The sequence below is a fragment of the Capricornis sumatraensis genome, chromosome 8 (genome assembly GCF_032405125.1).
Source record: "Capricornis sumatraensis isolate serow.1 chromosome 8, serow.2, whole genome shotgun sequence".
Taxonomy (NCBI): domain Eukaryota; kingdom Metazoa; phylum Chordata; class Mammalia; order Artiodactyla; family Bovidae; genus Capricornis; species Capricornis sumatraensis.
The window spans coordinates 18,516,509-18,746,465 of NC_091076.1; the positions used below are offsets into that span (position 1 = coordinate 18,516,509).

The following is a 229,957-nucleotide window of genomic DNA, read 5'->3' on the forward strand; positions in this document are numbered from 1 at the left end:
ATCACCCCTTTTCTTTGCTTTCCATGCACAAATGTCTTGTTAAAATGCAGATTCTGATACAGTAGGTCTGGGGTTCCTAGACTCTGCGTTTTTTCCCAGCAGCTCCCAGTGACCTTGATGCTGCTGGTCCTCAGGCCAGTCTCCCCCTGGGTGCCCCCTGTGATCAATTGGGAGCTGGATGCCATGCTGACTGATGCCTGGGTCCTACACCCTGGGAGCCCGACCCAGGCCTTTCTGACGGGCAACAGAGACTGAGGACCCCTGCTCGACATTCTGTCCTCATGGAGCTTACGCACTGGTGGGGACACACAGGCAAAGATCCCACAGACAGTGACAGAGGGACGAAGGCAGGGTTCTTGATTCAGCTTGGCCTGGGCGGGTGAGGAGGGCTCAGGAAAGACTTGGCGAAGAGGGTGCCCAGTGAGTGGAGTGAGGTGAGCCTTCTTGACATAAGATACAGGAGCAGACAATCACAAAAGCTCACGTACTGGGACTTCGCTGGTGGTCCAGTGGTCAGAACTTCATGCCTCCAGTGCAAAGCATATGCATTTGAGTCCTGGTCAGGGAATAAGATCCCACATGCCATGTGGCATGGCTAAAGAATGAAAATTTAAAAATTGGATCTTTAAGTAAAATTAAAACAAAAAAAAGAAAAAGAAGGAAAAGAAAAGCTCACGTACTAAACATTCGTGACTGGCCATCTCTGTGATGGGTGCCTTTTATGCAGTGTCTCATTTAATGCTCAAACACATCTACTAAGTCAGTTTTAGCAGCTTCATGTTCAGATCATAAAAGCAGAGTGATTAAGTAACTTGCTTAAAGCCGTTCAGTTATTAAGTGGCAGAATTGAACACATTTGATTCCAAAGCCTCTAAACGGAGCTCTGAAACACCTGGCCGAGGAGGAAGGTGACGACACATCCTGATTGGTGCTTGGAAACCAGTTCATGATTTTGCCCAGGCTGCCGCGTAGAGCTGGGGCCGACACCCCTCTCCTCCATCCACCCTCTGGCTCTTGTCCTCAGCTAAAAGCCCCCTGTCTGTGCTTACAGTGGCTCCTGGACTTTTTCTCACTACAGCAGTATCCGCTCACACAGGTCTCTAATCGCTCCAAGGAGACAGGGTGGCAAGCAACACACGGTATCCTGATATAATCCCCGAGAGCTCCTTTGACTCTCTGTCTGGACACCCTGGTCCCTTCCAGACCGGAGACCATGAGCTGGCAGTCATTTATCTCACCTTGAACGACTCTGGCTGGATGTTCCTTCATTTCAGGTGTGTCTGCCTCTGCCAGGAGTGGGGTGAATACCTGTCCCTCCTGAGTGAGGCGGGCACGCTGTGGTGACCAGAATCCAGGACGCTGGTACCCAACTTTGCTGCCCCCAAAGGCAGGTGAGTGAGGTCAGTAAGAGGAACTGCTGCTTCTCTGACCACAGACACACCGCGTGTGCATACTGACCAGACAACCTGCTCGCTCCTTGTTGTTTTTGTTTCATTGTGTCTGACTCCTGTGACCCCACAGACTGTATGTAGCCTGAGGGTAGGGTCGTCTCCTTAGAAACCAAGAACTCCAAAGTCAGGGAGGATTCTAACTGGCTTCCGTGCATGCACGTGTGCTCAATCACTTCATTCATATCCAACTCTTTTGAGACCCCCATGGACTGTAGCCATTCCTTTCTCCAGGGGATCTTCCCAACCCAGGGATTGAATCTGGGTTTCCTGCATTACAGGTGGATTCTTCACCATCTTAGCCACCAGGGAAGCCCATGGTAAATGCAATCACCAGGGAAATACATGGTAAATGCAACCAAAACTTCCTCTGGGTTCTGGGGACACTATAGGGAGTGGTGGGGACTGCGGTGAGTACACACGCTCAGGGGGCAGCCTTACTCAGCTCCAGCTAATACTCTCGGGCAAGAGTGTGGAGCTGCTGCTGCTGCAAGTTCTTCTACTTTCTTTTTCCAGAAAAGCTAGAAATGAAGATTTTTAAACAAGAAATCTGTTTTTCAATGTTGACAATTAATTCAACAATTTTTGAAACAACAAGCGAGCCAAAGAAAATCCATCTGTGAGTCAGATTCAGTCTGTCAGCAGCCAATTCATACTCCTGGTTTCCCCATTCAGAAAGAGGCTCCTCCCCATATGGACACGCTGGCTTGGACTCTGAGTTAGGCTGATTGCGGTGTTAAGGGTTGTGGTAATGCCAATAAATTCTCCTCTGAGCTCTCCTGTTTGCACTAACGAGTCTGCCGTGAACACAGCCTGTCAGTCCTCAGTACAAAGGAAGCCAGGAGGCCAATGCGGGTGTCACACGGGAGCAATGGGGCACTGGCTCAGCTCCCACCATGCTCCTAACCAGCCCCATCTCCCCGCCCACAGCTTTGCTCCTCTACAGTCCCCTCTGTTACGCAGAGGGCTGCCATGGCCCTGCTCTTCCCACCATACATCCTCTGTCTACCTGCCTTCTCCTCCCAATCACTCATCTTGCAGATATGCTGCACGGAGCAGGGACCCAGGGAGGCACTACATCCTCTGCTTCACTGATGGCAGAAGTGGCTCCCAGTGGGAAGAGATTCTGACTATAGATGCTTCGAGAAGGTGGTGGGAGTGTCCTGGGAGGGTGCTATGGCGGTGGGGCATGAGGTAGTTTCTGGCTGGGCTGTAGTGGATGCTGATTACCAGCCACGAGGAGATCCTGGAATAGGAAGCCTGTAGGGCTCTGCGGGAGGAGTGAGGCAGACCCAGGTGCTGGTTTGTGCCCAGGACGTTCCTTGCTCTCTAGGGCTCACGGGAAGTGTGCTCCTTTTAACCCTGCTCCAGGGCTTCCCTGGTGGGGCAGTCAGTAAAGAATCTGCCTGCAATGCAGGAGACCTGGGTTCAATCCCTGGGTTGGGAAGATTCCCTGGAAAAGGAAATGGTAATCCACTTCAGTATTCTTGCCTGGAGAATTCCATGGACAGAGGAGCCTAGTGGGCTATAGCCCATGGGGTCCCAGAGAGCTGAACCTGACTGAGCGACTAACATTCTCACTGTTCATTTTCAGGCCCAATGCCCAGGAAAGAGGATGCCACAGCTCACTCGATGTTGGCACCACTCTCTCTGGGATGCACAACTGTCCTGTGTCTGCACGGGGGCGGGGCACATGCCAGGAGAAAGGCGGGGGGCTTTCAGTGGGATAAGGATGGAGGAAGAGGCCCTGCTGAGTGGGACCCTTGGTCACTGCAATGACTTGCACACCGCAGTCCTGACTGCTGAGCTGCAGAGACCACTGCAGAGGGGTTGCTGAGTAAGGTGGGGGCGCTCAGGTGGGGAGCACCCTGCTGCATCCGACTTTCAGAATGACCTTCCTTTGGTAGCTGTTGCAGACTCCCAGGTCCCACCTGCCTCCCTCCCAGGGAAGCCCTTGAATCTGGCCCCTTAGCACGAGACTAAGGGGACTTAGCACGGGACTACTGTTTAGAGCAAAATCAAGGTGTATGTGGTTGCAGGGTTGGGCTGCTCCCAGGGTAAGTCAGCTGTCCCTAGGTTTGACTCGGACACACCTTGACCAGAGGCAGCTCCTTGGAGGGCATGTGTCCTGTGTGGGCTGCTTCACCTATGCCCTTCATTCTCGTTTTGTTTTTGTTTTAAATATGTGTTCAATTTATTTCTTGCAGTGGGTTATACTGACTTGTTTCTTTGGGGACTCTCCCTGGAAGTGATATGTTTATGTGTGTGTGCATGTACTCGTCTCTGAACCAGGATCCTCATGTGTATGAACACACCTAATCATCTCCACAACACTGTGGAGTAAGCGCAATGCGCCTGTTATACAGATAAGGAGACTGAGACTCAGAGAAAGTAGGGGACGTGCCCAGGGTTACGTGGCTGGGAAGCTGTGGGACTCACACTCTCCCACTCTTCCACTTGATGTCCATCCAAGCCTGGAGCACTAGACAGAGTGCAATCTTGGTCCTGAATTATAATCCCAGCCCCCCTGGCCACATACCTTTCCCTGAATTACACACTGTTTCATAGATCCCAACCCTGGGTCTCTTTCCTGTATGAGAAATGGAAATATCTACAGGAATCATGATGTCAATGAAATACCTGCTATTTGACCAAGAAAACGGTACACCGCCAAACACCAGCATAAGGCACTTGGTCCCCTAATCCAAATTGTTACTGGCTAAGGACAGGTACAGGCTTCCCAGAGGGCACTAGTGATAAAGAATCCACCTGCCAGTGCAGGAGACGCAGGAGATGTGGGTTCCATCCCTGGGTCAGGACGATCCCCTGGAGGAGGAAATGGCAACCTGCTCCAGTATACTTGCTTGGGGATTGCAAAGAGTCAGACACGACTGAGCGACTGAGCAGGAGCAGGAAGGGCAGGTATGAAGCATGAAATAATACCAGTGTTGTTATTACATGGACTTATTATGGGATAATGATGGTAATAGGCATCTCCATGGGGCCTTTTCAGAACTCTTGGACTGGCTCAAGAGAATCTAATGACCTTAGTCCCACTTTGTAGTTGGCTAATTGTCCAAGGACACACACATGCTGGTTAAGTCACTCCCACGATGATGACGCTGGAGACATGGAAATGGCCTTCAATGTTTGGGGTAAAACAAATGCTAGAAGGTTTAACAGTAGGTCTAGCAAGTGACCCTGGCCCTTGGCTGCACAGAGAAGGGGGTACTGGATGCAAAATGGGTGAGCTGGACCCTCAGAACCTTGGGCAGCCCAGACTAGCATCTCATTCAGACTGTATCCTTGGTGGCGGGGTGGGGGGAGGAGGGTGGGACTCCTCCACGATTCCAAGGAAGACATAAGCTTATGCATCAGGTTTGGGTAACTGGAGAGGAACATGTACCTTATTTGAGGCACAGTAGACTAATTCTAACTTAATTGGTCATTAAAGACACAAAAACACGAGGAGTTCATGACACAGATAGTAAGCAAAGAGAAAAAGGTTAAATGGTGTTTCATTGAGGGGTTTTTAATGGAAAATGGAATTCTCATCTGAAATGAGAGTGGACAGATCTGGCATCTGAGTAAGGAGTTCAATTCTTTGGTGGAAATAGAGACAAAAATACATTCATTAGCTTTTAAAAGGGCAAAAGTCAGGACTAATTCAATGTGTGGATTATGGATTTGAAAGGCTTAATCACATGTACCTCTCAAGGAATTTAGCATTTTGTAAGTACCTAACCATTGGGCTGTGCATCTATGGAACCGCAGTTGTAACTGAGGTTCTCATTTGCTTAAGGTGTAACATTTGCGCCTCCTTGGCTTGCTGCTGTGGGCCCTTGTGGGTCCTTGCATCTGTGTGTGCTAAGTTGCTTCAATCATAACCTACTCTTTGTGACCCCACGGACTGTAACTGCCAGGCTCCTCTGTCCATGGGGAATCTCCAAGTAAGAATACTGGAGTGGGTTGCCATGTCCCCTTCAAGGGATCTTCCCAACCCAGGGATTGAACCTGCGTCTTACAATGCAGGAGATCCTGCATTGGCAGGCAGGTTCTTTACAACTAGTGCCACCTAGGAAGTGCATCCTAACATCTATTCATTTTAACACTCCGCCATGGCTCACCGGTCACAATCCAAATTCACCATCCCAGCCCCCTGGAGTAGATGTATGAAAAATCATAAATAAAAACCATGAAAATCAAATCAATTGCTTTTACATTTTCCCCACATTTGTGTCTGTCCAGTACTTTCCCCTTTTAAGCTGGCTAGCTCTCTGAAAGTTAGCAGAATCGTGATAATACATCCTTTTCACCATAAACCTGCACTGTGAGGATATTGTCTGCATTAAATAATAAAGCAGATTAATAATTAAATCAAAATGAAAAGCCACTTGTTTCCTCTCAACAACCCCAGGGACAGATTTCCTGGGTTGGTGCCAGTTTGTCAATGATGATCAGACAATGTGAGATACAGTAGCATGGAGAAGACAGTATCAAGAAAGCAATATAATGTGAATACAAATAGACTTACATACAAGTGAAAAAGAAGGGACAATGACAGAAGGTGAGAGGACCACTGAGAAAGGACCAGACTCAGAGCCAGACAGTAATAATCGTTGAATCCCACTGGGCGTGTATCATGCACTAGATTGTGTGCTAAATGCTGTGTGCTCTGTTGCTCAGTCTTGTCCAACTCCTTGTGACCCCATGGACTGTAGCCCGCCAGGCTCCTCTGTCCATGGGATTCTCCAGGCAAGAAAACTGGAGTGGGTTGCCATGCCCTCCTCCCAGGGATCTTCCTGACCCAGGGATCGAACTCAAGTCTCTTACATCTCCTGCATTGGTAGGCAGGTTCGTGACCAGCTGAGCCTCCTGGAAAGCCCTCTAAATGCTTTATACTCATTTAACCACTTCAGAAAAGATGTGACATTAAGTCCTGCTTCCCCTGTTTATAAATGAAGAAATGCAGGCATAGGGGAGAAGGAATAAACTGCCTCAAAGCTAGTGTCATAAATCTGGACATATATCCAGACTGACTGGCCATAGGATCACTTGTTATGTCTGAGGAAAGCAAGGAAAAGTGAGCTCCCCATGTGACGCAATAAAGAGGAACAAGAGGAACATCACAGAAGGATTAGTGACCAGGAGAAGCAGCGAGAATAAGAGAGACAGAAAATGCCGCAGAGTAAGGAGCTGAGCATGAAGATCACAAAGGATGAAAGGAAAAGACGCAGTGATGAGATGAGAGTGGGGGTGGGTGGGGAGGGCATCGGAGCACGAGTTGGGAAGGAGAAAAGAAAGAACAGAGAAGATAATCAGTCTATGGGAAATAAAACCGTCTTACTTGCTCTTTGCTATGTCATTATACCCATTTCACAGAAAGTAACATGAAGGTCTGAGTCACACAGTTAGTTGCTGGCAGATCAAAAAGAACTGTGTTAACTACAAAATGGGCTTCCCAGGTAGCGCTAGTGATAAAGAAACTGCCTGCCAATGCGGATAGGTGTATGAGACCCGAGTTTGATCCCTGGGTTGGGAAGATCTCCTGGAAGAGGGCACAGCAACCCACTCCAGTATTCTTGCCTGGAGAATCCCATGGACAGAGGAGCCTGGCAGACTATGGTCCATAGGGTCACAAAGAGTTGGATACGACGGAAGCGACTTAACACACAGCATGCACAACTACAGAATACCAACGCAAGAAACCAAAGAACATCTGAAAAAGTGGAGACACACACAGTATCCACGGATGAAAAGACAGCACAGTAAAGATGTCACTCCTCCTCAAACTGACATATAGATTTCATGTCACTCTTAATCAACATCCCACAGATTTTTTGTAGATACAGAGAAAATTATTCTGAAATTTAGACGGGAGGGTGAAAGAACTAGAATACAGAAATCCATTTTGAAACAGAATAAAATGAAAGTAGCTAGTGTACTGAATTTCTCAACTTACTATAAAGGCACAGTGATCCAGACCATGTGGTTTGTGGAGCCCCTTGGAAAGCTATCCTTGGCCCTGTGGGCCCTATTGGCCTCTGCATCTGTCTGGTGGTGCTTCCCCTTGTCCCCCGCCCCGGTGCTGTGGCACGTCCACCTCCCCCAGTTAGTCCTGGGAGAGACAGAGCTCTGGCCAGGGCAGGCAAATGAACCACTCTTCCATCACCAGTTCCTGAACAAGGTCTGGCCTCTGACAGGAGCTCCATACAGTTTTGCAGCAATGTATGACAGACTTTTTAAGTCCATACAATAAAGGGCACTTTCCGAACTGACTGAGGCAACCTGACTTGGGGCTGGGGGAGTGGGGGTCTGTGTCCCCTGATGTCTGACAGGGTCATCTTCGATAGCCCAGGTGTGCCAGCTGTCATAGCCTTGCTTGTAAGATGTCTTGCACCTGGGCATCCATGGACCTGATACCCCCGCTGGAGGGCAGCTTCCTTGGGCAGAGGTGGCACCTCGTCCTTGCTGGTCTTAAGACTCTCCTCCCAGCCAGGCTCTGGGTATCAAGCACTCAACAGCCCAACCTCGGGAGGGGAGCAGAGTCTAGGCACAGGACGAGGGGCACAGGTTCAGCCCCGGATGGCACTTCTCCACTCTTGACTTTCCCTCCCTTCACTAATGAGTAGCAAGAAATAACGCAGGATGGTAGCAGTAGGGTCTTTCTGAGTTTACAGCTGGGATCATGAGATGTAAAAGAGGACGTAAGGGCAGGCAGAACACGAAGCCCCAAACAAGCAAGACTCAGGACGTGAGAATGGGAGCCTGAAAGTTTGTCCTTGCCACCATCTCTTTCTGAACCTCCTCCACTTCCCTTTCACTCTTGCCACCAACCTCCCTGGCCACCATACGGGTTGACCTTGTTGACCAGGAAGTGCTGTTGCCACCTGCCAGACCAATCAGACATCCCCAACCTCTGCCCCTCAGCCTGCTCTGGTCTGGAGTGATGATGGAACCTAACATGGATGCACAAGCCAGGATCTCCAGGGTCATGTGTTAAAGGTTTGGCTCTGACATTTAGCTCAGCACAGCCCTTGGCAAGTTTAACTGCCATCCTGGGCTCTGTGGACTAGAATAGCTCACTTATCAGAATGTCAAGGTAGGAGGCACCAGATAAGCTGGGGTGCCCTGGCAGAGGCCAGTACCCAGTCCCTCAGCAGCCAAGGCTCAGCAAGGGGAAGCTGTCCCCTCTGTTTTAAAATTAGTCCAGAGAAAGCCACTCCACAGGTCTCTTAGAGAAATACATTCAGCTTTTTTTCTTTTCCAAATGTCTCCCTGGAATCCTTCACGTTTGAACTCCCATTCTTCTAATCTTTAGGAAAAACAGAACAATTCCTTCATGGCTGACCAGTCTTCTAGACATCTGAGGATGGCCCCCCGGTTCTCAGCGACCCGACTGTAGCTCCGACACGGTGAAAATTTCATCTAAAAATGGCTCCTTCCAACCACCTAATGGTTTCCTGTGCCCCACCCTTCTCTCCATCACCCTCCCATCTGCAGCCTAAATATTCAACCAGGGTTGCTCAGAAAATGCAAACTTCTGCTAACATTCTCCTAAGTGGAAAGCATAACTCTTCCTGCCCGAACGATCATTTTCCAAGGTTTTCAAAAATTAATTATTCCTGGCACATGCTAGGAGATCAAATCAATCGTTGCTGAACTGATTTAAAAACAAACAAACAAATAAAAAACAGACCTGGGTGCAGTTTTCAAGTATGTGAATGCATAAGATGTCGCTGATGGCTTTGACCACCTGAGTCACGGAGAGCCTGGCCATTTAGGGAGCAGACAGGAGGGAGGAAGACGGTGGCCCCACTGTCTGTGTTGCGCTCAGCATCCTCACAGGCCAGCTTGGCACCTCTAATGTCTCCTGGACAGGAAACCCAGGCAGACTCAGGGAGAAAGCCCCAGAGTGTTCCCGCGGTACATCCTGATGGGTAGGAGAATGACAGTGACAGGACCACACTGATTCTGCTGGACCCACAGAGGAAAGAGCTCTGCCTGGCTCAGGATGTGCCCAAAGACTCAGGGGAGCCCAAGGCGGGGAGTCCCACTGGGATCTGACTCTGTGGTCAGAGAAGGCAGCAGGGGGCTCCCGGGACGCTCTGGGACAGTGTAGTTGCGGGGGGCCTTCTCTCCCTCCCATTTCATCCTCACCTCCTCCTGCTGCTGCCTGCCGGAGCTCACCCATCTCTGCCTAATGCCGGCGGGCTGCTGTGCAGACAGAAGAGCCTGTATCTGAGTGATGCCCTCTCTGTCCAAGAGCGACAGAGAATCTAGATCACAGTTTGGGGAGGTCGGGAGCCCCGTGCTTTTGCGGAAAGCACAGACCATTTCTCCTTGGGATGCTTCCTCTTTCATCAGTGGCCCTGGTGCTGTCCTAATTGATACTGTTGTAACAATTTATTATCAATCTAGTTATTAACGAAGAGAGCCTGAGAAGTAGTGGACACTTGATAAAGCCCCCAAACATTCCTTCCCAGGTAAGAGAATGCTTGTCTTTTCTCTAGCCTTTGGTTCCAAGTGAAGTTAGTTTCAGATTGTGTGGGTTCAGAATGGTGGAGGGGGGTGGGATGCCATGAGGTCAGGGGAGGCTGGGAGGAATAGTGTGAAAAGCACCGAATGGAGAAAGCAAAACAGAAACTCATCATGTACCTAAAATGCTCCAGGTCACACAGGAAGTGTTCCAGACTCCCTGATACTATTGCCAAGAAGCATCCCCCACCTGCACCCCAGGACTTTCTCTGAGGTCCCTGCCTTGCACCTCCACATTGGAGTGAGGCCATTTCAGGCCTGATCAATAGTTGAAAAGAAGCCAGGCACACCAGGCTTCTCACATCAGAGTCCAGCCAAGGGGCTTTCTCTCCAAGGCCCACTTCATTCTCCCACCAGATTCTAGGAAGCCCCAGGGCCTCCGCCAGTCAGCTGATGGGATTTACTCCTGGGTTTTGAGAAAGGTGTGGATGTGGGAAGGTCAAACACCTTTCGGGCTTGGTGTTTGACAGTGGAAACCATCTGGATTTGAAGCCAGAGGGCAAGCATAATGAGGTTAACGTCTCTGCTACTTACTAGCGCTCAGAGCACTCCATGCCTCGGCCTCTCCTCTAACACTGGTGAGATGGACACGTCAGAGGACTGGAGTCCAGGAGAATGCACAGGAGTCTGTCAAGTCAGGACTTGGTTCCTAAATATTGGCATCTTTTCACTGACTCCCTCCCACATGGAGAAGTACTTTGTGAAGCAAAAAAGCCCTACAGTGCATAGCTTAGTGATGAAATAGTGATACATGTTGGAGTCTCTCACCTGTAAGGTGTGTACCTTCGGTAAGCTACGTGGCCTCACTAAGCTGCCTTTTCTCACCTGTAGGATGCGGATGTTGGTACCTGCTCTGTTAAAAGGCTCAGAAGAGGGCAGGGAGCTGGGCACAGAGTGACATAAAGCCAACACCCAAGGGCCTGCAGATCTGCTGGCATTTGAAGGGACTCCCAGAACAGGTGCTGGGCTGGCCTTGCCTGACCTGATGCCTGGCACAATCCCTGGAACTTTGGGGGCCAGAGCTTGTCCAAGGAGCCGGCAGTGCAGAGGCTGCCCCACAGGCCGGAGAGGAGAGCCCTGGTTGGGAGGGGTAGGGGGTGCGCCACAGGTCTTCAGAGAGACAGTTGGGGTTGGGGAGCATGGGAATAATGATGCCACTCTCTAGTCCCTAAACTTGACCTTGAAGCTTTGACCCCTGGCCTTTCTGAACAGTTTGAAAGATGTTTAAAAAGAGACAGGCAGGCACACAGGAAGTGACCAGGGCAGCAGGAGGGTAGAATCAGCAAAGCCCTGTTGCCAATTTGGCCAGAATTGAAAGAAAGCAAGATTAAGCCAAGGATCCAAGGCTGGGGAGCTCACTGCCCTGCCGGGACTCTTCATACCCCCACTTGGAAGCAGAGCTGCTGCCCGGGATGTGGGAGGAGAGATGACCCCTTCCCACTGCCCTGGCCTCTCCCATACCCAGCCGACGGGGGCTTTGGGAACCTGGGTATCCTGCTCTAGAACAGAACAGCCAAGTTCACAGCCCTCTGAGGGCTAAGCTCCCAGTCCAGGGTTGCCTGCCTGTTCTGGGGAGCTCAGCTCTCCTGGCTGAACTTTGGACCCATCCAAAGCCCTTCCCAGTCCCTGCAGCTGGCTCTCCGGACCGCCAGGTGAGGGTGAAGCCAGCTGCTCCCAGACAGTGGGCACCCTGGGAGCGTGCGTGCACCCCGCCTTCCAGAACCAGTGAGCTGGGGGAAAATGGAGGAGGAAAGAAGACAACTTACTTGTTGAGATCGGAGCTTCCAAGTCCCACTGATGCTAACTTCTAGGGTGTCCCTCCAAGGCGGTGCAGGGGCGCTCAGGGCCCTGGAGGGGACCCTCCAGCACTAGCCATCTCGGGCTGCCTCGGACTCTGCGGAGAGCCTCTCCCTGCGTGGGTCCTGTGCGCAGAGGCTTCTAACCCATCCCGTCTCTCGCCAGCCCCCTCCAGTCTCAACCACTAGTCACTCCCTTTCTCCAGCGACAGCGGCGGGAGGCGCTCAGTCTCTCTCCCTCCCTCCCTCCGTCCTTCCCCCCTCCCTCCCCTCCGCCTTCTCTCCCCGGCTCCTCCTCCCCTTCTGTCCCCTGTACAATGAATCTGTGTAACAATGTGTAATAACCTTTGTAAAGGACCACAGGCGACTCGGTGGAGGGGTGGGGGGGCGCGGCAGGGCGGGGGTTCCCTGCGACGTGTTGGGGACACTATCAGTTCTGAATGAATCGGATGGGGAAGGCGGAGCGAGACCCGGTGGCGGGGCGGGGGGGGCGGCTGGCGGCTCTGCGCTAGGCTCCCCGCCGGCCTCTCCCCCTCCGTGCCCCCTCCCGCCCCCCAGACTCCCGCCACGTCCCTGCCACCCCCGCTAGTGGTACGCGGGCAGGGTGGGGGCGGGATTGTGCTTCTGGTCGTGCAGGTGCCCAGGGCCGAGATCCATGCGCGCGCGCAGGTGCGTGTGTGGGAGCGTGTGCACGCGTGAGAGCGCGCGTGTTTCGTGGGTGCGGCGCAGCACACCGCAAGAAGGAAGAAACTAGGCGAACAGAAATCTCGGTTCAGCTTTGGAGGGGCTGCTCTTTCACTCCGCGGTGCGTTGAGGGGGCTGCTGGCAAAATTTAGTCGCACTTCTTAGATGGGAACCTAGCAGGTGGGAGGCTTTCCTTGGGATATTGGAGGGGCCAGAGTCCCGGCGCAGCAACCACAGCCCTGAGACCTTGCTCCGGTGGGTGGAGTGAGGTCCGGGGGTTCCCGTGACTCACAGGCTGGAGACGGGGCGGGTCTAGAAACAGAAAACAGCCCGCTGCTCCCGGGCTGTCTGCGCATCACTGGCCGTTCTATCGCCCTCGCTGGAGGCAGGTGGCCTGTGGCCAGGTAGGAGTAGCAGGAAGCCTTCCTTTGGAGCAGTCCAGACAAAGAGCCATCACTTGACAGCCTCCTCCCTTCCCTCCCTTTAGGTTTTCTCCTCACCTTGGGGAAAGATGAGCCCCTGCCTTCCGTCTGTAACTTCTGTGAGTTGTAAGGAACACCCTGGGAACGTCAGACCCCCTGGAAAGGGAGGGCTGCTGTCTGGGCAGGGGTGGCAGGCTTCTCTCAGGACTGGTCCATGGAGGTGGTGGTGGGGGGCCTCCCTGGCCCATCTCTGCCATTGCCCAGCCTTTGGGGACCCACGCCCCTGCCCTAGACCCTGAGAGTGTCTCCCCACCTTGGGGACAGGTGCACCCGATCAGGCGCATGAGACCAGCGTCTACCAGGGCAGGGACTGTACTCTGCTGTGCCCCAGCACCTCACACAGCTCTTCCATGAATATTTATCAGGTGAATACTGGCAAAAACAAGAAACCCGGTTTATTAATTACAAGGAGGTGACCAATGCTTGGGGCTGGATGCACCAAACCTGTCCCCTCCTGTAAGTGCAGCGACATGGCAGCGGCTGGGCAGTTTAGTCTCACCATGGCAACCTGATGGGCGCTCCTCTTGCCCTGGATCAGTGTGCACACAGCCCACCGCCCAGGCACCCTCCCCAGCAACAGAGCTCAGAGCAGCCAGGTAGGTTTCCTGAACCTCCGTCTCCTCTCCGTGCACAGGGTTATTGAGTGAGGCTGCTGTGGTTCTGACTAACCAGGAAATCTCATCCCCTGGTGGATGTAGCCTGTCTTCCTGCTCATCCATCACAGGCTGATCTTATGATTTATCGCTCTGAGAAGAAAATTCTTCAGTCCTTCATTTTCTAGTTCTCCAAGAGGTCTTGATGGTGCAGTTCTGTGGACCACATGACACACACTTTAAGCATGTCCTGAGCCCAGATGTTCTGTCCTGGGTTCAGCATAAAGACCGTGGAATTTCTTCTGTCCTGATGGAGGAAGCCTGGCTTATTGTGAAGCAGAATGTAGGGTAAAACCATTTTATTTTGTAAATGTTCTCACAGTGATAGACCTTGGGCCAGGAGGCAGAGAACCTGGGTCCAGTTCTCAGCCTAGACCTGAAAAAAGAGAAATAGGATTCTATTCCTGACTGCTTGTTACGGATTGAGGTGATCCTTGACTCTTTCATGCTCAAATCCTTCAAAGAGCACAGGTGACATTTGAGCATCGGGGACACAATTGAAGAACTACTCAGGGGGCTTGGAAGGTATAAGTTCATCCTTCATTGTCTGAAATTGATGAGGCCAGTGTTCAAAAGCAATGGAAAATTCTCGTGTGTCGTCATGGTAATTAGTGCACAGAACCACTGCCTCTGTGCACCCTTCCTTGCTTCTTACCTTCCTCCATCGAGCAACAGATGAATTCACAATTAAAGTTTTCTCTTCAGAGTATGACACACAGGAAATTATTTTTTCTCCTATTTATAGAAATTCCATTTGCATTTATGAGGCTGGTAATGTCTCATAAATATTTCCAGCCAGATAAAATATTAATTAAAAGAGTTTGTTGAGTTATACTCTGAAGTCCTAACTAAGACTCTTCTAAGACAAATATTTTAAGTATTTTGCTCTCATGTCAGGAGAATTCTTCATACATTAGTTGTGCATCCAGCCCATCCATAAATAGCAGATATGTATCAGTCAATGGTATGTCTCTTTCTCATGGTTTCTTTATGCTAAAACCACCACTCCCCATATATACCTTATGTGTGTGTGTGTATACCTAGTCACTTCAGTCATGTCCAACTCTTCGTGACCCTATGGAGCCCACCAGCCTCCTCTGTTCACTTTCTTTCTCCAGGCAAGAATAGTGGAGTGGGTTGCCATGCCCTCCTCCAGCAGATCTTCCCAACCCAGGGATCAAACCCAGGTCTCCCTCATTTCAGGCAGATTCTTTATCAACTGAGCCACCAGGGAAGCCAAGGAATACTGGAGTGGGTAGCCTATCCCTTCTCCAGGGGATCTTCCGAACCTAGGAATCGAACTGGGGTCTCCTGCATTGCAAGTGGATTCTTTACCAGCTTAGCTGCCAGGGAAGCCATATATATACACAATGCTAATATATATATATTTTTTTCAATAAATGAATATTGACTGTATGTAAGTTAAGGTCCATTACATTTGGGACACTTTGATAAGCACTAAAAAATATAATGATGAGCTTTGATCTAAAATACCTAACAATCTATTTGGGAGGGTCAGCCTATGTGCAGACAAATTAACAACTTGAGACTTTAATTCCCAGGTGCTAATTGATGGAGTGGTGTATAGAATTGATCATAACACTAACAGAGCCTGGGGGTGGAAGGCTCTCTGACTGCAGCCAGAAGTGGAGCACGAAGAAGACTAGAACTGGAATATGAGGAGGGGGCTTGAATGAAAAGCCCCTCCTCGGGGAGGTAAGTGCTCAGGGACCCGCGGTGAGGGAGCGATCGCTGCTGGGATGAAGGGCAGGTGAAGTGTGAGAAGTGATGACAGGTGGCTGTAATTGACTGAGTGACTACTATGTGCTAAGCCCTTCTTCACAGAAGACAGTGCTTTTAAGCTTCTTAATAACCTCCTGAGGGAGGTAGTGTTATCATCATTCTCAGATGAGAAAAGGAGGTTCAAACAAGAGAAGTATCCTCTCATTGGCACAGAATTTTTTTTTAAAGCAATATATTTTTTAGAGCCTTTATTGAGTTTGTTACAATATTGCTTTTGTTTTATGTTCTGGTTTTTTGGCCCTGAGGCATGTGGGATATTATCTACCCCACCAGGAACTGAACCTGCACCCCATGCACTGGAAGGCAAAGTCTTAACCACTGGACCACCAGGGAAGTCCCTCTTTGGTACAGTTTTTAACAGTGAATTTCAGAACCCAGTTTTGTCAGATTACACAGTCATATTCCTAACTGCTAGGTGCTGAATTGTGTGTCTCTGCCCCAAATTCAGATAATGAAACCTTAAGCCCCAGTCCTGCAGACTGTGACTGTCTTTATTTATTTATTTATTTTTAAATTTTATTTTTACTTTATTTTACTTTACAATACTGTATTGGTTTTGCCATACATTGACATGAATCCACCACGGGTGTATACGAACTCCCAATCCTGAATCCCCCTCCCACCTCCCACCCCATATCATCTCTCTGGATCATCCCCATGCACCAGCCCCAAGCATCCTGTATCCTGTATCGAACATAGACTGGCACTTCGTTTCTTACATGGTAGTATACATGTTTCAATGCCATTCTCTCAAATCATCCCACCCTCTCCCTCAGAGTCCAAAAGTCCGTTCTATACATCTGTGTCTCTTTTGCTGTGTGACTGTCTTTAGAGACAGGACATTTGAAGAGGTGATTAAGTTAAAATGCATCCATTGTAATAGGCCCCAATCCATCGGGGCTTGGATCTTTATAAAGAGAGGAAATTGACACACAGGGAGACACACAAGCATAGTCAAGGCTGTATGAAAACGCAGGGAGAAGACAGCTGTCTGCAAGCCAGGGAGAGAGGCCTCAGGAGAAACTGAACCTGCCCACAACTTGATCCTAGATTTCCAGCCTTCAGAACTGTGGGAAATTTCTATTGTTGAAGCCCCCAGATCTGGGGCGTTTTGTTAGAGGGACCCTAGCAAACTAATGCAGTAACATGATGGATGGAACGCTGCTTCTCACAAGGATGTTGCATGCCAAGCTATGGAATTTGAACTTTGCTCCACAGATGGGAAGTATCTGTTGAAGATTTCTGAGTCACAGAGAATTATGAAAGCCATTTCTGTGAAGATTTTCCTGGAGGTGGTTTGCATATTATTCACTCATTCACTCATTTCAGTGAGCACCTGTTTGGTGACCCCCACCAGGGCAGAGACCGCATTTGCCGGGGTCACCTCTGAGCACCACTGGTTCCCAAGCTTGCACAGCTTCCCAGGTTGCATGGTCTAGGATAAGGGGCTGGAAGCACATTTGTAGGCTCCGCCCAGATGCTGCCCTGTGGTGACAAGGGCAAGGGGTGATCGGACCTGAGGATGCACAGTGTGGTCACAGTCCAGCCGCATCAGCACCACTCCCAGGACCCATGTAAGAAACACAGAATCCTAGGCTCCACTCTAGTCTTGCTCTAAGAGAAGTTTCACTTTAATAAGATCCCCCGAGTGACTCCAATATTTTTGCCTAGAGAATCCCATGGACAGAGGAGCCTGGCAGACTATAGTTCATGGGGTCGCAAAGAGTTGGACACGACTAAAGTGACTTAGCGTGTGCCCATACACAGACACACACAGACACACACACACCCCAAGTAACTTTCATGAACACTAGGGTTTGAGAGAGAGAGAGAGAGCTCTAGGTAGAAGATGCAGCCGAGAAAGATTCAGCAGACGTCAGTGCCTACCAGGGGACCAGGGGGCAGAGCTGGGCTTGGAGCTGAGCCGGGCTAAGCTTCCTAGACTCTCTGGGGACCCTGAGACCTGCCTCTTCCTGAGTACACAGTACCCCTTCTACTCCCCTCCCTAAGGCTCTGATCACTGTCTGCTGGGGCTTCCGTTTCCTGGCTTTCGTCTCCACATGCAATCTACAAGTTCCTTGTAGAGGTGGGGCGACTTTGCTTTTTCAAATCCTAGAAATTCCCAGGGCCCGGCATCCTCTCATTCAGCAATCGCTGACTGAATGCAGGCGTGTCTGCTCATGGGAATACTAAAGGCAGGAGGAGCCGGGCCTTGGAAAGCACAGATGCAGAGCGTGATTTCAGACCAAAGGCTGGGTGAGTTGCCCACTTGAAATTGTTGAGAAGAGGAGGGAGTGGGTGCCTGGGGTTGAGGGAGTTGGGGACTGAGGTGTGGATTTTGGTATGCCATCTATGGAGAGGAGCAGGGACTCTGAGGCCAGTTTAGACACCTGGAAAAGGGCAGAGAGGGAAAGAAGTCAGACCTGGGACCGTGCTCATGCCTGGGGGTGGGGGAGGATGACCGGGTAGGGTTAATTTTAAATTCCCACTGGATCCGCTTCTGTGACTTTAACCATTTTTCGTTATTATAATACCCTGCCTCAGGGAGATAATCTGAGCCACCCACCTGTGAAGGACTGTAAGGAAGGGAAACTGACCCATTCCTCTGCCATTCTAGGTTGACAGCTGCAAGGATCAAATAGTCTTTTTGCTTTGTTTCTTTACCTCCCCCGATCTCTGAGCCATAAAAGAACCTGGCAACCAGGCCCTGATACGATGGTTATTTTGAGATGCTAGCCTGCCATCTTCTTAGTTAGGTGATTCCTAAATAAAGTCCCTCCCTGATCCTAACACTTTGTCTCAGATTCATTGACTTATCTTGTGGCGAGAGAGCTTGGACTCAGCAACAGGAGGAGGAGGCAGAGGTGGGTCCAGAACTGGACGGAGAGTTGTGTTCAGAATGACAGGTGTGGCAGCCACACCGCGAAAGGATGAGGGTGTCAAGAAATCAGAGCGGACGCTGTATCATTCCATTGTTAATAAAGTATTTATTTAATGGTACTCATCTCATGAAAAGTGCTTGTGCTCAACACTGCAGGGGATAAGAAACGTGTGCCCACAGCTCCCTGCTTATGCAGAGCCAGAGAAATCAAGGACAGTGGAGCCGAGGGGAAAAGCCACTGCTCTGCCTACCAGACACACTAGCGACTCTGCAGGTCCCGCTGTGTGCCTCCTGCTCCTGCCTGATCACCAGGCCTGTGGCCCTGCTTCCCCGGGTAAGCATCCACCTGTTGGGTGAGAATCCCAGGACACCTTTCATGGACTCTCATGGAATTCCAGTTGTAATAGAACTGTAGCTTCAGCTTTTCCAACATCAGCTTCCCGTTCCTGAATTTCCTACTCCTGAATCCGGGCCCAGGTGCCCCAGGTCAACATTTACCACAATTGGCTACACAGCCGATTTTATTGAACCAGCACCTGTGTACCTAGGAGCTAGGGCACTCAACTGCCAGAGGAGTCTGGGTTTTGTCCCCAGCATCCAGCTTTCAATTATTGCAACACTAGGAGTGAATGATTTTTTTTTTCTCCTGCTCCACAAAGAGGGATACTATTTGAAGATAAAAGAGAACGAACAACTTTACTTCTTTCGTAAGTTTATTGATCAAATCTCACTTTATTCTGGGAATAAATCTCACTTTATTCTGGGAAAACCCAGTAGAATTACTGACCAGCAAGCCCTGGACCGGCTCTGGCAAATTCCACAAGGGGCCAATAGTACCATCTAGTGGTTGAAAAAGATTTCTCAGTAGCTAGAATACATTATTGCCTCATTGATCTCAACCTTCGGTTTTGGTTTTATTAAAGTTGCAGATGCCTTTATTCAAAGCATCACATTGTTCTAACTAGTTTGATATGAAAAAGTCAGACCTCCTCCTCCCCCTTCTCCCAGAAGCTACCATCTTTCCTCTTGTTTGGCTATCTTTTCCCTGTGGGTTTACCCCTTGTGTAAGTAAGTGCTGCCTGTGTGTTCCCTTGCTAAGTCATGTCTGACTCTTTGGGACCCCATGGACTGTAGCCCATCAGGCTTTTCTGTCAATGGGGTTTACCAGGCAAGAATACTGGAGTGGGCTGCCATTTCCTTTTCCAGGGGATCTTCCCAATCCAGGGATGGAACCCAAGTCTCCTGTTTGGCAGGCAGATTCTTTACCACTGAGCCACCTGGAAAACCTAAGTGCTACGTCTGTAGTAATCCTTAGATGCTTCGCCCTTAGAGACTACCACTGGAGAGGGAACTTTTTAATAGCTTTCTCCTCCCCCATCCCTACCACCTGTGCACACTCTTTCCATCTTCCATGCTCCCAATAGGTATTTTTTTTGATAAATACTCAGGTTCAATGTTATCATGACTATAAAATTCTACTCATAGCTGATCCATGCAGTAAATCAGATTACTTTTTATTTCCTGTACAACCTTTTGTTGGCATCACTAATTTTCTTGGTTTTCTTTGCTCTCATCATCAATCTCAAGAAAACTTCTTCACCTACAGCTTCAGTCTCTTCTCAAAATGTCCAGTTATACGAAATGAAGTGAAAGTCAGTCATGTCTGACTCTTTGGGACCTGGGGGACTGTAGCCCGCCAGGCTCCTCTGTCCATGGAATTTTCCAGGCAAGAATACTGGAGTGGGTTGCCATTTCCTCTTCCAGGAGATCTTCTCAACCCAGAGATCGAACCCAAGTCTCCTGCATTGCAGGCAGATTTTTTGCCATCTGAGCCACTTTGTCTCTTGGAGAGATCTCGCCGGAAGACGTCCACTCCCTTTGGTCTGGATGGGTACTCTCTGCTGGTGCACAGTTGGCCCCTGGCATCTCTTTTCCCTCAACCCTCCACCCTCCCACTGCCCCCACCCCCGATTGCATCCCCTGTTTCCCGTGTCTCCTGCATTTTTCTTTCTTGGTTCACACTTCCACTTTGGAGGGATACATTCTGTAGCTGTTTCTTGGGAAAGAGAGCATTCGAAGTAAATTTTTTAAGACTTTGCTTATGTGAAAATAACTCTGTTCTACTTGATCGACAGCTTGGCTACATATAGAACTCTAGATTGGAGACCGTTTTCCTTCAGAACATTACACGGATGTCTTGGTTTTCTTTCACCTTTCCATCGTCCTGTTGAGATGTCCACAGCAGGTTTCACGCCTGGACCTTTCACCCGTCCTCTAAACAAGCAAGACCCTCCGTGGTGTTCTGAAATTTCAGAGAAATGGGGCCTGGTTGGTGTAGAAATATTTATACCTGTTGTGCTAGACATGAAGCAGCTCTTTTCTTTTTTAAGTTTTTGGCTGTTCTTCCTGGCATGTGGGATCTTAGTTTGCTCAGAACAGATCAAACCAGCGGCCCCTGCATTGAAAGTATAGTCTTAACCCCTGGGTCACCAGGGACGTCCCAGCGAGGCAGTTCTTTTCATCATCGCCTTGCACTCTGGGAAATTTTCTTGCCACATTTCTTTGATGGTTTCCTTCTTCCTAGTCCATTCCCTCCCTCTGGAATTCCTCTCACTTAGAATTTGAAGCTCAGAAAGCCCTCATTTCCTTATCTTTTCTCTCCCAATTTCATCTTTTTGTGTTTTCGTCTACGCTCCTGTAGGTTTTCTCAGCATTTTCTTTCACACTTTCTTCTGAGATTTTTGGTTTTGCTTTCCTATTTTTAATTTCCAAGAACCCCCCTCTCTCACTCTAAGTCTCACTATTTGGCAGTGTCCTTTCATCTGCAGTTTCTTCTCCCTGTACAGCCTCCGTTTCCTCCAAGATGCTTCGTCATGGCTATTTGTTTTTATCTTCATGTCTGTTTGTTTTCACTCCTCAGACACCTGGTAGCCTGGGCCCCGAGGATGGGGCCTGACAGCTCTCAGGCTCTCTGGAGGATGCTCTGTCTGGACTATTTCAGTGCAGGACGCCCTGTTAGTACTTTTTCCTTTTGGAGATATTCAGGTTCCTCAGGATCAACTCTCTCAGTCCCCGGCTTGGAAGGTCAAGTCCTGAGTGCTGGCCTCTGCAATCAAGTTGGGGACTAGATCTGGGGGCTTTGATATCTGGGTGTGTTTACTTAGCTTTGCTTTTCTCAGAGTATGAAAGCCCATCCTGATTGGTGTCACATCAATCCTGCTCCACCCAGAGGCTCTTTGCTTTACCCTAGAGAATAAACCTCCAGTCTTGTGCCAGGGAAGCTGGGAGAGACTTCTTGCCTGGGGCCAAGTCAGGGAGAGGATCCTTCTTAAGCAGACTCAATCAATCCTCCTCCTTCTAGCTGCCTGTTCATCTTCCTCCTTCAGTGGCGGACTGTGCTATGCTTTTTTGAATTCTGATGTTATAATTGTGCTGGTCCTGATTTCTTCCTGTCCAAGCATAGAATGAGTCAGTTTTCTGTTTTCAGAAATATTGCTGCTATTGTCTCCTGTCTGGTTCTTTTTACTTTTGAGGGCTAACAACTGTTGAAGAACTGTTATTGGATTAGGATTTCAGATGCGAGTACAAGCAGAAGCATTTCTTTAAAGCACTCTCTTTATACTCAAGTCATTCATTCATTTTTAATCATCCATCCTGCAGACATTGGTTTATCCCTTGCTCTGCAGCAGATACTGTGCCAGGTTCTGAATGTGCAGTGATGAATAAGATCATAGCCCCTGCCCAGAGCGATGTCTCCCCTTGTGGTAGCAGATAAATAAATAGTGATGCAAGTTTATAGAGAAAGGGTACACAGCTAATGGTGATGCTCAGGTGTCTCCATAGGTGTAAAGTCGGCTGTCTTCCAAGAGACCCCAGAAAGTGACATCACTTACTAAGTGGTCCCCAACCTTTTTGGCAGCAGAGACTGGTTTTATGGAAGATAATTTTTCCACAGACTGGAGAAGGAAGATGGTTTGGGGATGATTTAAGTGGGTTACATTGATTATGCACTTCATTTCTATTCATATTGCACCAGCTCCACCTCAGATAACCAGGCATTCAATCCCGGAGGCTGGAGATCCTGACTTAGAGCATTTGCCAAGACCCCCGTGGCAAGTTCAGTCCCCTGATTTTTGAGCACAACCATCTCCCAAGAACACCGGTTCAGGTCTGACTTCCTAATGTCTAGACCAGAACACTTAACTCGTTAATTTGCTGTGAGCACTCTGTGCTGGGAACTAGAACTCACATGAAGTCAACACATCTCTCCCTACACACGGGGAGCCAGAAGGGAGGCCAGCTCGTGATGGGAACCTTGCTAGGTGAGCCTGGAATCCAGCAAAGGGCATGAATTGTAGATCAACTAGGTGATTATTGGTCTTGGCTGTTGAACAAGAAGCAGGTCATGGTCAATGGACTGGAATGTGGGAGTCTATTGAATGAGCTTGCCCTTCCCTGGAAGGGGCATGCTTGACAGTGCACCTGGGGATGTTCTTTCATTCACATCCATCGGCTCGCTCTTTGCATGAAGATTTTTCTCGAGGAGTTCAAACTCTCCCTGTACTCCCCCTCTCTCTGGCCACAGCTGCTCAAACCCTCCCCAGACACCCTGGCCACATGAGATTGTACTGAGCCAGGGGACCTCGTCCTTTGCTAGATGACAGGCTCTGAATGAGATGTCCTGAACCTCTCTGATGATGGTCACACCTTCTGTGGGATTGAAGAATCATGTCAGGGGGCTGTTGAGCAGTCACAGAAAAAAACTGCTCTGTCTCCTTTTCTAGTGACCTCAGAAAACACCCACTGGGCACTTGTTCCCAGCAAATTCACCTCCCCTTATCCACAGAGAACCTGGCCGTCATTTCACTCCAGTGTCTTTTTGTAAAAGAAGAAATCAAGCCCCGAAGCTGTTGGAGAGTGGTGGGTGGGACCTTTCTCCTCCACGGAGGATTTGTAGGTGAGGACTGGAGGGCACCTAGGGAGGGCACTCAAGGCTTCTGGTGAGAGAGCCGGGGAGGAGGGGCAAAGTCACGACGGGGTTGAGGAGGGGAGGCTTGGATAGATAGGGGTGGTGATGAGATAGACCACATTACCTCTATTCCAGGGCAGCTGCCGTATTGAGGACATAATTCTTAACTGGACACAGAGACAGGAGGCCAAGAACATCACTCGCCTTCTTGTGTAGCTGCTTGCCCTTGTTTAAATGATCACACAAGACCATGTTCACAAAAGCGCTTTGCAAATGATCAAATTGAAAACAGGAGCTACTGTTGTTTTACAGGTAATGTGGAGATGCTTTTAAAGAGCAGAATTCATTGGGATTCTCTCTCTCTTTTTTTTCATTTATTAAGAAAAGGCAGAAATGGTATGGACCTAACAGAAGCAGAAGATATTAAGAAGAGGTGGCAAGAATACACAGAAAAACTATACAAAAAGATCTTCCTGACCCAGATAACCATGATGGTGTGATCACTCACCTAGAGCCAAACACCCTGGAATGTGAAGTCAACTGGGCCTTAGGAAGCATCACTATGAACAAAGCTAGTGGAGGTGATGGAATTCCAATTGAGCTGTTTCAAATCCTAAAAGATGATGCCATGAAAGTGCTGCACTCAATATGCCAGCAAATTTGGAAAACTCCGCAGTGGCCTCAGGACTGGAAAAGGTCAGTTTTCATTCCAATCCCAAAGAAAGGCAATGCCAAAGAATGTTCAAACTACCACACAATTGCACTCATCTCACACACTAGTAAAGTAATGCTCAAAATTCTCCAAGCCAGGCCTCAATAGTACGTGAACCGTGATGTTCAAGCTGGTTTTAGAAAAGGCAGAGGAACCAGAGATCAAATTGACAACATCTGTTGGATCATCAAAAAAGCAAGAGTTCCAGAAACACAACTACTTCTGCTTTATTGACTATGCCAAAGCCTTTGACTGTGTGGATCACAATAAACTGTGGAAAATTCTTAGAGAAATAGGAATACCAGACCACCTGACCTGCCTCCTGAGAAATCTGTAAGCAGATCAAGAAGCAACAGTTAGAACTGGACATGGAACAACAGACTGGTTTGAAATCGGGAAAGGAGTACGTCAAGGCTGTATATTGTCACCCTGCTTATTTAACTTCTATGCAGAGTACATCATGAGAAACACTGGGCTGGAAGAAACACAAGCTGGAATCAAGACTGCTGGGAGAAATATCAATAACCTCAGATATGCAGATGACACCACCCTTATGGCAGAAAGTGAAGAGGAACTAAAAAGCCTCTTGATGAAAGTGAAAGAGGAGAGTGAAAAAGTTGGCTTAAAACTCAACATTCAGAAAACGAAGATCATGGCATCCGGTCCCATTACTTCATGGCAAATAGATGGGGAAACGATGGAAACAGTGACAGACTTTATTTTGGGGGGCTCCCAAATCACTGCAGATGGTGACTGCAGCCATGAAATTAAAAGACACTTGCTCCTTGAAAGAAAATTATGACCAACCTAGACAGCTTACTGAAAAGCAGAGACATTACTTTGCCAACAAAGGTTCGTCTAGTCAAAGCTATGGTTTTTCCAGTAGTCATGTATGGATGTGAGAGTTGGACCATGAAGAAAGCTGAGTGCCAAAGAATTGATGCTTTTGAACTGTGGTGTTTTGAGCTCTTGAGAGTCTCTTGGGCTGCAAGGAGGTCTAACCAGTCAATCCTAAAGGAAATCAGTCCTGAATGTTCATTGGAAGAACTGATGCTGACGCTGAAATTCCAATACTTTAGCCACCTGATGCAAAGAACTGACTCATTGGAAAAGACCCTGATGCTGGGAAAGCTTGAAGGTGGGAGGAGGAGGGGAAGACAGAGGATGAGATGGTTGGATGACATCACCAAATCAATGGATATGAGTTTGAGTAAGCTCCAGGAGTTGGTGATGGAAAGGGAAGCCTGGTGTACTGCGGTCCATGGGTTCGCAAAGCATTGGACACAACTGAGTGACTGAACTGGACTGAACTAACCATGCATCAGCATTCATGTTACACAATTGTTCCCAAGCCTAGGTTAGGCCCTATCTGTGCTCTCTGTTCACTGATGAGTATCCCAGCCACCCAGCACCTCCATTCCCACAGCCCCTGAAGCCCCCCAACCCCAGACCAGCAGGACAACTGTCTCTATTCTCACCTCACAGTGTAGTGAGCATGGTGTGACCTCTGCTGTGCATTCATTGGTGCAGGACTTAGAACTAAACCAGGATTCCTAGTTTCTGCTTCTATTTGATTTTACTATTACGCATAATGATGAAATAGTAAGTGGTGTTTATACAGTACTTAGCATTAACAAGGCGCTTCCACTTGTAAGGTGAGTGCAGTTTGTCTCTTTTTCAGATGAGGAAGCTGAGACTCCACAAGGTTATGTAACCACCCCAATGTGACAGCCAACCTCAAACTCAGATTTTCTGATTCCAAGTTCAGTGTTTTTCCTACCACCTGAGCTCTCTGAGGCTGCACCCTGAACTTGAGGCTCTTATTCTAAGGCCTGTTTCGTCCTCCTGAATACAGTCCTCATGACCTGGCACCCAAAGTTGCTGTGGGGCTGAGAGACAGCAGGGACCCAGGCTGGAAGGCCAGTGCCACCTGCTTTTTGGAATCCATATTTTTGAAGACTTCTCTGGCTGTCCAGTGGTTAGGACTCTGTGCTTTCACAGCCGAGGGCCTGGGTTCAATCCCTGGTGCGTGCATACCAAGTTGCTCAGTCATGTCTGACTCTTTGTGACCCCATGGACTGTAGCCTGCCAGGCTCTTCTGTCTGTGGGATTCTCCAGGCAAGAATACAGGAGTGGGTTGCCAGTTTCTACCCCAGGGTCAATCCCTGGTGGGGGAACTAAAATCCCACAGGCTGCATGGCACAGTGAAAAAAAAAAACAGAAAAACAATATTGGTGAGTGGAATCCAGGTTCTTTACATGCTGGGAGAGTTGGGCTTCATGGTTTGTCCTGTAGGCGCGACAGGTTCTGACAACATCCTAGGACATCCATCGTGGGTGGATCTTTGAGCAATGAGGTGCAGGGCTGGTCACCCCATGGTAGGAAATGATTGTCACATCCACCACTTTGGCCACAAAGGCATCAACTTCAAGGTCGCTGGACTGGCCAGGGCACCTGTCCTGCATCACTGCAGAAGTTGGCAATTTCCAGAGCCCGGGTTTTTGTGCCTGAGGCAAGAAGCTGACCCCCATAAATGTGTGAGCGTGGGAGAAAGTGCTTTCCAAGTCCTGGCTTGAGGGGCATCTGCTCCCTGGGCAGCCCTCCCCACCACCCCCGGACGTTCAACAAACAAACACAGGGGTGACTGGCTGGGACCGTGTGAACTCATTTGTCTTGACTTCTGATTTTAAGGCCACGTGTGTGAGCAACTGAGAATCTGGAACAAAATGTCCAGGACACTGGACTGAAATCCTAGAAAATCTCAGGCCAGTGTTGCTGCCACATCAAATGAAGGGGTGCAATGGGCCCTTCCCTCTGGGCTTCCAACAGATCTTGGAAGGACCCCTGGTCTTATGCCCACCCACATGATCCCAACTCACCTTTGTTCTCCAGCCTCCAAGCTGCTGCTCCTTCATCCACTCCCCACCTTCCAAGACCACCTGGTATAATTCTACACCCACCCACCCCCCCAGTAGCATCCTGCTAAGCACCACCAGCTCTTGGAGGCTCCCCCAGCTAAAAGTAAAACTCTTCTTCCATTTATTCATGTTGCTTCCCACGCATTTATGCCTTATTGTGCCTGTGATGTCTTTTCCTCTATAAAGCCTTAAAGTCTTGAAGGCAGACACCATGATTTATTCATGTTGTAATTCCCCAAGTGCCTGGTGCTGTGGCTTCTACAGAAAGGTCCTCAACAAGCCTTTAGTGAATGAAACAGAATTGTCAAATTTTTCCCTTTGTTCCATCCTTTTTTTTTTTTTTAATGTCCCTTGACCTGGAATTTCTCATATGGCAGTGTATGTGCTACCCTCTTCAAAAGGCAGTCAGTGTTTCAGAGGAAAGCTTTTCATCTCTTGCACACAGGCTTCTCAAAACCTTTCCTTGGGAAGCCCATGTGACGGTGCTCTTGCCTTTTTGTCACCTCAGTGGGATAACCTACTTCTCTTCTGGGGCAGACATGTTCACATTGTACCATCTCTTTCACCAGACACTGGTTCTCTTAAAAGAAAAAAAAAAAAAAAAAACCGAGGCACAAAGATGAAAAGAACATCTTCCAGCAGAGGTCCCTCTGTTCTCCCCACTCAGGAGCTGGAGGCTGGTCTGAGGGCGATGTGTTTGCTTGTTGTGGAATGGCCTTTCCTGCCCTTCCTGAATCAGAGGGTGCCAGCCACATCTGTAGGGGGCAGTGGCCTGGGACACAGGGCATCCCCTCCCCCTTATGTGCAAGGGAGACAGCTTGCAGCTTTATTGTTGCTGTTGTTTAGCCGCTCAGTCACGTCTGACTCTTTGAGACCCCATGGACTGTAGCCTGCAAGGCTCCTCTGTCCATGGGATTCTCCAAGCAAGAATACTGGAGTGGGTTGCCATTTCCTCCTCCAGGGGATCTTCCCAACCCGGGGATCAAACCTGGGTCTCCTACATTGAAGGCAGATTCTTTTACCCACTGAGCCACCTGGGAAGCCCCTCCAAAGACCTACTGTTTATGTAAGTTGCTCCCCTTGGAATATTAGTCATGAATGGAATAATATCTTTGCAATGCTCCAAATTTCTTTAAAGGAAAAGAAAAGCAGCCCATGAGCTCTGGTCCCCCAGCTCAGGTGTGGAGGTTGGGGCTCCAGGTTGTGTTTGAGGAGTTAATTCCTGTGAGCACCAGCAAAGTGGGACCTGGGTAAAGCCAGGAGAAAGCCAGGGCCTGGAGAAAGGCCCTCTGCTCACTGTCCCTGGCTGCCGGGCCAAGGAGGACTGTGTCTGTGACCACGGAGGTGGGAGAAGCAGCAGATGGTGGAGCAGGAGCAGGACTTCCCTGTGAAGGCAGGAGGAAAGACTGAGAAAACGATCCATGTTGGTTCTATGGAAGATGCAACATTCCATCTGATTCACCTTCCCTAGCATATTATGACCAAGATGCCTGAAACTGGGAGAGGCAGCAGCCCTGCCCTCCTCGTTGCCTAGCAACAGCCTCTTTCTAATTCCCAGCTGGTCCCAAGGGGCTGGTCTGACTGGGGGGCAAGGGGAGAGGGGGAACAGAGGTAAAATAGCTACCTGGTCTCCATAATAATGAGATGCTCTGGCTCCATCCTGCAAGGGACCTGACTTGCAAATGAATGAGAGGCGTTCAAGGAATCCTTTGTTTTCCTCATTTTGAGTGCAGTTCTGTGCTGACTGGAGAATTAGCATTTAGCTTTGCAAGAGGTGTGTGTTTGTGTTTCCAGTTATCTGGAGGCTGATTGGGAGAATGAAAGGCATCTCTGTGACTCCTGCTGACCCAGGGACTCAGTGTGGCTCCTTGGCCTCCTGCTCTGAAATTGAAGACGAGAGCCCTGGTGCTGAATTGTGGAGGACAGAGGAGTCGGACAGGACGGAGTGACTGAACAGCAACATCAGTCTTGTGAGGTGTTGAGTGAAGACCAGAGGGTGGGGGTGCCTGTATTGACCTCCCAATACTCCACGAGTGCAGAGTGACAGTTTACTAGGGGGACCGTTTTCTGATGCTCCAGTGTTGACCAGCAGTGGAGTGAGTGCAGGCCCACAAAGACCACCATGGCAGGGAGAACACTGACCCCAGTGTCACACCCATAACAGAGTGTTAGACACAATGTGTGAGCCAGGGTGAGATGACCCTCGAGGGTGGGAGGGGAAGAAGGAAAAAAAGCAGACCCTGGGGTGTGTTGATTTCTGGAACATTTTCTCAATGCCAAGTGCGTGCCAAGTCTGTCACTCCATGACCTCACTCTCTAGTGTAGACTCCAAGGAGAGAAGCTAGGACCTTGTCCCCAGGTGAAAAGTTGGTGCTCTAGGGCTTCCTTCCCAGTTGGCTCTACTGTAAATCTTTGGCTACAGAGTTCTACACTGAACTGGAACTATGGTGGGAGATGATGGCCAAGGGTCGGTCAGATCAGCCTGAGCTGTGACCACAGCGGAGTCATGGAGCAGAAGCTTTGAAGGGCTCCTCCCCGACCCAGCAGCATCTAGCCTTCGTGCATGTGTTTGTCTGGGACGCTCAGCCGCAGCACACTGGTTCCAGTACAGTTCCATAAACAGATCCCTCATAATTAGCCCTGGCGGCTCAACACCTCTGCTGTATCCTGCCCGCTTACCCGCCACGCCTCCTCTTGTTGGATCCAGTTCTAAGTAAACTGTGTTCTTTGAGAGCCATTGCATACAGATGAGTTGGCAGCCGGTCTGAGCTGACCCACAGACTCATAAAAACCAACAGGGCCCCGGGCCCCTTCACCCGTGCCATCCAAACTCTTGGGACCAAAGGTGCAAGGACTCACTCACATCAAGGACCTGGCTGCTCTCTCGGGGACCAAGGAACTGAGCTTTTGTCTCTGCATTCATGCTGGCAATCCATGAGGTAAGCAGAGAAATGCCATATTGCCCCTTTGGGGAAAGAAGAAGTTAATTCTGGTGGAAATTTAGTCTTCGTTTCCCCATTTCAAATCTAGACAGGACTGTTCTCTGTTCCCAGATTATAAAGGTGTGATTTTAACTCCCTCACTTGATGCTGTGGGTATTCTGTCTACAAATGAATGATGAGCCATGAGCTTCGTCCTGGCCACCCTTCGTGGTTCCGCAGCCCTGAGTGTCATGCCTAGCTCCACTGCCCTCCTCCTCGTGGTGGTGGAGACCTACATGGACTTGTGTCCCTGACAGCTTTAGCCCCTGCAAGGGTGGACCTCTCTCTGCCTTTGCTGTCATTTTGGCAGAGGGTAAGGTGCTAGTCCTGGAGGAGGGCATGGCAACCCACTCCAGTATTCTTGCCTGGAGAAGCCCAAGGACAGCAGAGCCTGGCAGGTTACAGTCCATAAGAGTGCAAAGAGTCGGACACGACTGAAGGGCCTTAGCATGCATGCACACAAAGGTGCTAGTGAGGTCCACTAGCACTGTGGAAGAGGCTGAAGCCTTGTTTGAGTGGAACATGTTAGTATTAATAGAACACTTGGCTTACCTGCACCCAAATGCCTTTCCTTCATTTGATGAAATGTTGCTTGATTCCAAGTAAGTCATCTGGGACCCTCCAGGTTTGTTCAGAGTCAGCCGTATGGGTGCTCTGACAGTGCACGACACCTGTTCCCTGTGCGCCGCTTTCTACGAGCCTGAGAATAAGCAGATCTGCAGTCTCCTTCTCCAAACAACCATGTTGTACAGATGCTGTGCATAGCGGCTCCAAAAATATTTGTCTTTAGCAACTGGCAAGCTTTAGGAAGAATGTGTTTGCTTTTTACTGTAGCTGGGCATGCAAAATGGAGCCAGGCATAGTGACGGGAAGCACGCTGTTTTTGACAAGGACTTAACTTAGCCCACTGCCTGATGCCCTTCGGTCGTGGGCTTAGCTTGTCTTGCCTTACTCTGGCCTGTTTTTTGAAAATGTACGTTCACTAAGTTGTGGGCGGGGGGAGGGGTGATTTGTGAAGTAATGAACCATTAGAAAAAAAAATTTATTTTAATACTTAAGGCATGAAGATGCTTCCCGCCCCCTTCCCTGTCCCTCAATAAGGAGGACCTCAAGTCAGCTCAGCTGCAGGCAGAATCTGCAGGTCAGTACAGGGAGCGGATGACTTGTAAATGGTTCTCTGAGCTTTGATGCTGTTGGTGGTGTTTTTTCTGTTTTTTTTTTTTTTAATACATAAGATGCTGTAATTGCCAAGAAATGCTCTACAGAGCTGAGACTCAGGATTTCTCAGGCATGTCTTTTTTCCTTTTCCCAGCAATTCATTTTTTTCTTTGCTAGGTTACAAATCTACCCTGGACCTTTTCACAGCTCATTGATTTCCCAAGGAGTCAGCTTTGATCACATGCTTTGCCTCTTACTTGTCCCGTGGTTTCCATGGCGTGAATCCTTCTTAATTCTTCCTCTTAGAGTTCTCCTTGGGATTGCTTCTAGGGCCTGAGTTTAACCCAAATCCTACTCCTCCTGGTTCTACAATTCAAGATGCTCAGCCCATTTTCTTCTCTTCATTATTGCCCTCTTCATTACTATTAGTCTTAGACATAGAGATGTTTTTTCCTCATTTGCCTTTCAACAAGCTTAGAATGAGCACCCATTGTGTTCTGGGAGCTCTGCGAAGTCCTGGGAAATTATTGAATAGCCCCTGTTCTCACGGCAGTTACTGTTTAGGGCTTGTGTACATGGAGATAGACTGTTACACTTGAGTGGGGCAAGTGCCCAGTGTAGTCATGATATAATCACTGCCTCTGTGGAAGGGTGGTCCTCAACTCCCTGAGTAGGCAGGATGGGACTGGTGAGGGGCAAGAGGAAGGACATTCCCGAATACGAGGTAGTATTTACAAAAACACAGAGGCATGAGAAAATGTGACATCTTTAGGGGATGTGGAGCTAGTGTGGCTGGGGTGGGTGGACGGGGAGGGGAAAAGAAAGACGAGGCTGCAGGGTGAGCGCCCGTGATGAGGGACCTTGTGTACAATACCCACAAGAGCAGCACTGTCTTGAAGGCAGTGGGAAGCCACGTGAGGTCGTATTTACAACTTAGAAAAGCTGCTTTGTATACAAAGTGCCAGGTGGGTTGGGCTGGGATAAGACAATTGCCGGGAAACCAGTTGGGAAATTACTAAAAGGCAGAATGCACAAGATTTAGGGCATGCTGGCTGCGAGGATGAAGTATAGCCCTGGACATAGGAACCTGAGGGTTAGCTGGTCTCATTCTGGAAATTTCCCTGAAGCCCAAATGATGAGCAAACTTTGAGTAGAAAAAAAGCGTTTTCTCCATACTTACCCTCAAGCACCCACCATGGCCTCTTGGGCCCAAAGAAATAAGTTAACAGTCTTGGATCTTATGGGAGGCAGGCACCTAGCTGAAAGGCTAAGGGGCTGGCCTTTCAGGGACCCCCGCTCAGAGGTGAAATCTCTGGTCATTTGTTTTCCTCCATCACCAAAATGAGCACCCGCCTGTCTGCCGAGAAAGCACGTCTTCAGCAAAGTGAGCCTGTGTTTCCTTCTCCTCACCCCGAGTGCCCAGCCCTAGATGGGGCATTGTTCTAGGTCTCTACTGAGCCTCTCTGTCAACCTTTAGGAGGCAGGGCAGAAAATGTGTCCCTTCCGACTGTGGAGCAAACAGCTGAGACAATATTAGAAATAACAACAGAATCACTGAGCATTAGAGGCCTCTGTAAAGGTTCTAAAAAGGTTACTCTATGCACCATTAATTGCTGCAAAGCATTCCCCACTCACACTGAGCAGATGCTGAGATGAGTCTTCCATGTGGGTTTTTCCTATGCATGCATGCTAAGCCGCTTCAGTCGTGTCCACCTCTGTGCGACCCTATGGACTGTAGCCCGCCAGGCTCCTCTGTCCATGGGATTTCCCAGGCAAGAATACTGGAGTGGGTTGCCATGCCCTCCTCCAAGGGATCTTGCCGACCCAGGGATCAAATCCACGTCTCTTATGTCTCTCGCATTGGGAGTCAGGTTTTTTAACCACTAGCGCCACCTGGGAAGCCCTATTCCTATGAGTCTGTCTATTTTCAGGCTCATTTTGCAGGGAAGCATGGGCTTCCCTGGTGGCTCAGACAGTAAAGCGTCTGCCTGCAATGTGGGAGACCCGGGTTTGATTCCTGGGTCGGGAAGATCCCTTGGAGAAGGAAATGGCAATCCACTCCAGCACTCTTGGCTGGAAAATCCTATGGACGGAGGAGCCTGATAGGCTACAGTCCATGGTGTCGCAAAGAGTCGGACACGACTGAGCGACTTCACTATGGGCTTCCCTGGTAGTTCAGCTGCCAAAGAATCTGCCTGCAATGCAGGAGACCCCAGGTCAATTCCTGAGTCAGGAAGATCCCCTAGAGAAGGGATAGGCTACCCATTCCAGTATTCATGGGCTTCCCTGGTGGCTCAGATGGTAAAGAATCTGCCTGCAATGCGGGAGACCTGGATTCAATCCTTAGGTTGGGAAGATCCTCTGGAGAAGGGCATGGCAACCTACTCCAGTATTCTTGCCTGGAGAATCCCCATGGGCAGAGGTGCCTGGTGGGCTACAGTGCATGGGGTCTCAAAGAGCTGGACGTGGCTAAGTGACTAAGCACAGAGCACAGCAAAATGAGGAAGAGAAAGGGAGGATAAGTGAAGTCAGAATTCCTGAGTTTCTTTCCAGCGGGCTACAGGGAACAGAATGACGCTGGTAGGATGATTATCCCTTGCTGGGGTCAGTGGGGGCACTGACATCTCCGGCATGGTCACTCACTCTGGGCCCTCCTGGCCATGAAGGGGAGAGGACAGCATCTGAGTCCATGTGACCCCCATCCTATCACAGCATCTGAGATGCTCAGGGCTGGTCCCACAGGCAGTGAGTCCCTCTGACCCCAGAATCCGCCAAACGTCCTTCCCCCTTCCACTCAACAGGTGGGTGACAGGCCATGGAATAGTGAGATCTCAGGGCTCAAAATACCTGGAGGAAACAGCTCACTGGACTTTAAGTGCGGACGCACTCATGTCAGAGTAGCCACCTTCAGGGGCCCCTAGGACTTCTCTTCCTGGAGATGAAGTAACTCCTGGGGTCCCCACAAGGACTCGAAGTGTTTCAGCTTAGTTTCTGTGAAGCCTGAGAAGAAGACTATGCCAGAATATACTTTGTGTTGAAAGTTCAAGCCCAGTTGAGTGAATTTATTTGCATAGAAATTAAAGTTTGCCCAATAGTTAACTGAGGATAGTTGACTACATTAATCAGTTGCAATGACTCTATTTGCCACCGTCACTTTCCTCCACATGAGCTCAGCCTTTTCAGAGGTGGAGGTGATGGTCAGCCTGATAAAGGCGTTAAAGAATAGCTCCAAGGGACCATCCATCTGCCTTCATCTGAAGGCCAATAAGATCATTAAAATTATATAGGTTGAGAAGACAAAGTACCAGGCAGTGATGACTTAGTCTAAAGCCAAATGTAAAAAGAAAGAACCAGGGACTTCCTGGGTGATCCAGTAGCTAAGAATCTACCTTCCAGTGCAGGTGATGTGGGTTTGATCCTTGGTTCAAGGGACAACTAAGCCTGCAAGCCACAAGAGTACCAGGAAAAAAAAAAAATCTAGAAAAAGAGAGAAAAGGATCAGACCCTCCCAGTCTGCTCAGTCTCCTGGATTATGTATGATTCATGAGTAATTCTAGCTCTGCTCCAGACAGCAAAAGTGATTTGGCTTGATCAGGTATTAATAGTTCATAATCGTCATGAACAAACAGGGAGCATATGTGGGAACTGGGAAAAAAAAAGGAATAAAAGCTGCTGCTGCTGCTGCTGCTAAATTGCTTCAGTCGTGTCTGACTCTGTGCGATCCCATAGACGGCAGCCCACCAGGCTCCCCCGTCCCTGGGATTCTCCAGGCAAGAACACTGGAGTGGGTTGCCATTTTTTTCTCCAATGCACGAAAGCGAAGTCGCTCAGTCGTGTCCGACTCTCAGCGACCCCATGAACTGTATAGCCCATCAGGCTCCTCCATCCATGGGATTTTCCAGGCAAGAGTACTGGAGTGAGGTGCCATTGCAAAAGCAAATACCTTCAAAAAAATAGATGAAGGAAAAATTCTTGGGGAGACATGTAGGAGGTAAGACCTAGAAAAGTTAACAAGAAACAAAAGATAACCCAAGGTCATGGGGCTCAGAGAAGTCTATTCCCTGCCCCATATGGAGGGTCCTATGCCATCCTTGCTGGCTTTGTGATGAAGGATGTTCAGAGAATTCTCCCCATCGTTGCCGATGCCTTGTCAGAATCCATGAGCAGACAATGGGAGGGAGGTCCTCATCCCTAAAAGCCCCTGGTTCTGTCTGAAGAACACAAAGAAGCCAGAATAATGCAGACAATGGGCAAATCCAAGACCAGCGAGCATCTAAAGATGATCCATATCAAGGAATATTTCCTTCTCGAAAACTCTAAAAGGATTTTGGCTGTTATATAAAACCCAACCCAGTGCCATCCCAATAAAAAAAAAAAAAGCATGGGAACTAATTTTTTTGGGGGGGGAAGATTTTTATTTTGTAGTGGTGTGTAAATGTTGTTCCTTTTAGGTGTACAGCAAAGTAATTTAGTTACACACATACACATATATAATTAATTTTAAAGAGTCATCCTAAGGATTCAAATGCTCCAGCTCACTCATGGTAGGAAAGCAGACGCTAAGGCCTAAAAGAGTCCAAGACTTTCTAGAACCCACAGGAAAAGCAGAAATCTGAATTCACCGTACAGGGCTTTAGACTGATGACTTCTTCCCTCAACGTAGCCTGTCATTTTTTTCCCTAAATTGGTCCTCCTGTGTGTGGTCTGCCCTGGTGGCCATGGGTCTGCCCAGGCTCTAAGCTGCAGTTACCCAAACTCCTAAACACTCACAGAGGTAGGTCACCCCTTAGACTTTAATAGAACATTCTTTTTGAGTACTCTGAAATACAAACCAGAAATTTCCATATCTTCAGAATTTTCTAATGTCCATCTGCGGCCCCTCTCTCTTTTCCAACTGCACAAACATCAATGTTTCTTGGCTCAGGTTTGGGAATTTCATCTATGGGGGGCAGGGAATATCAATGTGCTACTGTATCCCTAGGGGGCAGATTTGAATATGTAACATAACACCGCTGAAAGCAACAGGCTAAAACGTCTTTGCAGCTGGAACCAGCATCGCTCTCTCAGGTGACTACCCTCGGGGGAGACTCATGCTTTGCTGCCCTTGATTAAATTCTTGGGAGCTTTCTGGCTCTGTCCAGATCTGCCATGTGTCCTTGAGGGGCTTGACAAAGCTCGGAAAGTATGAATAACTGTTGCTAGCTTCTCACAGAAAAGAATTCTGTGCAATGTGGCCTTTTGGAGTCCAAGTCACTGATGAGATGCTGGGAGAGATAAGAGTAATCCCAGTCTTATGCTGGAAGGCATTCGACCAAGTCGGGGACCAGGGGATTCAGAGGCTGGCTGGGAAGGGTGGGCCAGCTGATGAATCATGCTTGGAGCTGAGACTGTCAGAGGTAAGTCACAGGAGTGGTCAGAGGATCACCTAGGAAGACCTCTGGGGAATTCCACCACGTGCTGGACTTTCCCAAAGTGAGAACCCTGTCCCTTCCTTGCAGAAATTTCAGGCTTCTGGGAGTTCAGACAGGAAAGAACAAGGGAAGCATGGGTGGGGGCACATTCTGTCTGAAGGGGCTGGGCTTTCCCCTCCCACCCAGTCTATTTCCCGGGCTGCCCCAGTGAGGTGGGGGTGAGGGGGTCAAGGAGAGAATGCTTATCCACTCTCCCAGCTGCTCCATCCCTTTTGATGGAGTAGAGAGACATCTGATGTGAAGAGCTGACTCATTGGAAAAGACTCTGATGCTGCAGGAGGAGAAGGGGGTGACAGAGGATGAGATGATTGGATGGCATCAGCAACTCAATGGACCTGAGTCTTAGCAAAGTCTGGGAGATGGTGAAGGACAGGGAAGCCTGGTGTGGTGCAGTCCACAGGATTGCAAAGGATCAGACATGGCTGAGTGACTCAACAACAACAAAAGAGGGTACCTCTGAGAGATTCTAACTCAGAGTGCTTACCTGCACCATTCTGAGCAACCCGTTGAGTCTAGGTTTTCACACTCCTTTGTCCTAAACCACTTGGAGTGAGAGCTGTGCGGACGCTCACCACTGTCAAGATAAGGACAAGATGAAGTCTCCTGGGGAAAGGGGCTGGCTGAGAAGTAGAGAGAAGTGTGTCCTAGGTTTGGATTTTATTTACCTTTTTATTGCACATGCCTTCCTCTGGACTCTGAAGCTGTTTGTAGTTTTGGATTTTTACAGACAAAGATGCTTCTTTAAGGAACTTCTGAGTGGGAGTGTGGGGAGGGGAGCGAAAAGGGCCCAGGGCAGGCTTGTGCCCAGAGCAATGTGAGCGGAGAGATTCATCACTCAGGGCATGGAGTGGGCAAATTCCTTCCCAAGAGTAGACTCTAGTGACAGTGAAGGGAAGCTGAGAAGCAGGCTGTCATTTGAGAAGGTCGATGAGAGATGTGGGCTAAAATTGCTTTCTAACATGGAGAGGGCTGGTTTTCTCACACCTGCTGAAGGTTAGGTGACAGCAGATTCAAATCTCAGCCTGAGGATGTGGGTTAGGCATCAGGAAGAAGCTGGGTGTCCAGGTGCTGAGCAGTAGGAATGGGTTTCAGAAGGAAGTATTTCTTTACACAGACAGGAACTCAGGGGAGGGGTTCAGGGGCAGACCCCCTCCAGGTCCTGGGAGGGGGCAGTCACGAGCCCCTCACTCTTGATCTCATGTTCTTGCACCAAGTAGGTGAGTCCTCCACAATCCCACTCTCTCTGGTGTTTTGAAGGTGCAGGTATCTGCTTCTAAATTTAAGCCTGGACCACGGAGGAACAGCCGCTTCTGACCATCTCCCCTGGCCAAGTTTTTCTCCCAGCAGCCTGGGTCTACCCCATAAATGAGCCACCTCAAAGCTTCCTTCCTGTCCTAGAGATCCCAGAGATGCTTTCTCCCCTCACCAGCCCCTCACTGCCTTCTTATTGTTGTGTTCAGTTGCTCAGTCGAGTCCTACTCTGCAACCTCATGCACTGCAGCACACCAGGCTCCCCATCCTTCACCATCTCCTGAAGTTAGTTTCTCCAAACTCATGTCCATTGAGTCGGTGATGTCATCCAGCCATCTCATCCTCTGTCGGCCCCTTCTCCTGCTCTCAATCTTTCCCAACATCAGGGTCTTTTCCAGTGAGGCTGCTCTTTGCATCATCTAGCTGTTCAGTTCAGTTCAGTCGCTCAGTTGTGTCCGACTCTTTGTGACCCCATGAATCGCAGCACGTCAGGCTTCCCTGTCCATCACCAACTCCCGCAGTTCACTCAAATTCATGTCCATCGAGTCAGTGATGCCATCCAGCCATCTCATCCTCTGTGGCCCCCTTCTCCTCTTGCCCCCAATCTCTCCCAGCATCAGAGTCTTTTCCAATGAGTCAACTCTTCCCATGAGGTGGCCAAAGTATTGGAGTTTCAGCTTTAGCATCAGTCCTTCCAATGAACACCCAGGACTGATCTCCTTTAGGATGGACTGCTTGGATCTCCTTGCAGTCCAAGGGACTCTTAAGAGTCTTCTCCAACACCACAGTTCAAAAGCATCAATTCTTCAGCACTCAGCTTTCTTCACAGTCCAACTCTCACATCCATACATGACTACTGGAAAAACCATAGCCTTGACTAGATGGACCTTTGTTGGCAAAGTAATGTCTCTGCTTTTTAGTATGCTATCTAGGTTGGTCATAACTTTTCTTCTAAGGAGTAAGCATCTTTTAATTTCATGGCTGCAGTCACCATCTGCAGTGATTCTGGAGCCCAAAAAAGTAAAGTCTGACACTATTTCCACTGTTTCCCCATCTATTTCCCATGAAGTGATGGGACCAGATGCCATGATCTTCGTTTTCTGAATGTTGAGCTTTAAGCCAACTTTTTCACTCTCCTCTTTCACGTTCATCAAGAGGCTTTTTAGCTCCTCTTCACTTTCTGCTATAAGGGTGGTGTCATCTGCATATCTGAGGTGATTGATATTTCTGCCGGCAATCTTGATTCCAGCTTGTGCTTCTTCCAGCCCAGCGTTTCCCATGATGTACTCTACATAGAAGTTAAATAAGCAGGGTGACAATATATAGCCTTGACATACTCCTTTTCCTATTTGGAACCGGTGTGTTGTTCCATGTCCAGTTCTAACTGTTGCTTCCTGACCTGCATACAGATTTCTCAAGAGGCAGATCAGGTGGTCTGGTATTCCCATCTCTTTCAGAATTTTCCACAGTTTATTGTGATCCACACAGTCAAAGGCTTTGGCATAGTCAATAAAGCAGAAATAGATGTTTTTCTGACACTCTCTTGCTTTTTAGATGATCCAGCGGATGTTGGCAATTTGATCTCTGGTTCCTCTGCCTTTTCTAAAACCAGCTTGAACATCTGGAAGTTCACGGTTCACGTATTGCTGAAGCCTGGCTTGGAGAATTTTGAGCGTTACTTTACTAGCGTGTGAGATGAGTGCAGTTGTGCAGTAGTTTGAGCATTCTTTGGCATTGCCTTTCTTTGGGATTGAAATGAAAACTGACCTTTTCCAGTCCTGTGGCCACTTCTGTGTTTCCCAAATTTGCTGGCATATTGAGTGCAGCACTTTCACAGTGTCATCTTTCAGGATTTGAAATAGCTCAACTGGTATTCCATCACCTCCACTAGTTTTGTTTGTAGTGATGCTTTCTAAGGCCCACTTGACTTCACATTCCAGGATGTCTGGCTCTAGGTGAGTGATCACACCATCGTGATTATCTGGGTCGTGAAGATCTTTTTTGTTCAGTTCTTCTGTATATTCTTGCCACCTCTTCTTAATATCTTCTGCTTCTGTTAGGTCCATACCATTTTTGTCCTTTATCGAGTCCATCTTTGCATGAAATGTTCCCTTGGTATCTCTAATTTTCTTGAAGAGATCGCTAGACTTTCCCATTCTGTTGTTTTCCTCTATTTCTTTGCATTGATCACTGAGGTAACTCTTGTTCTATTCCAAAGACTCTGGGGCACTTTTACCCAGGGTGCCAGCCGTGCAGACCCCACCCCTGCCTGGACTATCGTCCCCCTCCTCAGCTCTCTGGGGATGCTGTTCTGGGAAGCAGGCCTCTTTAATCCCCTTGTCTGCCTGGACAGAGCTTGGGCAGGAGCTGACGGTGCAGTGGGTGCTTTCTTTGCCAGCTTAGCCCTACGGATGAGGAGACTGCAGGGATGCCAACAGCCAGACCACAAACAGGCTAATTTCCAAATGCAGACACTGTAAAGGCCATGCATATTTTGCTGGTGACTAGAGACCAGATGCTGAACCATTTCCAGGCCCGGCTGTGATGGGGGACAGAGAGAAGGCAAGACCCCTACAGAAAGATGCTAGTCTTGCCTCTGCGCTGTGGACATTCCCCAGTACCCCACCCTGGAGTTCATGAGAGTAACCCTGGGCAGTGGGGCTGTACGGGCAGGGTGGGGAGGGGCCCAGGCACATCTCCACGGGTCCTGTGTAACACCTGGTCCAATGGGAATACCTTCTCTGTTGTTCATATAGAACCTTCTAGAATCCCTGATGTACTACTAGCAAAGAGACTTCCTGAGTTCTTTATGTTGCCTCTTCCTGCAATTCACATCTACATTGAAAAATTCTTCTGTTTCTTTGAAAAATTCTGCATTATTTTTATTAAATTTTTTATTGAAATATATAGTTGATTTACAATGTTTTGTTAATTTCTGCAAAGTCTGTCAATTTCTGCAAAGTGATACAGTTACACACACACACACACACATATATATATATGTGTGTGTGTGTGTGTGTGTTCTCAGTTACTCAGCTGTGTCTGACTGTTTGGCACCTCATGGACTGTATCCCTCCAGGCTCCTCTGTCCATGGGGTTTCCTAGGCAATATCACTGGAGTGGGTTGCCATCTCCTTCTTCAGGCAATCTTCCTGAGAGAGGAGCCTGGCAGGCTACAGTCCATGAGGTCCCAAAGAGTCAGACACAACTTAGCAACTAAACAATAACAACATACATAAGAACATTTAAAAAGAAATATATATACATACATTTCTCTTTAAATATTCTTTTCCGTTATAGTTTGTCACAGGATTCTGAATATCGTATACTATAGTATATTATACAGTGCTATACAATAGGGCCTTGTTGTTTATCCAGTCTATGTATAATAGCTTGCTGCTGCTGCTGCTAAGTCGCGTCAGTCGTGTCCGACTCTGTGTGACCCCACAGACAGAAGCCCAACAGGCTCCTCTGTCCCTGGGATTCTCCAGGCAAGAACACTGGAGTGGGTTGCCATTTCCTTCTCCAATGCATGAAAGTGAAAAGTGACAGTGAAGTCGCTCAGTCGTGTCCGACTTTTAACGACCCCATGGACTGCAGCCCACCAGGCTCCTCCATCCATGGGGTTCTCCAGGCAAGAGTACTGGAGTGGGTTGCCATTGCCTTCTCCGATAGCTTACATCTGCTAATTTGGTTGCTTTTATTTTAAATGGTCCATATGGAGAAGATTCTTCTTTGGAAACCTGATGCACATCGTATCATCCTTTCTTTCAGAGTTCTTCTTGTGTCTAACGGAGCCCTCTCTTACTACGATTCTCTTATACGGCTCATCACTCATCCACTTGGACTCTCCCAAACACTACATCATTGCATTGGCATAAAGGCCCGGGAGGTAGGAGTGCTATGATTGTCATTTGACAAACGGGAAGACTGAAGCTGGGTGTGTGCCCATCCGGGAGTGGAGGTAGGCGGGGTCTCCTAGTTCTTCCTGAAATGCTAAAAGTCTCTGAGCAAAACCTTGGGCTGGAACCAGCAGGTGAGGTCAGCACCCCCAGCCTGGGGGAGGACCTGCACACACTTCTCTTGGCAATGCTACCCCCACCATCTTAGGCTTTCAGTGGCCTTCTACTCACTGCTAACATCAAGGTCACCCCTTGTTGGGGCGGCTTTCTCAGCCCTTATCTCCATCTATAATGACCCTGTTTACTTAGTTTCTTTTTGTTATCTGTCCTGCGCTCTCCACCTCCCTGAACACCAATCCTGTTCATGCTTTATCCCCACTCCCAGCCTGGAGCCGGGCGTGTGATAGACTCTCAGTAGATATTTATTGACCGAAGGAAAACAAGGAAGGAATAAGCAAAGAAAGAGCAAGCGAGGAAGGAAAGAGAGAGGGAAACAGAGGGAGGGTCTGTCTCTCCCGAAAGCTCTCCTGCCTCTCCTTCCTGACCTTAGATCAGAATTCACTCAGTCTTCATGGAACTTCTGGTAGGAAGATCCAGGAAGGCTTGGATTCCCATCTCAGCTCTGCCCACCTGAGCTATTTAACCTCTCCACACCTCAGTGCCCCTACCCCATAAAACAGGGACCATTACACCTATTTCATGGGGTCACTGTGAAGATCGAATGGTCTAGTTTCTGCCAAGCCGCCACCACAGGCTCTTGTACGTGCAAACATGCAACAAGCATGTATTCTTTTCCTTCTGGGTTGATTTCAACCTTCCCACCCCCATCCTGTAAAGCACAGTCAAAACCTTCAGTGTGCCTCCAACCACATTAGAGAGGAGCGCTGCCTGGATGGAATGGAGACCTTTTAGGGAATATACCGCCAGCTTTCTGACCTTGCCACAGAAAGTCACATTGAAAGAGACGCATTTTAATAAGTTTCTTTCGATGGACACATATCACAACAGAGAAAGCGACAGTGAGCTGAATGCATACTTTCTAGGTCTGTGAACTCTGGTTTCCTCTGTGGCTCATCGTTAAGGAGTCCACCTACAATGCAGAGGAGTCAGAAGTCATGGGTTTGATCCCTGGGTTGGGAGCATCCCCAGGAGGAGGGCATGGCAACCCACTCCAGTATTCTTGCCAGGAGAACCCCATGGACAGAGGAACCCGACAGTCTATGGTCCATGGGGTGGCACAAAGTCAGATACAACTGAAACGACTGGGCCCAGCACAGCTCTGTGACCTTGGGTTGATAACTTGGCTTCTCTGATCTTTTTCTCCTCTACCTGGGGAAAGTTGTCAGAGTGAGGAGAGAGAGACTGCAGGCTATTTCTATAGCCGAAGCAAGAGTGATGGTGGTTTGGACTACAGTGGGATTGGAGAAGATGGAGCCCAGAGAGCAGAGAGGTTCTGTATTTTGTAGGAAGAGCAGAGAAGATCTGCTGATGGATTGACTGTGGAGATGAGAGACAGAAGAATCGAGGTTGAATGAAGTTTTCCTTGATGGTTGTGCCATTGACAGAGCTGAGGAAGGCACAAATTCAACAAGATAAATATATAATAAGCTGTAGCTGGTGCTAAGAGAGAAAAGGGGATTCTAGAGACATTCTTGGGGAGTAGAATTTAGCCCAAGATGCCCGGTGGAGATGCACTCAGATGCCTACCCAGGGGTCACAGGACTGACCCCCTGCTAAGAGTGTTCAGAGGAAGGACATGCCAGGCGTCAGTCATAGCCCTGCACCCCAGCTGCCTCTGCTTCTGGAAAGCTGGTCACGCTAACCTCAGAGGAAATTCAATTGGCCTGGCATAATTAGATCTTCGTGGTCTAATCTAATCTGATCGTTTTATGGGCAATGTTTTTCTTTTTGATCTTCAGTCCTTTCCCCCAGCTTTATTATTTTTCCCATGCAGCCAAATAAACAAAATCTTCTCCCTTTGGGCTTCTTATGTACAAAAATGCTCCTTGCAGGCCCCCTTAAAGCAACCCAGAGCCCACTGCCTCCTCCTCCCAGAGATTCTGAGGGGAGAGCCTTCTTGAAGAGCCAGGGAAGACAGGGCTAGCAGAGGCAGAAGAACATTTCCCACGGCTGGCATCTCCCCCAGGCGGCACACACTCCCGCCCCTGCATTTCCTCTGCAGCTCAAGGGGCCCTTCCGAGTCTGTCCTTGGGTCTGGCAGGAGAGCCGGCCGCCTGCTCAAATTCAGACCTGGGAGTTCCAATTATTCCCCAAATGCCAAGTCAACCTCTGGCCGTCTCTTCGAGGAGGCTCCTCATCTCTGCCAGGCACGGAAGGAAGCTGACCTCATTGAGGTTTCCATGTTCTGGATCCTCTATGGGGTGCTCTTACCCTGGGTCCCATCTCAGCCTGAGAAACAGGCGTTCTTAACTCCACGTTCATGGAGAACACTCTGGTTCAGAGAAGCAAAGCCGTTTATCCTGTTCACAAGTGGAAGGAGTAGGCTTTAAATCAAGTCCATATCACCTTACAGCCTGACCTTCACTACCACAGGGACACCTGTTCATCCCCACCTTTGCTTTGCCAACCCCACCCACTGTCTGCAGTGATACTCTCGTCTCAGCACCCATGGCTTGGGCCCCACGACCCCACAGACCCACAGCCCGCCAGGTGCTGGGGAGCTGGCATTCTAGTCAGTGCTAAGCCCCTGGTCCATCTCTTGGCAATTCCTAGTGGCAGTCCTTCTGGCTGATCCCGGCGGCAGTGCAGGGGAACCCCAGAGCGGGGGACCAGACCAGAATTAAAATGGTGTTGTGAAAATCCATCGATGAAAAGCTTGGCAGTGTCATGGGCAGGAAAAGTAAACCAGAAAACAGAGGTTTTGGCTCTGCAACTTAGGGCTGGACAGAGCAGCAAGATGGAAAAAAAAAAAGAGAGAAAGGAAGGAAGAAAGAAGCAAAAAAAAAAAAGAAAGAAAGAAAGAAGCAAACACAGCTCACAGTAAGTTCCAGGGTCTGTATGACTCCTAAACTTTTCTTGGTGACTTTCTGTTCTGTTTTTCTCCAGGTTTAATCGATTACCTTGGGAAATTCACCCTGTAAAACACAGGCAGTTGGCTCAGACGGGCATCCGGGCAACGCAGAGCTGGAATTGAAGTCTGACTCCAGATCCAGTGTTTCAAGCTCAGAGAGTCAGGGACACCTGCGTGTACTCTCCAGGTAGACTGGCCTCTTTTTGGCTAGGAATTAGCATTCATCACAGGATGGGGGCTGTACTTTAGTTTCTTTCCCCTCAATACATTGTTTATTTATCATGGTCCAGGCTTGGTCCTGATGGTGCATCATCAAAGAGGTCATTGCGATCTGTAGAGAGAGAAATGGCCAGTGTTCCGGAAGCATATAGGGAAATCCCACCTGGGGCCTGAGAAAAGGGCCAGGCTAACCTCCAGAGTGTCCACAGTAGGCAGTTTTCTGTCTCTTGCTTGAGAGGCCCCCTGAATTAGGACTCCACGCAGCTCTCCCCATAGCTGTCACTGAGGAAACAGCCAAGAACCCCACCCATGCTTCAGCCCCCCTTCTCCACCCTCCTCCATGTGTGTGCAGGGCCAAGGGAAGGAATACTATGGGAACGTGGGGCCAGGAGGGGTTTATATGGCCTGTGGGCTTCTGGCTAATCTGTGAGGTCGCCACATCTCCAGAGAGGTTAGTCTAAGTGAGAATTTTATAGCTCAGGTTACTGACTCCAAGAACAGAGCAAGGACCATCTGCAAGGAAAAATATTCCAGAAAACAATGAAGATTAAAAATTTACCAAGTGAAGGGGAGGGCAGGAGGGAATGGAGCTGAGTTCTTGTGAGTGTGAGAGAGAGGGTCAGGGAGTGGGGGTGGGCGTGGCCCTCACAGTGGACCTCAGTGCAGCCTGACAAGTTCAAGGTCCCGTGCATCCCATCAGACAGCGTGAGTCCATGCGCCTTCCATGCTTCGAGGACAGCAGACCCGGCTCCCAAGCCAAGTCCTTGGCTGGACTTCAGCCCTGAGAGCTGTGTGGGAGAGTGGACAGAGCTGACGAGCTTCAGACTGAACTGCCAGGTCAGGGGCACGGTGCGGGGAGCCCAGGTCAGGGTGGACGGCGGGGCGGTATCTCACTGTGCCTCGGCTGCTCCAGTGACCACCACTGGCCGGGGTGGCAGGGCCGAGGATTTGTCCCTCACGTGCTGGGAGAGGCGTGGTCCCTCCTTTTGCCGCCAGAGCCTGTGTTGAGGGGGAGGATCAGCAGAAGCATCTTTCTGTACCTCCAGGCTCTTGCGACCAAGGAAATATTTTGGATGTGGTACCTCCAGAATCACCATGGCCACGTGCTGTAGGAGGAGGGGGCCAAGTTCAGCTGAGGACCCCACAAAGGCCCAGGGGGTGCTTCTGTCTGGCGCTTGAGGAGGGAGGAATGGGATTAAGAAATGGAGAGACGGGACGTGGATGGTGGACAGTTTCCTGAGTCCCCGCCAAGCAAGAGGTCCTTGATGTGGATTTTCCCTGTACAAATTCTATTGAAATAATACAATAGGATGTGATAGGATATGTTATGATATAATACAATATGATACGAAGGCGTGCATGCTCAGTCACTTCCGTTGTGTCTGACTCTTTGCAACCCTACGTACTGTAGCCCACCAGGCTCCTCTGTCCATGGGATTCTCCAGGCAAGAATACTGGAGTGGGTAGCCATGCCCTCCTCTAGGAGATCTTCCTGACCAAGGGATCAAACACATGTCTCTTACATCTCCTGTATTGGCAGGCAGGTTCTTTACCACCTTGGAAGCAATACCGTATAATTCCCATACATGCAATCTATCCATCTAAAGGGTTTCTGGTATAGTCACAAAGTTGGGCAACCATCACCACCAACAATATTAGAACTTTTTCATCACCTCAAAAAGGAACAAGGTACCCATTAGCAGTCACTCTCCACTTCCCTTCCCCACCCCTACTGAGAGCTACCAATCTAACTATCTCTGGTCTAGATTTGTCTGTTTTAGACATTTGTACAAAGGGAATAATACTATATCTGACTTCTTTCACTTAATACAATGCTTTCAAGTTTTTTCCACATTGTAATATGTATCAGTAATTCATTCTCTTTTTATGGTTGAATAATATTTCATTGGGGGCTTCCCTGATGGCTCAGATGGTAAAAGTCCTATCTGTAATGTGAGAGACATGGGTTTGATCCCTGGGCTGGGAAGATCCCTTGGAGAAGGGAACGGCTACCTCTTCCAGTATTCTGGCCAGGAAAATTCCATGCACAGCGGAACCGGGCAGGCTACAGTCCATAGGGTCACAAAGATATGACTGAGTGACTCACTTTCACTTTTCAATATTTCATTGTATGGACAAACCTCATTTATTTATTGATTCAGCAGTAGACGGACATTTGAGTTTAACTTTCTGGCTGAGACGAATAATGTCCTACCAACATTGGTGGAGCGGTTTTTGTGTGGATGTGTGTATTTTCCAGTGAATCCCCCGGGCAACAAATAGGTGTTATAATCACCGATTTATTAGGAATAGTTGCAGCTCAGAGTGGTTAAGTACCATTTCTGAGATGGAAAAGCTTCTTGTGATTGGGTTTGATTATGCTAGAAGGGCAAATAAGAGGAAGTAAGGTGGAATTTCACTTCACCTTTTGCAGGACATTATACACACCACTGAGTGAAAAAACAGGAGAGGCCTGAGGGGACATGCGTCAGCAGGGCTGCGTGGGCTCCTGACCTTCTGGGGGGCAGGTCTCAGGTCTGCCTGCCCTGGCCCGGCTCTGAGTCTGGGAGATGCTCTCCTCCTTCTCTCACTCACCTTCTTGTTTTGGTGGCAGACTCTAGTCAAGAGCAGCTCAAGACAGCTGCCAGAGTCGCCCGCCAGTCTGTGAGGAGGCAGGTGGGAGGTCTCTGTAGCCTCATCCCCACTCTGAGAGGGTCTCCTGGGTGGGCCCTGCCCATGACAACAAGAGCCCCAAAGAGAGGAATTCAGCAAGGGCCCAAGGGCGGTTCTAGGGCAGAGAGCACCCGGCTGCTGGCTCTGCTTCCCTCTGCCTCCAGGGCTTTCCCAGAAAGTTCTTGGACGTGGGAGGCTGGCTGGTGTGCAGGCGTGCCGCCCCATTAATGCAACTCCTGTGCTCGGCGGAACCCAGGCCCATGCTGGTAATCATTGACCCTCCAAGCTCCCCCGGGCGGAGCCACCACGGCTTCCTATGGTAGAGCCTTGCCCTCCTCAGCACCCTTCTGGGAAGAGCAACGCTACTGCAGCGTGGATGCTGGGGCAGAGAAGCCCAGGATTTAAGGCGTCACAGATGATGACGTGTTGGGTCTCTCATTCAACATCTGGCTGTAACTTGAGAGAGAAGTCAGAGCTGGAGATTGCATTCTTGAAGGTATTAGTGGCTGGATCACTTTCCAAGTTCAAGGGCCATCTGAGCTCTTTCTATTCATCTGTAATAGACATGGATGGTCCCCTTTTGCAGAAGAGGAAATTGACACACTGAGACGTTGGGTGGTACCCAGTGTTAGGGGCACAGAATGATTGACCAACTCCAGATTCAAACCCCACACACCCACCTCTTACATCCTGTCCAAATGGCCTCTCCTCAGGGCTGTGACAGCAAACATAAGCTAGAATATGGGACTGGAAGTCATCCAGATGCCCCCTCTAAACTCAGTTCTGTGCCTTCTCTTTCCATGTTTCTTGGTGCGGGGCTGGACCCACAGGAAACCCTTCACCTGTGGTACCGCTTCATGACTACTAGTCCCCCAGGGCCAAGCTCAAGGCATCAGTTGAATTACTCCACTATTTTATAAGGCATTGAGGTTTGGGGTTCTCTGTGTTTTCGCAAAAACAAAGTGTACTTTCTTGATGCAGACACTCAGTAAAGCATGTTCAAGGCCTCTAGTCCACATAGAATTCATTCCTTTCTGGGCTGGAAAGACTGAATTGATGTGACACCAACCCAAACCATAGAGAACTAGAAGGATCAGACTAATAACAGGGTCTCTGAACACATAATAAATAAAACTCTTGGTAAACATTAAAATTATTTTATTAAATGCCAGTGCCATTTGAGGTGGGTACCTGAGAGAGGTGACTTAAAAATCATTTTATCACAGATGTGTCTAGTTTTCAGACAAAATAAACTACACACCACCACAACACATGGACTTGTACAAATCACATAAGTGAGAGGATGATGTTTTCATTTGCAAAAATGATTCGTTTCTTTATAAACTATTATGTAATATAACATATGCTGCTGCTAAGTCTCTTCAGTCGTGTCCAACTCTGTGCGACCCCATAGACAGCAGCCCACCAGGCTCCTCCATTCCCGAGATTCTCCAGGCAAGAACAATGGAGTGGGTTGCAATTTCCTTCTCCAATGCATGAAAGTGAAAAGTGAAAGTGAAGTCGCTCAGTGTCTAACTAGTATATTATATATTCATATATAATATATTATATGATATATATAAAATATGTAATGATATATATAATTATGGACAGAGGAGCCTGGTGGGCTACAGTCCATGGGATCACAGAGTCAGACACAACTGAGCAACTAACATACACACATGTATAATAAAATATATTATAAAAACAAAAATACATATATAATCATATAAATATAATATATAATAATTCAGTAAAAGAGTCCTTTAAATGTCTAATATTCTCTGTAATGGCCTGCATGGGAAAAGAATCTAAAAAAGCGTGCATGTATGTATCCTTACAGCTGATTCATTTTGCTGTAATCCTGAAACTAGCACAATGTTGTAAATCAACTATGGTCCAATAAAAATTTTTTTTAATTCAAAGAAAAAAACAAACACATATCTATAGTATCCTAGTGCATATATCATATGTTACATGACTTACTATATGAAGCAATTTCTGTTCACATACTGTCTTTGGTTTTGACTGCTCAAAACATTTTGGGACATGCGGGATCTTACTTCCCTGACCAGGGATTGAATCTGTGCTGCCCTCTGCAGTGGAAGCACAATCTTAACCACTGGACCACCAGGGAAGTCCCTCACATACTATCTTCTGAGAACACCATCTATTGATTTTGGTTTCAGCATAAGATTATATTGGTTTCCCAGGTGGCTCAGTGGTAAAGGATCCACCTGCAATGCGGGAGGCTCTGGTTTGATCCCAGGGTCAGGAAGGTCTCCTGGAGAAGGAAATGACAACTCACTCTAGCATTCTTGCCTGGAGAATCCCATGGTCAGAGGAGCCTGGTGGGCTACAGACCATAGGGTCGCAAAGAGTTGGACGTGACTGAGCAGGCACACACTCATGAGATTATATACCTAGACTTGTATAATGATATTTTCATTGTAATGAGTTTCTTTTAAATAGTAATTAGAATAAAAGGCTATGAGATCAGAAATCTCTGGATCCTCTGGATTCTGAAATCTTTGGATCCCTGTGTTAACTTAATGTTCAGCGATAGGTTCCCCAGACACTAGAATCCAACATTTGGGATAGTGACTCTCAGGAGGTGTGGCCTGAGAGCATGAAGGAGGTCTGAGAACTGACCTTTTCACCCCATTTGTCCCCTGTGGTTGTGGGACAGACTGAAGAGAATTTCACCTGGGATTTTCTAGGGACCCCTCCTCCCTCTAGACGATGACCATGCTTCTTGTGTGTTCATTTCAGTTCAGTTGCTCAGTCGTGTCCGACTGTTTGCGACCCCATGAAGAGCAGCACGCCACGCCTCCCTGTCCATTATCAGCTCCCGGAGTTCACCCTTACTCGTGTCCATTGAGTCAGTGATGCCATCCAGCCATCTCATCCTCTGTCGTCCCCTTCTCCTCCTGCCCTCAATCTCTCCCAGCATCAGGGTCTTTTCCAATGAGTCAGCTCTTCGCATCAGGTGGTCATTGTATTGGAGTTTCAGCTTCAGCATCAGTCCTTCCGATGAACACCCAGGGCTGATCTCCTTTGGGATGGACTGGTTGGATCTCCTTGTGTGTTACTAGGTATCTTCCCGACTGTGCTTTCACCCCCAGTCTGGAATCCGGCAAAGGCAACTTGGTGGATTCCAACTGGAATCCCAAAGCCAGCGACTCTTGGGTCACTGCAAATTCCAGTCACACACGAAGCTTTAAAATCACCTTCTGCACTTCTTCAGACAGAGTCAAGCGGCTTCACGTCCACACGGGCTTCCCTGTGAACAAGCCGATGGACTATTCAGGCTGCACTGTGGGCTTCCTGCCCCCAGAGGTCTTGCTTCAGGGCACCGTTTTCACTGTGCTCTAGAGGGCGCTGTTCGCACGGGATGCCGATAGGAGTTCCTCCACCCAGTTCTGAATGGCCAACGCGCACTCTGCAGAGGCTGTTCTCAACCCTGGGCTTCTTCTCTTCATTCATGTTGAGCTGTGCATCCTCACTTCCCCCTCAGTTTATCCTCTTAACTCTGACCCAATCCACGCACACCCAGCAAAGCAATGCCTTTTCTGGGTAAAGTGTAGAACTCCCTGAAGTTGAGAAGATAGACTAAGATAGACTACTTAGAAAATCTTTAGCATAAAAGGCAAGAAGACCCAACTCTGTGACTGTGAGTTCCATGAGTTCCTCTGGGGCTCTCTCGCTCTGCAGTCAAAACTACCCCCAGCCCCCAGGGGTGTGTGCTTTCCCTTCAAAACTCTGAGCCAGGCAGAGATGAAGTGAGCCCCTTTAGGTATTTTTTTTGCAGAGCTGAGACATGCTAGCGTTTCCAAAACACTTGAAAAAAACGTTTTTGAAGGACAGCAAGAAAACAAAATTGGAATTGCGCATAAAATTAGTGTCAGCTCCCAAAGTGCAGGTTTCTGACTCCACAGCAAAGGCAAGTTCTCACTGAAGATGGGAGAGACACCTGGCTTGGGGTGAGCCTAACAGACTCCCAGGATGGCTGGGAAATGTCACATTTCCTGATGCCTCCTGCTGGGTGCCCATCCAGGTGCCAGGAAATGATGCAGGTCTTTGTTGGAAGAGCAGAATAATCTTAGGATGACCAGCAGCCCTTATAAACTAGTTAGCTAGATAGAATTCAAAGCCTGAACTTGAACATTTTAACTCCTTTTAATAACTTTTTTTTTTGGCTGAGCCATAAGGCATAGGAGATCTTAGTTCCCTGGCCAGAGATTGAACCTGTGCTCCTTGCTGTGGAAGTGCAGAGTCTTAACCACTGTCCCACCAGGGAAGTCCCTTAAGGACCTTTCATATTTAAATTTGGTCCTTCATTTTCACATCCTGATACAAAAGCATGCACTGTGTACATATGTGAGTGTGACTTCTGGAAGCAGTAGAATGGAAATCACTAATTGTTGTAAAAGTGGCTTTGTGACCTTCTCTTCTTGTGCTCTTCTGCTTTTGGGGGCATCAGTGTCTTCCAGCCAGAGATCACCAGGCACACTGCAGTAGTTGAAAAGGTTGGCTTGTTGCAGCTAGTGAGAACATGCACCTCGAGGAATGGTGAGGAGCTCTGCTTAGAAGAGTTTTAGAAAGCACATAAATAGAATTTGGGCTTAATCTAGGTGATTTGGGAGAGTAAACGGAGCAATACTCTGCTCAGGATTCGATGTTAAGAAGTAGGGGTAATTCCGTGATTATGCCAATAAGTCTCATTATCAAGAAGGAGAGAAGAGTTGGTGCAAGGCTAACGCTGTTATTGGTGAAGAAGCAGTGATCACTCAGTGCCAGGATGGGGGGGGGGGCACATTTGGTCGTTTTTGTGGTTTGGACTGTGTTCACATTTCTGTGTGTTCAGACATGATTCTGATGTTGATGTCTTATGAAGCTGTGTTCAACAGGAGAACACAAGACCCAGCTGTGAGTCCCAGGACAGCCCTCAGCAACAACCAGGCCGAGATGTGGTGCCAGGCTGGCTCCCATCTCTCAGGGGCTGCTTTCTCCTCTTTGCCTGCATCTGTAGATTGTCAGTGATACGATCGAATCCTAGTCAGTGTCTGTGGTAAGAGAAGCAGAGCATCACCCCTGGTTGCACGCCTCTCTTCATCCCTGCCAAGGAAAATTCTCTCCCTCTCCTGTTCCCAAGGCTTCCCAGATGGCACAGCGGTAAAAAAAAAAAAAAAAAAAAATCAACCTGTCAATGCTGAAGACTAGAGTTTGATCCCTTGGTCAGGAAGATGCCCTGGAGGAGGAAATGGCAACCCACTCCAGTATTCCAGACTGGGAAATCCCATGGACAAAGGAGCCTGGTGGGCTACAGTCCATGGGGCCACCAAGAGATACAACTTAAACAGCTGAACAACAACAATGACAACAATTGCATTCTCACCTCTTCAGGATAAGTCTTCTGCCCTGATGATGGACAAATCCTTTATAGGAATGTTAGGTTTTCTATAGGGCTTCTGTCCCGCGGGGCAGGACAGGCTCTGAAGTCAGGACACTTCACAGACATTGACATGCTTTCAGAAACTTTGTTGCTCTCTCTCCCAGGAGCCTTGCCCCCACCTGGCTGTCATCTCCCCCAACACCGCCCATTTGACTCTACAGAGCAGAGCCTAAGTAGCCTGGGTTGGTGACGCCTAATTAAGCTGCTGTGCATGTTTAAATTTCAGAACCAGTAATGATGATCACTACTATTTATTACATAATTGCTGTATTCTAGGAACTTTACATATGGGATTGCATTTAAAACATATGACAAAAAAAAAAAAAAACAACGACAGCCTTTGAGAATATTTTACAGCCATTTCACAGGCGAGGAAGTTGAGACTCAGCCTAAGTGGCTTGCTTAGGTTGCCTGGCCATCAAGTGACAGAACTGGGGTTCAAGTCCGTGTTTGCACTTTCCCAAGATGGATTTCCTCCTCTCTCCTGCTGCCTTTGGTTCTTCCCTGTGCCGTGAACATCCTGCACCAGGGCTTCCACCCACTCTTGATCCCTAGCGTGGCAGATCTCTGCAGTTATTCAGGGGATGATGTTGGACCGGTAGGCCCCAGAGATGCCTGCAGAAGGTGGAGGGCCTTAAGAGAGCACCAACATTCCCAGACCCTGTGATTCCCTGGCTTTTGTTCCCAACCTCTCTTCTCTGGAGGGAACCAGGTGCCCCGGAAAGTCTGTGCTGCTTTCCCATTCTGAACACAGAGAATGAGATGGTTGGATGGCATCACCAACCCAATGGACATGAGTTTGAGCAAGCAGACTTGTGGCTTCACAGGGAAGAGGGTGTGTATTCCTCACATGGGAAAGGTGAAGTGCAGCCCCAAATCAGGCCTGGAAGAGTCCTGAGGCTCATGACCTTTCACATGCCTATGAGGCTGGAAAAATCGTTTCCAATGGCCTTGGTAAGTCCTATGTAAGAAGAACTCAGGCTGAGCCCAAGTGAGCAGCCTGGTAGAGCTAAAGATATCTGAGGTGACTTCTCTGGGAATACTGAACAGAAAAGCAACGATTCCCTCTGTCAACAATAGTTCTAGATGTCAGCATCCTGGGAGCTGGCTGGCTAGATGCTCCTTAGGCACTGAAGCTTTGCAAATTTAGCTGGGTGGCCATCCTCCAACAGCTTGAGGCCGTTTTCATAGAAAACAGGAAGTTCTCTGCGGTACTAGTCAGATGCATTTTGTGCTGAAGAGCATAAACTTGACCTTCAGCCTCTTTTATCTGCTCTCTGGTGTCCTCAACCCCTTCAGGGCAGCAAAGATGCTGCCCTGCAATGATTGGATAATGACTAAGTTACTCTGTATCCCTGAGCAACTTCACAGTAGGAACTATTGCCTCTTTTGCTTCCTAGCGTAGCACCTGGCAAGTAGTGAGTTCAATCAGTGGAGAGTTTGTTTGATTTCGTTAAGAAGGCAGAGACCTTGGCCCATAATCCCTTTCCATGCCCTGCTACCCACAGGTCCTCAGGAAATGTTGGTTCATGTGGTTGACCGGCAGGCTGAATCCAGTGAGAATGAAAGCAGCTCAGTCGTGTTCTACTCCTTGTGACCCCAGGGACTGTAGCCCACCAGGCTCCTCTGTCCATGGAATTTTCCCAGCAAGAATACTGGAGTGGGTAGCTGTTCCCTTCTTCAGGAGATCTTCCCAACTCAGGAATCAAACCCAGGTCTCCCACATTGCAGGCAGATTCTTTACTGTCTGAGCCACCAGCGAAGCCCGGCTGAATTCAAGCTGTCAGTTTTCATGGGAGCTTGAATTTCTTCTCCAGCAACACTGCAAAGGGTCTACAGAAAGTCATTGGACTTCTGTTCTCTGGCTCCATAGCTTCTATTTTCTACCTCTAATGGATAATCTTGACTCTCAGGAACGTCCTGAGGGAACTCAGGCTGTGTGTGAGCTGTGAGTGGTTGGACCAAAAGGCAGGCAACGGTAGCTGTCTTTTCATCTACAGAGAGTAGCAATAGCCTTTGTAATTCTAAAGAAGAAATAATAGAAGCGATGTCTATTTTCTATCTTCTCTCGGGTACAGTGGCTGCTGAGCCTACTGGGGTGAGACAGAAGCAGCATTATATCAACCTTGGGGAAACCCCCAGCTCCCAATGGCTTCTCCTTAGAGGGTTGCCTGCAAAAGAACAGCCTGGGTCCTGGCTCTTTAATTGTCATCCAGGAGCCCAGAATGCAGGCACCTCACTTAGAAGGCAGAGGGGTTTGGTGACCAGGGGTGTTGTATGCAAATGAAGCCTGCGTTTCTATGGAGAAAAGGAGATGTGTGAGGAAAATGTGTTTATCTTCAAGAATGTGCAGGGTTGTTCCCCAGAAGAGAATGACACTTATTTAGAAATATCATGAGTGGTCCTTGAGGCAGAACTAGATCAGAGTTCTTGGTATCAGTTTCTCCTCTAGGTCTAGACGAGAATATCTCGCAAAGCACACAGGCGCTGAGTGCACTGGCCCTTGCTGTTGGCCAGCCAGGTGTCTCCCCCAGCGCTCTGTCACCTATGTACCCAGCAATTCTTTCAGTTCCTCTGTGCCCCTGCCCTGGTCACAAACACAATTGCAGTTACAGCGCACAGAAATGTCTCTTCCAAAGTATGGTTGGAAGGGGAACCATGTGAGTGATGGCACATTCATCACTTTTGCATGCATTGTCTAGTTGACTGAGTACCATCCAATGAATATAGAGTTCCTACTATGTGTGACTGTAATGCCTTGTCCAGGCTTTGGGTCTCCATGGCACTTCTCTGCCCTTCAAATAAGATGCTCCCAGAACATCTGCTACTCTGGCAGGTATCATACTGTTTTTGATGGTTTATCAGCTCATTTGTATCTCCCACCTCGACTAGAAGCTTCTTCCGGATGACAGGGAGTGTACCTATTTGGTAAAGGATTGTCTGGGACACATGTTAGAATCCACACATCCCTGCTGCTTCGTTGTTGTCCAGTTGCTCAGTAGCATCCAACTGTTTGTGACCCCATGGACTGCATTATGCCAGGCTTTCGTGGCCTTCACTGTCTCCTGGAGTTTGCTCAAACTCATGTCCATCGAATCAGTGATGCCATCCAACCAACTCATCCTCTGTCACCCTCTTCTCCTCCTGCCTTCAATCTTTCCCAGCATCAGGGTCTTTTCCAATGAGATAGCTCTTCCCATCAGGTGGCCCAAGTATTGGAGCTTCAGTTTCAGCATCAGTCCTCCCAATTAATATTCAGGGTTGATTCTTTTAGGATTCACTGCTTTGGTCTCCTTGCAGTCCAAGACTCTCAAGAGTCTCCTCCAGCACCACAGTTCAAAAGCATCAGTTCTTCAGCGCTCAGCCTTCTTTAGGGTCCAACTCATAGCTGTACATGTCTACTAGAAAAACCATAGTTTTGACTAGAGGGACTTTGGTCAGATAAACCAATTAATGGACACAAAAGTGAGTTTTCTGTTGGTTGAGGTATTTTCGCAGGGCGTGGATGCCCATCTAGTAGAGACCTTCAAGCAGAGATGAGCCCTCTGGTATTGTTCAAACCACATGACCTTGTAATTGCTCATTTACTGAGCTTACTTCCCCCTTCGATTGTGAGCTCCTTGAGAACAAGAACAGATTTCTATTTGTTTTTGAAATCCTACACAATGAGCATACACTGAATGTTTGGAAAGTTCACACAAAGTCTGTTTTTTAAGAATGCACTGTTGACCAAAAAAGAATGCTAGAGCCCTGAAGGAAAAAAAAAAAAAAAGGCAATAATATAATCCACTTGCTTTGCCAGGCCATTAAGAAGACCTTGGTAAACATTAGCTAATGGACAGCCCTATGCTTGCTATTAAGATTTACTGATTTATTAGAAAGTAACCTAGAAACTGTGCATGTTACATAATCTGGGGCCAATCTCTAAAAACTCAATAGTTTAAAATACACATATTGGTTTCTGTCTAGGGTGGGATTAAAGGCCATTGTCTACGCAAAGGAGGATGTGGGCTGTGTATAATGAGTCTGCCATGAGAAAGATGGGGTTGGTCAGAGGAAGAATTTATCCTGTATTCTCACATTCTCTAGGTATAATTCCTCTTACTGTTTGAATACATAAATCAACAGCATTGACTAACTCAGTGCATATACAAACTACTTTCGGTAAATGCCAGATTTTATAAGATCAATTCAACAATAAAGGCTGCTTTTAAATCTCAGTTTCTTACATAACAGTGAACATTGTGTAGAGAGATTAATGGGGTATCTTGTTGCTTCCTGGTGTGATCTTATTTTTGTCTTACAAATCTGTACTTATCTTTGTCTATATTATCCGCCTGTATGTTTGTGAACACTTGGAAATCTCAGTATCCCAGTGTGTTTCTGAGATAGGCTGGGAGATTGACAATAACTGATTGTTTCTGGTGAAAGGCATCAGGCACAAGCTAGGAGAAAGAGCGAGAGGGCTACAGAGGGTGGCAAAGGAGAAGAGGGAAATGCTGGAACAGAATCCATGCCTGCTGCTCAAGGACCTTAGCTGGCAGCTTGTCATGTCTTAGCATGACGGTATTCAAGCCATGTGATGTCTGGAAAAAAAACACATACCCAGCTTGGGGCTTGGCCTGAGAACAACCAATTGCCTTAGTTTAAATCGCACAACTCCACTATCAAATTAACGTTTTAAGGCTAAAACAAAGTATTATCAGTTCACTGGCCAAAGCATACAATAAATTCAGCTGGGTTTAGAAGAAATCAGCCTGCTTATGGAGACCAACTCCCAAAACTTTTTCCTTGCTATTTGCTGCCGTGGACGTTTCGGGACGGAATATGTTTAAGATGATGTTGGTAAGTGCAGGCCATGTGGGGAAAGCTTTTTAAGCTGGTTGCTTTTTGTCTGGCTCTTTGCATGGCCAGGCAGATAATATTTTCTTAGGAGGGCAAGCATGGAAACCCCAACTTATCTGAGAGAGTAATCAAGGGGGATTCACTCACTCTACAGAAATACTCTCATCAAAATTAAAATGAATTTAGGTGGACCGGGAGGACAACAATGGTCAGGCACTAAAACCTAGAGGTTGGTGTGTTAGGAGCTACCACTGGAATTATAATGCATGACAAAGAGGCTGTGGATTCGACTGATGAATGTTGACTTTAAAAGAAGTTATTGTTTTAGATGAGATCTCAGATGGTAAAGCGTCTGTCTGCAATGCAGGACATCCAGGTTCAATCCCTGGGTTGGGAAGATCCCCTGGAGAAGGAAATGGCAGCCCACTCCAGTATTCTTGCCTGGAAAATCCCATGGACCCGGAGCCTGGTAGGCTACCATCCATGGGGTCGCAAAGAGTCAGACACGACTGAGCGACTTCTCTTCACTTCACTTCACCCTATGGAGAGCTTTTGGACACAGTCTGAGCTTCCACAAACCAGGGAAAGGGAGAAAGTCCCCAGTGGATAGAAGCAAAATTAGATGAGATGTGTGCAGAGAAAGGGAAGGATTGAGGAAGAAAGAGACCATTTCCCTGGCTGAGTTACTCTTGGGACCATGCACTTGGGACTCTTTGGGGCTTGAGGTCAGTGAATATTGGGTGGGATGAGAGCAGGGCCTGCAAAAGAGAGTGAACTTCTGTCTGCTCTCCTGGTAATATTTTCTTTTATTTATATATATATATATTTTCTCTTTACCACTTTTACTTGGGGTCTTCTTGTGTTTTCACATGGTTGAAGGCCATGGGCAAGACGCGGTAGAATATCACTTTTGTTTAACTTTTATCACTAAGTTGGTTTCGCTTCCTAGTTTGTATGAATAAACACATTTTTGAAGGGGGATTTTGAAATCTATTTTAGAAACGTGTTTGCATTTGATTAAAAATACCACGAAGACACTGCTAACCACAACAGGCACACCTTGGGAGTGGGGTGGGCACACCTAGGGGAGGGGGCCGTCTAGTGTTATGACCCGGGATATTGAGCTGTGTTGGCTGTTTGGGGGAAATCCCTTCAGTGCTGTGCTGTAAAATGGAAGCTACAATTATGTTTTTGACGAGACCTTTGCCCACGTAGTATTTTGAAGCTCTTAATTCATTCACGGAATGATTCCATTGATGCTGATTGAATAAATAGTAAGCCGCCATGGTCTGTGCTAACAGGTAGGATAGAGGAATGAATAAAACATGGTTCTACCTTATGTAGGAGTCATTAAATCACAGTGCTCCATCTGTCAGCTTGGGAGCAGGGGAGAAAGTGGGAGACACTGACAGTGACCTTCTTACTATTCCCTTTGGGAATCTTGGCATCCCAGGCTTGCGATCCATGGAGAAAACGTCTCAGATCTTATGATAGGAGTTGACTAAACAGTGCTGAGGAACTCTGTTTCAAATAATGTTGAGCACAAAATAAGGAAGTTGACCAAAGCTTGTGTTAAAATGTTCCAGGGAAATCTCACTTTAGAATATAAACAAAGTAATAACTGAGACACAAGTGAAGTAGAGATTCCTCTGACCTGGAAGCAGAGAAACTCATGTTCTGGTTGTCATCCCACCACTGGTCAGGTTCCTGACTTTGGTGCTGTTTTTGATTTTGATTGAATTATAGTTGACTTACAATGCTGTGTTCATTTTTGCCAAAGTCATTTTTGACTTTGGATATGTCACTGAAATTTTCTCAGTTCCTTCATTAGATAAATGAGAGAACTGAATTGGATTATAATTTCTCTAGCTACAAGGTGATTTAGGTAATATGTTGTGAAACTTTTCCCCATAGTTATTTGTTTCTATATATGAACCAAAAATGTGAATAGTGTATCAAGTTTCTGCTGTCACAGATATTTTTCCTTAGCTTAAGGCTAAATTTATTAAAGAAAAAAGGAAAGTCAGTTTAAAGAATACTATCAAATAAATCAGAGTACAGGTCATAATTTGTTATCATAAACATTTTAAAATTTTTATTTTATTGAAGTAGTTGACTTACAATGTTGTGTTAATTTATATTTATTTAACAGAAAAGTAATTCAGTTATACATACATATATATATAGATAGATAGATGGATTCTTTTTTATTTTCTATGCCATTATGGTTTATGCCAAGACATTGAATAGTTCCCTGTGCTATACAGTAGGACCTTGCTGCTTATCCATCCTATATATACTAGTTTGCATCTGCTAACCCCAAACTCCCTCTCCATCTTTCCCCCACCTCCCATCCCCTTGGCAACCACAAGTCTGTTCTGTATGTCTGTGCTATAAGAAACATTTTTAAAGTTGGGCGTAACTGAGGTCGGAAAACACGTGGATATATATTCTCTTAGGTTCCTCTACATGTCTATCTCCCTGTAATTAGCTTTCCTCTTTATCGTTAAGCCATATGGTCTTATAGTAGAGAGTTTTTACTGGAAATAGCATTGTGGGATCCAGAATGAAGTTGTCAGCTTGCCCAAGTGATCAGTCACACAGATTGTACTGAATGGCCTTTTCATAGACAGCTCTTCATGTGAGTCACTTAGCTCATTAGTGCAATACACATAATTTTCTTCTGTTTTGTCTTTCTCTGATGTGTTTTCAGATCAGTGTGTTGACAGAAAGAATGTTCAAGCATCTTCGGAAATGGTCTGTCACTCGCTTTTTTGGGCGTTCTCGGCGGAGAGCAAGGCTGGTCTCCAAAGATGGAAGGTGCAACATTGAATTTGGCAACGTGGAGGCACAGTCGAGGCTGATATTCTTTGTGGACATATGGACGACCGTGCTGGACCTCAAGTGGAGATACAAAATGACCATCTTCATCACAGCCTTCTTGGGCAGCTGGTTCTTCTTTGGCCTCCTCTGGTACGTGGTCGCCTACATCCACAAAGACCTCCCTGAGTTCCATCCCCCTGCCAACCACACCCCTTGTGTGGAACACATTAATGGCCTGACCTCAGCTTTTCTGTTTTCTCTGGAAACGCAAGTGACCATTGGCTACGGATTCCGGTGTGTGACAGAACAGTGTGGCACTGCCATTTTTCTGCTCATCTTCCAGTCTATACTCGGAGTCATCATCAATTCTTTCATGTGTGGTGCTATTTTAGCCAAGATCTCCAGACCCAAAAAACGTGCCAAGACCATTACTTTCAGCAAGAACGCAGTGATCAGCAAGCGGGGTGGGAAGCTCTGTCTCCTGATCCGAGTGGCTAATCTTCGGAAGAGCCTCCTCATTGGCAGTCACATATACGGAAAGCTTCTGAGGACCACCATCACTCCCGAAGGGGAGACCATCATTTTGGACCAGATCAATATCAACTTTGTGGTTGATGCAGGGAATGAAAATTTATTCTTCATCTCCCCACTGACGATTTACCATGTCATTGATCACACCAGCCCCTTCTTCCACATGGCAGCAGAAACCCTTCCCCAGCAGGACTTTGAACTAGTGGTGTTTTTAGATGGCACGGTGGAGGCAACCAGTGCCACCTGCCAAGTCCGGACATCCTATGTCCCAGAAGAGGTGCTCTGGGGTTACCGTTTTGCTCCCATAGTGTCCAAGACCAAGGAAGGGAAATACCGAGTGGACTTCCATAACTTTAGCAAGACTGTGGAAGTGGAGACGCCTCACTGTGCCATGTGCCTTTATAATGAGAAAGACACTCGAGCCAAGGTGAAAAGAGGCTATGACAACCCCAACTTCGTCTTGTCAGAAGTCAATGAAACAGACGACACCAAAATGTAACACTGAGTTTTCCACAGGAGCAGAGAGAAATCTTGAAGATACCTAGTTGACTAGAAACATTATGAAACAATCAACAATTTGGGGTATGACAGTAGGAGGAGAGCCTTTAAAGTCTCCCTGAACAATGCCCTGAGCCCCAAACCATGATCCTGCAAGATACACAGCTCTACAAGTTAATTGCATGAGAATGTGAGATGGATTTACAGGAAATTGAAATATGGGAGCCATGTGCTCAGTTCCTCAGTCGTGTCCAACTCTGTGCAGAGCCCTCCAGGCTCCTCTGTCCATGGGATCTCCCAAGAAAGAGTACTGGCGTGGGCTGCCGTTCCCTTTTCCAGGATGGGAGTCATAGAAACTCTCCAATAGGATTATTTGAAATCATGCAGTGTTGATTGGCACAGACAAGAATCATTGAAAGCCTCATGGACAGGCCAAATCAGATCTTTTTAAGAGTCTCCCTAAAGCAGTTATGAACTTTATTGAGGATCAGGGGAAAACTATATTCTTACTTTGATTCTACTGATAAGAAAGAAATCACTTTTATTTTAACATTGGCTCTTATCAAAGGAAAACTTGCCTCCTGAGTTGGGGGAGATGAACCAATCAATGACAGTGAGAAAAGACAGATGCCCAGTGAATATTTGGGCATGGTTGGGCAGCCCTGGTTGTTGGAGCTTTTGTATTAGTCTGGGTCATGCTGCTTTCCCAGAGCAGGGAAGACCCAGTCCATGGACCCCATGTCTCTAGGTACCCAGTGAGGAGAGGAGCGTGGGACACAGCCGGCTCCACGGCATCCCGACATCCTGCAGTGAAGCCAGCGTTTTGGCCCATGTACTTTTAGACAGAAGCTAAAGCACCACTCTAGGATCTCAATGAACACTCTCCTGTAAGAAAGGATGCTTGGTTTGAAAATAGGTTTGATATTTCTTCCCATTTGTGTTCGATGGGAGAAGGGGCTGGCTTCAAATCTGTTAAAACAGTACTTCCTCATTTTCCAAGAAGGCAATGAGGAGTCTGACAGTGGAAAGGCAATTTAGAACGGAAAACACTGCTAATGCTTCCGAGAAAAAATATGTCTTATGTTTTTCGCCTGAGGGTTTGTAACTGAAATGCTGTTTCTAAAGGAGAAGCATGGAAGGGTGGGGAATGGGATGTGACTTCCCCATAAGAAAAATGCTAGGTCTTCTGCCTCTGAGAGCCAACACCACATTCTTCCTCAAAGAGACCACTGTGATATCCTTATATTATGTGTGTGTTAGTCGCTCAGTCTGGGTCCAACCCTTTGCAACTCCATGGACTTGTAGCCCACCAGACTCCTCTGTCCATGGAATTCTCCAGGCAAGAATACCAGAGAATTCCATGGACAGAGAAGTATTTTATTTTGCTGTGAGGGGAAGGAATTTAACTGTGAATGTCTTGTTCAGTTCCCCACCCCCCACGTTATTTTGAATGTATTCTGGAGAGGACGGTACCCAAAACTGCATAGGAATCAAAATGTTTTCAGTGTGTTGATTAACATATTAAATCTCTGAGGCTGTGACGTCCTTTCCCCAAGTGTCAGTCATTGTGCATTAGTGTGAAAGACCAACCAGTGACAGTCTTCTTGGGGAGGGTGGGCTTTCTCCTGGGAGGCATGAGGGGTGGCCTGTTGTCTTGTCTCCAGCATCCCCAGCACATGACCTTGGGTGCAGACATGCCCCCTTCCCTATGGCCCCTCAAAACTCTCCATGTGAGTCTTGGCACACAGTTGCAGGTACTGATGGCGTGGTTTACCCAGGCCTGGGGTGGAGTTTGTACGGATGCATACACAGTCTCTGGTCCTTCTGACAAAGATGAGTGAGGAATCCGATGGGTTCAGAGTTGTGCGCTTTGTCTGTGGCTGTAATGATGGACCCAACTGGTCCATCACTCTGTGACTGTAAGCGTGTTGGCGTTGCCATTTAATCTGCTGACAGAGCAAAAGGAAATCAGGTGTAACAAGCTCGAGGAAGCTAGAATTCTCTGCTGATCCATTGCTATGAAGGTTTATGACTCCAGTGTTTCTGTAGATTGGAGGGTCTGTTCTGCTCCTTAGCAGATGCTAGGGGATGCTGGTGGTGAATAGGCAATCAATAGGTCATCATAGGCGATCCATTCCTCTCGATTGCTAAAAGAGCAGAACCACCAGAACCTTTGCGAATGACCTTTCTTTCCAGGTTATTTGATAGAAGACTGTCTGCTTCCAAGGACTCCTTCCTTAGGATTAAGGCATTCTACCACTTGAAGTCTACTTTTTAATGCAAATTCCCATTGAAACTTTTGTTGTGGTCATTGTTGTTTAGTTGTTAAGTTGTGTCTGACTCTTACAACCCCATGGACCGTAGCCCACCAGGCTCCTTTGTCCATGGGATTCTCCAGGCATGAATACTGGAGTGGGAAGCCATTTCCTGCTCCAGGGGATCTTCCCGACCTAGGGATCAAACCCACAGCTCCTTCCACATTTCTTGCATTGGCAGCTGGATTCTTTACTGCTGAGCCACCATTGTAATCACATTTAATCTTTAGCAACAGTTGACATACTTACACCCACATGAAATAAGTCCCTGAAGGCACCTAAGGGGTGGCTGGAACCCCAAAGCAGCCTAAGAATCATGGACATACGAAGAGAGAGAGTTATGACAGGCACAGGAACCCAGTGAGTAAATAAAATGAATAGGAGACAGAATGTTTCAGAGGTCCAACTTGCCCATAGTTTAATGCCAGTGTTAAAGGCATTAAACTTTTATTCCAAGGTGGCAGCAGGGTTCCCGGCAAGGCCTGAACATACAGGGACTGCTATTGCTACAGGCGTGCTCTATGATTCTATTTAGTGATTTATCCATTTTAAAAGGTATTCAACTTTTCTTAGTCCTTTCGAGAAAAACTGAACGGCATGGTGCATCACCATATTCAAAGTGTTTTATTGGGGGTTGGGGGTGGGGACTGATTCCCCCTGAATGGCCTGCTTAGCTCTGCTGCCCTGTGGTTTTGACTTGCAGAGTCTGATCCTGGTTTAATCTTCCAGGTCTTAGGGTGGTTCAAGCTCCAATATTTAGAGTTAAGATGTGGGGGACTGTCTAAAATTTTATTCTTCGAGAGAGAAAAGGTGGAAGGAGAAATTCCTCTCCAAGTTGCCAAATTTAAAGAGCGAGATGCTTGGCCTCTTTCCATGGACAGCAGAGAACTTCCCTGGTGGATCACGGGGACAGTTGAGGCGGTGTCTTCCTTGGAGATTTTGCATGAAACGGGAGATGGGTCCTCCATAGGGTGACTGTGACTAGCACGGGCTCACGTCTCCTGTGCTCAGATGATCAGAATGCAAATAAGGCCTTGGCCCCGCCCCCGGGCCGTTGTCCTCCCCAGTCCAGGAAGTGCATGTCAATCAAAGCTTGACAGGGGAGATAGAGCTTTTTATTTTGGAAGCCAGAAGTTTGAGAACAATGACTGGAATTTCCTCTTTCTGTCCAGCAAGGGCTGTTTGTCACTGGGGAGATAAAAGTCCAGGGGTAGGGAATAAAGGTTATCGGAATTTGCGCTGCACAGAGCGGCGTGGGGGGCGCCACACGAGGAGGGGTTATGGAGGAAATCTATTTCAATGCCTGTCATTAAGTTTCCATTAAAAGAACATTCAGTTAGGAATTCAAAAATAATTTAATCTCCCCAGCCAGATGCACCCAGCTGGACTCCTTGGAGCTGAGCCCTGCAGAGAGGGAGAGTTGCAAGGGGGCTGAGGTTGGGGGGGCACGAGGCGCAGTGAGGGTGGGTGTGGGTCCTTCCACAACTCCATTTCAAGCAACGTCCACAGCCCTGGGTGTTGTTGAGGCCAAAGCGTCTTTTCAGGTGAGAAGCTTAGTACAGGAGCTACTTCCTGAGTTCTTACTATGTCTGGGGTTCCGTTTAAAGCACTTTGTTCACACTATCTGGTCTTCCCTGGTGGCTCAGATGGAAAAGAGTCTGCCAGCAAAGCAGGAGCCCCAGGTTCGATCCCTCAGTTGGGAAGATCCCCTGGAGAAGGAAATGGCTACCCGCTCCAGTATTCTTGCCTGGGAAATCCCATGGACAGAGGAGCCTGGCAGGCTACACAGTCCATGAGGTCACAAAGAGTCAGACCTGACTGAGCGACCAACACTTACTTACATACCTAACTTAATTTTCCCGATGATCCAGTGAGGTGCTATTATTCCCCCTGTTTTCCACAAGAGGCAGCTCAGGTAAGGAACTTGTCCAGAGTCACTAGCTAGTCAATGGCAGCGCTGGGATCCAAACCCACATCTGTCTTGAAAGCCCATGGGTTTAAAATCACTCAAGTCTACATCCTCTAACATGGGTCATCCCCTGGGAGGACTCGCCAGGGCTGCCAGACATCTACCTGGATCCCATGGATAGTCAGTACCCATTTCTGGTTCTGTGTCATGCTCTGGGAGAAATCCCACATTGCTTGGCACTGGATTGAGCCCCTAGCCGGTGCTTAACAAGCATCTCTGGACTTGGGTGTTCTAGGAATAGCGGTATCTCTTTAGGTCTATATGCACCCTAAGTATCTGTACTAACTAGATATATGTTGGTTTATTTCAGTCTGTCAGTAATCCGTCATTTGAGGTAGAAACTGATATTTTCATTTTGATCGATGGGGAAATGGAGCTTTGGATACCCCTGGAGGGCAGTGTTTATATTCCGTATTCACCTCCGTGTGCCTATAGCACCAACACACTGCCTCATGTAGTCAGTCAGGGGGTTTTGAGTCAGTAAATGAATGAATGAATGATTTGCTCAAGACAACATGGGTAACGGTGGCTTTCATCCTACATCTGTCCGAAGAATTTTTGACCAAGCTACATTATTCATTTGCAGAGGGTCCTTGACAAATGACTTAGCTTCATCGAATCTCAGTTTCCTTTTTAAGTAAAAGCGAGCTTTGAAATAGAGTTAGGGGGAGGATTAGATGAAATAATAGATGGAAAAATTTGTTTGTAAGAAGTAAATGACTACTGATGTGGCATAGTGGGGTAGGAGCATGGGTTTGAAGCTGGGAGCCCTGGTACTCAGGCTAGACCCCTGGCTGCCTGATGCTTCAAGGCCAAAGGACATAGAGAGCTGAGTGGGGCTGTGACAAAGACCAGAAGCCTCCTGAACATGGCACAGGCTATGAGTTGGGGGAATTTGAGTAGAACCTTGGTACCCTGGACTTCATTTCAACCCAACAGATGTTTGTTGAGGACCTCTTGTGAGTCAGGCACTGAGGATGCGAGGGTAAGGATGCGAGGATGGTTTCTATCACTGGGATAAAGAATCCTGAGGGGCTTAAACCAGCCTGGGGACCAGAGCTAAATGGGAGAAGTGCTGAGTGTGGAGAAAGTTTATTTTTTTGCCTTAGGAAACATGCTTATGTTTCCCAAAAATGGTGTTGACATTACTGCTAACAATAAGCCTATTGATTATGGAATGTATAATTATTGGGAATTTAAAAAATTCTTTATAGTATATCCTACTGGGGATGTACAGTCAGTGAAGTGCTTGTAAATTCACTTGTGGGAGTTCTTGTCTCTGCGTGGCCATGCAACAATCTGACACAGAGTTAGGTCCTTTTGTTCAAGCTTATTTCTATTTATTATTGTTGTTATTTAACTTTTTTTTTGGCTGCATGGTTTGTAGGATCTTAGCTCCCCAAGCAAGGATGGAACTTGCATCCCCTGCATTGGAAGTGCAGAGTCTCATCCAGTGGACTTCCAGCACTGCTGCTGCTGCTAAGTCGCTTCAGTCGTGTCTGACTCTGTGCGACCCCATAGACAGCAGCCCACCAGGCTCCCCTGTCCCTGGGATTCTCCAGGCAAGAACACTGGAGTGGGTTGCCATTTCCTTCTCCAATGCTTGAAAGTAAAAAGCAAAAGTGAAGTTGCTCAGTCGTGTCGGACTCTTAGGGACCCCATGGACCGCAGCCCACCAGGCTCCTCCATCCATGGATTTTCCAGGCAAGAGTACTGGAGTGGGGTGCCATTGACTTCCAGGGCAGTCCCTGCCTAAGCTGATTTCTGGAGAGGAGAGCTTGTGCATTGTTTTCCTAGATGGCTTTCACTGTTTTCTTTGATTAATCATGCAAAGACCGGTTCTATGGTTTCAAAATCATGGAACAGGGTTTAGAACACTCATTTCTATTCCTGTGGCCTCTCCTTTCCTTGCCTCATATCAAGCTAACCATTCTTTTTTTTATTATTCTGCTGCTGTTTCTTTTTGAAAAATATAAGCAATACACACATATCTATATCCCGCTCCCATTCTTAAACAGAAAGGTAGCATTCTAGAAACACGGTTTACTCAATAATTCATCCTGCAGACTATCGTGTAAGGGCCATTGCTGATGGATAACACCAGCTCCTGCGGGCTCTCCCACCACCACCCACACCCTCCCCCCCCACCACCACTTGCCTTCACTGCTCTGCCGCACTTGCTGGGATCTTGCTACAGAGGCCCCTACTCTGCTGTTATGTGCCAGAGAGATTCTGGCTGTGCCCATTTTGCATTCTTCTTCCATTGCAGAGTGCCTCCAGCTGCCTGGAAATGAGCTGGTCTCTTGGAACCAGAGTTCTCAGTGGAAGCTGATCTGCTTGGATGAGCAGCCCTTTAAGAATCAAAACTCCCAAGATCTTTGGTTGGTGAAAAAGTCAGAATTGGTGTCCTCAAGAGCAAAGAGCCTTGCTCCCATAGTACCTAATCTGGGGTCTCTGCTAGGACAAGAGGGGATTGTTCCCAGGGCTTCTGGGTCATCACCTTTTGATGAAGATCCAGGGGACCCTGTAGGAAGTTATGGAACCTATCACTGCATGTGAAATTTTGTGCATAGGTACTTAGTTCAATGAATGAAATAAATAAGATGCTACAATGGAAGTATAAAGAACATGCCAAGGGAGACAGAGAACGGGGAAGGCTTCCCAGAGGAGATGGCAGCTGACCTGAGCTTACTGGATGGGTAAGACTTCAAATAGGAAAAGGACGGGACAGAGAGCTGGGCACCAGGTGGGCACATGTCCCAGGCTAACAGAGCAGGAGGCATGGTTGTCTGGGGCCCTGGGAAGTGACGTACTATTTCCATGGCCACAGGTCCAGGAGGGCAGCATTACTGTGTGGTCAAAGAAGGCTCGTCGTGTGACCCAAGTGTGCACCCTGGCTCTGCCAGTCCACCACCGGAGTCCTCAAGGGGCAGTGACCTGATTACATGGGTGTTTTAGGAATCTGCCTCTGGTGTTGATGTGCTGGGTAGAGTGGAGAAATTAGAGGCATAAATTAGCTTCCAGGGACTGGGAAGGGACGTGTCAGCATTCGTTTTCCAGGAGGGGAAAACCTGCTCAGAGACCACACGCTGAGGTCACTAGCAATGCAGGGGGAAGCAAGGGCGAGGGCCCTGGGCTTCTGCTTTCGAGTCACTTCAGGGCTCTTTCCTGAAGTCACCCATATTCCTCATGCCTGGGGGTCACCGTTCTTGAAGGAAAGCTCACCAGGAAGGTGGAAGCCAAGATCAGGGGACTACTCACCAGGACCAGAGGGAGTGAGTCTGGGGCCTGGACAGGCACATCCTTTAACTGCTTTCCTGGGGACAAGGAAGCCACATATATCTGCTTGGCACTGAGCCGCCTGAGAAGGCGAGTGGCTTGTCCACTTCACAGGGTGATGTGAAAAGTAAGTGGTCCACTGATGAGTGGGTTCTGCACTACCGGCCCGTCTGGTTCTGGCTGCACTCTGAGTGGCAGTGAGGGGCCGCCATGACCCCAACGGCTCTCTCACTCCCCACGTTGGTAGTGGTGGCCACACCCCACCTGAGCCCGGGGCCACCTCTGAAGGACATGCCCTGCTGATAGCATGGAAGAAAAGACAGAGGTGATGAAGAGGAGAGGTGAAGGCGGCAAGGCCAGTGTGAAGTTCAGAGGCTTGGAAGACAGACATGCTTGGTCAAACACAGCTTTCCCCATTGGCCGTGTTGTCTAAAACTAGTTCTTTGCTGTTATTGAGTCACTCAGTTGTGTCCGACTCTTTGTGACCTCATGGACGATAGCCCACCAGGCTCCTCTGTTTTTGGGATTTCCCAGGCAAGAATACTGGAGTGGGTTGCCATTTTCTCCTCCAGGAGATCTTCTTGACCCAGGGATCAAACTCAGATCTCTTGCATTGCAGGCAGATTCCTTACCACTGACTCACCCTGGAAGCCCCAAAATAGTTCTTAACCTTTCTGAACCACTTAAAAATTTTTTTTTAAATTAATTTTCACCAGAGCAGAGTTGATTTACATGATCCCCCACCTTAGAGGGTCCCTGTAAGGACACAATACACAATGAAATACTATGTAAAGCATCCAGCAAAGAGCCTGATACAGGCTCCCAGGAGACGGTAGCTTGAGTGATGCTGCAGCCGAGGTGATGATTCTGAGGATGAAGGTAAGGTGTGCCTGGCCCTGTGGCTGGTCTCACACAGTGCCTTATTCCTTTAGCATGAGCATCACCACTGCCGGAGACCGGATGCTCTTGGTCTTAACCGGAGACAAAATAGCTCCCCTTCCTCCCATCACTGCTTCTGCTTCTACTGCAGACACACTAAATCCTAGAAGCTTAGTGGTGAAAAGACCTTATGAAAACCCTGCTCGACCCAGTCATACGTGGAGAGACTGAGGGTCACGGGAGGAGATAGTGTGTCCAGTGTGTCTTGATGGACCTCAGAAAGTGTAGGTTTCTGACTCCACCTGTGCTTCAGACACTCCACCAGGTGGCCAGGGGAGTAGAAACAGGTGTTATTACAGCGCTACCTGGAGAGGAAGGTTATACGGAGGGGAGCATACACAGGAGGTTAGTGGGTCAGTTATAAGCAAGCCTGTACCTTCCAGTTAGTGCAACGTGCTTCTGGCCAGCAGGTGGCGCCATCCACTTCCAGATCACAAAAGTGAAAGTGAAGTCGGCCTCCAACAGTTAGCCGGTGGAGGGAGGGCTTTGGCCGACCCAGAAAGCTCTTTAATAACCATTTTGTTGTTTACACATTGAACAGAGAGACATAAAATATCTGGATCATCTAATCATTATTGGGCTGTTAAAACGACTGTGAAAGCCTTTGAAAAAATAAATGTGATAAAAGTAGAAGTTTATAACTCTAGAGAGGTTATGGTGCCAGAAGAGAAAGTCATCATTTATGAAGAGTCTCCTAGAGTCCAGTGGCTCTCCATTTTCTCTACAATAAAGCTGAAACAATATTACTATCTCCATCTTAAAGATAAGAAGACCGAGGCTCAAAGAGATCAAGGTATCTGCCCAAGGTCCAGGCCAGTGAGGGCAGAGCTTGGTATATACCTACATGCTAAACACTTATGTCTGTTTACTCATTTAATCCTCTTAGCAACACTAGGAGGTAGGAACAACCCAGCCACACAAGCACAGGTCAAGTTGTGTCAAAATTCATGGCTTTCCTGTCTCCAGGGTCCAATCCTGACCCTTCTGGTTGCTTTCCTATGAATTTGGCAAGTCACTCCCCCTCTCCAACCACACAAGGCTGTGGAGATCAATGGGTATCTTCAGTGTTCACTATAAAGCATGATTCTATTTTACGGGATTATTTTTCCTGCAGGCATCTAATGGCTCAACTGACATAAAAACGCATATACAGACATTTGTCGCAGAATTATTTGTAGTGATGAAAGACCTCAGCGTTCCACAACAGGGAGATGCTGTGTGGACCAGAATAAGGTGAGATGCTAGCTGCTTTCAACAAACATCTGGGCACACAGCAGAGCCCTGGGACCGGCTGGAACAAAACGCACTTGGAGCACTGTGCAGCTCAGAGTCCAGAGGCAGCAGACAGGAGACACAGCTGTCCAAGGAAAGACCAGACACAGGGGGTCCTAATCTTGTCGGGGGCACCAAGGAGAGCTGCCTGAGGAGCAGACACCAAGGTGGAGCCTGTGTGGTAAGGAAAAGTTAGTCAGGTGATGGGAGGTGGATGAAGAAGGATCATGGTGGGGGAGGGGATGCTCCAAGGATGCATCCAAAGTCCCAGATGTGACACCACACTCATTACCAATCACATTTAACAAATGTAATCATTTTACACAATCTCTCAAAAATCTCCCATGAAGGAAGTTTTCATCAAAAATGATAAAATTAAATTTTATAAAAATTGATTCATTAAATTTAAAAAATTAGACTTAAAATGCTTTTTTAAAAACATACAGTTTTGTTGCATATAGAGAGAGACATATATATATACACACACATACATATGGGACTTATATACAAATACATGTTGCATGTTGCATATATATACATTGCAGCTTCCCAAGTGGTGCTAGTAGTAAAGATTCCACCTACTAATGCACGAGACAGAAGAAATGGGAATTCAGTCCCTGGGTTGGGAAGATCCCCTGAAGGAGGTAGTGGCTACCCACTCCAGTATTCACCTGGCAGGCTACAGTCCCTGGGGTCACAAGGAGACAGACATGACTAGCACACACACATATGTGTACACACACATGTGTACACACACATGCAGGAAGACTCAGAAATACCCACAGATCCTTCAGTCACTCATTCATTCACCAAATGTGCTCAGAAGGCCCGAAGTTCTGAGACTTTGAGGGTCGGGGGTGGGGTGGGATGCACAGCGAGGAAGATGATCAACGTCCTCACCTTTAGGGACTTAAGTGGGAAATGAACAGTACGTGCGTTCCCTTAGGAAGATTCTGCATAATGATACAGGTCGCAGAGCACATTCAAGAGTCAGGATAGAGAATGACTGGATGGGAAGAAGCAGCTTTAACAGAGTGGGGACAAAGGCCTCTTCCAGAAGCCAATGCTGAGAAATGGCCAAAGGGAAGGAGGCAGTTATGCAAAGATATGGGAGGAGAATATTCAAGGCCAGTGGTCCTCAATCCGGGGCACTTGGCAGCATGTGGGGAGCTTCAAAAAATACTAATGCTTGCCATCCCAACCCCCAGATTCTGACTTAATGCCTTAAGGGTACACCTTGGGCATTAGGATTTTTCACTTTCACAGTGATTTTTCTAAGCTTTCCTGGTGACACTAATATTCGGTGAGGCTGAGGACCACTGTCTAGGTGGTAGCAAGTGTGTCTGACCATCTTTAGATGGTAGCATAATGGTCATTTTTACTGTCATTTTTTAATATTCTGTATTCTACAGATTTTCTATGGTAGCCATGCATTTCTTTCATGACAATTTGAAACAAAAGATAACTCAGACAATAAACAAAGGAATATAACAGAAAAAGCAGACTCACAGATATAGAGAAGAAACTAGTGGTTACCAGTGGAGAGAGGGAGAGGGGAGGGGCAAGATGGGGGTGGGAGATTGAGACCCACAAGATATTATGGATAAAATAAATACAGGGATATATGGTGGAGCACAGGGAATATAGCCAATATTTTATAAACATTCCAGTACTCTTGCCCCCCAAATCCCATGGACACAGGAGCCTGGAGGGCTATAGTCCAGGGTGTCAGAAAGAGTCAGACATGACTGAGCAACTGAGCATACACACACACACACACACACACACACACACACACACAAGGATGGAGCATAACTGTAAGAACTGTGAAGCACTCTATTGTACACCTGTAACTTATATAATATTGTACATCAACTATACTTCTATTGAAAAACGTAACTTAGAGGTTCAGTTCAGTTCAGTTCAGTCTCTCAGTCGTGTAGTACATTGTAATGTCTAGGGATCAGGTGAAGACCTAGGCCTGGACTCAATCTAGAAAATTTGAATTCTAAAGCTGCTGCTGAATGAATAGACGGCAGTACAATCGTGGGCAAATTCTGTTACCTCTCTGGGCCTCAGGTTTTGCTCATCTCTAGAATGAACTCTACAGTTTCATGATTCTAGGAACTAGAGTTCTGAACAAGAAAGAGCTAGCAGACACCTAAACAATTACAAACCCGACTTCATATAAGTGAACGTCTCCAAAAACAGCCAACGCCAAACCTTCAGCGTTTGGGAGAATCTCATCAACTGCTTCTTTTGTTCTTTCATGGAGTTTCCGTTTGAACTTCATTTCTGTTTTCTTTTTTTTTTTTTAATTACTTATTTGGCCACATCAAGTCTCAGCTGCAGCACTCAGGGTCTGTGGGGCGGTGCACAGACTCTTTATGGGATCGCGGCTTAGTTGCTCCTTGACAGGTGGGGTCTCAGCTCCCTGACCAGGGACTGAACCTGAGTCCCCTGCATAGCAAGGCGGATTCTTACCACTGGGCCACCAGGGAAGACCCTCTGCTCTTTTTGTATGTCAGCTCTGAAGGAAGCGCGGAAGGATGAACTATACCCTTCTCTTCATCCTGTCTCTCCCAGCATGACCTCACTCTGCTGCCCCCACCTCGCAACACCACCGACAGTGCTTCTGAGGCCCTGGTTAGAATCATCTGAAGCCAGCTGGCAAAGTGCCTCCTATTCGGCTCCCATCTTTAGCAAGACTCTACCCACACTTCCCAGAATCACTGTCTTGCTTCTTTTGCTTTCCCCCCAAAGAACAGGATCCCCAGGAGTCGGGCACTCAGACTCTTCCCTGGCCACCCCACATTCTTAGGAACTTCATCATCACAAGGTGAAGAGGAAGGAAAGGCCGGAGGCAACACTGTTTGCTTCTTGTTCTGCTTCCTGGTTTCGTTCTGGCTGTGGTCAAAGGCACCAGGGTGTGAGGCTCACCCCAGGGCTATGTGGTCAAGATTTCTGCTGACTAAGGGGACAGCCAGGCTCTGCTGTGGGCAGAGCCCTGAATTCACATTCCTCTCCTGACTCCAGCCCCAGGGGGCCGTCACTTCATTGCTGTGGGTCTCAGGGGAGGTCCAAGTGACAAGAGCCGATGGGGAGCGTCTCTTCCCGGCTCCGAGTTCAGAGTTTTCACGCTGGTCACCTGAAATCAGCCACGTAAAAGTCTTTATACTCTGGAGACCAGCAAATGCTATGCATCAGGGTCCCTGCTGTCACCCTGCCTTCCAATGCAGGGATCTCTGGTCGGAGAACTAAGATACAGAGTGCCTCAGGGCAACTAAGCCTGCAACTAGAGAAGTCTGCACACAGCAGCAAAGACCCAGCACAGTCAAAAAAAGAAACACAAGTGCAGAATCATTGGACCTCGCTGCCCACCTCTGGAATCAGAACTTTTAGATGCCCCAGGTGATGCCAAACACCTGTACACTGGGGTTCTAGAATCCACAGATTACACGTCCTTCGAGGTCATTTTTTAGCTCTAAAACAATCTGCTTCTGGTTGTCCCCTGTTCACAGACTGGGGACTGCAAATATCAGACATGTCAACTATGCCATCTTTTTCTTGCAATTCTGGAGACTGCCTTTCCTCAGTGGCTGAGTCATGGTGAGGTCTCCACCTTGACCAGTAATTCCTGCTCGCTGGTCTTAAGTGGGTCTGATCCTGGGATGGGAGGACTTGTAACTAGCCTGTCCTCCTGAGGCTTGGAGGGGGAGCAGGAAAGGTCACCAGGATTTTCTTCGGAAAAGGCTTCCCAAGAAAAAGCCGAAGAAGCACAAGTCACGGTGAGGCCCTCAGCGTGTCCTCCAGGCCCTGGGAAGCAGTCCTAGCTCTGTAGGGGCTGGTCTGTGGACTGATGCTGATGCCACGTTGGCTTCAACGGCAGCCCTTGCTGTGATCTGGGGAGCAGAGGGAATCAAAGACACACAGAGATACCCTGGAGCAGACACCATTATATTGAAATTCTACATGAGCACTCATGGTGGCTCAGACAATAAAGAATCTGCCTGCAAAGCAGGAGACCCAGGTTCAATCCCTGGGTCATGAAGATTCCCTGGTGAAGGAAATGGCAACCCACCCTCTCAGCATTCTTGCCCAGAGAATCCCATGGACAGAAGAGCCTTGTGGGCTACAGCCCATGGGGTCGCAAAGAGTTGAACACAACTGAGTGACTAACTTAGCACACTCGGGCAAACAGACCACTAGCTGAACCCACTCCAGTGTTCTTGCCTAGAGAATCCCAGGGATGGCGGAGCCTGGTGGGCTGCCGTCTGTGGGGTCACACGGAGTCGGACACGACTGAAGCGACGCAGCAGCAGCAGCTGAACAGCAGCCCCCAGGAATGTATCCTTCATTGACACAAGGGGCTGCTTGGGTTAGGGAGGGGTCTGAGGCTGAGCGGGAGGGTGGCAACAGGTCTGTACCCACCTCCATGGCCGTGGAGTTCTTTCTGGACCCCTTCTGGTCCCAGTCAGAACAGCAACCTGCCCCCCTGTGATCTGACCTTAACAGGAAAGCCTTACTGCATCTTATTTCTGTGTCCTTAGGTTATCCCCTTGTCTCTCTTTTTCTGCCCCTAGCTGTTCTATCTGCCCTCCAGATTCCTGAGTTAGGCCTCTCCTGCTTCCTATGGCCCATACATTTTCCAGTCTCCAGCCCTCCACCCTTGGCTTTGGACAATGCCCTCTGGATGGCCAGAGGCACCTTCCCCAAAGCCTCTTCAAGATGCTGGTTATGGCCCCAGGCTCTGATCTCCCTACACTAAGAAGTGGGACCCTCTCTGCTCGCTTTAACCTTCACCCACCCATCCACCCTTGACCTTGAGAAGCAGGGGAGGTTTGGGATCTGAAGATGTAGGTAAAGACTACTCAGAGCCCAGAGGAACACTCTTGGTTGGGGTTGGGGGATGTCAATGCTGACCCTGGGCAGGATGCAGGGACCTCATTTGCCCAGAGAATGGGGAGAAGGGACCCACAAAAGGTCAGACGAGGTTTCAGCTTCCTTCTGATCTGTCCCCCAGGTTTCACCGCCAGTCACCATTGTCTTTCCAAGAAACCCACATTATCACTGCCAGGTCACGTGAGGTGGGACCGGTGAGGGACTCGGAGTCCAGCCCGATCCCAGCGGCCCCACCGGGCAGGGGTGCAGCCTGGAACCCGCACCCTTGGCAGCTCCTCTCTGAGCAGCTCCAGCTGTCTGCATGCCTCGCTCCAAGGCAGCGGGGTGGATGGCCAGCATGCAGCCCCGACCGGCAACTTGAAAATACAAATAAAACAGAGGGAAAAGAAATAAATAATAAGGAGTGCGCCAGAAAGCCAAAGAAAATACAGTTCCCAGGCTCGGGCAGGCTTGGGGCCTGCAGCCTGGCCCGGCCTCGAGCCTTTGGCACGGGAACCGGGGCCCTTTGTGCAGCCCTCGGCCACCCCCTGCGCGCCCCTTCCTAATTGCAGAAACACAATCCGGGTTTGCGCCCAACGCGCCCGGCGGCCGCGGGGCCGGAGGGGCCGGGAGCGCCCCGCCCGCAACAGGGCCCGGCTTGTTCTTTGTGCGGCAAATATTTATTTTGGTTCGAGTGGACCCCTTTCCACAAAGACCACCTGGTTGTGATCAATAACACCTATTTTCAGATAATCTGCCGCTCTCTAGGCAGAGCCCACGGAACTCGCCCAAACAGAGACCTTTTCAAAGGGAATTGTAAATGGGCTGGATTCACAGCGGCCGGGAGGGGGGGCCGGGTGGGGGCCCCGGGTGAGGGGAGGGGGAGCCCGTGGACCTGGGTGGTCAGGCCAGAGCCGGGTGAGGCTGCCAGGTGGCGGGCTCCTCTCAGGCCTGGCTCTCCACCCTGGGGAGGGGGAGGGGGCTGCCCGGTGTGGGCGGGGACGGCTTCCTGGGACCTTTCTCAAAACAAATTACAGACTTTCTTTGGTGGTCAAATGTTACTAGGGAGGTAAACGTCTAGAAACTCTGAGAGCAGCTTCCTCTTCCACCCCCAAAGAGCATCTCACTTGTCAAATTAGGATTCAGGGTTGAGGTGGCTGTGGGACTTCCCACACTTAGGTGTTAAGTGAGCCTGGTCTGTCCAGACAGCCACTCATACAAAGATGCGTGCCCATCACCCAGGGGATCCCAGTGGTGCAGCAGGGAACGAAAGACAGAGACCCTGCCCTCGTGGAGCTGACATTCCAGCGTGGCAGGCTAGTGGGCTCCGTCATTAAGTTGTGCCTGACTTTTCCACCCCATAGGCTGTAGCCCATCCCCCCTCAGGCTCCCCATTCCCCAGGATTTCCCAGAGAAGAAAGCTGGAGTGGGTTGCCATTTCTGACCCAGGGATGGAACCCGCGTCTCCTGCATTGGCAGGTGGATTCTTTACCACTTAGCCACCTGGGAAGCCTTTCCAGTGTGGAGAGACAAACAAATCAACAGGTAAAATATTTAGTAATGCACAGGGAGAAGGAAGCTGATGAATAGGTGTTTTGAAAACTATAAAGTGCTCTGTGTGTCTCCCCTAAGGTGGAGAAGGCTCTCCCTGCAGGCTAGCTGGTCCCCCCTGCAGGAGTCAGGTGAGTTATGCAGATGAGTCGCAAAAAGACTCAGAAGGTGCTGCACACTCCTGATGTCTCAGGTAGTGGGCCCAGCAGGAGTCCAAGTCCAGCTACTAACAAATGAATTTCAGAACCTCTGAATCCTCAGGAGGGAATTAGGCTCAAGCCCATCTTATGGAGTATCGTGAGGTGATATGAAAATTTAGATGAAAATCAATAGCACACCTCACTCAGTGTTAGTTCTTCCCAGCCCCAAATGCCATGGTTCAGTCTGGGCCCAGTGGAGGTGCAGTCCCTTTTTGTAATGTGATAGTATTAGAGTTTCTGGAACAGAATTTAAGATTTGAGGGGTACAGATTGGAGATCAAATAAGTCCTGGACACTGGGCCTTGGCATCCCTTCCACGGGAGATGCTATTTGAGGTCGTCCTGCCCTCGGGTCGTCATCACTCTGGCATTAGGGATGGCCCAGGCTGGCCAATCCAGTTGCCCGCTGTGCCCATACCCCCACTTGCTTTGGGGAAGTCTGGGCTGCTGAAACAGGTGCCCCTTCCCCTCCCTGTTGCCACCCTTGGGCCCTGAGCTGAGGACAGTCAATCCATAGACTTCAAGTGAACCGTGAAGGGTCAGAGTCAGGTGACGGTAATTTGCTTGGTAAACCTTCTCTCTGAAACATTATGTTTAAAAAATGAAATTCTCTCTCTCCTTTTAAAAAAACAACATTTGTTTTTTAATTTTTGGCCACAGCCTGTGGCATGTGGGAGCTTAGCTCCCTGACCAGGGATCAAACCTGCACTCACTGCGCTGGAAGGCGGAGTCTTAACCCCTGGACCACCAGGGAAGTCCTTCTCTTAAACACTTCAACTTGGTTAAATGGAGAGGTTGAGTCCTGGGGTAGTGGGGTGACAGGTGGGAAGATGTGGGGAGGGCGTCTTAGTCATAGGGATGTAGGATGGTCTCTCTCACACCTATGGGACCCCAGTGACTTTCTTGTTGGAACTCTATGAGGCTGTCTTTCCACTTTTAGGAGGTCCCCATCACCCCCATCACCGTGGATACTCTACAGTCAATTTCCAGTTTTCCAGGAAGCCTGAGTGAGCACCTGCCTCTTAAAACGCACAGAGGTCACCTTCCCTGAAGTCTGTCTCAACAACGCACAGATGCTCTTCAGCCCTTTGTGGCCAGGCTGGGGAGAGGCAAGGGCAGACCAAGGGTACGATGATTGTGAACGACTGTGTTAAAACTGCAACAGGTAAAACCATTTCAAGAGTGTTCCTTTTTTGTAAGGGCCTCCATCTGTCAAGGGACCCATGTAAAATTCTGAAAAATCACTTCTTGTATCCTAATGCTTTCTTCACCCTGGGAGATGGCTGGAAAGAGTAGGCAGGACTGACATACGTCATCTTTGTGCTGGTTGGGTCAGGCTGGGGCTACATTGATGTCATTGGTTGACATCAAGAATGTGGCCTTCTTGATGTACAGATGGCCAAGAGGCACGTGAAAAGATGCTCACCATCACTATTTGTTGCTGTTATTTAGTCACTAAGTCATGTCTGACTCTTTGCGACGCCATGGACTGTAGCCCACCAGGTTCCTTTGTCCTTGGGATTTCCCAGGCAAGAATGCTGGAGTGGGTTGCCAGTTCCTTCTCCAGGGGATCTTCTTGACCCAGGGATCAAACCCGTGTCTTCTGCATTGGCAGGTGGATTCTTTGCCCCTGAGCCACCAGGGAAGCGATACAAATCCAAACTATAATGAAGTATCACCTCACACTGGTCAGAATGGCCACCATCAAAAAAATCTGCAAACAATAAATGCTGGAGAAGATGTGGAGAAAAGGGAAACCTCTTACACTGTTGGTTGGAATGAAAATCGATATAGCCACTATGGAGGATCGTATGGAAGTTCCTTAAAGAACCAAAAATAGAGCTACCATGTGACCCACCCATCCTACTTCTGGTTATATACCTGAAAACTATCATTTCAAAAGATACATACACCCTGGTGTTCACTGAAGCACTATTTACATTAGCCAAGACAAGGAAGCAAACTCAATGTCCATCAACAGAGGAGTGGATAAAGAAGATGTGGTATGTATATACAATGAAATATTACTCAGCCATAAAAGGAATGAAATTTTGCCATTTGCAGAGACATGGATGGACCTAGAGACTGTCATATGGAGGGAAGTAAGTCAGAAAGAGAAAAACAAATATTTATATTAATGCGTATATGTGGAATCTAGAAAAATGGTACATATGAACCTAGTTGCAAAGCAGAAAGAGCAATAGACATAGAGAACAAACATTTGGACACCAAGGGGGGAGAGGGGCTGAACTGGGATGAATTGAATTGGGAGACTGGGATTGACATATATACACTACTATGTACAAAACAGACAACTAATGAGAACCTACTGTATAGCACCGGGAATTCTACTCAATGCTCAGTGGTGACAAAGAGGCGATAAATGGACGCGTATGGCTGATTCACTTTGCTGTACAGCAGAAACTAGCACAACATTGTAAAGCAACTAAACTCCAGTTGAAAGAAAAAAATAAAAGAATGTGGCCTTCTCTCTCGATGAAATGTCCTCTCCTAGCTCTGAGTTTGCTGAGATTAAACTTGGGCTCAGACAAGCCAGTGGGGGTTGATGGCCCAGGAAAGATTATGATAAGCAAGGGGAAAGGGACAGGAAGGAGGGGGGTGTGTCGGAATTTGGGATAATTGAATTTGCTGTGCAGCCAGCACAGTTATGACCTGGGTCATCTGCTGCTGCTTCGTTGGTTGTAAATCCGCTAAGACCAGGAAATTCCACCATTAGGCCAATCTTTCCATTTTTTCTCAAGAGACCAAGAAGCTTGAAGATTTAACTAGGGATGGTTTTCATGTTCTAAAGGTACAGACCCTGCATAAACTAAATGTTTTTACACTAAGATTATTAAACTTATGTCCTGGAAACCAAGTGTTCATCCCTCTGTCTTTTTGTCACGGTTTCTCCCAGGAAATCCAGCAGACATTCATAATTAAAGGACATCCATCCATCCACCATGATTACCCAAAATGTTGAAGTGGGGAAAGTCTTCCTCCAGGGAACTTCTCTGTGTGCCATAGTTTTGACTCCAGGTTCCCTAACATTGCCTTTTGGACATTTGTTAATGCAAAGATGTGGGGTCATTTGTAATTAATTCAACAAACTGAATAACTGATCTCCTGAAAATGATTATTTCTTACAAAGCATGATATAACCTATATGCACATTGAATGCAAATATGATGTTTGTGGCACCTTGAATGTTTTCTGGAAACTCTGCAAATACTCAGGGTTTCCTTCTTGGACTTAGCCAGAACCCACAGAGGTGAAGAGCTTGTATCTTTAGGAATACCATCTTCTGAGGTTGAAGTTTCTTAGAAGAAAAGCTACGACAAACCTAGACAGAATATTAGAAACAGAGACATCACTTTGCCAACGAAGGTTCATATAGTCAAAGAGAGTTTTTCCATCCATGAGTACGGATGTAAGAGCTGGACCATAAAGACGGCTGATCACTGAAGAATTGATACTTTCAAGTTGTCGTGCTGGAGAATACTCTCGAGAGTCTGTTGGATAGCGAGCAGATCAAACCAGTCAATCATAGAGGAAATCAACCCTGAATATTCACTGGAAGGACTGATGCTGAAGCTGAAGCTCCAATACTTTGGCCACCTGATGGGAAGAACTGACTCATTAGAAAAGACCTTCATGCTGGGAAAGATTGAAGGCAGGATGAGAAGGGGGTGACAGAGGATGAGATGATTGGATGGCATCACTGACTCAATGGATATGAGTTTGAGCAACCTGTGGGAGACAGTGAAGGACAGGTAAGCCTGGCATGCTGAGTCCATGAGGTCTCAAAGAGTCGGACATGAGTTAGTGACTGAACAATAGCAATATATATACATACATATGCATATATACATATATATTCCTTTACATATCCTTTTCCATTCTGGTTTATCACAGGATATTGAATGTAGTTCCCTGTGGTGTACAGTAGGACCTTGTCGTTTATCCATCCTACATATACTAGCTTGCATCTGCTAATCTCAAGCTCCCAATCCTTCCCTCTGCCACCTGCCTTCCCCTTGGCAACCATAAAACTGTTCTCTAGATCTGTGGGTCTGTTTCTGTTTCATAGATGTGTTCATTTGTGTCCTATTGTAAATTCCACATAGAAGTGATATCATATGATATTTGTCTTTCCCTTTCTGACTGTGTTTTCTTGGTTCTGTTTCTCTGGAGAAACCTGACTCACACAGCAAATGTACATCTACAGAATTCTATGTGTGTAGACATGGTGTTTATGCATGTATACATACAGGCTTCCAAGTTCTGTCTACTAGAGAGGCCCTGGGAGCAAAAACACTGCAGTAGCATTGAGCAGATTCAGCACCCAGATATCGACATCTGAATATCATTTCCCACTAAAAAGAGCCAGTGATCCTTGGAGAAGGTACTGACTCCAAAGCTGAAACTGGGAGCCCCGAATATGTAGTTGTTTGAGAAAGACTGAGGGGACACAAGGCACACAGAGGCCAATGTGAACGGCGTCTTACTCAAACAATGTAATCATCAGAATAAATAAGAACTATCATTCCCACTGAGTAAAATAGGAACACACCAGACTTTAGAGATACATGAGTGAATCCACTGACATCTGATGATGAATGGCATATTTACGTAATTTCAAAGTACCTCCCCACAAGATAGTTAACTGCAAAGGGGGAAAGTGTAAGTTTACAATGGAGAAGATTGGCAGACACCATCCCTTAGTCACATCATCGAAATGAACATCATCAACCCTGGAGTAAATATCTGTGATGTCAGAGATGTCTGCTGCTGCTGCTGCTGCTACTGCTAAGTTGCTTCAGTCGTGTCCGACTCTGTGCGACCCCATAGACGGCAGCCCACCAAGCTCCCCTGTCCCTGGGATTCTCCAGGCAAGAATACTGGAGTGGGTTGCCATTTCCTTTTCCCTTGAAAGTGAAGTCGCTCAGTCGTGTCCGACTCTTTGCAACCATGTGGACTGTAGCCCGCCAGGCTCCTCTGTCCATGGGATTCTCCAGGCAAGAATACTGGAGTGGGTTGCCATTTCCTTCTCCAGGCTACATCTAATCATGAGGAAATATCAGACAGCCCCAGATTGAGGACCATTCTGCAAAACAGCTGGCCTGTAATGTCAAAGTTGTCAGAGTCCTGGAAGTTGAGGAAAGTTGGGAGTATCCCAGACTAAAGGTATGTGATAGCTAAATACAATATGTGATTTTTAAATTTCTTTTAAAACTTTATTATTGGAGTATAATTGCTTTATAATGTTGTGTTAGTTTCTGCTGTACAACAAAGTGAATCAGCTATACGTATACATATATCCCCTCCCTCCCACTTCCCCATTCTCCCACCCCTCTAGGTCATCACAGAACACCCAGCTGAGTTCCTTGCTTTCCAGTTGCTTTCCAGCAGTTTCGCACTAGCTCTCTGTGTTACACACGGTGGCGTGTGTGTGTCAATGCTACTCTCCCAACACAGTGTGTAATTCTGTGTGAGATCCTTTTGCAAAGGACTAGACACTCTCTGATGGTTCCCTGAAAATGTTCTTTGTGCTGTCCCAGCTTATTTGTAAGTTAGTGACTGTTACAAACTTTTACTCTTTTATGGTTAAAAAAAGATATGCTTGTAACTGGTGGAAAAAAAAGAGAGAAATGTGTTTTACCCCTCTGTCTTAGGATGACCGAGAAGAGACCAGAGTTTTGAGTTACACAGGGGGGCTGCTCATCAACCAAGACAGTATCTGGCATTTCTGTAGTTCTTTTCAACATACAGAGTATTCTTTGTTACTCATACTTAACTCCTGTGATAACCTTGCGTGGTTGTGGCTATAATCATTGTACAGATGGAAGTCAGGCTCAAAGACAGTAGTTATAATTAGTGTGGTGGAAATGCTGGGTTTATGTCCAAATTCCCCCAACTACATCCCTGTTTTTTACATATTCATTCAGCATATAGTTAATGACCAATTGCCATGTGTTCAGGAAGGCAGCAAACGAAACAGTCTCTTCTCTCCAGGAGCTGAGAGACTCTTTGAGTCTGCAAAAAAATCTGGATCCAAGCTTACTAAGAATGAAATCCCAGCTCCCAGCCTCTGTTTCTTAGCTGATTTGAAAACCCAACCCAGCATTTCTGACAAAGTGCATTTTTAGCATTCCTTCACGACAGTCTCAGTTTATTTGCAGCGTCCTGCTGCTTGGAAGCCTGGTGGGCTGACTGTAGGTGTACACAGAACCAGTGAAAGGGGGAAGCCCAAGTGGGATGCAATGAGGACTGGGGATGAGAAAACCCAGTTTACCCACTTTTCACTCATTTGGACAATGCCTTTCTGACTGTAAAACAAAACCCATACTGTATAGAACTCCCTCCTGAACAGAGTGCTTACTGATTACCAAGCACTGAATAAAAGTTCTTGGAAAAAGTTAACAAATACTAACAGATAACAGTGTATATGTATCTGTATACATAAACAGTGTTTATGTATGTGTATATATACATATGTGTGTATGTATATAAGATACATATATACAGTAAGTCCCCTAGATCCGAACCTTCAACTTGTGAACTTTCAAAGATGTGAAGCTGCATTTGCATGTCCAGTCTCATAAGGTGGTTCACATGCCTGCATCCTCTACAAATGGTTGTGTTTTTGTGTACTTCGCTATAGAGTACTGTATGGAGTACGGTAATACAGAGTCTTTATTTCAAGTCCAGGATGTCCAGAAGCACATGGAAAAAACGGTGGTATATAGCTGATTGTGTTAGTTGGGTATCTAGGCTAACTAACTCTCTTGTACTTATGAAAAAAATCGGACTTAATGCGCTCTCAGCATGGAACTCATTTGGATGTAGGGTACTTACTCTATTTTACTTTTTATATAAAATAATATTTAATAAAAATAGTATATATATATATATATGATTATGGGCTTCTCAGGTGGCACTGTTGGTAAAGAACTGTCAGTGGAAGAGATATAAGGGACATAGGTTCGATCCCTGAGTCAGGACGATCCCTTGGAGGAGGGCATGGCAAACCCACTCCAGTATTCTTGCCTGGAGAATCCCATGGACAAAGGAGCCTGGTGGGCTACAGTCCATGGGGTTGCAAAGAATTGGACACAACTGAGCAACTGAGCAAGTCTATATATTATATATCTATGTATATACATATATACACACACATTTTGTACAGTATTTTGTAAAGGGTTTTTCATGTGTATCATCTAACACCTCACAGGAGTTCTGGTGGGAGGTATTACTCAGCTCCCTGATTCATAGGTGGGGATAAGTTGCCTGGTAGGTAGAAGGGTCAGAATTTGAACCCAGGGCCTCTGGAGTCACATCCCTGCTCAGTCATCTGCCTAAATCGCCTCTCTCCTCCCACTAACAAAACATACAAAGTAACCGTTAAAATCAAGAGTGCTAGTTGAGCAATGATAGGTGAGTGGTCTCTCTGGAAACTTTTTCAGCTTCCCCCTAGAGTTTGTAAGCAAAGTGTAAATTGACTATGTGCTTAGGAATTTACCAGCTCAGACAGAAACAATTAGACAGGAGGCCAAGTAAGAGTGAGAGAGGGAGGCAGACCCCAGGCATGTGAGCTGAGCCGACATTCCTTTTAAAAGCTTCCCTTGGCCCCTTTCTCCATTGGCTGAAACCCTAGAGGGTTGACTGGCTAAACCACTTCCTCTCAGAAGTGTCTGTCCTCCCCAAGGGAGCTTGGGATGTGTAGTCTTGAAATCAGCTGAACTTTCAGAATCCTTCAGCCAGACTCCCTGGGTGAAGAAGTGCAGACTGGATTTCAAGTTTTTCTGTATGATGAAGTAACCAGTGTGCTTTTTGCAAAACACAGAGTTCTTCCAGGCTAAGAGTTGAAGCCTCTGTTTATGGATCAGGATCCCTCCCCCTGTCCCCATTTCAGTTCTTTATTACCTCCCCTCTCCTTCCAAAGAGACCAAGCACACTGACAGCCTCATCAGTGGTGCTGATGGAGGTAGATCCCCTGACAGGCGTGGAACAGTTCTCAGCAGCAGAGGAGCCTTGCCCAAGGGTTGCTCCCCAAAGCGGTACCTTTGCAGTAGTTTCTAAGGTGACCTGTTTACATGATGGCTGTTAATAATAGATTTTAGAGGAAGTAAGAGTGCGAAACCAAGCCCACAGACCACTTACAGAAAGCACTGCATATGGTTTTGCTTTGTTTTGTTTCTAATTTCCTCCCTCACTGTTGCCTTGGCCTGGCAGCTCCTTGGCTTTGAGCAGTCAGATTTTTTTTTTTTTTTTCGCCCTGGCATTCTGGAACCTCATGTTCTCATTTGGTCTAAGATAGTAACAACCCGTGTGAGGGTCCACACTTGATGCATTACTCATGGACTAAATAAACACTGTACACATGGATGGCTCAGGAGCATGTAGATTTCATTGATTTAATAAAATAGCAATCATCTTAGGTGTCACTGGATTTCCTTAGGGCTCAGACAGTGAAGCGTCTGCCTGCAATACAGGAGACCCGGGTTCAATCGCTGGGTCGGGAAGATCCTCTGGAGAAGGAAATTGCAATCCACTCCAGTACTCTTGCCTGGAAAATCCCATGGATGGAGGGGCATGGTAGGCTCCAGTCCATGGGGTCCACGGGGTCGCAAAGAGTCGGACACGACTGAGCGACTTCACTTGGACTAGGTGTCATTACATTTCTAGTGGTCACTGACCATTAAGAATGTTGCAAAACAACAGATATTGAAAATATAGCTTCCCTTGCATGGGAGTCAACAACATTTTTGCCCCCTGCCCCCCACCCCGGCACACACACAAAATGACTTCTTATTCGAAAGGGCTGTTGAGCAGCATCTCAAACTATGGGGAAGACAGTTTCCATCGGAACTTCCCACAGGCTTGCCATGTTCCTCTCTGTTTGGCATGTGTTTTTGCCCCCTTTCAATTGCTTTCTCTTTTTTTTTCTGCTTTCCAATGTTGTGTTCATTTCTGCTGTACAATGAAGAAAATCAGCTATATGTATCCATATATCCCCTCCACAGAGCACCACACTGAGTTCTCTGTGAGGTACAGCAGCTTCCCACCAGCTATCTGTTTTACAGATGGAAGTGTGTATGTGTCGAGGTTACTCTCCCAGCTCACCTTCCCCAACCCTGCCATCTCCACACATGCGTTCTCTAAGTCTGCCTCTCTTCCTGTCCTGGAAATGGGTTCATCTGTACCATCTTTCTAGATTCCACATATCTGCACTGATAGACTCAAAGCACTTCATGACATCTGCACAGAACGGTTGAGTAGGGGAAAGGCTGGATTAGTAGCCAGGATGGTGAAGTTCCTATTTGGCCTTCGTGTCAAATCAGCCAGCTCCCTTGTAGTAAGTTAGTAAAATCGTAAATCTGAGTACTGCAGGGAATAAGTGCCAGCCCTCACTCCATACAAATGCTTCTAAGGAAATGGTCTCCTGGTCCTGTTATGAGTGGGCCAGGTTTCCAAGTGTGGAATAAATGACTGGGAAATGAATTCTAGGGGCAATATTAGATCAAATTCTAAAACTTTGTAAAGGCAATGGACCTCAGCCAGTGCTTGAATAGCCAGGACATATTAAGAAAACCTCTTAAAAGGATGACCTCCAATGCCTCACCATCCCATCTTTCTCAGAGAAGTCAGAAGTGTGTGCCTTGATTTTCCCTAATCAATACTTAGCAGATTTCAGAATTGGTGAGAAAACTGCTTGCCTGAGATAGAGATTTGCAAGAAAGTCCAGCTAGACTACTCTTAAACATCCCTGGCCATTATTTCTCTTTCTATGCTTAGGCCCCTTATACCAAATTTTTATGTTCTGCTTTCTTAGAAGTCCACTAGGAAACCTCTATAGAAGTATACATACAAACTTATTCCTCTAAAGACTAACATCCTTGTTGAGTATTGACAGTGGGAGAAATGCAATACAATGAGAATAGGAATAAACAAATAGAATTTCATCTGTAATTTATTTTTCTATCACTCCCAAATTTTTCTATTTTGTGTTTGTTTTATAAGCTAAACAACAACATAACAGTTTTATATATGCTTTATAAATTAATGTGCATATAATGAGAGTGGTAACTCAGCTGGTTAAGAATCCACCTGTAATGCAGGAGACCCCGGTTCGATTCCTAGGTTGGGAAAATCCCTCTGGAGAAGGGATATGCTACTCACTCCAGTATTCTTGGGCTTCCCTTGTGGCTCAGCTGGTAAAGAATCCGCCTGCAATCCAGGAGACCTGCGTTTAAACCCTGGGTTGGGAAGATCCCTTGGAGAAGGGAATGGCTGCCCACTCCAGTATTCTGACCTGGAGAATACCATGGACTGCATAGTCGATGGGGCTGCAAAGAGTCGGACACAACTGATTGACTTTCACTTTATATATACTTTACAAATTAATGTATATATAACAAGAATATTTACTTACATTTTTTAATGGTAGGGTACCCATTAAAAAATTTAGACACATCACTTCTTAGCCTTTTGGCTAAGATCAAGTGTCAAAAATTTAGACACTAAAGTTTGGAACATATCTCCTTTCAATTTGTTGTTGCAGTCGCTTGGTTGTGTCCGACTCTTTGCGACCCCATGGACTGCAGCACGCTAGGCTTTCCTGTCCTTCTCTATCTTATGGAGTTTGCTCAAATTCATGTCCATTGAGTCGATGATGCCATCCAACCATCTCATCCTGTCAACCCCTTCTCTTCCTGCCCTCAATCTTTCTTTCCTTTCGTTTAAGTAGACAAGTTGTCTAGAAGGTACTCAGTGTCACCCTAGGAAGTCTACTGGGTGACCAAGTCTGTGAGTCTAATTTTTCTCACAACATCAAGGACTTTCCAGGGCTCATTCATTTTCATTATGAAATAGAGGAAATGAAAATGAGCCAACTCACAGTGAAACGATTTGAGGCAAATTTCTTCCCTGGGAATAAAAAAGATCTTAAAAATCTGCATGAACCATAAACTCTTGGCACAGGACCAGAGAGGGCTGGACCATCTTATTCTCTGCTGGAGGATCATTGGGGAAACGGCCACTTGGGTTGGAGATGCTCAGAGGATGCAAGAGAGAAGTCCAAGGTATGAGGTCTACCCTGGATGGATCTGCTTGCTTTGTTCTGGTTCCTTGACACATATCCATGGCCTTGGCTGTCTTCCTTTAAAACAGGAAGATTTAAATAATATGTTTAAAAATCTCTGCAAGCATCATCAACAATGTAAAGGTTAATTTTAAGTATCAGTTTGACTGTGGCCAAGATTAAACAGTATTTCCGGTATGTAAGTATGGGTGTTTCTGAATGAGATTAGCACTGAATGTGTGGACTCATTGAAGAGGACTCCTCTCCCCGCTGCAGGCCAGAGGGCCCCCTCTAATCACGGAGGGTCTGAATAGAGCAAACAGCAGAGGAAGGAGGAATTCACCCTCTGGGCTCCCTCCCTGCCTGCCCAGGCAGGATTTTTCTCCTGCCCTTGAACTGAGATCTACACCATCAGCCGGTTTCCCTGATTCCCCTGAATCACACGCTACTGGTTTCCCTTGAGGGCTTCCCAGGTAGCGCAGTGGGTAAAGAATCCGACTTCAATGCAGGTGACACGAGTTCAATTCCTGGGGTTGGAAAGATTCCCTGGAGGAGGGCATGGCAACCCACTCCAGTATTCTTGCCTGGAGAATCCTTTGGAGAGGAGCCTGGTGGGCTACAGTCCACAGGGTCGCGGAGAGTCAGACACGGCTGAAGAAACTGAGCATGCTACACGTGGCTTCCCTAGGTGACCAGCTCCAGCCCGGGGGAATTCTTCAGCCCTCCACAATTGCATGAGTCAAGTCCTTGTAATAGAGATCCATATATATATCCCCACTGGTTCTGTTTCTCTGGAGAGAGCTAACACAAACAACACTAAAACCCACATAATTCTATACTTTCTGCTATATGTACATGTGAAAAAGTTTTCACGGTGCCAGAAGAGGTCAATAGGAAACTTTCCCTGGGAAAACCCTTGGACCTGGGGTGGGGGACAAGGGACAGAAGGTTGGTTGTAAATAAGAAAACGTTCTCTTCAGTTCTGAAAGAAGAAGGCACAATTTATTTAGTCAAATTATTTTACAACATAGTTTTCATGGACAGTTGTCAACTTAACACTTAATATAGTTTAAAAGAGTCAATGATTACCTGCAAAATTATATATATTTTAATATCTAAAAAATATATTGTATATATAAGGCAAAAAATCCCTCGTATACACAAGGGAAAGTTTGGTTGCTGTTTTCCAAGTTGTGATGATTGTAGTTCAGTTATTTACAAACATCTCCAAAGCAGTTAACGGTTTAAAGGGGTTGCCTTGACTCGCTTCTGCTCATTTGTTAAATAATTACAGTGATTCTCTTTCGGGTAAGTCAGTGACTTCAAAGTCCTGTTCTCTTTTCTGCAACAAGTCACATTATGCTTTTTTAAAAACCAGCTATAAAAACGTACAAGCAGCCCAAATGTACAGATTGACAAAAAGATGTACAAATTACATTAAAAAAAAATAACGACTGATTTGATAGGAACACTGTATCTGTGACCGAGGTCAACTCGTTTCTTTACTCTTTTTCACTTTTTAATTATTTACTTTTAATACTGTGAGATATAGGAAAATAACTCTGCATAATTTATACAGTAAGTTGCCTTGTGGTTGGTGGACCCTGGACTGATCGTCTGACAAGCGCACAGCACTTGCGAATCTGTTTGTGTTTAGAAATCCCTAGGACTTTTCAAAGTACTGGGACCCACTGTCATTATTTTTTTTTTTTCAGTTATTTACTTCTCTGGCTTTTCAGGAATGTCTGTATTTGCATTAACATCTCTTAGTTCATATTTTGACTACTTCTAGACAAAATGGTCAGCCTAGCGCATATTTACTGCCCACTGAGAGGGATTCTGCAATGCCCGTGGCTTCTTAAATACACACTTGTTTCTTTCTGTTAAATTCCAGTTGGGTGAAAACTTCACTGGCCTTACAACCAATGTTCCAGTTGCCCTCCACTGAGTTAGGTCTTCCTAAGATAAGATGATAAGCTTCCTGCCTCTAGTTCACTAAGCCTCAAACCAGAGCATAACTGGTTAAGTCCATGATTCTTTATCCTACTGAACCCGTCAAGGTTCAAGATGAGACCCGTGTGTCTGTAAGAAACTGTTTTTGGTCCTAAAAATATAAATCTACATGCAGTTTCTTTCCCAGAACCATGACACAACCATTCCAGTAATCTTAAATATTCAACTCATAGGTTGACAGGAGATTGGGACTCCAAACTGGCATACTGGCCCATGGAATTATCCACCTCTTTGTTCAAGGTAGAGAAAAGCAGGAGTTACCAATGTTAAAAAAAAAAAAAAAAAAAGAGTTGTTTTTTAAGAACAGGTATAAAAGTTCTATCCAACAAGAAAGAGCATCCAGTTTTGATTTCTTTCCAAGGCCACGTAAGTCCAAAGGGAGGTGAAAGGGAGGGGCCTTCAGCGAGAAGGCCGCCGATGAGGAAGCCTCTAGTAGTAGCTGCCTAAGTGTGAGGGCACGTGGGTGTTGGGGTGACGGGGGACGTTGGGGTTAGGGTAGATGCCCCCCGTCGGGGAGGTCCAGTATTGTGACGCCGCTCCGAAGAAGCTGGAGGACGTGACGGGCATGGAGGACGGGTGGGGAGGGACAAAGTTCACCTTCTGTTGGTGGGTGTGGTAGGAAGGCATGTAGGAGATGTCGGAAGGGTACTTGTACATGGACGATTCAGTGGGATGCGGCTGCAGAGCCTGGGCGATGCCGTGGAAGTCAAACTTGTAGGCATACCTCTTGCCATGCACTTTGGTCATAATGTTCTTATCGTAGTAGTATCGGAGGGCCCGGCTCAGCTTGTCGTAATTCATGTTGGGTTTGCTCTTGCGCTCCCCCCAGCGCCGGGCCACCTCATCGGGGTCCGTCATTTTGAACTCTCCGTTGGTCCCCTCCCAGGTGATGCAGCTGGCGTTGGCGCTGTCCGAGAGCAACTCCAGGAGGAACTGCCACAGCTGGATCTGCCCGCTCCCTGCAGGAGAGAGAAAACAGAGGCTCCGCCTGAGAAATCAGAACCTGATCCCTAAGTGCAAGGGTCCACTCACTCTGGACAGGAACCCCAGGATCTCCTCTACAGTCAGAATCCACTTCTCACCCAGACTGGCGTAATCAGCAAGGTTAGATCTTTAGATAAGCTGCCCCCAGCCTGGTGAAATTCACCCAGAGCCAGCTGTGTGGCTTGGGGCGAGGCACGCCCCATCCCTTTGGGGGAAGATGCTTGCCTCTCTCCTTCTGTAAAGGCCTGAACCACGGTCTACTCCTTGTTCAGTGCTGGTCTCCCTGAGTCCCAGGGGAACGTGTGGACAGCACTTTAGGCTGAAGCAACCTGAACTGCTCCTTAGCCTTTGTGCTTGGCTCTCTGCTCTAAGTTCCACAGAGAACATGGGCAGAGAGAAAAGAAAAAAAAGAGGAGAGAGAGCTGGTGGCTTTCTCACCCTCTGAGCAGAAATGGCCTGGAGACAGGAGCAGTGGGACTTCCCTGGTGGGACAGTGCTGGCCTCGCAATTCCAAAGGGCTTATTAACTCACACAGGGGGTGCGCTTGGTTCAGAACTCGCTTGAGAGTTACCTGAATCACAAACCCTTAAAATACACTGTCGAGTTTATTTTATCTGCAACCTCTTTTAGGAAGCTAGGTAATGCTGCAATACCATCTAAAGTGAATACTGAGGCAGCTTTAGAATATGTATTCACTGAGAGCTGGCTAGAACTTGTTCCTTGCCCTTCCCACACCCACCCCCTCCATCTTTCCCTGCTGAAACTTATCTCAACCTCAGTGCACATACACAGGGCTAAAATGTTTGTGGTCCAAAGGCATCTCCAGCTTATGGATATCGTCACCACCTAATGACAAGCCCTGTTCTCTCCTTGTGCACTAGAGAAACAGGGGTCAAACAGTTCAAGGAAAGGCATACATGTCCCTCCCCGGTCAGGTGTCTGAACCGAGGACACCTTAGTGATCTCATAAAACTATGGAACATTCTGGAACACAACCTCTCAGGCCAAAATAAACTCACCAGGATTGGCTAGGCGACTGCTGGTTGGGCCCAGGATCTGATATGGATCTAAGGAGACAAGAAAGGAAACTTGCTTCACTGTTATGAAAAATATAAAAATAACAGCATTAACAATAACAATACCCCTAAGGGTTTCAACTTTTATTTCGATATCATAGAAAAGCCTGATTTCATAAAACTGCACTGCTTTTACTTGCAAACCTTAAAGATCATGATCAGAGTTATGGTCTATATCCCTGTTATTACAGAAACAACATGAAATAGTGAGAGTATCATTTTTTCCTATTTAGTGTTTAAAATTTATAGATGATGCCATTACCTACAACAGAATAATAAAATGCATTTGGAAAGGAGCTAGCTGATATCCAGTCACATGAATAAGGTGAAGTATAACTTATTAAAAGAGCTCAAAGTCTAACAGTGTCTTTATAAAGGTCCTACAACAGTCTTTGTAAAAATTTATTTGTTTGTTTATTCCTGACCATGCCATGCAGCTTGTGGGATGTTAGTTCCCTGATGAGGGATTGAACCCACGCCCCTGCAGTGGAAGTGCTGAGTCTTAACCACTGGACCACCAGGGAATTCCTTTGTTGCTGTTCAGTCACTCAGTTGCGTCTGACTCTGTGACTGCATGGACTGTAGCCTGCCAGGCTATTCTGTCCATGGGATTCTCCGGGCAAGAAAGCTGGAGTGGGTTGACATTTCCTTCTCCAGGGGATCTTCCTGACCCAGGGATCGAACCCACGTCTCCTGTGTCTCCTGCATTGGCAGGCGGACTCTATCACTGAACCACCTGGGAATCCCTGACTGGTCTTTAATAGCTCTAACTATTACATGTCTCTCTTTTTCTGATGCAGCATAAAAGACACATGCCTGGAAATCAAGTAGCCTGATAATAAATTTAGCTGATAATAACCACTGAGTTATTATCAGCTAAATAACTCAGTGGACAATCTCTGGGTATTGCTTTTCTCCTCTGCAAAATGATAGGTTTGGCTCTTGGATTCTCCAGTTCCCTTCCAGTACAACCTTCTATGATTTTAAGCTTGGAAATGTTGACACCAACCAACCACAATTTGTATTTTAGCCATAAAATGATTATATATTTATACACACACACACATATATTTGAATTTCTTTTTGTAAGATAACATCTCTTTATTTATTTTGGCCTCACCATGTGGCATGTGTGATCTCAGTTCCCTGACCAGGAATCAAACCTCTGCCCCCTGCAGTGGAAGCATGGAGTCTTAACTACTGGACATCCAGAGCAGTCCTTAAAATGATTATTCTTAATACCTCAGTTTACATAAAACTTATATGATAGTTTAGCCATAAAAGAAACCTTTGCAATACTGACATAGTGAGGACTATCTTCTTCTTTTCAGCTGAGATCATGGTAGAGAGCTGGATCACAGCTTGTTGACGTTGTCATATGTTTGATACAATTTTACAGTTTCTATATAATTATAATTTTAAAAAATCAACATGATTTAGGGGTTTTTGCTCACAACCACAAATTAACTTTGAAGAGTCCTTAAGACCTCTCGATCTACCCCTTTCTATCTATATAGTATGACAACTAAAATATTTTGGGGAAAGGAGATCCAACCAGTCCATTCTGAAGGAGATCAGCCCTGGGATTTCTTTGGAAGGAATGATGCTAAAGCTGAAACTCCAGTACTTCGGCCACCTCATGCGAAGAGTTGACTCACTGGAAAAGGCTCTGATGCTGGGAGAAATTGGGGGCAGGAGGAGAAGGGGACGACAGAGGATGAGATGGCTGGATGGCATCACTGACTTGATGGACGTGAGTCTGAGTGAACTCCAGGAGTTGGTGATGGACAGGGAGGCCTGGCATGCTGTGATTCATGGGGTCGCAAAGAGTCGGACACAACTGAGCGACTGAACTGAACTGAATTTGGCCACCTGATGTGAAGAGTTGACTCTCTGGCAAAGACCTTGATGCTGGGAAAGACTGGGGACAGGAGGAGAAGCGGGCAACAGAGGATGAGCTAGTTAGATAACATCACTGACTCAATGGACATGAGTTTGAACAAACTCCCAGAGACAGTGAAGGACAGGGAAGCCTGGCGAGCTGCAGTCCACGGGGTCACAAAAGTCAGACAGAACTGAGCGACTGAACAACAATGTCTAATTTTGTTGTTGTTGGGGACTCTCTAAATCCTCCACGTCAAATCCTCTCGGTCTGACTTGTGTTTCACAGTCAGCAAGTTCTCAGCCTTCCTGAAGAAATGCAGGTCAACTTTCTACTGCTTATCTTCAGTGGAGATGGAAAACCAAGTCTGTTCACCCAAAGCAACAGCATTTTCAGAGCTTACTCTAAGCTGTGTCCCAAGAGAGACTGAGCTGGGCTTGGGAGGGCACACATGGCAGTCTTCAGATTCATGAAGAACCTTCACAGAGAACAAGAGGAAGACCTTCCACAGGGCAAACTGGAAAGCTTGAATGGAAGATACAGCACTGGGGGGGACTTTGGCTCAAATGGTGGAATTGAGCCTGGTTAGGTATTGAGCTCCCTGGTGGCTCAGATGGTAAAGCGTCTGCCTACAATGCGGGAGACCCAGGTTCGATCCCTGGGTCAGGAAGATCCTCTGGGGAAGGAAATGGCAACCCACTCCAGTACTCTTGCCTGGAAAATCCCATGGATGGAGGAGCCTGGATCTGTGGGGTTGCAAAGAGCCGGACATGACTGAGTGACTTCACTTTCCCATAGCTGTAAGTATTCAAGTGGAGATGATGCGGCCACAAGACTGAGGTGTTACAGGAGGATGTGGTAGACCTGGACGTCTCTAGGTTCCCTTGCCATACGAAGAGTCTCCAGTTCCATGGATTTCAAAGTTGCTCTGCCTTAATTGTTAAGGAGGTTCATTACAGGGATGGAAGAAGGTGAAGCTACTTGGGAGTTTGGGATGACAGCTCTGTTATTCCCCGAATCCAGCTGTGTGGCTTCTGGCAAATCACTTCCCTTCTTGAGATCTCGGTTTCTTTATTTTACAACATGAAACATGTTAATCTTGAGGTTCCTTTCACCTCTGATATGACATGATTCTCTCTACATTCCAGGGCTAGGTACGCCATGCATAGATCTAGTACAGTGTCAAATATAGGATTCTATGAAGAAGAGTGATGACAAACACAAGATACTGTCTAAATCCTCCCCTGCGGACCACGTGGCACCAATGGCCGCACAGCAAGCAAAGGAGGGTTCGAACATCAGGGACAGGTACCTGGTTGGGGCCGCTGTTCAGTATTCTTACTCATCGTTTGTGCTCCAGCAAGGGGGGGACCTGAGGCAAGAAGAGAAATATGGTAAGTGGAGCCATTCTCCATGAAGGGGAGGGAACGTCTCATCAAGCACATCCCCACCGAGCAGGACAACTGTGCTTTCCCATTCACTCCCTCACTCAGTCACTCTACTCATTTATTCATTTCATGTTATAAATATTTATCCAGAATCTATGTACTGGCACTGTTCTCGATGCTAGGGACCCAGCACTGAGCAAGGGGTTCCTGCCAGAGCTTACATTTTAACGGAGAAGACAATGATAAACAGCAATAAATATGTAAAAGGAGCATGTCTGGTGGTATTGGGGCTGTGGATTTCATTTTTAAATAGAAAACCGAGAAAGGTCTTTAATGAGAAGGTGGCATTTGAGCGCCAGCCTCCTGCTCCTGTGTCTCCACGTCTTGTGAGCTCCCCTCTTTGTGGCATCTCTTAGTACACCCTTCCTGCTCCTGCCATCACATCACATCTCCATGTTAGAGCTGTGTTGCTTCTTGCACCATCTTTGGTTTCATCTGACTGGCATCCTCACCACTCCTCTCTCTTCTCACTGACCCATCAAATGCTATTTAGCCAGTTTAATCTCCATAAACCACTTTACTCCACCATCCAAAAACCTCAGTGACTCACTGTTGACTAAACCACTGAGGTCTATGGTCTGAGCATCTTTGAACCCTTTCTTTACCCTTCCAGACTTTTCTTTTCCTTCGTGCACCCTAAACTCCAGGAACCCAAGTCCTCCCTGACTCTCAGACATACTGACCTTGGTGTCTTTCCCTGACCCCACCTATCCTGGGAGGGCATCTTTCCCATCTCTCTGGGTCCAAATCCTGCCTCTCTTTCTAGAACCAACTCTTATGACTCCAGGTCTCCAAGGTGTTCCTGAGGGCACCCAAAGAGAAAGGGGTGTGTGTGTGTGTATGTGTGTGCATGTGCGTGTGTGCGCGCTTGACTCCTCTCCCCTCCTGGAGAGACTGGTCCATGCCTGGTTCACCATGTGAAACCCACACTGCCCAGGGCTGGAGGCAGAGGAAACAGATAATACATATTATTAAAGGGACTTGTGGCTATTGCTTGGGCATTAATTTTCAATCCTAACCTCTTTCTTGAAAGAATTCCCATCACCATTCATTTCTGTGCTTGATATTTCACTCCTAGAGACAGCAAGATTTACATGTTCTGGTCAGGACTTTATGAATCATTCTTTCCCCTGCACTCTTCACAGGAGATTCTGGGTCAGATTTCAACACAAACTGATGTCATACCACTAGCATCTCCTCATCCGGTTACCACCCCACCTCAACGTTCCATGAAATGAGGTAGAGATGTTGGTATGATTATATCTTGACAATTAGGGAAGCAGGTGAAGTTGTGGAGGGTCATTATTGAAACTTAAATGGCAGAATCCAAATCCAGGGATTTTTCATTCATACAGAAACTTGTCCTAAGAAACGTGACAACTTCAAACATTCTAAAGCCAAATGCAGTGAAACAAAACTCAAAGGTCTGAGTGGAAATTCCCTTATCTTTCTGGGACTAGGTATCACTCACAGGTTCTACACTGGCAATTAATTTTGATGTCCATTCAAAAAGCAGAAAAAGAAAATGCTCACTCTTCTCTTCCTTTCTCTTGTGACACTGTTCTCCACCCAACCCTCAGAAAAAGGTTTTCCTCCCAAAGAACAGAGTGACGTTTACTTACTTTTGTTGAGGCCAGAATTCATGTTACTGCCCCAGCCTCCTCTCCTGACTGAGTCATAGGAAGGGTCTAGTGGAAAAGACAAATAGAGATACATCAGCCTCAATAGGTATGGATTTGAGCAAACGCCAGATGGTGGACAGGAGAGCCTGGCATGCTATAGTCCATGGGGTAGCAGAGTCAGACTCAACTGAGTGACTGAACAGCAACGAAAGCATCTCCTACTCTTCAGAAAGGTTGCCTGAAGATTATCTTTTAGTGATACAGAAAAATTAAATTTAATTTAGCAATAACTTCAAGCATCACTAAATTCCAGAAGTGCATTTCCCTGGGGCAAATGCGGACGAACGGAAGGAACATTGACACACTGATTGGGAGTCAAAGGGGGTGGAAAGAACCCTGAATTTGAAGTCACAGGGTTGGTTCAAGTTCTATCCTTCCACCATTTGTAGTGAGACCTTGGATGAATCCAGACATCCTTGGGCCTCAGCTTTTCAAAATATGTAATTAAGAGTCTTCCCTGGTGGTCCAGTGGATAAGACTTTGTGCTCCCAATGCAGGGGGCCTGGGTTCAGTCCCTGGTCAGGGAACTAGATCCCACATGCTACAGCTAAGAGTTCACATGCTGCAACTAAAAAAAAAAAAAAAAGATCATATATGCTGAATCTAAAAGAAACCCTGCCACAGTGAAGATTGAAGATCTCGTGTACTCCAACAAAGACACGGCACTACCACTTTTTTTTTTAATATGGAAATAAGATTTTACATGATTTAATCTACCTTAAAGGGTGTGCAAATGTTATCGACTGCATATCTGTGTCCTCCTCAAACTCATATGCAGATGTCTAATCCCCAATGTGATTGTAATAGGAGGTGGGGTCTTGGGAGGTAATTAAGTCTTAAGGGTGGGGCCCGTAAGAAGAGGGTTAGTGCTCTTATAAGAAGAGGTCACAGAGGTAGCTTGCCCGCATGCCTCCTGCCATATGAGAGCACAACAAGAAGGCAGCCATCTGCAATCCAGACGGGAGGGCCTCCAATACCTGATCATGCTGGCACATGACCTCAGACTTGCAATCTTCAGAACTGTCAGAAGTTAGTGTTGTGTATAAGCCTCCCAGTTTGTCATACTTTGCTACAGCAGCCCCAAGGGATGAAGACAGGTAATGCTCAAATGAGATAACACGTGTGAAGTATCTTATAAGGCATTCTACAAACACAATCTAAGTTTAGAAAGAAAAAAAGTGTCCAAAGCCTGCGTTGCAAAACCCTTTAAGCAGCTCTGTGGAGATGGTCATGTCTAGATTAAAGGCTCATGGACAAACTGGCGCACAGCCGTGCCTCGAGGACCCAGCAGTGGCTCCAGCCTCTCATTTCAGCACATGTTTGGGCACATTCTGGACTCTCCTTGGCCTCTCGGGTTTTCTGTTGATAGCGGAGAGCTGGGCAATGACCACAGCAAAAGGAAAAGGACCAGAGGTGTGGCTGGAACAAGAAACAAGGGGCTGGAGAGACGCTTCCCACTTGGACTGCAGAGAGGCTTCCAGATCACCTTGGTGGACACTCTGTTGAACCTGAACATTCATGATCCCAACCCTTTTCTTGAAAGAATCCACACACCTCCCTAACCCTGTGCAGAAACTGCTTAAATGACTGACTGGAAACGTCTTTTCCTTTCTCACGCTGTGAGTCCCGTGGAGACATGGAGCAGGAACAGCAGAAGAGCTTAAGGATATAGAATTATGACTTTCAAAGTCTTTCCACGGACAACAAAGAAACCATAAAAACCATCCGGACAAATGGAGTGCAAACCTCATCAAAAGACTGTCAGACAGGGTGAAACGCAAACCATCCCCCTCCACCCCTTCTGAGCCTCACAAACAAATTAGAATAAGAACTGTGAAGATGGGCTGGCTGGTCCCATGGCCTGTTCTGATTGTTTCTGGCTAAGAAGAACCAAACTACAGGAACAGACTTTTGGTGGAAAAATCCACGTGCAGATGCGCATTCCTCCTAGCTTTGGAAAAGCCAGGGCAGTTTTGAAATTACAATCTTTAGCAATTGGCATGAAAAGCAAAACAGAAAGTGAGGGGATGGAGACGGGAAGAAGGGGAGGGAAGGGGGCAAAAGAGACAGACCTGGCTCATTTGAATTGTCTGTTTTCATTTTTGACTCTTTTTTTCACAATTCCTTCTGCAAATAGATTCCTATGCTTGCTTAAAAACAAAGCAGAACAGAAACAAACAAAGAACCTAACTTGTTTACAAGCTGGGGTATGTGGTTGAAGGTTCTCATGGGTATTTTCTGGACTGTCTGGCAGGGGGCAACAGTGTGTACAAAGCTGGGGGACCTGCGAGGAAAGGCCAGGTTCTTCCAAAATTCTTCTTTGGGATTGGGGTGCTGGTTAGGCCTCCAGGCATTTGTCTGGGACTGATTTCTGCAATGGATTGTGTATTTGGCTATAGAGTGCAAGTGAAAGAATATGAAACAAGTCCGCTACTCTTGCCTTTATTATTTTTATTAGTTATTAAAATTTTTATTGCAGTTTGTTGTGTTAATTTCTGCTGTACAGCAAAATGAATCAGTCATGTGTATACATATATCCCCTCTTTTTTATATTTCCTTTCCAATTAGATCACCACAGAGCACTGAATAGAGTTCCCTGAGTTATAGAATAGGTTCTCATTAGTTATCTATTTTATACATGTGTGTGCAATGGCAACCCATTCCAGTACTCTTGCCTGGAAAATCCCATGGACAGAGGAACCTGGTGGGCTGCAGTCCATGGGGTCGCTAAGAGTCAGGCACGACTGAGCGACTTCACTTTCACTTTTCACTTTCATGCATTGGAGAAGGAAATGGCAACCCACTCTAGTATTCTTGCCTGGAGAATCCCAGGGACAGAGGAGCCTAGTGGGCTGCTGTCTATGGGGTCGCACAGAGTTGGACACAACTGAAGTGACTTAGCAGCAGAAGCAGCAGCAGCCATGTGCTCAGTCGTGTCTGACTCTGCGACCACATGGACTATAGCCCTCCATGGGATTTCCAGGCAAGAATACTGGAGTGGGTTGCCATTTCCTCCTCCAGGGGATCTTCCCGACCCAGGGATTGAAACCACATCTCCTGCATCCCATGCACTGGCAGGCAGGTTCTTTTACCATTGAGTCACCATGAAGCACCATGTTATATGTAGTAACGTATATATGTCAATTTCAATCTCTCAGTTCACCCCACCCCTCCTCCATCCCCCTTGGTATCCATACTTTTTTTTGTTCTCTATATCTGTGTCTCTATTTCTGCTTTGTAAACAAATAAGATCATCTATACCAATCTTTTCAGATTCCACATATATATGTTAATATACAATATTTGTTTTTCTCTTTCTGACTTCACTCTGTATGAAAAAAACATGGTTCAAAAAGACACATACACCCCAGTGTTCACTGCAGAACTGTTCACAGTAGCCAGGACATGGAAACCAAGTAAGTATCCATCGACAGAGGAAAGGATAAAGAAGACGTAGGACATATAGACGTAGGACATATACACATTAGAGCATTATTCAGCCATAAAAAGGAACACAAGCGGGTCATTTGTAGAGATGCGGATAGACCCCTGTCCTTGCCTTTAAATAGGAGAAGATAACAGATAGAAGATTGTGAGGATGTACAGGTCATGTGCCAAGGGAGTGCTGGAGATCCTGGGGGTGAAGGAGGGAGAAGCCAGTCTAAGTGGGGCCGGGTGGCCTGTTTGGAGAGAAGAGAGCACGCATCAGAGGTGGGCATGTGGCAGACGTGAGCAGTGAGATGTGAATGTGTAGGGTGGGAGACAACCACTTGTGGGTTTGCAGTGGGGGGATGAGGTCAGGCTCAAGACCGTGTCCACGGCCGATCAATAAGCTTAGTGGCCCTGGGTCACAGGCAGCAGAAACCAGGAGAGGCCCCTGGTAGGGGGCAATACCGTGAACACACAGTGTGGTGGAGCACACAGCCCGTGGTGGATGGATGCAGTGGGTACTGGGGGGTACGAGAGGTGAAACTAGCAGGAACGGAATAGAAAGTGGAATAGAAAGTGACAAATTCATGCAAAGAGAAATAGCAAATCACCAAGTTCCAGGAATTGGTGTGTGTTATCTGAAGTTTTGACTTGACTTGTGACTTACTCTGCACTGATAAGATCTCTGACTCAGAGATTTCTAAGCGGTTTTGTTTTTTTTTTCTCGATCCTTAATTTACTGGAGGAATCCATCCTCTCTGAAAGCTAAGTTATATTCATTCAGAAGAAACTTTTTTTTTTAGGGCCCACCTTATGGCTTTGGCTATAGTTACCATCGGCTTCTTACCAACTATTCCTCCTATTCTTTTTTTTTTTTAATTGAAGGAGGATGGCTTTACAGAATTGTGTTGTTTTTTGGTCAAACCTCAACATGAATCAGCCATAAGTATACATATATCCCCTCCTATTCTTTTATTCTAACAGTAGAGGCATGCAAAAGTTACAGGACACCTGGATGAATTCCCTGTAACCAACAGAGGGCAGGTTGTGGCTGGATTTTTTCCTAATGGTTGATCAGAGGAGTGTCTGGCAGCCCTGTCTTTTCCTTCGATGCCCTGGGGATCTGGGGGGAGCCTGGTTGAGAGAACTTTTGAGGTCCCTACCAACCCTAAAGTCTTATAGTAGGTACCAAAAAATAGTGACAGAAACAGAAAGGCCACGAGCAATCAGCCTGAAGTGCCTCCTCCAGCGAAGGTAACAGAGCAATAAACAGCATCCGTCATGCCTACAGCGAAGGGTCCCGGAGCAGAGTGTGAAATCAGGGCAGCAAAGGCCACAAGGCTCCCTTCCCACATGCTCTTTCATTTCTACCCACTTGCATGGAAAATCCTGCCCCTGGAATCTGAGTCCACGAAGGACACCCGGGTCCATTTACTGAGGAGTTTAACAAATGCTGTCTGTGGGCACTGGGTACATTACGGCACCTACTAAATGGAAGATTGAAATGAAAGCCAGTGTTTTTGGATTAAGTCCTACTACAAGGATAGAGCTGAAGATGGGGAAGGCCAAGATCAAGAGCTAAGATCTGACATTCTGCCTTAGAGGCTGGAAGCACCAGGGCAGCCCTGCGGATTAAATGAGATACCCAGGCAAACAGCTGGCATGGTGCCTAGCACAGAGTGAAACTTGGTGAACATTAGCAAGTAATATTATTGCAATTATTGCTATATTTGCATCATTAAATACCTTATGAATGTTCAAACCCAGAAACAGGTTGGCCAGTCCTACCAAATATACATTAACCTCCCTCCCTTTGCTTCCATCCATTTTACTTTGCTCTACTTATTTTTCCATGTATTGCCTAATTTAATCACGTAGGCTATGGCTTTTCCAGTGGTCATGTGTGGATGTGAGAGTTGGACGGTGAAGAAAGCTGAGCGCCAAAGAATTGATGCTTTTGAACTGTGGTGTTGGAGAAGACTCTCGAGAGTCCCTTGGACTGCAAGGAGATCTAACCAGTCCATCCTAGAGGAGATCAGTCCTGGGTGTTCATTGGTAGAGGACTGATTTTGAAGCTGAAACTCCAATACTTTGGCCACCTGATGTGAAGAGCTGATTCATTGGAAAAGACCCTGATGCTGGGAGAGATTGAGGGCAGGAGGAGAAGGGGACAGCAGAGGATGAGATGGTTGGATGGATCACCGACTCAATGGACATGGGTTTGGGTGAACTCCGGGAGTTGGTGATGGACAGGGAGGCCTGGTGTGTTGCAGTTCATGGGGTCACAAAGAGTCAGACGCGACTGAGAGATTGGACTGAACTGAATTCATGATGATTACTGTCTGCATCTCCCACCTGAATGTCAGGTCCATTAGGGTCAGGACCCCTCTTTGGTTCTCTGATAGAACCAAGCACCCAGCCCAGAGCAAGCATACAATAAATATTCGTTGAATGAATGAATGAATGCCCGGCCAATATTTTCTCCTTCTTGCTGAACAGACACACTTCCTCTCGTTGTTGACTATTTTCCTAGCTGATGGGCATTCCAAGCCTCTGCCCAGACTTCTCACTAAATGAAGTCACCAGGTGATTCCAGGCTGTGTGTGTGCTAAGTCACTTCAGTCGTGTCTGACTCTTTGTGACCCCGTGGACTACAGTCAGGCTCCTCTGTCCATAGGGCTCCTCAGGCAAGAATACTGGAGTGGGTTGCAATGCCCTCCTCCAGGGATGCCATGCCCTTCCTGACCCAGGGATTGAACCTGAGCCCCTTATGTCTCCTGCACTGACAGGCAGGCTCTTTGCCACTAGCGCCACCCGGGAAACCCATTCCAGTCTGGGTGATGGGTGATATATGAGTGTGCACAGTTAACCCACGCTGCCCTCTGAGCAGAATGGCCTACAGTCCTCCTACAACAAAGCATAGGCAGAAACCTGTCCCCACAGGAAGCCCAGGACTAGATGCCACTCATTCAGGTGACCTGCTGTGTATCTTATATATATTTTAACAATGTCAGTGTTCAAATGAAGACTTGTTTTTGTTCCTAAAAGTCATACAAGTGAGAACCCAGCATGATGGTCAGTTCTGGTACCAGACACTCAAACAGAAATATGTCTACAACCAAAATGGAAAAGCCTGGACCCAGGAGCTACCCAACAACTCAGAGTCCTGCACACTCTGCCTCCCTGGTGCCCAGCTGCCCATCAGCATGTGGGCCGTCCTCCTGTGGGGTGTGCCTGGCTCAGGAGGCGGCCTTGAGTGTCCCCTGGGCCCTGCGGTCTGCTTTCTGAGAACTGACTTCTGAAAACACGCACTTAAGCGGGCGACCGAGGGTGCGTGTGTGCGTGCTAAGTCGCTTCAGTCATGTCCGACCCTTTGTGACCCCATGGACTGTAGCCCGCCAGGGTCCTCTGTCCATGGGACTCTCCAGGCAGGAATACTGGAGTGGATTGCCATGCCCTCCAGTGGATCTTCCTGACCCAGAGAATGAACCCACATCTCATGTCTCCTGCATTGGCAGGTGGGGTCTTTACCACTGGCGCCACCTGGGAAGCCCCTGACCAAGGGTACAACAGGTGAAAATATGACTGTTAGGGGCCCTCAGAGGAGCTGGTCTCAGAACTTTCGGGTAGCAGCAGATGCTTGATCAGTAAAAAATCACTTTTTACTTCAGTGATGCCTTCTACCCCCAGCTTGATAATTAATCTTATTGCAATAATCTTTTTCAGAGGATCTTCCCAGAAGGGCTCTGCCTGGAGCTTATGGTTTCAGGCAGTCCTAACATCCACTCTGGCCAAAGCTGAGAAAGACTGAACCTCATTCTGGGCACTGCTAGGCATTGTGGATAATTCGGCTTCATGTATATAATGGTCTGAACAGTATCTTCATTATAGCATGTCTGGTGTGGCTGACTTGACCTTCAATGGCCTCTTAGATTCCAGGGGAGCCTCCTGGGGTGGAGAAATATGAGCATGGAGATTTTTTTTCTTTTTTCTGAAAACTCCTTGTGGGAAGGGGAAGACTTTTTCTGGACGTGACCTTCTCACAGACATCCCAGTGTTAACTCAGCTTCTGTGTGAAGCTGTTAAACGGGTCCTAGAAACCTGGCCAAACATCGCAGGAAAGCTTTCTTTCTGCTCTGATGCCGACGGTTCGCTGTCTGAAGGCCCAATGTCCCAGGCAACACGCAGCTCCACATTTTGTCATGACCTCACCCGGGGGCCAGAGATGCTGGAGACGTGGGCACAAAAGCCTCTCTCTTCCTCCCTTCCGGCATGAGCCCATGCTCTCAATTACTTGATGGAAAAAGATGAATATTCCCTGAAACTTCTCTTCGAGTTTCTGGTTGGCAGCACCTCACCCTGTTTATCCTTGGAAAGCCCGGCTTCTGAATGCAGACCTTTCAGCAGGACAGGCAAGGCGGCTCCAGCTCAAGGCAGTGGCTTCTCTCAGTCTGATCCAGACCTCCTTTCTTGGAAGAGCGAGGTTGCCCAAGGACAAAAGCTCTAAGAAAGGGAACCCCTGAGTCCAAAGCCCCAAGCTTCCTAAGAAAGAGCCAAACCCACCAGGAGGAAGACCCATTGCCCAAACTCCCCCATCTATAGGTAACATTTTTTTGGTGGGGGAGAGGGGTGTTCACGAGGCCTGTGGGATCTTAGTTCCCTGACCAGGGATCAAACTGGCACTCCATGTTGGAAGGTGGATTCTTAATCACTGGACCACCAGGGAAATCCCACACACAGCGAAGACTATACTCGAAGACAACATCCTTGCTGTTGGCAGAGGACTCAACGATATGGTCCTCCATATCCCCCAACCTCTGAGGCCCTGGGGTATAAATGGTCCAGCCTAAGAGGAGGAGCAGGTCTGACTTGGCCACCAGTCCAGCTCTGCTTCTCTCTGGGCTCTTTCTTCTGCCCTGCCTAGCATGCCAAACCTTCCAGACTCAGGACCAACCCTGTGCCGGCCGCGATCGCCATATAGCCCCTGCCAGCCATCGTACCAGACATCTGACCTGCTGGCCTGGCCTCCCACTTTCAAAGCTGTGTTAAGGCAATGGGCACCTGGGCTGTGCAAGGTCATACAGGGCGTGGACCCCCTTGGGCAGACACCCTTTCTCTCTAGAAGGTCGGTGGTTATGCTTCAGATCCCAGCCCTGGCGAACAATCATCGTCAAAAGGTTACTCTGCCTTTTTGAACCCCATGTTCTGCTTCTCTAAAAATATTAGTAACAGATGCTGCATAGGATTGCTAGAAAGATTAAATAAGGATTCGCTCAATGGCAATTTAAAAAATATATACAATATACACGTAGTCTATACAATCTTGCTTGCGCCTCTAAGATGTTGGTCTTGGTGAAGTGAGGTTAGAAAGCTCACCAGGGAAAACCCTGAAAAAGAAGCGAAGCTGTAAAGGAGGAAGGAGAGTTCCATTCCTGTGCTCTGAGACCAGTGATTCCCAAACAGGAATAAAGTCTCACTCTCTTTTAGAAGGAGAATGTATGACAGCAAGTCTCCTACATATGAATGAGTTCCTTTCCGAGAGCGCGTTCGTAAGTCCAATCTGTTTGTAAGTCCAACACAGTTAGCCTGGGTACCCAACTAACACCATCGTTATCCCTCGGTGCATCTTAGCAGTACTGGCTACATCACTGCCCCTCTTACTCTTCTTTCTGGACATGCTGGGCTTGAAATAAAGATGTTGTACTACCATATTCTATACAGGACTGTAAAGAACATGAAAGCACTATTACCTGTAGAGGATGCAGGCACGTGAACTAACTTATGTGACTGGAAATGCAAACGCACGTTCACATCTTGGAAAGCTCACAACTTGAAGGTTCGTGTGTAGGGGACTTGCTGTATCCTGGATCCCAGTTTAGAATCACTGGCCTAGAAGCTGGTGAGGGCCTGTGGCTCTGGCTGCCTGCTGGTCTATTACTAGCCTAGGTTTTACCCAGCATTCCTCCCGCCGTCCCCGACTGTCAGCTCCCCCAGCTCCCTGCCCAGCCAGCCCTGGAGCTCTGAGCTGGGGCCTCACCTCTTTGCAACCTCATCTACAAGTGCAGCTCAGCCTTCGCCTTGGAGGCGTCCTATGTTCTAAAGGGCATCAGGGGATCTTGGCTTCCAAGGAGACCTCAAGAAGAGGGAAATATCTAGGCAAGGCTTTCCTCAAACTTGGAATGCATGGAGAAAAAAAAAAGAACAAACATCCTGGATCAGATTTCTTTTGCTCAAGGATTTGTCCTGGAATCCAAACAGCCTAGGAGCCTCGGAGCCAGCCCCGCTGTGTGGAGTAGAATGAAGCTACTGTTTCAGATATTTCACGTGAAGAAATATCTGAAAGGACACATGAGAGAAATGCTTAAAGAATGATCGGCTTTCACAGATGATGGCTGGAGAGGCCAGTGGTACCTTCTCTGCACAGCCTCACCCCGGTCCCACGAGACTGGACCTGCTAAGGCCAGCCCTCCCTGGCTCTGCTCCTCCCATGGGGCTCTGTGTCTGAATGACACACAAGCCTCAGTGACCTCTTTATTTTGATAAGGGCTCCAAGTGGGATTTGGAGGCCAGCCTTGTGTGGAAAAGCAATTCATACTGACTCGATTAGTTGAGTGTTTGCCAGAATTCCCCTCTACGTTAGGCAGTGTAGACGCAACAAAACTGCAGACTTCTTGGGTCAAATCTGCCTCAGGTTTAAGTGATTCCAGGTCAGAACAAGAAAACCTAACCAGTTGCTCACTTGGGTAACAGGCTTGAGATGAATGAGTGGCCATCTGTGTTCAGCCCCCTGGGTCCTGAGAGCCCGGATCTGATGCGCTCCCGTCCGCTTCCTTGGGGGGGGTCGCCCTCACTCTCCCTGATTATTCGGGACACAGTCCTGCATGCGATGCATGACTCACCTTTTGCATCTTTCACTCCCAAAGTTCTGCAAAGGCTTACTGGTGAGGGTCTCGTGGTTATCACCCTCGTTTTGTTCAGCCTCCCGCTGTGATTCCTGGTGCACTTATGCCTCTCGCTTGGTGAGCATCTTTGGGAAGGGAGGGACTGTATCTTATCACCTGGTTTTCCTTTCCCACCCCCAGGTTCCTCTTCTCTTCCAGCATGAGCTATTGGGCCTAGCTGGTATCTCATACTCCACAAACATTCATTCATTCAGCAACGTTTTAGTGAATGTGTATTATGGTGCCAGACCCTCTTCAGTGTGTGGAGAATGCATCGGTGGCCAGACACACAACCTTGCTCTGGCAGCTGACATTCAAAACACAGAGTGCTGCGCTGTGCTTAGTCCCTCAGGCGTGTCTGACTCTTTGCGACCCCATGGACTGTAGACTGCCAGGCTCCTCTGTTCATGGGATTTCCCAGCCAAGAATACTGGAGTAGATTGCCATTTCTTCCTCCAGGGGATCGTCCCAACCCAGGGATTGAACCCAAGTCTCCTGTGTCTTCTGCACTGCAAGCAATTTCTTTACCCACTGAGCCATCAGTGAAGTGAAAGTCACTCAGTTGTGGCCAACTCTTTGCGACCCCATGGACTATACCGTCCATGGAATTCTCTGGGCCAGAATACTGGAGTGGGTAGCCTTTCCCTTCTCCAGGGGATATTCCCAACCCAGGGACTGAACCCAGGTCTCCTGCATTGCAGGCAGATTCTTTACCAGCTGAGCCATAAGTTCAGTTCAGTTCAGTTCAGTTGCTCAGTCGTGTCCAACTCTTTGCAACCCCATGAACCGCAGCACGCCAGGCCTCCCTGTCCATCACCAACTCCTGGAGTCCACCCAAACCCATCCATTGAGTCGGTGATGCCATCCAACCAGCTCATCCTCTGTCGTCCCCTTCTCCCCCTGCCCTCAATCTTTCCCAGCATCATTTTCAAATGAGTCAGCTCTTCACATCAGGTGGCCAAAGTATTGAAATTTCAGCTTCAACATCAGTCCTTTCAATGAACACTCAGGACTGATCTCCTCTAGGATGGACTGGTTAGATCTCCTTGCAGTCCAAGGGACTCTCAAGAGTCTTCTCCAACACCACAGTTCAAAGGCATCAATTCTTCAGTGCTCAGCTTTCCTCACAGTCCAACTCTCACATCTATACATGACCACTGGAAAAACTATAGCCTTGACTAGACGGACCTTTGTTGGCAAAGTAATGTCTCTGCTTTTGAATATGCTGTCTAGGTTGGTCATAACTTTCCTTCCAAGGAGTAAGCATCTTTTAATTTCATGGCTGCAATCACCATCTGCAGTGATTTTGGAGCCCAAAAAAATGAAGTCTGACACTGTTTCCACTGTTTCCCCATCTATCTGCCATGAAGTGATGGGACCAGATCCCATGATCTTCGTTTTCTGAATGTTGAGCTTTAAGCCAACTTTTTCATTCCCCTCTTTCACTTTCATCAAGAGGCTTTTTAGTTCCTCTTCACTTTCTGCCATAAGGGTGCTGTCATCTGCATATCTGAGGTTATTGATATTTCTTTCGGCAATCTTGATTCCAGCTTGTGCTTCTTCCAGTCCAGCGTTTCTCATGATGTACTCTGCATAGAAGTTAAATAAGCAGGGTGACAATACACAGCCTTGACGTACTCCTTTTCCTATTTGGAACCAGTCTATTGTTCCATCTCCAGTTCTAACTGTTGCTTCCTGACCTGCATACAGATTTCTCAAGAGGCAGGTCAGGTGGTCTGGTATGCCCATCTCTTTCAGAATTTTCCACAGTGTATTATGATCCACACAGTCAAAGGCTTTGGCATAGTCAATAAAGCAGAAATAGATGTTTTTCAGGGAAGCTCCCAAAACACATGGTAAACTACAACGTAAATTAGAAGTTGGTGTGCTATGAGAAAAAGAAAACAGGCAAAGGAGAGGGCCTCACTGATGACAATTTTGAACAAAGACTTGGCCTGTCTAGTGTTAGGAACATAAAGCTCTTCATAGTGCCATGATTTTCTTATGAAAAGTGACTGGGTCACCCTAATTGATCTCAAAGCCCTTCCAGAAAGTTAATCCCTCTTTGTCAGTTCTTTAGATGGTGAGATTTTATGATAGAAGATGAAAAAAAAAAAATTAGCTAAAAAACTCGACAGTATCTTTTGTATGTTTGGATGAGAGATAGTAAAAGGTGAAATAAGTCTACTTTTTTCGAGTCTAGCCACCTAATGTTAAGGGTCATTGGAAAAGACCCTGATGCTGGGAAAGACTGAAGGCAAAAGAAGGGTTTGGCAGAGAATGAGATGGTTATATAGCATCATTGACTCAACGGACATGAATCTGAGCAAACTTAGGGAGATAGTAAAGGACAAGGAGAGCCTGGTGTGCTGCAATCCATGGGGTTGCAAAAAGTCGGCCATGACTTAGCAACTGAACAACAACAACAATTAAAGTGTTCACCAATTTTTGCATATTTAGAATCAAGGTATTATCAAATCTATGATCCCAGACTCATACTGACATAGGAAAGCCATTTAAACGAAGAAACTGAAAATTCCACACTTCCTATGCCTTGCTTTTGAGCCACCTCTAAAGTGGATTGCAGGAAAGGGCATTTCTCTGGGGTCACTGTGAATGAGAAATAAACAAGTGAATTCTCCGCAGTGGAACACTCAATCTTTGTGGCCAGCCCATGAGCCCCAGAACACTCCCACCTCTGTGTTCTGCATTCACAGATCAGAAGCACAGGGATTAGGGTTTGCCTGGTGATCCAGTGGCTGAGACTCCGAGCTTCCAATGCAGGGGTCATGGGTTCGATCCCTGGTCAGGGAACTAGATCCCACATGCCACAAGTAAGTGTTCGAATGCTGTAACTAAAAAAGATTCCGCATGCTGCATATAAAAGTGGCAACTAGAGATCCGGCATGCTACAACTAAGACCTGATAGAGCCAAACAAATAAATTAAAAAAGCACAGGAGTTAAAGAACCATGAGCAGGTGGAGTGTGGTCTCACTTACGTAATAGAATCTGAGGCTTCTTTTCAGGCTGGAAGGGACTTCAGACATTATCTAAACCAGACATGCAAATTAGCACAGGCCTGGAGGCCCAAAGCCTGAGAGAAAGCATATGCGACCATATAAGAATTTTAATAGAAATTGAAAGTATGACTCACAGCAGAAAAAACTGCCTTTCTCTAAACTCCAGGATATTGGGCAGGACGGACCATTCTTTTTACAGGCAGGCCAAAGACTTTGGAAGCTCAAAGAGTTTTCAAAGTTAGAGTGAGAACAATTTTCATCTCTTTGGAAGAGGGATACCTAAATCTTATTGAGTCTAAGGTCACATGTGATGTAATTAAGGACTCTTAGGGATTTTCACGGGAAGGAATTCCGTGATTCCTCTTTAATTCATTCCCATAAGGGAAACAGTTCATTGCCATGGAAGGAACGCTACACAAGGCTTCAGAACTCCTTGGGTTGCTTTCCATCTCTGCCAGTTACCAGCTGTGTGAGCTTGCGCAGGTGACAATCTCTCTGAACCTCTCAGTCCACCTATCTGTAACAGGGGAGAAATGATTCTCCTAAAACTTAAGAACTTGGAGACGCAAATGGCTTATTTAATCCTCCCAGAGTTCTTTTGGGAATAAATGAGATCATGCATGTGAAAATGCTTTCTACACTCCAAAGTATCATTTAAGAGTATAACTGCTATTCTTTTCCAGAGTTTTAGTCCTTGGAAAAAAGTTAATCTTTCCCGTGTCAACCAAGGCTAATTTCTTGTGCTTCTTTGTTTAGGGAAGCAGAAGCATATATTTAATTAAATTGGCAAACCAGATTTTCCCTCCGCAGTGAATCCATCAACTGTCAGTGATATTTACTGAATATCTACAGGGCTGGGAAAAGGGATACAGAACAAAATTCAGAATTAGAGATGACAAAGTAATCTGTAGTTACCTTAGCATGGTAGTTAGGTCCACATACGGCTTGTGAGTAACGTAGGGTCCAGAGAAGTGACTGCATGCAGTCTTTGTAAGTAAAGAAAAAATTATCTTGAAGAGGCTGGAACTTGAATTAGGCCTTAAAGGATATGTTGGATTTTGATAAAGTAGTAACTCCATTTAATTTACCACTCGCTCTTTAGAATATGTCTAACACAAGAATTTGAACCGCATCAGCGGCATGTTAAACTTTTCATTGATCCTCACGTGTGACTGCTTACAGATCCCTGAGGCTGGAGGGGAGAAGCTCACGTGGGTCCTGGTTAGTGTTTCTAACTATAGCATTTCTTCCTCAAAGACGTTAACGTCTGCCAAAAGGATGTTTCACGAGAAATAATTATTTATTATCTTAGATGTGGACTTCTCTGAAGAGGGTTCGTTGTTACATCTTTAAAAAGAATTTGGGGAAGTTTTTACAATAAAATAACAAATGATGCTATCTTTGCCTTGGCTTTTCACTAGAAGATTTCCCAAGTCCCTTCATCTCTGTCTGGCATAAGAGAAGCTTCTTTTTTTCCTATTTTTTAAAATTTAAGTGCTAAAAAAAATTGTTACAATGTTGTATTGGTTGAGATGATTCTTCCTGGAGAGAAATTTGGCTTATGAGCATGAGAATCAACAAGCGCCTTTTAAATACTTTTCAGCAACTACTGTCCCTCCAAACAACCGCTGCAATTTCTAAATCAGTGCATTTTGCAAAACAAAGGCATTTGGAATGTTCTATGTGGAGGCGCCCACCACTGGGCTAACTGGAGCACTTGTGGACCTAGTCTTTTCTTTTCAAAGTACCCCGGGACCCGACTCCTCAACAGAGCCAACAGTGGTCACTTCTAGTTTCTATTACAAACCAAGACCCCGTGGCCATGGAAATGGAGTGACATCAACCGAGGCCAATTTCATTTTGAGTCTTAGCTCTGCTATCTATCTAGAATGGGATGACACGTCTGAGTCAAAGTGAAACCTGGTAGAGATGGGAGGTTTAAAATAGTAACAGTTAAGAGTCTGGAGATGAATTGGAAATGCAAAACCCAAACGGCCCACTCAGTAAGTGTGAAACGCCTGAGAAGTGGGCAGGGCTGGGTGGTGCTGAGCCCCGCCCACTGGGCACCCCGCCCGCAGGGGTGGGCGGAGCAGTTTTCTGGCTCAGCCCAGTTGGAAGGGTGCTCTGGAGGTCAGCTCAGTTCAGTTCAGGGCTCAGTCGTGTCCGACTCTTTGCGACCCCGTGAATCACAGCACGCCAGGCCTCCCTGTCCATCACCAACTCCCGAAGTTCACTCAAACTCATGTCCATCGAGTCGGTGATGCCATCCAGCCATCTCATTCTCTGTTGTCCCCTTCTCCTGCCCCCAACCCCTCCCAGCATCAGGGTCTTTTCCAATGAGTCAACTCTTCGCATGAGGTGGCCAAAGTATTGAAATTTCAGCTTTAGCATCAGTCCTTCCAATGAACACCCAGGACTGATCTCTTTTAGGATGGACTGGTTGGATCTCCTTGCAGTCCAAGGGACCCTCAAGAGTCTTCTCCAACACCACAGTTCAAAAGCATCAGTTCTTTGGCACTCAGCTTTCTTCACAGTCCAACTCTCACATCCATACATGACCACAGGAAAAACCATAGCCTTGACTAGACAGACTTTGTTGGCAAAGTAATGTCTCTGCTTTTGAATATGCTGTCTAGGTTGGTCATAACTTTCCTTCCAAGGAGTAAGCATCTTTTAATTTCATGGCTGCAATCACCATCTGCAGTGATTTTGGAGCCCCCCAAAATAAAGTCTGACACTGTTTCCACTGTTTCCCCATCTATTTCCCATGAAATTATGGGACCAGATGCCATGATCTCAGTTTTCTGAATTGAGCTTTAAGCCAACTTTTTCACTCTCCTCTTTCACTTTCATCAAGAGGCTTTTTAGTTCCTCTTCACTTTCTGCCGTAAGGGTGCTGTCATCTGCATATCTGAGGTTATTGATATTTCTTTCGGCAATCTTGATTCCAGCTTGTGCTTCTTCCAGTCCAGCGTTTCTCATGATGTACTCTGCATAGAAGTTAAATAAGCAGGGTGACAATATACAGCCTTGACGTACTCCTTTTCCTATTTGGAACCGGTCTGTTGTTTCATGTTCAGTTCTAACTGTTGCTTCCTGACCTGCATACAGATTTCTCAAGAGGCAGGTCAGGTGGTCTGGTATGCCCATCTCTTTCAGAATTTTCCACAGTTTATTGTGATCCACACAGTCAAAGGCTTTGGCATAGTCAATAAAGCAGAAATAGATGTTTTTCTGGAACTCTTGCTTTTTCGATGATCCAGTGGATCCTGGCAATTTGATCTCTGGTTCCTCTGTCTTTTCTAAAACCAGCTTGAACATCTGGAAGTTCACGGTTCATGTACAGCTGAAGTCTGGCTTGGAGAATTTTGAGCATTACTTTACTAGCGTGTGAGATGAGTGCAATTGTGTGGTAGTTTGAGCATTCTTTGGCATTGCTTCTCTTTGGGATTGAAATGAAAACTGACCTTTTTCAGTCCTGCGGCCACTGCTGAGTTTTCCAAATTTGCTGGCATATTGAGTGCAGCACTTTCACAGCATTATCTTTCAGGATTTGAAATAGCTCAACTGGAATTCCATCACCTCCACTACCTTTGTTCGTAGTGACACTTTCGAAGGCCCACTTGACTTCACATTCCAGGATGTCTGGCTCTAGGTGAGTGATCACACCATCGTGATTATCTGGGTCATGAAGATCTTTTTTGTACAGTTCTTCTGTGTATTCTTGCCACCTCTTCTTAATATCTTCTGCTTCTGTTAGGTCCAGACCATTTCTGTCCTTTATCGAGCCCACCTTTGCATGAAATGTTCCCTTGGTATCTCTAATTTTCTTGAAGAGATCTCTAGTCTTTCCCATTCTGTTGTTTTCCTCTATTTGTTTGCATTGATCGCTGAGGAAGGCTTTCTTATCTCTCCTTGCTATTCTTTGGAACTCTGCATTCAGATGCTTATATCTTTCCTTTTCTCCTTTGCTTTTCGCTTCTCTTCTTTTCACAGCTATTTGTAAGGCCTTCCAGACAGCCATTTTTCTTTTTTTGCATTTCTTTTCCATGGGGATGGTCCTGATCCCTGTCTCCTGTACAATGTCAGGAACCTCATTCCATAGTTCATCAGGCACTCTATCAGATCTAGTCCCTTAAATCTATTTCTCACTTCCACTGTATAATCATAAGGGATTTGATTTAGGTCATACCTTAATGGTCTAGTGGTTTTCCCCACTTTCTTCAATTTAAGTCTGAATTTGGCAATAAGGAGTTCATGATCTGAGCCACAGTCAGCTCCCGGTCTTGTTTTTGCTGACTGTGTAGAGCTTCTCCATCTTTGGCTGCAAAGAATATAATCAATCTGATTTCCTTGTTGACCTGGTGATATCCATGTGTAGTCTTCTCTTGTGTTGTTGGAAGAGGGTGTTTGCTATGACTAGTGTGTTTTCTTGGCAGAACTCTATTACCCTTTGCCCTGCTTCATTCCATATTCCAAGGCCAAATTTGCCTGTTATCCCAGGTGTTTCTTGACTTCCTAGTTTTGCATTCCAGTCCCCTATAATGAAAAGGACATCTTTTTTGGGTGTTAGTTCTAAAAGGTCTTGTAGGTCTTCATAGAACTATTCAACTTCAGCTTTTGCAGCGTTACTGGTTGGGGCATAGGCTTGGATTACCATGATATTGAATGGTTTGCCTTGGAAACGAACAGAGATCATTCTGTCGTTTTTGAGATTGCATCCAAGTACTGCATTTCAGACTCTTTTGTTGACTATGATGGCTACTCCATTTCTTCTAAGGGATTTCTGCCCACAGTAGTAGATATAATGGTCATTGGATTTAAATTCACCCATTCCAGTCCATTTTAGTTCACTGATTCCTAGCATGTCGACGTTCACTCTTGCCATCTCCTGTTTGACCAGTCCCAATTTGCCTTGATTCATGGACCTGACATTCCAGGTTCCTATGCAATATTGCTCTGGAGGTCAAGGTGGCCCCAAATACCTGTCCTGCAGCCTCACGCCTCGTTCCCCATCCTGGGGTGCACTGACAGTATTTTTCTTTATAAAAATGCATCAGGGCTCATGCCTTCACTGTCACCTTCACTCATGTTGCAGAGCAAGGTGGTGCCTATCAGATTCTCGATTTCTCCAGGAAGCATGTAGGAGCAGCTTTGACAGACATGACTACAAGAGATAAGCCGAAGAGGGGTGGGGGCAAGAAGACCAAAGTGCACATTTCTAAGCAGCCCAGAATGGTATCAGGGGCTGGAATGCCAGCGGGCACAGGGATGAGGAGAAAACAACGCTGCGGAATGATGCTGACACAGAGCAACGAAAACACGTTGCATCTCCATTAAGTATTCAAGTAAAGCCTGGGGAAGGCGGCGGGGTGATGGAGGGGGAGAGGATTTGAGAAGCAGTGGGAACACTCAGCTCCAACCTTGCCCACCAGGGACTGAGAAGGGGGTGTGGTCTAGGATGCTGGGGCAGGTGGCTTCTGTCTTTAAAATGGTCCAGGTGATGCCGACACCTTTCCTTCTCTTGGAGAGCCATGGGTCAAGGAAGTTGACCAAGGCAAGGCCTTGGTTAACTCCTGTAACTGAGGAAATTTCACAACTAGACTTATCAAACGAACATCCATTAATCTTTTTTTTTTAAGTTTACTGCACTCTTTCTTATCAACAGAGTATTACTCAAGATAGCGTGTCATCTTCTAAATCTCTTCTTTTCCTCTTTAATTAAAAAAAAATTTTTTTATTTAGTTGTTTTGGCTGTACTGGGTTTTTGTTGCTGTGGGAGGGCTTTCTCTCTAGTTGTAGTGTAGGGCTTCTTGTTGTGGCAGTTTCTAGGGCAGGCTACAGAGCCTGGGCTCGGTAGTTGAGGCACATGGGCTTAGTTGATCTGAGGTCTGTGGAATCTTCCTGGACCAGGGATCGAACCCATGTCGCAGGCACTGGCAGGGGGATTCTTAATGACTGGACCACCAGGGAGGTCTTTCTCTCTGATTTTTAAAAATGTCATATTAAACACACAAAAAATGTGTAATGCTGTGTAAATTATCAAGCACAGTAATTAAAAACATCTGTGAGGTCATCTAACATGCTTCTGGAAATGCAAAATCTGAGTACCCAAGTGAGGATCCTAATATTTTTTTTGGGGGGGAGCCATAGTGGATATCAGTGAATGTCATCATATCATCTTAACAACTAGATGACGTCAGCTTCCTGAAAAATATGGGCCATTCTACGGGGTGGAGGATGGAAAAGGGAGACGCAGCCATAGAGCCTGTCACTGCTGGGTGGGGAGGGAACTGTGGAAATGGGCTCCAGTCTGCTTTAATTCCTACTAGGCTTTGTGATTTGGGCTTAATCTATCTGTCCCCCCGTTTTCTCATGTGCAAAATGGGAAGAATAACTGTGTGTGTGCTTAGTCGCTCGGTCATGTCCAACTCTCTGTGACCTTTAGGACCGTAGTCCACCAGGCTCCTCTCTGTCCATGGGATTTCCCAGTCAAGAAAACCGGAGTGGGTTGCTATTTCCTTCTCCAGGGGATCTTTCTAACCCAGGGGTTGAACCTATGTCTCCTACACTGCAGATGGATTCTGTACTCACTGGGTCATCAGAGAAGTCCTAATAATAATTGTACCAACTACATAAGGTGATTATGAAGTGTAAAGATGAAGTGAATAGGACAGTTCTTAGCACAAGCCCTCAGTGAACAGCAGCTGTTATAGTTATGGGGCAAGGGGAGGGGTGATAATAAAGGTCAGGAAAGGAGGTCTGAATGAGCAGGAGTTAACCTTTCCTGCAACATGACTTTCCCTTGTTCTGGTTCTGCCCTTGGCCTCTTTCTCATCAGCACCCATAGCAAGAGGACCCAGATCTGAAGGGCCTCCAAGGGGAGTCTAAGCCAATAAAAAATGGGGCAAAAGCATGACATGGAACCATCTCCTTGTGACTGAAATCGGTTCTCAGTAAGCTCTTCCCTCTACTTCTGCCTGGAAGGAATCAGGCTGGAGTCAAATGAAGGGGAAATTATGGCAGAGAAGAAAAGGCAGTCCTGAGTCGAGCTCTTCAGTGGCCGAGGCCACAATCTCACTCTTGCCTTTAGAAACATCACAAAGGGTAAATTTTACAGTAAGCTCTTGGGGCGTAGTTTAAGGCACTTTGTCTATAATTTTCATCCATCCCTTCATCCATCTACCCATCCATCCATTCATCATCGATCCATCAATCCATCCACTCATCCATTCATCTATCCATCCATTCATCATTGATCCATTGATCCATCCATCCATCTATCCAGTGGCCTTTTCTAAGGCATAGTCCCTGCCTACAAGATGTTTCAAGACTTCCAAGACCAAAGGCTGTTGGATAGACTATCAGGATGCTGTCCTGGAAGGACAGTGGGCACAAGCAAGGTGCCATGGGGCAGAGGTGGCTAAGGAGACATCATCTGACCTGGACCGTCAAGTGTGAGTGTAGCTCATAGAGTGTGGATTGGGTAGGGGTGAGACAACCAAGGAAAGTATACCAGGCAAAGCGAGAACAGGAAACACTCAAAGTTCGGTTTGAAAATGTCCAGACAGGAATCCATTCACATTTGAAGGATACAATTGCGGGGGGGTGGGAGGGGGTGTCAGAACTTAAGTGTGCAAGACTTTTGCTGGCCAAGCTGTCATGCCCTAGACCTTTAATTGACTTTGGCCATACTGGGTGATGCCTCTGGCCATCCTGCATGGCCGGACCTAGATGGCCTGCAAACATACACACCCTGGAGAAGGTGGGTTTTGCCTCACAATCCATCAGGCGATTGTGGCAAAGTCAACTGATGTGAGCGGCTGGGGGACACAGGACAGCAGTGGCTGCTGGGCTCCCGGCGGTTATACAGTTGTGCCTGCCTGGCTCCCCACCCTCAGGGTTCAGGCTGACATGCTCCTACCTTGGAATTGTTCTCTGAGGTAAGAGAGACCTATGATGGTGGATTTCTTTAAAAGTCATCAATTAATCAATCAGACATGGAAGAGAATGTTCATCAGAAGGTATCTATGTTTATATGTTCGTTTTAAAAGAAATCTTCAAAGGAATAAAATGTGCACAATTAAAATTATTTCTGAGATGCAGAAGCTCCTTCAAGTAAGTGGGTTCCTGCCTTAGCTGGAACTAAAAACGCTCCAGCGAAATCCATCTCTACCTGCCTCTAACAGCGATGGTGCGACACGGAAAGTTGCTTGCTTCATTATCCTGGAACAAATTTACACTTGTCTGAGGAAACGGGCTAAGTGTTTCCAATCATTTTAGAGAAAGAGTGTCCTCGTCACTGTGGAACCCACACATGCGATAACAGCACACACGGAACAAAATAACAGTTCTTTTACTCAGAGAAAGGAAGGGTAATGGTTACTTAGAAAGTGTCCCAGACAAGCTGTCAAACTGAATTCAGAGAGCTGGAGTCTGACTCCAGGACAGGGCTGGCTGGCTCAGGTCTCTGGGGACTGGGGTTTCCTGCCTGCTCCAGCTTACAGACAAAGATTCTTTGTTTCCAAACCTCTCTCTCTCTCCTTCTCCCTCTCTCAATATCTCTCTGGTGAAAACACACACACACATACAACATGCAGCTCTCCAAAGAGGGTCAGATCGAAAGTAGACAAAACATTAACTCTGGAATTTCAAAGGAAAACAATTAAAAAAAAATAAAACAGAGAGACTAAGCTACCGTCTGTTCTAGAATCATAAATCTTGCCTTTGGACGCAGAAATAGCACACACTCACACACACACGCACTCAGCAATCATCCTTGCTAAAAATGGATTAGGGCTATTTCATCATAAAGGAAAAACATATAATGACAAAGTTCTTAACAGGCCCTCCCGGGAGGCCTCAATACCCTCACGTTTTAAGTGCACGTTAGCGGACACAGACGGAGCCTGTGAAGCCACACAACCTGCTCCATGAGAGATGTTATTTACTCCCTAAAAATAACAGGCCATTACCTCACAGCATTACTGGCCTTTTCCTTCAGGCACACGTGTTCCAGACCAACTCCTTGCAGGGCAATGCACACAGGCCGAAGGCCCTGCCAAACACACGCTCACCCCGCCTAGACTCTCACTCAGGATGCTGCCTCGACCCCATCCCCTACGCTGAACCCCTAACCTGCTACCCTTGTTCACAGCCACACACACAGGGCACGAGAATCAACATTCTGCATGCATCCACATCTTCTCCATCAAAACAAAACTTCTTGCAGCATCTTTTAAATCATGGAAAATGTCAAAGATGTAGGAAAGCAGAGAGAAAGATGTATTGCACTGGGGAGGGCCCTTCAGCTTTAACAGGCATGAACTCACGGCCAGCCTGACTCCAGCTCTCCCCCGCATCTACCCACGCCCCCTCTCCGCCCCAACTACTTTGAAGCAAATCCCTGGTTCCTTTGCTAAGCTTCTTTCTCACAGAGTGAGACTGTACCTGTCCATCAGTTTCATGAACACCACCAAGAGTCCCCCCACAAGCCTCCCCTACCATGCACACGTCACAAAACTGGACCTCGGTGCTCCCAAGGGGCACAATAAGGCGCACCAGGGGAGAGCACTGGGTCCTGTCCCCCTAACCCAGCCCGTGCCCATGCAGCCCCCACACAGGACAGACCCAGATGTGCTGACTGGTGTCTTTGATGCCCACCTCCTCTTCTTCAATACCCATTTCCAGAGCCACTATGCTGGGTCCTTCCAGATCTTCTCCCATCTTTCACTACGATCTCTATCATTAAATCATCAAGAACACCCCGTAGGGGCTGAATATGCAGGGGGAAGTGGTGAGACGTGGTGTTGTATCAGCCATAAACAACACAGAGCATTGACTTACTGGCCCATCTGTCTCTGACTACAACCCCTTGAGGGTAGCTGGCTGGGTACCACATTTCTGAGGCTCAGTCTGGCATTCCATACATAGCAGGTTCTTATAAATGAAGAGACATGTGAATGGGTGGAGGAGGGCACGAGTTCTGACTAAGGTCCTGGGTGAAGCTCTTCACCCTCTGTGTGGTCGTGGGGGGACCCACGCCTTCTCTTGCCTCCCAGTGCCTCTGTCCCATGAAAGGTTCAGAGTGAATGGTCCACTTTAACACTGAATGATTTTCCAACTCTTCATTACTCTTAGGGAGCTTCTTGTAGGTCACATGCATTTTTCCATTTGATCAAAGCAGTTTCATATTATTCCTTAATCGTTCCACATGTGAATATCCCTGCTGAAATTTTAAACAACTTGTCCATCACATCTACAGTGTTACCATGCCATCTAATATGGTGTCCTTCACAACCCTGGGCATTATGTCAATAGGTAGTAAACCAGCAAGAGTGTTCTGATGATTTTGTGATAATACTACCAATTACTACGGGGCTAAGACACTGAACACTTACTGCTGTGTCAGACACCTGGTAAGAGATTTATGCATACGATATCACCCCTGAAGGGGCCTTAAGCCTGTCCTCATTCTACCCATGAGGAAACTGAGGTAGAAAAAAGTAAATGACTTGACCAAGTTCACCTAGCTTGAGCCCAGAGCCTGAGTTTTAAACCAATATGCTATAAGGCTGAAATATGAGATGAACACCTGCTTTGGGGAAATTTAAAGCATCAATTAAAGAATGTTTAAAATGTCAGATGCTTGATGCAAAGTATTACATAAAGAATGGATAACCCACAAGGTCCGTCCATATTGCACGGGGAACTATATTCAACATCCCATGATGAATCGTAATGGGAAAGAAGAAAAAGATTGTATATATGTGTATAACTGAGTTACTATGCTATGTAGCAGAATTAACACAACATTGTAAATCAACAATACTTCAATAAAATAACTTTTTTAAAAAGATGTCAGATGCTTAAATGCTGAGATGAGAAACAGACCAGAGGGAGGAAAGAACAGTAGGAAAGTGTGTTTGAGTCCTGCTCTGTCCCGAGACGTTGGGGACTTCAAGTGAACCCTGTAACCTCTCTGTGCCTAGTTTCCATGATCTGCAGATCCAGGGTGATAATAATACCAGCCCTGCCAGCTCATGGGGATGGAGGGTGAGAGGTGCAAATGAGATAACAGACCTGCAAATGCTCAGCAAACAATGAGGGTCTGCAGAATGATGGTGCTGGCTGTAACACAGGCCCCACCATCTGGAAATCTCCTCGAGCCAGCAGGGCTCTCCTTAGCATGATCTTCAGCAGTGGTTAGGCGTTTCACTCTGAAGGACACGGAAGGCTGGTTTCTCCCCCTCTCTCTCCCACACTCAGCGTGCGAGCAGACAGACTTTTTATCCATCAGCTCAGGTGACGGCAGGCCAGGGCTGTTCCGCAGGCCGCCAGCGACCCACATGGAGGAGGAGCAGTTTGCATTCCACAGCAGGTCCTGAAAGGCTTCCCCCGGGCTGAGGACAGAGGCTCAGGCTCCACGGGCTGGGCTTATAGTTTATGAGTTCCAGGAGTTCATAAACAACGAGCTCAGTATCCTCCGACTTTTGGAGAGTCAGAGGCATTTAAATGTGTCTGGCACGAGGAGCTGAGGACATGAGGTTTAGGATGCAAAGCAGCATTGCAGGGGTGTGCTGGAAGGGCCCAGGGCAGGGCTGCTCTGACCTGTATCCAGGACGTACACACTCGCCCCTGGGCGTGGAGGTCGGAGGATGTCACTATGTGCTTGAAACAGCTATTTAACTTCCAGAACCCTAGTGCCCTCCTGATAAAATCAGGTTGCCAACTCCAATCCCAATTACTAACTTTTTTTTTTTTTTTTTAAATTTTGGCTGCGCTGTGTGGCAGGTAAGATCCTCGTTCCTCAACCAGGGATTGAACCCTTGCCTCCTGCATTGGAAGCATGAAGTCTAAAGCAGTGGACCACCAGAGAAGTTTCCCAATTACTATTTAGATACCCATGGTGAGAACATATAAGAGATTTTTGAGGGCTGAAGTGATGGACTCAGGTAAGGCTCAGGTCAAGATCAATAAAGATTAACCTCATCAATGACAAGGATGAAACAGAACAAATTTTCCTATAGTCAAGTCAACCTGTTCTTCCATAAGTACACCAGGAGGTCCTGCCTTTCCTTTTCGAGGTTGGTTTGGGGCCAGGAAAAATCAAGATCAACCATCCAGTGTGTTTCCAAGAAAACCTGGGTGGCTAGGAGATGGGCCTCCCTCCCCTCTTTCTGATTCAAGTCTGCCCTGTAGGACAGCACTGCTCAATTGTGGCTGCAGGTTTAAGAGTAACCTGGAGATCTTGAAAAAATTCCCAATCCCACCTGTCACTCCTAGAGATTCTGAGTCAGTAAGTTGTGTTTGGGACCTGGGCATCAGTATTTTAAAACATTTTTTATTTTGACTTTTCCAGTATTTTTTTTCAGTTATATAATACATATTCAGATTATATACATATATATATATATACACACACATATATGCATAATTCATAGGCAAAGAAACAAACTTATGGTTACCAAAGGGGAAGGGATAAATTAGGATTATTATACAGTAAATTCCTGTTGCTATTTTATATACAGTGGTATGTATCTGTTAATCTCATATTCCTAATTTATCCCTTTCCCCTTTGGTAACCACAAGTTTGTCTTCTATGCTTATGAATCTGTTTCTTTTTTGTAAATAGATTCAATTATATTATTTTTAGATTCTACATCTAAGTGATACTATATGATATTTGTCCTTCACTTCACTTGGTTGGATAATCTCTAGGTCCATCCATGTTGCTGCAAATGACATTATTTCCTTCTTTTTTAATAGCTAATATTCCATGGTATATAGAACACATCTTTTTCATTCATTCATCTGTTGATGGGCACTTGGGTTGATTCCCTGTCTTGGCTATTGTAGATAGTGACGCTATGAACATTGGGGTGTGCGTATCTTTTCGAATTAGTGCTCTTGTCTTTTCTGGATTTCTGCCCAGGAGTGGGATTGCTGGATCATATGGTAGCTCTGGATTTAGTTTTTAAGGAACCTACATACTGTTTTCTATAGTGGCTGCACCAACTTGTGTTCCCACCAACAGCGTAGGAGGGTTTCCTTGTCTCCACATCCCCTCCAGCAGACGTAGATTTTTTGATGATGACTGCTCTGACTGTTGTGTGGTGGTACCTCACTGTGGTTATGATATGCCTTGCTCTAATAATTAGCAATGCTGAACATCTTTTCAAGTGTTTTTGCAGTTTTCATTGAGGTGAAACATACGTTACATAAAACTTACCATTTTGTTCATCTTTCAGTGTACATTCCAGTGGCATTTAAGTACATTCACATTGTCCAACCATCATCACTATCAGAACTCTTTCATCTTTCCAAACTGAAACGCCATGTGCCCATTAAACAAGAATGTCCCATTCTTCCCTCCTTCTAGCCCCTGGCAACCACCCTGCTACTTCTCTAGTCTCTATTAATTTGTTGACTTAACGTTCCTCCTGTGAGCAGAGTCATACAATATTTGTCCTAGGGCATCAGTTATTTTACGAAGTTCTCCAGCTCATTCTCTGCTTAGTTAGGACGAGGGAGTAAGCCAAGCGGGGGCTTTGTATGAAGTCACTTTTGGGAAGAGAGGACAATGCATGGATGTGGTTGGAGATGATAGTGAGAAAATTGCAGGGACAGAGAAACATAATGGAAAAAAATTCAAGTCTCCACCCACACTACAGTTAGACAAGGTGTAGCTTTCATGAAAAGCCAGCTAGAAGGGAAATGCTGTGTATGTCAGGAGGACGATCTGAAGCAAGGGATTCTGAATCCTACAACTTGGGTTTGAATCCTTGTTCTGCTGTTAAATAGCTGTGTGTCTTTCAAGTAACCACTAATAGTCCTGAACCTCAGTTTCTCTGCCTAAAAAATAAGACTGATTCTTTCTACCTCGCGGGACATTGCCAGACTTAGAGAGGCAAAGCTTGTGAGAGTGCCTGGGGCACGGCAGAATCCTGTACAGGTGACAGTGGAGGCTGCTCCTGCCGATGGGTAACAACTGTTGCAGTTGTTCAGGAGCTATACATCATGTCCGACTCTGTGACCCCATGGACTGCAGCATGCCAAGCTTCCCTGTCCTTCACTGTCTCCTGGAGTTTGCTCAAGTTCATGTCCATTGAGTCAGTGATGCTACCTAACCATCTCATCATCTCAACAATTGATTCCATTCTAATTTATTTTCTAACAGCATTAGCCTTGGTAACAGGTAGAGAGAGGATAATTGTTCTAGCTGGGTCCAATCTGTGACCACAGAATATTTAATTTTAAAAAGGTTAGGGACTTCCCTGACAGTCCAGTGGTTATGATTTTGCCTTCCAATGCAGGGGATGTAGGTTTGATCCCTGGTCGGGGAGCAAAGATCCCACATGCCTTGGGGCCAAAAAAACAGAACATGAACAACAGAAGCAAAATTGTAATAAATTCAATAAAGACTTTACAAATGGTCCACATTAAAAAAAAAAAAACCTTAAAAAAAGCTTAAAGACTGTTACAAATTGATTTTTAAAAGCTAGTCTTACTTCGTGGGCACCAATAACCCTTAGAGAGTACAACAGTTTTCAAGAGACAACCTGGAAGGGTGATTATGCCATTTTAAAGTAAAAAGGCATTCTCACTGGATAAGCACAGTGAAGGCGCATTCACAGAAGCGTTCACCTCCTCAACTTCTTTCTTTTGTGCTTGATGCCAGCACCTGTCCTTTGTGAAACACACACACACACACACACACACACACACACACACACACCACACACACACACACACACACACACAGAGCTCCGGATCTCTTGAGGGGCTCTGGGTTTCTTTGGGGCTGTGCGTGTATCTTATTCAAAGAAGGTGGAGCTAAGGTTGCACCATGCCTTCTCTTTATTTTTCCATTTAAAATTTTAAGAACTCAAGATTGCTCTTAGAGAAAAGCAGAAGAGAGAGGGGTGGGGTGGAGGGTGAAAGGGAGGGAGCGAGGAGTGTGGCTAGCTTTGTCTTGCTAATGTACTTTTGTTTTGTGGACCATGGGCCGTTTAGACAGATTTGGACCACCTCTTGAGGGGGGAGCCGCTGGAGCAGCAAGACATCTCAAGTGGAAAGCTTTACGGGTGGACAAAAGATGCACCTGCAAAGCGCAGACGTCTCCGGAGACCAGGGCCAATGCTGGGAGATAAATGCCCGGCGCCACCTGACTGAGGGTCTGGCAGCGCTCGCTTGCCTGGAGACTGCAGTTCATTCATTTCAGAAGAGGAGCAGCTCCTGCAGAAGCTCCAGAGAGCCCAGCACAGCACTGTACACACACAAAAGGACCCAGGAAAGGAAGGGGCGTAGCGCAGGGAGAGGGCAGGCTGAGGGCTAAGACCCCTGCAGGAGTCATGAGTCAATAACCAGCGCAATAATAATCAGTCAATAATCAGTTCAACCCAGACACACTCGCTTCTTAACAGAAACCTGTATTTAAAGTCCAATATCGGATGCCCTCTCACTGGGTCCGCCCCACAGTCTCACTGGTTAGTCCTGCTGTCATAAGCAGGTCTCAGCCTGTAGCCCTGCATGAGCTTCAGGGGTCTCCTGCCTGCCTTCTTTCACCCTTTCCTTCCTCCCTCTCTTCCTCCTTCCTTGCAAGAAGTGGATCGCTACCTGCAGGTGAAGTGAAAGCTCAGTAAGCAAACCAGATCAGAGCAGAGGGGGACCCTGGATGGAAGCAGAGCCTCACCTGAGGCTGCAGGGTCATCTCCTTAAAACCCAACAACTCCAAAGTCAGGGCGGATTCTTACTGGCTTCTGTGTGTGTGTACTCAGTTGCTTCAGTCATGTCCAGCTGTTTTGAGACCCTATGAACAGTAGCCTGCCAGGCTCCTCTGTCCATGGGATTCTCCAGGCAAGAATACTAGAGTGGGTTGCCATTCCCTTCTCCAAGGGATTTTCCCAACCCAGGGATCGAATTCCAGTCTCCTGCATTGCAGGCAGATTCTTTACCACTGAGATACCAGGGAAGCCCTCTTACTGGCTTAATTTGGCCCTTTTACTTGACAGGAAGTTGAGGTTCGGGGCATGAAGTGATTTCCCCAAAGTAAACCAGAGGTGTTCCGACCTCAGTCTAATGTGTTTGTCATTGTAGCACATTTTTTCTTTTATGGATGTCTGCAATGCGATGGTTAAGTGGGTCACCTAATAAAATGCGGCTTGGACTGTACAATGAGTCAATATGACTTCAGGTTTTTTTATGGCAAAAGCCAGTAACTCTGATTTTGAAAGAAAACAGTAGCATAAATAGGACTGGCCCAGGGTGGGGTAGGAGGTGAAGAAAGTTGCAGAAAACCAGGAAAGTTCACAAACAGATTCATTGTGTTGAATACTTCCTCCACAGAACTGTCTGGTCATCATCTGATTATAAATTGTTAACAGGAAACAGGAAGTCTCATGTGATGGAAGGTGTGAACTTGGTCAAAACACCCAAGCTCACTGGATCTCTGTTTCCTCCATGACAATTTTGAACTAAATGGTCTCTAAGATCCTTCCCGTTTCTCAGAGCCTTATGTTTCTCTGTGATATGATGCTGTGCTAATCCCATGTAACCAATATCGACAACTCCTGCCTTCATTCATTCTATGTGGCAGGTGTGCATTAAAGAAAAAGTATTAAAGGAGAGAGAGCCAAGGAAGAGCGTGCTCATCATACTCCTACTCATCCTTCAAAGCCCCACTCAAAATGCCCCTCCAACAGGAAATTTTTCTTTTGCCTCGGGCAGATATTTTTTCACTCACATTTTGTCTCCCTTAAACCAGGTACTATGAATTATTCACTTGTTTAAACGCCCAGAATCTAACAGTATCTGGAGCAGGAAATCTCCACAATACTGTTTCACAAATAGAGATGATGAGAAATGTATTATAATGTTTGCTAAAACCCTCACCAGAGAAAACCATTTTCTGAGATGATTTTCTTTCTCTCTCAACCAAACCAAACCAAACCAAGTGAACTAGACCATATCCCCAAGTCAGCACTTTAAAAATGAATTGGTAGTGCTAAAATGTCTTACCAAAAAAAACCCCTGAAAATGTGACATTGCAAGAATCCTCAAAATCTTTACTTCATTTTCTTCAACAGAGAAAGCCCCTGCCTTTCAGCTTTGAAAGTGAGTAGCATCCATTTCCTTCCAAGAGCAACATGCTTTCTTTCATGGAGTAACAGCCTCAGATCGTATTTTTATGATATTATCACAGGATATTTTACACCCCTGTCATGTTTTTGCAATGAGCAGCACAAAGGGGATCAGCTTAGGCTTCTAAAAAAGCCAAGTGGACAAGAGACTTGGGGCCCACATTTGAGGTTCCCCACCCCAGTCTTCCCATCACAGACAGTCCTGGACTGTTACAGAGGACCCTTCTACAACTCTACACGCCTGAGAGAACACACTCACCTTCCTTGACATTCAGCCGTGAGGACGGGTCCGTGTGGGAGGTTGTGTTATAGGCCAACAGTGAACCTGAAAGGCGAAGCAAAAACATCAGTTGTGTCCCAGACAAACTTCCGAGATCAAGACCAGGAAAGGGGATGGATGAGAATGAATAGGGGAGGGGAGGAGACAGGGAGAATGGAGGGACAGATGACTCCTTGAGAGAAGGAAAAAGTTAATGCCAGCCATCACGGGTTCCTGGGGTCAAGGTCCGAGGAAGCTAGGACAGAGTGCTCATGGGTGGGTCACACACAAGCCCTCGCAGCGGCCATGATTAAGGATCCGGAGGTCCTGGGTCACTACAACCCAGCAAGGACACACGGCTGCAGGCACTGTTCTGGTCCTGTGACCGACTCCCTGTGTGACCGTGGATGAGCGACTTTCCTGGTCTGCACCTTGAACTGCAAGAAGGACTGGCAAACGTTTTATCAAGACCAGATAGTAAATACCACCTCTGTGGAACATCTCTCTGTTTTGTCCACGGGCAAGTGCTGGCCAGATCCGGCTGCCACTGGCACTGCCGTGCCCTGGAGGAGAGGTCTGGCCAGGTCCTTCCTGCTCTGATGTCCTTTGGGTTGACAGGTGGGCGAGGTGCTTGGATGATCACGTTGGTGGAGGGAGTGCTAGGAGCTGGGGATGGGATGGGGGTGGCAGCGCTCCTCAGAGCAACTTGTGTCTCCTTTTACGCATGTCTAAGAGAACACTAGACTTAAGCCATAATACACTGAATTTCCTGTCATCAAAGGCTGCTGATATACAATCTTTTAAAATTAAATGTTCATGCAGAACTACTCTTAGTAAACACTAGTCTGGGCATTTTCTAGTTTTCTCTTCTCTTGCATGTAAAAAAAAATTCCCCCTCTTTCTTAAAACCTAGGCTTCCCAGGTAGCACTAGTCGTAAAGAACCTGTCTGCCAATGCTGGAAACGCAAGTTCGATCCCTGGGTCACGAAGATCCCATGGGGGAGGAAATGGCAACCCCCTCTAGTACCCTTCCCTGGGAAATCCCATGGACAGAGCGTGGAGGACTACAGTCCACGGGGTCGCAAAGAGTTGGACACGACTGAGCAACTGAGCCCATTCCTAAAACTGGGCTTGTTCCTCTGTTTCCAGCAAGCCCAAGAGCTTTATTTTGGGAAATGTAGGCATTTTTGCCCTCCGCCTTGAGGCTCTGAAGTTTGATCCAGAGGGCTAGAATCTGTTTTTACAAAGGACACGAGAGGCTGGACGTGAATGTTGGAGGCTAAAAAGTCTTTCTAAACAATCCTTTCCCTGATCCCTGGGACCAAGTGGACAGACTTAGGTGCCAGGGCTCCGGAGCAGGGAATGGACTGCCAGACATTCCTATTTTTAGCCTCAAGTCACGGAAGGGACACGGAGTGAAGCGCCTGCCTCACCCAGCCGTGGGCGTTTGGTTGTGTGCCTCAGAGAAGTTGTGGCCCCTTTCAGGCCGGGCGACCAAGAGAATTTTGGAAGAACCATCCAACTGGCTAGAATCACTGACTCTGGGCTTGGGCGACTATGCCTTTCAGCTCTGAAGCAGTTCCAGGTTAAAAGAGAAAAAAAAAAAAAGTGCAAGGATGCTGGTGGGATTGAGACAGTTTTGTGCCAAACTGTGGCTAGGCGGAGATACTTTTAGAAAGAAGGCAGTCACATGCCTGGAATATCCGAGAACCGGATGCATTTGGTTATTCCATTCTCAAAGATGTCGAGCATAAAGTGATTTTTACACTTCATTTAATATAGATCTTCATGCGAATGAGAGTTTAGAGTCAGACCTGCCTCTCACCACTTGCCAGCCTGGTGACCTCCATCAGTCTGCCTCATCTCTCCAAGCCACAGGTTCCTCCTCCATGAAACAGGATAATAGTAACACCTACCTGATATAGTTGTTGTGACGACTGAATACACACAACTGACTGAAGTAATACATGCAACTGCTCGCAACAGACCTTGGCTCGCAATGAGTGTTCAAAGCACGCTAGGCACTACCACAATTATTTTTACATCCCTGCTCCCGCAGACACCACAATGACACACAATAAACTCTTTATAAAAGAGCTCGCTGGGCATTTGTCTTATCCTCTGGAATTAAGAGTTATGAATGAGTTCTGCTGCAGTAAGAAGTAACCCTCCATGACTGGAAGGAGGTTACAGAAAGGAAGCAAACGTTCCGAGGGAAGCAAAAACAGTCTCCGGAGTAAGACCAAGAATGTCTGCCTCTCTGTCCCCGACATTCTCTGCCTCGGGCGGAAACCTCATGGCTGGAGCAAATAAAGAAAAATGATGGTCTCAGAGGACCGAACTGCCTGAGTCATTAGCGCAGATGCAGCAGACAGCACGAAGCTTAGATAAACCGCATTTATTAAATTCTCCCCTTGGTGCAAGTTCTTCTTTGGGCACACGTGAATTCCACAGGAAACTCCCAGAAAGCCTAGAGAAAGGGTCATTTGACCTTGGCAAAGCCTGCGTGAAATACATATTTCATGGTAACCCCGGAGAAGGATTCTACCCTGAAGAGTGTTCTTGGTTCAAATTTCCCCCCTAGAAGGAGAGGCTGCCTGCCTGCCCATGGAGGGCTGACTCGGGGAGCCTGACCTCCTTCCCAAGGGACCAACTTTTCCTTCTCTCCTCCTGTTTTTCTTTAACCAGTTTATTTAGCCAGTTCCTCAGGCTACCCAGAGTGGCAAGGCGCACTCTTTCCTTAAAGGAATTCATCTAGAGGCAGAAAGATCCTCCCTGGAGCCTGGCCTCTCAACCGTGCCTTGGGAATGTCTCCCTCCTGCTTTGGGGCCCCTTCTGTGTGCGGTGAACGCCTCCTGGTCAGAGGAAACAGGCTGTGCGGTGAGAAGGGAAGCCTACGCTCTGTTTCCTCTGCCGGATGCTTTCTCTCTGTTTTCTCACTTAATCCTCATACAGATGAGGGAATCAACATTCAGAGAAGTCAAGCAATCTGCCCAGGGTCACACAGCCAGCAAGCCCAGGAAACAGGATATCCATTCTGGTCCATCTACAAAACCTGTTCTCAGTCCGCCTCCAGGCTACATCCAAGAGACGGGCAGCACTCACTTAAGGTGCTGGAATCAGGACAATGGTTGCTTTGGGGAAAGAAGCGAGGGGTATTGATGGAAAGGAGACACACGGGGGCTTCCAGCCTCCTCCTTGAGCTGGGGGTGCTCATATGAGTGAGTGGCTTCACACTGTGATAATTCTTTGATTTGTGCATTTATGATTTTTGCACTTCTCTCTGTTCAATACTTTAATTAAAACGTTTATTGCCTTCTCTGTTGATGTCTTTATACATGTATGCAGGCATCCATGTTTATCTACGTACTGGGGGCCCTGGAAAGCACGGAGGGGCTGCTGCTAATGGAACAGGCTTCCCCACGTGAAAGCACAAGGACAAAATCATTTCCCATTGTCGAGTCCATCCATCACTGGTACAGTATTTGGGATCTGAAAGAGGATGGAAATGAACAGAGGGAAGCTTGCAGGTGTGGGGAGCCCAACAATCAGGCTTTCTTCAGCCCCGTGCCCCCCTCAACGGACCTGGTCTTCATCTGGGGCACCTGCAGCCGAGACAATGACCGTCTGAGTGCCAAAGGCTTTGTCTCCCGCCTTGCCGAGATCCCGCCAGCCCCACCGCCAGCCTATTGAAGCTGGGCTCCCTTTTCTCTGCATTGCCATCAATGGCTCTGGCTGGAGGGTGCAGGTGGGGAGGGAGGAGGAAGGAGGCTCTGTGCTAGAAACAGCCTGGCTGATGGCTGAGTGTGGGGAAACCCGGCCTTTTGTTCTCCTTCACCGGTCAGACCCGGCCTGGAAGGGGTAATACTTCACCTGCTTAATTGCCGGGACCCATCACCTTTGCCCGAACATCTGAGGAGGCCGGTGGGAGCGCCACAAAACGCAAAATGTGTTTTCCATTAAGTTTAAATTAAAAATGGGAATCAAGATAGATACCTTTGCTGTGGTCTCCCTGTCACCCAATATATTTCATGTCTCTAGCGCTGCCACTATTTCAAAACGAGATTTCCTAGCCTGTTTCCCAGGTCAGACGCAGTTAGACAGAACAGGACTTGTCATAGAATGGAAAAAGGCTCTTCTGCCTCCAGCCACCCCGCTGGGGACCGTTCAGGCCCAAACTCCCCCCAGTGGCCCTGGGTCTGAATTGCCACTGGGGACAGCTCCCACTTCCTCTGAGGTCTGTCCCAATCTTGCCGTATGACACCCAATCTCATTTCCCACAGCCTAAGACTGTAAATACAGCCTCTGCCAAACGAGGTGTGCCTGCGAGAGATACTGATGGGGCCGCCTGGCGGGTCCAGGGTGTGGGGCGCCCCGCGGAAGGCAGAAGGGCAGGGCTGGCACCCAGATAGGTTATTCCTAAGCGGCCTCATTCCGGGAGGCCACAGGGAAGTATTTCAGAAAGCATTTATCTCTAGGTACAAATGAAAACAGAAAATGCTGTGGGGAAAATGGCCTGGCCCTCCATGGGTGTGTGGCCAGGGCCTAAGGCTAACCCCACAGCAGGAGAGGGAAGACCAGGTGGCCCAGGTAAGCAGGCACTCTCTATAAGGCCTGGCCTCTGACTTAGAGTGTGAGGCCATGAGCCTGGCTGCAGCCTGGGACTCAGGAAACCTGGGTCTTAGATACCAAGCTGCTCTCTACGGGCCGGGTGCCTTTGAACCAATTTCTGAAGCACTCCAGGCCTCAGTGGCTTTGGCTTTAAAATGGGAATCTATAATCAGCTGTCCATGGTGTCCACAAGGGGGCATCTTGTCCCCGTAAAGTAGATGACACCTGGGCAGATGCAGTGTGAGCCCTGGTGTCCCCAGGGGACAGTAGAATGATCCCAAGCCCTGTGAGCATCTCTCCAGACCTGTCCTCCTCCCATTTCAAGAGTGGGTGACATTACGGAGGGGCGGTATCAGGTACAGACACTTCGTCCGGGCTGGCTGAAAAGCCAGGGTAAGGAGAACAGGAGCCGCTGGGCAGGCCAGGTACATCCTAGCATGCTAGGCAGTGCTTAGGACACTGATATTTCTTCTCCATCATGGAAAATACATTTTAATCTGAAACTTGGTTTTTAAAATTTGAAAGTATAGCTCCTCTCCCTGACCACCAAATAAATACTCAAGCACCTTTTGTGAAAGTGTAAATACTATGTTGCTGTTGCTTAGTCACTAAGTCCTATCTGACCCTGTGGACTGTGGCCCACCAGGCCCCTCTGTCCATGGAAGTTTCCAGGCAAAATACTCGAGTGGGTTGCCATTTCCTTCTTCAGGGGGTCCTCCCAACCCAGAGATCGAACCTATGTCTCTTGCACTGGCAGGCAGATTTTTTGCCACTGAGTCACTGGGGAGCTTCTTAATTTAACCTTGTCTTTTTTTCCATTAAAGCCCAGCAAGCTCAGAGACTTCTGAGAGGTTCACCTGTTTTATAGTCTACTGACCGAGGCTAAGTTACAGGATTCTGACTCTCCTCCATCCACTTTCCTTAGCCCTGCAGTATTTCCTCCCTCTGTGCTGAGCAGCTCAGCTGTCTTCCTTCCACCTCCTCGCCAAAGTGGAACTGTCTGAACCTTATCCCCTCCTCCATGAAAGGACAAATGACAGAACACGAGGAATTAGCACCCATCTCCCGGCCTCCATTCAGCTGCCCCGGCCTCTCCCCTGAGGGCTGGCCTCCTTGCCTCCGCACAAAACATCCGCTGGAAACAAGTCTGAGGAAACAAAACAGTGTTTGAAGGCAAGTTGCTGGGCCCTGGGGAGTTCCCCACAATACTGAAAGGGGACAGTCACCACAAACATGACCTCCTGCAGGGGTCTCAGTGGACCAGCCACTACCAGGGGTCCCAGAGACTAGACATCAATGAAAAAGAGGCGGGGATCATTTTAAGCCTAAAGTCCTCAAAAGGCCTCCAGACTACAAGGCTATGCTGGGGCAAGTTTTTTGAACCTTAAGACAAGTATTTTAATTTTCACTTTTGCAGGCAGACATGGTTTTCTATCTTTGCACAGACCCCTTTATATTTTGCTGTTTCACCAAACATTATATCCTATCTGTGGTTTGTTCACCTCTGCTCAGCTCTGGGAATTTGCTCTGCTTCTAAGTTCCTTTCTGGAAATTTCATATTTTTATTGCTTTGGGGCTATCTTTTTTAATGTCTACAAATAATCTGAGAAGGAAAGAAGAAATCCATCCTTTTTCATGCCCCGCTACCTACAACCCCCAAACCAAACTGTCTGGCCTCCACTTCTGCTCAGGCTGCTCGGCCCTCTGCTCTTTGTTATCTGCTCTCCTCCGAAAGGAAGCCTCCTGAACGGTTTATCCACGACTACCATGTTGGACTCCTGGGCCTTCTAAGCATATGCTGGTTTTGCTTCAGCGTCTGTGGCTTGGGTTCTTTTGTTAGAGGAAGTCCTAGCGAGGACCTGGGTATGTTTACAGACCCACCATAAGGCAGGGGCTGGGATCACATGGCATGAATGGCATCTCCCCATATCAGTCAGGGCTTGCCAGGTGGTACTCGTGGTAAAGAATCTGCCTGCCAATGTAGGAGACAGGAGAGACCTGGGCTCGATCCCTGGGTTGGGAAGATCCCCTGGAGAAGGGTACGGCAACCCATTCCAGTATTCTTGCCTGGGAAAACCCAAGGATAGAGGAGCCTGGAGGGCCACAATATAGGATCCCAAAGGGTCGGACACGACTGAAGTGACTTAAAATACACAGCACTCAACGTTAGTCAGAATGTGCTTGAACACTCCGCATCACGGGCAACTGATAACTGGGCCCTTTAAGGGCCCCACAGTCACCGTCCTCACCTCTGTCCATCTCTTCTCCCACAAACAAAGGAAAGGGACCAGCCATTCCTAGACCACCCGCTGTATGAGGCCGGGAGGTGCAGAAAGGCAGAAAGGGTCAGTGTTTCTGTTTCGCTGGTGGTCTCTCCTCGTCACGCATCATGCTCTGCTTCCATGTGCCCACTTCCACCCCCGCCCTGCCCAGCTAGCATCGCTGCAAGGACTCTGTGCAAAGATCCTTTCTTTAAAAAACCCCTATAAACACTTACAGAAATATGGATTGTTAGAAAATGCTCATTCTCCAAAGCTCAGGAAGACTGGGTGGAAAATTGCCCCCTTTTTTGAAACGATCGTTTCTTGGGCTGACCTCATGTTGCAGCAAGACTCAGACATGAGGTAATTCCTCTGGTGTTAACATACACTGCATCACCCACACAATCCCACTGCCTACCAGACGCCTTGGAGGGGTGACCGGGGGAGCCCAGAGGCACCAGTGGAAACTTCCGAAGGCATTTTAAAAGTTCTTCGTTTTTACAGCCAGTGTGTGTTGCCCCCCAGCCCACCCCGCAGAGTGCACTGGTGCAGAAGGAGATCGAAGGTCCCAGGAATGGCGAGTTGAAGACACACTGAACACAGAAAACAAACGAAGAACTAACCCACCCAGAGCCCAGGAGACCAGGAAAAGCGGCCTTTAAACACTGTCCAAGGATTTCAGTTTTAAAGGGGCTTTCAAATCACCAACCTCCTTCACCGTGAGGCTGAACCCCTGCACCCTTGGCCACAGACAGCAAATCCTGCATCCTGAGGATGCCGGTGGATCTTCGGGCAGGGCTGACTGCTAGAAAACCCCTTGTGGAATGAACCACATCTGTTCTCCTGTAGCTTCCGCTTCCCCATCTTAGTACCATCTTTTCTGCTCACAGAACAATCCTTTGGTACTTGGGGTTATTGACGTTCCACCTGCTTGGGGCTTTCCTGGTGACTTAGACAGTAAAGAATCTGCCTGCAACGTGGAAGACCCAGGTTCAATCCCTGGGTCGGGAAGATCCCTTGGAGAAGGGAATGGCTACCCACTCCAGTATTCTTGCCTGGAGAATTCCATGGACAGAGGAGCCTAGTGGGCTATAGAGTTCAGTGGAGTCACAAAGAGTTGGACACGACTGAACGACTTATACTTTTCTGGTAAAGAGTTAAGGCTGAGGTTATTAGTGGGTTTATCAAAATTCTGTTCATATCTCTGTGTATATTTCACATCAGATGAAATTCGTATCAAATTGACCAGGCTTGGTCTTAGAAAATCCTTGTATTGGATAAATCCTTTGGACAACTGTGCCTTTCCTTTTACAGATTCTCCCTTTCCAAAGCTCTTTTCCTTCTCACTCTGCCAGGAGAGTCTCCAACAGACCCTAACCCAACTGTAACATTTGCTACTCTTCCTGATTGGCTGAGAAGGGTGTGTAGGTAACAGTGGGCAGTGCCAGAGAAAACCCAAGAATAAGAAGAACTTCATGTAAAAATATTCAAAAACGTAAACCAGTGAATCTAGAATTTTGGAGCAACTTGAAATCATTGCTCAAGATAGAACCAGCCAGGACATCCATCTATTTAAAATGTGGGGCAAAGTAGTTTCCAGAAAGGGATTCTCATGGGAAGGGTGCAACCAGCTTCCAGCAGACCTGCGCTCCACACACACACACACCCGGCTGCAGTGCCCTGGTTTTTCTTCATGCTTTGTTTTCCTTCCTTTGACATGGCAGGACTGGGTCAGCCCCCTGGCAGGGTACCTGGGAGCGAGTGTGACCTTGGCAACTTGACACCCAGAGGTGTCGCTCCTATAGCACCCACGCAGCATAATCTGAGGCAGGGGCCCTATGTCCTTGCCCTGGGCTGTCACTACGGGAACCAGTCTGCATCCTGAGCGGCCAGGCAGAGTTCTCTCCAGCCCTGGGGACTTGGCGCTACGGCCTCTGGGGGTGTTTCGCTGCCCCGAAACGGAAGGGACCGGCCACTTACTTTCCCTGAGGTAGCTGAGATGTGATAATAGCACTTCCGTGTTGTAGAGGGAGGTGGCTCGGAGGAAGTCCTCCTTGTTCAGTTTACACAGTTCCTTGCCGTCCATATTCTGAAAGAAAGACGTGTCGATCTCCATCAAGCTGTACTCCTTTATGGCCCACTCCAGCCACTGCCGCACGTGCTCCTGAGTCCACAGCGTGGGGTCTGCAGAAGAGAGAGGCTGTTAGCAAGGCTGCCAGAGGCAGGGCTCCTCCCCTTCTCTGTCTGTCTCTTCTCTCTCTTTCCACCTCCACCTTTCTCGTCTCCTCCCTCCTCAGTGCCCCTCCTGCAGAGGGAAAGTGGTCCCCCCACCCCCGCCCCAGATGGTCCTCCCAGAACACCCATCTGGCTCTATCGCATCTGGTGCAGCCTGAACCACTTAGCGCTCTGAAAAAGTTCTTAGGCGCGTAACTATGCACCCAGACAGGACGTTCTCTTTCAAGTCTTTGGAGGGCAACTGAAACCTCTGCCTGAGAAATCATGGCATCAGAATGAAAATAAGCCCAGTTGCCTAGAGCAGGGACCAATGGCTCTGGAAAGGGCGCCATCCATATCTTAAGAACATCAGTGATTTCATGGAGCAACAGCAATCTCTCCTATGGCTGCAGAAAAGACGTGCATTCACACTTCAACTGCAATTCCATCTGTGCAGGTGGAATACCCAGTGGTGTTAAGTCTTCAGCTTAACTCCAACCTGGATCTTCTCCTTTTGGGGACAGTTATATTAAAGGCTCTTTAAAATCATCCCCCCAGGGTTTTTAGGATATTTGAATCCCCAAAGAAGGGAAATGGTGTTGGAGGGAGAAAATGTTTTCACTCTTGAGGATAAATAATGTAAGGGCTGAGGTCCTAGGACCTCAAGGTATTAGATCTCCCCTGGGGACCCTCAGACTCTTTCCTAAACAGGTGTGTGTGGGGTGGGGGGAAATGTGTGTACTCTGAGTGCTGTGATGAGTTCTAGCAGGTTCCACAGTAGGTGGAGCCCTTATATCTTGTCACATATCACAATTTCATAACCAGCTCTCTCTTTGGCACCTAATTATTAGAGATAATTAGCTAAACCATAAACATGCTCATCACAGGAAGACCCATGCCCAGGAAAACTCAGGCAGGAAAGCACAGAATTAAGCAAGATTTTTGTGGTGGCAGTTTGAGGACTGGTCGGCAGAAGGGGTGACTGTGAATTTGCAATCATGGAAGGTTTCCTGGAGGACGGGAGGAGACTTAATAGTAGCCCCTAGCTTCTACTGAACTTGTTTTATTAGCCTGCTATTTGGTAGGAATATCTGTGCTACCACCTCACTTTCTCATTCTAAGGGTCTGTTAAGGCTCTTGGTAAAAATGGGAACAGGTTTGAATGATTAGGAAGGGCCATGGGGAGAGAAGCAGGGTTCATACTAACTACCCAATGCCCAGAAACTTGTAACAGTCCAGATTTTGAACACTTCCTAGGTGCCCACTGCTTTGGGTGTGCTATTTTTCACAAATACCCTGAAAAATGGCTATTTTCATTTTGCAGGTGGGAAGTGGAGTCCTGAAACATTAAGTCCTCAACTTAACCTTTAATCCTAGTATGAGCTGGGGTTCGACTGAAAGCCTCCCAGGACTGCACTTAGCTGAGGATCCCTGCACCCTAAGTCTCCTCCCTTGTCACCATCCTGTCTTAGTTCATTCAGGAGGTGCTTTGCCATCACGCCCAAAAGCAGAGCTACTCGGGGCTACATTGTACAAGTCTGGATCTCTCTCTCTCCCTGATCTCACATAAATTTCTTGCTTTGTTTCACTCTTTTACTCTCCAGGAACAATTAGGCATGGACCATTGGTAAATGGAAATGATTTTGCACCATTTCAGAATTCTAAAGAAAAATGTCCTGGGGGAACTTGGATTATGTCACATATTATTTCATCAGCTCGCCTCTGCTTCTCTTAATTTCTCACTTCGAATATCCAAGGCCTCCAATTCAATTTTACACTGTAGATTTTATTTATTTTATTATTTCCGCCCTTGCTTTGGGCTCTATCACAATATTATTTCTCTCCCTTTACAGCACAATGAATTATAAATCTTCCACTCCGGAGTGTGCTAAGCTCTTCCAAATGTATTTCCTGGATGATTTAGTCCTAGTTTCTTCCCATCTGAACTTGGAACTGGTGATGAACTAGGGCCCTCGATTATGCTTGTCTTCAAATCCCACCATAAATCCAATGGGTTGTTCCACCGATGTTTTATGGCCTTGATTTGTGAGACTTTCTCTTATGTCTAGGAGGCTGACCAGGAGGAAGCCAAAACGTGTGAGGATAATGCTGCAAGATCCCGCCAGGAGTAAAGTAATGAAGTGAAGCCCTGGCTAGCGAATCCATGACATGAAGTGCTTGGAACATTCTTTGATGGGAATTTATGCTATTTTCACTATTACTGCTCTGGTGACCTTGGCCCCCTAAGACTGCCACCTTGATTATCTTTTCAAAAGTACTTCAACACCACTTCAGAGTTGAAGGGTCAACCAGTCTGGTCATTCCCCTCTCCTTTCCCGTCTTCTCCCCAAAGTCACTTCGGAAATGAGATGCTGTCAACATTTGGTTCAGAGACAACCTCTGGCCCCCTAACTCTTCTGTCCTCAAGATTTCCTCCCTATGTTGGCCACTGTTGAGAGAAATGGGGGGCGGTGGTGGGGGAAAGTTTGGTTCCAAGTGAGCAAAGGCTTGGAGAGGCTTGGCTCCAATGTGGGGAGTCCAGAAGTTTCTCTCCAGGCCAGTTTTAGCTCAGTTTCATTTCTGCCTTCTTTCTATGAGAAGGGAGAAGGCACAGTTCTCTTGGCTCTCACAGATGCACCTGAGCTAAACATTCCTAGCTGGAGTCCCAAGGGAGGGGCGATCAGATACAGATGCTTCTTTCTCGATGTTAGAGACAGAAGTAACATCACAAGGATGAAGCTGTTTGCATGGTGCCCAGCACCAGGAGGCACTCAGTATACGGAGCTATTCTTTCTCTTCCTCTGGGTGGCCACATGTTTATGGAAGAAGGAAATAAACATGCTTTATGAGCAGTTTTCAAGTCCTGCAGGGCACAGAGACTTGAGAGCCCACCCCTCCCCTGCTTCCCTGTCCCCACCCCTCCTGCCCCTGCCACCTGGAGTCTGGCCTGGAGCACAAGCATGTGTCTGCAGTCCTAGGAGATGGTGACACACAGCTTCCCATGGAAAGGAAATACAGAGGGCCGAGGACGGAGCGGCCTGTTACAGAGCCACACCTTCCAGACCGACCCGCAAATTCCTCTGGATTACCTCAAAGGGACATCTAATCCTTGGCTCTCATTCACAACTGCATTTACACGTTCCCAAATGGAAGGAGTTTGCCTTTCGGGTAAACTTGTTTTGGTAAGTCATTGACTGCCTCAAATTTGAACACTCTGGCACCTTCTACCTGGCATAGACACTACACGGGGTAGTTTCTCCTCCCTTTTCAAGCAGGCAGCTGAGCTCGCCAGCCAGTGTCCAGCCAGCACACAGAAGGCCTGAACAATGATTTTATTTTCTGTGACCAACAGTACCGATACCTAGGAAAAATAGCCTATTTTTACAGAATGACAAAGCGTGCTGCGCACATGTTCAGGCACTCCTTTTGTTAAATATAGTTGCTTCTATTTTGGACCTGGAAGAGATGGCTGTAATTCTGGAAAGGTGGGACCCTGCGGATGCCAGGAAGTGCATGCCCGATGGACAGGACAGAACTCCGGGCCACTCTTGTCCTTAAAGGCAAGGGTGGGCACGTCTGGGTGTTCCCAGGATTCCTTTGGGGTTCAGAAGATCTTGCTTCTCCTCTCTCAGCAGGCCTTGTCCGTGGAACCAGGCACTGAGGGTTGAAAGTGTGACGTGACCTGTTGAAGGCGGGGCTTCCTGAATCTGTGTGTCAGGGTTCCAGTGACATTTGGGAAGCTGTCATGGAGGGTGGCCAGGGAAGAAGGTGTAGCTTTCCCTGCTAAGCATTTCCATAGAGAATAGGGTACCAGGTGAAGATGTAGGTGCCCCTCCCCCAGGACGACGAGCTCAGAAGACTGAAGACATGGGTGGCACCCAGTGAAAGGGTTCCCAAAATACCTGCGGGGACGATGACCCTCCTCTCGTTGGTGGTCATGTTGGGGGGAGGGGGGCCGTTCTTCTCGTCCATGTAGCTGTTGTAGCTCATGGTGTTGGATTCACCTCCGCTCACGAGCTTGCCGCACTTACTGACGCTGCAGTCCACCGGAGACTCCCTGGAGCGAGAAGAGACAAAGCTCAGGGGAAGTCATCAGTGTCACTGTTGCCACTGCCACCAGAGCATCCGTGGAGCCTCTGCCCAGTCCTACCGGGTGGAGCGAGGGCGACGGGGGTGCTGCTGACGCTGCCTTATTTCTATCCACACGGCCACTAGTTTTCTCCAAATCCCAGCCCAATCCTATAATTACGGTACTTAAACACTTTCTGGCAGCCTCACTGCCCTCAGACTGGAGTCTGGACCTCTGAGTTCGGCTCTGCCTGCAGCTGACACTTTTAGCCTTGTTGCCAGGCGACCTACCCTCCCTAGGCAGAAGCGCTGGACCTGGCTCCCAGACAGGCCTCTCCCCACTCTTATTGCACCCTGTTTCAGCTGTGGCCCTAGGACTTGTCACACTGTGGGATGGTTAGCCTGGCAGGTGCCCTTCCCCTGGCTGGATCGATGCCATGGCTTTCTTTTTTTTTTAACCTCAAGTATCCTGTAATAGTGGGCTTCCCTGGTGGCTCAGCAGTAAAGAATCTTCCTGCCAGTGCAGGAGACTCAGGTTCGATCTCTAGGTTGGGAAGATGCCCTGGAGAAGGAAATGACAACCCTCTCCAGTATTCTTGCCTGGAGAATTCCATGGACAGAGGAGCCTGGCAAGCTACAGTCTAGGAGGTTGCACAGTCAGACACATTTTAGCGACTAAACAACAACAGCAATCCTCTATAGTGCCTTCCAGAGGGGCTGAACAGTCACTGAGTCCTGAATCACTCATTACTATTGCATGTGTATCATTTCAACGTGCTTTTCATAGAGAGTTCTATGTGAATCTCCCCATTACCCTCCAGGTCCGACATGACAAAGGTTAACACCTCTTTCCTATGGTTAAGAAAACCAGAGAAGTACATGGTTGTCCCTGCTATTTTGCAACATGGGAGCATCTATCTGTCTGGAGACAAAGCTGACATCTCCCTTGTGACCAGCTGGTGCCTCAGCAGGCTGGCAAAACACACCACCTACCCAGAGCTTGGGGTCACAGACTCCTGGTGTGCCTAGGGCAGTGCTATCCTGCCCTGCCACTTCCACTCAGCCACTCCCCCAGTGCCAGGGCCGAAGGAGATGACTAGAGCCCAAGCAGAGGCTGCAGCTTTCCTACCCCACCCTCCCGGTTGTCCAGAGCAGGAAGCATCAGTTCTGGTAACCTGGGAGACAGCCAGTCTTCACAAGAGCTCCAAACCAGGCCCTCAGACCCAGGAGTTCAGATAAGGTTCAGATTACAGCCGGCCAACTCTGGGCTGCAGAACCTCGAACGGCTTTCCAGAGGTCTGGCCGCTGCCCTCCCTCTCTCTGCTGTGGGCAGAAACAGACCACGCTGAAGCCTAAAGGAGCAGGCGAGGAGCAGGGTTGTGCCAGACGGACCCGCCCGTCCTGAAAAGGCAGCAACGTGGAGGGCAGGCAAGCAATGGCCCCTGAGCCTGAGAGGAGAGGGGAAGGAGGGTGGGGACACGGCAGGGGAGGGGGGAGGCCAGAGCACATTCAGTAAAGAAAATTAAATGAATTTGTTTCTTAATCTGAAAGGAAAAAAATATTGAAGATCACTTATCATAGCTGGGAGATAAATGCTCCACTGAGATATTAGAAGTCAGACGGTAATTTTTTCCTGATGTCTTACAGAGGGGAACATGGGCTGAAAATGAAAATAAGATGTATAACTTACACATGTTAGAATTTAAGGTTTTACTATTCGCCTACTGTTTTTCCAGGCAGAGAACCAAGAACCAGCCGTCGGAGCCCCAGATTGTTGAAGGTTTAATGTCCCCATGGCAGTCTGAGGGGCGGCAGTAGCACTTCGGGGCTTTGCACCAGGGTTTGGCCCTTTGGCTTCTACTGGAGCAGGACTTGGCCTGAGATGAAGCAGTCCCGGAAAGACCCCGGTCCCGCGTCTGAGCTGAGCTCCGGTGGAGCTGGCCGGGTCCCCCTCACCCTAGTCCAAGCAAACCGCAAGTGGGCGCATGCGCACAGAGGCGCCGATGCCACCGGTGCAGGCACACGCACACGGGCACATACGCTACGCGTGCAGGCGTGCACACACACATGCACGCAAGCACAGGCCCGCACCCGCACACACACACACACACACCACCGCCACCACGGCCTGGCAGCCTTCCCCAGCATACTTGGCCATTGTGAAACAACCCAAGTGCAGCCGAAGTTTGGAGGATTAAGTTGGCCTTTAACCAAGACAGCAACGTTTTCACTAGCTGGGAGAGGCCGTGCCGAGGGTGGGGCTGCCAGAGCACACGCTTCCCCCGGCTGGGCAGACGGAGAGCACTTTTCTGTGAGGGGGCGGCGTCTGGGGTGGGGGTTGGGGGGTGGGGGTGGGACTGGTTGGCGGTGGGCGGGTGTGGCGGAAGGGGACTTGCCCTCCGTGGGCTGCATCTCTCTTTGGGAACATCGGAGAAATAGATGAGTTGTGAACATTCTTTTCTACCATCAGCTGGGCCTCTGGGGATTTATTAGCCCAAAAGAGAACTCTGGCCACTCAGAGGTGAGAAGTCGGACCTCAGAAAGCATCGCAGTGAAATGGCCCCTTATGCCATCAGCGCCCCAGGGCAGGGCCAGTCACTGGTACCAGGAGGAGAGAAAAATAAAAATCTGAATAAGGGAATCGTTTAGTAAAAGCTGCCTGGTACCTCTCTCGGTAAGGAGTCTGAGCACCGTGGTGAGAAAGGAGCCTGCTGGGTGTGTGGGGCGGGGGGCGGGGGAGGCCCTAGGGAGGACGTCTGAACAGCGTCAAGCCTGGGCCTTCCAGCTGGGGGCGCCACTGGGGTCGTCCAGTGGTGGGGCCTCTTCGTTTCGGGCCCACAGAAGCTCCCACGATTCTGTGCCCTCCTTTCTCTCCTGCTGCCGGGCAGGGCAAGGTGATCTGCTTGCCCACCGCCCACCTGCCTGGGTGCTTGTCTTCTGGAACAAGGCTTTGTCTTTGATCCCAGACTCTGCAAAGGGGCACCCTAAGGGAGACGTCCTGGCCCTCAGCCTGGACCTCTGCCATGTGCAGGCCGGCCCTCCTCTGACTCCTAGGAGAGAAGGAAGGAAAGCCATGCCTTCCCCATCCACCTGCTGCGCCCCTCCTCCCCTCTGGGGTTGCGGGACTCTGCGCCTGGGCAGACAGCACAGGCTTCCCAAGAGCCCAGCCAGCTATTGGAAGGAGCCAGGAATCCAGGTGAAGCACAGCATAAAGGCTACTCTTAAGCGAGGCAGCTGGTGCCTGTGAAGAGGACCGATGAAAACAAGGGGGGCATGCATGGAGGGGGAGGCTTTGCCATTCAGCCCACCCACTCTGCTGCTGACTTGTATTGAGACCTGCACTTACAGCTAGCATGGGGCTGGGGTCTGCAGGCAGCTGACAGCACTGAGACAGGTGACAGGAGGGCCAGCGGCTGCCACAGTGGAGCAGGGAGGAGGTGGTGGCTCTGAAAGTGTAACTCAGAGCATGTCCTGCTCAACCATGGCTCAGAAAGCCACACTGTGCTGGCAAGCCACAGCAAAGGCCATGTGGGCCCTGCAGCCTTGTCCTTTATTTTCACCAAAGGACCCAAGGTCTTTGCTCCTCTGGTTTTATTTCTGTGTTCAGGGATCATTGCTTTAAAAAGACGGCTGCTGGTTCCCAAAAGTGCCTCACAGACTGTCAAGCGATTGACACACAATGAGAAATCTTGAGCATTTGGATAACAGGAGATTTCAAAGACCTTGGCTGAAGACTGTTGTTGTTGCTCAGTCGCTAAGTCATGTCTGACTCTTTGTGACCCCATAGACCATAGTCTGCCAGGTTCTTCTGTCCATGAGATTCTCCAGGCAAGAAAACTAGAGTGGGCTCCTATTTCCTCTCCCAGGGGATCTTCCTCACCCAGGGGATCGAGCCTGCGTCTCCTGTGGCTTCTGCATTGGCAGGCGGACTCTTTACCACTGAGCCACCAGCGTAGCCCAGTTACCTGAAGATAATCCCATTCAAGTATGTAAACATCTTCTCTACCTTCTGGTTCAACCGAGAGCAACTTTACTCAAGAGTATGGGATCTAGTCCCACAGGTCTGCAGCCCAGGCTTACGGTCAATGAATATCCAATGTCCACACAGCTAAAAGGAGGTCCCCAGGGCTGTTGGAGCATTAGCAATATCTGGTGTGCCTTCTACATCACGTGCATACTGAGGAAATTGTGCCAATCTGTGTTGTCTTTAGGATTTCTGTAGGAGCCATGCAGAGATGTGTGTATGTGACCTTTTTGCCTTTGAAAAGGAGATGCAAATGCAAACTTCAAGAAAAGAAATCACCCACAGTAAAGCTCTCACGCTAACCTATACTTAGTAAATGCTCACAGCTTCTCCAGAACCCTGAGTACCCCTCCCACTCACCTTTCTGCCTGACAGGCTTCTCATTGCAAGGTGCAGAGTATTAGGAGGCACTTTAGCATGGGACTGTGTAGTCAGAGGCAGAAGTGACAGTGTGAGGCTCGTCCTCCTGTGTGTGGATGTTAAGTCTGCAGGTGTCTAATAAGGGCATTGGATCCTGCTGGCCAGGCTAGGCAGTGTCAGGGCAGACTAACAGTGAACTCTGGTCCAGCAATTCTGGCAAGCAAGCAATATATCCGTAAGTTGATATATATATTTTTTCCTTCATGGGATGTTTTCCCCCAAACTCGTGGTTGAGAAAGGATGCGGCTGAGAGTTAGTTGCAGACCACAGCTTGGATCATCTTGCTGAAGTCTACATCCAGCACAGAGCCTATGGGTCACACCGTTTGAAGAACAATTCATGGTAACAGATTCAACCACAAGCGGAAGGTAGGGAGAAAGGGGGCAAACCTGCCCCAACGTGGGCAAGATCGAATTTTTGTGAGCTCCTCAGATCTCAGTCTCTCCACCAGCCTGGATGACTTATTGGCAGCATCAGAAGCAAGAAGGACCTTGTAGCTTTAGGCACACAGAATACCTCCTCTAGAGACATAAATATCTGTAGGGTCTCTGATAAGCATCAAGTAACTCAGAATTCCAAGTTATCGAAGAACGTGGGGGAGAATTCACCGTGAATCATGAAGAGAAGAGAGAAATACATCTTTGGGTACTTTGTTGATCTGCTAGGGCAGCTATAACAAACTGCCACAAATGTGTTAGTGGCTCAGTTGTATTCGATTCTTTGCGACCCCATGGAAAGACCCACCTGAGGACCCACCAGGCTCCTCAGTCCATGGAATTCTGCAGGCAAGAATACTGGAGTGGGTTGCCATGCCCTCCTCCAGGGGATCTTCCTGATCCAAGGATTGAACCAGGGTCTCCTGCATTTCAGGCAGCTTCTTTACAGTTTGGGCCACCGGGGAAGCCCTGAATCGGTCCAAAACATTCTAGCCCAGCCCTGTCCAGTCGAAGGGGCCACATATATAATGTAACATTTTCTAGTAGTCACATTTTTAAAATAAAAAGGTAAAATTAATTTTAATAATATATTAAAATATATTAATTCAACACAGGCTGAAGATGATCATTTCAACATCATCAATATAAAAAAATAATTAATGATGTATTTCACTTTTTTCCTAACACTAAGTCTCCTAAAGCCAGTGTATTAACATACATATCAAGCACATGCCCATTTTGGATAGGTCATATTTCAAGTGCTCCAAAGCAGCATCTGTGACCAGTGGCTGCTGCCTTGGACAGCATAGATTCAGTGTATGAGCCAAGAAATCCCAAGTTTTACACTCTTTTTTCATCTGAAGTTAGGAATTATCTTCTGCATTAAAAGCACATCATCAGTGGTACTGAAAGGGACAGAAGCACAGCGTGGCAGGTGAGAGATTTAAATAGGGCGGCATCTGCTTCATCACGCTGGTTCTTTGTTGCGTGATCCAAGAATGTGATCCGACCGGGTTCCATCCTAAGCAAAGACATTTTTTTATGAAAACCCTGGCTCCCTGCTGCCCACTCCAGCTTCCACGAGAGCACTTAGGAGATGTTTATGAGGTGCTGGTGATGTCTAGACCTAGCCTGCCTGATTCTCAAGAATCCACTGCATCGTCTTGGTTTCCCAGGAGGGGCGAAGAGACATCAGTTTCTGAACCTACGCTGTCACCGCTCCTGGCCCTGGTCAAGACCAGCAGATCAGAAGCAGGGGCTGCTTTGTGAAACCAGAGCCAGGTAGATACCATGTCTGGTCTCCAGGGTCTTCACGCAGCTCCCCTCCAGCTGGCGTCTGGTGTGATGGGAGGAGCCTCGGTGGAGCTGGTGAGGGGGTTCTGAAAACTGATTTCTCTGGGGGGACCTCCTCTGCCCAGGATTCATATATGGCAGTACTTGAGGCTTCCCTGAAGCACAAGCCATTAAAGGATTTTGAGCAAGAAAGGCAAATGTTTTGAAAAGAAGACTCAGGCTGCTGTCTGATGAGGAGACGTCAGAAAGGCAAGAGGAGGAAGGGGAAGAAGGAGGAGGCTCCCAGATGACCTAGAAGGAGAGGTGCTGCTGGATTTGATGGGTGGACGGTGGAGGTGAGCGGGGGTTGGACTCAGCCTCCAGCTTGTCCAAGGGTGAGTCTGGACTGTCAGCAAGCACTGGGAGTGCTGTGGTCAGGCCCATGTGGGAAAGCTTGCTGAATGATGTCCACATGTGGGGTGGGTGCAGGTGGGTGCGGAGGGGATGGAAAGAGTGGCCACGGGGCCAGGATCAGAGAGCTGGGGTGCAGGGCCAGCACTGCACCTTTGAAAAGGATTCACTGCACCTTTGAATCCTTAGGCAAGTCTTTTACCCCCTCAAAGCTCAATATGTCTTTCTAGTTGTTCAGTCGCTAAGTTGTGCCCAACTCTTTGCGAGCACATGGACTGCAGCTCACCAGGCCTCTCTAGGTCAAGATGTAAATACAATATGGATCTCATGGGAGGCAGATGGAGAGCAAATGGTGATGTGGAAAGACTGACAAACTCTGACTTCCCTCCACCGAGAGTGAGTCAGTACCCTCCCTATCTCTGTGGAGGGACTCACCAGACGGGCTCCTGGCTCAGAACCCCTAAGCCTCCTTGAAATCCTCTATGCCAGCAAGGTGGCTGGGATCCCAGGGGCTGGTGTTGGTTAGTGGGGTTGGAGTATGGTGGGGCCAGGTGTATTCACAGGCAGGTCGGAGACCAGGACCTTCTGGGGGGGTGCCCACCACACGAGCACCCCCTTCTCCTGCTTTCTCTAGTCTTGTCTGCTCCTTGACCTCATCTGCCAGCACAGGCAGAACTCTTGAGTGATGAAACCCAAGTCTACATGCCAACTGCATCCCCCAGTAGTATCTGATCTGTTTCCAGTAACTCATAGATGTTTTTATATGATGTCCTACTTACTGATGGCTCCTGATGCATCTCACAGGGGTGCTGACATCCTTTCTCAAAGCTTTTCCTCCTCCCACTCCTGTGGGTGCCACTGGCACCATCCTTCTTGGAAAACACCCAACCTTTGCTAATCTTCGATTCTTTCCTCGCACAAACCCCCTTCCCCCTCCCCCCGCCCCGCGCCCAGTGCAATATTTATCAACCTGAGTCCTGTTAATTATCCCTCTGATATGTCCCTCGTGTGTCTTCCCCTTTTCATTTCCACAATCAGTGCCATGACTCTAGTTCAGAATTTTGTAATTTTCTACCTGGAATATTTCACTAACTTCTTATCTTTCTGACTCTCCCCTCCCCACTCTCTGTATACCATGATGCCCAGCTTTCAAGTGTTCAGTCACAGGTCTGATGATGTTCAAATGTCATGTCAAATCGGCATCTGCACGTGGAATAAATTCCCTGTTTTCTTAGCCAGCCAATCAGGGCTCCCTTGGTCTCTGTTTTTATCTCCCTGTGCTTGCCCGATGTTTCGTGAACTAGACTAACGTTTTCTCAGCTTTCACACTTCACTCGTGACAGTCACCCTCAGGATAGCCAGCGCTTTCTCAGTCCTGGGATGGGTCACTTCCTGGGCCCTGCCCTGGGACACTTCTAGAGTATCAGGGTCGACCCTCGTAACAAGCCTATGGGAAACTGATGCTCCAGCCGTGCAGAAAGGAGGCAGCTGGTCCTCAGAGGGAGCAGTGACTGGTCCACAGGCAGAACCAGGACTCCAGCCTTGGCCGCCCAGCCCCCAGGTGTGCTCTCCTCTGCGGTCCTCTCCTGTCCACCTCTATGATCAAAGTCTTATCGGCCCTAGGCAGCACCAAGTCCCAACCCACTTTCCAAGCGTGCTCTCCCTCCCACAGGGAGCCCTCAGATTTGTTCATCTTTGTCATCGTCCTAGACTTTAAATCGAAGGACGGTTTGCTCATCTTTGCTTTGATGAGACCCACCCAGAGAGGTCAAGTATCTTCAACAAGAAACAGAAGAGTATCTTACTGAATTATCCCCAAGAGGGGCGGTGCCTGGGCCTGACATAAAGCAGGTGTTACAAAAGTGTCTGTTAGTGTCCTGGGCCTGAGGGCTGCTTTGGGGCCCAGAGAACCAGAGGGCTCCCTGGCTCTGTGCTGCCCCACCCCAAGGAGCCCTCTCACCCCAGCTCACTAAAGCCTGGCTCAGTTGCCCGGCCCAGCACCAGAGCTCCGTCTGCCGCAGACATACTTCCCGCCAGATCTCTGACTCAGCCCCAGGCCTCCAGCCTCCGCCGGCCCCATCCCAGCAGCATGGGTCCAGCGGGCTTACCTGGACCCGTTCATGTGGTCGTACTCGCGCTTGACGTTGACCCTCACCGGCTGGTTCATCCACTCCTGCTGCGGGGGAAGGGGATTGATCTTGTGGGGCTGGCCGTAGTCGGGGCTCCCGGAGGCGGTCATGTCGGCCTTGGGGAGGTGGGCCGCCGCTCCGTACGCGGAGTCGAAGAGGGACTGGTCGTCGCTCACCACCGACAGAGCCTCCTGGAGGGCAGAGAAGGACACAGAGCCCCAGGTCACTCTTTAGCCAGTGTCACTCTCCCCCACCCTCCCTGGGAACCGGCGGGCTGGCCCACAATTATGCAAGCTTGATGTGTTCTCTGCAGATGACCCCGGGTGAGGAGGGAGTCTGGGCCAAGGAATGGGGACCCCCAGGAGTATGTTCCTCTGTTGGTTCTGTAGGCTGGGACCCCCAGAAAGGAGGGTGGGGAGGCTGAGGCCAAGAAGAATGGTTAAGTACACACATGTGATGTTGGGGTGGTGCTTGAAACAGATAGACGGAAATGCCCCTTACTGGCCAGGAAGCCACCAAGCTACAGGGCATATGAGAGGGAGCATTGCTCTTACAGGTGAGGCCAGTGAGACCCACCCGGGGAGGTTAAGTATGTGGCTCAAGGTCACACAGGGGAAGGGTGGGGCCACTCTCATTTCGGTTTCCTTCTCTGTAAACAGGCATAAGAATAGCTTTCTCAGAGGTGATGGGTGATTAAATGAGAAGGCCTTGGTACAGGTGTCTAGCTTGTTTGCTTAGACCTGGTCCAGGATGTGCTGAGCTTCTTACATATCAGAGATCCGGGTAGGGGACTGCCTGCTTCCCTGGCGCAGAGTGCTCCATCATCCCTTCCTGCCTGACTCCTTGAGATGACAGTTTCCAGTCTTAAGTGGGATGATTCTGCCCACCCAAGAAAGAGGGTGGAGTCTCAGCTCTGTGGATGTGAGGTGGGGGTGGGGGGTCAAGGCTGGACTTCCCACGTGTGCTGTCCCATCAGCTGCTGGGACAGGGGAAATGACAGATGGAGAAAGGCAGCGTCGCACTTTCCAGACATCTAGCAAGCAGAGCAGGGTAATGAAACCCTTCCCCTCCATCCCGGTCACAGCAAATCACCGGGACCAGGTCATGGCCTGGGGTGTGGTGGTCACTAGGTCACACAGTTCCACCAAATTAAGTTGATCACACTTCAGAAAAGGAGGTCACAATCTATAATCTAGGATTAATTATAATCGATACCATCTGTAATCTTGGAGATGAGATGTAATATTATGGGAGAAATGCCCAGAACGGTCGCTGGCACATAGTGAGTGACACCCAATAAAGTTACCTTTGCTGGTTATCAGTTTCAAGTAAAGGTTCTCTTAGGCCAGCAGGTCTCTCTCAGACCTGGTAAGGTCTGAATTGTTCCCTTAAAAGTCATATGTTGACACCCTAACCCCAGTTCCTAAGAACCTGTGTTTGGAGATAAGATGTTTAAAGAGATGACTGAGTTGAAACAAGGCCCTCTGGGTGGGTCCTAATTCACTATGGCTGGGAATGTAAATTGGTACCGTCACTAAGGAGAACAGTATGGAGGCTCCATACAAAACTGAAAATAGCGCTGCCATGAAGGTGACCGTGATGCAATCCTATTCCTGGGCATGTGTCTGGAGAAAAACACGACCCAAAAGAATACATGCCCTTCAGTGTTCACTGCAGCACTGTTTAATGTCCACTGACAGAGGAATAGATAAGAAGATGTGCTCATATACACAATGGAATATTCCTCGGCCAGTAAAAAGAAGGCAATAATGCCATTTGCAACAACACGGATGGACCTAGAGAGTGTCATACTGAGTGAAATATCAGACAGAGATGGAAAAATATCATATGACATCCCGTATATGTGGAATCTAAAAAGAAATTATACAAATGAACTTGCTTACAAAACAGAAGAGAGACTCGCAGACTTAGAAAGCCCACTTATCGTTGCCAGGGGGAAGGGATAGTTAGGGAGTTTGGGAACGTCACATACACACTGCTAAATTCAAAATGGACAATGAACAAAGACCTACTGTACACCACATGGAACTCTGCTCAATGTTATATGGCAGCCTAGATGGGAGGGGAATTTGGGGGAGAATGGATACATGTATATGTATGGCTGAGTCCCTTCACTGTTCACCTGAAACTATAATAGTATCATGAATCAGCCATACCCCCCAAAAAAATGTTTAAAGTTTGAAAAAAAATTTTTTAATAAAAATTTTTTCTATGAAAATGAAAAAAAAAGAAGAGAGTATCTGAACACACAGAGGGACACCAGGAATGGTAGGCACAGCAAGACCACCAAGTGGAGAAACAGCAAGAAGGCAGCCATCTGCAAGCCAAGGAGAGAGACCTCATAACCGGCCAGCACCCCAACTTGGGACTTTCAGCTTCCAGAACTGTGAGAAAAAAAATACATTTCTGTTGCATGAACCCTGTCAGTGGCATTTTTCTGTGGCAGCCCTGTGACACCTTTGCCCCCAGACCTATAAAATTACAATCCACTCTACCAGCTAACGTTCTCCCAGGCCCATTCTCAACCCCAGCAGGAGGACAGCCATACTTCAAAGGGAAAGGCTCCTCTGTGGCTGTTTCCGGCTGGGATCAAGGAAGAATTACTGGAACACAGTCCAGGAAGTCTGCTCCTGGACAGAAGGCTTTGCAGGGTGTAGACATGGCCAGAGACGGCAGTTTCAAAGCTGAGCTGCTGGCAGAGTGTGGAAAGGACAGGGGGGTCCCTTGACACAGATCTGAAATCAGCTGGGTTCCTTCAATCTCCACCAGTTGTCCTATGCCACTCTGTCTTCTGCTGCAACCTCTCTGCTATGAACCCTGGTTTTGCCATCTGCTTGGTCTGCTGACTTGACAACCTGCTTCTCTCCTTCCGACCTGCCCTCTGCAGGGATAGTGATATTTGTTGTCTTTTGCCCCTTACCAGAGCATCACTAGCCCTGGTCCTGCCTCCCAGGCCTCCTGGCTTCCATTATTTCTTCATCTTCTCCCCTAACCCAGAGGAAAGGAGACAGAAGGAATGCTTTAATTGGAAACTCCTAGATTTGTGCATGATCAGGAATGCATGTGAGCCACTCTCCACGGCAGACAAAGATACCTGGTTCCATGTTCAGAGGAGAGCTGTGCTTCTTGAAGCCATTTGTCTGTTGGTTATTTTATCCATTGTTCTTTTCAATTAGGGATCCGCCCTGACTGCACATCCCAAACCAGGGGTATGGGTAGCCAAGCACATATGGTTCCAAGTTGAAAAGTGTGGCATTGTTATCTTGCAGAGGGCTGAGTGTGAGCCCATGAACTTCCTGGGGTTCTTTCTATACCAGGAGCCAAGATGCATTACCAGCTAGAAACTATGAATGCCCTTTTGGTGATAGAGGTGGTAAACATTCATTAGTTCTGCTACAGAAAGAGACTATACCTAAGGAATCAGGCATTGTCTTTGGCCATGGAGAGTGGCTCACATGCGTGCTTGATCATGCACAAAACTAGGAGCTTCCAGTTAAAGCATTTCTTCCATCTCCTTTCCTCTGGGTTAGGGGAGAAAATGAAGGAATAACGGAGGCCTGGGAGGCAGGACCGGCGATAGTGATGCTCTGGTAAAGGGCGAAAGACACCTAGCATCACTATCCCTGAAGAGGGCAGGTCAGGAAGCAGAGAAGCAGGGTTGTCAAGTCAGCAGACCAAGCAGATGGCAAAACGAGGATTCACAGCAAAGAGGTTGCAATGGAGGACAGATAAGACCAAGCCAGGGTTTCCAGAGGCTGACCATGGAGAGACCTCTCAAGCAGATGAGAAAGAATACTCTATAGAACGAAGTGCAGTGTAGTAAATGGTACAAAACTGGTTTGAACTCATTTTGAAATAGAAGTTTCCTTTAGTTCACAGTCAAAGAAAACTGCAGTCAAGGAGCCACGCCATGGGAGGAGAGGACCCTGGTTTACTCCGGGACACCTCCTATCCTCTGTCCAGTCCTGCCAGCAATTCCCTCTGCTTTTCTCTTTCTGCCTCTTTTCTCTGCCAGCATATGTCCCCCCACCCGGCTCACCCTGCTCATTCCCCTGCCAGATCCAGCTCCCTTGCAAGCTGTAGACAACCAGAGCTCAGAACCCTCCCAGAGCATCCCTGGACGTCAGTCATCACAAGTCTGTTCTTGTCTGCCTGTCATCCCAGCACAAGGTGTCACCGCAGCTGCCCACCATCCGTGGTCCCGGTTCACGACTTCCGCACGCAGCTCCTGCCCTAGGCTCACGGTTCCCACAGCTCCACTAAACGGGCCCTCAGTGCCCTCCTGTGTCTGACTTTGTGAGTCCTTGCGCTCGGAGCACGCTTGCTTTGCCCTCTTGGCCGGGCGCACATCCAATTCTACCCATTGTGGAGGTGAGTGAAATCCCCCTTACTCCGTGAAACCTTCTCTGATAATAATGCCCTCTGGCTCACTTGAGCTTGTAAAGGCCTAGTGAGAATACTGCTTGGGTAGATGTACATGTGTGCGTGCGCGCACACACACACACACACACACACACACACACACGTTTGCAACCATTCATAGTGAAATGGCTTTTTTAAACAAATTTCATCACAATGTGTAGAAAAGAACTGGTGACTGGGAGAAGCTGGGGAGAGAGAGAAAATGCAGGAGAATGGTTCCTTGCCTGGCCTGGACTGAATCAGAAAACCAAACACAAGTCGGGCGGCGGGGGACATGAGGACCATCAATGCAAATCATACATGTGGGGAGACCAGGGCCCAGACAAGCTGATTTGGGATTCAGGTGGAACATAAGCGCTGGGGAGATTTGCATCTGAAAGGAAATAGCATCGCTTTGCCACACAAGGCTGAGTGCAGGGGCTTCCTGGTGGTCCAGCGGTTAAGACTTTGCCTTCCAATGCAGAGGGCGTGAGTTCAATCTGTGGTCAAGCAGCTAAGATCCCTCATACCTAGGGCCAAAAAACCAAAACATAAACAACAAAAGCAATACTGTAATAAATTCAATAGAGACTTTAAAATGGTCCACCTGGAAAAAAAAAAGTCTTAAAAGAAAATAAGGCTGAGCGCTTCGAGGCTGTCCAGAGACCACACCCGCAGTACAGTCTCTGTGGCCAACGGCAGGTCTCCTCTAAACTGCTTTGGGGGTGGTGGGTGTATTTCAGGGAGACAGACATAGAACAGGAAGACACCACAGGGGCACAATGTAGACTGAGGGCTGCCATCGTATTGTGCTACAGCTTCGTGTCCCCACTGGGGGTCCAGAAGTCCCTGGGGGTGATCTGATGGGATGCGGGCACCAAGGGGCTGCTTTTCTCAGCTGAGAAGGCAGACAGATCAATGACATGCTTGTAACTTATAACCTATGTGTGGCTGTTACTATTTTCTCCATGTCTTAGAAGCTGTTTTGTTTGTTTTTGTTTTTGCTTTTGTACAGTCTCTCAGTCATGTCTGACTCTTTGTGAGCCCATGGGCTGTACCCCGCCAGGCTCCTCTGTCCATGGAATTCTCCAGCCAAGAATACTGGAGTGGGTAGCCATTCCCTTCTCCAGGGGATCTTCCCAACCCAGGGACTGAACCTGCATCTCTTATGTCTTCTACATTGGCACATGAGTTCTTTACCACTGAGCCTCCCGGGAAGCCCAGAAGCCGTTTACTTCTACTTAAATACGTAAAGCTTATAAAAGTTTCAATGTGAAACTCTTTACTAGTACTTACAACTCTTTACAGGAATGAGTCCACAGTTGGTGTTCAAGTCTTTTACACTGAGGGATGGTTTCTAAATGTGTAACTCTGGAGGATGGGCTGAACATAGAAAGAGTATCAGCATGAAAGTTCACACACTACTCTCAGAGTGGCTGGGTTCCTTCACTTCTCCATTTGACCTTGGGAATGACACTGATCCCTTCATGCAGAGGGAGACAAGTGATTCTTCAAAGACTTGTTGAGTCTAGGTCACCATAGAGCACCCTGCAGGGAAACTGCCTTTAGTGGGAAGGACAGAAGGCAGGGCCCTAATCCCGTGTGTGGTCTCAGTCTGAGGTCTTCATGGTCCCCACCACTGTCCCTGCGAAGTCAGCCCTGAACTGCTTAGTAACTGGATTCTACGAAGCACATGACTTCTCTCTGCTTCATGCTGGGAGGAACAAAAGGCCTGTTCATCAGGATGCTCTGGCCTCTCACCACTGTATCCTAGAGCCAGAGGGAGGTCCTAGAGCCCGAGGGAAGCACAGGGCTCCTGGACTCCAAATAGGGAAATAGTCGAGCACATCAGTATCCTATTTGACCCATTTACTAGAGCACTTAGGCAAGGGCAACGTCTTGGAGCGGCAGCTTGAGTTCCGAGCTAACAGGATGGTAATACTGGCTGTAAAAATGCTGACCAAACCATGTCAGCCTTCCTTCCCAGGATTCCCTGCTGGCTCTGGGAGCCTGCGGACATGCACAGCCAGGGGGCACTTGTCTTGGTACAGATTCTCCTTTTCACCCAGTTTGGGTAAGGTTGCCTTAAATACATATCACTTCTAATACATCTCACTACAGAAGAGAGATCAAAGTAGCAGATGATTATCATATTATTTATTAAGTGCATTTTCCTTGAGCGATCTAATTTAATTCTCCCTGCAATTCTATAGGGGATGTGCTGTTATCACCTCTGTTTTTTTCTGATGAGGAAATAGATACTCAGAGAAGTGAACTAACGAGCTCAGGTGACACAGCAACTGAATGTGACCTGGGATTCTAATTCAGATCTGCTGTCTGGGCATTGAACCATGACCATCCACCTCCCGGTTAGATTGTCACCCCTTTGAGGGTAACTCTTATCTTTGTTGAAACAGACCTAGAGCCCGATCTTCGGAGTCAGAGAGATTTGAGTTCCAATCCAAGTTCCATCAGTTACTCAACAATACACCACCTAGTGCAATTCATTTATACTTTACAAAGGTCATTTTCTCATCTGTAGAATGGGGATGATAACAGTCCCTAAGCTGGCAGATTTAGAATAAGTATAAAATGAGATAATATAAATGAACTTCCTGAATCAAGTGCCTAAAGTTCTCCCAGGTGGCTCAGTAGTAAAGAATCCACCTGCCAAAACAGGAGATGTGAATTCAAATCCTGAGTCAAGAAGATCCCCTGGAAAAGGAAATGGTGACCCACTCTAGTAGTCTTGCCTGGGAAATCCCATGGACAAAGGAGACTGTCAGGCTACAGTCTAAGGGGTTGCAAAAGAGTCAGATGCAACCGAGCACACACACACTACTAAAGTTTTTAAGACATAGCAAACAAAAAAAAATTTTTTTAGGGACTTTCCTGGTGGTCCAATGGCTAAGACTCCACACTCCCAATGCAGGTGATCCGGGTTCGATCACTGGTCAGGGAACTAGATCTTGCGTGCCATGACTAAAAGATCCCACATGCCATAACTAAGACCCCGTACAGCCAAATGAATATAAATAAAAATTTTAAAAAATTCAAAAAGAAGTACAATGCTGAAAGATTCCATGGGAATGCCATGGGAACCTCTGGGTTGGAGATGCAGTTTGGAGAAGGGAGACAGATAAAATCAGAAAGGTACCTCCTTCTCAAATGTGTTGGCTACTTAAAAGCAACCAAGTTTGCCTAGGGTTCAAAACGAGCAGGTTTGGAGATAACAGATTTGAAATGTGGATTCCACGGACTTCTAGAGAAGAGAGCTTACTTCTTACTCTGTGCTTCTCCTCCATGCAAACCATCAGACTGTTTCCTTGCAGCCTCAGTCTGCTCTCTCTTTCTAGTTTGTGAATTCAGGTCTCTAGGAGGCACAGATGAGGCTCAGAAATCCTACAAAAGACAGGAGGCAGTAGCAGCACCCACTCATCCCGCTGTCCCTGTATCAGTCCTGCAGTAAGTATCAGAAGAATGCCACGTGCATGAGTGTGAATTCATAAATAAATAAACTTCCCATATTTCGGAATTTGTCATGTATACATTTTGTTTCTTCTCTTTTCCTTTTTTTTTTTTTTTAATACCAGCAGATGTGTCTCCCACCATTTGTTTTCCTTAGATTAAGTCCAGGCCTATTTTCTACACTCACATCAGTTGAGCGATGGGGGGGGATGTGGTCAGAGCCTGGCCACATGACGGCCTGGCTGACATTAGTGATGAACCGAGGACCGTGTCCCCAGACAGCTTAGCAGAGATGGAGGCAAAGAGGGAAAAGCCTCTGGAGCAGCCAGCAAAGGCTGAAGAGGGTGATGTGAGACGTCCCCTCTTCTCTGCAGGAGGGCAGGAAAGAAGTGTCTGCCATAGTCCACGTGCAGGAAGGACACACAGGAGCCACAGCGATGGGCCAGATGGAGTCAGAGGAGGAGGAGACCCTGATTCTTACAATGAGGCTGAGTGTTTATTTCTAGCACAGGGAATGACCCAAAAGATGGGGCCCCAGAACAACCAACCCTACACTGGTTTGCTGCCCACTTCTCCCCAGTGCCGCCCCAAGTCTTGTAAGGACAACTTCCAGTGGCCGATGAGCTGTGCTAGAGGCAATTTGAAAAGATGTCAAAATCAACCAGACTGACTTCCCTGCCGTTCGCTGCCTCTGCTCCAGGAGTCCAAGACTCCCAGACCAGGCCTCGGGAAAGCTAATCCCTGGGTCACCACAGGAAGCCACGAGTTGTGGCTTTTTATTACATTCTTTGCATAATGACATAAAGTCCCTTCTCCTGGCAGCCAGAGAGCATATACACTGCAGACAGGATTCCAGGGAGCAAAGTCCTCCGGCTTCTCTGTTTTTGGAAATCAGCAGGCTCTGCAGCAGTGTGTGTGGGGGCAGGGCAGGGAGGGGTGGGGGGCGGGGGTGGGCGTGGATGATGCTCAGCACAGTCACAGCTGAAGTGTCAGGAGAGATGGCTCCTATGAGATCGTTCAAACCTTCGGCTTCTCCCTCCTTTTTAACAGCCAGCCCTATGCCTGATTCTGACTCATTTTTTTCCAATACAGGGAAGGCAGGTACAAAAGGGAAGAGGCGGCACATGATTGGCAATGATGGATCAGAAAGAAGGTGAAGACATCGATCAATCACCCAGAATGATCTGAAAGCTCTTTAGCACAGAGCACTGCAGGTGCTCCCACTCAGGTCAGGAAGGTTGTCTTTGCCCCAAAACGGCCACAGCAGGATTTCCAATCTTGGCTACTCCCCACCAAGAGGCCATGTCTATTCCCCTCCCTGTGAACCCAAAAGGGACTTCATGATACCTCCACAAGTGGAAGGTGGCAGGGAACTTCCCTGGTTGGTCCAGTGGTTAAGAATCCACTTTCCAATGCAGGGAATGTGGGTTCAATCCCTGGTTGGAGAATTAAGATCTCACATGTCACGAAGCAACTAAGCCCACGCGCCACAACTAGAGAGAAGTTCGCACACCACAGTGAAAAATGCTGCATGCTGCATCTAAGACCCAGGGCAGCTGAATAAATTAACTATGATATGTATGCATGTGTGCTCAGTTGTGTCCGATTCTTTGCGACCCCATGGGCTGTGTAGCCCACCAGGCTCCTCTGTCCATGGAATTTCCTGGGCAAGAATACTAGAGTGAATTGCCACTTCCTTTTTCAGGGGAATCTTCCCGACCCAGGGATCAAACCCACGTCTCTTGTGTTCTTGACCACTAGTACCTCCTGGGAAGCCCGAGGATGTTAGGATCCTCCCATTATTGAAAAGAAACCCAAGTGTCCAGAGGCTCAGCGCTTGCCTTAGATCCTTCAACTAGTGATTCTCCAATCTGTAGCCCAACTGCAAAGCTTAACCTCTTCCCCCAAACTGTTCCCGGTTTGGCAACTCGGTCTCGCCCCATCCGGGGTTGTGTCGCACAGCCAAAATGGCCCTGGAAACTCAGAGTGCCAGGCTTATTTCTAAAGTAGCCTATTGAAATTTCTAATCCCATCCCCACCCCCACCTACAGTCTTCCACCAGCCACCTTGTCACTTAAATCTTCACTAACTGGGGAAGGGGGGGAGCTTCTGCCATGACTGGCCCAGCGTAAGGCAGTCAGCCAAGTTCCTAGAAGATGGAATTGGAATCCTTTGCAGATGAAAGTACTTTATTTAATGGAGTTTAATAAATTAAGGGAATGAACCTAAGTGCGTTCAGAGCTGAGGGGCTCGGCGTTCCATATAGGCAGGCCACGTAACAGAATCCAGAGCCGGAGGCCCCTGTTAATCATAGTCTCCCATTAGAGGCTTCTCCACGTCTCCCGTGGGTCTCTACCTTTGCCTGTTGACATTGAGTTTTCACAGTCACTTTTTTGACCATAACCACATTTAAAGGGCATCTCTAAAGATCAAAGTGAAAATCTCCTCCCACGGAGAACGAGTCTACTGCTGCAAAGAAGAAAAGCGCTGAATGTGGAAACTAACAGGAAGGCGGATTGAAGGTTAGTCTGAGCTCCAAGAAGGGAACATTTTACAGTATGTTGACCTTTCTGTGTCTTTACAGTGGGTCTGGCCACACTTCAAGCTGCTTTTTCTCAATGACAATGAGGAGCGCAAAAAGGCCAGCCATGATCTGCTGTGTATAATTTGACAGTTCGGGGACCATGCCCCTCTCCAATAATAAAGAGTGACCTGATCACAGAGGTGGATCTCACCGTGCCCAAGGGACAGGGCAGCATGAGGGTGGGATATGGGGGCTCACCCTGGTTGGAAAGCTTAGATGGAGCCCGTGAAATCAAGCCTGTGCCATTGAGCCTGTGTTCTCCTGCCAGTTTTGATGGGCTGGAAGGGTTAAATAAAGCCCTGCCAGGTACAAAGGGATGATGATGAAGAGGGAACTGGCAACCATCAAAACACACCCACAGAAGCCACGGGAGAAGCTGGTAAGGAAGGCATTCATCCTGGATAATGGACCAGACATAGGGTCCCAGTAGATTTCACTGCTCATCACTTGTGCTGGGACTGTATCCTGCCTGGCTGCACAGCGGTGGCTGCACTTGTCATTAACAATACTGGATGCTTCCACATCGGTGGTTGAAGGCCACTGCTCTGACCTCTTCCTGCTCTCTTCTGCCCTGGGAATGAACTAAAGGGTCGAGGATTGGCACAGCAGGTCCTCCAAGACTCAGCTCTAAGACAGGAGGTTGGTGCCCTGGTGCCCCTATGGCACCACATGGGTAGTTATATGCTGCTGCTGCTACTGCTAAGTCGCTTCAGTCGTGTCCGACTCTGTGCGACCCCACAGACGGCAGCCCAACAGGCTCTCCCGTCCCTGGGATTCTCCAGGCAAGAACACTGGAGTGGGCTGCCATTTCCTTCTCCAATGCACGAAAGTGAAAAGTGAAAATGAAGTCGCTCAGTCGGGTCTGACTCCCAGCGACCCCATGGACTGCAGCCCACCAGGCTCCTCTGTCCATGGGATTTTCTAGGCCAGAGTACTGGAGTGGGGTGCCATTGCCTTCTCCGGGTAGTTATACATCAGAATGTCTTCCTTGCCCTGCAGTGTGCTCTTCTGACTGTGGAGGTGGTGGCACAAGAGGACAGTTGAGGATCTGGATGGGCTGGGAGCAGCCTTGTCCCCAAGAGGACCCCTGAGCAGGTTTGCTGCAGGAGAGGTCAAGGGTGAATGGGTAAAGGAAGCAAACCACTTCGCCACTCTCTTCACTCCGTGGCATGATGCTGTAAAGTCTGTTTCAATAAAAGGCACAGTGTGCCAGCTGCGACAACGCGGGGTTTTATTGGCTGTGCAACTTCGAGCAAATTACCTAACCTCTTGGTTCCTGGAAAATTTTAACTGTCTTCCACTGAACGTTTAATGCTCTTTGACGATGATGAATGGCTGCAGTGCCCTGACCACAAAAAGCTGAAAGCTTGGAAGAAGCAGCCTGGCGGGGATGGCTGCAGTATTTCCTCGAAGCGTCTGAATTCCCCCACCGTGGCGGTGATGGAACGGCCTGGGAGAAGGGACATGGTCCCCCTGGGGCTTGGTCTTCGTGGCTCTGGCCTGGTAGCTGGACCAAGAGGATCTCAGTCTGGTCTGTGATGATAAGGGAAGAGAGGGCAGAGGCAGCTCAGATCTGAAACGATGGGCTCCCCCAGAGGGAAGCAGACTCTCAGTCTACCAGCGGTGATGACACTTTCTGCCATTGTTTGCAAACTCGGGAAGAGGAGGAAATGTAGGCAGTGTGTACCCTCAGGAGCTTTGCCAATTCTAGGGGTCCTGAGAACTTTCTCATCCTTTCTCTCAAAGACCAGGGAAGCAGCCCAAAGAGAAAGACCACATCCATCGTAATCATTGCTTGCACCTAGCAGCTTGCATAGTTCCTGGTACACCTAGTAGGTGTGCAAAAGATTTTTCTGATGGATAAGAAACCCAGAGCATGATGAGAAACACCAAGAGCCTCCCTTCCCACCGCCAGTGCCTCTGCCACCAGCCAGACTTCCCACTCGCTCTTGGTCTTGAGACATTAAGCCTTGCACCCAGGCTTGTCCATTTTTTTAGCCCGCCACACCCAGTGACCGTTTCTTGTTCATGTTTAAACATGAAGCCACTGACCGCTCCCCCAACCCACCACCCCCGACAAGGACATGAGGTCCTTTTCCTAGAAGCTGTGATATTATCCACTGATGTCCTCATGTGATGGTTTCCACGGCAACAGGTGCCCTCATAATCACAGGAAGCCTAGGAGGAAACAAGCTCACAGGGGCCCTTTGCTCTATTCTTTCAGCTACACCCAGGGAGCGTCCTGGCAAGAGGACAAAAACAAAACCAGCCTCAAGGAGCAAGGGTGTCGATGTCCGTGAGCCCCGCTGGCCCCGTCGAGGGAGAGAGAGGAGTCCACTTCATCTTAATGGAGACCCGAGTCCTAGCACAAGACCCCTTTTGACTTCACTTCCCTCAGGGCACTGGGCAAAGAAGAGCCCGGATCCATTTCTCGGTTCTTCATGGCTATTTCCTATCAGTGACTCGTGCCCAGGAAGCCACGCTGGGTGACCTTAGGCCTATCCCATCCTGACTGTGCAGGATTTCTAACTTTCATGTCTGCATGAGCCACTCTACCCAAGATGTTTAATCATTCTGTGGTCCTAGGGCATACGGTTACCAGGCTGCTGCAGGCACAGGAGAACGGCAGTGTCCGGAGGAGGTGCCCACAGAGCCTGTCCTCTGGGCTGGCTCAGATGCCCCCACCCTGTCTCTGCCCTCCTCTTAGGTTGGCTATACTCTGCTCCTCCACTCCATTTGTCCCCCTCTATTCCTTCTTGTGTTTCTCATTTCTTTTGCTGCATTTTAATGTCCTTATTAAATGGTTCCTCTTCAAATAAGACCTCTTACCAGTTTCTTCCCAGCACTCTTGTCTTGTAGATGTCTCTATAATACACATTTCTGGATTGTCCTTTGGGTGTCTGCAAACACTTATGGGCTTTCCAGGTGGCTCAATGGTAAAGAATCCACCTGCCAATGCAGGAGACATGAGTTTGATCGCTGGGTCGGGAAGATCCCCTGGAGAAGGAAATGGCAACCCGCTCCAATATTCTTGCCATGGGAAATCCCATGGACAGAAGAGCCTGGTGGGCTACAGTCCATGAGGTCGCCAAGGAGTATGACACAACTGGGCAACTAAACAGCAACAACAAAACACCTTTGTGAATACCAGCTTTCCTGTCCCTTTGCTCAATCCAGACATCCTACAGAGCTGCCTTCCTCATCCCCCTTGTCACACTGAATCTCAGCTCTTCACCAGACCTTTCTGGAGGACATACTCCATGCCAGCATTTGGTCCAGGGGATGCAAAGATAAATGAGACCGAGGTCCTTAGTCTGGGGAGAAGGCTGACACAGGTACATGGGCTCATGTGGCGGGGTAGGGGGCAGTGAGTAAAGGCTCAGGGAAGGCCCTCCTGGGACAGGTAGAGGCCAAGGTGGGTGGAGGGGACCTTCCAGAACACCTGGAGTTCCATCACCTCCTCTAGGAAGTTTCACCCTCCTGCAGTCCTCTGCAGTAAGCTCTTACTCTGCTGAAATTGGTAGTACTTTTTTTTTTTTTAAGATTTTTTTAAATGTGGATCATTTTTTTAAAGTCTCTGTTAAATTTGTTACAATATTGCTTCTGCTTTATGCTTTGATTTTTTGCCTGCAGGCATGTAGGATTTTAGCTCCCTGACCAGGATCAAACCCGAACCTCCTGCATTGGAAGGTGCAGGGACCACCAGGGAAGACCCTGTAGTACTTTCTAACTCATCACCGATTCAATACTTTATTCTAGACTGCCTTGTCACATCGATTTTATTTTTATTTAACTCTTTCTGGATACGGTAGTTTTTCATATGCTGATATTCCGTCTCTCCAGACAGTAAACCCCATGTGGATGGATTCTCTTCGTGTTTTCTGTGGACGTTATTCACACTTTCGGACACCTTGGCTTCCTCACCCCTCAAATGAGCACAATGACAGAAATGACTGCAAAGGGTCCAGCTGAGCACAAGTTGAGGTGAGGGGCTCCTCACTGTGTCCCCGCTCTGAGCAGAACCATGCTGTCCCCTTTGAGATTCAGCTTCTGACACCACTTGTCAGTCCTGTGACGCTGTTATTCAGTCACTAAGTCGTGCCTGACTCTTTGTGACCCCATGGACTGCCGCAAGCCAGGCTCTGTCCTCCACTATTTCCCAGAAAGAAAGTGAAAGACGCTCAATTGTGTCCAACTCTTTGCAACCCCATAGATTGTAGCCTGCCAGGCTCCTCTGTCCATGAAATTCTCCAGGCTAGAATACTGGAGTGGGTACCTATTTCCTTCTCCAGGGGATCTTCCCAACCCAGAAATCAAACCCAGGTTTCCCACATTGCAGGCAGATTATGTACCAACTGAGGCACCAGGGAAGCTCACTATTTCCCAGAGTTTGCTCAAATTCATGTCCACTGAGTCAGTGATGCCATCCAACCATTTCATCCTCTGTTGCCCCCTCCTCCTGCCCTCAAGTTTTTCGCAGCATCAGCATCTTTTCCAATGAGTCAGCTCTTCACCTCAGGTGGTCAAAGTACTGGAGCTTCAGCTTCAGTCCTTCCATTGAACATTCAGGGTTGATTTCCTTTAGGATTGTCAGTCCTGTGACTTTAGGCAAATTCTTCCATCTCTCTCTGCCACAGTTTCCTTTTTGGTGAGACAGAGAGGATGACAAGACATTCTAACTCATGCCTGGCACATTATAAGCACTCCCCAAGCTTAACCTTCTTATTCTAATTCACAGGTTCTAAGACAGGAAAAGCACTTCATTTCTCTAGGCCTGTTTCTTTTGTTTGGTCTTTAGTCGCTAAGTCATATCCTACTCTTCTGTGACCCCCACGGACTGCAGCCTGCCAGGCTCCTCTGTCCATGGGATTTCCCAGGCAAGAATACTGGAGTGGGTAGTCATTCCCTTCCCCAGGGGATCTTCCCAACCCAGTGATCGAACCCAGGTCTCCTGCATTGGCAGGCAAATTCTTTACTATGGAGCTGTATCTTTATCAAAACACAGAAGACTGAACTAGGTAGGAGCAAGATGCCTGTCATTGATTAGCAGACGGATCCGACTGCCCTGTTTGTCTGGGACTGTCCCAGTTAATGCCCTTTGTTCCAGAAAATGCTTAATAATGCCTCCTTTCACTCTCAAAATTATCACAGCTTGGCTGATACACTGTGGGGCCGCCCCACCTGCACTCAGAGATGGCAGTGTGTGCCTCAGCTCCATGGACCCACTGCTCATCATCCCCACCCTCCCCTCCGAGATGAGGTGAGGGGATCTGAGGACAGCCTGCTCCCCACACAAGAAGCCAAGCATTGCCCCTCTCAGAGCTCAGACTCTGTCTCCGGTACACAGCTGGCCTCTCGGCTGGCAGCCACCCTCAAAGCCTTCGCCCACTGGGTTGGCCTTCATCCTCGTGTGACTTGAGTGCCAAGCCTAGGCATTCTGGCACCAGGTCTCCTGTCTTTCGGCGTCCATCTATAGGAAAAGCAGATATTTTGTGAACAAGTCCTGCCAAGGGCTTCCAATGAAAACATCTCCATGGGGTTACATGGCGGTATTTCCTTTGTCACTCTCAGTAAAGTTGGTTGAGCAGAAACCCCAGCTGAAGCCCCCTGACAGTTCTTAGGGCCTTGGGACTGATTTGGTTACTCTCGCTATAAAAGGTACTTAGTGTTCAATTCTTGGAAGCTTCAGGAGGGACCAGCCTTACCCTGTAGGAGCCAGGCCTCTCTGTCTGTCCCAAGGACAGGAGTCATGATGGCTATGAAGCTTAATCCTTGAAGTTCCAAAACGTTATGGGAAACAGGAAACCACCCTCCAAGGTGGTGAAGCCATGAGGACGTGTCCAAACCTCATCAAAAAGCCTCTCGGCTCCTCTCCCTGCTTGGGTCCCTTCACTCCAGGATCCACTGTCGACAGCTGTCAGTTCCAGTGCTGTGACTTCAGCTTGGGTTTCTGCACCAATGGGGTGTCCCATGTTCTGTGGGGCTCGGTGATTCTTAAAAAAGGCTAAAGCCAATGATGTCAACTTTGCCCTTCTTAGAACCTGTGGTCACCCTGCTCCTTCTAATCCTGAACCAACAAAGGTTTCAGGTCTTCTAACTTGAGTGCATTTTTCCTTTTATATATATATATATATATATATATATATATATCACCACTTTTATGTCAACTTGTTCCCCCAAATTGTTTTTTCCCCTTTTTTTGGCCTGGTTTTAAACAATGTTGTTACAAATATTTACAGCATTTCCTTTGTTAGATGAATATTCTTATAAACTGAAAAAGGGAATTTTATGAACAGACCACATAAAACATGAGACAATGTCCTGAAGGAGTTTCTAAAAAGGGTTAAAGATTGTGGAAAGGAGCAATAGGTATACGTATACACTTCAACCTCAGTCTTGTGCTAAACTCAGAATTAAGAAACAGGGACTTCCCTGGTGGTTCAGTGGTTAAGAACCCATCTTCCAATGCAAAGAACACAAGTTCGATCCCTGGTCTGGGAAGTAAGATCCCACAGGCCATGGGGCAACTGAACCTGCACATCACAACTGCTGAGCCCATTTCCTCTAGGGCCGACACTCCTCAACAAGAAAAGCCCACACACCACAACGAAGACCCAGAACAGCCAAGATAAAGTGTTAATAAAATACTAAAAAAAGAAGAATTAACAAACAAAGAGCATTTATATAAAACCTATGATCCTTCAATGTACAAAGAAACTGAACTCTTGAATTTGGTCCTTCAGACCAGCACTGTCCAGGAAAACTTTCTGCTACAGGAAACCATTCTCCAATCTACACTGTGCAATGCAGAAGCCACTAGCCCTGAGTGGCTACAAACTTTGGAAATGTGGCCTGTGTGACTGAGGAACTGACTTTTAAAATTTTAGTTCATTTTAGTTAATTTAAATGTACATAGCCACATTGGCTAGTGGTTACTATATTGACCAGCACAGGTTCTAGACACGCGTGCTTGGTGGCTGGACTACATGCCGCTCAAACCATGTGACGGTCACTTTGGATATTTCTTGAACATTGTCCTGTCTCATTATGGCATCATGCAACATATTTGTCATAAAAAGCATTCTTTCATTGAGGCATTCATTCATCTGACAAATATTGACTGGAAACATGCCTTATACTAGGCACTGATAGAAGTCGAGAATGTGTCCGTGGAAAATGGCAACAGAGAGTTTTAACAGCACTTGCTGATTACAGTGGAATTAGGAGATTGGTATAAACTTTCCCCCACTGATCTGGTGTGTCTCTGCAGGTGAAGTAAATATTTGCAGGCGCTTCTGTGAGCAGAGGGTCCTCTGACAAGCAAGCAGCCTCTCCAAGTCTGCTGTGGAAATCACTGGCCCGGGCGGGGCAGTTGGTGGTAGGAGAGAGAGGAGGGAGGAAATCCTGAATTAAATAGGTAGGAATTACGGTATGTTGTGATTGAATTAAAAAGGAACAAAGTCTGCAAAAGAAGTTTGGAAAGTGTAAAACACGGCCTTTCATTCAACAATCCGAGGCAATGGCTTTCCCAGACACCCCGGTGTATCATCCCCAAGAAAGTACTAGAACAGCGGAGGAGTGCCTCCTGAGAAGGTGGCAGTGCATGAAGCAGAGAGATGGCCACTGCGGAGGCAGGGGGATTTCAGGGGAGGGGAGAGCAGTGAACTGAGCAGGAATGTGGTGAGGGGAGGGCGTTAACACTTCATTGCCTGTCAACAAATGTATAGCAGGGACTTTCCTGGTCACAAATAGCCAGCGAGGACCTCCCGAAAATAATTCATCTTGTGTCTAAAGAGCATGCTGCAGGGAGAAGGGGGTACAGATGCGGCACCCCCACCCCTGGGGGCTTAAGTATTTGGAAGGATACTGCCTCCCTTTAGTAGAAGGTGGTAGCTCTCACAGCAGGGTCCTCAAACAACACTGAGGTTTTGAGCACTCTGGAAGCGTGATAGGGAGATCAGCAAGGAGATGCCAGGTATCCTGGCAGGTTGCTCAGCTCCGGAGCCCAAGTCCCATGGGCAGCTGACTGTGCTTTAAGCCAGAGCTTCACACTGCGTACTCTTGGCCCCAAGACATTTTACAGATGCTTCTCAAATGCTCAGCCCTTAGGAGAGCGGCAGCTCTGATGGGTGCAGCCTGGGACTCTGGGTGCCAGCTTTGCCTGCGAGTGCCTCTTCCCACAAAATCAACATTTGCATGAAAACAGGATCTCTGTAGCCACACCTTCTCTTCCTCCCTGAAACCACTCCTCCTCTCTGGCCACCTTGTCCCCATCCCTCCCAGGCTGTGGCCCTACTTCAGCTAAGCCACCATCCACCACCCCAACTTTAAGAGGTGGCCTGACCATTAGGACACCTACAGCGTGGATTCACCCCAGGTCCCCAACTGTTAACACCTGATGTTCTGAGCTCATTGAGCAAGATTTGATCTAAAATATTCACTCTTGTAATCCAAAGAGATCTCTCAACTACAATTTGAGAGGGGATTCCTCTTCCCTCTGAGCAGTTTAACCCTCTCAAGTATTTTTAATTTAGATAAATGTTTTTTAAAAAATGCATTCCCTAAGCACACAGAGGACTTCCCTGGTGGTTCAGTGGTAAAGAATCTGCCGTGCCAGCCATGTGGGTTCAATCCCTGGGTCAGAAGATCCCCTAGAACAGGAAATGGCAACCCACTCCAGTATTTTTGCCTGGGAAATCCCACGGCCAGAGGAGCCTGGCAGACTACAATCTATGGGGTCACGAAAGAGTCGGACAGACATGACTTAGCAGCTAAACAACAGCAAAGCGCACAGAAAACTAAGATGAGAAGGGGAAGAGCGGGGAGTGAAAGCACAACGGGGCCTCGGTCAGGCCAGCAGACAGGAAACCAGGTTGACCACATTCATGGGTCTTGGTCTTTGACAACCCCACAATGTTCAAGGATTTCTGGACTTCACTTCGGGAAGCCCAGTGAGCCGGCGCTCCTGTAAGCATCAAGCGTAGGCTCCAAGTGAAAAAGATAGGGAAGATATTGTCTTTAGACACCAGTATTGGAAAAGACCCTGACGCTGGGAAAGATTGAGGGCAGAAGAAGGGGGTGACAGAGGATGAGATGGGTGGATGGCATCACTGACTCAACAGACATGAATCTGAGTGAACTCCAGGAGACGGTGAAGGACAGGGAAACCCGGCGTGCTGCAGTCCCTGGGGTCACAAAGAGTCAGACACAACTTAGGGACTGAAAAACAACAACAATTTGACATGATCACAGATTTAGTCTTTCGGGACCTCTGTGGGTCGGTCCCTTGAGAGCTTTCTGAGCACACCTTTCAGATAGAGACCTCCGATCATGCCCTCCCTGTATGCATATGTACATTCTTGAGTATTTATTTCACTACCCAGCTGCTCTTCCCACTCCAGGTCAGAGGGTTTCTTGGGAGGTTACTCTCTGCACTCCTGGAGCATAGACATTGATAGCAAGGACACCTCTACTTCCCTGTAACATCAGGGCAAGTGACTCAAAACCCATGTGTCCCTCACATGTGGGGACAAGAGGCGTAGCAGCCAGAGGGTTGGGCCAGCCCTGATGCAGCTCAGACATGGCCCCTTGCTCCTGCAGCAGGAGGGAAATCCTGTCAAAATGGCTTAACGATCTTCTAATATTTCCATGCAATTAAGGCCACATCTGCCTCCCAGGCCCCCGCACTTCTCTGCCGGCTCACAGACATGAACCAAACAGTCTGTCTTGTCGATCTGGAAGGTAACAAAGAGCTCCATTCATAACTGGAGGCACTTTCACCATTTTTTTTTTTTTCAAAGTAAAATAGAGTTTTCACTTTGAGAATAACCTGTGTGGCAAGCAAGCGAAGGATTTTTCCCCTCTAATAAATCAAATTCAACAGCCTAATAAAATGCTGCCTTCCCCTTCCCCTTCTCCCCCTCCTTCCCTCCCAGGGTCCCCCTCAGCTGACCACAGCTCTGCCTTGAGAGTAGTGGGCACAGCCAAGGAGGTAGGGGATGGTGAGCTGGGAGCAGATGAAGGGAGTTAAAACACCTTTTGAAGGTGTGATGGGTTGTTTGGCAGATTAAGGGCTAGGGCGGGTGGGGGTGAGGTGGAGTTGTGGGGGTGGGGGGTGTCGGTATGTGGAGGTAGCCTGCCTTCCCCTCCCCAGCTTTACCTATCTTTTCAGCCTTTCAGAGCTTGTTTAAAAATATTCCCTTTTTTACGCAGCTCCCTCTACCCCACTACCCATCCTCAAACACTGGGTAAACCTCCTGCTTCCTTCTTCTGCACTAGGAGGAACAAGAGAGCCGTGTTCCAAGGATGGAGCTAGGGCTGTGGAGCCACACCTGCAGCCCAAGCCCTGCAGGAGCTTGCCTTCCCTCAAACAAGGCTGAGAGATCTCCCCACTGCTTTGAAGCCTCCAGAGAGTGAGTTTGCAAGAGATAAGTGCTGATAAACATCGGGTTGGGTGCTTATCCACAGCGAACACAATCTTTTGAGGTTCTCTCTGCGCTCACAGGCCATAGAGACGCTAATCAGAAAACAGAAGGGAAAATGCAAAACCCAGCAGTATTTGCTGCTGCTTTTTTCTTCTTCTTTTTTGTTTTGTTTGGTTTGGTTTCAGTCTACTCACTGGAAAGCCCAACATAGATACTGTAACACAGGGGACTCCAGAGCAGAAAGGCAGCCCTGGAGCTTGGCTTTGTTCAACGTGTTTTGTTCTGACATCAATGGAAGAAATATTTTCAGTCCTGGATATAAGAGGATGAGTCAAACGTTGATAATAATGACAATCTATCTGCAGCATTTTCTTTTCCAAAGCGCTTTTACAGGCGCTGTGTTATCTGGCCCTCGTGACAGCCCTCTAAGGCAGGGCAGAGAGTTTGTGTGTAAAGTGGGCCTGCGCTGGATTGTGTGGTTTGTTCAGTGCCACACAACTTGAGGTGTAGTGGCAGGCGGAAAATCCCCAGGCTTTCTTTGGCTATCAAGCTGGCTTCTGTTCATTCCATTCCATGCAATGGCTCAGTGGCTAGAAGATGTTCAGAAATTAGAATGGCCTTGTGCCTGGGCATAGCATCTGGAAGGATTTGGAAAGCTTGGGTAGCAGTGGATGAGCCAGGGTAGAGGGGAACTCTGAGCTTTGCAGAAAGCTCAGTAACACAAAAAAGGTAGGGCCATCCTAGATTTCCATGTATTGGTAGTGGCTGATTTTTTAGTATCGGATGTTAGCAAGAAGCCCACATGGAAGATATGGGGAGAGTAGAAGGAACCCTGGAAAAGGGGATCCAGAACTCTGGCCTCTGCTCTATCAGTAATCAGCTATGGTGGTCTTAGGCAAAGACCACTCCTCTGATTTTCCACAACTCCTTTCATAAAATGAAGGAGTGGGTCAAGATGGTACCTAATGCAGGAGGGTAGAGGCCAGTGAGGGTAGCATGGAGCATGTTTGCTTCCTCATAAGCACATTCTCTTAAAAATTGTACAACCACGTGATACAGTTGAACTTACTTACAAAACAGAAAGAGATTCACAGACTCAGAGAAACGGACTTGTGGCTTCTGGTGGGAGGGATTGGGGGGGAGGGATTGTTAGGCAGTTTGGGGTAGACATGGACACACTGCTATGTTTAAAATGGATAACCAACAAGGACCTACTGTATTTCACAGAGAACTCTGCTCAATGTTATGTGGCAGCCTGGATGGGAGACGGGTTTGGTGGAGAATGGATACATGCATATGTTTGGCTGAGTCCCTTTGCTGTTCACCTGAAACTATCACAACACTGTTAGTTGGCTATACTGCAATACAAAATTAAAAGTTTTTTTTTTTTTTTTTTTACAAAATTATACAACCACAATGACAACACTAGGGTAAAATACTGACATGACTTAATAGGACTAAGATGGGAAGCACAATGGTAGAACTTTGCCACCCATCCCAGCTCCCAAGTTCTAGGGTGCTGATGTCTTTCACTTAAGGAACTACGGATGGCTATTTACTTCCATAAAGATAATAAGTTTGCATTACTTCCACGCAAACTTCAATTAAGCAGTTCTGCACCTGACTCCCAAGGCTTCAGTATTAGACATACAATACGGACCATCTGCATTTGGATAGAAAGTAAACTCTCCACAAAAGCCTCACAAGTCACATCACAGCAAAAGTAACTGGAACTCAGCCAAAAAGAAAGTTTCCTGCGGGGGGGAAAAAGCGATGCAGCATTCAAACAATCTACCTTATGCTCTCAATAAACCCTCCATGGCCACTTCTAGGATGGGAAGTGAGACTGGGTGTGGTCTCACCTCAAAGTCAGGGGGTTCTGACTTTACCTCTATTTGACTTTTTTTTCCAATAATGTATTATTTATTTGACTAAAAATCAAATTGAAAAGAAGGGTAGAAAAAGGAAGATCTTGTTCATGGTTGACTTCATGGTTTGGAGACGGAGTGCTGGATGAGATTCCCATTTAGGACTGAGTCAAGTTTAACTTTACTGACCCTGGAAGAAGCCCAGTGCAGAAGGCCAGTGAGCCGGCATAGTGGGAGTCTGGAGAAATGCAAGATATGCCCAGGTTGTCTATCCTACCAATCTCACTCATGAATACTTAACTTTGTGCTTCATAGTCTGGTTTTTCAGCTCCAAGTTAAGACATGTGCACATGTGCTAAGTTGCTTCAGTCTTGTGTGACTCTTTGCAACCCCACTGACTGTAGCCCACCAGGCTCCTCTGTCCATGGGATTCTCCAGGCAAGAATACTAGAGTGGGTTGCCATGCCCTCCTTCAAGGGATCTTCCTGACCCAGGAATTGAACATGCGTCTCCTATGGCTTCTACATTTCAGGCAGATTCTTTACCACTGAGCCACCGGGGAAGCCCCAGTTCAGACAGACCTGAGGATAATGCTGGGAGGTGATCAGAGGGTCCCCTCCCTCTACAGATGCGGGGACAGAGCTGTGCTGGCCCCGGGCTCTTTCCTTCCCTCTGTCTCTAGATCCTGCTCCCACCGAGAGCCCATACCATCATCATTAAGAAACTGGCTAGATTCAACAAACTCAGTTAAGGGTTTTCAGAAGTCCCCACCTATTTAATGAATTAAGTGTGTATCTAGAGTGCAGATGCCCATGTTCTTTATACTGATGGGTCCTTTAGAATATGTTTGTTTGGGGCTTGGAAAGGGACTCATTGGGTTAATATCATCCTTTGGAACTCAGACTGGGCTGAACTGGTCTGGGGTGCTGAGTCAGGTTCTACCCTCAACAACAAGAAGCCCTTGTCTTTTTCACTGTCCCCCCCCCCCACCACACACCTGCACACACTCAGATACCCACAAATTATAATGCATTTGGAAAACTACTAAAAATTAAGCTATAAATATTTAATGTATGCAAATAGTATTACAGAAGAAAGAACGCACATAGGCAATCATCCATCTCTTCTAGAATTTTTTAAAAAAGCAAAACATTCTTTCTAGCTGTCTTTTGATCATACGGTGTTTGCTGAACATTTGCCCCAGAAAATCAGTAAACAGTTTACTGGTGGACGATTAGCCATAGGCTTCTGGTTTTAGATGAGGTAGCTTCAGAGGAGATTTTTATCTGGACCTGGCATGTTTGGGGAGTGTCTGAAATGGATGTGTCTCCAGAAGTCACTCCAGGTTCTTGCTTCTCCAAAGTCGATCAAGTGACAAACCAATTTAGGGTATCAAGTCAACGATCAGAACTTTAAATGTGATGTGCCCGCTACAAGTATGTGCCCCAAGAATTTCTAAATATCAAGAGATGCTAATATCACCATCAAAAGCTGTAGCTTATCAATTCACAGGACCTCTTTGGTTGGAAGTTTCCCGAAAGTAAGATATCTGAGGGTAAGAATTATGACCCGGTCTTCTTTTTTCTAGCAACTTCTAACTGATTACCCTGCATCTATGAAATGAATGTACATAGCTCATCAAAATGAATGGAAAGCAGAGAACAAAGTACTTATGCTGGGTGGGGTGGGGGTGGGGCCCAGGGGGGGCGGTTGCTTGTTCAGCTCAAGTGGTTTGCATTTCCTGTTTAGTGGGGTTGGGTGAAGGATTGAAGGAGGAAAGTTTCAGTCTTAATGCAGTCTCAATGCGTAAGCAGAGACTCCAAGCTTCCTTGGAGATGTGTGAGGAACTGACATTTGGCCTCTGATACCAAATGGAGATTTTAGTATCAGGAATCTTCAGGATCAACCAGTCCCTAATTCTACCTGCTTCTTTCAACTGGTCTTTGTATTATTCCTCCCAAGGTCCTCCCTTTAAAGTGGGATTAAGCAATTTCTCAGACCAGCACATAGATCTTTAAAGGAAAATGTAAAAAAAAAATATTCTCAATATTATTTTCTATTTGTGGGAATCATACGAATTTCCAGCAGGACCTAGCATATAAGGGAGGAGAAGACTCAGAAAGGCCTATGAAATTCATTAGCATTTCACAGTTAATTCTCCAACCATAGCCAAATACAGTCTCCTGGTTCATCTAGCTACCCGTGTGTTCTGTGCTAAGTCACTTCAGTTGTGTCTGACTCTTTGTGACTCCACTGACTGTAGCCCACCAGGCTCTCTGTCCATGGGGATTCTCCAGGCAAGAATACTGGAGTGGGTTGTCATGCCCTCCTACGGGGGATCTTGCCCACACAGGGGTCAAGCCTGTGTCTCCTGCATTGGCAGGTGGATTCTTTACCACTGAAATACCAGGGAAACCCATCTAGCTACCCAGAAAATGACAATCACATAGATGTCACAAGGACACCTTATATTTGCCTCTCTTATCTAGATATTTAATAATACTCATAATTACTATGATCATTTTTTGGTCATCAAATGGATCTCTATGGAATTTACACCAACTGCACAGTCACAAAATTCTCCTAAATTGAAGGTAGCTCCATAAAATTAAAACCAAGTGATATCTTAGGAAGTACATGCTTTTCTTGGATTTCTTCAAATCTTAGATGTGATAAGTTCATCTTAAATCTTTCAGTACAAATGATAACCACGATTACCTTTCAGTAGTGATACAGGAATTCCAAGCAAAGAGTGAGGGGGCCGGAACAGAGTCCTGAGCTGGTTTAATCCCTATACTCAGCTCAGTCTCTACTCCTTTTTAGGGGAAATGGCTGATGATGCATGTTCTAGACTGATTCCCCTCCATGCTGTTATTGTAGCAATACTAATAACTGAACTTTTAGACAACTTTATAGTGTAAGGCATTTATCTTAATAGAAGCCTTCCCATACCTATTTATTGTTGTTTAGTCCCTAAGTTCGGAGAAGGCAATGGCACCCCACTCCAGTACTCTTGCCTGGAAAATCCCATGGACAGAGGAGCCTGGTAGGCTGCAGTCCATGGGGTCGCTACTAGTCGGACACGACTGAGCGACTTCCCTTTCACTTTTCACTTTCATGCATTGGAGAAGGAAATGGCAACCCACTCCAGTGTTCTTGCCTGGAGAATCCCAGGGACGGGGAAGCCTGGTGGGCTGCCGTCTATGGGGTCGCACAGAGTCGGACACGACTGAAGCAACTTAGCAGCTGCAGCAGTCCCTAAGTTGTGTCTGACTCTTCATGACCCCATGGACTGTAGCCCACCTGGCTCCTCTGTCCATTGGATTTCCCAGGAAATAATACTAGAGAAGGTTGCCATTTCCTTCTCCAGGGGAATCTTCCTGACCCAGGGATCCAACCTGCGTCTCCTACACTGGCAGGTGGATTCTTTACCTGGGAAGCTTCCCACACCTATAACCTTGTTTAATCACCAGAATAAATTGAACAGGTAGGTAGTATTATCACCCCCCTCCCCATTTTGTTGATGAAGAAAGGGAGATACAGGAAGGCTCAGACCTCATTTCTGGTCACACAGCCCATCAGTGAAAAAATGTGAACCCGTGTTCTGGACCCCAGACACCCTGCCCTCCCCATGGGCAGCCCTTTCTCTGACTCATGCTTTGCCCTAAAACACTGTAGCAGTGAGTGCATTTACTTTTTCTGTTGATCCCATCTTTCTCTCCCTTTTGATCTCATGCCTTCGGTTAGATGGTAGGCAGTCTTGAGGCGAGATCTTTGTGAGCTACTGTTTTAACTGGCAGTGGGCTCTTTGGGGGTCGAGACATTGCTGATTGATGGCAGGCACCGGACAGGAGGCTGCAGGCTTTGACATTTTAAAACTGCACACTTCCTGCACTGATACAGTGTGCCCAAACGACCGGCCACACTGCCATTTTCGCAAAACCAGGAAGCGAAACTGGCCACCAAGAACAAATGACCACCAGCCAAAGGATTAGTGCAAACCAAGCAAAACACACCAAGATGCAGAATGTGTGGGTCAGAAAGACAAGCAGTCAGTATGCAGTCATCTTGAAGGAAAGGTACTTCTCTCACCGTGGTTTCAGTCACAACCATCCTCAACTTTTAACCTGGTTCTGTGTCTGTGTTCTCACACAAAACTCATCTTTAGACCTGCCTTGCACAAAAGTTGTGTGTGTGTGTGTGTGTGTGTGTGTGTGTGCTCAGTCGTGTCTGACTCTTTGTGACCCCATGGACTGCAGCCTGCCAGGCTCCTCTCTCCATGGGATTCTCCAGGCAAGAATACTGCAGTGGGTTGCCTTTCTCTCCTCCGGGGATCTTCCCAACCCAGGGATTAAACCTGAGTCTCCTGTATTAGCAGGCGGATTCTTTACCACTGCACCAACCTGAGAAACCACACACAAGTACAGATTTCTCTAAATTTTTTTGGCTGCTTGCTCTGAGAAGGACAAGGCAGGGCTGTTGAATGTGCAGGAAAACCCGATTTTTCTCACATGTTTCTTTCTGCATCTCCTCTTCCCATCTCCAGGCTCTCTTTTAACCGACTCAGATCACTGGCACATTGGTCTTTGGAATGCTTTCGGAGTGTAACACCGAACGTGTTTTCTGTCTGCAGCCATGGAGTACTTGGAGCTCTGGTGGGTGGGGGTGGGGAGTTACTGGGGCCCAGGTGAGTAATCTGAACCATGCCTCTTAGCAACAAGCCTTGTCTGATCACATGCTTGGTCCCCCCCTCCTCTGGATGCTGAATGCAACCCAGATAGAAGGGGCCAGGGGATTCCACACCCTCTGCAAAGAGCCCACTTCTTCAGCCTGTTTCCTTCTGGTGGCCATGACAGAGGGAGAGGAACAAAAGACACAAACTTCTGTGCATATGAATGCATCCAGAAGGGTCTTTCTGAGTACCTGTGTTCCTTGGAAAGCAAGGGAGATAGCTAAAGAGATGGCGCTAATCAGACAAAGGCAGGTGGGTATATGCTGCAGAAAAAAGACTTCTGATGGACCCAGTATTTGCACAGCTTCAGGAGTTTTTGATGTACAGCATCTCATACCACACATGATGCTCCTGCCAACTTGAGTCCAAATGACCAAGGTGGCCTTTGTAACCCCACAAGGGACATCCAGCAGATTCTAGACCAAGGGTGAATTTGCTGTCTGTGACTCATTTTATTTATTATTATTATTACTTTCAAAAAGTCTATGCTGGGACTTCCCTGGTGGTCCAGTGGCTGAGACCCCATGCTCCCAATGCAGGGAGCCTGCATTTGATCCCTGGTTGGGGAACTAGAGCCCACAGGCCTCAACTAAGATTTGGCACAGCCAACCAAATAAATACATGATTTTGTAAAAAGTGTATCCTGGCCCAATAACTTAGCTGTGTCCACTCAGCATGAACCAGGTTTAAAAGAACACAGGAGAGCCAGGTAGGCCAGTCAAGGAAATGAGCAAAGATATGGAGCTGCTCCATGGAATTCTAGTCCTATTAGTTTTTCTTGAAGTATGGTTCCTGGATTTGCTGCCTCAAAATCTCTTGAGGTGTTGGTTAAAAAGGAAGCTAGCGAAGACCATTCTAGATGGAGAGAACCTGATTCTTCGCTTCACCATCTGTTATTCTCCCCAAGAGGGTCTTAGGCAGAATCATATTTCAGAAACTGGTTAGGTGCTCATGGAAAAACCGTGCCACCATGACATATTTCTGGAAAACACGGCAGACCGTATCAGCCCTCTCCTTCCCTTAGAGATTCATGATCTCTGTCAGCATGTGTAAGGTTATCTGATAAGTCTTGAGACATGGGCCTCTGGATTGTGCATAAGCCAGTGCTTCCCACACTACTTTGACCAGATTCTTGTTTGCATAAAGCACCTGTGAACATCCCCCAGACTCACTCTGGAAGCAATCAGTGCCCTAAGAGAACCTTCATCATGAGTCACCAGTGGACCCTATGTCCCTTCGTTTCATTTTTTCCCTTTTGTCCTGCCATAAACCACCTCCACCACTGGGAGGAGAAGCCATGCTTCCCTCAATAAAGACAAATGGTCTTAAGCTCAAGACAGCAATCCACACCCCTGCCCCACCTTTTTTCTTCTTTTTATGGTAACTAGTTGCTTCTCAGAATCATAACTGGCTTTGGTTTTGTGTTGAAAGACTGGGGATGCACAGTCCTTTTTTCCATCTTTGTCATTTACGTGTAAATATCCTATCTTCAGAGGGTCTTGCTTTGAATCCTCAGACTAACTTACATCCAGCCTTGAGTTATTCTCTCCACCCTGTCGTCATCACACAAACCATATTTAGAAATACATGTGCAAAACTAAACTTTATCTGTTCAAAACTGGTATTAGTGTCTCCTCCACTAGAAAACTCTTTAAAGCAGAATCACTGGTCTAATCCGTTCACTTCTGTACCCAAGACTCAGCATCAAGCCCGCAGACAGTATGCACTCAATATTTGCTTACTGCCTTGATAAATTACAGCATTCTACCTTAACAGTTCATGTAGAACATGTCAGGCCAAGTGATTAAGACCCATGGTGATTCTGTCTGCACAACAGAATTTCCTGAAAATTTTTAAAAAGCCAAACTTAAAAAATGACACTTTTGAAAAATGCCAGTTTCCATCCTGGACCTCCCACAAGAGGAGGGGGGCAGCACCTGGGGACGGGGTGGCGATCCCTGGCTTAGCAGATGGAAAACAGTGAGTCCTGGTGAATTTTACTCCAGTCTCTTCTCCTGACTTGCTCTAGGTGTGGGGCCAATCTCTGCATTTTTGGTGCCTACATTTCACTGCTTAGTAAAGTGGGAGTCTGGTCTGCAAATCCAAAATTACACTGTGAGATGTCTACTCAAGCATTTTGAAATCCTAAGATGAGAGGCCACTCTGAGAGTCCAATCATGGTTGCTATTCCTGGCATTGTGGGTTTCTAGCACATGGGCTGTGAGCCTTAGGTTTCACCAAGATGATTTTTAATACAACCTCACTAAGGACTTCTTTTTTTTTTTTTACTGACACTGCCCCTTTAACAGAACAAAGGCCGCTCATCTGTTACCACCCTTTCTTCCCAGACCTCTGGTTCTGTGGTACAGAAGTTACACAAGCAGACCGTTAGACATGCATGCTGGCTGCTGGCTCTTTGGTGCTTTGTGCACTGACATCTCTCTGCAGAGAGGCAGCCAGTACCCAGGGAGAATGGGAGTGCACCTCACAGACACAGACAGACACCCCAGGTCAGACCTCAGGGGCTCCCTGCCTGTGGGCAGCTCTGAGCAGTGCCAGGCTGGTCCCCCTCGGGCGATCAGCAGTACCGGAAGTAGAGGGCACGGCTAATGTACATGTCACCATGCGGCTTATGGCCACAGCCTCACCCCACCTTCGCTGTACAAGCTGCAGAGCAACAGGAAACGACCACGGTATTTATATATATATATACAGCCACATTGTGTTTATCCAGAGGTGCTGTTTTGCACAGACTATTATGTGCTTTTTCACTGGGAGACGACTTGGCATTTGCGTTTTCCTCGGGGCCTCCCAGGTGCTTGTAAAACTAATCAGTCCACCTGAGAAGGAAGAGGGACCTTTTGCCTCTTTGGTTTCTTCATTTTCAAGGTGAACAGACTCGTGCATTTTCTTTCCCAAGGGATTTCCGGATATATTCAGCCGAGGCTTGGAAAGGATGGGGACCAGCAGTAGAAAAATGCAGGATTTCCAGGAGCCTTTAAATACAGCCCATCTGGGAAAATCATTGATTCCGTAGATTGAAACTCACTAATTAGGCTTTACTTCCCCTCACTCCCCACTGCATCCTCCTGGCAAATAACTAAGCATACTCCCCACCCGCCCCGCTTCGTGGTGTATTCATCACACAGGCTTGGTCTAGTCCCCATGAACCCTACCAGAGGCAGACTCGACAGGACAGCAGTGGTGTCAAGACTCAGGGAGTCACCCCTGTCCTCACATGGGGGTGGCCAAAGGGAAGGAGAAAGGCCTCTCACCCTGGGTCTCTCCTCTGAGAAGAGCCCTTCTTTACCACTTTGGAAGTGGCTTCCTGGGAAGGCTAGCTTATTTATCAGCCTTCTAGTACATTCTTGAATTGGGCCATGGCTGTAGTAATGGTGGTCTGCCCTTTACCACACTCCTCTCTCCGCTGAATGAATACCGGATGAGTATTAGGATGATGTATGTGTATGTATGTGGGTGCGCGTGCTCGTGCTCAGCTGCTAAGCGGTATCTGACTCTTTTGCCATCCCATGGGCTGTAGCCTGCCAGGCTCCTCTGTCCATGGGATTCTCCAGGCAAGAATACTGGAGTGGGTTGCCATATCCTCCTCCAGGGGATCTTCCCGATCCAGGGATCGAACCCATGCCTCCTGCATTGGCAGGCGAATTCTTAATCGCTGAGCCACCAGGAAAACACTTAGGACAGTGGAGCGACTGAAATACTGCGAGAATGTGGTCTAATGTGTGCACTGGCAGACCTTGGGCAAGTTAGGAGACATTTCTGAGACATGGGTTTTCATCTGTAGGATGGGGATCATGAGGTGGTGAGGATTAGATGAGGGAGGATGGGTGAAGTATTCAGCACGGCCCCCACACAACCAAAGACATACATGGCAGGCAGAATGGAGGTGGTGAGAATAAAAATCAAAAAAGGGACTTCTGAGCAGGAAGAATCCTGCAGAGTACAGACCCTGATTCCAAGATCATCAATGTTTCTATGACCCCTTATTTCTAAAACTGACGTAGTTGGCTTGGCCAACGTGAATGAACTCTGTGTTGGAAGATGAGAATAGCTTGGAGGTCAGTAGAGCAGAGAGCTCCCAAGCAGCATGCCGCTCCATAAAGGGACCCCTGAACATCTTAATTCTGCCTGGTCTGAGATGTTGAAGTTAACGATTCATCTTGGGGGGGGGGGGAAAAAAAGGTGGGGCATCCTTTGAGTGCAAGCATTCTGGAGAACAGTTTACAAATTGTCCTCACATCCCAGCCCTCCCAGCTAATGTTGGGGCGTGCTCTCCAGCCAGAAGAAACCAGCTTGAGAAGCAGAAGTGACTGCCTCTCATTTCCATCCTTTAAAAACAGGCGGTTAGGGATGTGTTTCTCTTTTGTATACTTTCTCTTTGGCACAAGGAGGCCAAGGGTGTAAAAGAGACCTTGCTTGGACCGCAGCCAGTGTTCCTGCTTAGCGAGCCGCATCTCCCACGGGAAGCCCCGCATCCCTCCAACCTCACCCATTTCTCTTCCCACCTCTTTAATTGTCCCGCAGCCCGAACCATTGTTCAGTCTCATTACTGAAAGTCGAGCACACGGTGGCAGGGCCCAAGGCCTGCGGCTGTGTGTGCCTGAGATTAAGACTTTTATCTGATCTTTGACAACTTGCAGAGGAAATCCTGTTCCAAAACCCGGAGCCCCGAGCGAAAGGTTGCCAGCAGTTCCTCCCTCCCACCTGCGAGATGAATCAGGACACCTGAAATGTGAACATGGGCTCATTGTTTATAAATATAATAAGCTCACTTCCTGTCACTCTATTAATCCCTCCCCCTCCCTCTTTTCTTCTAAACTCAGAGCCTAATAAGGCCTCTGGGCAGAGCCCGGTCAGGCACCCTTTATGTCCTCGTCCACACCGGGTCACAGGGCGAGGGGCCCAGCTGAAGGCAGGTGCTTGCTGCAGGAAGCGCCAACGCGGCCCATCTCTAGCGCACTAGGATTCCCCCAGGAGTCCAGCCAGCTCCTTATAGACCTAGATGGGCACCAGCAGCTCTGCATCACCATGGAGCCCAGCGTGGGCCACCTCGAGGAATGAGAGAGCCGCAGGCAGAAGGCGTGGCTCTGGTGGTTGGAACAGAGGTTTGGGGAGTCGTGGGTTTTCCCCTCAGCCCACTCCCCAGCTAGGGAGCTCACTGACTGTGGCTGGTTTTACATGGCATGCTGTATCCTTCAGCATGGTGTAGGTGGTGCAGACCCACCTGATATTCAGGTGAAGTTGGTGATGCCCACTGGGGTGAACAGGGAGTAGAAACAAGATATTATTTTTTGTAACTGAAGGAGGGAATCCAAAGATGGAATTTGCCAGGGGAGGTGCCCCGATTTTTTTCCTTTTTCCACCACTCCTGTCAGTTCCTTCATTGCAAATAGGAGCAGATCTGTTCATCAGTTAGTCCAGCGGTTTGCCCAGCGCTGTGCTGGGTGCCTGTGGGGAACACACAAAGAAGAGAAGGCTTGCCCGAGGGAGTTCACACCCGCAGGGACCACAGGAATGAGGAAGAAATGGTTGAGGAAAATGTGTGCACATCAGCACAAGCCAGAAACGGAGCGGGGGGTGCAGACCTGCCCCATCTGAGGGGCTCGCCCCCATCCGACCCTCACGGCAGTCCGTGGGCACCCAGACCCTCCCTAAGATCTCCTGCAGCTCCGTAAGCCTGTGCCGGATGCTGCTGGATAAATCAGAGGGAGAAGGCAGATGCTGCGGCCACTTCCCAAAGCCTCATCTGCTCCTGGGGTGGCCACTCCACCTCGGAAGGACCGCAGCTCCAAGAATGAGGGTGGTAGAACTGGGGGCTGCCCCTGCTGGTCTTTCTTAAAGCAGAGCCGGAGAGAGCCCTCAGTTTGTTTTGTCCTGTTTCGGCTTGTGAGCAAAGTGAACTTGCTAGTCAGGATGGAAGTGGCCCAAGGGGAAGTGGGTCCAGGGAGGGAATCTTTACTTTTACCCAGGGGAGGATGGAGGAGATGGCAGGGATGCTCTCTTCCTTTAACGCTCACCCTCAACAAACAAACAAGAAGCAAAACCAGGCTGGCCCAGAGGACGGGCGTCCTTCTCCACGTCTGGATGGAGCCGCAGGAGGCGGCAGATGCTGGTCCAGGGTTACGAGGGGAGACCTCACCGCGCGTGCCTTTTCCCAGCCCCAGGTTCAGGTTCAGTATCACTGGCAGCTTGCAGTTGGCCACTGTGGCAGTGTTTATACCCGGGAAACAGGTTACATACATCAGAGAGCTGGTTGTTAAACAGTTAGAAAGGCTTCCAAGGTGGCTCAGGGGTAAAGAATCTGCCTGCCAATGCAGGAGACGCAGGAGATGTGGGTTTGACCCCTGGGTCGGGAACACCCTTAGAGAAGGAAATGATAATCCACTCTAGTATTCTTGTCTGGGAAATTCCATGGACAGGGGAGCCTGGTGGGCTACAATCCATGGAGTCGCAGAGTCAGACGCGACGGAGCACGCACGCAGGTGGGTGGGTGTGCCTACTTCTCAATCAGACGGGACTTGAACCCATGCCTCGAGGCCTCTGGCTGCAGCAGGCCAATGTTCGAAGCTGATGGGTCAGCCCTGTCCACAACCACTGCCGTGGACCCAGCGCTGAAAGCTTGGCTGACTTCATCCCACTAAAAGGATGACACAGGCCTGACCTGCTGAGACGCGACGTCAGGAGTCTAAAAGCCTGACACTCTAGGGACCTTAAACAGTTTTCGGTGGCTGCCTTTCTAAACTGTAAGCTATAAGATATATATACCACTGACCACTATCGATTTAGGAGCTGCTCTTGGCCAAGTACAGAACAAAGCACTTTGTGTAGGTTATTTCATCTCATTTCATTGTTGCCATAGCCTTATGAAACAATTTCCTCATTTTATAGTTCAGGAAGGTGAAGCTTAGGAGTTCCCCAGCTTATCAGAGCTATGGTGTGAACCTAGATCTGTCCGATGCTAAAATGTGCTTCTTCCCAAGTCTACGTCTTTGCCGCTACACAGCATGCCTATTATAAATCTTATTCTTCCTCCTTAAGAATACAACCAAATGGGACTTCCCTGGTGGTCCAGTGGTTAAGATTTCACCTTCCAAATCCAGAGAGTGCAGGTTCATTCCCTGGTTGGGGAGCTAAGATTCTACGTGTGCATACGTACTTAGTCACTCAGCTGTGTTCGACTCTTTGCAACCCTATAGCCCGCCCAGGGATTGAACCCACATGTCCTGAGTCTCCTGCACTGGTAGGTGGATTCTTCACCACTGAGCCACCTGGGAAACCAAGATCCCATGTGACTTGTGGCCAAAAAACCAAACATAAAACACAAGCAATACTGTAACAAATGCAACAGACTTCAAGAAGGTCCACATCAAAAAAAAAAAAAAAAATCTATAAAAGAAAAAAAAAAAAAATATATATATATATATACCCAAATGATATCAACTCTAAGTGGGACCACCAAGTGGTCCAACTCTAAGTGGCCCAGCTCCCAGGGCCAGCAGGAGAGCACACTCACCCTTCCCAAAGGCCAGCCCCTCCCCCCACAGGACACACTTCCTCTTCCCCCTCCTCTGGCCCAGCCGTTGTCCCTCCCCTCCTTCAACCTCTACTCAGAACTTACTTCCTCCTTGAAGCTTTCTGTCATTAACCCCACCCAGTGCCGATCACTTCGCCAACTCTGCTTCTCCTCAAATACTGACACACTTACCCTAGATTCCTCTGCCTTGCTTTCACAGCTGGAGTCCACTGGGCTCTTGTGCACTGAGCTGTGTCTTGTCCCCCTCTTTTGTCTTTCCCCACAGGGTTTGGCAGCAGGTGTGCTCCACGAGTGCCTCTTGGGGTGGCCTCTGTGGTCTCTGTCTGTAGGTCTATGAATGGCCTGCCTGGCCATCCACAGATCTCCCAACGATCTGGCCAAATGACCTGAGCATCCTCTGTGTCCTAGTCAAAGGGGATAGTCACGTAGAGTTTGGGCAGGAGGTCAGGAGAAGTAGCCCAGGCCTGTCAAGGTCACTCAAGGAGCTCTCCTGTCCAGCCTGAAACTTCTGAGGACTTCTTTTTTCGAACCTGGGCCAGACCAGGACTCAATTTCCTCCGAGAACGTCTGAGGATCTCCTGTCAGGTCCTTCCTACTTCTTACCTTGAGTGGCAGGCTAAAACTAACAACGGAGTCAGAGTTTGAGGCTGGGTTAGGGGAGGTGCTTTTCTGCTTAATCAGAGTGTCCCAAAAGGTGTGAACACACTGGTGAGTGTGAGTGGGTGTTAGCTGGGGACAGGGGACTCAGGACTCAGGATGCAGGTACAGGTGCTTTCCCAGCTCCCGAGTGGACCCAGGATAGAGGCCGGACCTAGGGTTTTCGGGAGGAAGATGCCAGTGATGTGGTGGTCACAGCAGGTGTGATTTGCATCTGGGAAGCCAGACTGTTTCAAACAGCTCCTCTAAGGCAGGTAGTCATTCCTGACAGGCTCCCAGCCTGTGTGGAGTCCACCCTCCTTCAGAGGCCTCTCCTGCCTTGTCCCCCACTCCCCCGGGCCCGGGACATGCTGCAAGTCCTGCCTCAGTGCGGACCCAGTCGTGATCCCCACACCCTGGCGGCTAACATGTGAGCAGGCTCTCCTCCCGCACGGCCTGCCGCTTTTAGACTGGCACACACGGTTTTCACAAGACGGGTTTTTGTGGTTTTGTTTTGTTTTTTTTTTTTTTCCTTCATAAGTTTGCAGCTGCTAGTTTTGAAACCACCAGCCCTGAGGCAACTCAGTCAGAAAGAGAGCAAGAGAAAAAGAAAAGAAAAGGAGGGCCAACACACAAAGGGAGGACAAGCTATCTTTCTATAAATCGGGCACTGCAACAGCTAGGTCTGGGCTCAGGCTTGGCCTTGCTCTGCCAGCCCCGCAGGCTTCTCTTGGGACAGTCCCCTGGGGGCATGCGTGCAGGATAGATTTGAGGAAGTGAGTCTGAACCCCCTGCCCCTGACTGCCTGTGATCACAGGTCAGTGTGAGGGGCCGAGACGTGGGTTATGATCTGAAGGGGACCGGCCAGCCCCCTGGTACTGCTTGAAGACACGAGAGGGTGTGGATACCACATGGTGTGCAAGCTGGGATTGGAAGGGGAAAGAGGAGGAGGAAGGCACAGGAAGACCCTGATTGAGTTTCCCAGGAGGGGGTGCTATTCAGGCCTACCTAGGGGGTTACTTTGCATATGCAAACTGAAGGATTTAGCTGAACACAGACTCCAGACCAGAAGAGCCAGAAATAAAGGAACCCAGAAACAACTACTCACACTCAAGTCTTCCCATCCCCCCTCCCACATCCACTGGCATTTGTGGCAGCTAATTATAGTTTTTATCTAAACCAAACACCTCGAGTCACAGCCTGGAGTCATAGCCCTGGCCACTTGTACTGAGTGGCTTTGGGGAGTCCCCCATTTGCTGGCAATCTGACCTGAACCCCATAGTTCCTTCTGGGGTTAATAAATGCAGTTTTCCCAGAGGAAAGAGGGAGAGTCCTGGGGATAATTACCAAGGAAAGAAACGAGAAATGGTGGAATCTCCAAATCAGGTCTGAGTGGGCTTCTGGGGATCTCTGCCTCCATGAGCCTCTGTGCTTCTTCCTCAACAATCATGCATTAGTTGTCTGTGGTCTTTTCCTCACCGTCTCCATTGCTCCTCCCGGATTTACTGGGGGGTCCCTTGAGGGCTAGGAATACCCAGCACAGTGTACGCTTTGCTTGTAGTAGCTGCCCTATAAATGCATAGTTAATAGAACTGAATGAATATTGCTGATCTGACTCCCTTACAAAAACAAGTATTGATTTTCTTGTTGGCCACGACATAAAATTCAAATTCTCTAGAATCTGATACGAAAGTGATAGCTTTTGTGGTCAAGCCCAAGCTTCTTTCCAGCTTCCCGGCCCGCTGCCCTGTAAATGTGACACACTTACTGACATCCTTCTCCCCTTTCTGCTCCCTCGTCCTGGAATATGTGTGTGTATGTGTGCGCGTGCTCATGTCTGACTCTTTGCGACCCCATAGACTGTAGCCAAGCCAGGTTCGTCTATCCACGGGATTTCCCAGAAAGAATACTAGAACGGGTTGCCATTTCTTTCTCCACAGGATTTTCCCAACCCAGGGATTGAACCGGTGTCCTGGAATATCCTACCAGGTAAATCCGAAGTCACTTTAAAAAGCATAACTCCATCATGAGCTGCCCTCCACGAAGCCCTCCCCAACTCTCCCAGCTATTTCCAGCAGAGTTGGTTGTTTCTTCAGTTGGTCTCTTGTGACATTTAGTACACAGTATTGTGAAAGAAAGCACTCGCCTTCCTTCAGAGTCTGCCTGTGTCCATCAGGACACTGAATTTATCAGAGACAAGAACCACACCTTAGACATCACTGCATTCACAATGCCGCACGGTGCCCAGTACATGTCTGATGATAAAACTAATGAAAGAAAGAATGCGCTCCATCCACCCCTTCCTTGCAAATCTCCAGCAGTCTTCCTGTACCCATTCTCCTTCCTTCCTTCTCTTTCCCCTACCATGCCCCCTCCTGGTGCTCAGCACATAGATGGCACCAGGAACACAATTCTTTTATTTCCACTTCTGAAATATCTCTATCCTTGTGCACAAGCTCCACAGAATCACCCACAGCCATTGCTACTCACCACTGCTCACAGGCCGCCAACGCTTGTAAAGACGTTGATTCTGGCCTTTTATTTCCTAATGATGTGGACAGTCATGAGGATGAACCTTCCTGGATCACAACACACCTCCTCCAGGAAGCTCTCTTGCACTAGTCTGAACCCACAGGGACTTTCCTTTTCTTCTGTTTCCTTTTGGCTTATCCACATACACTGCCTGATCCCCGACTTGTTCCTCTGCTCCCTTTCATAGTTCCACCGTTACTTTGAACTTGTATGCAGTTGTCAGCAGGTATGTTTTTATCCTGGTTCTTCAGAGACTTCCCCCACCATAGTTCACAATACCTAATACACGATCAAAATACAAAATGATGCTCCTGCATTGACTTTGTGCATCGACACTCACATTCCCTGGACTATGGGTTTTCCCAAGGGAACTTTACCTGGTCGAACTAGCCGATGGTCAGGAAGCAGTAGCCAGCAATATCTCAATGACTATAAGTTCTGTGATGGAATAAATTTTCAATAACTGACTACCTTTTGCAAAGAGCCGACTCACTGGGAAAGATCCTGATGCTGGGAAAGATTGGGGGGCAGGAGGAGGAGAGGGCGACAGAGGATGAGATGGTTGGATGGCATCACTGACTCAAGGGACATGAGTTTGAGCAGACTCTGAGAGATGGTGAGGGACAGAGAAGCCTGGAGCACTGCCATCCATGGGGTCACAAAGAGTCAGACACGACTTGGCGACTGAAGAAGGAACAACAACTCACACAGTTGCACTGTCATATGTAAAGCCACACTACTTAGTCCCTTGGTTCAAATATTGATAAAACTTGAAATCTTTGCCAGCAGAGAAAGCGCTTCTCCCAGAAGCTTCATCAGGTACAGCTCTGCAAGGTGTGCTGGAGCCTGGGGGCCACAGGGAAGAGATAGAATGCCCCAAATGAGGGCCACCTGTAGCCAGGTGGATCATGGGGCTTTCTGGAGTCTACACTCAACCAAACTGGTATCGCTAGCCTGTTATGCTCCGTGTCTGAACATCCCCCTCCTGCACTCCCTTCTCTGGGTTGGGCTTCTCTGAGAAGCATCCTCGACATCATCTCCTGTCCTGCCCTCCCCCATGCCCTGTCAAAACTTGCCAGATTTGCCATATTCACAGGACCTTGCTAAGGTTGGCTCAGACAGTCATGTCAATGAGTAAGTTGCATTTTGACATGAGCTTCCCAGAGCTCAAAGGAATCAGCTCATGGTGATCATTTCAGGCAGATGGGATGCTGGGGCCGGATCTTTCAGAGCATCCCAGCTAAGCTACCTGGGATATCCGCTGCTAAAGCCAGCTGTGGACAAGGGAAGGTCCCCCCACCCCATGCTACCTCCAAGACGATCAGGGAGTCTCCGACCTGAAGGCCACTTGGCAGGAGTTCAGTTTGGAAGGGTTGGAAAGGAGCCCCCCCCAACCCCACCCCCACCCCCAATAAATACCTAGTCTGAGTCATCTGATTTGGAACTCAGGGTTTGGAAATTCACCCGAACGCCTCATTCCCAAATCTGACCTTCTAGAGAGTCTGGAGCTGGCAAGTTTCAGATTCATTTGCGTCAACATGTTGTTTGGTTAATGCAGCTGAGCATCTAAGCCCATTTTCTTAGAAACAGGAAATCCCAGTGTGCCAAGAGTAAACAGATCCCAGCCCCCAAAGTTCGAGTTCATTTAGGAACTCTCTGACCACAAGGGTCTGTGGGGCTGTGTGCTCAAGCCAGGCTCCTTTCCTGCCCATAACTGATCTTACCCAAAGCAATGGTCTCTACAGCTCAGCGGCTGGAAGAGCTGTGTGTTCAGGAGAGGCTGGAGCTGGACTAAGAGCAGGATTCCACTGTCAAACCTAAGACAGGAGTATCAAGGGTCTTACTTGGGAGGTATCTCCCCTGAGGCTCCCACCATCGACTCTTCGACTCTAGTCGCTTCCCTTTATATTTTTCGTGTCGTCCATGAGAGGAGGGGTGTTAGCTGTTTTATCCTCCATCCCATCATTAGCCCTGCAATGTGCTGCATGCCTGCTAAGTCACCTCAGTCGTGTCTGATTCTTTGTGACCCCATGGATTGTAGCCCACCAGGCTCCTCTGTCCATGGGATTCTCCAGGTAAGAATACTAGAGTGGGTAGCCATGCCCTCCTCCAGGGAATCTTCCCGACCCACGAATGGAACCTGCATTCCTTATGTCTCCTGCACTGGCAGGCAGGTTCCTTACCACTAGCGCCACCTGGGAAGTCCAATCCTGCAACAGGAGACACTAAATACCTACTAATGGAATGAATGAATGATTGACAAAGCAGACCATGCGAGTTCAGGCTTTGATGAAGGGCTCGGCTGACTCAACTCTGCAAGGTATCATGCTGGGATAAACGGCACAGCTGCTGGTCCTCCCAGAAAATTCTCCCTCACAGACTTGCCAGCACTCAGTTGGGAAGGACAGATTCTCTCGAAGCTGCCAGGAGGTTCCAGCTTCTCAAGGCTGGCCAAGTGAGCTCTGGTTCATGGGGGCTGGAGGAAAAGAAGGTCATCGGCTGGGTGGAGGGGGACAGGCAGGGGGTGGCCAGAGGGGCTCCTGCTGCAGTGAGGTCTGGCTCCCTCGCCAGACAAAGAGCTCTCAGAAATCTACCTCCCCCACCTCCAGCACACACGGGGTGGGCAGGGAGGCTTGGCCTCTTTATGACAAGCAGACTGGGTGACCCTGCTGCTGGGAGGGCAGAGGTGTGGCAGACAGCCGCCGCCCCAGACGCCAAGTCGCTGAGCAGCCACTGCCGGGCCTGACGACGGAAGAGGCAGCTCTTCTGTTATTAGTGGCTGCTTTCCACGTCTGTGTAAGTCAAACAGCCTATGCAAAAACGAAGCCTGTGGTAGCAGCAAACTCAGAGATGTAGGTGTCCTTGGTGCTATCAGATTGGGCCCTGGACTGGCCTGCAAGTCCTCAATCCAGCCTCCCTCTGGGTGACCCAAAGGGGTGAACCCAGGCCCCTGTGCCTCCTGATTTCCGACTGAAGGGGGATCCTATAGCTGCTTCAACATCCCTTTTTCAGCACTTCATGTGAGATCATTTCTAAAGCCCATAAAAGATATTTTATTAAAATAGAAAAGAAAGAATTCAAGCCCTGTTGGGCTTCCCTAGTGGCTCAGACGGTAAAGAATCTGCCTGCAATGCCAGAGACCTCTGTTCCATCCCTGAGTCAGGAAGATCTCCTGGAGGAGGAAATGGTTACCCACTCCAATATTCTTGCCTGGAATATCCCATGGGGAGAGAGGAGCCTGACAGGGTACAGTCCATGGGGTCACAAAGAGTCGGACTTGACTGAGCCACTAACACTTTTCTAGCCCTGTTATAAAACACCATCCCAGCTCCAGAAGTTGAAGAGTAGCAAGAAGACACATACTGTCCAAAAACGCGGCACTTAAAACTCACAGAGGGTTTATCTGTCAGTCCACAAGACACAGTGACCTGCCACAACGCCTGATGATACAGGGAAACAGCCATAATTAAATACAAAGAGAATAAAAGGAGATTGCAAAACAATACAATTCTGGTTATACAAAAACCAGACATGGATGTCTATATGTCTGCATGAAAAAGATTGGAAGGAAATGCACCCGAATATTAATATGTTGTTTTCTGGATTGCTAGACTGCAGGAGCTTTGACATTTTCCCAGATTTTTCCATATTCTCTAAATTTTATACAAAGATAATGTAGTACTTTGAAAATTGCTATTAAAAAATACTTAAAAATAAGCAATAGATTTAATGAGTAAAAGAAAAAATGTAAGCCAAAAAAACAGAGAAGCAAAGAAGTCACAGTCTATGCAGGAGGCTTGCCAGGGAATGGATTAGCAGCATAGGTGGGTTAATGCACTTCTCATTCTGGTCCCTGCCTCTTTGTGTCTCTCCTCTCATTTCACACCCCCACCCAGCTCTGCTCCTTCCAGTCGATGCCTGGGCAGGGCTCCGCTCACACCTTGCTTTCCTACTGCACCCGCCAGCCTGGCACTCCTGCTACCTTATTGCAGGAGAGCGAGAGACCCTAGAGGCAAAAGAGGATGTGATGAACATAACTCAGCTCCCAAAGTGCAAGGTAAGTCTCGCTTCTTGTTCTACGCCACCCGAGATTTCTCCAGCCTCACAGAGTCTCATCCTTTCTGCATGCAGAGCCCTCGGTGCCTGTGTGTGAGGTGCCACTGGACAGTGAATCAGGGAGATTTCACTGAGCTCTACGCGCAGCTTCTGCCAGAAACTGGCTGCCCTAGATCCCCAGGGGAACATATTCAGGGTAAAAGTAAGTCTTAATAATACATAAACGTACATGCACACACACCTGTGTTTGGTATGTGTGGGTGCAGAGGTAAGTATGCAGCATACAGACATGCATGCACACCTCATACGCAAGTACACGAGCAAAGGGGGGAGTTTGAGAGCACACACACACACAGAATTCTGTCCTCACAACATTAAGAAATGGTGTATTTTCTTCATCCAACTGATGAAGAAACTAAGCATCCAAGAGGTTAAGTCATGGCCGGAAGTGGCAGGGCTACAATTTAAACACCGATCTCCCCGACCTGGACCCTTCGGCAGAGGGCCCTTCCCCCTCCTCTATGGAAGCCCCGGCAGGCTGTTGTGGTCCTAGTGAGCCCAAAAGCTCCATAATTACCGGGTTGGACTTGGCCTCCAGAATAACCATGACAAAATTTGTGGAAATGTTCACAACAGCTCTTCACTTCCAGGTTCTGAGATCAGAAACGGAAGTTTCAAAATACCGAAAGTTCGTTTATGTTGAACATAGTGCTTGGGCGAAAAGCAGGAAGTCCAAGAAAGCCTGATCTCATGAGATTTTTCAGCCCAATTTGGATCCACATCTGCACTTCTGGATTTTCCACTGAGTCCAACCTCAGCTGCTCTGCAGCTTCTCCCATTTCACTGACTCTCCACCTACGGGGGTACAGATAAATAACACAGTCTGTGGCCACTAAGATTTATCCAGCAATCGGCCAGTGGCGAGGTGGTCAGCTGGGCCGGGCAGCAGACAATTGAAATTTGAAAAATCTGCACATTTCTTTCTGTAAAGGTTTCTTAAAAACCAAACCAAAACAAAAGCTCTAAACAATAAGTCATCCAAATAATGGCCTCTGTGCTTGTTTCCAGGTGCAGGAAACAAGTGGAAAGGAATCTTGCCACCTACTCCTTCCCGCAGACCTGGCCTCCCCATGGGTCAGACCCTGGCCGGGCTGGGAGAGGATGGGAAGGAAGTGGACCGACAGCAGGCCTGGGTCGCCAGCTTTGGGGGAGCCTCAGAAGATGGGGCGGGGGAATCATTTCTGTATCCCATTTAGTTGATGGCAGGAACTGGGATTAGAATCTGGTGGATGGCTTCTGGCTGCCTCTCTTTCCAGCTGTATTACCTGCCTGGCCACCTCTCTGCATTCAGATGAGTTCACAGCATCACAGAGTTTCTAAGTGACTGGGTATAAAGTGAACGTTAGCTGTTATAGTGTTTACAGAAGGGTGGTTACTACAGCTGATGCTATTTTTAATTGGAGTCCCCTTCCATTCCTGAGTTCCCTGGGCAAGTCAGTATTTATGAGGCTTCCCTGCCAGAAGATTTAGAGGGTCCCAGTTCACCCCACTCCCACCATCCCCGCACCACCTTAGATGCCCCCACATTAACATCTGGAAGATTTCTGCAAAGCAAGAATCTGCAGCGCCCTGTGGTCTGGCTCCTCTACTCACAGACTGGAGCACGCTCGCTTGCAATGCAGCTTTGAATCAGCCACACCCAACTGAAACAGTCCAGGAGAAGGGCAGACCACACCTTGCAGACCCCTCCTTCACCCTCTTTTCACTCTGAGGAGCTCAGGCACATGTGGGTTCCTGCCTCGCCTTGTGAATCTGTGCACACTGTGCAAAGGAGGTGTAGCCTAGCAAATGTAGCCGCTGTGTGGCCTTGAGTGAATCACTGAACATCTCTGGGCCTCAGTCTCCCCCTCATAAAAGCTAATGACAACATCTGACTCGTGGGTGGCTGTGGGCCCAACAGGGACGTGTCTATAAAGCGCCAGGGCACACGTGGGCACTGGCACTTCCCGCCTGCCCTGTGGTCCAACCCTGCCCTTTCGGGTGGGGTAAACCCTGGGGGCCTAAATGTCTTAGAAGCAGGCCCTCTGAGCTCCAGGAGAACGGCCAGAATCTAGAAGCACAAGTCCTCAAATCTGCAGTGCAATTTTCAGGAGAGAGCAGCGGAATTTCTTACACTTAACAGTCATTAAATAAATACCACCTTAGAGCAGAACCTTAAATGAGACGGCTCTTCCATTCGAGACGGCCTTCTGGGCATCACTTCATCCTGACACAGGTCCTGCTCTGTTTCATTGGCCACCCTGCAGGTGCACATGCTTTCCTGGGTACCCTGGCTGGGGTGCACTTGGAGCAAGCCCCCAAACCCACCCCATTGCTGGAAGCTGCAGCGGGAGGACACGGGGCCTTTCATGTGGCAGGGGCGGGCGTTTGTGCCCCGGAAGCCAAGCTGGTGGGCAGAGGCCACGGCCGCCGCCGCTTCCTCCCCACCTTGGAAAATTACACAGAGTGCCGCTCTGCCCACTGGCTGCCAGGAGATGCCCTGCTGGGTTCTGAAACGATCCCACCTCCTTAGATTGAAAAACAATAATGTGCCCGCAGTGGCCAGCTTGCCCTTTCCTCCCCCTCCTCCTCCCTGCCCTGGAAAAAGTACAGGATCTGTAAACAAGTCATTAGATTCGAGATCCTGCCCAATTTAGACCTTTGTCTCAGTTTTCTCCAGAGTAAACTCGTGGTCACACCCACCCAAACCAAGCAAAGCCCAAAAGGAATGCAGAGTCCTGCGGCCAGGCTAACCACAGCTGACCCCACCATGCCCAGGGCTCGGCGCGCTCCTGGGGCTGGGAGGGACTGAGGGAAGGCCCAGCGCTGGCCTCCATCAGGGCCAGAGCCAGGCGCTCGGACGGGCCAGCGGCTAAAAGCTCCGTCTCTGGGTTCAATTCCCCAAAGCAGTTTTCATTTTGCAAATGCCTCCCCAAACTATCAGAAAACCAAAAGTCCACCTCCTTTGAAGTCTGGCAAGAACCCCCCACCCCCACCCCAGATCAGCTTCTCTTTATTCCTGTACTTCCCGTACAGGCAGGCTTCTAGAAAACAGAGGTTGGAGAAAATGAAAGTCAATGCCAAATACTAACCAGACAGAAGAATAACTGCTTTTCCCCACAGCCCCCCACCCCCAGCTCTGGCATTACGGGCTGGGGGACTGGGCCCCTCTCCTGCCGCCGTAGATCTGTTTATTCTGCACTCCATAAAGGGAAACCAGGCCCTTCGCTGACATTTTGGCTTGGAGGGGGTGGGGAGGGAAGGAGGTCCAGAATTTAAACTCAAAACCAGATCAGCTTCGCTAAATCTCCTAGTGCTTTTTTCTGTGATTCCTCAATGGGCCACATTGTGCGATTTGGGCTTTTAACTCTCCCAGCCTGCGCACCCCCATCACTAACAGTCTGGCTCTGAGCTGCGACGAATGCCGTAAACTGCAGTGACCCCTTTTTGACTTCCAACCCCGCCGGTGCTCCCCAGATGAAATTAGGGAGCAGCAGCACGCGAGGGGCTGGGCTGCTCCCCATTCCCACCGCACTCCTGGCTTTTCTCTGCCTCTCCTGTCCCTGCGGCAGAGAAATCTGTGTCTATGCCCCAAACCTGGCTCTCCCGAGTGGACCGGGGCTTCCTTTAAACAATGAAACAGGGAATTTCCTTTGTCCTGGAAATGTTCCGCTTGTCATCCATGTTATCCTTATCAGCAGACCACAGTGCACCGAGCAAAGGCCCCTCCATGCTTGGGACCCAGGGGGTAACATTGCAAAATGTTTTCTTCGCTTTTTCCTCTGCCTCGAATTCAAAGCCTGACCTTTATGGGTGGAATTCAATCAGGTCATCGCTCAGATTCCCCAGCGGGGAAATAAAAGTAGCACAGGCAAATCCTATTGTTTCCATTTCAAGAAGGTTAGAAATGCGTTCTCCCCCGTAGCATCCAACGAAACGGGATGGGGTGGGGGATAGAGGAGGTAATAAAAAACCCTCAGAAACAGTAGACTAGAATCCCCCACTCTCTATTTACACAGTCTGTTCTTCAGCACTGCTTTTGCTAGTTTTCAGGTAGTTCATTTGTATTTGAACAAGTTCGGAAAATATTTTTCCCCTTTAAACAACAGAAGAGCAGTACAGGCGTACCTTGCTTATTGGGCTTCACAGATGTTGCATTTTTGACACATTGAAGGTTTGTGGCCACCCTGTGTCAAGCACATCTCTTTGTGCCATTTTTCCAATAGCGTTTTGTGTCTCTGTGTCACAGTGGCAATTTTCACAATATTTCAAACTGTTTCATCATTGTCATATTTGTTATTGGGATCTGTGATCAGTGATCTTTGATGTTGCTTCTACAACTTGCTGAAGGCTCAGATCCTGGTTAGCATTTTTTAGCAATAAAATATTTTTTAATGAAGGGTTTCAGACGCAACACAGTTGCACACTTAATAAAGTATAAATGCAACTTTTCCTAAGAAAAATTGAAAAATATTGTGACGTGCTTTACGCTGATGCTGGCTTTACTGCAGTGCCTGGAACTGAACCACTGTCACCTCTGAGGTCTGCTCGAATATTTAGGAAGAGGGGTGGAGGTATGTGGGAATGCCAGAAGGCCAAAGGAATTGCAAAAATCAACTGCTAATGTTAACACTCTTGTATTCTGGGGCAGAAATAATTAATTGTATATGTTTAGTCACTTAGCAACCCTGAGCCCATATTCTGAAAAGTTCAAAACATTTCACATATGTACGGAGTAAAGTCTCTGAAATCAGACGGACCCTATGAGTTGCACACACTTTGACAAGAAACTTGGGTTTTCTGCACTTGGTTCCTCTTAGGTAAACTCTAATGACAGATGTAACGCACGGGCTGTGGTAGAAATGAAGTGCTAAAATGCACTGAAGGGCTCAGGACAGTGCCTGGCTCATCTATAACTACTCAATTAATATTATTATTATTGTCATCATCATCTTTTTTTAGTTGCAGCATGCAAACTCTCAGTTGCGAATGCAGGATCTAGTTCCCTGACCAGGGATCGAACCTGGGTCTCCTGCACTGGGAGTGCTGAGTCTTGGCCACCAGACCAACCAGGGAAGATCCCACCATCATTACTGACATTATTGAAACCTCCTGGAAAGTTGTTTTAAAGTAAATAAATAGGTAGAGGACACAGTCACTCCAGAAAAGACCTTAAAAGCCAATCCCAGTTCTTGACCTCTGTAAAGTTTTAGACCAGACGGCTTTCTCTGAAATTCTAGCAAACACTCGATATAGATAGCACGCGTCTTCAGCAGGGGTTTTTGTTTTCTTCTTTTTGTTTTTGATCTTACAAAATGCACTTACAGCCATTTTTATTACAACATCACTTCGAGGTAAAATTATCATTGGCAGAATCTCTTTGCTCTGAAGTTGAGGAAACCAAAGCATGAGGAGGTCCAGGACCTGCTGAAGGGCTGAGGGCAGCTCACACCGAGGCCGGTGAGCATGACTTCCAGAGCCCTGTGTGCCCAAGAGCAGCCTTACTCTTCCAGTAAGGAGGTCTGCAAGGCTGAGAACAAGTCCAACCCATATGCTGTGGGAATCATCAAAGATGGAAAGAAGCCTTAGAGAATCTTCCTGCCCTTGACATTTCTGGATGCACTGCATATTCAAAACATATCAATCCTCCACTTAAATACACTTTCTTAAAAAAAAGTCTATCAACCAATACAAAGGAACTTAATGTGCTCAGTCAAATACTACTCTGATCATGTCTTTGAAACCTTGAAAGTCATTGTCCTCTTGGGATATTCTTTACTCACTTAACTTGCCTTTACTGAAGAACATGGCTTACAGACCCACAGACAATGCCTAGAGGCACTAAATGTAGCCGAGCGGCAGGAAGGCAGCGTTTCATTCATTCATTCCGCGAACACTTCTTGAAGGCCTGTTCTCCTTCATGCCTCCTCGTGCTTATCACTCAGGGTTCAGCCTAAATGTCACTTCCTTGGGGAAACCTTTGACCTCTGAAACTGGTTAGGTCCCCATAGTACCCTCTCCTGAAACATCTTCTACTTCCTTTTTCACAGAACTCTTTGCCCTTATAACAACACACCCAGTATCTCTTTTCCCACCTTGACTACAATTTCTGTACCAAAAACTGCCTTGCCTGTCTTTTTTCTAACTACTCTATCCCAGGACCTGGCACACAGAAAGTGCTCAATAAATACACGAATATCACTACCATATTTAAAATGGATAACCAACAAGGACCTACTGTGCAGCACAAGGAACTCTGCTCAATGTTATATGGCAGCCTGGATGAGAGGGGAGTTGGGGTGAGAATGGATACATGTACACATATGACTGAGTTCTCTGTTGTCCACCTGATACTATCATTACATTGTTAATTGGCTATACTCCAATATAAAATAAAAAGTTATAAAAAAATAAATATGCAACTATGCGCAGGGAGCTGAGGTCTCAAAGACAAAATGGTGGGGTGTCTGTCCTCAAGAAGCTGACAGCAAACAGTGAAAACCCACACTTCAGTGCTTGCCATGATGTACCAGGAGTCACTGAACTATCACCATCACAGAATTATATTCTGCACACCCATCCTTACTTTATTCCAGATGCAATCTGAAAAGAACAAGGATGGAAGATTTCAAACTGCAGAGTTTTCTGAAAATGCATGAGCCATAGAAATACCAGACTCTTGATGGATTCTATACGTAATCAGCATGAGATGATCCAAGACTTGAATTGGGCATTCACAGGTGCCCAGGAGTTGATTTGTACTTTCTCCTTTCTAGAGGGCAAGTGTAAGAAAGAAGCAGGACCACAGTGGTTCACCACTCCTAAAACCATCGTGTAGTTAGTTAGCCTGCAGGGAGCTCTGCTCTATTTTCTCTGTAACATCTGTCCATCTTGATTTTAAACAATTCAGCTCAGAAATGCACGCCACCGATTCAGGGGGTAGACACAGGATGAACCTTCTCAGTGATTCCAGTTGAAGACTTCCAAAGCAAAAGCCACCACAGCTCTGCTCATGAAGAGGCCTTAGGGGGACTTCCCTGGCAGTCCAGTGGTTAAGAATTCCAGTGCAGGAGGTGTGGGTTCGATCCCTGGTCCACGGAACTAAAGATCCCACAAGCGGTGGGGCAACTAAGCCTGCAAGTTACAACGAGAGAGCCCACACAGCCAAAAAAAAAAAAAAAAAAAAAAAATCAGGCCTTAGGAAGGAAGTCAGATCTCCCCAGAGAAGAATAAGGTGTTTATTCCTCACGGTCATTCCGAAGCCACAGCAGGTAGAGCATGTCATATGATCGATTTTCCACGGGTCAGGGTCATGAAGGAGGGAGAGAAATTCCTCCATGCCTTGGACGTATTAAGCGCATGGGTCCCAGTAACTGAGAACACCACAAAGCAATGGAAGTCCAGGGAATATGCACTGGAGGGATCCTGGGGTTCAAAGTCACCATTCTACCTACCCGTTTGCTAAATAAGTTGCTTTGTTCACGTTTAAACTTAAGAAGAAATCTACTTACAATGAATTAAAGGGATCTTGGAACTCAGAAAGCCAAGTCTCTGTTAAAAGGATGGAATCTGCCGTCAGAGAAAATCATATTTTCATGGCAGGACAAAGCATTAGAACTGAAAATGACCTTGAAAACAATTGACCATCATGCCAGCATTTTACAAATGAGGAAAATGAAATCACCGTGTTCTGGAGGATTCCCTGTGGCTGAGGTCACTTTCAGTGAAAAGGTCTACAGGAAAAGCCCACACCTTTCTTTGACAAGCCTGATATACATTTAATCATCTTTTGTGAATATCCCGGTGACAGATTTTGAGTGCACCCATTTTATGGATGGGAAAAGACAGCATTATACTCTTCAAGGCCAGTGTAAAATTGGCAATGAAGCCGAAATACTAGATGGTAGCCTTAGTTCCAGCCCCAGGCCAGCATTGGTAATATTTGGGTAAAGATGGATATCCACTCTTCCTTTGATTTTGCTTTAATGTCAGTCATAAGCATCAATGGAAATGTTAGTCTCTATGTGGATCACACATTGCTGACTCAAATAAAAATAATCCACAGAAACACACTCTCCAGCTGAATTCAGATTTTAAGACCGTTTTTGACCTGAAATATACAGACTTGCATGGTCTAATACGGGAGCCTCTAGCCACAGGTGAATTAAATGTAGATTAACTGGGAGGAAATGGAATGAAATTAAAAACTTACTTCTTCTTTGCACCAGCCACATTTCAAGGCCTTAGAAGCTACCTCAATAGCTAGGTTAGTGGCTACTATAGTGGATGGTGTGGAATAGGGCATGTCCTTCCTTTGTAGAAAGTTCTACTGGACATCCCAGATGAAGACAGTTTGCTTAATCTTCCACTGTGCCTTTAAGATCAGGTTAAGAAAGCTGATAAGTATTAATGAAGTTTCCCAAATCTTTTATCCTAAAAGTTATATAGAACCACGTCTCTCATGAGGTTGCCAATGGATCAGTCTTTTCTAAAAACAAATGTTCAAGCATTCTACAGACCAGGAAAATATCACTCTCCCTTCCACTCACATAAATTTAAAACCAGAATGTTAGAGTTACTTGAAAAAGATCAGAACGTGTTAATTAGCTATTTCCAAATCTGTAACATCTTTAGGCAGGACATTGGACATAGCTAAGATAGTAGGATATTAAGTATATCTAGAAAATCGTTATACAATCTAACCTCCCAAAGATAGATATCACTGTCAAACAAAACAAATTTTCTGCAAGGCTGAGTTAATTTCCATGTGTGAGGTGTTCTCCATAGTTTGAAATATGTATTTGAGATGCTCTCTAATCTCTTTACCTTTACTCTGTGGTTTCGGTGTAGAAAAAACACAGAATATTCCTTCAATACAGCCTACAGATCTTGGTGGTCATTTGCTTTCACGGAGAAAGAAGTGGTGGGGTTGATCTTAGCTGGATTGTGATTCCTAAAGAACTGACAGATCGTCTGAGGAGCTCAGTGTCCACCCTGTGGACTTTTAAATCCCAATTCTGTTGGCTAAGAAGAAAGCCCTAATACCTAATTCAACATGTTCAGAAAAAGATGTCAGGAGAAGCTTTTCATCAGAATCCCTAAATGTCTGGATGAGCCTTTTAAAATGAAAAGAGCCAACTTCATTTTCCTTTTTCGTGTGTGTCTCATTATCACCTAGCTGCTTCAGTGTGGGTATAACCGGGGTAAGCATTCTTCCCCTTCGTTCCACCTCTGGTCACACAGTCATACTGGTTGTGTAGTGCAGCACGGAGATAGACAAGCTTTCCTAAAATGTTACCGATGCAGGATGAGACAAAGACACAGCTTGCCTCTTGAGTCTCCGTGCCTGGGGGAAGAGCCACCGTCATCTCTGCCTTCTGCTCCAGCAGAGGAGCATCTTCAAAGTAGATGACTTCTTCCACACTGTCACCCCCTCACTCACACTCAAGTCAGTTTCCGCTTTCAGTTACTTTCACACTTAAACCATCACATCCCAAACCAATCCAGATTCCTTGATCAGGAGCGTTCAGTCCTACAGTTCCTCCTAGGTTGGAAGACTCTTCTTTTTGGAAGTGGAAGGTAAAACAGAGCCTATGGAAGGACTGGAATGTCAGCTCCCTCTGAGTCAACCCACCTCAGGCCTGGTCCTGCGTTCCCACAGGGACAGGGAGGAGACACAGGAGGTGGTACAAGTGGTAGGGGCAGTGGTTGCTCACTAGATGAGCAGCAAAAAACCATTCACAAGGGGAAGTGGCACAAGATACATGGCTTATATTCTAGGAGGGTTTTTGACTCTTTAAAGGCAGAGACAAAAGTTAAAAAACAAAACGTGAGTAGCATGGTCTGGACAAGGGAATCTTGTTTCCCTGGTGTTTTCAGTTGGACACAACTCTTTATCAGCAGCACAAGCCTGGAATTCCTGAAGCTGCACTCACATCCTGCCATCGGGTTTTACGTAAAACCCCCATTGATGGGGATGGGAGTTTCACGAGGAGAACAATGGCCGGATATGAGGGAGGGGAGAGGAGGAATATGGGATGTTTGGTCTGTTCTGGTCCATTCGTAGGGGAGAGTGTCTCTACTGGCAAAGAGATATGAATAAATAACTGATGAGTTTCACCAAATGCAAGTAAGTCTTGGGAACCATGAAAGTCAGAAAAAAAGTAACCCATGGACTCCATTTAAGCAACACTTTTTATCTGTTAGGGTTTCCCTTAGTGGCTCAGATAGTAAAGAATCTGCCTATAATGCAGGAAACAGGTTCCATCCCTGAGTCGGGAAGATACCCTGGAGAAGGGAATGGCAACCCACTCCACTATTCTTGCCTGGAGAATTCCATGGACAGAGGAGCCTGTTATGTTCAAACATCCATCTGGATGAGAATAATAACTAAGATAATAATAACCAGCATTTACATTGCTGTTTACTCACTAAGTCATGTCTGACTCTTTGCAATCTCATGGACTGTAGCCCCTCAGGCTTCTCTGTCCATGGGATTTCCCAGACAAGAATACTGGAATGGGTTGCCATTTCCTTCTCCAGAGGATCTTCCCAACCCAGGGAATGAACCCATGTCTCCTGCTTGGCAGGCAGATTCTTTACCACTGAGCCCCCTGGGAAGCCCATAGCTCTTTACAAAGTGTTTTTTCTTCCACACTTATTTTGATTCTTATTATTGGTCAGTATGGCAGTAGAAAACTTCATATTACTTATGACTGGTCTTATTTTACAGATAGGAAGGGAGGAGATGAGAGAATATCTGGCCCAAGATCACACAGCTAATCAGCTGCTTTCAAACCTAGATTTTCACACTTTGAATTGCACAGGAGCCATTCTGCCAGCATCATAATAATCTGCAAAACACTATAGCATCTCACTGCCCACCAGAATAAAGGTTTTTGTCACCTTTCTCAGCCAAGAAGCCCCACACCGCATCCCCACATGACACTGTGTGAACACCAAGTTACACTGTCTAACTCCAGCTTAACAGGGCTAACCAGCCTGTAACAATAAAGAGAGAAGAATAAGTGGTCCAAATAAGACTCAGAATTGGAAATAATGCTTGCTTTACAATTGACAACAAGAAGCGCCGTGTAAGGAGTTGCTGAGTTGCTTGGCAAATGGCAGTAATTAATTAATGCTTTTCTTCAAGAAATTCAAAGCAATCTAGCAGGCCAGATTTTCACCAAAGTCAAGAGAGCAGAAGACTGACTGTTCCTCTTCTTCATCCTTTCGGGTGGATGGAGAAGAGAAGTTAAGAAAGGGGGAGAAACTTGTCCAGTCTCACCCAACCAGCCAAAGGCAAAGCCAGGAGCAGAAATCAGATTACCAGATGCCCTGTGCACTTCAGAGGGACCGGTACACAGGCAGAGCTTGGGACTGCTTCCACAGGCCCCAGGGGGCCTGCTGCGTCGGTCTCTTTTGCATTTAGTGCAGAGGTGTATGCAGGTAGGTTCATCATCAAGGCTCTGTATCGAGTATGAAGGAGGCGAGGGATGCATTTGCTGTCAGTGCAGACAACGGACTGCCTCCAGTCAGAGGGACCAGCATTAGCACTGGAACACCAGTCCACCTGGTCCATCTCTGATGAGACTGACCGTCCCACAGACAGCCTGTTGATGCTGACTGGCTGCATTAAGAGGGATGCCTGTGTTTCTAGCAACATGCCCCTGACCATTCCGGACGAACTGAGCTCCGAGCACCCTGGCCTCCCAGCGGTAGGGACACCAAGTTGTCCGCCTTTCGTCATATTCCTTATTTTCCCATAAGAGTCACCTTCACCAAGGCATCTGGCTCATAAATATCCTCGTTTTGTGCACATACAGTAAACGTTCTCTCCTGTTTCCAATTATTTTGAACAATTAAGCATGCAAATGCCTGAGCAACATTTATTAAACTTCTGTGGACTTTGAGGAGGAGAAAGAAGAAAAAAAGATCAACAAGAATCTGAATCATCAAAGCACTCTTACAAAACCAGCATTTTGAGCCTTTAATTGGAAGTGAATCAAAAACAGGCGTGTGAAATTTTCCATGAAATACACACAGGGCCTAAATAGTTTTTTAAAAAGGTGCTCTGGGCGGAACAGAATCTAGGTCCTGCCCAGTCCAAACTGATGAGAAGAAATGATTAATTTCAAGGTGATTCAAACCCAGCCCCACTGACTGATCGTGGCTTGCCTGTAACACCTTGCAGGGCAAACTCTGAGAAGGCAGAGGAGGAGGACTGCGATTTCCCTTTACAACAGTACAGATCAGAAAGTAGATAGGGAACCACAGATCTGCAGAACCAAGGACTTTAGAGGCCCCGGTGCCCAGAGCGGCAAGTCCACATGCCTCGAAGCCTCTTCCATGAGGCACCCTGGGAAAATTCTCTGCACACCAAATTTCCTGAAACACGTTTCCAGACAAGCAGTCTGCCCCTTTTCTCTCCTTCTTGAAAAGTGCAGAAAGTACAGGTGTCCCTCGAGTCCTTGACCTCAAAAGAAGTCCTGTGTTGCAGCAAAGACTCTATTTGATCAAGACTGGTTATACCTGTTGCCCCCAATATGCCCTTATGGTAGAGAAAACTAAGGTCAGTACAGTCTGCCCCTTCTTTCCAAGGGTTCCTCATCCCTATATGCAACTGATCGAGGACGTGTTAGAATAGTATTTCTGATCTGTGGTGGGTTGAATCTGCCGAATGGATAAGCTGAGGATATGGACAGCAAAGTGTAAGGGACTTGAGCATCTGCTGATTTTGGAACCCTGGAGCCAATGCACAGGGTGGTATCAGAGGTGGACGGTACGTATACGGTTTTCTACAGATAGCATTTTGGGGACTGAGAGAGGTAATGCACGGGTCTTTGTTCTCTAAGATTCCTGCCTGGTCACAGACTTAGGTACAGGGCTGGTGGCAGAGCTGGGAAAAGAAAGATCTCATGTTTTCCTGTATCAGTGCAGAAATGTTAGCCCTTTTCTCCTGGCATCCTCAAAGCAGGTTATTTGAGGCTTAGTATCCTCATTGAGCCCTTACCTACCCTCACACACTCACCTCACACCATATAGTTTCTGAGTGACTTTCCTCTCTGAGATCACCCCTTTTCAAAGCATTTACATCTAGAAATGATTACACTTGAGGATTGGGTTGGGAAAAATCAATATGAATTATCCATGATAATTCCTGTTGTCTGAAAAATACATCTTTTGCCAGGGGAGCTACATTGCAGTTTCAACTGTTTTCCATTTCAAGTCAGTGCTTTGTAAAGAGAAAGGCTGCATTTGAGTGGCTGCATGACTGTTTAGATGCCTCGGCGGTTCCTATGGAAAATGCCCTGTTTGACCCCACAGGAGAATTATACAATGGCCAGGAAGTAAGACTGAAAGGCAAAGAAAGCAGGTTCACCTGTGGATGTGATGAGGCTAGATATCTTTTCTTGTAGAAACACTCTTACCGTGAAATGTGTGCTTTGGGAAATGGATACCTGCATTCTGCTGTCCAGTTCTCATCTTTAGACACATCACACCTTGAAACCTAGACACTTCTTTGGTACGATGGCCTCTTGTCTTCTAATAATCTCAGGGTGGGTACTCAGTTAGCAACGTGTGATGTCTGCCTTGGGCAATATGGTAAATACAAGCAGCGGTTTTTAACTTGACTGTTTTGTGCAGCCTGTGGGATCTGAGTTCCCTGACCAAGGATAGAGTTGGGGCCTGTGCCTTGGAAGCACAGAGTCTTAGCCGCTGGATCACCGGGACATCCCCAGGCAGCTCTCTTAGTAGTGTTCTCAAAGTTATGACCAACCTAGACAGCATATTCAAAAGCAGAGACATTACTTTGCCAACAAAGGTCCGTCTAGTCAAGGCTGTGGTTTTTCCAGTGGTCATGTATGGATGTGAAAGTTGGACTGTGAAGAAAGCTGAGCGCCGAAGAATTGATGCGTTTGAACTGTGGTGTTGGAGAAGACTCTTGAGAGTCCCTTGGATTGCAAGGAGATCCAAGCAGTCCATCCTAAAGGAGATCAATCCTGGGTGTTCATTGGAAGGACTGATGCTAAAGCTGAAACTCCAATACTTTGGCCACCTCATGCAAAGAGTTGACTCATTGGAAAAGACTCTGATGCTGGGAGGGATTGGGGGCAGGAGGAGAAGGGGACGACAGAGGATGAGATGACTCAATGGCATCACCGACTCGATGGACGTGAGTCAGTGAACTCTGGGAGTTGGTGATGGACAGGGAGGCCTGGCGTGCTGCGATTCATGGGGTCGCAAAGAGTCGGACACGACTGAGCGACTGAACTGAACTGAACTGCTTACTGGGAATTAAGCTAAAGCCCTTTCAGAAATAAGGTGTAGAGTAGGAGGTGAAACCAAGTGGTAATGGGTAATATGGAGTCCTCTAAGCGAAAGAGGAAAGAAACGCCTTTATTCCAATTTCTGGAATTTCCTCTTCAGTTAACACCAGTGATCCTTGGGATACAATTTAAAGTTTCTTTCCTTATATGCATGTTTCTAGAGTTAGAACTTCAAACAAAGATAAGCTGACATCTCTAAATAAGAGTTTCTTTGCTGACAGATTATGTTGAATTAGAATGACAAAAATGTAAACCCTACACACAGAGGCCTTCATGTGACTCCTGGAGGTATATGTGTGTATGGCATGGAGGAGGTGCTCAGGCAGGCTTAAGGAGGAGAATGGGTTAATTTTCCCTCTTGGAGTGAAATCAAACTACAACTACGATAAGTTCGAGTGCCTCCTTGACCCCTGAGAGTTGCACCCGAGGTCCACCGTGACAACATACACAGGGTGGGGTGGTGGGGGGAACGCTGGAGGGGGTAAAAACTCAAAGCCAAGCACACAGCCTCCACATTGAGAATAAAAATTTTTAAATAATAGGTTCTTCAGTGCTAAATGATGTTTGGTTCCAAGGATCCTTGGAGCTATGGTTTTCTTTGTTCTGCCAAAGGAAAAAGGAAATACATCAGGAAGCTGGGCCAGTCCACAGGAAGTCTCACTTGAGCTGATAAAAGGAATTGATGTGAGGTGGCTGGGGATGCAGTTATAAGTCAATCAGCCTTGAAATAACAAGAAATGCTATTCGGGAGAAACTGGAGCCTGAAGTTAGCCTTTCTTGACAACTCCCTTTTAACCTTGCAAAATGTCCCCTTCTTTGTCTTTCGTAGAAACACATCCCCCCACCAGATTTTTTTTTAAGTGTGTGTAATTTATGTGTGTGTGTGTAAGTGAAAGAGAATGAAAAAGACAGCCAGAGTTAGAGCCAGACAGGAGAAGAGAAAGCATAAAATTGTATAAGAGGAAGCATCATTGAGTCAAATATGCTATTCTCTACTGAGCTACAAGAGCTTTTTTTTTTTTTTTTTTTTACATCAAATCATCTTGATAGCTCGTAGAGGGTGGGACGATCTGAGAGAGTGGCACTGACATACAGGCACCACCATGTGTAAGCTGGAGAGCTAGTGGGAGCCTGCTATACGTTACAGGGAGCTCAGCTTGTGCTCTCTGAGGACCTTGAGGGGTGGGTTGGGAGCGGGTTGGAGGGAGGCTCAAGAGGGAGGAGATACATGTATACATATAGCTCACTCAGTTGTCGTACAGCAGAAACTAACACAACATTGTAAAGCAACTAAACTCCAAGAAAAACAAATTTAAAAAGTAAAATAGAACCTAGCGGTTTCCCCTTCCCTTGCCTGCCTGCTACCCAGTTCATCTGCCAGCAGAGTCAGGCAGGGACTCTTAGCCTGGGGAACAGAGGGCCGAAGCCTTCTTAAGGACAGGATGTGGAGGATAGGGTGAGGCCACAGACCCGTCTAGAGCAGAGGGGGTCACCTAGACAAACACTACTGCCTGCGTGCTCAGTTGTTCAGTTGTGTCCAGTTCTTTGTGACCCCATGGACTATAGCCCACCAGGCTCCTCTATCCAAGGGATTTCTCAGGCAAAAACACTGTAGTGGGTTGCCATTTCCTACTCCAGGGGACCTTCCTGACCCAGGAATCGAACCCATGTATCCTGCATTGGCGGGTGGATTCTTTACCAGTGAGCTGCCTGGGAAGCCCGCCACCACCTGCAAGTCCTCCATAGATGGTCTCAGTTTGGAGCCTCAGTTTTATGGACGTGCATGTGTCAAACTGGCAACGGATCACAGAGGCTAAACTCTATGAACTTCGGAGGCAAACAGGATAAGCTTCAAATCACTGCCTTTCCACTTTCTGTCCTCTTGGCCTCAGATAAGTTACTTCACCTCTCCAAAATGAAAACAGTACATACAGCATAGGGTCTTTCCAAGGATCAAAAGGGACTATGTCCTAGAGACCAGACTTGTGGTTGCCAAGAGGAGGGATTGTTTGGGAGTCTGGGATTAGCAGATGCAAATTATTACATAGAGAATGGATAAACAAGGTCCTATTGTATAGCACAGGGAACTATATTCGATATCCTGTGATAGACCAAAATGGAGAATGTGAAAAAGCATGTATATATATGTATAACTGAATCACTTTGCTATACAGCAGAAATGAATTAGCCTTGCATAAAATAAAATTTTTTTAAAAAGTGAGCATGGCCATAAAGGCAAAAACAGCTATTGGTACACAGTCAGAGCTCGATAAATTGCTCCTTCTCTTCCTTCTGTTGATTTTGATCATCTGCCCTCCATACTCTTCCCCTCAGGTGGAAGGTGAGTGAGTCTGTTACTCTCAGATGAGGAGTAGGAAAAGAAAGGCCTTCGTAAGGGCCATTGAGGCTCATGCAAAATGGTGGGTGATATGGTTTCAAACTGAATTGGGGCTTTTCAGGGTTGACTGTGTTTGCCCAAAGCCTAGCACCACTCACTTCCTGTTTTAAGAAGAAGAAAAAAAAAGGCTCCCAGAAAACTCATTAAGAGGCTCAAAATCCTTCCTGGACATCAAATATGTCCTCAAAAAAAATTTTTTTAAGAGTTAAGTGTAAATGAATCAAAACCAGACGAATTCAATTTCCCTTCAATTAAACAGAATTTTTGTTTTTTTAATCCAAGGAAAAGGCACTTGGGACCAAATGTGTTTTGGGTTTTAAATGAGACCAAATTTTGGGAAAGAGCGTCTAAGACCCCAAAACAGAGTCAGGCCCTATTCTTCGTTTACATTAAGGCAAAGGGGTTAACACAGCTCCAGTGTTGCCTGGTAATAAAAACACCAGCTCCCAGAAATTCAGGAAGGCCCTCGTGAGACCCAGCCCCTCCCCGCCCAGCCTCCAACCAACTCCCAGATCACTCTATGAATTATCCTTGGATTATGCAGAAGAACCACATGGGCTAGACAGAACTTCTGTGAGAACTTCAGTCATCTAAGCCCTCAAATGAGAAATGCTTGTAAAGTCTGCCTGGGATTAGAGTCTTATAAACATGGGAGGTGAAAGGAACTTTTGAAATCATATCTTCATTTTATACATGAGAAAACCTTTAACATGAGGAAATTTACACGAATACTGATGCAGGTAAATGACTTGTCTAAGATCCCAGAACTCCTCTGGGGTAGAGCTGGGGCTAGAATTCAGGTCCCCAGATCTTGGCTAGACAGTTTTTCTCTGTATTTTACTGCAAAATGGAATCCCAGAGTCTCTGAGAACAACACACTGGGGACAGAATGATAGTGTTCAGCTTATTCTTTTTCACAAATCTATTTCTAGTCCCTCTTTTACTTCAGTTTTTAAAAGGATAAGAGTAATATATACTAGCGATTTAAGAAGTCAAATACTGCGTGTTTATAGTGTGAAAAGTAAAAGTCCTGCCCATAAGTAGCCACTGTTAAAAGAAAACACACACACACACACATCTATCTATTATAATTATTTATGCATAAACAACTTCTTGGAGAAGGCGATGGCACCCCACTCCAGTACTCTTGCCTGGAAAATCCCATGGACAGAGGAGCCTGGTAGGCTGCGGTCCATGGGGTCGCGAAGAGTTGGACACGACTGAGCGACTTCCCTTTCGTTTTTCACTTTCATGCATTGGAGAAGGAAATGGTGACCCACTCCAGTGTTCTTGCCTGGAGAATCCCGGGGACCCGGAGCCTGGTGGGCTGCCGTCTATGGGGTCACACAGAGTCGGACATGACTGAAGTGATTTAGCAGCAGCTTAGCAGCAGACAACTTCTGGAAAAGTATATCCATAAATAAATAAACAAATAAACATTTTCATCTTTTTTTACAGAAATGGAACCACACATTTTGTAATGTGTTTTTTTCCATGTATTAATATCCTTTGGAGAATTTTCTAAGTCAGTTTGTATACACAATTGATTTTATTCCACTTAACGACTACATGATACTTTTTTACCTGAGTCTTCTAAAATCAATTTGTCTAGTACCCTATTGATGGATATTTAGAGTTTTCCCAATTTTTGCCCTCACCAACAATGCTAAAAGACGTCTTGTACATTTGTCTTTGGTATTTGACTGAATATGTCTGATAAATTTTTAGCATTGGAATTATCATCAAATTTGTATATAAACACTTAACATCTCAATAAATGTTTCCCAATTGCCTCCCAGAGTGTACCAAGTTAGAGTCCCACTAGCAGAAACAGTGAGAGACATTTCCCTTTACTCTTTCTACCACCAGGCAACAGTAAGCTGTTTTCATCTTTGCTATCCTCATAGGTGATAAATGTTGGAATTTCATTAATTTCATTTGAATATATAGATGCCTGAGATTCTTTTCATATGCTTTCTGACCATTTATATTTCTTTTTCTAGCGTTTATTTATAGCATTTTTTGTTTATTTTTCTTCTATGTGGTCTACCTTTTTCTTATTTATTTGTAAACAGTCTTTATTATTATTTTTAATTGACTTTTATTGGAGTATGATTGCTTTACAGTGTTGTCTTAATTTCTGTAGCTGTTTAGTCTGTAAGTCATGTCCGACTCTTGGCGCCCTCACAGACGACAGCCTGCCAGGCTCCTCTGTCCATGGGATTTCCCAGGCAAGAATACTGGAGTGGGTTGCCATTTCCTTCTCCAGGGGCTCCTCCCGACCCAGGGATCGAAACTGAGTCTCCTGCATTGGCAGGCAGATTTTTTACATACTGACCCACCAGGTAAGCCCTGTGTCAGTTTACATACACACACACATATATATTCCCCTCTTTTTTGGATTTCCTTTCCATTCAGGTCAGCACAGTACTTGAGCAGAGTTCCCTCTGCTATTCAGTTGGTTCTCATTAGTTAACATATTTTATACACAGTGTCAATAATGTGTGTATGTCACTCCCAATCTCCCAATTCATCCCATCCCTCTTCCCCTTTGGTATGTTTGATCTTTATGTCTGTGTCTCTGTTTCTGCTTTGTAATAAGATCATCTATACCATTTTTCTAGATTCCACATAATCTTTGTGTTTTAAGACATGTGCCCTCTGCTTGATGGATGGGGAATAGTCTTTCTCGGTTTCTCATTTGTTTTTTCACTTTACTTACGGTATTTTTCTTGATGTCAATATACAAAAGGAGGAACTAGAGCTGACAAAGGGAGAATAATAATAAGAAAGAGTTTCCTTGGCTGAAACCCTGGATTTCCAAAAATGTCCATTCCAGGACTAGTATCACCCAGAGTAAAAGGGCAATTAAAAAATTATAGGCTGGGTGTTCCCCTTGGGAAAATGTGCCTACACTTCCTTGTAATACAAAGCCATGGATAAAGAGGCCCCTAGTGAGTACTGCTTCTTTTGGAAACTTTAAAATCAGTGAGCAGAGAAACCTCTACCCTCTAGATGCCTAGAAGAAGCAGTAAAGACATCCGGCTCTTGTTCGTTTATGTAAAGCTTTGTGCCTGGCAATAGTTTTCAGTGTTTAGTTGAATGAGCAAATGTATGAGTAAGAATGAAGTGATAAATCCCTAAAGACGAACTCTTCAGGCATAAGAATTTCAATCTAGGGAACTTCTCTGGTGGTCCAGAGGCTAAGATTTCATGATCCCAGTGCAGGGGGCCTTGGTTTGATCCCCAGTCAGGGAACTAGATCCCACAAGCTGCAACTAAGAGTTTGCAAGCCACAACTAAAGATTCCGCATGCGGCAACTAAGACCCAGCACAGTCAAATAAACAAAAATTTAAAAAATAATTCCCTCTAAATACATGCATTGATATACATTGTAACAGCATTGACAACTCACAAACTGGGTAATTTTATAATATCAACCTGTTTGTTTTCACATTTCTTCTACAATACTGCAAAACTGTTCACTCTCAGACTCCTTCTCAGGGAAAATCAATGAATTCCCATGTATGAGACCTCAGAAGTCTCCTCTTGGATCAGTAGATGCCAGTAGACACCTGAAACCCACGGCTGTCTAGAAATGCAGGGTGGAAGCTCCCATGGCACCTGTAACACTGATCACCTACACGTGCACACTGGGGTGTGACACGGTCTTTCACTCCCGGGGACACATGGCACCGACTGAGAAAACGGGCCCTGCGGTGGGCAATGCATTTCACATTTCAAGTCTGCATTCTCCTGGAAGTGAAAACTTACATACTCTGGAATTTTGATCATGACCTAAACGGCAGGCACATTGCTCCCCAAAGAGGGAAAATACCTCAAATATTCAGTATTTTGGTTCATTTTTGTGGGTAGAAGCCATTTTGAAGCTGTTGTGAAGTAGATCTGAAGGATCTGAAAAGGAGTCTGAGCACCTGATTTCTGGTCGTCCCTGGAAAGATAGTGATGTCACCTAGGTTTTGGTCTGCACAGGTGAAATGTCAGTATTTCTAAGTGTGATGATGGGCCCGGCCATTCATTTTCCCTATGAAAGTATGTCAGATTTGTCTGAATTTCCATAGAAATTGGATTTGCGTTTCAGGAAACAGCTTTTCCTTTTGTCTCTTCTCATTTACTATCTGCTGACTCATTCTAAAAAGGAACTAAGTTGGTAGCCCAGAATGGATGGCCTGGTTGAAAAGACAGCTTGTGGTGAAGTCTCTAGAACACTGTGAGAGAAGACGCAATCAGAGAAGGGAAGGAGAATCATATTTTTATCGGATCTGGTGAAATAGTTTCTCCTCTCTGCCTTGACTCCGTATTTAATAAACAAACAGCTGACAACATAGTCTGGTGGCCTGAGTCTATGACTGGTTGTCTAATCCTTTCTGCTACTTAATTCTTGCGGCCTCTGATAAGTGATAGAGCCACTTTCAACTCTTATTTCTTTTTTGTTTTCCATCTCCTAAGGAGCAGGATGAGACTAGGATGAGATTCCATTCCTGACAAATTTTTACAGTTATATAGATCAGCCTTCTATTAAAAATTTTGTGATTCCTCTTTCCCATGTGTTTTGCAAGACCCAAATTCTCTCTTGCAGTATTTAAGGTCGTCCATAATCTATTCCATCCAATATTTCCACTTTTACCCTCTCCTTCATATGCCCCACCCCCACCCCACCCCCAGTACTCTACTTTCCTAGAAAGCCCTTGACCCATATCTTCCTGAGCAAGTCCTACCCATCTTTCAAAGTCAAGGTCTACCTGGGCCAAGAGGCACTGCGGCTGGTGTGAAGAAAAACAAACAAGCATTCTGGAAACAGAAACACACTGGGCTTGAAAACCAAGTATGTCACCTATTCGCTGTCATCTTAGGGTTACTTCACCTCTCTGAACTTTCATTTCTCCCTGATAAAGCAGAGATGTGATGATACTACCTCCCAAAGGGTCGTTGTGAACATTAAATGCGAGGATGAATGTGAAAATGCTTTGTAAACAGAAAGGGGAAAACACATGACTACTTCTGTCTTTTCTGTGTCTCTCCAGTTGAAACTGCTCTTTCGTTCTACTGCACACACACTACTGCATTCTGCTGGGTGTGCACGCACACACACACACAGCTTCTCCTCCTGCTATGTCTCCAGGGCAGGAGCCCTTTTGCCACCAGCCTGGTGTCTTGATAGCATTTAGTACCTAGTTCAGCCTCTGCCTAACAGCCATGCAGCAGACCTCCTGACCTGCATTAATACAGGTGGCATCAGCTTATGATGCCCATGAGACCAAGGTGACAAGTTCCCATAAGACCAGCTCGTTCTGCGCAGAAAACGGTTAGTCCATAGACTGTGTAATTCTCTCAGATGTCCAAGACACCTGTCAAGATGTCCCTAAGGGTGACAATGTGGGGACAGACAAACCCCATCCGTTGCCTCTGGGGGAATATCTCAAAGTCTGGGCCACTGATGTTGGGTCTATCAGGTCAGTAGAAAAAGTAGAGTGACATTATTTAGCAAAACTGTCCCACTGTTTTGCTTTCCTGTGAATGGGAAATACAGATAAACATCAAATGCATCCCATGAATGGGATGAACACTATAGACAAGTATCATTGAAGCAACAGAAAATGAAACAGGGTATAGTTTTCTGCAGAGAGAAAGACACCTGCATAGCTCTGAGATTTCAAAAAAACCTAGTATGACTGGTTGAAAATTTTGTGAGACTCTGTGTGTGTGTGCGTGTGTGTGTATGTGTGTGTGTGTGTAGATAGAGGCCAATATCCTTTAGTCTTCTCCATTTGTCACAAAGCAACAAACAAAAGATAACTTAGAAAAACTGTTTCAAGATAGGCCAAAAAAGAAAGACTTGTTATTCAAAACAAAACAAAAACATTATTCTCTACCTACATAATGCAACTGTTTGTCTCAAATAAATGAAAATAGTAGATGTTTTTCCTTCCAACCCTAAATAGTTAGGTCCTAATCTGAAAATCTTTTTATCAAGCTTCAGGCAGGATAAGACTTTTCCCAAGAAGACAAGGACCTTGCTGAGGGCCTGAGTGTTGACTTAAAACATAGGGGGATTTTCTGACATTTGAGGGACGATAAAGGCCTCAGACCATTAGAAATCCAGCCTGGTGGTTCATCATCATAAAAAATTTTCCAACTTTTTTCTTTTGCTGGGACAACTGGATGCTAACATTTGTCTAATGTTGCATTTCTTAAAAAAAAAAAAAGATTTGGTTTAAATGAACCACTTTTTAAAGCCAGTGCCAAGTTAACTGTTTGACCCCAAATAAAAAGAGACATTGAAATTCTAAATCGTATATAATGCAGCTGTTATTGAAGACCTACTTACTACACAGACTAGAAGGTAGACCCATAAGATATGTTCTAATGCATCTGAATACATTCTATTTCAATAGTTAAATATTCAATTATTAAAAGAACTGAAATAGTAATTCAGCCCACCTGTCCCTGGTCTGTAAAGGGGCCTATTTGCTATTTAAGTAAAATATCCTATTTCTTTTTGTCTCCTGGTGGTAGACACCTTGTTTGTCTACAGAAAGAGGAGGATTTGTTTTGGAGAACATTATGTAAAAATCCTATACAAACATTTGAGATTTTTTCTGAAGTATGGAAATACATTTCTATTAAATAAGAGAAATAGTCTTTAGTCCAAACTGTCAGATTCTCCACGATTTCTTTAATGACTTATCCGCCGCTCTCTCTCTTTCTCACACATACACACCACTTCCAGGACCCTACAATTCATAATAATGTAATGAAAGCAAATGAAATGTTCCTATTAAGTGGAAAGAACACTGGCCTGAGGGTAAGGACCCTGCATTCTCACCCTGACTCTGTCACGAGTCAGCTGTGTGATCTTGGATAATTCAGCAAACACCTCTGGGCCTCAGTTTCCCTCCCATAAAACAAGGATATGGAGCTAAATAACCACTATAGCTCTAAAGTTGCAGTCCTGAAAGCCTGAAGTGGAACAGCAGCAGATGTGGGGAGGAAGATTTTTTGGTAGAAATTATTCAGGAACAAAACAGGATTCACCGCTTGGTGACTCCCCAAGGGAGGCAATTCTCTGTGGTCACCAGACAGAGACACAGCCTGTTGTGCCCTAAGTTTGCGTGAGTGCAGGTGCTATGAAGGTTAATTAAAGGCGCAGGTGGGGGAACGGTTCACTCCCAGAGTGAAGGCAGCGTCCACCTTTAAGGACAGAAGTAAAGTCTTTGCTCCCGGGTACCCCTCACTCTGCTGCTTTCTTCCAGCAGGCCCATCCTGAAGTTTTCCAACTGGACACACAGTGTCCGTGGTGACTTGCCACCTGGGCCAGTATGGCTGATGGACTCTGATGGTTTTCAAAGCCCAGCTGACACTTCAGCCCTCCTTTCCCATTTTGTTCTCCCCACATGTACTGTTGTGTGGTGCAGTGCTTTCCCGAGGTAAATGATGAAAACTAACTGTATTTCTGCTTACCTGGGACTCTGCTGGAAGCACCCTCATGACCATCCTGGCTATCTAACCACATCCCTGTCTATTCCCTAATCCGCTTTACTGTTCTTCAGAAGACGTATCAGGTTGGACACACAATTATTTATGTATGTGTCTGTCTCCTCTGCCAGAGCATAACTTCCAGCAAGGTTTTGATTCCTATCTTGGTGGCTCAGACAGTAAAGAATCGGCCTGCAATGCAACAGATGCAGGTTCAATCCCTGGGTCAGGAAGATCCCCTGGAGGAGGGCACGGCAATTCACTCCAGTATTCTTGTCTGGAGAATCCCATGGACAGAGGAGCCTGGCGGGCTTCAGTCCATAGGGTCGCAAAGAATCAAGACATGACTGAGCAACTAACACTTTCACTTTTCACTTTAGCCTCAACACATAAAGCAGAGCCTTGGAACATAAGAGACACCTAATTAATATTTGTAGAATTAATGAAAGATGTATATAATAAATCCAGACCTATGAACTGATTTTCTGGCCAATCGATCCCCACAAGCCCTATCCCCAAGGAGAAAGTCAACTAACATACAGTCAATGAAGGTACCAAACTTTATTGAATCCTTACTGTGACTTAAGGCAAGAAGGTACTTTGGCTCCACTTTACAGATGAAAAAACTGAGTCTCCCAGAATGGAGACTGAGCCTGGGTTTTCTGACTCCAAGTCCCCAGTTCATTTCCCTATTCTATTCACATCATCTACATTTTCTCTGATTGCTTCCCCATCTTTAATGGTAGCATATGTACTGACTGAATCAAGCTTCCATAGATGAAATAAGCAGATTCAGTTGAAGACTTCCTAGATCTAAGATGCAGTATTTGAAACCAGGTCATTCTTAAAGCAGCAACCAGTATCACGTGCTTTTCAACAACTGATAGCATCACCGTGGGGGAGCAGGGCGGGGTAAGGTGTTGTTCAATATTTAGACGGACTTGCCTGTGGCAAATGAAGAGTGGAAGGGCTCCAGCAAATGCTGGTGCTCCCAACGTGATGTGCAGAGCCTTCCCAGGAGACATTCTTGGAGAGAAGAGAGCATGATACAGAAGGACTTATTATAACAAGAGTGATGAGGTTGAGATTTGGTAATCACAAAATAAAAAGCTTCTGCAAAAAACTTCCCTGGCAAACTGGACCAAATAGCTTCCCCAGTGATGAGACCCAGAGGTATTCTGAAATATCAACATGCTTTATAGATGAAGAAGAAATACGCAGGTGCATAAAAATCACATCCCCAAATCAGTCAAAGATGATGTGTCAAGGCCATTCAAACTGCAAACACACATTCTGGATTTGTGTCTACAAATTCCACAGCTGCTGTCACCTGAGCTCTCTCAGTCTAGAACTGGATTTCCTGGACTTGGAGTTCCATGTTCTTGCAAGAGCACGTGAGCAAGATATCCTAGGAACTGAAAGGATTGGAAAGATACTATTGCAGAGATAATTCGGTCCCACTCTTTCACTTTTACAGAGTCTGAAGCTCAAACTGGCTTCGTGGACTGTGCATCCTCCCTCTCACGGAGACCAGAAGTCCCGGGGCTTCTCCTTGTCCACGTCCTCTCCACACACAGTGATGGAACCCCTGTGGGAGTGGGGTCTGGGAACCCCAAGATCCGAAGGTCACACATGAACAGGAAACTGTGGCTTTCACACAATTTAAATACCACAGTATACACTAAAGACTCAGTCCTCCAGAACGCTGGGCAGTTCTGAATGCTGGGCAGAAGATGACAACCCGAAAAGCCACTGCTCTGCTGGTCGGCCTCATATTCAAGCAAGCTGGATGGGAGATGGAGGGTGCCCCAGGGGACGGTCTGCATGGACTGACGGGCTTCCGTCACCCCTGCAGCAAAGAAGCCTGTCACCCCCACTAGGGTCCTGGCCTAAGCTTGCTCTCACTGCTGGCCATGCCAATCCCTGCGTGTGCATCTAAAGAGGTTAGCACATTCTGGGTACACAGACCACAGCTTCCTCCCTACCCTCAGGGCCTGTGCTGAGAGGTCTGAGCATCGGGGAGACATTGCTTCACTTCTCCTTAGGGTGTCCACATCAAGACCCTGGAGCCATCTTACCACCCTTCCGGGTCAGAGGGGGGCCTCCTGGGTCAGTGGCAAGTGTCCTGGTGAGGGGAGTTTTCTAGACTGGAGCATCTTATTACTAAACCAGACATACCGAGACTCGAGACTCTTGCACACACCCACCAAAAGAAGGGAGACAGACATTAAATGACCAGTCACAGGACCCCCATCTACTGGTTCCCCCCTACAGGAACCTCATCTCCTCAACTGACTCCTCACCCACACACTTTAAACTGAAGGAACCCAGACTCACAGAGGCTCCTTTTAACCCAATACAATCAGTAATCTCATCTCCAGATTTTCAAGTTCCTGCTGATGGTGCCTTTTACTTAAGTCAGCATATTTCAAACTCTCAGAAGAAGAAGAAGAAAAAAAAACTTAGAAAATAAAACCACTACCCCACCCAAATGATAAAAATCTCTTAAATTCTCCAAGCCCAACATCTGAGCCTCCTCTTACTCAACCCTGAACAAAGATTTGATTCCTTTGAGTTCGGGGAATGGTGGGCTCTGCCAGTCCCCTCCTCACCAGCCTAATAGATTTTCCAGACTGGCTCTGGCTTGCAGCTGTGGGGTAGCCTCGCAGCCAACTCCTGGTCCCATTCATTCCTCTCGGTCGTCTAAGGCCCGTCACAGTAGGGGCTGTCCCTCCTCTCTGCTCCTAACCCCACTTCCCCCTTCCAGAGGGAGCAGGCAGTGAACCCTCCTGAAGTCTGCGGTGAAACCCAGACCCTGACCCGTCCCTCTGGGCTGCACTTGGCAAGCTGGACCCGGGCGCGAGACGAGGGTAGAGGTGGGAGTAGGAAGAATCCGGCCACCTGGCAGCCCCCAGGGCGACCGGCTCAGGGCTGCTCCCTTTAGGAGGGGCGGCTCCGCAGGCGACGGACCCTCCTCGAGAGGCGGGAGGGAGCCCTGCCCGAGAGCTGGCGCAGCCCGGGAGCGGAGTGCGGGAGCCGGGGGTTCGGAGAGCCGCGCGAGCCGTCCGGGAAAGTGATGCCGGGCGAAGGAAAGGCAAGGAGAGCCCGGCCCGTTAGTCCCGGGGAGTCGGCAACTCCCAAGCGCCAAGAACCCGGCAACAGAAGTACCAAGAGGAAGGGAAACCGGCCCGCGCTGACATGTAAACAGGGCTTCCACCCGGAGGAGCCCTCGCACACAGATCCCCGGACACACTCACTCGCACCCCGATCCGCCTGCAACCAATCCACTTGCCCGCCCCTGGGCCCACCCGGCAGGGGACCCGGCTGCTGGCGGCTGCGCGCCCGCCCCCGCCGCCTTCGGCCTTGGGGGAGAGGAAGCCGCCGGCCGCCGGGCGGGTGCCCAGAGCCGGGACCGGGTGCTCGGCTCGCCTGGTGGGAGTGGGGGCCCAGGAGGTCTCCGGCTCCCGGCTGCGATGGGCGCCCGGCTCCCCGGGTTTCACGCCGCCGGCCCCGCCCGCACGCAGTCCGGCCGGCAGCGCCGTGGGAGGGGGCCGGGCTCCGCTCGGGGGCAAGGGGTGTGGGGGAGATCGCCCTCGCCGCGGAGCCCGGCGGATCGCCCCCGCCTGCGAGACTCGCCACCGGAGCGCGGGAGGAGACGGCGCGAAGCCGGGGTGCGGAAGGGAGGGAGAGTGGCCACGTCTTCCGGGACCCCGGCGCCCCGCGCCCAGCTTGCCCGCCGCCTCGCCGCCCCAGCCGGCTCTGCGCCCACCGACCGGTCGCTTACCTTAATAGTCCCGTCCATTTGGCCAAGTCTGCAGCCGAGCCCCCCAATATTCCACACATTGACCCGGTTACAGCCTGACCTCGCAGCCCCTTCGGATTAGCCCGGCGCGGCCTCTCTGGCGCCCTGGGCCCTCCCTGCGTGCCCCCCGCGAGCGCCCTGCCCTCGCTCCCCGGTGCACGTTTGTTGTTGTAGCGGAGCGAAAAAGAGACAGTTAACCGGATGAAACTTTTTTTTAGCTAATTTTGGGAAGTGACTTCACTTTGCGAATGGGGAGGAAGTCCTATCTCTCTCTCTCTCTCTGTCTCGCGCTCTCTTCTCTTCTCTCCCCTCTGCTCTCCCTCGTCTTCCCTCCCCCCACACCCCCTCTTCGCCCCCCCCTCCGGCGCTCCTGCTTTTCGCATCGCACACACTATATAAATATACGCGGAGATGCCCAGATACATTCATGCGCTGCGCACACAGGATACTTGTTCCCGGGAGATAAGGGCGAGCTGGGAACAATGCCGGGGTCCACGCCCGGCGCTCGCGCCCTGATTCCCAAAGTCTGCACGAACCCACCCCGCCGCCCCCCTCCCCAACCTTCCCCCAAAGTCCAAGACCGAACGCCTTTGGCCTCCTTCCTTTTCCCGGGGCCGTTGGCCGAAGGTGGCCCTCCTGACTCATTCACTTTCCGTTTCTTCCCACAGATACGTTCATTAATGTCTTTTCCAGCCTCAGTCAAACTTTTTTTGGGGGGCGGAAGAGTTTACTGGGGCTAAGGATAACTTGGAGCCTACCGCCCGGGAAGATCCGGACGCAGATCGAAGGCGACCGACCATTCGAAAGTGCATCCAATGGGAAGTTTTCCACTCCGGGCCCTCGGCTGCGGAGTCGCACAGACTCGCGGAGCAGCCGCTCACCCAGCGACGCGGACGCCGGGCGGTTTCGGACGGACCCCGGCCGTCGGGGGCGTGGACTCGGCTCCGAGCGCTGCGAGCTGAGGGACGTCCTTGGGGCGGCGCGCCTCGGCCCTGGGCTACTGGAGAGCTCCCGGCGCCTGCCGAGGGCTGGTCCCTGCGGCACCCCAGGCCACCTTTCCGTGCCTCCTAGGTCAACCCCCTGGCGCATACCCCCGACCCGATGGCCCAAGCCCTGGCGCCCGGGTCTGAGCCGTCCAGGCAATGCCACCTTGGGCCCCAAGAAACCTACGCTACGACGAGATGATCCGTCCAGGCTGGCCGGCGGGTCTGCAAAGCCCAGCAGGCAGCATCCATGAACCGCCCCAGACTCCTCGCGGGGAGACCCCCGATGCTCCAGACCGTCACCCCATCCAGTCCTGAGGCCAGCCTCCCCTCGGCCCGCCCTGCAGGGCCTTGCGACCCGGAGGCCTCCCGGGTCCCCCAGCACTAACCCTCTCCCGCTCTAGCTGGGGCACGGAGGGGACCCTCGGGTGCTCTCGGCCTGACTCCTCGCTTCTTTCTCCCCGACTTCCGAAACAGGTTACCTTGTCCACGCTCTGCAGACCACGCTTTGGACTTTCTCACTTTTATTTAAGAGTCCATCCGGAGAAGGAGGGGAAAAAAGTCCAGAGGAGATCCGAATCAATTGGAAAGAAAAAATTTCAAAAGGGTGTCCACAGCGACGAAAAAGGTGACTTATTAATTCTTTATTTCTTCAGGAGCACTTGAGCCCGAGAGCTCGTTGGCCTCCCTCCCTCCCTCCCCCCACCCCCCTCTCGAAATTAGCCTCATCAATTCAGCTCCAATTTTGGGTTCGAATACAGACACGGGTCTGAACGTGACCAGACCTGGAGTGGCGGGTGCAGCTTGCCAGCAATTGAGACTTGGTGTGTGTAAGGGGGAGTGCGGTGGGGGGATGCGGTGGGGGTTGGAGGGGGGCCGGGCCGGCCCCCCCCACCTCCTGTCTGCTTCTCAATCCAGGGGTCTGCTCGGGGGCTCCCCTGGGACCGCCACATCTGGTTACCGCTAGCGGGGTCAGTCCCCCCCTTGCCTGGGGCCACCAGTTCTGGAGTTCAATTAAAAGAAATCAGGCTTAACCCTTTCCTCCCCTCGGCCCCGCCGCCCGCCCTCTCACTCTTCTCTTCAGCGTTTCCACATGCTTTCCAGAGAGGAAAGAGGTTAAAGGGAAAGGAAGAATGAATTACATCCTTTCAAACCCCAAATTGTTTCCTTTTCAGCCCAGACTTTGCCGACCTTCAAACGACAACAAGGCTTTCAGGAGGGCGCGAGGAGACCGCTTCCCACCCAGATCCGACCAGAAACCCGGCACCCTCGGCCACATTCCCCCTCTTGCAGGCAGAGAGAACGCCACTCTACCACCAGAGGCCCCCTTCCTGGCGCTGGGCAAACACTCAGGCCCTTAATGGCCACCGCAGGCCAGCCAGCGGCTCCCCTTTCTACACTCAGTCCTCCCCCCAGTACTTGAGAAGCTACCCCTGTGGCAAAACATTGGCCAGGCAGCTCTTCCCAGCTCCTACCCCAACAGCTAATAACAGACTGCATTCCCTGCTCTGGTCAGTAAGTCACCCCAACATCCCTCGTACCCCCTCAACTCCTTTTAGCAGAAGCTGCCTCTCCCCTTGGGAGAACTCAAATGAAGACTTGCCCTCCTGTCTGAGCTGTGGGACTCAACAGCACTTTCCTTTTCTGCCTGTAAAACCAAAGCTTCTGGCAATTTCGTAATTTTGAAGGTGCCGGGGAGGGGGAAGAGGCTGGCATTGGCATAGCTGTCATCCTTTAGTGAGTCACTGACTGGCACTGATGCCCTGGCTTTTGGTATTTACCAGCCCCTCCATGAGGAGCTCCTGTCGGTTCACAAGCTAGTCTTCCCAGAAAAGAGAGCCCCCACCCCAACTCTGAACAGCCGTCAGAGAGAATCTGAGCCTCCTTGCAACCCGTGTTGGCATGGTGGTGGGCAAAGCTGCCCACTTATGTAACTCTGGGTTTGAAGTCCCACTCCAGGGCTGCTGCTGCTTTTTTAAATCCCGAAGGGGGAAAGAAGCCCTAACCAAACACAACAGTAAACAAGTCTGCCCTGTTTAATGTGGTTACCACCAGACATCTGGAAAGATGGTTTGATCCTGGCAGCTCACATTGTTTTCACGAGCAGCCAAAGAGAATATTTCGAATGTTTGCATTGAGACAAATTGATAGAGAGCCTGTGGGAAGGCGGCTGCAGATGAAAACTGTCTTGGAGCTAGGCAGGGGGGAACCTCTCCCCTTCCCTTGGCTCTCCCCACCCCTTCTCTATTTTGACCCCCTCTTTTGCCCTCTCCCTTTTCCCTCTGCGTTCCCCCTCCTCTCCTTCCTCCAGGCCCAGCTAGGGGCTGGTTGGTTATCCCAGCCCACACACTTGCTCACACCCTTTTCCTGGCTCACCAGAGACTGCCCTGCCTCTCGCTTTTCCAGACTGGGCAGGATTGGTGAGCAGCACCTGGTGCCCGCTACCATCCTGCCCACCCCACCAGCCCCTCTGGCTTTCAAGTCCGAGGAAGCTCACAGCCGAGGGAGCCCTGGACCATCGCTTAAAACAAAATCTATCCGCTGGGGGAGCGGGGGGAGTGGACTAACCAACAAAACAGCCCATTACATGGTTCTAAGTCTAAGGTCACTTGCAGAAAGCACGCCCGGGGGGGCGCATATTCTGGAAACCTTAGGACTTGGGGTATTTTTCACTGCAACTGTGGTGGGGTGACTTGCCTCTAACCATCCGCACGCACTTGACAATATTTTCAAAGATGCGGAAGTCCTGCTTCCCCCGGGAGGGGAGCGGCGGGGGTGAAACGTGTCTTGGCTCGCTCAATGTCAGCCCTTTTGACCCGGTCAAGACTTTTCCAGACGAAGCTTCCCCGGGTTTCTTCGGCCCCGGCCCCGGTTGGGGGTGGGAGGACGCGACAACCAGAGCCGGGTCCCTGGGGTGCCTCTAGACCTCGGGACAGCCGGTCACTTGAAACCCCTGAAAGATGCCAGGCTTGGTAGAGCGTGTGGGGCGGGTCCTTCCCCCTCCGGCCTCCCTCCTCGCGGCCCCTCCCGTCCAGCCGCCTCGGCGGGTATTCGAACGGGCAAGGCGGGTGGGGGAGGGGGACGCGGGGGAGGGATGGGCGAGCGAGCGCCAAAACTCCAGACTGCACAACTGCAGCTTCAAGTGTCTGGCCCCTCGCTCGAGGCCATAATTAATTTGAGATTTATTTTTATTGGAGAACTCGAGTCTCGTCTGACCTTAGCCAAACAAGGCAGCTCGAGCCGCCCCCTGGACGCGCTTGAATGCCGGGGAATATTTCTGCAGGAAGGCTCTGCAGGCGCGCCTGCTTTGAATTTGTTTCTCAGACTTCATCTACTCACAGATTGAAGGAAGATTTAGAGCCTCTGCCGGCCCGGCCCGCTCCCCACGCTCGTTCTTGCCTTAGCGCCAAGAGGGTTCAAAACTCTACGTGGGAGGCCGCGGCGGCGGGAGGGCCCGGAGGGGGAGGGTCTCTGCGCCCCGAGCCCGTGGCGCTCCCGGGCCGGGTCCCCAGACCACGCGGCGTCGAGGAGGAAATCCCAAGGGAGTCGGAGACTGACCAGAGAGCGCAGGCTGACAAGAGGTGGAGACCAGCCAGGTGCCGGGACCCTCACCCGGTGGCGGCGCCTGGATGGGGGGCTTGGGGGAGGGGAGAATTAGCCTCTCCCAACCTCCAGCCGCCGGCCTCCTGGCCACTCCAAACAGCGTTCAAAGTACAGACCTGTGTCCTTGAAGCGCCGTTTCAGGACCTGCCGGCCAGATGCTGCCCCTGCGCCGTGCCGCGGCGAACATTCTGGCCAGCCTCCTCTCCTCTGATTGAGGGGGTGGGGGGGGTGTCTCCCCCAGGATGCGGGGTGGGCTGAACCAGCAGGCGGGTTGGTGGGGGAGCGAGAACTAGCAGTCTGAGATGGAACGTGGAGGACCCTGCCAGTCTCGAGTGGGGCGGCTTGGGGCCTTCAGGGATGCGCTCCCCGCGCTCGGACTCACAAGTGCCTTGTTCCGTGCGGCACCTCGCGAGGACCAGGTCCGGGTTACTCCATTGGGTCTCCTGACCCTCCCGGTTATCAGCAAGTGGAACGTCCTGCTTGGACGTTCGCACTGGGAAACCCGGCTCTGTGGGGTTTGCATTCTGGCTGTGCACTTACCCGCTCTGTGGCCTTGAACAGGTTGCCTAACCTCTCTGTGCCTCAGCGTCTTCGTCTGTGCGTCGGCGGCGTTTTAAGAGGATCTACCTCAAAGGGCTGTTGTAAAGCTGAAGTGAGTCTTTAGACCTCGCCTCGCAGTCAGCACAACTTTGCCCTCCTTGTTTGTGTCTTGGCTCTGTCCCTTGCAACCTGTGTCACGGTCACCTCTCAATGCCCCAGTTTCTCATTTGCAAAATGGACCACCTCCTAGGGTTGTTATTACTATTCAACAAGTTAGTACAGATACAATGCTGTCCCCCTTTTCCCTTGCTCTTTCCAGCCTCAAGCTCGCCCTACACACTCTCCTGCGCGGGCTTCCTTGAGCACTTGGGATCTAGATCGCTGCTCCGGTGCAGCGGGCACCCTTGGTTCTCCAGGGTACGGCTCGTGTCCTGCCTCCTGGGGCCCGGGCGCCTGGACCCCCAGGGTTTGTCAACAAGCTCGGAGCCGAGTGCCTGAAGCGGAGTGGCTGGGGCTTGGCAGCCGGGGACTGTTTGTGCCCCTCTGGCGAATGGCAGGCGTAGGGAGCCTGCGGAACAGACCCAAGATTGTCCGCGCCACGCGGACCACTTGCACTCATCAATGCACCCCTTTGTGCAACAATACAAACTTTGTGGCTGCTGAAAAATCCATTTTTTCCCCTTGAAAAGAGCTCCTGAGGCGAGCGGCTCCCCTGGCGGCCAGAACTCTTAGACTGCCGCCCCCAGCCCCTCCCCAGCGGCCTTCTCCCAGTGGCCGGGCTCCTGTCTCTCTGACTCTTGGCCCGGAGTCAGGCTCCCGGGCTCCCTGAGGTTTTGGGTCCCCGGGTGTTTGCACACTCAAGGAGTCCCAGAGGATGGGAGAGAGACGACAGCTGCCCGCCCCGGGGCCCTTTGCAGCCTTAGGGGCAGAGCCGGGAATGAGAGCTAGGTCAGCCGTGCCCCGCGTCCCGGGATCGGCGGACTGGGAGGGGTGACCGCGTCCTTAACCTCTCGGGAAAGCTGGACACGGCGGACCCAGCACTCGGTAGTCTAACTCTGCTCTGCCACCTCCTGGGAGACACCGGTCCACCCAGCCGTAGCATCCACTGATTCAGTAGTTTTTCGTTCACTTATCACGGAGAGATTAAACACCCCTTCTCCACCAAGCCTCCACAACCTGGCTTCCCCAAAGTGCCTAGAGACAGCTTCAGACCTCTGGCGGGGAAAACGCTACTTGGTGTGAACGGATTTCCCTTAAGAGAAACAGGAACGGCGATGGACGCATAATTGGCGCCCCCGGATGAGACCCGAGAGTGCCCACGCCATGGAGGTTCCGGATTCCTTCGGACGGTCACTCCACTGGCATTAGCGGACGCTGGACGCAGAACGGTGTGCGGGGAGGGGGCGGTGGGGGTGGAAACTCTAGGGGCGGAGTTTCGAGGAGTGGGCGGGGCCGAGACCCAAGAAGTTGGGAGTACTTTTGACGAACCGCAGTGGTCCTTCCTTTTCCGAGCTGGGGAGGCTCTGGGCCGCTACCTGGAAGGCGGGAGGTCGCGCCTGGGCGGCGAGAGGACCTCTCCGCGGTCCCCACCCCGGGCGGGTCCTCACCCTCGGCCGCGCCCCCCCGGCGAATTTTCACTAAACGTGTAACCCAGATGTCCTGGCCTCGGTTTGTTTACATTCTTGGGAACTGTTGTGGAAAAGGAAAAAAAAAAAACCTAACTCCCTTCGACATACTTGTCAAATATAGGAATCTGCGCTTTCGACAGGCCAGTGGGGCCAAGGAAGCTGGGCTTGAGGACTAGGGGCTCTCGAGCTGGTACGAAGAGCGCGCCGCGGTCACTCGCCTGCATCCACACGCATACAAGGGCACGCCCACACCCTCACACTCGCGTCCGCGCACACCCTCAACTGGGGGAACCTGCTGTGCGCGGCGCGGCGTGGGGCCACGACCTACAGGGGCCGGACGGTGGCCCGCGGGTCCCCGTGCGGGTCTGGGCTTCCTTGCAGGGCCCTCGCACACCATTCTCCCAACGGAAGCGGCCAAGAGTCTTAGTCCTCAACCAGGGATCCCCCATCCGATTTAGTTAGGGCCCCTAATCTAGACACACCTGCAGAGAGAGCGGTCCGTGGCCCCCACCGCTTTAACCGGAAAAGGAGAAAGGGACTCTAGGTGTGGGCAGAAGGTGGAGGGCGGGCTGGGGTGGAGGTGGGGGGTCATTACCTGTTTAAAGACGCTGTCATGTCTTACCTTGACGTAAGACGACGTGTCAGGGACTGTCTGAAACATCCTGGGTTGGTGAGGAAGGGTCAGGAAGGCCCAAGAACCAACCTATGTGGAGGAAACCTCAGTCACTGGCGAGTGGAGCAGGGTGAGTCGGTGGGGGGTATGAAGGGAGAGGGAAAACAGAGAGAGGACAGGAAAGCTGCAGGGTGGGGCGTGTGACTCCAGTCCACCTGGACTAGCGAGGGAGGGTGGGACGCAGGTACCCTTGCCCTTCCTATGCTTCTGCCCCCCAGGCTGCAGGCTGAGGGGTGTCTCTTTCCTAAAGTCCTGTAACCTTCTCCTGTGGGCAATTGTAGACACCCTTCTCCCCCAGGGCCTTCCTAGTTTGGTACCTGGAGGTGCAGGGGGGTAGGAGGGTGCTCCGGCCAGAGAGGAGGTGGCAGCTAGTATAGAGGTGGAACTCCTCACCAGTGCCACTGAAGGCCCCAGAAAACAGATATTTATAGAGTTGCCAACCCTGGGGCCTTGGGAGCACAGATCGTCTGCTTGACCTACCACCCCTAGGGCTCCACCAGTGACCCTCTGTCTCCCTCTTCCCTGCTGGGGGGGCCACTTAGAAAGGTACCCTGGCTAAGCTTCCAGAGGTCTACAGAGGATTTCCCAGAGTGACTCCCCCCACCAGTTTCAGAAAGAAAATAGGGTTTCCTGCAGAGACAAAGACAATGAATGAGGCGGCCTTGTTTCTAGTGGCAGGGGAGGTGCTGTCTGAGGCTTGAATATTTGGACTGAAGGAAGCGAAAACTGCCCTCGGGTGCCAGGTGCCTCTGCTTGAGTGAGTCTCTCTTCTTGTCCAAGTCTGGCCGCCGTCCCTCTCCTCTTTCTTCCCTTTCTCTCCTAAACCATCTCTAACGTGGCAGGGTGCAGCTTCTACGGCAGCCAATGTGTTTCTGATAAAACACTTTTCTCCCCACTAACAAATTCCAGCTTTTTGGCTCCTGAAGCCACAACAGACATACATATTCAGGGACCAGGTACGTCTCTCCCGGCTCCTACATTTCCATGCTCGGTTCTCTCCCACCGCCCTCGCTCCAGATTCGCCCCATTTTCTTTGAAAGTTGGAGTGAAATCTGCGAGAAGAGAGAGCAGGAGAGGGGGGAAGCACAGAAAAGAAAACCCAGGAGAGAATGAGAGAAAGAAAGAGCCCCGAAAGCCTCTTGGCTGCAACTCGAGCAGGCAGCTGGGACTCTGCATGGCCCCTAAAGATCCCGAACCAACAGACACCCACCTTCGATACCCCTTCCTGCTCCCCTTCCTGCTCCGCCAGCAGG

The 229,957-nt window shown here is 48.0% G+C and overlaps 2 protein-coding genes across 4 annotated transcripts; one reads left to right on the forward strand and one right to left on the reverse strand.

The window, feature by feature from the left end:
• Nucleotides 1-60,604: 60,604 nt before the first annotated feature.
• Nucleotides 60,605-61,723, forward strand: KCNJ1 (potassium inwardly rectifying channel subfamily J member 1). Its single transcript, XM_068978944.1, has one exon. It carries the CDS (start codon nt 60,605-60,607, stop codon nt 61,721-61,723), a length of 1,119 nt encoding a protein of 372 aa, XP_068835045.1.
• A 28,543-nt stretch (nt 61,724-90,266) lies between these two features.
• On the reverse strand, nt 90,267-221,465 carry FLI1 (Fli-1 proto-oncogene, ETS transcription factor). 3 transcript variants are annotated; one of them, XM_068976055.1, is made up of 9 exons: nt 221,260-221,465; nt 150,913-151,124; nt 142,075-142,229; nt 137,939-138,142; nt 129,087-129,152; nt 98,236-98,301; nt 96,478-96,537; nt 93,227-93,274; nt 90,267-92,182 (listed from the first exon to the last, which is right to left on the reverse strand). In XM_068976055.1, exons 1-9 carry the CDS (start codon nt 221,275-221,277, stop codon nt 91,653-91,655), a joined length of 1,359 nt encoding a protein of 452 aa, XP_068832156.1. In that variant the 5' UTR covers nt 221,278-221,465; the 3' UTR covers nt 90,267-91,652. The 3 variants fall into 3 exon arrangements, with proteins under 3 accessions (XP_068832156.1, XP_068832158.1, XP_068832157.1); XM_068976057.1 differs by lacking the exon at nt 221,260-221,465 and adding an exon at nt 151,702-151,786; XM_068976056.1 differs by lacking the exon at nt 98,236-98,301.
• Nucleotides 221,466-229,957: the final 8,492 nt, after the last annotated feature.

Excerpts from the sequence above, each read along its gene's own strand:
- KCNJ1 (XM_068978944.1), top strand. The coding sequence starts at position 60,605 with ATGTTCAAGCATCTTCGGAAATGGTCTGTCACTCGCTTTTTTGGGCGT.
- FLI1 (XM_068976055.1), bottom strand. Across the intron at positions 93,275-96,477 it reads TGAACAGCGGCCCCAACCAG|ATCCATATCAGATCCTGGGC; the intron begins GTACCTGTCCCT and ends TTGTCTCCTTAG. Across the intron at positions 92,183-93,226 it reads CAGTCGCCTAGCCAATCCTG|GGAGCGGGCAGATCCAGCTG; the intron begins GTGAGTTTATTT and ends TCTCTCCTGCAG.